The sequence below is a fragment of the Micromys minutus genome, assembly GCF_963924665.1.
Source record: "Micromys minutus genome assembly, chromosome: 16".
Lineage (NCBI taxonomy): Eukaryota > Metazoa > Chordata > Mammalia > Rodentia > Muridae > Micromys > Micromys minutus.
This window is the reverse complement of record NC_137985.1, coordinates 36262432-36549750: the sequence shown is the minus strand read 5'-3', so window position 1 is coordinate 36549750 and position 287319 is coordinate 36262432. Positions and strand designations below refer to the sequence as shown.

Genomic DNA, 287319 nt, shown 5'->3' with positions numbered 1-287319 from the left:
CACCAAGGCAGACCTAAAGAACCCCTAAAACAGTTGTCTCAGAGCTCTCTGCATGGTGTCCCCCAAGTGCCTTTAGTAGAAGCAGGCGCTGACCATAACCTCTTCTTATGCCCTGCTCCTTCCTACCCCCAAGGCTGAAGCCTGACACCTCTGCACACCCCCATGGTCACTACCATGGCCCAACCCATTATCACCTTCCATTGAATGGCTACAGTACACCTCCCAGGTATCTAAATCTCAAGTCTGATCATGCCACCCCTTGAACAACACCTTTCAGTGACCGCCCATTGTTCTTATGGGGGGAAAAAAAACCAACCATGGGCACTGGCATTTCCCACAAGGCCCAGCATTTCTTGGCCCCTGCAACATCCTACTGAATGATTCTGGGCAGCTGCCCTTTCCCGGTCACGCCTCAGCTACTTGGTGAAGTGTCTGGAAACCTACCAGACTCAGCACCAGTACCTAAGTTGAATTGCTCACTTTGTGACTGGGACATCCTCTATGCTTATGAATCCAGTTTTATGTTATTTTGGTGTTTTTTTTTTAAGTCTAAGCAAGATCAGGCAGAACCTTCTAAACAGACTTTCTGGTCCAGGCCAGTCCCCTCTGGTTTATGGTACCAGTTGTAACAATTACAGTTTTGGTTTTGCTGATTTTTTTTTTTACATTTTACAGTGTGTGTGTGTGTGTGTGTGTGTGTGTGTGTGTGTGTGTGTGTGTGTGTCCCTAGTTTTCATGTAGAGGTCAGAGAACAACTTACACAAATTTATTCTCTCCTTCCTTCCTCTAGGTGCCAGGATAGAACCCAGGCTTAGCAGCAAGAACCTTTACCCACAAGCCATCTCACCTGCTCGCTGTAATTTTTTTAGGTGGCTCTGGTTCCATTTTGAGCTCAGGAGCTGCTGCACTCGCTGTGACCCCATCACCTGTTTGTAGCACTTTGTCACACGGGGACTAGCTCACCTGTGCACCAGTTGCCTGCCTGAGGGGAGAAATACACACAGAAACCAGCTTGCAGGGGAGGCAGGACCTTCAGCAGTTCATGAGCTTCCCATCCATGAGCTGAGAGATCTGCTTTTCTCTGTAGCTCAGATCATTCAGGCCTGAAAGTCATTGAATCAGTCTGGCTCCTCTCTGTCTGGTTTCCCATCCCAGGATGAATGTCTGTCCTTGACCTCCAGTCATTTCTGTTCTCCTCTTTCTGCAATGGCTGCTGTTGCTCCAGCCTGTTCCTCACTACACCCTCGGTGGACAATCCGGTGATACCATAAACCTAATTTCCGCTAAGGCAGTGAAGTCCTTGGAGCTTTTGTAGGCAGTCTGGAGACAGAGGATGTACTGACCCACTCCATCCTGGATTCTCTCTCAGACTCAAGACTTCAGTAGCATGCCCTATCTGTAAGGGCCCAGGAACAGGGTTGTAATGCATCCTAAACTCAACAACCACTTCGGAGAAACAGCAAGGAAAAACGTCCTTCCCTGTCTCCTGACCTGTGGACCAGCTGCCTTGCCAGCCTGCCTCTCTTTCCACACAGGTCCTGGGCTGAGTTTCTCTTTCTTCTGTCCTGTGGACACATGTTTACTGGTGAAGACAGAGACAGTGTGGGTGACACTTCCTTCTTGTCAGACCAGGTGGAGACCCATTCAGACCATAAGCAAAGAACATCACTTCCTGGAATTTGGCTGTCTGGGTCTGCTTTCAGGATTCATGGGCAAATACAACCAAAAAGGCCCGATCCAGCTGTAGACAGAAACGTCTGCTAAGCACTGACTTAGCTGTTAGGTTATAGTGCCATGTCAAGTGTGGTCAGATTTAGCATTTGATATGTTGATCGTAAATTACAATAACTCCCCTCCCCTTGAGCCTGTACCAGTCACATGTCAGTTTTATAGACACATGAGCTGTTTTATAGACATTTCATCTACTTCCTAAAACAATCCTAGAGAGGACTGGAGAGATGGTTCAGAGGTTAAGAGCCCTTATGTCAGATGGTTCACAGTCCCCTGTAACTTCAGCTACAAGAAGATCAGTGCCCTAAGTTTTCAAAGGGCATTCACATCACGTGTACACACCCACACACAGACCCACACGAATACACATAATTAAGAATAAGGAGAGTAAATCTTTAAGTGGGTTAAGCATGCATGCACCCATTTCCCAGATGAAGAAAGAAAATCACACAGCTCATGGTGGCCAAGTGCTACCACTGAGATCTGGATGCCCTTTGTGGAGCCACTATTGGGAACTCAGAACTTGTTTCCCTCCGGTTAGTAATGAGAAGGGACCAGAAATCCCAGTATGCCATGACACATAAAGAGAAGACATAAAGGACTCCCTGACCTCTAGGGCTGTTGGTTGTAGTCAGGGTAATTAGGGCTCTAAGCACTTCTCCTTCCAGGGCTTTTGAGTCCTAGATGAATGGATACCTCTGTACTTGGGTGACTTGTGGAAGGCAGGCAGTTCACAGCTTGGGGCTGGCCTGTTTAAACTGACAGCATCTTGCCCACATAAACCGTTAGATGACAGGAAAAGATAGCATGGGGTGTGTGCTTCATTCAGGACTGGAAGAAAGTGAAGGTTTCGGACAGCCAGATGTTACTGTGGTTAAAAGCAAGCGCTTTGTGGTTAGGCACCCTTGCTTCAGCCACTACTGGCTCGACTACCTGTGTGACACGAGGTATGGTACCTCTCTAAATCTGGGCTTTTTAGCCAATAAAAGGAGGCTAAGAAGAGAATGGATATGGGAGGGGTTTCCTGAAATTAAACAAGATGAGATGCATAGAGTGCTTGGCACAGGACCTGGACCTGATACTAAATGAAGCTGACTGGCAATGTACTTATAGTTCTCACACTACTGGGAGGCTAAAGCAGGAGTTTAGAGGTAGCCTGGGCAACATACACAGTGAGACCTCGTCTCCAAAACATAACAAAACCTCCACAGCGAGTGGTAGCGGTGCCATTACTGTCACTGTAGTCCAGAGGCTGAGAAGAACAGGGCATGCAAGAATCAGTAGATGACTCAGAAATTCTTGCTGGGAAACCTGTGATTCCCCCCCCCCCCAATGTTGAAGACCTGGTGCTGTCACCAGAAAGACTAGAGCCAAGGTTGTGGCTCATGGAAGAGGTTGCATGTTCCCTATCGTATTTCATTTTTTTTTTTTTTTGTTTTGTTTTGTTTTTTGTTTTTTTGTTTTTTTGTTTTTTGTTTTAAAAGACAGAGCAGGCCGGATTGTGGAGGCACACACCTTCAATCCCAACACTCTGGAGGCAGAAGCAGATAGAAGATCTCTGTGGCCGGACAGTTTGAGGAGTCCAGCCAGGTCTACACAGTGGAACCCTATCTTGAAAAACAAAACAAAAACAAAACAAAAAGACAGAGTAGGTTTGATCTAGTTGAAATGGAAGAGTATTCCCAGGGAAAATGCAGGTGTATAGAAACTGTCTTCCATCGGTGTTTCCAAGGCACAAAGTCTGAACAGAGATAATAAAGACTCTTTGTCCACTTCTTGGTTCTTTTGGAGGACCTTGGGGGAAGGATCTTTGGACTGAGGGGAGGGGGGTCTAGGGCTTGTGAATATTGTCAAGAATAGAACCAGGGATGGATGGAAGAGAACCCCAAACACAGGAAGTTAGGAAATGTGGGTGAGGCCCCTGATGACTATGGAACTGACTCATGGGGGCAGTCCCAGCTGGAAGGCCTCTTTTGAGAGTTAGCATACTGTCAGGCAAGAGGCCAGCTCTGAGACCCCAGACAACTCAGCACTGCCAGCCCAGACTAAAAGACCCCAAGGAAACAGCCCACTTATCGTCTGGCAACCTGCACCCAACTCCCCAGGATGAGGTCCTCAGGAGCCAGGTGGTTCCCCAAGAAAGATGCTCTCAAGTACCAAGCGTCTACCAACCTCTGGCTCATCAAGGGTCCCACTGGACCTTGTTGCCAGGGCTCCCTGCCCTCTCCTGAAAGTCTGCACCTATAGGCTTAAGGAGTGTGGGGGCTTCGTCTCAGTGAGCATCAAACTGATGGATGATGTAAGGCACATTTGGGAAGCCTTGAGCGAGATGGATTCTTAAGTTCCCTTCAGTCCTATGTGTGTGCCAAAGGAAGGGCTCATGTTAGTAAGGGCAGGTCGTATGCTAGGGATCTCCTAGGAAAGAAGAGCTGAGGTGGGGGGACAGTTTCACCCATCTGTCTTCAAGACCCTAGAGACCACGGGGCACCTGGAGCAAACAGAAATGGCAATGGACAGGAGGAACAAGCGGTCCTGAACATCCCCAGGGGTCTTATCTCCGTGGACCCCAACCCTCTCTGTTCAATAGGGGACTGTTGGGCTCACACAATTTTCAAAGTATGTGTCACCAACTAGACAGGAATCCTACCTACTCCCCAAGTCGTCATTCACTGAAGTCCCTGGCACGGCAGGAGTGTCTTTTTGTGGCCCTTTTTGTGGCAAGAGTGTTCCTATCTGGATGCCGACAGTGGCCTGGAATCTGGTCCTTCCCTTACCGGAAAGAGCAGGGGCCCTGAGGCATGAACTAAACTGGAGAAAGGCTGACTTTACACAGGAAAGAAAACTGAATAACGGCTCACAAAGTGTTAGGCTTCTTGGTGGCCGCATCCAGATTGGCCGCCTCACATATAAAAACAGCTCACACCTGATGGATGCTCTCAACCCCTAATTGTACTCCCCGACCTAGGAAAAGACCAGAATGCTAGGTGAGACCTGATTTTTTTTCCCCAGTCGCATCTGAGAAATCCGCTGTGTCAGAGAAACTAAAAGACTATGCAAAACCTCTGAAAATCCGAGCCCGATTATTTCATCCACGTGGCACCAGAACAAGCCAGAAGGGGTGTAGGGGGCGGGGGCGAAGAGTCACCCGTCCCGCCCTTAATGGGAGGAAGGGATTTGCCCGGAGCGCAAACTCTGGACAAGGCCCCGCCGGTGACCGGGTGCGGCGGGAGGGAGGGATCTAGAGAAAGCCAGCCTAGGCCACAAAGCCGCTGAGCCGTGGTCCCTAATCCCCGCCCCTCTCTGGGCCACTGCGGTCCCTTTAAGGGCCAAGAGGTGCGCGGTCTCTTTAAGGCAGGTCCTGGTGGTTTCTGTTTTCTGAAGGAAGTGACGGGGGGTGGGATTGAATGAAAAGTGCTGAACGGAGTCCGGAGCTCAGGAATCGGGGCGGCTGGGGGACACGCACAGGGGGCGCCGTCCGGGACTCGGGGTGCGTGGCTGGACGCGGCCCACGTGAATTCGCAGCACGTCGTGGGGGGAACCTCTGGATTGAGTCTCTCCTCTCGAGGTGGGGACTGCCGGGGATCCCCGAACCGGACCCCCAACTTCGGGCAAACTTTTATAGGCGCGCCTCCCCTCCCCCACGCGGCGCGCCGGGGGCCCCGGGGATGCGGCCCCCTGGCCGCCGCGACGTCCCCTCGGCGCGCCCCGCGCTGCCGCTGCTGCTGCTGCTGTCGCCGCTGCTGCTTGGGGCGCCGCACGGCGTGGGCGCGGGCAGCGGCGCTCCGGCCGAGCTGCGGGTCCGTGTGAGGCTGCCCGACGGCCAGGTGACTGAGGAGAGTCTGCAAGCGGACAGCGACGCCGACATCATCAGCCTTGACCTGCGCAAACCCGACGGCACGCTCATCTCCTTCATCGCGGATTTCAAGAAGGTGAGGTACCGTCGTGGGTCCCGTCCCCACCCACCACGGGGGGCGGGCTCGGGAGGCTTGCGATCCTAGCTGACCGGCGTCCCAGGCACCCTCAAGCTTGCAGAAGAGAAAAGCAGTGCCGAAAGAAAGACGTGACTTGCCCAAGGTCACCTCTCTAACTCGCTGCCCACTTTCTAGCACCCAGATCTGGGTCTTTTTTTTCAGTGAACTCCTCTAGCTTTTTGATGCTTGGCATCTGAGTAACCGAGGCCCTTCTCACGCACGGACCAGCTTCTGTGCCCGATTCCTCCTCAGCACGCCGACAAAAGTACTTATTAACAAGGCCTCCCTTCTTGCCACAGCCTCTGTGACTAAAGGGAAAAACCCACAGGTGACATAAGGACCTTGGCTCCCCCTCTTGCTGTGCGGTGTGGAGTTAGTTTTCTTTCCTCGGCTGTACTTGGCAAGGAAGTGGTTTCAAGACCTCCAGCCTTGAGCACCATTCCAGGGTCGCTTTCCCTGCAGAGCTGTCTGCCCTTGGGCCCTCCCAAGTCTGGAAGCAGCCCAGCCCTCTCCTCTGTTATCTGAAGGGTTGAAAACACTTGGAGCAAGAAGACCTAGGAAGAGCTGGGGGAAGGGGAGAAAATGGGGAGAGTCCCCTCATTTGGGAAGGGTTGTGGGTGTCCCAGCCCATGCCTGACAGGAGTTGGTGAAGTCCACAATTCTGCTGCCCCCCCCCTGTCTCTCTGTCTTTCTCTGTCTCTGTGTGGGTGTGGTGTGGTGTGTTGGTGTGGGATGGGGTGGGGTGGGGTGGAGAGAGAGAGTGGATGCTAAAGTTATCAGGAAATGAAACTCCAGGGTGCTGAGTGACAGTGACCCAACAACAGAAAGATCTGGAGGGAAAAAAAAAGGTGACCACCACCCCTGTCAACCCAGGAGCCTAAGACAGGAGGAATACAAGTTGAAAACTATCCAGGGCTACAGAGTGAGACCTTATCTCATGGTTGCGGGGAGGAGGGTCTTCTAACCATCCACTCTCAGCTCTACAAGGAGGCCTTGCATCCCTCTGTCTCCGGGAAGAACAGAAGTCAGAAATATCCAGGACCAAATAACCATCCCTCCCCTTTGCTCCCTCTCCATCTCTCCCCTCCATTCTAAAACTGAGAGTTATTTGGAGACCTTGGCAGGAGGGGGGCAGAGTCTGGGCAGCCAGCTAGGGATCCTGTGAGCTTTCCATAGGCATGGGGGGGGGGTGGAGATCCAGTGTAGGGCTGAGTAGGGATGAGCCCAGGCCCAGGGAGTCATCCTAACAGAGGACTTTGCAGAATGGTAGCCCATGCTTGTCACACAGGCCCAAGCTGGATTCTTGGATGCAAATAGGGCCAATGTTGGTTACCCAACACATTCCCTGCTTGCCCAGCTGAACTTTAGGAACATTTTATCTGCGGTGTTCTGGGCAGAATCAATCAGGAGTAGCTATCTGATCTCCCCTCTAAGCCTCTGACCTGAAAGCCAGCCACAGAATGTGCTGTTAGTTTCCCACAGCCCAGTGGCCCTGTGCTGTGATCACCCTGGAGCCTTAAAGAAAGATTTATCCATCCCTAGGCCAGAAGAATGATAGCCAAGCTGGGTGGGGCGTGAAAGGCTAGGAGTGGAGTGGAGTGGAGCTTTTCTAGCCTCTGGCTACAAAAGGTTGTTACTGCTCTGCTCTGAAAGGCAACCAGGAAAGAAAGCACCTGGCTATCACAGCCATGGAGGTGGGAGACTGGGATTGGACTGAGCATGGGGTGGGGGACATCTGGCTGCTCAGATGGGGGGACATTCAGAGTCGGTGGCAAGTGCTCCCTTTAATCCCCGTGGTGGCTCAAACCTTCACCCTGTTTTCCAAAGTCTCCTTTGCAGGTTAGCCTCTGACCCAGAGCTGGCATCTCACACCGGCTCAATTTCATGCGGGCAGGGGTGGGGGGAGTAGAAGGCACAGAACGTAGAAAGCCAGCTGTCAGAGTTCGTTTGTGGCCCGGGCCAGGGTGGAGTGGGGTACACAGAGACTGGGGAGGACAGCATGTTGCCTCTAATGGCCAGAGCCACTCTGCCTGTCCTTCCCACATGCTCACGTCTCAAGGCCTCTACCCTCAAAGCCTTCGTTGGTTCTGTCTAGAAGTAATGATTTTTCCTGTAGAAAATGGTTTTGTGGTTTTTGTGCACCACGCCCATTAGGGAGAGGCTTTAGGAAACAATCCTGAATCTTCTTGGGAATATCAGTGCTTGCAATCTGGTCACCACTGGGAGACTCGGTACAGGCTGAATGAGGCAAGTCTGATTGACCACCTGTGAGCTGGTCAAGGAGGTCAACCTCCATCCAGATGTTTGATCTGTCTGGGCTTTCATTTCTTTATCTGTAAAATGGGTTTACATTGGCACCTGCCCTGAGGCCTTGGGCAGAGCTAGCTGAACCTGGAGCACATCGAATAGGTATGCCCTCTCTGGTGCTGGTGCTTTGTGCTTGGGACACAGTGAAGCCCTTAGCTAGCTCCAAGGCTGGCTCACCCCACTTCTCAGCCAGCCTCCTCCCTGGTCAGCTTGGATTAAAGAGGCTGAAGGGTAAGTAAGAGATCACAAAGAAATCCCACATGGAACCTAGGGAAGGCTAGAGTCTCTCCTTGCCACTTTTCTTCCTGACTTGGAGGCATGGTCTCCAAATAAAAGCCAGACTGACCTTGGCCTTGAATTCCCTGTATGATTCAGGTTAGTCTGAAACTTTTGTTTGTATCTTTTCTTTTCTACACAGTGTCACTATGTAGTGTGACAAAACTTTTTCTGGGAAGATGCTACACACAGGTCTATTCAACCCCAAACAAGAAGCCTGGGACAGATCAATGTATCAATACCACCAAAGTCCAGCTTGGTAAACCAGTGAGTTTTCTTGGAGTACTTACAGGCATATGAATGGGGGGTTACTTATGGGAGCAGAAATGACTCAAAGCAGATACATTACCAAGGCCCACGCCAGCCTTGTTGACCACTCACAAAAGCATCTTCACAGCCTGAAGGCAGCTCAGCAGATTGGAGAGTGTCCTTTCAAAGTTTTAAACCTCTTTCAGGTAGTTTGTCTGGATTTTGTCTTTCACAAACCTAGGCTGGTCTGAGCATCTTCTTTGAAGCTTGGCTTTTATTATTTATTTGGAAAGGAAGGGCATAGTGAATCAGGTCAGTTCCGGGGACTTCCCAAAGCTCTTTTGAGTTGCTTAACTTCCTGCATTAGGAACTTCCCTGCAAGATAGAATGTTTCAATCTCCCCCCCCCCCAAAAAAAAACAACTTACACAAGTCTAGCCTGGACCTCTTACCTGACTCACAGTCTCAAGAGATAGGATCACAGGTGTGAGCCTCCACTAACAACCACCTTCTTCTGGAAGCTCCTGAACCAATGGTTAGCCAGCTCCTTCAGGGCAGCAGTCAGCCTTGGTCTAAGCAAACGTAGGGCTTCAGTGATACCTTGAGCAGGAATGGTCTTAGCCTTTACACAACCCCTTCCCAGCCCTGCCTTCTTCCCAGGTAAGTATTCCTCACCTTGCCTGCATCCTGGCCCGAGGCTGGTAAAGCAATAGAGCCCGGACCTGGCTAGCAGATCCCATGAACAGCATGGAATGTCCTGTGTCACATGGCTGTCCTGTGTCACCTGGAGCTCTTCCTCAGGCGAATACTCACCAGGCTTCCTGAGCTATCACTGAAAGAATGCTTGCACACCATGGCTCAGTGACTTTGAAGAGTCACCTGGGGAGTTTGCTGGGTTTCAACACCAGCACTGAACTCACTAAATCAGGACATCTGAACGGGAGAGCCAGGCAAATGGGGTTCTTTAAGGAATGTCAGGGGAAGGTAGAGTTTGACATTGAATGTCAGCCTGGGCTACCTCAGATCCACTAAAGAGGGTGGGGGTTTGTGGATGGGGCTCAGTGGATAGTATTTGCCTATCATACAGGAAACCCTGGGTTTGATCCTTAACACCACAAAAACTGAGCATGTTTGCACATATCTGTAATCTAGCACTCGGGAAGTAGAGGCAGAACAATTAGTTGCTCAAGGTCATTCTCAGAGACATAGTGAGTTTAGAACCAGCCTGGGCTACATGAGGTCCACCCCCCCCACAATAATGTGTTAGTGTTGGTTCTAGGTATTGAAGCCAGGGCCTCTTGCATGCTGCTGCTGAGCTTCATACCCTACCCTCTCCAGCCCACAATGTACGATAAGCAGCCATTCTACCCTGGGCCTAAATCAATACGCCCTCTACCTAGGAACTCTCACTCCTAAGTAAATACAGCAAGCAACACTCTACACACGTTATCATCCAGGCCCTACATATGTAATCTGACCTGCATGTGTATAGCCATTGAACATAGTGATAGCAGGTATTCAGCCATCCCCACTCTGGCTGCTTATCTGACGGCCCTCTGAGTTCCCTCCCCCACGTTGGTATCTCTGACAAAGCTCTCTGTCCCCGTCTGAATGTCCAAAAACAGGGGAAGGAATGAATCACATCGAAAGCTGCCTGGTTTGGGGATGGCCACAAGGGGAAGGTGGTACTTTAAGATATGAAGGAAGTCATGTGTGGCTGCATCAGGGTGGTAGGGATAGAAGAGAGGAGGGGAAAAAGTGAAGAGGAAAGGGATCCTGGGGACCCATGGGCTGGAACCTGTGAGGGAATGCCAGCATCAAGAGCCACATAGTGCTATAGCTCAGCTTGAGGTTACTTCAAAGGGACAAGGATCCAGGGAGATTAGAAACTTGCTTCTAGTCCTGGGTACCAGTGGTAAGTGCAAGCCAGAGGAAAAAAATCATCCAGAAAACACCAGACACCGTGTCTCAGATCAAAGGCAGGGGTCTTGTGGGATGTAGCCAGTGAGGACCTGCAGTATTTACATGGATACTGTTCCAAGAGAGTGTCACATCACAGGTATAGGAAAAGAGGAGAAACCTTTAAGGTCCTAAATCTTACCTACCCTATCTGTGTTGGGCCCCCTATAGTTTATGGCATGGAAGATAAGTAATGGGTTGGAGAGCAAAGGGCAGTAAAAGTGTGTGTGTGTGTGTGTGTGTGTGTGTGTGTGTGTGTGTGTATCTGTGTGTATACGCACACACTCGAGTGCATGTGTACACACGTTTGGGTGGTACATATGCATGTGTACATGTTTGTGTGTATACACTTGCATGTTGTAGGCCAGGGTTGCTATCAAGTGTCTTCTCCAATCACTTTCAACTTTATTAGTTTTAAGTCAGCGTCTCTCACTGGACCTGGAGCTTATTCAGCAAGGCTGGCTGACCAGTACAGCTTTAAGAACTCTCTTGTTTCTCTTCCTGCCCAGTGCTAACATTATAGGTGTATGCAACGGTGCCCTGTTCTTTACAGGGGGTACTGGGGATCTGAACTCAGGTCCTCATGCATAACATAGCAGGCAGTTGGCCAACCGAACCATCATCACCCAACCCCCTAGAAGTGCTTTTTGAGGAAGGGGAACTTCTGGAGCACAGAACATTTTCTCAGGAGTTTTCAGGAAGTAAAGAGACCAGGCTGTATAAGTGGGGCTCTTGTGTCCAATTCTAGTCTCTCCTCCATATCTGAGGAAGTCCTCCTTGGGCTGGGGTACAAAGTCTTGCCTGTGGTTCAAGTGTGCTCCCTGGCCTATGGCTAAGTATCTCCTACCCCTGATAGAGATGCTATGTCCAGATGGAGTCCTATCCTGTCTCTTGGTGAAAACCACCGCCTGGAGCCAATGGCGTAGCCTGCTAGAAAGATTGCTGAAGGAAGAGGAGTGGAATTTGTTCTTGGACTCCTCAAGTTGAATAGTGGGTAAGCTTACAGACACTTACGCCACAGGCAGGCAGGTGGGGGACCCAACCTAGAGACCCAGACTACATAGGTCCATGGCATCCTTCCCCGAGAAGTCGCTCTACATCACACGTGGCTCAGTCATCTGCATCGCTGCACCACGAAGCACTCTTGCTTCATCCTGCAGATGCACAAACCGGGCTTGAAAGTGGCCTTGGTGACAAGATCTGACAGCTGGTGGTGACCCAGGATTAGCTCCCAGCAATCTTTGTGCCACCTTCTGACTAACTGGGCTACTCTAGCTCTCTGAGTGAGTTCCTTCCAAAGAGATGAAACACGCTGTGGAGAGGCATTAGGCATGCGGGAGAACCCGAGTGTACAAGAATCTACAAACACTTTATATGCAGTTGGTATGGGCTGTCTCCCAGACTCACAATTGCCAGGAAATCCAGACTTCATTCCTCAGCAGTGCCGGGGGTGGTCCTGGAGGGGGAAAGATCAGGCTAGCTTTGAAAATGGGTACCAAATACTTCCAGTTACTCTCTGCATTCTTAATTAATTAATAATCGCTATTCACTAGCTGTGTGGTGCCACATGTTACTTAGTGTCTCTGAGCCCCGGCTCTATGCCTAGGTTTCATTTCCTAGGCAGAGTGACCGAGGGGGATTTTGCAGAACAAGAGACCCATGGAGAAGTGTAGTTCCAATGCATGCCGTCAAGCAGGCCCTCCGCTGCATCTCTCCATCCCCACATGTAACTGCAACTTTCTTTTTCCTGCACTAGCGACCATTTCATCGCTAGGGGCTTCTGTCCTTTAAACTGGCAAATGTTCCTACCTGTCACTGGGGATTCAGATGAAGGATAGGGGATGAGGGAGGCTGGAATCTAAGTGAGAGAAAAGCATGACGCCCTGTGTCAGGAGCCCTGAGTCAGCTAGACAGTGGGGAGCAGTTGATCCACATAAAGCCTCACATTGTCCCCCTGGGGCAGTCGGGGTGGTGGTGACCTTTGGGATTTGGCTGACAGAGCAGGAGGGGCTGTTAGAAGGGCTGGGGACTGGCAGTGAGGGCTGCTGGTCCTGCCTAATAGTCATACTAACCCTATAACAAGAAGCCTCTGTCCAGGCCTGGATGAGGTCTGTGTATACAGTGGGGAAATGCATGAAGTCTTCTGTAGCATCCTGGCTCTGGGTTGAGTGCATCCTGAGAAAGCTAGGCAGAGCTGCAGAGGGCCTCCTCAATCAACCGCTAGGCAGCCTGGGCAGGGAAGGCTCTAGCTCCGCAGTCCCCAGCTCCACCCTAGTGAAGCTGGCCCCTGTCTACGTGAAGCAGTCCCAGCCAGGAGCAGAGGAATAAATATTTAGATTGGCCCAGTCTGGGCCCCAGAGTCACGCGGTCTGGTGATGAGAAGGAGACCGAGATGACAGCATACTCCCAGGAGGCAGTGAGCCCCAACTGTCCAGTAGCAAGGGGGCTGGGGCTAGCAGAGGTGGGGGTGGGTACTGCTTATGGAGGCCCTGGAGCAGTGAGTGGCCAGTAGCCTCTGGCCTGGGCTGTGCCACATACGCACACGCATGTGCACACATACAAGCACACACACTCACACACCAGAAAGGCAGCTCTGTTCCTCGGGCCCCCTCAGTTTTCATTTGTTCTGTAGGGGAAAGTGTGGTAGCTGCAGTGTCTGAGACTAAGCACCTAGCTGCCTGAAACCCCAGGAAGCTTCTAGAACACGGATCACAGCAGGACATCCTGAGGGCACTGGAATCTGGGAGCCTGGGGAGATAAGGGGAGCTGAGATGTGTGGCTGAAGGGACTGCTTGAGGAGAGTGGCTGGGCTGTGGGTGAGACTGAGCCAGAGCCTGCTGGGTGTGAAAGTGGAACCGGAGATTCACAGAAGGAGGGGTCACAGGAGGCCAAGGAAATGTGGCTAAAATAGAGGGTGTGGGAGGAGGGATGTTTCATTGTGGAGAAACTGAGGAAGAGAACTCAGCTGCTGTGTGTGTGTGTAAAGGGAACTTGTCTGTGAGAAGCTTGAAGAACAGCAGATCTGTGTGGAAAAGATGGCAGCCTGTGGCCTGAGGGTAGGGAAAGCTGGGATAAGTTTGGGTGTATCAGCCCAGACTAGATTTGATTTGAGAATATCCCAGTAACAGTGGCCCAAGCGACACAGCGTGTTCCCTTCTTCCCTGACCCAGTATGAAAGGCAGCTATGGAAAGGCATGCTGCTCCTGTCTTGGCCCACCACAGGTCGAGGCCTCCCTCTACAGTGTTGTTTCCCTCCCACAGCAGGAAACACTCCCTGGGCCTCTCTGGGAAAGCGGCCTGGAGGGCCCACACAGGGTGTCTCCTGTCACGGGTGTTTTTCCAGGACAGCTTTCTGTCATCATTTCCTTGTTCCTGTGGAATCTCCTCAAAGCTGAGCCAAAGAATCCCCTCTCTGGGAAACACAGGTCTTGAAAAAGGTGCACCAGTGTGGGGAAGGCACAGAGGAGGGTAATATCCATCCCCACCGAGTGATGCAGAACCCTGGCCCGAGAGGTGGGAGGTCCGAGTTTCTAAGCTGCATGACCAGTAAAGTTCCTTGCCTCCGGATCCCCTCTGGAATGCAAAGAGTAGATGTTGGGCTAGTGGGCCTGCAGAAGTGCACCCCTCATCCCCTCTCCTATGGCCAAGAAGATAAGGCTTGGAGATTGAGGAGGCAAAATCCATTCACTTAGCCAGTGAATATGGGGCCTCTGCCCTGGGCTAGCTCCTGGCTTCCACATACATAGGCTAGAGCCACTTGCCTTTGGCCCCAGAGGGCCTGGCTGAGTTGTTGCCTGGGCAGAGGCAGTGCAAGGACAGTGCTTGGCTTTAGAGTCAGTGAGTACTCTCCCGGGCACACTCAAGTGTCAAGCTGACTTTATACCAGCCCTAGGCTCAACCACCATTGGCTTCCAGTAACCTTAAAGTAAAGCCCAGACTCTTTAGCTGGTTCCTAGACCCTAAATCCTGCCCCCGTTTCAATCTGCCTCTTCAGCCACCTCCCCCTACCCCCACCCATCGCTGCTCTCAAACCTCCTTCCTACTCTTGCTCAGCTGTCTGTGCATGGTTAGGCCTTTCTGGAGCATGCACCGTCTTCTAGTGGGCAGGGCTATGCTGCCATGAAATGTGTTCCTGACTTGGAGGATCTGAGAAGGAAGGAAAATGAGGCAGACAGGGCACTGGGAAGGTGGCTCTGCAGAGCTGGAGGTCCTAACAGAGCAGGTATGCCTGCGAGCTGAGGCCTATGAAGGGCAGACAGATGGGGTGGGGCATCCGCGCAGAGTCAGAGGCTTGCAGAAAGGTCCAGGGAGTGACCTGCTCATTTTGGAAACTGTGTTTTAATGTATAAGTAGCACGGGATGTCAGCTTCTAGAGGCTCTATCGTGAAGACAGTGAGAATTCTTAGAGGGCATTAAATGCGCCCATGACAGTTAAATGGGGGATGTTGGGATGTACTGCTGCACTCCAGGCTGGAAAGACCTGTGTTCTTTACACTGACTCAGTGCCCTCAGTGTGGGGAGCCTTCCCATCCTCCCTCCACTCCTGCCCCATCCTCACAAGGACAGCTATTCCCTTATCTGTCCTTCGCCTCCACAGTAGTCAGCATAAACTTCAACTCTAGGCCTTTCACCCTGGCGCTGATGCTGATTGTATGAAGTCAGCCTTCCTGACCTCAGGCGTCCTTTAATGACAGGGCCCTTGGACTTGGCCACTCCAGTGAAAGCCTTACCTCGGGGATTGCCACTCGGTGCCATCCTGCTGATGTGTGCCAGCCTCACAGGGGTCATCTGACCCACCTGGGCCTCAAGTCCATATAGAACCATCTTTACCACATCTTGGGCCTAGAGTAGATATAGGAAACAAGGGATTGCAACGTCAGGAGAAGCTCCTGCATGTGTTCTGAGCTTGGTTGGGTCTTTTCATGTCTCACAAGGCAGTGCTCTTGCTGGACTTGTTGGCAAGTATGGAAACTGATACTCAAAGACTTCGCATAGATTCACTGGAGGTTACACATGGTTACTGGCCAGAATCAGCAAGGTCAGGGTCCAATGCAGAGAGTCCTGGCTTTTAGCATTCTATCTTAGCTATATGGTCAAGCCTGCCTGTGCCTTAGTTGCACACAGGACTTCAGCAACCTTCTGTGACCCTATGTGGCCTCTTCTGCTGTGTGCCCCAGCCTTTCCTTATGGGAAAGGGCCCTGGGAGAAAGGACTTTATGGAAGATTCCCAGTTTGGGAGTCCCAGCCCAGACCCTAACCCTCTATTCTCTGCCAGAGGTTCTTGCCCAGTTGTGCCATCTGTCTTGGACTTTTGACAACATCTGGGCGAGTCATCCTAGGAGACTCCAGGCAAGGAGAAGGACTGGGATTTTGTGTGGGATCCCACCTGACAGAATTGTGCCTAGCAGGAATGGGATCTGCCACCAGCAGATCACCCTCCATTGTCCCCTCGGCCGACCCAAGTTGCCGGAGGATCAGATGGCCCAGGCTGGCAGGACAAGGAGATGCCAACATAGTCACCCGAGAAGGGATTTCCTGTCTAGGGGAAGTGGGTGTTAAGCCGATCTGACTCACCTTCCTTCCAAGGCTCTGGGAAGAGGAGCCTCACGGAACTTTTCTCCCCCAGCTGGGCCTCAATTTCTCTTTTCTAGGATATCGCTCTCCACGTGCCCATCCCCAGTTGTTGCATTTAAAATAAGTCGTTATATAAAGCCGTCTCTAGCAAAGGCAGTGAGAGAGATCCCATGTAGAGTTCCGGTGCTGGCGAAATCTATTAGAAGATAATTAACAGGGCAGTGGCGAGACATGCCATTAAGCCCAGCACTGAGGAAGCAGAGGCAGCAGATCTGAGTTTGAGGCTAGCCTGATCTACATAATGAACTCCAGGACAGTCAGGGCTACATAGAAAAACCCTGTCTCAAACAAAACAAATCAAAAAAAAGGAAAATGGGCACTTGTTGCAGATCATCCCTGACATTCGCTGGTCACTGTTACCTCTACTTATGGTGCTGAATACTGTTCCCTTCAGGTCATCAGCTCCACCCAAGCCTGTCATCTGATACATGAGCTGTCTGTCCCCTGTCACAGTGAGGCTTGGGAATGCCTGGGGCGGCTCACACATATGGCCTAATGGTGCAGCCATCAGCTCCTTCCTGTACTGAGAATCCTAGAGAACAACACTCTGACCCTGTTCTTCAAACACTGGACCCTAGCAGTTCTACAGTAATGAAGGGGGCTGCTAATGAGGCAGCCTAGGGTACAATGAAAACTCTAGGTAAACATCATCTACCATCTAGCATCATGGCAGAGCTGTGGGCTTAGGGACCAGGAAGGTTCCCAGCCATACTTGCTGAGCTTAGGGTTACCCCTTCTCCCCCACCCCCTGTGTCAGAGGGCTCTTCCCAGACTGAGACCTCTTCTAAGTGGGACCTACTAGCTTCCTTCTCTCCAGCAGAATTAGGAAGGCACTGTGGTTGGCGAGATAGAGATTGGCAGTGGGGGTTGCAGGCGGATGTAGCCAAGGGTTCTAGCTGCAAACAGACAGCAAAAACTGCCTGAGGCTCTGCCCCCTCTTCCTGCCCCAGCCTCCCTCATGCATACTGTGATTCAGACTAGGAAGGAACCACTGGCCCATTGGTCATGCCGTAGGGAAAGGGGAAGTGGAGAGGAAAGGGGAAAGGTGAGCCGGTCCAGTCTTGGAAGGCAGCAACAGCTGCAGCCAGCTGCCTTTGTCTCCTCAATCCCTGATGGGGTTAGGGGGCTAGGGCCAGGCTGAATGCAGAATACCCAGGGCTTTTCTGAAGCCCTCCCCCAAGAGCTACAGAGTAACAAAGTCAGAGAAAGCTCTGGAATGTGTGCTTGTAAAAAAAAAAAATGTAAGTAGTCTCCCCTCCTCCCTTGGTGCTCTGATTAAGGACTCTTAGGTCCCCACCAGGGAAGACCATTAGTGATAAACAAGGATATCTTTGAGATTAAGGTCTGTCGGGTCAGAGGGTTCTTTGGAAAAACCTCTTCTGGTGGTTCACTTTGTCAGTTTTCCAGAAAGCTGTGGAAACATTTGAGGTGTGATCTCTGACGTCCCCGGGATGAATGGAAGAGATAAACAGTTGGTTATCTGAGGAAGGGGGTGTCTTGCCGGGCGGGCACTGGTACAGCATCCAGGCCTGTCTGCTCCAGGGCTGGACTGGGGCCTTCCCCTCCCGCTGGTCTCCATCCTCCTGCCCTTCCCTCTCAGGATGTGAAGATCTTCAGAGCCCTGATCCTGGGGGAGCTGGAGAAGGGACAGAGTCAGTTCCAAGCGTTTTGCTTTGTCACACGGCTGCACCATAATGAGATCATCCCCAGTGAAGCCATGGCCAAGCTCCGGCAGGTGAGTGCCTCTCCCTGGCCAGGCCTGACCCTGGGCTCCAGCCTGATAGTTATCCTGTCAATCAGGGACCTCCCAACCCCCCACCCCCTAGATCTTCCTCCTCACCTTCTCTTAACACTCAATCATGGACAGTCCTGGTTTCCTGACTTGACTCCTGAGCAAACTGGCTACAGAACCCCAGATCTCTAATCTGTACCATGGCCCAACTCTCAGGTCACCCCAAGTGTGGAGATAGAAGGACTGGAATCAAACATCACCTGTCCCCTGCCCCTCTTTAGTGGCACTGGACCAATGACCTTGCTTTAACGCCTCATCCTCCACATTGAGGACGTACATAGGTTAGAATCAGAACTCATCCGTGAAAGTGTGTCGGTAAACACTCTCTGCAGCCCTTCGACCCACTGACCTGCACAGACCCCTCCCTGGATTTCTGCTTTCCGTAGCTTATCTAAGCTGACCTAGACTGCAGGCCTGCCTTATGGCATCTTTCCCTCCAGGGCATCCATCCTGCTCAGAAAGCACCCAACCCACACTGTCACGTACCCAAGAACAGCTTGCCCAGCCTACCTACCTTATTTCCCAGAACCACCTTGAAGTTGCCAGAAAGCCCCCCAGAAATTTAAGAAGCAAAACCAAAAAGGCTTTAAGTGCCTCTAAGGGTATCGGTTTCTCGGGTTGGGCTGGGTTTCCCTCTGCTGCCTGAGAAAAGCGAGGGCAGTGTACACGTTCCCACCTTGCACCTACAGAAAAACCCCCGTGCAGTGCGGCAGGCTGAGGAAGTGCGGGGTCTGGAACAGCTACACATGGATATCGCCGTTAACTTCAGCCAGGGGGGTCTGCTGAGTCCTCATCTCCACAACGTGTGTGCTGAGGCCACGGATGCCATCTATACCCGTCAGGAGGATGTCCAGTTCTGGACAGAGCGAGGTCAGCTGGGAACTGTCCCGGGGTGGGCAGAAGGGGAAGCATGCGGGTGGGGGAAAGACCTCGCTGAGTGATTCTGTGCTATTCAAGAGAGAGCTAGAGCTACTGAGTGGCTTCTGGGATGGGCCCCATGGACACCTGGTTGCTGTAGCCGGTAGTGGGTAGATCTGGACGGCACTAGTGAATGTCAGTGTGTGGTCATGAGTGCCAGGCGTTCTGGGGGTAGAGGGGGGATGGTGAAAACCCCAAGGTAGACTGCAATATGTAAGAAAGACTTCCCGGAGGAGGTGGTGCCTATGCAGCTAGAATAAGAGGACTCACAAAAGACAGCCTGCTAGGTCCTGTGAAAGGCTCGTCACCATTCTTATTCCTACACGTGATGAGGACACACATGTCCCGTAGGCCTGTCTGCTGGGCACCTCTCAGAACACAGCAGCTCACCATCCCTGGTGCCAGCATCTCCCCCAAAACCGTCAGGGGCTCCTCTCACTTCTACGGGGCCTCTGTGCAACTCTACTGGCCCCTCTCCAGGTCCCTTTGCTAGGACTGTCAGGTCCTCTGTGTACGAGGGACAGAGAGATTCAAGCTGCTTGCTCCTGGGCCTTCTGCCCAGCTAGCTGCACATGAAGAAGCCTGCCCCTCCCAAGGCAAGGCTGGACTTTGTGGTCATTCCCATAACACACCCGTCTCCAACACATCCCAAAAGAAGGCACAAGCCTGACGTTAGTACCTCAGAAGCTGTTCCGTCCCATGGTCGCTAAGCAGAGCCCTGACCAGGCCCCTGTCACTGCCCCAGGACTCCTCGCAAATGTTCTTCTTATGGTCATACCCACTCTGACCCTGTTGTCCCACCCCTGCCCTGGTGCCATATCCTTTAGGTTGTTTGTTGTTTAAAGCATTGCTAGCCGTATGATCTAGCATAGGCTATGAAGTCAGGTCTGGTTTGGGTCCTGACTCCCCTTTGACTGTACAATCCCAACCACATCAGTAAACTCTGAACCACTTCCGAATCCCTGGTACACAGTAGAGGCTCAATGCATGAGGATATTGTCATTTAATATATCCCACTAGCCTAGCCTCAGGCCCGGGGCTCATCCAAGTTCATCCCCAGGGCAGCCTTGGGAGGGGTGACAGGAGAGAAGCTATCCTGGGCTAAGGTGCTCCCAATTTCTTCACGCTTGCCTTTTCCCCCAGGTGTGGACAGCTCTGTGTTCGAGGCTCTGCCCAAGGCACTAGAACAGGTGGAATTACCTCGTTGTGGACAAGTTGGGGACCGAGGGAAGCCCTGCGCCTGTCACTACAGTCTCAGCCTGGCCTGGTACCCTTGCATGCTCAAGTACTGCCACAGCCGTGATCGGCCAGCGCCCTACAAGTGTGGCATCCGGAGCTGCAGGAAAAGCTACAGTTTTGACTTCTATGTACCTCAGAGGCAGCTGTGCCTCTGGGATGAAGACCCCTAACAACAGGAGACAGAGGACCAAGGATGGATGCTTGGGCCCACAAGTTTTTCACTGACCGCCAGAAGACGTGGCAACCCAATCTGAGCCCTCAGGTCTCTTCCTGAGCCTCTGGCTCTGAAGCCATGGCCTCATCTGCATGACTGTGAAAAGGTGTCACAGTGTGGGCAACTTTGAGGCAGCCAGCCCTGGTGCCTACCTGTGCTGCTTTTGTGGAACTTGTTCCGGAGGCATGGCCCCGTAGCATAGCTTCTCACCAGCAAAGGAACCAGAGAGGGACAGCTGGGGCAGTCGTGCCTCAGCTCTGTGTCTGGTTACAGTGCCTTCTCTCTACTCTGGGGGCAACGGGGAGCAGGGATACCCCCAAGACCCAATTTGTGTGCCTTTTCTGAAACCCAATTTGGATACTTCAGTGGGCACCGATTCTTCCTGCCTCCAGACTGAAGTACTTTGGCAAGGTTCTGGGGCAGGGAGGGAGCATGAAGTATGAGGAAAACTTGAATTCCAGATTTTTAATACAAAATATTTATCATTTGTACCAGAAATAAAAGTCTCTAAGTTTTCACTCACCTGATGACTCCAGCCTAGGCTTTCTAAGAGAATTTTGTCCGATGCTGCCACCTTGTGTCAGAAATGTGCCATTACATAGTGCCAGTCTGGGCAAAGCAATTTTCTAAAGCTCCTACTGTGTGCGCTCTGAGAGTCCTGTGCTTAAGATGATGGAAGAAAGGAACTGGGAAGGACTCAGTAGATAAGAGTGCATGCTGCTTTTTACAGAGGACCCAAGTTCAATTCTCACATCCACTTCCAGGGTGGGGAGGCTCATGAACACCTTTAACGTCAACATAATGGGGGTCTGCACCCCTTTTATGGCCCCCAAGGGCTCACACGCACAAGCACACACACACACACACACACACACACACACACACACACACACACACACTTATTTATATGATCCCCAGGGTGTGAGGATGGCTCAGTGATGAAGATCACTGGCTGCTCTTCTGTTCTATGCCCAAGACCCACATGGTAAGTCTGATGTCCTCTTCTGGCCTCCCAGAGTACTGCAAGTGGCACTCATCCGTGCCAGCAAAACACCAGAGCTTATACAAATAAGTTACATAAATAATGAGGCTAGGACTGAAGGCGTAGCTCATTTATAGAGCATTTTCTCAGAATTGGCAAGACCATGGACCTAATGTCCTGCACAACAGAACAACAACAAACAACAAAAAGAACAGATAAGCCAGGGAGTAGCAGCCAAAACTGGCAAAAGCGGCCTTAGAACCAGACATCCAGCATCCACATCTGGGCCCTCACTGAGGTCATGGTGCTGACCGGTAGTTCCCACACCCAGGAGGCAGAGGCAGAAGGTCCTTTGCAAATTAAAGGCCAGCCGGAGCTGCCTTGCAAATTGCAGGCTGGAGGCAGCTGTACTTACTTGGGAAGACTTCATGGAAGAGGCTAGGTGTGGGCTGAGGCTCAAGGACAGTGAGTTTAGCAAGGTGAAGGCCGCAGAGGTTTATGGGTAACAGCCCCTGACTCCACAAAGGATCCAGCTCCTCAGGGAAGAAGAGGCAGACTGAAACAGTCTTCAAAGGCCTTAGGGAAGGAAGCAGCAGAGAGCAGAACTGTCCCGTCTATCCCATGCCTCTGAAAAAAGATTGTCTCCAGGCCAGAGCATCTGCTGAGAGCCAAGTTTGCTGTACTAAGGTCCAGTGCAGGATCTGTGGGGAGACAGCCTTCTCAGCTTCCTGGGCCTTTATTCCAAGCACATCTGTGAGGGCCTGCTGCAACCTTGCCAGCAGAGGAGGAAGGAGACCCATCTGTCCTTTTTGCTTTCTCCCTCCTGCCTAAGGCAGGTCTTCATCATGATCCCAACATCTGCTCTGGGTGGAAGATAGTCTCCTTCTGTGAAGTTCCTTCCTTCTTTTCCTCTCTCATTTTCCTTCCAAATGTCCACAAGCAATGCATTTCAAAATGCACGTTTTGCCAAGCATAGTTCTAGGCTAGGGCTATAGAATTAGAGCTTCTTGTGGTGGTGATGGTGGTGGTGGTGGTGGTGGTGGTGGTGGTGGTGGTGGTGGTGGTGGTGGTGGTGATGCTTGAAACCAGGTTTGTGACACTTGCCTATGATCTTTGGGAGGCAGAGGCAGAATGATCAAGAGCTCAAAGCCAGCCTGAGCTACAAAGCAAGTTCAAGGCTAGCCAATGTGTGCTACTTGAGATCCTGTCTTAAAACAACAGGAGCTGGAGAGGTAGCTCAGCCATTAAGAGCACTTGCTGCTAACAGAGCACCCTTTTGGGGAGACTCACAACTCCAGTTTCAGGGGATCCAATGCCCTCTCTGGCTCCAAGGGCTCCCACATACATTGCACAGGAAGAAATAAAAATCAACCTTTGAAAACTATGACACAACAAACAAAACAAAACCAAGACATCAAGGATGCCTTAAGGGCTGGATGACTCAATGGTTAAGAGCACTGACTGCTCTCCCAGAGGTCCTGAGTTCAAATCTCAGCAACTACATGGTGGCTCACAATCATCTGTAATGGGATCTGGTGCTATCCGAAGATAACAACAGTGTACTCATATAACTAAAATAAACAAATCTTTAAAAAGAAAAGGAATGTTTTAAACTAGGATTTTAACCGAGGCTTGGTGGCACATGCCTTTAATCCTGGTACTTGGGAGGCAGAGGGAGATGGATCAGAAGTTCAAGGGCTAAATAGCAAGTCTGTGGCCAACCTGGACGATGTGAGACTGGAAGTTGAGAAAAAACACTTCTGGCTGGAGAGCTCCAAGCTTGCCTGTCCCCTGCATTGCCAGAGCTCTGAGAGCTGTCTGTCCAGGTTCTCTGACAAGGACCCCTTGCTGGGCATCAAGGGTAGGGGTAAAATGTAAAGCTCCCTAAGACTTTGGGGTCAGCCTTACCTATACTCCGGGGTCTGAGTAACAGGACACATTGTAAATTCTGCCCAGCCTCATCCTCCTGCCTCTGTTACAGTGCCCCAAGCTCCACCACAGCAGTCGGTGCTTTGCTGGGTTGACTGGTGCCAAGTCATCACCAAACCCCAAGTCCTTTAGATAGCCATAGGTGGTCAGCACAGACAGAGGAGGCTTTGCTTACTGTCTGTCCTAGTCACCATTCTGGTGCTGGAAAGACACACCATGTACAACAGCAGCTCTTATATTCGACAAGCCATTTAGTTGGGGGCTTGCTTAGAGTTTCAGAGGGTTAGTTCATGATCATCACGTCAGGAAGCAGAAAGGCTCGGTGCTCGAGCCAGAACTGAGAGCTTTACAGGTCCTGATCCTCAGGCAGCAGGCAGGGGATATTGGCTCTAGTGTGTCACAGACCACCGTCAGCCACACACCTCCTCCAACAAGGCCACACACTTCCTAACCCTGCCCAACAGTCAGCCAACTGGAAACCAAGAATTCAAATATATGAGCCTATGGGGGTCATTTTTATTCAAACCACCGCTGTCTTAAAGGTCCCGTGAAAGCCCCTGGGAGAGGCCATTTTATCAGTAGTCATTCCTCTGTAGCACTACAAGGTTTACTTTTCTAGCGAGGTATGGAGGCTCCAGCCTGCGGTCACAGCACTTCAAGACCCAGTCCAAATAACTGAAAATTTGATGGAGCTGGATAGCTGTCTCAGTGGTTAAGAGCACTGACTGCTCTTCCAGAGGTCCTGAGTTCAAATCCCAGCAACCACATGGTGGCTCACCATCATCTGTAATAGGATCTGATGCCCTATTCTGGTGTGTCTGAAGACAACTACAGTGTACTCATATAAATAAAATAAATAAGAATTTTTTAAAAAAAAGAAAGGAAGACAAAAAGAAAATTTGAAGCCAGCCTAAGTAACACACTAAGATACTGTCTTATAAAACAAAACATTAACAAAAGTGTCTCTGTGTCAAATATTCCACTGGATCCTAGTGGGGGTCACGTAATATTTTATAGAGTTACAACTCTCATGTAGAATTGTGTGGCCTGCTGTGGTGGTTTGAATAGGAATGACTCCCACAGATCCATTTGTCTGAGTGGTTAGCCATAAGCGGGGGCACTATTAGGAGGAAGTATAGCACTATAGGAAGTATAGCACTGTAGGAGGAAGTAGGCTTTGACGTCTTATATATTTAAGCTATACCCAGTGTTGGATGAAGTCTCCATTTGCTGCCTATGGATCAAGATATAAAACTCTCAGCTCCTTCTCCAGCACCATGTCTGCCTGCTTGCCAACATGCTTTTTGCCATGATGAATCTGCTTCGCCCATAGAAAATGGCTCTATTGGGAAGTATTATCTTGTTGGAGTAGGTGTGCCCCTCATGGAGAAAGTGTGTCACTGTGGGGATGAGCTTTGAGGTCCTATGCTCAAGTCTCCACCCGTCTGCCTGTGGAAAATAGTCCTTTCCTGGCTGTCTTTGGATCAGGATGTAGAACTCTCAGCTCTTCCTGCACTATGCCTGTCTAGATGCGGCCATGTTTCCTGCCATGATGAAAATAGACTGAACCTCTGAATCTGCAACCAGCCTCAATCAATGTTGTCCTTAATAAGAGTTGCCTTGGTCATGATGTCTCTTTACAGCAATAAATGCCAGATGAAGACAGAAGTTGGTAGCAGGAGTGGAGTATTGCTGGGATAGGCCTAGCCATGTTTTTATTTGAAGAAATGGGGATTTGGAAAGCAGTGGGATGCTTTAAATGGGGCTTAATAGTCCATCCTAGTAGGAATATGGAAGACCTTGGTACTGGGAGTTATTTGAACTGTGGGAACCTGGTTCAAGAGGTTTCAGAGGAAAGAAATTTTAGCATGTTGCCTAGATATCATTTTTATGGTGTTTTAGTGAAGAATGTGGCTGCTTTTTGCCCTTTTCTTGGGAGGCTGCCTGGAGCTAAGGTGAAGATATTCAGATGGGTTGCATTGATGAAGGAGATACCAAAAAAATGTAGTATACGCTCTGCCCTGTGATTCACTCTTATGAAGATCATTTTGACCAAGCAAAGCAAACTTAGAAAGGAAAAATACAAAATGCATGGTTATGTATTAAAGGGACATCAGGAAGTACATTGAATCTAAATCTTGTGTTCAAGAATGTTAAATGTAATTAAGGGAGTGGTGACCTTGGGGCAAGACTCCACTGAGTTCAACTTATTATTTGTTTGCAGTTGAACAAGAAATAGTAATATCATGTTAGGCATTGTTACCTGTTGTTGTTTTCATTTGGACTCTTAATCTGGATAATCCAGAAATGGAGAGTATACCTGTGAGCCAGATCTTGAAGCATAATGGCCATGCTTAGAAAGATCTTATGAAAAGCTAAAGAAAGGCTTAGGTACAAGGGTGAAGGTACACACCTTTAATCCTAGTACTCAAGAGACAAGCAATTCTGAGTTCAAGGTGAGTCTACAGAGCAAGTGTCTGGACATCCAAGCTTAGGCAATAAAGAAATTGTTCTAGCTCCTGAAAGCAGCAGATCTCAGCTGCTTCAGCCGTGTGGCTCTGGCTTTAGAGTCAAGACTAAAAGGTGTTACTGAAACAATTGATGATGGGTGATTAGAGCTAAGAAATTAGTGGTGATTAAGAAGCGACCAGCATCACTGAGGTGAAATCTTCTGGGAGGTGTTTTCCGGGAGCACAAAGCAGCTGTGTTTCAGAGATAGACATTGTGCTGGCATTCAGACTTGTTAGTAGGTAAGAATCACCCAGGTGGTACTGGTTTTGAAAGTATGAAAGGGTCATAGAGATCATCTGGGACTGGTACTAGGAAAGGCCACTGGTGAAGGTGTCACCTCAACAGTTAAAAACCCCAGACTGAATGGGTCATGCAAAGAACTTGAGGCTTGGTACCATAAACGGAGACTATGAGAAGCTATTGGTGAAGTCTAGTTGCAGCAGAAGACCCCAGTGTATTAGAAATGCCAGTATCATAGAATGACCACCAAGAACAGCAGCAGCAATGGAGTGGAGTCAACCAGAGCCTAGAGTGGTCAGAAAAAAAGAGCTGGAAAAATAACCCAAGCCCTTTGGAGGATCCCAGAAGATCATGTGTGAGTCCAAGACATTGGACCATGAAGCTGTAAAGTTGAAGTTGCCTTGGATACCCCAAGATGTTAGAGATGTGAGAGCCATGGTGTACCTGCCAAGGAAAGCTGCAAACATCTGGCTTGTTTTTGTCCAGTACTTCCTCGGTATGATGTTTTGAAATGGTAACGTATACTCTATGATGTTGAATGTAATCTGCTTTTTGATTTTGATTTTATTGGTGATTACATGATTAGGAGATTATATGACTTTCAGAAGAGATTTTGAACTTTGGGCTTTTAAACATTATCGAGACTGTTATAGACTATGGGGACCTCTGAAATTGTAAACCAGTCCCAATTAAAAATGTTTTTTTTATAAGAGTTGCCATGATCATGGTGTCTCTTAACAGCAACAAAACCCTAAGACATTTGCCCAAGGCCAGTGCCTAGTGAGAACACAGCTGAGGCAGTCTGGAGTCATACACCTGTAATCCAGTACTTTTAAAGTAGAGGCAGGAAGATAAGATGTTCAATACTAACTTTTGTCTCAATAAAACAAACAAAACCAACACAAAAAGAACAGAGCTGAGATCCAGCATAGGGTGCTTAATGATGTCACTTCCAACCAGAATGAGTGTGATGATTTTAATAGAAATGGCCACCATATGCTCTTATATTTGAATGCTTGGTCATCAGGAAGTGGCACTATTTGAGAAGGATTAAGAGGTGTGGCCTCGTTGAGTAGGTATGGCTTGTTTTAGGAAGTGTGTTGCTGGGGGTGCCCTTTGGAGCTTCTCTCTCTCAGCACTATGCCTGCCTGCATGCTGCATGCTCCCTGCTATGATGAAAATGGGTTAAATCTCTGAAACTAAGACAGCTCCACCTAAATGCTTTCCTTTATAAGTGTTGCTATGGTCATGGTGTCTCTTCGCAGCAATAGAACACTGACTAAGACTATGAACGGGTTTATCTGAGTAGCCAACTAGGGCTCACCTATAAAAGAGGGCTTGGGTTTGAGGGAAGGAGAGACACGTGTGACATTAGAATTAGAGGTGGCAGAGCAGAATTCTGACTGATCTCCTTCCCAGAACTGAGGAAGGCTCCTGGGAAAACAGAAGACCAAACTGCTGGGTACCTCTGCCTGAGAGAGAAAAGGTCCCACCAGCTTCACACTGCCCCTGCAGCAGGCCTGGTAACCTTCTTTCAGGTTTTCTCCAGTCTTTCCCCTTCACAGCCCTGGAAGAGCTTAGGTAGGAGAACTATGGGCCCCACAGTTGAAGGGTCTCTGCTCAGAGTCTTTGTGGGACCTGGGTCTGTAAGACAGCATAGAAATAAGCATCTCACAAGTGTCCCTCTTAAGAACTAAAGCTTTAGTAAGTGCCAAGAATGGTGTTACATGCCATAACCCCAGCATCCTTCCTCAGGAGCCTCCCCCTGTGGGCAGATCTCCCCCTCTCTTTACCTCTACTTCTCTTTCCTATCCCTTAACCTTTAAGCCCTGAAACTATGCAACTCTTATCCTCCTCAAAGAAAAAACTCAGAATAGCAAATATGCATTGGTCTTTGAACCCAGCCCTGCTTCTCCTGCTGCTTTAGCAAGCATGTGCATTTATTTATTTATTTATTTATTTATTTATTTATTTATTTATTTATTCATTCATTCATTCATTCATTCATTCATTCATTCATTCATTTGTTTGTTTGCTTGAGTCAGGATCTCTCAATGTATTCCTGGGTGTCTTGGACTCTCTATGTAGACCATGCTGGCCTTGAACTCACAAAGAACCACCTGCCTCTGCTTCCTGAATAGTAGGATTAAAGGTGTGTATCACCATGCCTGACTTGGTGTTTAGACAGGGTCTTGCCTTGTAGCCAAGGCTGAGCCACAACTCAGTAGGTTGCCCAGGTTAGCTTCAAATACCAAGCAACCCCCTGCCTTAGATTCTCAAGTGCTGGGATTGCTTACCAGACTTCTTACCAGCATTCTCTCTCATCCCACCGCAGGAGCACTTGGGTTAGGCTGGGCTGCAGCCCAGCTGAGTGTTTCCTCTGTTTAGGTAAGGCTCATTGACTGTCCTCCAGCGGGGCTGCCGCCAACCAGCTCATTGCCTTGCTGTGTGTGGCTCACAGCTCCCTGCCTTCCGTTGCTGACGATTCCTGATCTACCACCAGATTGCAGCACGGTATACCCCTCCCCATTGGAGCCTCTTGACAAACCTGTACTTTCCTGTTAGGATCTCTACCACAGGATGGAGGGCTCATCTGTTCATGATCTATAATCTTCAAGAGACTGGAGCTTGCAGAGAGGGACAATACCTGTGATATCTCTGGTTCCTGAGCCAGTGTGTGGCTACTTGATAAAGTTGTGGGTGCATTGGCCTCTAATTACCCTGAGTTCAGGGTAATTGCAGTGCCTGATAGCTTTAGAGGGCAGTGGGAAGAGACATCTCCAAACGCCCAGAGAGTCTTCACTGTTTTGATAAACCTGATAAATCTCCATATAGAGGTCCAGTATTTGATGGGAATTAAAGACTCGAAGACCACACAGAATCAACATCTCTGTCTGGAACTGGGGTCCTGACCTGTGGTTGCTCTGTCCACAGAAGGGTTCTTTTCTGGAATTTTATGGGCAAAGGCTACACTCCTAACTTCCACAAGAGGGCACACTCAGCCTAGGCTTGCCCTGAGATTGCAGGTGTCCTGGAATATCACCTGGCTTTCAAGAGCTAAGAAAGGACTGGCTGACCTGGGCCTGGCAGAAGGTATTCAGCTCCAAGGTTCAAGGTCAAAAAGCTGATTAAGAAAAAGTTCTTGCGTTGCTATTTTTAAATTAAAGACTTAAAAAAAAATCTATTCTTCTAAGCTACTGAGGACAAAATGAGCTCTTGAGTTTCTGTGAGGAGGGTGAGGGCTGGATGCTGGCAGGCGGTTGGAGAGCATGCGGGGAGAATGTCACAGGGCAGAGTACAGCATTGTGTTCTGTGTCCTTTCCTTTCCACTCCACGGATGCAGCTGCTTTTATCCTGGTTCCCAAGACACCTCTGGCTTTGTCACCCTGGCTCTGTCTTCTGCAATATGCCTCTTGGCAGTGATGACATTCGGTTTAGTCAGAGGTGTTATTCAAAACAGACTTGGGAGTCCGTCTTGGCCTCTACCGTCCCCCCTTCTGTTTTTCTTTGAGGTGGGGGAGCTTAGATTCAATGGCTTTTATGAACTTAAAGCAGAGACCCCCCCCCCCCCCCGCTGCGCGCGCTTCTACAGCCTCATGCACAGGGCCCCGCAGCCCAACTGGCAGAAGGAAAGAGCTAGAAGGGACTTGTTCCTTGGTGGCCTTCCAGGATGCCTGGCTCTCCACCCTTCTCCCAGCCCTGACAACTCAATCCAGCTGACAGGACAGGAAACTGGAGTGCTCAGTAGGCCGGCTGCCAAGAAGGCCACTTTTCCCTCTGGGGATTTCTCCACAAAGCTGGAGACGGCCACCCTCACCCCCAACCCACTCCCTCTCCGGAGACTCAGAACACTTCCAGCTCAAGTGTTGGGAAGAAGCTAGACTCCAGACTTTGGCCTTGAAGCAAGGGAAGCTGCTCAAAAGGAGAGCTGGGGGGAGGGGCACAGGGTGGGGGATGAGGTCAAAGGTTACAACACAAGACCAGGGAAGGGTCAGAGTGATTAACCAAGGTATCCAATTTAGGAAACTCTCAAACTCTCAGGATGGATCCTCCAGCTCTAGAAAGGGTAGAGGGAGGGAGGGACAATTTGCATTGTATTTACATTTCATTTGCATACAACCCTTTTGATGTCCAAAGGCATTGAAATTTCCTGCCCTTCCTTCTCTTTCCCTTTCTTTCTTCTGCCCCTTTTAAACCTCCAGGCAGCCTCCTATCTCAGTCTCTGGTTTCTCTCTTGCTTACAGAGGCAGGAGGATTAAGCCCAGGGAACTCTGGGTCACCAGGCTAGCTCTCCTCTTTGCTCCACACGTACAGCATCTCTTCCCTATCCCTCCCAATCTCTCTCTCTCTACCCACCTCTCTCCCTCTCTCTCCTTTTCCTCTCTCTCTCTCTCTCACTCACTCAAACACACACACACACACACACACACAGAGAGAGAGAGAGAGAGAGAGAGAGAGAGAGAGAGAGAGAGAGGTCAGACTGGATTTAAACCAGTGACTTTATCATTTCCTGTCTTAGTCTTCCTGAACCTCAGTTTCACCAGCTACAAGCGGGGGCTAATGACTTTTCAACTAAATGAATGAGTGTTAACCTACAGTGAAAAACAAAATACCAAAGATGTCCTACAGGGCTTGTGTAAAGAAATGCTTATTTTGCAAGAAGAGAGGACCCAAATTCCATCCCCTGAGCCCCAGTTAAAGGAGCTGGGTGGGGTGGGCTGCCTGCATTGACCTGCCAGTATCCTACTGGTGTGTTCCATTGCAAAAATAGACCCTACCTCTAGAAAGAAGGGGACTAGCACTTGACAAATGACACTTGAGTTTGCTCTGTGCTCCTCTCCACCCCTGAGGAACACACAACCCCAAAGATGTTGTATACTTAGCATGGAGCACAGTTCTCCATACTAGTGGAGCACGAACTACTAATGGACGAGTGACAAGATAAACAATAGCTAAGACAATATTTGCCAACTTCTCCCCTTCTCCAGATCCCATTCCACCCAAGTCCCAGTCTTTGGAACCCTTAAGCTTTGCTTCCAACTGTGAACTTCAAGATCCTGTCTCTCTCAATGTTTCCTTCCCTGAAAACTCTACATCCCTGCCCCCCACCACACACACACCCAACCCCAGAATCCTGGGTATTAGCTCTTGGACATTATTGGATATAAACTTCTCTGGCTTCTAGAATACTGAAGCTCAGAGGAAAACAAGATTTCTTGTAGAGAAAGTTGCACCAGGCCCTAGATAAAGTGCTCAGAGGACCAGACCCTGAGGGAACAAGGCCACGCAAATGTATGCAAATAGACACTGGGTCCTATAGACTTGGAGCAGGCACTTTTCTGGGCCAGTGGCTGGCCAGAGCAGCTGTAGATCAGACATTGGGCACAGGGAAAGAACCCAGCAAGGGAAGGATAGATCATGTAGAATGAAGGGACAGGCTGGGAATGTCCTGAGTGGGACTTCCTGGGTCACTTGTACCTCCAAAAGCCCTTACCTGATCTCTTTCCAAGACCAGAAGAAGCAAAAATGAAAGTCCCTTTCTTCTTGCCAGCAGGGGCAGGTGGGTATGACTGGGCCAGGCAGTTTGCCAGCCCTGAAGACTCACTTGGGCCGTCCCTGCTTCGCTGCTTGGCACTTAAACCTTCTGATGTTGCTGTGCCCAACATTGTTCCATAACCTGAAGGCTACAGAATGAAACATCCAATCAGTAGAAGAAGGGGGGTTGAGCTAAAAGGAGCCCACATAACCCTCCATGCAGGCTGCAAAGGTCTAATCATGCCCAACACCTTGCGTGTGTGATGCTCGAAGTTCAAACCTAGTGCTGGGGGTAAAAAATAGACAACATCACCTCCATTCCCCTCCGGTACCAGATCACCTCCAGCTTCTAAAAGAGAGAGCATCTAAATAGAGAGATTCACTACAGAAGACGGGGTAGTGCTGAGAACACGAAAGAGATTTTGTTCTTGGTGTTAATGGGCTGTGTTGCAAGTTCAACTCATCGAAGCCTTGGTGTTCCCATCTGTAGAATAGACACCACGCGACTATTTACAGGGTTTATTTAATATTCACTAAATTCTAGAGAATGGGAGGGGACTTTAGGGCCTAGACTATGTAAGGGGACCCTGTCTTCTCAACCTCGGAACAGACTGGGACTACAGCTCAGAGCTGCTTAACATGTAAACATCTTGATTTGGAGCTTACAGCAGTTCAACAACAACAACAACAATAGCATTCAAGATGTCCTTAAAGCTTTCCAGCGCCATGCTCAGTCCAGAGTAAAAGCACAGTAAACTCAGGAGAATGCATAATTCATCTTTTTTTTTTTTTTTTTAAATAAAGACAGAAAAGCCCAAGGCTATCCTCGGAAATGGCTTGGGCTCAGGGTGATGGAAGGTTAATGGGCATCCTATTTGGGAAAAAAAAAGTGAGGCTCTGACCTCTGGCCTGCACCGGGCTAACTGGATGTGTCCCCTCAGCCACAGAATTACTCACTGGCACCTGAAGTTAGGAGGTTTCTACCCATGCAGAGGGTGCACGGGACGGGAGTCCAGACTCCATATCTGGCAAATTACAGGGTTTGGGGGAGTCACTCCAGTCCCTGGAAACTGAACTTCATCGCAACTGCTGACTTTGGCGAATATTCTCCACACCCTTCTCTCTCATAACTTGGGACCAGAGGTGATTGATGGTGGCCCTGTCTCTTTGGAAAGAGTCGGGAGAAGCTGCTGCAAGTGACAAGGGCAAGCCATGGGAAAGCAGCCCGGTTTGGTCACCTGCTTAGCCCTCATAGGCAGCAGTTATTAACACAGGCCCCGTTGTATAGATGCTTTAAATGGGGTCAGAGAGGTGAACAGCCTGACCCAAGCAAGCCACAGGGGTGGTAAATGGTTGGAAGATAAGACCATTCTCAGCACGTCGTTGTCTTCTTCAAACACAGGTTCTGCGCAGCACTGCTTACTTTTCTTGAGCCCAAACAGGCAGAAGTTTGGAGTTCCCCCAAAGGGCAAGCTGCCCCGGGAGTATGAGCCGCTGAGGGCGTGATGAGGAAGGACTGTCAGGCGGGGTCTCGACAGACAGGTGTTCCTCAGGGTCCGGTCCCACCCCGGCAGCACCTTGACACCCCTCTCCCAGCCCCCAGTTCCACGTATGCAAATCCCTGTTTTGCATGGGCCCCGGGCCAAGCGCAGGGGCCCTGCCAGGGGGGCGTGGCCGAGGCCCCCGCCCCGCGCCGCGTGCTCACCTGGGGAGTGTGCTAAGCCTGTCCGCGGAGTGCTGCCGGGGCCGGAGCAGCGGAGTGTGCGACCTAGGAGGTGGCAGCCGCTCCTGTAGTGGCGGCAGCTGCGGCGGCAGAGGGCGGGAGGAAGGAGACCCTGGCTTCCCCGGGGGCCAAGCTGGGGCAGCAGCGAGGGACCTGGGGGGGCGCTGGCTTTGGCCCCACCTGGGGCAGGATGGTGAATCTGGAGCCCATGCACACAGGTAAGGGGCAGAGGGAGTGAGCTCCGACAGGTGTCACTGCTCGTGGGAAGGGACCAAGGACACCATTGCACCACACGAGGGGCTGTGGGGTGGAGTTAGGTCCTCGTCCGCCAGGAGAGGGCGATGCGGATAGCGGGTCCTTCCGGGCTGGCATGGATAGGTAGGTTTTGGGAGAGGGGTTAAAAGGAGCAACTTTGGTCTATGAAACCTTGGAGAACAATGGAAAGGGGCATGAAGTCCCTGAAGACCCACATCAGGGGAGTCAGACAGTGCGTGGGACTTGGGTGTGCTGAAGCGCTGGAGTCCCAGGAGGTTGCAGTAGATGGGTGGTTCACTCACTCAGCTAGGGTGTGGACCTGGGAGTGCATACGTGTATCCACATGCTGCGTGTTTGGTGTCCAGACACCTGTGTGAAATGCAGGCAAAGTGGGCATGGGGGGTGCCTAGGGGAAGTGGGTAGGGTGGAGCAAATCCAAAGGCACACCTGGGGCAGAAGCCATGCCACGGGATCGTTCATTGATTAGGACTTGTGCAAGCATGCGTTGTGTGTCTGTGTGTCATGAGTGTCTCTGCCTGTCCCCTCTGTGTGTTGGGAGAATCGGTAAACTCCAAAGAACCCGATGAGTCTTGGACCACACGTGTTCCGGATGTGTTGGAGGTGTGTCCACTCATTCCATTGGTCATCTGTGTTATGGGCTCAGCGCATAATAGGTCTGTATGCCAGAGGGGATGGCAACGGGCGTATCTGAGTCTGATATCTCATGACCTCCTTTTCTGAGGAACCCAGGAGATGGAATGGCCCGGAGTCAGTTTCCCCTGTAGCGTACAAATGAGAGGTGGGTGTGGAGAGACCCAGCCCTGTCACTCACTCTGATACTCTGTGCAGCACTGGGCTACGGATGCTACTAAGCTGAAGGGTTGGACTTGGTGATGGGTTGAGGTGGGGAAGGGCTGGTCTTCTCATTAGCTGCCCAAGGCACTGGGCAAGTAACAGATTCAAAATGGAAAAGGCTGTACCTAACTTGACCGCTCAAAGCCTAGTTAGTACCTTACCCCTCGAACACAGTCCAAGGGCCTAGTAATTTTCCCTTAGGACTTGAGGGTTGCTGCAGAGATTGTAAGGATTGCTCTAGAAGAGTTGGGAGGGAGGAAAGGAGGAAGAGGAGAAAAGAAGGAGGAGGGAGAAAGCAGATCTTTTGACCCACCCCCAAGAAGCAGAGCAGTCTAGATCTTCCTGTCTCCCACCGCTCCTGGAAGCAGGCATTAGCTGGAGCCCAGGAGGCCCATAATGCCTAGTTTCACTAAAGCTGTTTCCCAGCAGGGGTGAGTGCAAGGGTTCCTGGAGGAGAGATGTTGGCACTCAGTGGCTGGTGCCCCGGGATTTGCCAGGAAGGACTAGGTGAGGCTGAAGGAACCGTCCAACTGGGTGTAATCCAGTGTCTGAGCAGAGTCTTCAGATCCAAAACAGTACTGTGGAAATGGAAGTGCCACAGGTCCTCTGGGCAGGTACTTCGTTCCCCATTTCCTATCAGCAAAGACAGGGTTCAGATGGAACTAGGTTCAAAGGTAGCTTAATAGAAAGTGGGGAGTTCTCTAGAACCCAAATCAGGGACTTCCTGGGGGGTTTTCCACCTCCCTGTCTGCTGGAGGCTTCTCCGTAAGGAAGTGGGAGGAGGTGGAACAGCTGGATCCTGGCTTGGTAGCAGCCTGAGAACTGGGAGGGTCTGGTAGAAAGCAGAGAGGCAAGAAACTGGGAGGGAAGCCCAAGCTCCCCCTCCCCCCAGGCAAGCCCCTTGTTGATGCTTCTCAGAGGTCTGTCCAGCTCCTCTGGTCTACAGTGCTCTGGGTTGAGTGTGCTGAACCCAATGGGGGTGATTCCACAGGATAGGGGGCTATCTGCCTTTGTGTGTTTGCCTGATTTCCCTCTCCGATGGTCTTGAAGACCCCCCCTGCTATAACTCTTAACTAGCTCCCCTGTCCCTGGGGCTATTGGTCTTCCTCCGTGTCACTCACAAAGTCTTGGCCCCTCTGTGCTGTGTGCTCACCATTCTGTGACCTTTCCAAAGACTCTGGGGCTTGGAGCTCTCTCTGTTGACCTTGCTTTCTTGATTCAAGGTCTTCATTGTCCTTTGAGACAGAGCCCTGCTACATAGATTAGGCTTCTATCAAACTCAAATTTATCCTCTTGTCCTAGCTTCTTTAATTCTTGGATTACAGGCATAAGCCACGGTGCTAGGCTTTTGAGGTCTTCGTAGGGTCTTTCCGAGTGGGCCTACTGTGTACTGAGGGAGGGACGCTCTTCTTTATTTTAGAAACTGTGTGTATTTTAGTCCCTCCATAGTAATTCAATTTTTCTGCTGTTTCCACTTCCCTTGGAATGCCCAACACCAGGCCTTTACAGATACCTCCCTGTTGGCTTCCTGGGTAGCATCAGTGTGATAGGAATTCATAAGCCTGGGCATATAGACTTGCTCTTGGGTCCCCATTCAGAGGACTCCAGAGCTGTGTGGTCCTTTGAGTCAGCTCTGTTTTCTTGCTTTGCCGGCCTGGGCACAAACTGACTCAGGTCTGCCATGTCTCTACTCCGTGTTTACTGTGGAGCCTGGATATCTGAGCAAGTAGCACTGGAGTTCTCAGAAAGAGGGGGTTGTCCGTGCTCAGGCCTAAAGGGATAGACAAGAGCCAGTCAGTTAGGAAGGGGCAAGAGAGAAAAGTGGGATGAAGTTAGCCAGAGGGTACCAGGGTCAGGTCGTGGGTGTCTTTCCATGTATCTCTCTGTCAGCTCAGAGAGGGAGGTCCAGACACCCCAGACCTGTGCCAATTGGAGTTCAGGAATGCATTTGGGCCAAAAGACCTGTCAGAGGAAGGGAGAAGAAAAGCCTGCACTAGAAGAGTTGGATCCTTGGCTGACTCAAAGTGGCACTGGAGGGTCCCAGGAAGTCCTACCTATAGAGGGACCTACAAAAAAGCAAGTATTTGTGGAGGAAAGAATATAGATAAAGGTGTAGCTAGTCCCTTCCTAGAAAAGGAACATGGACAACAAGAGAGAGGGGTGAAGCCCCTGTTTGCCCAGAACAACCTGAACTAAAGATACTCAGCCTGCTGCCTGGACTGAGCACAGCCTTGGGGTGCCTGTGTTTCCAGGTATCTTGGGGAGAACTAGTTCTGACCAGGCCACAGGAAGGCCAGGACAACTTCACTCTAGGATGGCACTAGGCAAGGCAGGATGCGGTCTACATGAAGTATCTGGGTGCTTACACGGAGCAGCTGAGCCTCCCCAGGGAAGGGAGCGTGGCAGAGAGCCGACTCAGACAGACCGAGATAAGAACACAGCAGAGCTGGCCCCACCCCACACCTCTCTCCCTCACCCCCGGCAGTGCTGTTGGACGGGTGAAGGGTTACTGCCTGCATCTCAGGGAGTTTCGGTGTTGGCCCATTTTTAGGCTGAGACCCAAGGGTTCGTCCCACCCATCAGCATCAGCCTCCTACCCAACAAGAACAAGTTCTTAGCATCAGAGCATGCTGAGGACTGGCGGAGAGGGTTCCCAGGCTATCTCAAGCTCCACTCCCTGCCTGAAGAGTAGGGCTGTCACCAGGTTGTGTCAGCATGAGGGACCTTGGATGTCTTTAGAACTAACTTCCAGACAGAATTAAGACTAAGCTTTGAGTTTATTTAAAGGGCAGGAGAGAAGGTTTCTTTGTGTTTGGCGATGAGAGGAAAGGTGCTAAAGGAAAGTTGGGGGGGGGGCGTGGAACAACAAAATAAGGCTCAGCTCAAAAAGCTACCTGTTTAAGTCAGTCCTCATGGTGTAGGTATGTAGTCTCAGATACTCCGGGGAGGCCAAAACAAGATCACAAGTTCAAATCCTGCATGAGCCGAAGTGTGTTCAAGGCTAGCCTGGGTAACTTGTTGAGATCCTGCCTCAAAATAAAAAGAGGCCTGGGATATGTCTCAGTGGTAGTAGAAATAAGACCATGATTCTATTCCCAGGAACACACACACACACACACACACACACACACCTGACTAAATGTCCAGGGTTTAAAAATAAGTTGAGCTGGAAACTCTGATTGACGTTGGGGCCTCACTGTCTCTCCAGCTTTTCCTGTTCCCATGAGCAGTTTTCCTCTGTAGGCGGAATCAGGAGAATTCTAATGGCTTCCTCGGCAAGTTTCAGAGGTGCAAGACTAAAAGCCACAGCTGTCCTTGGGAATCAGGAAAGGCTAAGGAGAGTACATGACCAGGACGCAAGAGGGGACCGAGACTCATGTCTAAGCCATTTAGTAGGTGCACACTTTATTTCATGCTTCTGGGAGGTGTGTTCATCACTCCCCTTCCCCCAGGAGAAAATTCACATTGTCTGGGATCCCCTGGCTTATTTAGGGATGGCATTGGTTTTACCTTCTGATTTTTCTGCTGCCAAGACCCATGTTCTGAAATCCTGAATTCTGCCTCTGCTAAAGCAGGTTCAAATCCAGCAGAGGGAGAGGATTTCCTTCCAGTGTCTTCCCAGCAGGTTCTGGCTTGGAGCTTTTCCTCCACACTCAAGTGTGAGATACCGATGGATGTTGGGCATTTCCCAGCTCTGAGCTGGGACAAAGCTCCGTGTTCCCACAGTAGCAGCTGAGTAGCAGCAGAGGCCCTGCCGGTTCTGTATATACATGTGTATGAGTATGCAGGGTTAACTGTATGGAAGATTAGCAAGGGCTTGGGCTTGGTTCAACAAAGGTCTCCCAAAGACATAGCAGCAGTGGGGGTGTCCCTGAGACTTCCACAGCCATGGTGTCTAACACATCGGTCTAGGAAGTCCCTATAGAGTTCTCAATATATACCTGGGCGTCTTTCTTCTATAAGCAGTCCTTAACAATCAGAGAGTCCTAAGGCTGGCTCATTTCTTCCCCTACTTCTGGTGCATTTGTTGGTGTCTGCTTCTCTACTTTGCCTGGCACCTCAGCCACTTCATTAAATATATTTAAGAGCTAAGCACAACAGTGCCTTACTAAAAAGAAAGGGGCGGTACTTTCTTTTCCTGGGGCAGAGAGAGGTCCACCCTTTTCCCTCATCCTGATCATCTCCAGACCTCAGACATCCACTCTGCCAAATGCCTGATTACCTGATGCAAATTAAGGCTGCCTCCTTGACTGGGATTGGCTGAGGGGCCTCATATGCAAATGAACTTACCAAGACTTTATCTAGTTTAAAAGAGTTAAAGTGCTGCCCCAGAGAAAAGGATGGAGTAGGGGTTGAATAAAATATTATCTGTTTTAAACATCAGGCTTTGGATGGTTCAATAAGGAGAGGAGCTTCGAGAGAGTGAGTTTACCTTTTTCTTTTCCTCAGCTGATTAGGGAGGAGGTTGAGGGCCTCTTATGTGGTTGCAGCTTGCTGTTATGGGTAAATGTCATTGTGATGGAGCGGAGTGGAGAGACCTGAGCAGCAGCACTGGGGAGGGGGTGGGTGGCAGGGGGTGCTGACACGGGCCCTGTGCAGGTCTGCTTTCTCGGTGGCTGAATAATTTGGAGGAGTAATAGAGAAGGGAAGCAGCCCCAAAGGGCAAGATCTCTGAGAAGGGTGGCAAGAAGGTAGGGCTTGATTCCCTAGGCAAAACATTGACCTCTGAGAACCAGACAGGCAACCGACTTGGGGGCAGAAGAGCAAATGCAAAAACTTTGGTTAAAGTCCGCTTAGCTCCTAGGGTAGCTGTGTTAAATAGCATGGGGAGCAGAAGAATGCTGCTTGATTCGTACTTATCACTATTTTATTTTGTTTTTGAGACAAAGTCTTCCTCTCCAAGTTCAAGGCAGGCCTCAAGTTATGGTCTTCTGAGTGCTGGGTTTATAGGCATGTGCCACCACACCTGGATTTTTATGAAGCTTTTTTTAAAAAAAAGTTTTGTGAGACAGGGTCTGGCCTTAATCTCAAGAGACCTCCCCCCCTCCCCCGTAGACCAGGCTGGCCTTGAACTCAAGAGATCCTCCTGCCTCTGCCTCCTGGGTGGGCTGCCACTGCTGGCTGGCTACACCTGCATCTCTGTGAAACTTTAAGAAGACACATTCCCCAAATTCCAAAGAGATTAAGGGTAGGGATGGGCAGGGCCTCCCATCCTGCTTCTAGTCCTTATCCTTGGGTCTGAGCAATAGGAGAGTGGCGGGGAATGATGGAAGAAAGCGAGAGACCCCGCGGTAGCTGTGGAAAGTTGGGGGAAAGGCTAGGTTAGGAAGCTTGCCCAGAAAGGGGGTGGGAGAATCTGTGCCTCCAAACTTACGAATATTCTAATGGATATGTGTTCAGGAATCAGGAATTTGAAAATTCGATGGTTGTTGTAATTACATATTCATCTTTGCTGTTTAGCTAAAGCCACGTATATCACGGCAAGAAAAATGGTGACTTGTTATAAAAGCCCGTTGTGTTTTCCCTGCAGAGATCAAGATGAGTGGGGATGTCGCTGATTCCACGGACGCCCGCAGCACTTTCGGTCAAGTGGAGTCAGGTAAGGTGTTCACTTCTGGGAGTGAGCCGTTAGGGGAAACTGCCGAGCAACGTGGTGTCTCTTCTTGCTCAGTATTTCAGATCCAAATGCTGTCTCTTGGGTTTTAAGTAGCTTCTCTAGAGATAGCAGGGAATGACTCTGGAGCCTTGCAATAAGAAATATTGACCTTTTTTTTTTTTAAGATTTATTTATTTATTTCATGTATGTAAATACACTATAGCTGTCTTCAGACACATCAGAAGAGGGCATCAGATCCTATTACAGATGGTTTTGAGCCACCATGTGGTGGCTGGGAACTGAACTCAGGACCTCTGTAAGAGCAGTCAATGCTCTTAACCACTGAGCCATCTCTCCAGCCCAAGAAATATTAACCTTGATAGCACAAACCTTTGGAATCAGGTCAGGAAGGAGCCAGGTCCTTAGAAACAAAGGACAAAAAGTTAGGGAGGACAGTCACTCTTACAGTGCTAGACCTCAAACCATAGCTTTGCACATGTTAGACCAGTGTTCTTTCTTCCACTGTATCCTGTGACATGTGTGTGAGCATGTGTGAGAGTATGAGAGAGAGAAAGAAAGAGAGGGAGATAGAGAGAGAAGAGAGAGAGAGAGACTAAACTTAAAACTTTGTCAGGGCAGGCAGATGCTCTACCACTGAGCCATACTCTAAGTCTTTAATTTTGAGACAAGGTTTTTCTAAATTGCCCAGGCTGGTCTTAAACTCAACATGTAACCCAGGCTGGCCTCAAACTTGAGATCTCCCCATCTTAGCCTTATGAGAAGCTGCTATAAGAACATGTTTCATTAAATAAAACAGACTTTATTTTTTTGTTTTACTATTTGTGTTTATATGTGCATGGATACACATGTGACATGTGAGTGGGGGGGGGTCAGAGGACAACTTTTCAGAGTTTCTTTTGTCTTTCTGTGGGTTCTGGGAATGGAACTCAGGTCCCACAGCTTGCAAAGCAAGCACCACTGACCCCACCCCTACCCCTATCTCATTAGGCTATGATTCATACCTTGATGTTCCACTGTAACACAGAAGCAATAAGCTGTATTGTCAGGTCCTGAGAGGACCTGTCTTTGGTAGATAAGGACCAGGTTCTCAGTTTGTTTGAGACAGGGTTTCTCTGTGTAGCCCTGGATGCCCTGGAACTCACTCTGTAGACCAGGTTGGCCTCAAACTCAGAGATCTGCGTGTCTCTGCTTTGGGATTAAAGACCACCATGCCCCGTTCCATCCAAGGTTCTCAACAGACTTCTTTAAGGAACTCAGCAAACAGGCCTGTGTGTGTTAGCAATCTGATGGCGAACAGATAGCTGGGATCCTGTGTGGGTAGCTCAGAGAAGAAAGGATTGGTATCTAGACATCCTACTTTGTCTCCTGAAGAAAAGAAAGGAGACATGAAAGAACTGAGTCGTTTTTTCTCTCTTGTTTCCCCCATAGCTTGAGCCTTGGTTTGAAAATGGAGTGCAATTTAAAAGAATTTGAAGAAAGATAACTAGAAAAATAACTTTAATAGCTTCCCAACAAGTTCCCAATCCAGTGTTTCATCTGGATCATTACAGACAGAAGTGAGAAGAGGGAGATAGATGAAGCCCTCACTAAAAGCTTTTTCAATGGTTCCAAAACATTCTAGTCCTTGAAACTAAAAGAGAGGCGTGACGGTTGAGGGGGGACCGTGGCGAGGGGTTTGTCTTCAGCGTCCACGAGCTACAGGTGTTTCTGCTCTTTAGTTTAACCTCGAAGCAGGGTCTACTTGTTTAGACAGCAATGCGTGTAGAGTTACAGTCTCCTTTGTATAGAACAGCTGGACTGAACAGTGTGGTCTAGGTACACCCGGTTTTCAGGGTGTTGTTCACTCAACCATACTGGTGATTGAACCTAGGTCCTTGTGCATGGTTACCACTGAACCTTTTTACTGCATTCATTCATTCATTCATTCATTCATTTTTGACACAGTATCTCTTGCTAAGTTGTCCTTAAACTTGCTCTGTAGCCCAGGTTGACTTTAAACTTGCAGTCCTCCTCTCTCAGCCTCAGCTGAGACCACAGGCCTGTGACTTTAGTCAGTTTGCTGGTGGCAAAGCTGAGATGAGCCGGAGGCTGTGCCTGTCTGTGCCAGTGCCCTTCCCAGAGGTAGAGCTGTGATTCCAGAGAAACTGTCCCTTTGCTGCAACCAACTCTGTTTCCCCAGAACCCACTGGCCAGGACACAGCTGAGCCGTGTCCACATGGAAATGACCACCCTCATTGTGGGAACCAGGGCTTTGCTCTAAGTTCTCCTGAACCAGTTGGGGATCATTGTGAGGAGTCAGAATGAGCCACCCTGAACACCCCCCCCCCAAGAATGAGACAAGGAAGGTGGAGTTTCAATGGTAGGAGGAGGTCAGGAAGTCCAATGTGTTATGTGTTGCCTGGGCAAATTCTAACCTCCTATAGGTGACTGTGAGAGCTGTGTACTAAGAGGATTAAAGGTGAGAGAACCCAGGGATGAACTAGGACTGTCAGAATCCATGGGCATGGTTTCAAGTCAAACAGACCTGGGCTAAAAGCTGGCAAACAAGCCAAGCAGGGTGCTGTCCTCCTGTAAACAACATTGAGACTGAGACACAAGGTTTGACTGTTGGAGAGTTCAAGCCCAGTCCTTGCTAGAAGGAGTTCTGGGCCAGCCTGGGCTACACATGGAGTCCCTGCATCTCCCTCCACAATGTCAAGAAAAAGCCTACAAACAGGATCACTTACTAGGTACCTGATTTGCTTGTTTATCCTTTTCACAAAGGGACGAGAGAAAAGGGACACGTGTAAAGGCCAGCATCCGCTGTCTCGTTGGTTTGGTTTTGTTTGTTTGAGACAAGGTCTCACTAAGTAGCTCTAGGTGTTCTCTCACTAGATGTGTAGACCAGGCTGACCTTGAACTCACAGAGGCTCCTCTGCCTGTCTACAGAGGTTGGAATCAAAGGTGTGCACCTCCATACCTAGCTATTACCGTTCAAAGTACCTGGTGTCTGTGATGGTCAGAAGAAGGTGTCAGGTCCCTGGAGCTGGAGTTACACAGAAGATTGTAATCTTTTCTGTGGGTGCTGGGAATCAAACCTCATTCCTCTATAAGAGAAAGGGTACTTAAGCACTGTGCCATCTCTCCAGCCCATCACTGCTGTGCTTCTAGGTAATCCTGCACAGGGCCACAGGTGCCTGGGGTGCGCTTTCCCCCCTTTCATCTGAGCAAGTGGGTCAGCCACAGAAGCTGGTTTTGCTCTGCTTACCAATCAAGAAAAGACTGTGTGTGGGTCCTAGAGGTAGACTCCTGGGATGAAGTGATTTCTTTGACCTCTGAAGTTTTCTTGTTCTTCCGACTCGCCCTTCAGGGTTTTGCTCAGTGGTAGAATTAATGTTTAAATGACCCTAAATTAAGGGCAAGAAAAGAAGAAGTCACTAATTAAAGTAACCAAACTTCCTGGAAAGTGTTCTGATTTTTTTTTTTTAAACTGAGGAAAGCAAGTGTATTCCCAGTTACAATGGTTACCAACTTAGTTTAATGGTTTCCTTTGAATTTTTTAAAAGATACATTCACCTCCCCAGCGGGGCATGAGTTAATAGGTGGTTTGTGTCTGAGTTTTAAAGAGAACTATAAGCAAAGGTGACCTAGAAAACCCCTGTGTACTGGAGAGCATCCACAGTGTTATGTGAAACCCCTAGGGCATTAGGGCTGAGAGCTGGGAAAGGGGAGTTGTCCTGGTCCACTCTGAGTTGGCGGGGAAATCCTTGGAGAGCATTGTCAGACCTGCAGGCAATTCACACCATCCCCCATCCCTCTCCCCCAGCCGAGAACAAAAAGTTCAGGACCTCAGATTCCCTCTCTCTCTCTCTCTCTCTCTCTCTCTCTCTCTCTCTCTCTCTCTCTCTCTTTCTCTCTGGCATCCAGAAAGACTCTGGAAACCCTCTCTGCACGACCCTTCCTTCCCACCGCAGGCACTGAAGCCTACCAGCCTACCTCCTCCTGTGGCAAGCACTGGCCCTTTGTGAATTCCTATAACCTCCTACCAGTTGCCTTCACGAAGGGTTAATTCGCAGTGCCGGGGATTGAATTTTGTGGCTTAGGCATCCTAGACAAGTGTGCTGCCCCTAAACTCTACCTCCAGCTGTGTGCGTGCATGCAAATGCAGCACGTGTAAATGCAATCACTTGGAGCCAGCTGGAGCCAGGGGACAAGTCTTTCCTCAGCCACCTCATTAAGTCCCTCACAGTTTGGCTTAGTGGGCTAGACTAGCGCTATAAGCTAGCAAGACCTTAGGACCCTCCGGTCTCCACACCCCCCCCCAGCTTTGGGATTGCATGAGCATGTCACAGTGTTACAGCAGTTCCAGGGGCTGAATTCAGGTCCTTATGGTTACATAGTAAGCATTGTACCAAGCCGTCTGTCTGTCTGTCTGTTTTTGAGGCAACCAGGCTGGCCTGAAACTCATGGAGCTCAGCTGGCCTGCGTTGTTTTTTTTTTTTTTTTTTTTTTAAATCTAACTTTATACATGCATTAAAGCCCCCAGGCTGTAACTGACAGCCCCCAACACCAAAGCAGCCAACCTTGGGGGTTTTTTTTTTGGCCTTGCTGATCACTAGTAACCTCAAACACTAGTAAAAAGCCCTCCTCCCCGCCCCAAAAAAAAAGGAAGAAGGGAGAAAAAACCCATTGGGACACATTTCTCTCCTGCCCTCCAGCCACATGCAAAAGCTTTGTGGACATCATCTCATTTAACTCCTAAGGCGAACAGAGATGTGGTTAGTTAGCCCTGCTCTCTCCGTAGAGAGCCTTGTGGCTGAGAGTGAAAACTAACTTCTAAAAGCAGGGCTCAAATTCACACTGTGCGGAGTCGTTCCGGTTCTCGCCTTGGCCCTGCCATGAACGGCCTGCACATTTGGTCTCCATTCCAACGTGGACCTTTGGTTTCTTCTTTACAAAGGAAGGCTCTGTGCTGGATCACCTGGGAAGGCTGACTTTCAGTCCGCTCTCCCATGTGCATCTCAAGTGCATGTAGGTTTTCCAGGAGTTAAGGGCCGGCTCATAGCTCTCTTCCTCCCAAGTCAGCACGGCTTCTCTCAGTGGCTCCCATCTTAGTCTGGCCTAGCTGGCAGTCCCCTGACAACATCTAGGCCCTCCACTTTGCAGCCCGTGTTGGGCTCCAGAGTCTCTGTCCCCATGGAACTTTCCTTTAAGGATAGCATGTGTGTCTGTGTGTGTGTGTGTGTGCATGCGTGTGCACATTTATTTGCATGTGCCCACACATGGCTGGAGGTATAGTTCAGGGGCAGAACCTTTGCTGAGGATAACACTATAACTAGGCTCTGTTAACGAGCTGTGAGCACATTCTGGAACACGGGTGCCATCATCCCACTTTACAGGTGGGGTAAATTGAGGCCAGCAATGAGAGTGTTAGCTGAGGTTCCCGAGGTCCCTTACCCAGAACACAACCGGCTGAAGGGTGACTTTTCTAGTGACTCTCCCTATAGATGCTAGTGGGAAGACCCTATGAGAGAAAAACCAGAGAGAAGACACAAGAGAGTGACATCATCACAGCAGATGCCTAGATCATGCAGGGTGAGCTTGCAGGACTAGAAGGAAGATTGATCCAGTCTAAAACACAAAGGCCTATGTGGGGCCAGAGTGCTTGCTGGGTGTCTTAATCAGGGTTTTTATTACTATGATAAAACACTGACCAAAGGGAAAGTTGGGAAGGAAAGGGTTTATTTGGCTTACACCTCCACATCACTATTCATCATTGAAGGAAGTCAGGGCAGGAACTTGACTGGTCAGGAACCTGGAGGCAGGAGCTAAGGAAGGATGCTGCTTATTGGCTTGCTCATAGGGGTTGCTCAACCTGCTGTCTTGTAGAACCCAGGACCACTAGCCCAGGGATTGCACCACCCATAATGGGATGGGCCCTCCCCCATCAATCACTAATTAAGAAAATGCCCTACAGCTGGATCTTATGGAGGCATTTCCTGTTGAGGTTACCTCCTTTCAGATAACTAACTCTAGCTTATTTCCAGTTGACATAAGACCAGCTAGCACAAGTGGGGATTAGAAGGAAAGAGCAGAGGCAGCTCCTGCTGGGGAGCACTAGGAGGGGGGCTAGCCTGGACAAAAACTTTCCCCCTCCTCCTTTGGGAACCAGTATTCATCTCACTGGAGGGGAGGGAGGGTAGCTTTGTCATTCATTCCTCCAAGTTGAGACACCCTTGCCTTATCTATGAGACTGAATGACTAAGATCTGTCTGCAGTTCAGAACCACCCAGGAGACTCAGTTGTCTGAGGGACAGAAGAACTTCCAACGTGGCTTTAAATATGATGGGTATGACTCTCCAGGGGAGGACTGGTGAGGCATGAAGAAGTCAGTGGTTTCCTCTGGATTTGGCAGAGACTAGTGATGTCCCAGGACTAACTCCCACTCTTGGGTAAGGGTCTGCACCTTCCTTGAACTCCACCCTCAAGTTCCCTGGGAAGTGAGCTGGGGATTGCCACCAGGAAGTGAGCTTCTGAGAGGCTAGCTTTTAGTTCATAGGTTAATAAAGTGGCTTTTCAAAGGCTGGAAGGACCAGAGAGAAACCCTGAGGTACTTGAAGGTCTGGTGAGAGTCTTTGATAGTGTGTAAAGAGGCTCCTCTTGACACCTGTTCTAAGGATACTTGCGTGTGAGCATGTGTGAGTGTGTGTGTGGTGTGTGTATGCACAGTCCTGCACACTTATGACTAAAGGAGAGTGGGTGTGAATGCATCTTTAAAAGGACACACTGCTGACAAAGATCACCCATCATGAAGGTAATTGGGAAATGTGCTATAAAGGAGAGACATAGGGAAAGTGTCTGGGACTTCAGTTTCCTCGTGATGGTGGAGGAGGGGGATCTGCAAAAATAATGCAAGGAGAAGGAGCGATGCTCTCTAGGTCTGAGCCTCAATCTGTCTCAGCTCTGTCCCTCACCTCTGTGGATACACCCTATCACCACCATCACTACCACCCCAAGTTACTGCAAAACTAGGATAGGTTCTGGTAGTAAGAGTCGAACATTCTTATCTGTGCCTTTGTAAACATTCCAAACCATCCTTGGAAAATGAGAGCCTCCATTAATGAGAGGACCATGCTCCTTTGTTTTTCATCCCTAAGAAGCCAAACCCACTGGTGGTTGGTGGTGCACACTTTAATCCCAACACTCAAGAGGTAGAAGCAGGAGGATCTCTGTGAGTTTGAGGCCAGCCTGGTCTGCAAAGTGAGTTCCAGGACAGCCAGGGCTACACAGAGAAACCCTGTCTCAAAACAACATAAGAAAAAGGAAGAGAGGGAGGAAGGAAGGAAGAGACAGAAAGAAAGGAAGGAAGGAAGGAAGAAAGAAAGAAAGAAAGAAAGAAAGAAAGAAAGAAAGAAAGGAGGGAGGGAGGGAGGGAGGAAGAAAGAAAGGAAGGAAAAGAGGGAGAGAAAGAAAAAAAAGTCAAACCCATATTTTCTTTTGGCTCCTTGTTCATATATGAATCTCACTGTCTGGAAGGCTTTAATATCCCTCACCTACAACCTTTGGCTAACTTCAGAGTGGTTTCCATCTCCCCTTATTTCTGGTTTCTGTAACAGGGAAATTAGAAGGTAAACCATTCACCACCCAGGCTTCTAGCTGTGGCTCTATGTGCTGACACTCTCGAGGAGTACCAGGAATACAGTGCCTGGAACTGCTTATCAGTCTCTAGCCCTTGGACAACTGTAGCAAATAAAACAGCCACAGTGGTTGCTCACACCTATGCCCCAAGGACTTCCAGCTATGACACAGCTCATCTCTGGGTTCACAGCCCACCCCACAGGATAGCCAAGGCTTGAACAAGCTATGAGTACCTGCTGGTCTTCCCTATACCACTGTCTCTTCCTCATCTGGAGGTCTACTTAAGGAAATGACTTCCTTTCTTTCCAGCCTAATGGGGCATATTCAGGGGACAGAGGCAGGGATGTGTGAGCTATCTTTACCACCTGGCTTCCCTTCCTTGTCTCTGAGTACATTCCTGTTTCCCAAACAATCCCAGATGGAGGACCGTTCGTTTTTTCCAGCCTGTCCCAGATCAGTATCCAATCCTGCTGTGTATAATGCCATTGAATACTGAGGTTTGAACTAAGACCATTTTCAGCAACATTCAAACAGCTCTACACCCCAGTCAACAGGAAGACCCTTGGTCTACTGGCATCTCTAAGGTCACTGTATAGGAACACTTTGTGTTGTGTAGTATAATGTCTTTTTGCCTTTGGCTTACTGGGGAAGTGGGTCCACCTGAACTTGGGCACCATCTTCTTATGGTCTTGATCCAGAGATATAGGGGGGTGGGGTGATGATGAGGCTGTGGTAGGAGACAGGCCCCAGTATATTTGTGAAATGCATGGTACCTTGCCTCCAGCACACAGGCAGATTGGGTGATGAGCAGTATCAGGAATCAAGGCCATTGCAGCATCCTGATCTTTCATTCTTTACCAAAATCCTCCTCCTTGAGAAACAAATGAAAATGAGGCCCAGTAGTGGAAGCTGAGGTTCAGGCCAACACCTGCTAAGGAGTCCCACTTCTGAGCCATTTGCTGTGGAAAGGCGCGCTGCCAAGGAAAGGAACAGAAGTGATTAGGACGTCCAGCATCTCTTCCAGTCCCTTCCCCCAACAGCTTCTGGTTTGAGGACATGGGGACAGATTGAGAACTGAGTGTCCTTAAAGAGGAGCTCCATGAAATCACCTGGTTTTCCCTGTGAGAGTCTTAAGTGTATAGGGCAGAGCAGGGCAGGGCTGTGACCATGATCCTCTAAGGTGGCCGGATTGTACATTTAGGGACTTCAGCCTAAATATACAGCGTGCCCTCCCGAGTTTTCCAGGGACCTAAGCTCATTGGTTGGGGAGTGGAGGGGATCATGGCTAAGGGCAGGGAGGAAAGGCCTTTGAGCCAAGCCAGGAGCCTGGGAAACAGAGCTGCGGGCATCTCCCAAAAAGCACCAGAGAAACACCATTGTTGAGTCAAACAGTAATAGGTGCTCATTTGCATACTATTTTACATATAGGTTTCATGCAGGCCTTTCGTCTCCTACCATGGTGACACTGGAGCCCCCCACATCCCCTCTCCCCTGAGTCCGGCTGGGGGTTTTCACCATGCCCCCTGGAATCTAGAACCTCCCCACACCCCAGACACATACTCATTCACCTGCCCCATCTTTGGCTTATCCCTGAACGAACAGTGGTTGGCCTTGACTGGGTGTGCCTGGCCAAGGCTTACTCTAGAGCAGGTGGCCTGGCAGGTCTGACCCGGCAGGTGACCTCAGGTACCGGCCCCGCCTGTCAATGTCAGTTCCAACAAGGCCCCCAGCAGCAAGCCTGTCCACTCCCCACCCTTTTTCAAGCTGTGAAGAGAATAGGAAAAGTCAAACCTGGGAGCCCAGAAGGGGTACAAAGAGGAGAGGAAGCCGGGTGGTTGCTATGACGATGGGGTCCCGCTTATCATTTGCATAGGGTGATTATTTCCATATTGCCTGGTGAATTTCCATATTCCTGCCTCGTGGCCTGTTGGGATGGGGAGTGGGAGAAGATAGAGGTCATTTGAAATTCAAATGAGGCTGATTAAGGTTTTCTTGAGGAGGGAATCTCGGACAAAAGGGGTTAAGCTGGCTGGCAAATGTTGGCCTTTAGGGCTCAAAGTTATCCAAGGGAGGTGTCCCCAGTGTTAGCAAACTTCCTGGCAGCCCATCTCCCCAGACTCTGGGGGCCTGTCTGTGGAAGTTAAAACTACCTAGCCAAAAGACAGACAGACCTGTCTCTCCTCTCCTACACCCTCTTAGCAGCCTGATGATCTTTGAGCTCATGGGTCAGGACCACTGAATGTAGTTCTGGGTTCTGACCTTCCCTCCTTCCTTCCTCTGATGGCTTCAGGACTGGTCCTGTCCGAGTTTTTATTGCTGGGAAAACAGTCTCTGCAGTTTGTTTGCCCCCAAGGACATGAGAGGACTGCTGGATTCTGGACTTGACTTTCCCATTCCCCTACCTAAGCAGGCAATGCCGGTCTTTGAGGTTCCGTTTGTGCCTCATGTGGAGAATGGTGAGGCTGAATTCTCTCTAGCCATGGTCAGCTCTATCCCACCAGAACGGTGCACACGCCCAGTGTTTTCCAGGTCCTCTGAGGGATGTGAACGGCTTGGGAAAGGGCTGTGTTGTTCCCCTAGCCTACTCTGACCTCGGGGTCACTAGTTAAAGGCTTACTGCTCATTGCTCATTATTTAAAAGCTTTCTGCTCATTTTTCTCATCTATAAAATGGGGTTAATAATAGTATCTGCCTCATAGAGCTTCTGTGAGGATCAAAGTTTGTTTGTAAAACACCCGGAACAATGCTTGCCAGTTCATAATGTCATTTGTTAGTATTTACCCCCTGGAGGACAAAGTGTGCACGCACTGGGTGCACTGACCTAATAGCCAATCTAGGTGACTTCTATTAGAAGCATGGACTCTGTCTCCTGGTCAGGCTGGTCTGTCATCCAGGACTCCAGAGCAAGAACCATGCTCCAGTGAAGGTTAAGTAGACACACACACACACACACACACACACACACACACATACAATCACCACACCTGTGACGGCTGTTTTCATCCTAGCTTGTGTGTCTCCATCTCTCAGGAAGCAAGAAAAAGAGAGGGATCTGAGGAAAGACCCCTCTCCCACCCAGTGCTAAGAGATGGGAGAAAGTCAACAAGACTAAATACTATTTTAAAATTTTAGAAAAATCTAAGGCTTTTCTCTTTTGCCTACTGGAGTTACTGAAGCTCCAAATAAAGTTTCAGTTGGCAGTAATATGGTGGCATTTGGACAGCCAGTCACTTGCCTCTCTAGAAGTTAGTGTCCTTACCTATAAATTGCAAGTCTGGTATTTAGAGTGTTTCTGGGAGCTTGCTAAGTATCCAAGGCTGGCCCTGAACTTTCCTTCCAAAGTGTTGGGGTTACAAACATGTGCTGCTCAGTGGGTTTCAGGTTTGACCTCATGAATACCCAGAAGACAGACATTAGGCCTCTATAGTCTCTCTATGGTTTAATAATAATAAGAAGAAGAAGAATAGAGTTTTTATTTTACAGAACTCAATTGTCTTCAACGGCAGATTTTACTGCTTTTCCAGGGTCAGGAGACTCTGAGTAGAGATTTTGTGGAGAAATCTTAGGTGGCTGGGTCCTACTTCCTTGCATCAGTGAACTGAGACTCTGAACCTTTTCTAAGCCCAGGATGCTTCTTCATCTTGGCCCTTGACCATTTTGCCTTGTTAGGTTTGTTGGGATTCTGTAAACCCCTCCCCTCAGTTACCAGGCAGTAGCCAGGTATGCTCCACCCCAGTGACCTGACACTATAGAAGGAGCTGCTTGACCTCTCCTCTCTCTCTTGCTTTTGAGTTCATGTAGCCTTGCTCTCCCACCCCTACCCCTCCTCTTCCCCTTTCCTCCCCCCCCTCCACGTGCTCATGGCCGACCTCTACTTGTCTATCCCCCCCCCCCCACTACCCTCTTAACTCTCCCATGACCTGAATAAACTCTATTCTGTACTATACCGTTGTGTGGCTGGTCCCTCAGGGGGAAGGGATTCCTAACATGGGCCCCCCAGAGGCATCTCCCTTGCCCCCAGGCCTCACTGAACCTCCATGGGCCATATGCCCCCCACTCTCTTCATCCTTTCCCTAACAAGGTTCTCTCCACTAATGATTTCTGTGTGTTTCACCAAGAGGAGATGCAAAGGCAATACATGGAAGCTCTAGAAAGCCCCATCCATAGCTCAGATGGAGAAGGAACAGGGATAATATTTCCTAAGGTATAGAAGACTATGGTGAAGTGGAGTTTATCAAAGAATAACATGAGACTTTGCACTGGGAGCTGGAGACTGCTGTTTCCTTCAGCATTCACATAGAAAAGATCCTTTGTGCCCATGCCATGGCCTCAGGCTCCTGACCTTTGTGACAAGGGAACTGCAGAGTAGACTTCAGGTTTGAATTTTTCTTTTTGTGATAGGATCTTACAAAATCCAGGCTGGCCTTGAACTCTCTGTGTAGTAAAGGCTGGCCTCGAACATCTGATCCTCTAGTCTCCACCTTCCATGTGTTAAGACATTATTAGGTTTGCATCACAATGCTTGTCCTGCAGGCTTCAGGGTTGACCTTCTGAACACTCAAACCTTGAAAACACATCAGATAGCTCAGTGGGGTATGTCTATTGAAGTCTATGAATTTAACTCCTCATGTCCCTGGACTAGAGAAATGGTGTTTTACATTATGAGTCCACACACTGAGATTCTGGAGGGAACTCGAAAGGTCATCTAGTCCTTAAGTAACGAGTAGCTCCTTTTAGAAGTGTGGGTTCTGACCATCAGTGTTGTTGTACGCCATTGCCTTTAGGGGTAAGGATGGGGGTTAGAATCGTTAGTGAGGTCTTCCCTGGCACAGTAGCCATGGTTACGGGCGTGTGTAGAGTGTTTCACCACCATCTGTGCCCTGACTAGACCAGGAATACTCAGCTAGTGGGAAATGAAACCTCATCCCTCCTAACTCCTAAGACAGTGGGACAGTGGTCTCAGTTTATCTCGGGCCCTCCTGGGTCCTGCTTAGTAAGCAGCTTCAAAGGTGTCCTCAGGTTCTTTCTAGACATCTTTTTTTTTTCCTGAAATAGGTGGCAGGAATGTGGCTCTCTCTGTGTGTGTGTGTGTGTGTGTGTGTGTGTGTATGTGTGTGTGTGTGTGTGTGTGTGTGTGTGTGTGTGTGTGTGTATGCTTCAGAGGCTGAAGGCTGTCAGATCGTCCCTGGTCACAGGTAGTTGTGAGCTACCTGATGTGGTCCTGAGAACTAAACTCCAGGACTGAGTTGTGCTCTTAAAGTATTGAGCCATCTCTTCAGCCTCTAGGAACTTCTCATCTTCATATCGAAGGGAGATTGAAGGCTAGGATGATGAACATTTGCAGTAAATCCAGTCTAAAGCGGTCTTGAAAATAACCCTACCACCCATTCACGTGTTCCTGGGACAGAACCTTGAAAAGTGCGCCATAATTCCCAGTTTATTAATGGAATCTTCATCGTTATCATCACACCATCACCATCATTTTTTTTTTATATATTTTTGTGTGTCTCAGGATAACTTTCCAAGAGCCTACCTTCATAATTGCTAGCTTTAAAAGTACCAGCAAGTTGTCAAAGTGTCTCAGGAAGTCCCACTGGGTTATACTGGGGAGTAGAGCTGCTGAGAACCATCCAGAAATGGGAGAGGCCCAGTCACATTGCTGAGTGCTCCTTGCCTTGTTTACCAGGTAGAAGTGAAAAATCCTGCTGGAACAGTTCTTAGTTCGGGCTTCCACCTCCCTCACCCAGAGAATTGTTCCCCAGGCAAAATCACATCCCATTGCTGCCAAAGCCATGCAAAACAGGAGGCCCATCAGTCTGGGTGTCAGCGCTCTTGGTTCAGGGGTGGGAGAGCAGGCCTTCTTCAGGGCCCAGTTCCTGGTGCTGGGGAGGCCTAGGTAGGTATCAGAGTTCACTTGCTGGTCTAGTGTTCATCAGATGCTAAGGGGAAGAGGGCTGAAAGCAGGAACTGCCCTGGGACTCCAACCTCCTGCATTCTGACCCTTTGGTTTCTTCTCATCTGTTGGGTATTATGACCATCCTGGCCTAAGAGGAGTCTACCTAGGATCCTGGGACTCAAGATTTAATATGCCTTTTGCTCTGTTTAGATCACTTACAGCCTATACGCTAGGATGCTGGCATCTTATTCAACTCCAGTACTTTCACCTGTGGCCTCTGCCCTCTCACTCTGTTGAGAGCTTCTTGGCAGAGAGATGAGGTCTTGGGTAGCAGGTAGGACCAAGGTGATGCTAGAGCTGGGAAGCTGAGCTGAGCCTTGGATGAATGCGCCTACAATTCTATGAGTTTGTGCTGTTGACAATGGAACTGTGCTAGTGTGGGAAGCTGTCCCACGTTCGTGTTGGAGACCTAGAGCTTGGGGAATCATTCTCAACACACACCAACAGTTTAAGACCCATCAGTCAATGCAGTGAGCCACCGGTCAGCACAGCAGACTTTGGTTGAGAGACTAGACTGTCTCCTGAGCAGCCTGGGCTGTAAATTCATCTACAACCAACACACAGTCATGTCTAAATGTATCTGGGAACTTCAGAGTTGGGAGAATGGCTTTGGGGATGCTTGAGACTCAGCTTCTCCATTTGGGAAGTGAACTAGATGACCAACGTCATCATCTTCCCAAAAGCTGAAAATCTACTTGGGTAATCTCTTGGGATCCTGGCAGGCCCAAGAGCCAAGGTTCCAAGGAGTTTACCTCGCCCCTTGTTTTCTCTCCAAGGAGACCTTCTGGCCCAGAGATTCATCAAGACCCATGAAAGCTAAAAGAAGCTTGCAGAGACCCCAGAAGGTGGCCCTTCCAGTTTAGCGTAGATGTCTTCGAGTCATCACTAAGGTCACAAACAGGAGACAGAACAAGATTTAGGAGCCCTCTCTGCCCTGCCCCTGTCATTCCTCCCCTGAGGCAGGCAAGCCTTGCCATCTGAAAAGAGACTCACTGGGAGGGGGAGCAGGCAGAAGGGAGAAGCGGCCTTGATATCTTTTAATTAACTTCACCGAATCCTGGCACTTTGGAGAATTTTCTAGATCATTTGATAAATCAGCAGCATCTGCTTGAGTGTTCCTAGGCCCACAGTGACTGCAGGCTCCGAGGGTGGGCAATTCCAGCAGAACGTTCTTCCCTTCACCGCCACCCCCAAGACAGAAGCCCTAGAGTTCCCCCCACCCCACGCCGCTCACTCTCTGTTTGAATGAATTCTGCTAAGCTCGCTTCACTCCCACAGCAGACTTTGGGAAGGGTCGGAAAGACAGCCAGTGTCACCATTTGCTGAACACAACATAGCAACTCTCACATTTCCCCTCATCGATCCCAACTTTTACTTTTAAAAAATTTCAGTCATGTGGACAAGAAAAATATTGTTTAAGAATGATGTCATTTCTGTCTGTCTGTCTCTGGTGTATGAAATAGTCTCATGTAGCCTAAGCTGGTGTGAGAGTTGCTTCATAGCTGAGGATAACCTTTAATTCCTGGTTCTCATGGCTCCACCCCTCCAGTGCTGGAACTTCAGGCCTTTACCACCATACCTGGATCATTTGTATTTTATTATTATTATTTTAATTTAAAAATTTTTTGTACTTTGTTTTTTTAAAAAAAATCACTGTTTTTTTTTTTTTAAAAGGTTTTTACATTATGTTTATTTTGACCACATTATGTTTATTTTATTATGACCACTTTCGGAGGTCAGAGGACAACTTGCCAGAATCAGTTCTCTCCTTCCACCATGCGTGTCCTGGGGACTGAACTCGGGCTGTCAGGCTCGTGTGGTTTGTGTGGCCCACAGTCGTCTCCCTAACCTTCCTCCTCTGGCTATCCTGGAACTTGTTCACAGACCGTGCTGACCTTGCACTCAAAGGTCTGCCTGCCTCCTGAGTGCTGGCATTAAAGGCATGCGCCACTGCACCTGGCTTCCTGAGCCCAATTTTACAAATGTTAGCAAGCAAAGTACTAGCTATAGGGAAATAGCCCAAAGGGTTAACCAATGAGGTGTATTTCAGTTTAATCCTTAGCCTAAAGCCCCCAATTGTTAGAAATGGGAACAGTGGCTCATCATACAGCTCTGAGCAAGGCTTGGTGACACACACTTGTAATACCAGCATTTGGGGGCAGAGGCAGGAGGATTTTCACAAATTTGAAGGTGGCCTGATATATACACTTTTTATTCCTATGTTTGAGGTTAGATTCTGTGTTCTAAAGATATTGGTATTTGACCTCTGTTACCAGAGATGCCCCGTCTGTAGCAGGTATAGTTTTTAAAAGCCCCTTGATTAGAGTCGAATTACCACCCATACCCCAGATGGACACATCAAGAGAATTTTTAGCCAAGATATCGGGGAGAGGAAGATGGGTCTGTCACTCGGTGGGAGGGACTAGCCAGCAATTCTACTGTAGTTGCTTTAGTCTCTTGTTTCTGCCTTGTTTGGTTTAGTTGTATTTACTTTTGTAAAAGATTATTTTTATTATGTACCCTTACAACAACACAAAAAGTAGAGGCTAATGCAACCAACATCCCCCCCAAAATAATCATCTCTCACTCTCAGCTGTACTCAAATGTCTGCCTCTCTTGTGGCCGGGATATTTTCTTGTAAATTATAGACTTCAGAACTCGACGTGTGGGTGTATGCATCACCAAAACATAAAGGCATTTCCCTTTTTAATCACAATTATCATTACCACACTTAACAAAACCAATCCCTCATTTTTGATTCTCAATGCAGTTTTTTGATGGTCAAGTGTCTTAAAAGATGCCATTTGGGTTTTTAATTGCCAGGTGTATCAGCTGGGATTAGTGCTGTTCTTGGTTCCAGTTTGACACTGGCGATCAGCATTGTCGACAAAAGCCTTTATTAGGGTTTGCATTGTCGAAGCTGTTGTAAACATGGGGTACACCTGTGCCGTTCCACAGCTTTCACCGGCTAGCCACTACAAATACAAAAGCAGATTTCTAGCTTGTTTGTGAAAACTTCTAATGAGAACAAAGCCCTTGGTTTATTAATTTTAAAAACAACTGACTTATTGATTATGGGTGGGGATGGGTGGGTTAGGGGAGGGAGGCTCACATCCCACGTCAAGTTTTCTGGAATAGATTCTCACTTGTTCAGGCAGAGTCTATTTTTCTGCCGCTGTACTTCTGGGCTTGCTGGCCCCCAAGCTTCCCACCAATTCTCTGTCTCTTCTTCTCATCTGGGAATGCTGGGCTAGCAGATGCTTGCCACCACCACATCTGGCTTCTTAGGGTTAGGGGATTGAACTCCAGTTGTCAAGCTTATAGGCAAGTGCTTTTACTCACAGAGCCATTTCCCCCAGTCCTGGAGAGAGAGAGAGAGAGAGAGAGAGAGAGAGAGAGAGAGAGAGAGAGAGAGAGGGAGGGAGGGAGGGAGGGAGGGAGGGAGGTGCGAAACATTAGGCCATTTCTAACTATGTAGTTCAGCCTCCCTATCTTTGATTTATGTCATTAACATTTTAAACTGTTGAAACGCATGCACTGTCTCCCATCTACCATTTGCCATGTTTGTTTTGGCTTTCTATTAGAGCCTACCAAACGTTTCCTAACGCCAATGCCGTCGCCTACTTTCTTGCATTGTCTTCCGTTTGAATCTCTTCCAGAGTCAATCAACATCTGTCCAGTTTACTTGCCTAAGCTGCATATTAAAGTCTAATGGCCACTTCCGTTTTATCAGACACATGTCTCTCGGTTGATCTACTGGGACAAGAATTTAATTTTATTACATAGAAATTCAAACTCTTGTTCTTATGGTTTTTTCCTACAGCCATGTGACCTTGGGAAGGGGCTTTTTTTTTTTTTTTTTTTTTTTGATATTAGACTTCTGTGTAGACTTTAAAAGGAATGTTCCTGGCTGCATGTGCCTTGTGCTGTTTTTCTACAAAAGACACAAAAGGGAGCTGTGTATGAATGTGGTGTGTGTGTGTGTGTGTGTGTGTGTGTGTGTGCGCTCCTGTGTAGGAGCAAGTGAAGGATATGATGGCTGTTCAGTGTGTCCTCTGTTGAGCCACGGTGTCTTGTTTCAACCTAGATCTCCATATGTTCCCAGCACCTTCTCCCAGACCGGAAGCCAAGCAGGAAGCCCTGTCTCCCAAGCACATGCTTCCCTGCTTTGTAGGGGAATCAGAATAAGAACAGTGACCAAACTAATATCCTGAGCAGCTGAGCCCTTACTAAGCACCTACAGGTTTAGCTTTATCTACTTCTATCCTGGAGCATCCGGGGCCAGGAACCCTGTGTCTGGAGAGACCCTGTCCAGCCCCAAACCTCCGGATTAGCTGTGCACTCAATCCTGGAGATCTGGGGAACTAGACCGAAATCTCTGCATAAGGCCTCTTCATCAATAGTCTATGACCAGACTAGTGCCTGGCACCTGTGCCATGTTCAGTAAATATTAGTTGGATTAGTGTTTTTTTTTTTTTTTTTTTTTTTTTTTTTTTTTTGCTGAATTCTTATTTATGTGTGTATGTGTGGCGATCTCTGGTCACCAGGCTTGGCAGCAGGTATCTTTACCTAATGAGCAACCTCATAGGTTCTCTTCTGCCAAATCATCATCCCTCTCTTCTTCTTCCTCATCTTCCTCCTTCTCTTCCTCCTCCTCCTGGCCTATATTTTGCAAATGTATACCACATGAATGCCTAGGGCAGTGGTTCTCAACCTTCCTCATGCGGCAACTCTATCATACAGTTTCCCATGTGATGGTGATCCCCAGCCATAAATTTATTTTGTTGCTTGTTATAACTATAATTTTGCTACTGTCATGAGTTATAATATAAATACCTGTGTTTTCCAATGGCCGTAGGCGGCCCCTGTGAAAGGATCATTTGACCCCTAAAGGGGTGGAGATCCACAAATTGAAAACCTCTGGCCTAGGGGTTAAGGATGGTTGTAAGTGACCTTGTGGGTGATGGAGATAGAACCCTGGTCCTCTACAAAAGTAACAAATACTGAGCCATCTCTCTAGCCCTCTCTTTTGCCAAATCTAAAGCCAAAATCTCTTTAGGCCAACTTCAAAATGTGACTAAACGATTTTTTTGAAAATAAAAGAATTTTCCCTTTTAGTTTATACGTACAAGCACAGTGGTTAGCATGTGGCCCTTCTGATTTTAATTCCCCTTCTGAGTTTATGTGTGGTCCTAGCTACTGGCAGCATATCTTCCACCACAGGCTTCCTTACTTCCCTCCTCCCTCCCTGAGCCCTAGGGCCAGAGTCATTCTCTACTCTCTCCTGCTAGCCTAGGTACCCTTAGAGATGGCTAAAAATGTGCAGGAAGGTGCTGCCCTCTAGGCTGAGGGGATTGTAAGTTAAGGTGCTGGGGAAGTCACTTAGGTCCCACCCAGGCATGTCTCAGGCATTTCTCAAGCTTCTTATTTGTCTTAACTTCTTAAGAAATTTACAGAAAATAGTGTGTGTCCCAGCCATCAGTGAGGAGGATTCTGTGTTCCTAAGAGAGGAGAGGGACCAAGACTGTGAAGTGTTGAGGGGGCCTTGGTAACATGTGGACCTGTCTGAAGGTCCTGTGTGAACAGAACTCAGGGTGCCCAGGAGAGAGGGAGAAAACCCAGAAGGCAAAACACAAAAGCCTGCAGAAAGGAGGCAAAAGAGTTAGATGCTGTGCTAAGCTAGACCAAAGTTCTGAGTTAACTCACCCATGAACTTAGTCTTTCATTCAGTCGGTACATTAAGATTCTATTATATTCTAATCTAGTGCCAGGTTATAAGTGAACAGTGCTTTCTTTTTAAAAATTTATTTATCAGTATACAGTATATGAACATACTGTAGCTCTCTTCAGACATAGCTGAAGAGGGCATCATGAGCCACCATGTGGTTGCTGGGATTTGAACTCAGGACCTCTGCAGGAGTAGTCAGTGCTCTTATCCTCTGAGCCATCTCTCCAGTCACAAACATTGTTTTTAATAAGGTTTTATTATATTTATTTATTTATTTGTGGGGTATGTGCAAATGCCACGCTGGGCACTTTGAGGGTCAGGAGATGATATGTTTTTTTTTAAGATTTATTTTTGCGTGTGCATATGTGTGTGTGAGTGTACATATGTATGTGTGTATGAATGTACGTATATGTATGTGTGTACATATGTGTGTGTGGCTGAGATTGGCCGGAAATGGGTGTCTGATCCTCTGGTTAGGAATGATAGATAGGCTTGCTGTAAGTTGCCCTATGTGGGTGTTGGGAACTGAACTCGGGCCCTCCAGAGGAGCAAGCAACAAGTGTTTTGAACACCAGAGCCATCTTTCCACACCCTCAGAGGACAGCCTGCAGAAGTTGTTTTTCTTCTTCAGTTATCTAACAATAAGTATGTGTTTAAGCAAATTATGGTATGTCTATGTAATAAAATATTATTTGGCGATTAAAATGAAGTTTACAAATAGAGAAGTAGGCATAGCTCAAAAAGCATACAAAAGCATATTTACGATACTTCCTGGGAAAAGGATAAGAGTCTGGACAGATGATAAACGTCTACAAAGTCGAACTAGAATGAAAAGGCTGTAAGTGAGCAGGAGGTATACTCAGTTGGTAGGATGATTGTTTAGCAGGCTTTGGGTTCCAGTCACAGACAGTTAGAAACACAGCACGGTGGCGCACACCTGCAATCCCAGCACCTAGGAAGCAGAGGCAGGAGGATCAGAAGTCAGTGTCACTCTCAGCAACATCGAAAGTTCAAGGCCAGCCTAAGCTACTTGAGACCCTGCTTCAAAAGAGGGGGCGGTACAAAATACCCCCAAATATTAACGATTGGTTATGTCTCTACAGAGCAGTGTTTCTGTCATTTGAGACTTCTTTGCACCTAGCACCTTTCCTGTCAGGCACATATTTACTTTTTCAGTGTAATATTTGCCAAGAAAGAAAAAGGCTGGGTGTGGTGGCACACAGCTGTAATCCCAGCATCTAGGAGATGGGTGGTAAGAGGGTCAGGACTTCAAAGTGATCCTTAGGAAAGAGAGCATCCAGGACCATATTTGACCACTGTTTTTGATGCTGGTGTTGGTGGCAGTAGTGGGGTTGGGGGGAAGGGGAGGCCCTTGAATGCTGGGATTAAAGGCATGTACCACCACACCCAGCCACAGAAAAGAAACAGGATCAACAAAACAAGAATTACGGGGGGGGGGGGGGGAGGAGTGGGTGCTGAAGGGACAGCCATACATATCAGACTTAGGCATCATAATGTCTAAATGGCAGGGCCGGAAGGAAGTCGGATGGTCCCTTTGGTTTCTCTGACCTGCTCCATCTTACTGATCTGTGAAAGATAAAACACCAGTGCACAGAGGCTTTATATGATAAAGCAGGGGCTCTGGGTCTCCTTATGTGACCTTGGGCAAGCCAGCCTACCCTCCAAGGTGACTCTTTCCTTGGCTGCTCTTTCCTCTGGAGGAGACTTTCTCCTTATGTTTCCAGAAAATGGGACGAACAATGAGATTCTGGCTATAGGCAAAGTTGGCTTCCTCCCAAGCATCCTTTTCCCACCAGTTCTGATTACACGGGATTGATAAGTATGCATCTCTTATCTCTTTCCAGGAAATGATCGAAATGGCCTAGATTTCAACAGACAGGTAAGAACTTTGGCGGGAAGACATTTATCCTATAAGTTCTGGGGTATGTCAGACAAATATAAACACTTGTTGGTGATTCTCCTTTATCCCCTAGCTTTCAGGACAAAAGACCCCTGACTCTGTCCTCCCAGACACTATCATACTCCAGAGCTGGGCTCTCCCTTTAGAGCACCATGCTCACATCCGTCTGCCATTGGCATAGCTACCTGCAGAGCTTCAGCTCTCTAGGTATTGACCGAGCCTCACTGAATTTATGGCGTGACTGTCTGATGATGGAGAGGAATTTATGGAGCCCCAAGGGTTACAGAGTGGCTGTTCTTCCATGAGAAACTCTTGATCAAAAACAAGGTGATCGAGGCCACAGTATGGGAAGAAGAATCATTCAGACAGGAGCACTGGGGGCTGGGGAAGCAGCTCAGGGAGTGGAGTGCTTGCCTAGCAGGGAGGGACTTTCTCCATAACAACGTGGGGACTGTGCATGGTGCTACAAATGAAGATCAGAAATTCCAGGTCATCCTTTGGTACATGGCATTCTTAATCCTGTCTCAGAAAGGGAGTGTGTAACCAGGCTTGAGAAACGGAGGCACTAGCTTAGGGCTTTGGAAGTCACCCAAAGTGAATGAAGTTAGACTTAGTCTGGAGGGGTTTTGCACAGAGCCAGATGGAGTTCTAAGATAGCAGAGAAGTCAGTGGGAATGGCTAGAGAAAAGGTTAAAATGGCATGTCCCTCTCAGGGACAAGCAGATGAAGGGAGCCTGAGAAGTTGGAGGTAAGGCAGAGTGTGATGGGGAGAAGGCTGGGCTGATGACAATGATGTGACCCTGGGGAGGGAGTAGAGCTAAGGGGTAGACATAAGGCCAGGATGTTCCTGGTGTCTTCTCTGCTCCTGTTTCTGCCAGTCTTTAGCTGGTTAAGTTTGGGGTGTGTGTGTGTGTGTGTGTGTGTGTGTGTGTATGTGTGTTGGATAGTGTTAGGTAGTATTAGGTTTGTGTGTGTATATATATGTGTGTATATGTATGTATATATGTGTGTGTGTGTGTGTGTGTGTGTGTTGGATAGTGTTGGGTAGTATTGGGGTGTGTGTGTCTATGTGTGTTGGACAGTGTTGGGTAGTATTAGGTGTGTGTGTTTTGTTTGTGTATGTGTTGGATAGTGTTGGGTAGTATGGTGTGTGTGTGTGTGTGTGTGTGTGTGTGTGTGTTGGATAGTCTGTGTGTAGGGTCTCAGATGATCACTGTACTCACACTCCCAGTCCAGGCCTGGCTGGATATCTGGGAAAGAATGGGGTCAAACATCCACTACACTAATTGCATGTATTCTTGGGTTCTCTTATCTTAAAAAGGAATCAAAAGTTACTCCCAACACTTCCTAAAAAGGCTGTTCATTCTAGAAGCATCTTTTATAGTTGAATAAAAGATAATCTAGAGTCCTAAACCAAACTGCTCAGACAAGTGATCCAGTTTTGTTCATTAAGAAGCCTGAGAATTTTGCCAACAAATTTAAACCAACTGCTCTCTGTCTGTCCTGGAGCCCAGGGGCCACAGGCCCCATTGAAGAGAGAATCTGGGTTAGCTATGAGGAGGGACTCCTAGTCTACACGGTATAATAAATTCTGCAATAACTAGAGAGGAGCTACAGAATCAGCTTCTTGCACAATGTCGTTAGATGGGAGACCGATTCTTATCAGAGAAAATTCCAGCCAGGCAGACCTGGGAGTCCCTCCCCATTTGGTACAGTCAGTGCTGTGGAAGGCAGGAGGATTACCATGAATTTGAGCCCAACCTGGGGTGGGGTGCAGAGTTAGACCCTTTCTCAACTCTCTCTTCAAAACAAAACAAAACAAAAAAACCAAAAAAAGGAGGGATTGGGAATTCAACCAGGAAAACTAGATTGTAGAAAGACAGACATCCAAAGATTTTGTAACTCTGAAGGAGTACTGAAAGTTGAGGCCTCAGGACCCTAAGGCTAGGCCCACTTCTCACTACTCACTACCTTCAGGCTTTACTAGGTTGTTCAGGAGGTGAACTCACATCAAGAGGAGGCCGTGCCAGCCGCCAGACAGTGTGTTTAGTCTCCTATTTGATGTAGCTCGTGCTGGACAGCCCAGGTGTCCACATGGAGGTCTTAGTCCTTTCCATACCCAGTGGTCTTGCCACTGATTGGCCTCTGGTTTCTCAGCACTGGCAGGAACAAATGGGACAGACCTTTCTTCTGGGGAGGGGCTTGAGGGGAGTCTGCAGGCTGCACACATCCTCAGGGCTTTGTTCATGGGCTTATTCACTTCTGGAAGGTTTCTCTTCTGAACCTGTTTCTCCAAGGCCATCAGATCTCAAAATCCACAAGCTGGGACCTTCATCCTACCTCAACTGGATGGAGTGGGGGGTATAGACCCCTGCCAGGCAGCTATGTCTGATTCCTCTGTCCTTCACATCAAGGGAAGACAACTCACAGTCACTGCCCACCAATGCTGCAGGCTCTCTATCTCACCCATTTTTACCACGGCCCAGGAGATAATTATGTGTTGCTACCCAGACTCTATGGGTGAGGAAACTGCCTTCCAGGCAGCCCCGCCCCTTTTCAGTCAAGGATCAGAGAGATTAAGCAAGTTGACAAAGGTCATCCAATTGGTCAACTGGCTGGAGCAAGGTTTGAAAACATACCTCTGACTCTAGAGCTTATTTTCCCCTGGTTCCTTTGTCAAATCCTCCTCTGCATCTCTCCATCTAAACACACCATCCTTGGGGAGAGGCTTGGGAGCAGAGACTATGACCTCATTATGACTAAATGGGAGGCAGAGGGAGTGGGGAGAGCACAGGAGGAAAGCGTGGTTGTGCTCAGACACAAACAAGGTGGTGCTGGACTCCCCAGAGCAAAAAGAGCATGCTACCCTTGGAGCCCCTGTGCCAAGCCCTAAGCTAGCTGGCCCAGCTAAGAGTTGCAGTCTGGGGCTGGAAGGACTGTAGTCCTGAAGTTGAGTGAACCAGGGCTGTTGGCTCACCCACTGTGCACAAAGCATGGGCACGCTGAGCCACTGATCTTTAGAAGAGGTGCCTACCTTTGTCCCAGGGCCGGTCCAGTGGGGTTGAAAGGCAGAGGGCAGAGGCCAGATGCCCAGATGGAGGCAAGCCCTGGCCTCTAGTGTTGCCTGCCTTTTGCTGGTTGCTTGCCTTTGACATGTCTCTTCCCTCTGGGTCTCGGTTTCTTCATAAATAAATGAAGAGGTGATTGTCTCCAAGACTCTTGTAGTCTGTGTGCTAAGGAACTGCCATTTTTCTCTGACTTACCACCCACTACATTCTGACTAATGGGTTGGAGTCAGGCTTCCACCTTTTGTTCCTCTGCTTGTTGAGAAAGTGGCTAGGGCTGTTGTCAAGCTCACCCATAGCCAATATGTAGCCCATGATGATCCTGAAGTTTTGACCCTCTTGCCTCTGACTTCCAAGTGTACCACCGCAGCTGTCATTACTTCTTACTAAAGAAACGAAGTTGAGTCAAGCTGTAGAATGCAAGAGAAAATGGTCCCCAGAAGGCCTCTCTAGATTTTTTTTAATCTTGGGCTTTGCAGCAAAAAGAATCCTTTGTAATGTTGGAGCAAAGACAGAACCCCCCCTCCCAGTGATATCTGGGACCCTCTGCAGATTTTCTTGATATTGGTTGTTCTTATATGTGAGACAGAGGGTGTCCCTCTGTAAGAAGAGAAATTACAGTCTGAGCGGAGGCTTCTGTAAGGATTGAGGGTACTGAGCTCTGTGATACTGCCTGGAAACCTCTCTGTAAAAAAACGGTCCTGGAAGTGGGACTCCGGCTGGCAGGAAGTGTGGAGAGTGTCCCAAGCACAGAAGACAGTGTGAACAGAAACTCCATGCAGAGAGAGGGCTCCATTTGGCAGGAACTGGAGAGGATCAGGGGATGAGTTGGCAGAACATGGAGCCAGAGCTGTGGGTTGGGCCAAATTAGGAAGGTCTCTGAGTGTCTGACCATGCAGCTCAGAGCTTCTCCCATAGGAAGCAGGCGTTCATGAGGCATTTCCAATGTAACTAATATCAGTCAAGGGCACAACACTGACTGGGCTCGGGGTGAGGAGGGAAAGGCGGATGGGGAACTGCCGTAGGAAAAGCCGACTGGGATGGTGTTGTAATGAACACAGGTGGGTAAGCCAGGGATGGGAACAAAGATGCTAAGTGTGTCCTCAGGGCCACTTTACCTGGACTCCAGTCCTGGGTCTGTGCTATGTGACTGTGACCCTGGGCATGTTCTTCTATCTCCGTGTGGCTTGGTCTCAATTATAAGATTCGGAAGATAATAATATCAGTTGTGCGGGGTGGTTGTGAAGATCAAAGGTGAACATGGGTGTGTGCTCCTTACACAATCACCTGAATGCATAGACCATTGCATTTTCTGTGATGAGTGCATTATTGGACGTGAGGAGACCCAGGTTGGCGAGAGATCGGGGGAACAGGTTAGTTGTAGATCATAAAAAGAGAGGGATAAGTAAATGTGCCTCTGAGGTTTCTGGCTCAGGGTCTGAGCTTTTGTGGAACTGCCATCAAAGAACAAGAGGGCAGAGTCAGTTCATCCAGTGGCAGCTGGAGGAGGGAAGACAGGGTCTAAGGAGGCAGGAAAGTGTAGTACTCCACACAGGGCGATGGGTCAGGACCAAGGCGACCCTGATTCAGGCTACATGAAGTGATGGGTGGGGAGGGGTTCATCCAAGGACAGATAGAGTGCAGACCAAAGTGGGGTAGGAGCAGTCAAGAGACTGGCTCAAGACAGGGGATGCTAAGGTATTCCAAAACCGTTCTTCTGGGTAGAAGATGAATTCTCCAAGATGGAGGTTCTGGATAACAGAAAGAAGTAACCAGGTCTGTAGTCCAGCTAACTCAAGAGACCAAGGTAAAAGGATGGTACGTGTAAAGCCTCCCTGGGCTACAGAGAGAGTAAAACACTAGCCTGATCAGCTTAGCAAGATCCTGTCTCAAAAAAACAGGAGAAAGGACAAAGGGAGTCTGGGCTGTACCTGAGTGACAGAGGACTCGCTAAGTGTGCACGAGGTTCTGAGTTCAGTTCCCAGCACTGGGAATAAAAGGCAGGAGGAGGAGAACCATGAAACCACAATTTGACATCTCTGTGGTGCAGAGTTGGATTCAGGGAACCAGTACAGCATTCCTCCCCACTCCAAGGCAGGAAATCACTTGGGAATAGGAGAGCCTGGCAGGGCTATATTAGAAACAGGGCTTTGGTGGGTGGCCATGGTAAGTTTTCCTAAGACCCTAGAATTATACATGCACACTAGACACAAAGACTTTGATAGAGGAAGAACTAGAAACTTCTGTCTTAGTCCAGAGGCAGGTCTGAAGAGAAGATGCCCAAAGGAGCCAAGCCTCACACCCTCTCGCACACTCCTTTCTAAATCACTTCCTTACCATGACAGGATTCGAAAAAGCTCCCTTAAAATCTTAAAATGCCCAGGTGGTGGTACACACCTTTAATCTTAGCACTGGGGGTGTGTGGGAGGGGCAACAGATAGATCTCTGAGTTTAAGGCCAGCCTAGTCTAAAGATTGAGTTCCAGGACAGCCAGGGCTAACAAAGAAACCATGTCTGGAATGAATGAGTGAATGAATGAGCAAATAAACATAAAAATAAATTTTAAAAAAGAAAAAATTTAAAAAATCTTAAAATGAAATTGATAAAAATTTTCAAAATTTCCAGACATGGCTTATCTCCGTAATCCCAGCACTGGGGAGGCAGAGGCAGGTGAATCTCTTGAGTTAAAGGTCAGCCTGGTCTACTTGGTAAGCTCCAGAACAGCCAGAGCAGCAGAGTGAGACCTTGTATTAAAAAAATAATAAAATAAAGTTTTCTAATTTTACTAAAAAAGAGGAAGCTGAGAAATTTACAATGAGAACAATTTGCTGTCAGCAAGCACCTCCCTGCACACTCCTCAAAGGATTAAGGAGTTGGTAGTGTGCCTATGCCTCTCTGGCCCTGGTAGGAACAAATGCCGACAGGGTTTGGTTCCATCCATTGGCAGTCCAAAAGCCATGGTTTCCAAAAAGCGTTAAGATCTGGTAAAGCTTAAGGAAAACAAAAATGTCCCCATAAACATGGAACTGGGCATTGTGTGCTCACTTGTGATCTAAGCTCTCAGGAGGCTGGATTGTGGGGGTCATCTCCAGTTCGAGGCAAGCTTAGTTGGGGCACTCAAAGTCAGCTCAGGCTACAGAACAAGATCCTGTCTCAGAAATAAAAATTTAATTAAAAAAAAAAATGAGGCTGAGACTGTAGTTCGGTGGCGAAGCATCTGTTTGGCTTGTGTGATGTTTGCCACCAACAAAGAAGAATTAAAATAGAAACACAGAAAGCAGCATCCCTGGGTAAGGTATATGCTGAGTGCAAAAAGGACCAGCAATATGGAGCTGGGCAGAGCAGCCGACTGAATAAGTACAAGGACCTGAGTTCAGATTCCTCAGCACCCGTGAAAAAATCTGGGTGGTGTCACTCTCATGTGTACCCTGACACAGAGGCAGAGCCTTCTGGCCTAGTAACCAAGCCAGTTGTTAAACACTGGGTTCCGTGAGAGAGCCTGTCTCAAAAGATTGTGACTAAGGGAGACACCCGATGTAAACTACCGGCCTCCACATTACATGCATGCATTCCCATGTACACACGTGTGTGCACATGCACTCTCTCGCCCATACACATGTGATTACATGCAAGATGGAACTGGGGTGTAAATCCTGTGATTAAAGACAAGCTGTTTGTCAACACAAATGTCCAGTGGGTCATTTGGAGGTAGTGCTAAAGCTGTTTGTAACACGGACAAGTGTTTCTTGTTTGGCTCTGTGTCCTGCGGCACGACACGGCTAGGATATTGACTCTGCCCAGTAAAATTGAGTGGAGTCTCCCATCCTTAAGACAGCCAGGAAAACCACCCCTTGGACTTCAGCAAGGAAGCTGATCTCAGCTTGCCAAGGTATGCCATTTCTGTTGCCCCAAGAGGCAGAGCCAGATGGACCTCTGGCTGTTGTCCTACATAGAGATATAAGCTGACATGGGGGCTCACCCTGGCCCTGGACTCAGGCTCCTCAGAAATAAAACACAGCCTCTGTTTTTCCTAGAACTCAGTTTTCTATCCAGCCTAAAAACATCAGAGGGATAACACCGGAGGAACTAGAGTCACTTCTGTTCCTTCCTGCCCCTCACTACCCCGCTGTCGCAAAGCTTAGCCACTTAGTACTGAAGCTGCTGCCAAGGCCACAGACAGGGAATGGCGGATACCTAGCCTCAGGCCAAAGTACCAAGTATGGCTGGCAAAAGGGCAAATCTTCAGCCCAGAAGTGTGCACGGGTGCTTTACCATCAGTGTTGGGCCTCAGTTCCCTTGGGAGCCAGAGGCAGGAAGATCAGAAGTTCAAGGTTGCCCTCAACAAAAGAGCAAAGTGATGGTTAGCCTAGGCTACAGGAGATCAGATCTCAAATCCTCTGTCAAGCAAAAAGGAAAAAAAAAAAAAAAAAACAATGAATGGAGAGCATGTATGCCAGGGCCACCTCCACAGAGAAGGAGCTGGCTCGACTGGGTGACTAGGGCGGGTGGAGCAGAGTCTTCAGGCAGAGGATAATTGACAAGATCAGTGACTGTCGTGATTTCCCCACCACAGCCGCCGTGTGTATGATAACAGAACATTCGCCGGCATTTGACTGTGTTCCAGGCACCAAGAAAGAAATGTTTTACAAACATGTTTAAAGACCCCGCTAAGTCGTCGGCATCATCCCCAGTCTATCGGTGAGCAAACCGAGGCAGTGAGGGCGGAGAGGTTTCCCATGCATCACCACAATGTCCACAGGTGTAAAAGCTATGCCAGTGAGTCTCCTGGTCCATGGTTCTGTCACCCCGATGCTCTGCCTGTCTTGCATAGGGCGGCTTGATAGAGAGGCATAACCAGCTTGCCCTGTGGCTGACTCCTATAGATCTTAATTTTCTCACGCAACATTGAGAACAGAACCAGGTCCGTTTCCAGTCTTAAGAATGCATGCAGATCTATACAGAGTCTTTGGCATACAGGACTCTGCTGATAGTCACCTGCCCTTCAATACGTTCTGATGAACAGGAAACTATTGTGTATGGCATCTTGGCTGGATTTACACCAGGTAGGCCAGGCTACCATCTAGAAATGGCATACTTCCCCCATCCCCTGGCTCTTTCGTTTTCTGGTCAAAGCCTCTCTGAGCTTGAACAGAGAAGTAACAATAAATGCATGTGCTTCTGCAGAGCTGAATATTTGTCTCCCTTTGCCATCCATACTTGATGCTTTGGCCTAAGGCTGGTAAGAGCTGTTTCATATTTACAGCCTAGGATGCTCCCTCAGTGTCAAGTAAACCTTTTAAAGAGGTGGCTGGGGTAGTGAGTAGCGGACAGAACAGGAGGCCCTGTCTGAGTTCTCGATTTTCTCTGGATGGTCACCAGTACCACCAGAAAGTCTTTCTGAGGAGGTTAGGTTTAGTTGCTCAGGCCAGTCCTGCTGTTAACTTGTGGGTTCATTCTGGAACATTCTTTCAGCCCATGCCCATTCTCTCAGTTGTTGGGTGGACAGCATTAAGGATGAAGGCAGGGGAGGAAATGTAGAGGTCCTTTCTCTTAGTCTCTATGCACTTAAAAAAAAAAAAAGCTCTCTGGGAAGATATAAGTGGCTTTTCTGTATAAAGATGCTGCAGGTAAGGCTACAAATAGGACCAGCCATCTCTTGTCCTGTACAGACTCCTTTTGGGTTCAGTTCTAAATTACAGGAACAGTCAATACCATTCATTGAACCTTTAGTTTCTAGCAGTCAATAGGCTGTGGGCTGACCAAGCAGTAGCTCATTAAAACCTCACACTGTGTCGGGCGTGGTGGCACACACCTTTAATCCCAGCACTTGGACAGAGGCAGGCGAATCTCTGAGTTCAAGGCCAGCAGCTGGATCTATAGAGTGAGTTCCAAGACAGCCAAGTGCTCCCCAGAGAGACCCTGTCTGAAAACAATGAAAAATCAGAAACCATAAAAACCAATAGCCTCACACTGGGCTAGGGTCACAGCTCAATGGCAGAATGCCTGTCTTGTATGCACAAAACTCTGGGCCCCAGCACCACAAAACCAAACACCCGTAGCAACCCAGAGAGGCACATTTTTGTTTTTTCATACTGATCCCCATTTTAAGATTGGGGAAAGTGAGTCTGGAAGAGGAAAAGTGACCGACTCGTTTAGAGCATGCGCATCAGGCACTTTCCCGGTCCTACCTTGCTTGAGATTGCTTCATCCTTACAACAGGCAGTGAGGTAAGTAAGCATTGTTATTCCCATTATAGAGCTGGGGAAACTACAGCTCAGAGAGGATCGGTAACTACCCTGTGGAGGACCTCAGGTGTCAGGCTTGTACGACTTCTCACCACGCCAGGCTGGGGAGAGCAAGAGAAAGGAGGCTCCAATCGATACCTGATTGATTGGATCTTACCCGGAGCCCCTCACTTGGCTGGCCTGTACTTTTCCACACATACAGAGCTTTCTCTTACCAACTCCTGCAGACCTCTCCTGCCTGGGGCTTGTCAGTGGGGAAAACAGAGATTGTATCTTAGGCTCATGGAGGGTTGCCAGGTGAAGGGCGGGGTGCAGAAGCATTCCCACCCAGAAAGGGTTCCCCTGGCCCTGGGAGCTACCACCTCCCTGGGCTGTGCGTGAGAAGGGTGCAGGGAGGAGAGCCATGTTTGCATGTTGTGCCCACAGGCCAGGGGCAGGGCCTGGTTTTCTCTCTGCCTTGGGGCAGCGGGCTTCCTGGGAAGGCAGCCCTAGCATCTTTTAGAAAACTTCTCTAGGAATTATGGCTTCAACTGAAAGTATTAGTCCAATTTCCACCTTCCCTCGTAATGTGTGTGATGTGGGTGGCTTTGGGAAACATCTTCTGGGCTCCAGTGTTTGCTCAGTTTATACTAAGACCAGATCTATTGGCAATCAGGCATCCCCACGGCCAGCCCTGAGGTTCTGGGCAATGAGACAGGTCAACACTAGCTGCTTAGAAGCAACACATTCCCATTGTCGCCCTGGTGGCATGTCAGCCTGTACATGCACCAAGATCCTGATAAAAGCTGCACCCCCTTCCCTTCTTCCACCCAGAGCCAGCCTTTGCACCCCTTTGTTTTGATAATCTTCCCACGTAAGGCCTGTTGCACAGTGTAATTTTTTGGTGTAATTCGATGCATAGTTCCACCAAGGTAATCTTACATTGTGTGTCCCTCTGCTTGATGATTTACAGAGGACAGACCATGCAAAAGCCAGGTATGGTGGCAAAACCCAGAACTTGGAGGCTGAGGCAAGAAGATTGCTGAGAGTCCAACCTGAGCTATGGAGTAACAGAAATAAGTGGGCAGGTGCTTTGGCAAACACCTTTGATGCCATCACTCAGGAGACAGGGCAGGCTGATCTCTGAGTTCAAGGCCAAAGTTACATAGTAAGAAAAGAAAGGAAGGAAGGAAGGAAGGAAGGAAGGAAGGAAGGAAGGAAAGGAAGGAGGAAGGAAAGAAAGAAGTGTGACACATAGTTCTGGATCAGAAATTCAAGGCCAGCTTTAGCTATATAAAAAGTTGGAAACCAGCCTGTGATAAATACCGTCCCAAACAAATAAAGACAGAGGGAGAGAAAATACCAAACATTGCTGTTCTTGTTGATAGATGAGGAAATCGAAGCACAGAATTCTAAAGTGCAGTTGAGTCGCAGAGTGGAACCTAAAGCAATCACCTTTTACTTTGTGCCTTCTGGCACTGTGGCCCCTTATGCCATTCCAGGTTGTTCTACCAACCGTTCTTGCCTTTACCATGGCAGCAGCTCTCTAGGAGTCTGCTGCTTGTATCTGGCTTGAGTGTGGAGAGACTCGAGCTCGCCTCTGTCCATGGCAAACCCTTGTTTTATAGGCAGCCCCGCCGCTGCCCTAGCATCTTCTGTCTACTCCATGGACTTGGTTACATGAAGTGCCATAGTGAGTTAGCCCAGCCCTGCAGGATGCCAGTGCAGAAGCCGTAGGTCAGGCTGCATTTTACCAGCTCTATTCTCAGGAGCTATGCAACCAGGTCACTAGCCTCAGTTTCCCCTCTGTAAAATGGGAGGGGATAACAACATGAAACATAATGAGATAAGCTCAAGTATAAAGTACCCAGACAAATTAAGTGTTATCGTTAAGAGTTTCTAATTCTGCAGCAATATTGGTTCGAATGTGCCACCTCTCACCAGCATGCCTCCAATCAGCCCCTTCCCCTCAGGCTTCCCCTTCTGTAGGTGCTGGAGCCCAGCCAACAGCTCTGCTCTGCCTCCTGTGTCCTCCTAGAGCAACGAAGGGGAAACTGTGGCAGTCTGGATACGTGATGCACATGGGCATGCCTCGCTGCACCTGAGAGGCTGATTATTTGACACATTTGCAATTATCAGTTTGCTAAGTGTCTTCTTACTTTTTCACGGCCAAGAGATCCTGTGTTTAAAGAAATAGTAGTCAGGGGTCCAAGCCTGGAATCCCAGTACTTCGGAGTGAAGAGGCAAGAAATTCAAGGACACATAACATAACAAGTTTGAGGCCAACCTAGGCTACATGAGACCCCAGCTTAAAACAAAACAAAACAAACAAACAAACAAACAAACAAACAAAGCCAAGCAATGGTGGCGCACACCTTTAATTTCAGCACTCAGGAGGCAGAGACAGGTGGGTGTCTGAGTTTGAGGTCTACAGAGTGAGTTCCAGGACAGCCAGGGCTATACGGAGAAACCCTGTCTCAAAACAAACAAGTCAACAGCAAAAACAACAAAACAAAACAAAACAAAACAAAAAAACAAAAAACGAGGCTGGAGAGATAGCTTAGCGGAGGTCCTGGGTTCAATTCCCAGCAACCACATGGTGGCTCATAACTATCTGCAATAGAATCTGATTCCCTCTTCTGGTGGGTCTGAAAACAGAGCATCTATATACATTAAATAAATAAGTCCTTTTTAAAAAAATCAAAAGGGAGGGGATGGAGAGACTGCAGAAATTTTTACCTCTGGCCACCACATGTGAGCTGTGGTACATAGGCCTACATACACATACATACATACATACATACATACATACATACATACATGCGCACCCCTGAGCATACCCAAATACATGTTCATGTGGAAATATGCAACCAGACTTTTGCCTATTTTGTGGGTTCTGTTTTCTTCCACCCTTTCAACCCCCTTACCATAGATAGGAGAGAAAAAGGATAGAGGGGAAGGTGGGGGCAACATTATCATTAGACGGCTTCCTGCTGATTAGGGGAGTTTCTTGAAGCAAGTTTGATCTTTGCTGTTAGGATATCTTATTTCTTCTTGTTTCCTCTTTGCATGTGACTGCTTAACAAACCTCAACCAACAACATTCAACATCGATCAACAACCAACCCCACCTCTCAGGGGCCCTAGGGCTTATATACACACTGAAAAGTTCCCAGCATCGTATAATCACAGAAACTATCGGCAGCTGGCAAAACCACACCCCTGCTAAAGCACAAGGCAAATCATAGCCTGCTGCTGTGGACAATCTGAAACAGTCTCTACATCCCACAGTTGGTATTAATACAAAGTCATACCCCCCCCCCAATATTTCTGTGCTTTTCAAAGAAACCAAAATTCTCACTACATAAACACATGTAATACATTTGTTTAAATTATTCTTTTTGGAAAACAATGCTTTTGGCGGGGGAGGAGAGGGGGAGGTAGGGGTCAGTTGGAATGAAAACATCAATAGGTTTTGCTGCTTGTGAGTTCCATATTAATTTCAGTTTTCCTTACTGGATATTTGTGTGTGTGTGTGTGTGTGTGAGAGAGAGAGAGAGAGAGAGAGAGAGAGAGAGAGAGAGAGAGAGAGAGAGAGAGAGAGAGAGATGCAAACACAAGCATCCATGTACACTGATGCTCTCTGGAGCTAGGCGCGTAGCCTGCCATCCTCCTGTCTCTAACCCTCCCTATTCCTGCTACAGAGCTGGCATTGCCGGTGCATGTGATCATGTCTGGTTCTTAAACTGTGTGTGAGGACTCAAACTTAGATGCTCATACCCTTATCCACCAAGTCATCTCCCTAGCTCCTGGTATTGTTTGGTTGTTCGGTTGCTTTTGAGACTATTTCAAGTTATCCATTAGCTTCAATTTTTCTATGTAACAAAACTGGCCTTGAACTCCTTGTCTTCTAGACTGGACCTCACAAGTGCCAGGATTTATGGGTATGTGGCACTGTGCCTAGTTCCTAATAAGTTTGGACGTTTGGGCCCATAGTCTAGCTCAGTAGGTAAGGGTTTTGCCAACAAGCCTCACAGTGTAAGTTTAATCCTTGGGAACCACAGATGGAAGGAGAGAACCAACTTCTGCAGGTTGTTCTCTGGCCTCCAGATGTGGGCCGTGACATGTGTTACGTAATAACCTCACTTTTCCCTACTGTGTGTTTGTGTATGTGTGTGTGTATGTGTATGTGATGTATGTGCAGATATATGAACACATGCTTCCCACACAGGTAGGCAGTGAAATGAGATGCCCATCCACTACCCACGCCACCCTGGGTTTTATGAATGAATGGCTGCCCTCTCCTCCTGTAGCTTTGTTATCTGTGGTCAAAGTTTTTTCTCCTTCAGATCTGAAAACTTGTTCCTTTTTCCCAGGAAGGCAAGCTTGTTGGGCTTATGCAAACAGACACTCCAGTCAGCTCTGATAAATATTTCCCAACTCTATCACTTGCTTCTAGGCCCCGGAGCTGTTTGCGGAGGCACCCCAGCTCCTGGCCAAGTGGGTGCTGAGTGCTGGGACCTATCTCTAGAGGCCCCCGGGTGTGGATAGGACTCTGCCAACACCATATGAGCTCTGTCCTTCAGCTAACTATCCCAAGTCAAAACAAAGTCCTTGTCTCCTCCTGTCCTGGTCATTCTAATGGAAAGAACATGATGGTGTTGCTCACAGAATGGGGTGTGGGGTCATCCTTGGCATCTGGTACCATGGTGATTCGAGTTTTTATAAACTATGGATACAAATTTGGGTTGAAATTTCAACTCTAGGGCACAGATTCTTAGGGCTAAAGTGGCAACAAGGTTGTCCTAGCACAGGGGTTTTCTTCTTCCTACCTTTCATCCTGAGCCTTGTCCTGTTTAAGAATCTCAGTCTAAGATCTCATGACTCAGTTTACGCTCTCCACAATGAAAGCCAAGCAGGAGAAAATAAAGTTTGGTGAAACTGGACACATTCCATTCTTATGTCAAGATTTTGCTTGTCCTGGTGTTAAAATATTTATGAAACAGCAGACAGCACTAGTTTTGCATCTTTCCTGTGTGTGTGCTCCTGTGTGCACACATGCAGGTGTAAGGGGATAGGTGCATCTATGTGCTTATGTGGGTAGAGGTCAGAGGTCAAATATGGGTTTCATTCCTTATATACTCTTTGTTCTATCTATCTATCTATCTATCTATCTATCTATCTATCTATTGATTTATTTGAAACATGGTCTCTTTGGCTTGAAGTTCATCAAAGTTTGGCTGGTTGGCTCTTGAGCCCTGGGATCCTCCTACCTCTGCCTCCCCAGCACTGGGGTTACAAGCAGATACAAAGTTTTTTAAACATGGGTTCTGAGGCTTAAACTTAGCTCTCTGTGGTTGCATGGGTGACACTTTAGAGTGTTTCTCCACATCTAATTGACGCTGTTCTTTGGCGTCAATACCCAAATTCCCCAAGAGAAAAACAGTATGGCTAGTCATAAACCTTAAAGGCCTGGAATGGGGGGACTCCTGCCTAGCTCAACATTCAGACCCCATATCAACTGTGCCCCTGCCACTGCTCTTTTAAGCATTTTCAGCTCACTGCATAAAAAAAGGCAGCAGATAAGTAGGTCCTGTCCTCTTCTTTTCCTCCTCTCCCTCCTCTTCTTCTTCTTTCTCCTCCTCCTCCTCCTTGGTGTTTTTTTTTTTTTTTTTTTTTTTTTTTTTTTTTTTTTTTTTTTGAGACAGGGTTTTTCTGTATAGCCTTTGTGGTCTTGAAACTCACTCTACAGACCAGGCTGACCTTGACCCCATTGGGTAGCTCTTCAGTATTTGAGGAGTCAACACCCTATAACCTTCCTATACAAACACTCTGAATTCAGTAATCCATTCCAGGAATCGTGTTCTAGAACAAATTCTTTCCTACTGAGAAGAAAAGAATTAGTCTCCAGCTGAATACTGCCAGTCACCCTCTGACCAGTGAGCGCACTGTGTATACATTTAGGAGACTTTCATCTTAATACAGTTGAGAGGAAAAAATGTGTCCTTTTTTTAATGACACTTTAAAAATATGTATATATATAAATGATATAGTCTATGTTCTTCTGTGCCTTTCTTTTTAAATTTAAAAATATGACTGACAGGTTATTTTTTAGCAATCTGTAGTTGAGTTGCGACTCTAGTTAGTGACCATGGAATATTCTAATTGCTCTAATATAATTTTACCTTTTCTGTTCCCCCTATTAATAATTGTTAAGTCGGCCTCTGAAAAAGTTTGATTTTTTTTTTTTTTATAACCAGGCAGAGTTGAGGTCTGAACTTCTCTGGCCTCCTTTACATCTAGCTGTCTTTATGAACCCAGGCTTTAGTTTGCCGGTTGTTCCTTAAGTCTGTCACCCACAATGTGTAAAACAGTGTGCTCAGAGGAGGCCCAGCCAGCTCAGAGCACGCCAGAATCCCTGATCACCATCAATCCAGTAACTCACTCATGCCCTTTTTACCAAGAGGTAAGGTTTCTTTCAAAGCTCTGGTGTCCATTTATGGCGCTTAGAAATAAGCCAGCAACAGGGTCTGTCCTTCAAGGATCACCTGAATCACTCAGAATCCCATGACTCAGAGACTGTGTTACCTTAGTCTCTTATAAATATTGTTTGTTTGTTTGTTTGTTTATGAGACAGGGTCTCACTGTGTAACTCTGGTTGGCCGCAAATTTGCTATGTAGACCAGGGTAGCCTCAAACTCACAGACATCCACCTACCTTAGCACCTCCTCATACACAACCTCCCCAGCATCTCCTGTGTTAATCAGATGGCATCTTGTTTAACTATGAACTATTGTCTTAATGTGTACAGTTAATTTCCATAATCTAAGTAAAGGGTGTCAACATTTGTTTGTGTATGGTGTCTGGTGGTTAACTTTTTCCCATCCTAAGTATGTTCAAGCTTTTAAATTTTCTTTGTCTTAATGTCTTTGTGCAAAATACTATTGGGTCCTGCTCCTCACAGAGCTTCGATGTATCCATGCTTCTTTATGGTCAACCACAAAACTATAAGCATTCGCTGAGTGTCACTGGACACCATCTTGGGTGGCAGTGACCTATTAATCTTTGCTTTTAGTTCTGAGATGAGATCTTACTGTTTAGCCATGGCTGGCCTGATACTCAGTGGGCCTCAAACTTACAGGAGGGGCTCTGCTTTGCTTTCCAAGTGCTGGGATTACAAGCATGTGCCACCACACCCAGTTCAGTGAAACATTGTTAATCTTGACAACTTTTTCCTGACCTCCAATATCTATCTGTTTCCTCACGTGGGACCCCCTACCTATAATGACTGTGGTTTGGCATGACTTTTGAATCATGCAGTCTCATCAACGTGATCTCTTAAATGTGAATTCAAAGTCTGGTCCTGCCACTGTGTAGGCTTGGAGAAGTCACTTAGCCTCTGAGATCCGGTTTCCTGCATTTGAGAATCATTGAAAGTATTTAGGGACTGGGAATGTACTGCAGTAGTGGAACATTTGCCTAACATGCATGAAGCCCTTGCTCGAATCCCTAGGACAGAGCAAAAAGGAAAAAAAAAAAAAAAAAAAAAAAAAACCAACTTAGATACCCATTCCATACCTACTTGGTAAGTCACTTATAATGGCGATGGGTCACCTGTGTGTGCAAAAGCAGGCTTCATGTACATAGTTTTTGTGGAAATCAATTTAGGTGGAATAAGTTTTATAGACACACAGCCATAACTCTTGAGGGAAAGGCCCAGATTATCTCCCATCATAGATAAGAAAACTAAGATGCAAACTGGGCATCTTGTTGGGCGTGGGAACTTATATCTGTAATCCTAGTGCTCAGGAGGCAGAGGCAGAAGAAGGATCATCTTACATTTCAGGCCAGAAAGGAAGTTGAAGATTTCTGCCTGAAATTCAAAGGGTTTCAAAGCGGAATTCCTTTCTGAGTGTCATAATGGCACCTGTAAACGGGAGGTTCCACACTTGGCCTTATATGATGCTTACAGATACCTGTGCAGGTGCACAAAAATATATCAGATTGTTTTCAGTCTCTGTGTATAAAGTGTGTACAAAACAAATGGATATTGTAATGAAACTTGGATCCCATTCCTGAGGACATCTCACTATGTATATGCAAATATTCAAAATCAGAAAAAGTTCTAAATCTAGTCCCAAGCATTTTGTATAAAGGATGCTCACTCAACTTGTATGCCCCAAAGACAGCCTGTTTGTTGACTTGAGTTCACTCGACCTTTTGATAAGGAGTTGGATGACTGCTCCCCAGTCTTGAAGAATTTTGCTGTTGTTTTGAGAGAGGGTTTCTAAGGGTTATAATCCTAGCTATCCTGGGGACTTGCTTTGTAGACCTGGCTGGATCGAACTCACAGAGATCCACCTGCCTCTGCTTCCGGAGTACTGAGGTTCAAGGCATGAGCCTTGGAGGATTTCACCTAAAATGTTAGTGGTGGGCTTAGGTAATAGCTTTGTCAGTTAAGCATTTGTCTTACTGAGCATGAGGACTTCAATTTGATTCCCCAGGACACATGAGAAAAAGAAAATCAAAACAACAAAAAGCTGAGTGTATGGCTTGCACTTTCGATCCCCTTCCTGGGGAGATGAAGGAAGGAAGATTTCCAGAGTTAGCCCACCTGGAAGGCTCCAGGCCAGAGAGAAACCCAGTACCCAATGGGGTAACCGAAGTAGGTGGGTAGCGGTGTCACTCAACCCAGAGACGAAAGCAATAACGGAATAGAACCCGAGGCCAGGTGCTTCTCAGAATTCCAAACTCATACACAGTCTTATACACAGTGCAGAAGCCCGGGTGTGGTGGCATCTGTTTGTAGTCTCAGAACTAGTGAGACGAAAATAGGGAGATCTTGAGTTGGAGACCAGCCTTGGCTTCATAGTGAGATCCTGTCTCTAAACTATTAATAGCCAGTCTGGTTTGAAGTGAATGGTTCAGTTCTCTCAGCCCTTGGGAAAGAACAGCTGGAATAGGGGGCTGCTGGAAGCAAACATGCAAACAGTAGCAGAGAAAAATCGTCAAGAGGAGAGAGAAAAATGTCCTAGAAAAATAGAGATCCAAGCTGCAGAGAAAAGGCAATGTGTGTTGGCCAATACTGACCGAAGCCCTCAGAATCCCTGAGGGGATGCTTGCTTTCCAAATGAGTTAGAATTACGACTCTGAGTCATTGGCTAAATTAGCTTTCAGGTGCTCTTCAAGGGAATGTGGGGATATTTATAATTTCTCTTAGCAAGATCTCTATTCAAACAAAAGCCAATAAAGAGCTCCCAGACTGAATAAGGCTTTGGGGCTTCAAGGAATACATTTTAGTGACTTTGAAAAGTCCCCTTGTTTAGGAAGATTCCCCTGGAAAAGCCTAGGCATCTACACGGTGACTGATTTCTAAATCAGATGATGTAGATTCTGAACATAGCCCTCCTGCTAGTCTGCCTCATATTTTGAACAAAGCCTTTCTCCTTGTGAATGGTGTTCGCCTCACCATAACTTCAGAATCACAATCCCTGGCAGCCTTTTCAGTCTCCTGGGAATATTTTGAAAGGCAGCAGACATGACAGGATGTGAGGGTGTGGTGTAAACTGTAGAGCAGGTCTGCAGGTCACGCCTCAGATGTCAACTGCTGAGAGATGACAGACCCCGGATGTGGAGGGATAAGGTGGCTGGTTCCCAGTTATTGCTTTAAATGTGTTTGTGAGCGTGAGCATTATTTACCCACACCACTTGTACAGGGGCATCAGTGCCAAGACTGAACCTAGAGCTTTTGTACACGCTAGGCAAGCACTCTGTAGTCTGAACTACGCTTCTACACGTTTACGTCACAAATCCATTAAAGGCTTGCTACCCCTGTGCTGTCTCTGCCATTTGGGCCTGCTGCTGGCCTCCTGCAGACCCTGGTGGGTTCTAGCCTAGACCTGTGCAATAAGGAGCAGGGTACCAGCTGCCTGTTTGTACACCCGTGTTCTCCTCAGACCCATCTGCTGCTCATCTTCCTTCCCACACACACGCTTTCCTTCGGAGTCCAGCCCGAGCTCCTTCACACACCACCCAATTCTCTGTGGCCCCTACCTACTTCCAGTACAAGGCATCTGAACTGGGGGACTGCAAGGGGCTCCCTTTCCCCCTCTGACCCTGGATCAGCTGCTTTCACTTCCCTTTAAGCCCTTCTTGCCTTCTCGGCTTATTAACCCCTTTCATACTTCAGGGCTACGAAGAAGTTTCTGAAAGCCGTCCCTGTCTCATCTCCCATTCCATGCTCCTGCTCCCTCTCCAATCCCCCAAGCCCCATTTCTTCTCTCCTGCTTCCTTCATTTCTTCTCTTTACCTCCCTCTCTTTCTTCTTTCCCTCCATCACTTCCTTCCCTCCTCTCTTCCTTTATATCTTATTGGGGGGAGAGGAATATGATAATATCTCACTATATACCTGAGGCTGGCCTTGAACTCTCCACCCTCTGGTCTCTGCCTCACGTGCTGGGATGGCAGGTGTGCACCACCACGCCCAGCTTCCTTCCTTCTCTTTTGTCAAGCTGTCTTCCTCTCTGAGCTGCTTCCCTTTCCAAGCGACTCTGTACCTATTTTTGATCGTGGTCATTGACTTCCTGGCTGACTAATCTCAGGGTTCCCTGTGCATCTGTGTTCCTGTTAGTATAAGTAGGTGCTTTATAGATGTGTGAATTAAACTGCACCAGGAAGGGGCCCCAGATGGAGCAGGACTGCTCTGTGTTATACTCCTGGTTTATGGAAGACATCCCCCACCCCCCGCCACTGCACTGTTGCTGGAGCAGACCTGACAACATCACACTATAAGAGACACGTCTGGGTACAAGCCCGTTAGCCCAAACTTGGGAAAATGAGGCAGGATGATCGTCATAAATTTGAGGCCAGCAGGGACTACATAGTGAAACCTAGTCTCAAAACAAAACAAACAACAGGGGGAAAAAATGGAAGACAAGAACCTCAGTTTTATTACAAGGCTATTCTAAAAGATGAAAATCACCTAGGGAAACCCACTTATTTTATCCAGTTCTCTGATGTTTTAGGACACGCTTTGAAGTTGCCACAAAATACCAAAGAAAATCCCATTCAGACTTTTACTGTTCAACCCAGGTTACCTTGGAACTCACAACAGTTGTCTCCCAGATGGATTGTCGACACATTACCACCTAGCTTGGCTTTCGCTGTCAATAACACAGCCACATGGGTACGTGGAGGTTCTTGGCTGCCTGAGACTATGCACGGGGAGAGGCAACGGTGCATCACAAGGAATGGTGAAAAGGAGAGGATGGGAAGGGTAGTGTGGAGGCCAAGGGTCCAAGTGCTCAGTGACTGAGCCCTGCCTAGCTGTGTGGCATGTTCCTTATGTTCTCTTAGCTTTAGTTAGCAAAGCTGTAAAAATATGAGATGGTTTCGTGGGTAAGGGCATTTGTTGTCAAGTCTGATGAGCTGAATTTAACCCCTGGATCCCATGTGGTGAGAGGAGAGAACCAACTCCTGTAAGCTGTTTTCTGACCTCCAAGTGCACTCCACGATATTCACTAGCACATGTGCGTGCCTGTACACACACACACACACACACACACACACACACACACAAATAAGCACATTTTAAAAAAATAAATTCGCTTTCCTCATGAAAATGTTTTGACTAGACACTTAGTTGAACTTTTGAGGATAGAGAATATTTTCGAAAATGCTATTAGACTTCAAGATGCTTGAAAAATATTGTCTGTTTTCCCCAGCAGAGATAGCTGTCCTGTGGAACACTTCACATTCATGCACTGGAACTGCTCACATGCATGTATCCAGAAGGCAGGATACCCACCCTGCCCCCATCACTTTCATATGGGACCCACTCCCACCCCACCTCAGCCAGCAGCATCCACAGTAAGATGGAGAGGTGGCCAGTCTCTCTCTCCCCCTCCCTCCCTCCTCCTCCTTTTTCCTCTTCTTCTTCACCTCTTCCTCATCATGCAAGAGGGAAAGGCAAACACTGTGCTCCAAAAGCTTAAATGTATATACAGGGGTCGAGGATGCAGACCACTGGTCCCCTCATCTGTGCTGAAGCTCACCCTAAGTTCTAATCCAGAGCTGAGCGGTGTCTTTTCTTGACTGATGCTAACTAAACCTAGGTTGGACTCCTTTCGGTTATTACTGGAGCATGAATGGCAGAAAAATAGGCATCAGAGCCACAGCGATTCTTGTAACAGGTCAGTTCCCCTGCCTGGAGTCATCTGTAAAGAAAACCCTGTGGTGTGTCTCTGCACTTCCTTCTGGCTCTGATGAAGGAAAAGCAGCCATACTTCCCAAATACCAGACTTGTACCTGGCACACTGCACCCCGATGCCTTAAAGAGTCTGTAATTCCGTGACTCCATCACACACAATGAGTCAGGGTTATGGAGAAGAGCTTCAGAGTCAGACAGGCTTGGGCTGAAGTTGCAATGCCATTATCTGCCAGAGATGTGACTTTAAACAAGTTTCTGGTGGGCACCAAGCCTCAGTCTTTTCATTTGTTAAATGGGCCCAGTAATAACAAAAACACTCTTACAAGCCTATTCCTGCTCTCTTTTATATGCGATAAACTTCTTAAGTAGTTTACATCTAGCAGCTTTCCTTTCTTTTACGGAGAAATAATCTTGTTCTGAAGATGCACTGGATCTGAAGGTGGCTCACACCTGCACTGCAGAGACAGAGGTAGGAGGGTTGAGTTAGAGGTAGCCTGGGCTACATAATGAGACCCCGTATCAGGCGGAAGGAAGAGAGCGAGGGAGGGAAGAAGAGAAGAAAAACCGAAAGCAAAAAGCTGGTTGTGGTGGCTCATATGTATAATTCTAGCACCTGGAAAACTGAGGCAGGACAACTGCCTCAAATTCCAGGTTAGCCTGATCTACATAGAGAGATCTTGTCTTAAAAGGGAGAAGGAAGGCTGAGAGGGACAACTTGGTAGTAGATGCAGGAAGCTCAGCCAGGAATGGCCACTGTACCTGAGTCAGGTGCCCTGATTGGTTCAAAGCCTTCCACTTGTTTCCTGTCTTCCCAGCTCTGATTGGAACAGCGAATTCCCTCTAGAGTAAGCAGGCTCTGTGATGACATGCTGCGTTTTCCATACTGACAGAGCTACGGAATAGTTCTCATAGCATTGCGCTCAACTTTTCTCGCCACCTCGCCCTTTGCCTCATCTAGGGGCAAACAGCCTTCTAGATTCCAGAGCCATCCAAAAGCTCCCTGTGGCACCCTTCCTTGACTAAAGACGGGGAGCGACTGCTGTCCTCTGGTCTGTCAGGGTGGCCACCAAGAGAACCAGGAGACTCTAGCATAAAGGGGATCAGAGAACCAGAGAGAGCATCCATGGATATAGTTTCCCACAGCAGTGTCCCAGGAGGCTGTACATCAGCACCCTGATCAAAATTGTCCATGTCCTGGACCATGGGAAACTCCTGCTAGAATGGGGTTTCTCTGAGGACACAGTCCCCATTCCGTTTAGCACCGCACTGCTGGGTCCTGTGTCCTGCTGCCAAAGATTCAGGTACATAAAAGAAAAGTCTCTTGCCCTTCTTGAGAAGATGCAAGCAGAAAACACCAGACCCTCCCATCAGAAAGTCACCTTGGTGGTAGTGGCAGTGCTGGGGTGGAGGATGGGAGAGAGATAGGGACGGATGAGGGCAGGACACAGGACACCACATCTGTTCATCAGAGGATCTAGGGCCTAGGATGAAGCTCTCACTTGGCTGGTGAGTGCTTACTTAGCATTTAGGAAGCCCTAGGTGCCATTCCCAACACCACATACATTCAGCATGGTGGTCCACACTTGGAATGCAGCCCTCAGGGGGCACAGTAGGAGAATCAGAAATTCAAAGCCATCTTTCCTTACCTACCTAGTTTGAGGCCACCCTGGGATATATGATACCCTGACTTCAAGCAACAATAAATAGAAATGAAGGACCATCGCCCACACCTGTCCATTGCTTTGTTGTGTAGAAACTTGATTTTTCTGAGGGAGTTGACCACCCCCCAACTCTCCCCCCTTCTGCCCCATTTGCACTAGGGAAGAAGAGGCACAAGTGAGCCAGTCTGTTGTAATGAGACCAAGGACTGGATTAAGGCTGTTTCTGCATGAACTTCCTGGAGGTATCTAAGTGGACAGGAGCCTTGGATTCTGGGGAAGAAGCCAGGAACCCTAGAGGAAAAAGGTCTTCCTGGGAGAATCAGCTGTGTTGGGAGTATGGTTCACGCTAGAACACTTTCATGGAGTGTTTGTGGTTGAATCTCAGCAACATTCAAAAAAAAAAAGAGGGGTTACTAAAACCCAGCCTCAGCCGACACCCATCTGAATGGGGTGCTTTAAACCCTAACCACTGGAGGTGTATTACCTGCCTGCTTCATTTCTTTACTTGGAATATATTTTTAGAATGTTTTCTTGAGATGCACCTTTGCCAGCTCTTAATAGATAAGCTACAGAAACTCTGCCTTGATGCTGAGGAGAAACATAGAAGGAGGTGGGGGGGGCACCACCTTACCTGTAATTGAAGGCAGGTTGGGAGTTGTTCTGCTTTCAAACGCGCCTTCTTGTGAAATGTTTTATGAAACACTTTCCACAAACGAGTTATGCAACCAGGGCAACAGCTTTGATCCTTCTCATCACCGCTGATATATTCATTAGTGTTAGACTCTGTTCCCCCCGCCCCAGAGAGGGGCATGTGACTGTGTCCTGTGGAAGGGGGGTAAAGAAAAGGACCCCAGCCTCACCATACACCTGTCCACCGAGGAGGTGCAAGGCGTAAGCACCGCTTTGCCTACCCCTCCTGATCGATTTCTGGGATGTATCTATTTCTAGTCTTTTCTAGTAGAAGGGGTGATGAGGAGGGTCAAGAGAGCACAGCCTTGAGATTTGGGGGTGTGTGGCTGTGCATCTTTGTGCCCACATCTGAAACTCTCCGGGCTTCTGTGGGATGAGAAGTTTCCACAGTTTCCACATGCTCCAGACTGAGGAAGACACTGAAGGGACCAGGAAGGGGCTTCCATCTCTCTAGGAGGGGCACCTTCCTTCTAGAAGAAGACTGCTACTTTCTAAAATAGTAAAGTCAGGGAGTTCACTTGGATTAGAAAAGATAATCACTCATGATAGCTCTTTGCCTCTCTGGTCACTGCCCAAGACTCATTACAATACCTTTGCACAGAGCCGTGGGTGGAGGAGATCCTACACCATCAAACCATCTGCTAGGTGGATGGGAAGCTCTGTGCCTACGCCAGGACAAGTGCATACCATGGCCCCTGTCCCCAGGGATTAGCCATTCCAGAGAGAGCACAGAGAAACCTTTCTACTCGGGTGACAAGAACTGTCAACAAGGTCCCGGAGACCATCTTCATGGCGCTAAACAGGCTGTGGGTTCAGTTAAGTTTTCACAAGTATGAGGGGGAAACTGGGTTTTCGTCCAATTTGCCTGCGGTTCTCATCTTAGAAGTCAACGGGACCCAACACAAGTCTATCTCATCTCGAAGACCCACAGCCAACACCCAGTTGCCTGGAAAGGTTCCAGCCTTTTCCACTCGACAGCTGTGAAAAGGGATTTTTTTGGATTAGTGAAGGCTTTATTTCTTAATTTCTTAGGTTTCTCAGCCCCTGAAACTGTCCAAAAAAACATGCTGGAGGCAGTGTTGGTATGCCACCTCCCTGTGCCCTGTTCCGGCGCTGTGTTGTTTTTGTTTTTGTTTTTTAAACCAAAACACCTTGGCCCCACAAGGCTGAGACTCTTAGATGTATTCCTGTGTCTTTTTGTTTGTTTGTTTTTCAGGACAGGGCTTCTCTGTGTAACCATGGCTCTCCTGGAACTCGCTTTGTAGACCAGGCTGTCATTGAACTCAGGGAGGTGACTGCCTTTGCCTCCCTACCAGAATCAAAGACTTTCCCGCCATCTTGCCCGCCAGTTCATCATGCCCGCCAGTTCGCTTGCCCACCCAGCCTCCTCCCGGGCCTCCTGTGTCTTTCATTTTCTTTTTTCAGGGTGTTGTCTTTGGGGGTTCCACTCAGCATTTCTTACCCAGGGAGTGTGAGGGTGAGGAACTGTGAGAAAATGAATGAATAAAAAGACCCAATGAGTGAAAACAAGACAAATTCATCTCCGAAGAGTAAGAGTAACGTAGGAAGTTACCAAGAAGCCCCAGCCTGCACCTCAGGGGCCACCAGGAATTCTGTTTGTTGAACTGGGAGGTGGGCGTGCTCCCCTCCAGAGAAGTGTCAGGGCATCGATCTTTGAGGGAGATGAAAGGGTGCTTTTTCTTTTATGGTGGTGCTAGTTTCTGAACTTCAGCACGGCAGGAAGACCTGGCAGCCAGGAAGACCTGGCAGCGATCCTAACAGATAGTGCCCAGGTTGGAGGCAGAGCGCATGCTTCCTAGCTCTGTCATAGCTACACCCCCTTATCTCTCCGCGGAGCATAATGAGTCCTGAAAGGAACCCAACACTTGCCTTCAGCTGGAACTATGCCAGGCTGCCTGGGATCTTTCTACTAGTGTGATTTCTCCTCCACGTTCCCCTGCTCTCCTCTGTCCCCCTCCCTCCATTCAGCCTCCCTGAGCCTCTCTGGAGTAGGGGCGTCTGAGGACAGAAAAAGAGTAGAGAACAGAGAGATATGACAGAAAGACTAGCCAAAATGGCCTTCAGAGCAGATTTGTTTTGATGGAGATGGTTTTGAAAGAAGAAGCCATTGATTATCTAGTTTAAAACAAAACAAAAAAACCTGCTAACAAACATCTCAATGGAATCTAGGTTGCATAGACTCGTAAGGTCTGTGGACAGAAGCCAGGTATCAGCATTCCTGAGATGGATGGGTAGAGCTAAGGGGGCCTATGGAGAGAACCCTAGAGACCAACCCACTTGTGCTGCCTTCTGAATGCTTAGAGATCTCTCCATTCACTTAATGCTACCATTTCTTTTCCTTACTCCCTTTTGCTTCTCTCTCTGTGTGGGTAGTGACTTGCAAAGTATGCTGGAAAAGCCAGATTCTTACCAATCCAACTGGCCAGGACTTCTCTGGGGTTTCTTGGTGATCACGGGACTACCAAGTCTACCATCTGTTCATGTGACTAGAGTTGGCTTTTCCCCCTTTAGAACCAGAGGGATAAACACCACATGAGAACACCTAACAGGTAGGGAAACCCCTATGGATCAGGATTACATGGGAAGTTAGAGACTGAGTTAGGATGAGGAACAGCCTTGCTCACTGTCTTGTGTTTTCCTTACTACCTCATCTGATCTACAGGGGGGAGTTTTGTCTTATTTTTAAACAGTAGATTTATTTGGTTTTTTTTTGTTTATAAAGATTTGCTTATTGGTGCATATTTGTATGTGCGAATATGTGTGTGCAGGTGCCCATGTAGGTCAGAAGAAGGCATTGGGTCCCCTGTAGCTAGAGTTGTAGGCCTGTATGTGAGCCATTTGATGTGGGTGTAGATCATCAAGAAGAGCAGCAGGTGCTTCTAATCAACGAGTTATTCCCCCCACCCCAATTATTCTCTTAATCAATTAATGTTCTTCAGGTTCCCACTATTTAGCCAATGAGAATCCCTTCCATGGTGATCAAAGCTCATTTCCTGTAGGGATTCAGCACAGGTTCAGATGTTAACCTCAGTTTTTAAGTTTAATTATTTATCTTTGTCGCTTGTTTTATGTGACCCAGGCAATCCTTACACTGGAGACCTTCCTGACACATCCTCCAGCGGCAGCAAGCACCTCCTTGTCTAGCTCCTACTCTCAACTTTTTGCTTGGGCCAGACAAACACCCAGCAGGAAGGATTCCCAGCTACCATTGATAGTCCCACTACACACCAAGACAAGGGTCAATGCTAGTGTCTTCATGGTTCAGAGTTTTATCTGTGGAGAAAACAACCAGCTCTCAGCTGCTCTGTTTCAGAAGGTCCCACCAAAGTCTTTCTCAAAGGGTGGTGTGGAATCTACATTCCTTGATAGGGCATATGCTCTCGAAGTCGCTTGGCTCCCCTCCCAGTGGACTTCCTGAGTTTTTTGCTAGAGAATAGTTGTTCTAGCATAGGAGAGGGATGGGCACTGGCAGGACTTCCTGTCTTCCCCAGGGATTCCTGGGAAACCCAGAAGTGGGCGGTTCTTGTGTGTTTCATGGAAGGGTGGTAGAGATGGAAGAGCTGGAAATCACCAAGGGTCCCTCAGGCTCCTGTAAGAAAGGCATGCCTCTGCTTGTAGGGAGACTGCCACCCGATCACCAAAATCATGCAGACCCAGAGGGCCTCAGCAGATGCAGCTTAGCACTGAGAAGGTAGAGGAAAGGGTTGAACAAACAGAGTCCCCTGACAGGCAGTTGCCAGGCTTCCAGGCTTCATTGATGGCAATCCACACATGGAAATAAAGAATAAACTCTGGAGATTGATTAAAGGATGTCACTTTTTAAAAAAGATTTATTTATTTATTGAATGTGAGTATACTGTCACTATCTTTAGACACACCAGAAGAGGGCATCAGATCCCATTTCAGATGGTTGTGAGCCACTATGTGGTCGCTGGGAATTGAACTTAGGACCTCTGGAAGAGCAGTCAGTGCTCTTAACCACTGAGCCATCTCTCCAGCCCCCCTCCCTTTTTTTTTTTTTTTTTTTTTTTTGAGGCTGAAAGTTTTAAAGATACTATTTAGAAACATAGTCATCTCATAAAGGAAATTCTGATAGCCCAGTGCAGTAGAAAAGCAAAAGATTTACAAATATTTATTCTAGTAAGCATTCTTTCTTTGTTTGCTTGTTTGGTTAGTTGGTTTTGTGTGTGGCCCAGGCTGATCCCCCTGCCTCGCCCTTCCAATTGCTGTGATTAAAGTGCATGCATGCACCTAGCCACTGAAGATTATTTTCTGGTTTGGTTTGGTTTTGTTTGTGACAGGGTCCTACTACTCTCTGATCTATCCCTCAATCACAATAGCCATTATTGTCACCAGAGCAGCTGTGACTGTTTATAAGAGAGCCTCAAGATCAAGGTTGTTGACAGACAGTCCTACAGGAGGAGATGAGGAGGGTCATGAGAGCTGTACCTGAGGTTCATGTCACTCTCTCTGTTCCTTCCCATCAATTGTGTGTAATTCTGACCCAACTCTGTGTGTGTGTGTGTGTGTGTGTGTGTGTGTGTGTGTGTGTGTGTGTGTGTGGTGTAGACTGTGTGTTTGTGTGTGTATGTGTGTCTGTAGACCATGTGTATATGTGTGTGTGTGTGTGTGTGTGTGTGTGTGTGTGTGTGTGTAGACATGTGTCATGGCACAAACATGGAGGTCAGGTTATCAGGCTTGGTGGCAAGTGCTTTACCTGCTAAAGTTCATCATAGCAAAAACATGAGTGAGCCTCTTTTTATAAGTCACTATGCTATTCTGGTTTTCTGGTTTTGAGGAAAAGTACTTTCTGCCAGCACGGCACCAGCAAGGTGTTGGTGGGGGAGATGGCTCTGCCTTGCAGTCTGGTCCTACAGAGTCCTCTCAGAATCCATCCATCCCTTTGGCCCAGGGAATTCTCTTTCTCTCCAGACTTGCCACTCATTGCCTGCTTTGCTCTTCACAGTTCTGCTTCTATCTGCCTCCAGAGGCCCAGGACTCACCCTCTCCCTCTACTTGCAGATTAAGACGGAAGATCTGGGTGACTCTCTACAGCAGACCCTTTCCCACAGGCCATGCCACCTGAGCCAAGGGCCTACCATGATGCCTGGAAACCAAATGTCCACGGTAGGTGTCAGACCGTGCCATTGATTCAACCCAGTGTGCTTACTGGGCTGGTGAGTTCATTCCAGCCCTCGTACAAAATGCTGGGCTTCTACTCTTGGCACAAAGGGATTTCATCCAAAGAGCCCACACTGCAAGCAAAGGAGGCCCAGGATTTGCAGAAGTGAGGCCTGGTGGGGACAAAGGGATATGTCATGGCTTTTGCGGAACCAAAAGCCAGTCTTGGGGAAAAAAAAACACACACAAAACATCCCAAAGGTCCCAATAACTATGCTGTGGACCCAACGGTGAGGGCCTCCAGTAACAGACAGTGGCCTTCTCTGTGTCCTTTCAAGATTCTATGACAGAAGTAACTGGAATGGAGACTGGTGTTGGGCCATTAGAATGAAAGCCTCCAAGGAGATTTTGTGGCTCATTTGGGGGAGACAGACCTACTTTCCCAGCCATGCCCGAGAGCAACATATGTAGTTCACCCCTTCACCGCCTTCATTCCACTTCAGTCTGTGGAGTCTGGAGCTTCCAGATGCTGGGATTGTTGTTTCCATGTCTTGAGCAGGTGAGAGAGGCTCAGAGTGATGGACTTCCTGTTTAATCGGATTGACTGTGTTAAAATGTAAGAAGACAGAGCTTGGTGGTCCATGCCTTTTATCCTAGAACTCAGGAGGCTGAGGCAGGTGGATCTCTGGGAATTCATGGGCAGCCTGCTCTACAGAGCAAGCTCCTGGTTACAAAATAAGACACCATGCCTCAAAACAAACAGCAGAGCCAGGAACTGAGGAGCATGTCTGTAATCCCAGTCATCATGAAGCTGAGGCAGAAAGGATTACTACAGATTAAAGGCCCACTTGGGCCACACAGTGATCTTGTAACTCTCGTGGCTATGGAGTTAGAGCTTGTCCCAAACAAACAAACTGATAGTGTACCCCAACCCCTAGGACCTTCTAGAAAGACTTAGTACAGGAAATAACTAAGGAGTGGTTTTTAGCATCATCAAGTGTCAGGATAGTTTAAGGAAATGGATGATCGGGATTATAGCCGCTTCTAAAATTTGGGTAATACCTATTATTGGTCCTCAGGCTATCTGTAGTTGGGAGTCAGGGCACAGACAGATGGAAACACAAGAAGAGTTAAGTAACTATGCTGCAGGGGCTGCTTAGATGATTGCAGGAGCAACAGCAGCGTTAGTGGAGTAACTCCTGGGCACCATGTCCTGTGCTGTGTGTGCCCAGCACCTAGCAACGTGAAGCAAGGATACTGCACACAACCTCCAGAGTTTGCAGCCCCAGGGACAGTATGAGTCGTAGCCCAACAGGCTTCAGGTTCCCCCCAATTGTAACATCTGTGCATCTCCCAACATGCAGGACATGGCTTCTCTCCATCCTCTCCAGCAGCTTGTGCTGGTCCCTGGCCACTTACAGTCTGTATCCCAGTTCCTGCTTTCCCAGACCCCACCTGCACAGCAAGGTAAGTACCCGGGGCTTTGCACAATCATGACCAGAGTCTAGAAAAGGCTGTTATTGTTTACTGGGTATGGGGGTATCACAGATGTTACTCACCCTCTGGTATGAAAACCAGCTTGGGGTATGGGAATAGCTCTCAGCTCTACAAAAAGCCCTGGGTTTGATTCCCGGCATTACACAAAACCAGGCACAGTGCCATCTTTAAAGCTAGCATGCTTGTAGGTGGAGGCTGGAGGTTCAGCCTTTGGCTGCACAGCAAGTTCTAAGTCAACTTGAGCTATGTATGGAATTCCTATCTGAAAAAGACCAGCTTTTCTTCCTGAGACCTAGGGAGGGGTCCCTATTGGGCTCCCCCAGACTAGTCAAAGTTCCTGATTCTCCCTCCTGCCCAGGCTCTCTCTGGAACTACATTTTCATAGAAATTGAGTCTAAAGGTTCAGAATGGGATGTGGGTTGAGGGAAGCCAAAGCTCCCTGGGAACCGAATCCAGTGAGTCTGATTCTTTGGAAGCCGGCTTGCTCTGAGCCTTTTCCCTCCCATTGGCCTGGCTATGGTTCTGTCTGGATGGAACAGCAGTGCCTCCCACAGGCCATAGAAATAGATTCTGGTTGTCTTTGGCAGAAAGCCCTGAGCAAACAGATCAGAGTATTACTAACACCAGGTAACATTGCTTAACATGCCTGGGAGTCTGTTGAGTTGTTTTCCTGACTTATTCCTCACAGCACACTTGTGCTATAGATAGCCTTACTGCATGCTGGTGACCTACTAGAAAGTTCCAGAACAGTCTGAGCCCCGAGCTCCAAGATTATCACACTGCAATGTTTGCCTCTCCACCCACGTATGCCAAAAAGGGCTGAAAATGCTGTTGGAAGCTCGTGATAGCTTATTCTCTAGAGGAGTATTTGGAAATCCAGGTAGCTTACACCCCACTCTGATCAACCTGCCCAAGACACAGGCCTTAGGCTTAGCTTGCAGGGTGTCTCAGAATAGCACTAGAACAAATGGGGACACATCTGAGTGTTTATTTTAGTTACCTAGCGCTCATCATGCCCCTGGACTAGGAAAGAGATGATGAACATTCGTTCAGCCTGTTTATGGAAGACTGTGTGTGGTATGGGCATGACCCACGCACGGAACCCACGGGCAGATTAGACAGTAGAAGAGACAGGAAACAGGTTAAAATGTGAAGTCAGAGAAACTCTTCCTTTTTTCTGTAGAAAATTTACATAATTTCTGCATGTTTACATTGCCTCCTATTTTTTAAAAAAAGGAAAGCTCCTCACAGCAAGGTCGTTGATGGGTACGTGGTTCTGTTCAGATGATAAACAAGCCTGTGCACATTGCAGAGGTCCCTCTAAGACCTCTCTTATACCTTTAGACCTTTTAAGTCTAAAGAGCGGAAGGGCCAACTTTAGCAGATGTAGTACTTTAGTGACCCAGAACCGTCTGGGAAGGGCAGATATGCCAAGGAGCTTGTCTATGCTGAATGACTGAGATCTGCCCCTATTGTCAGCTTTGGTGGTCTGAGGATTCACTCCTGCTATGAGTGAGAAATGCTGACTCTCCAGCCCGACAGGGTCTTTTTTCTTGGCACTTTTTCCTGAAGACAAAAGGAGAGGGAGGTTCCTAGACAAGGTGTGCAGCAGATCAGTCCACACTGCCCGAGGGAAATTAAAGGCCCCAGCATCTGGCTTTCCTCTTGCTCCCAATCCTCCCTCTTGAATTTAATGATCTGGTCTCCAGGAGCTTCTGACCAATGACCCAGTACCCTTCCTGGCAATATGGTACCATCTGCTTGCTCTGTCCTTACAGATCCGGCAGGCCTAAACATCCCAGCTGCTTTCCCTTGCAGGCAGATTGAAACACCCGGTTCCCCTAGGGCTTTATAGTCATTTCCATGTCCTCTCCTCTCTGGGCTTCTCACCCTACTAATCAGATCTCGGGGAGAGTGTCTTGACCCTCCTATGCCTTCGCAGCTCCACAGGCAGGCAGGCAGAGAGGCAGGCAGGCAGGCAGGCAGGACAGGTTTGGGGACTGCTGTTTACAGTTGTTTATCCCTGAGTCTGGTTGGTCTCCATCTAATGTGGCAATTGCTGGCAGTACCCACAGGGCTTTTCAGCCAGGCTTAGGGTGGGTTGTGGGACCTGATTAGGTTAGCAGGAGGAGGGGGCAGTTAGCATGGTTCCAATGTTCAGCTTGTCTTTCAAATGGCCTGGATTTTGTTTGTTTGTTTGTTTGTTCCTTTGTCCCTTTGTCCCTCCCCGTCACTCAGGTCTGCAGCCGAATCTTCTCTCCTTTCCACAGCAACAAAGCACTTTACTCCTCCCACAGACAGGGCCTGGCCTCGCCTCCCAGGTAACTGCTACCCTCCACCCCTCCTGACTCTTCACAGATTGTCTCAGCCCTGGGCAAACTTCTGCACACTCTGGGGGTTCTTTCTCTTGGTACCTGGGAAACCCCCAAACTATTCCTAAGGAAGCAGTTTGTGCTGTTGCTAGAATGAGGCTCCTAAGCTGGCCAGCTACCTGCCAGCAGCGTCAGTCCTTGACTTCACCTCTCTCAGAATTTAGCCAGTTACTCAAGGGATGCTGATATCCCCCAGTTCCAGCCGGATTCCCTCAAGTCCAAAGGAGGGCAGGGTACCAAAGCCAGTAAATGTCTCACCTAAGGACCACTTCAGCAGACTGCATCCTGCAATGGGTGCATGCTGGGGACAAGCAGGTTAAGGTCTAGCTGGAGGGCCCCCTTAGGCAAACCTAATGAGGATCACACACAGGACGCTTATTATCAATTGGGAAGTAAAAGTCTGTTTCTTGCCGGGGATCCCCTGGGACATCAATTGCCTGCACAGATACATGGCTTGTTTCTACAAGGGATGACCAGAAGTGACCACGTAGACTTTTAATATTCTTTCTCTGGGCTAACATCTCCAAGGCCCACTGAAGGACCCTGGCTGTTCCCAGGCCTAACTCCACAGGAGATAGCTAGAGGGGCAGCGCCACCTAGTGGTCAACTGAAATGGGGGCAGCTAAATTGGATGATGCGCTTATCTGACTATGAGGTTCTAGAGCATATTCAGGACCAGTTCTTGCATCTAGTACTAAAACATAAAGAGATTTTCAGAGGAGCCAATTAAAAGATAATTTAGATCCTTATACTCAGGGTGCTATGGTTTGTCTGTAGCCTGACTACAGAGAGGCTAAGGCATGAGAATTGCTTGTTGAAGACCATCTTGGGTAACACAAAGAGACCTTGTCTATACATAAATAAGTAGAAAGGTCCTCCTAGGGGCTGACCAACAGTTACAGAAACAAGAGCAAAGAGGGGTACAGGAATGAACTCTGGGACATCAAACTGATGTAATTGGGTAGTTGGTGAAGGAGGAGGCAGCTCTGATGTTCAATGAGTTTGTCAAATGAAATAGCAAGCGAATTAACAAAAAGGGATGTCCGAGGACTGCTAGACCTTTACTCTAAGGATCTGCCTGGGTTACCTCCCACCACCCCGACCCTCATCTCCAGAGCAGAGCCCGTCTGTGACATTTCTAGTCATTCTGATCTAAAAGACTCCTCTTTTAAAAATGAGGAGAAAACTCTTTCTTAACTTGACTCTGACTCTTAATCCTCTTCTTCATGAGGATACAAGTCTCTGGTAAACCAGAACAGGAGAGGAATTTAGCTCTCTCTAAGCAAAAAAAAAAAAAAAAAAAAAAAAAAAAAGATGTGCACTCATTGATCTCAGTAAGGGATGTGCATTGTCCTCAATGGCAGTGGGTACTGTCTGTGCTGGACCACAGTGCCTAACCCTCAAGATCTGGACTGAACCCCATCTTTGTGGAATAATAGATATCTTATGGGGATGGAGAGATGGCTCAGTGGTTAAGAGCACTTGCTATTCTTGCAGAGGACCTAGGTTTGATTTCCAGAATCCACATGGTGTGTAATGCCCAAAATTAACCTGTAACCCTCACTTGCCCAGGAACCAGGTAACTTCCTGGGGTGCTGGGAATTGTTAGTTCTTGAGAAATAATGAAGCCTCAAGAGAAAGTACAGGTGACCTGTAGGTTTGTTTCCATTAACTGCTGAAGCATGTGGCTTGAGGCAATTCCAGGGAATCTTCCTGACCCAAGTCCATCCTTTGGTTTGTACTTAATACCCAATAAATGCTTGCTTTAAATTTGGCCCAAAATAGTGTACTTGGTTTTCCTGGTGAACTGTAGGATTAACAGGTGGCTCACAAAACATTTGTAACTCCAGTTCTAGGGGATCAGGCCTCTTTTGCTGACCTCCAAGAACACACCCTGGTGCTCTTTCACACATGTAGGCAAAACACCCCTACACATGAACAAGTAAATCTTTTTGTAAAAGTAGATATTGCAAGACCAGATATATTCCCGATCTAACTGGAGTGCAGTGTGGCTCTAAATTAAGTGGCAGGATTTCCTATGAAATAAGATTAAAGGGGGAAGATATTCTGATAAGGCACATTGAGAAAGCACTAGTTAAAACAAAACAACAACACAAAGCCTCTGTCTGGGGCCAGAGAGATGGCTTGGCAGTCTACCCATCCCCACTACTCACATGGTAGCTTACGGCCATCTGTAACTCCACTCCCAGGGGACCCAACATCCTTCTTGTTTCTGCAGGCCATGGGCACACATGGTGCCCATTCATATATCTATAAGCAAAGGCATCCAAACACATAAAGTAATACAAATATATTAATATAATATATAATAAATATATATAAACACAATATAAATTTTCAAAAATATCAATGAAAGCTGCAACATTCTCCAGGGAAAGTGGTATATACCTGTAAACCTTATACCGTGAAGGCTGAGGCAGGAGGATTGTGAGGACTAGGCCAGACTGGGCTACATAACAAGAAAGGAAGAAAGAAAGAAAAAAAGAAAGAAAGAAAAGAAAGGAAGGAAGGAAAGAAAGGAAGGAAGGAACATAAAATAAACTGATGGCATTCTCATTAAAGAGAACAGTGAAGTCCACTCATAACTGATGTCTCGGGTTTCCAGATGTCCCCCAGTCTTCAGTCTGTGACTATTGTGTGTGCCTCCATCACTTTGTTCTATGGAAAAGAACAGACCAAGCCAATGACCTTTTCCTTGTCCCATGCTGAGATTTGTCCTAAGCTGAGATCTCAGATCTCTTAGTAAACAACCCTGCCAGTTCCTTTTATGGCGGAAAGCGGACTAGAGGAAGTCACCTACTCTGTCTGGGTCAGTGAGTCACACACCAAAAGCCAAAGAGACCACCTCCCTGTATTCTTTCTGTGTTTGCCCTGGGTATCCAGTTTTTGTTCCGGATCATAGAAATGCTAATCTCTGTCTCCACCCAACTGCAACAACAGGGCTCAGTGAACCCAAGGCCCTGCCACCCTCCTAGTGAATCTTTCAGCAGCAACTGAAACACTTCCCTGTGGCCTGTTGAGTCTTCATAGCTCACTGCAGTATGTTTCTTATCAGGCAGTTGGGCGCCCTGGGCTGTCAGGATCCTCTTTAGAACCCCACCTGGAAACTCCTCAGCATCTGCCAGCGCCCAAGCATCTGCCTGGCCCCGGAGGGAATGATGAGCCCACTGACCTGGAGGAGCTGGAGAAGTTCGCCAAGACCTTCAAGCAGAGACGCATTAAGCTGGGCTTCACACAGGTTTGCTCCAGGAGCCGGAGTTGGAAGAACTGGGTTGTGTGGTAGAAGCTATATCTTCCCAAGTGCAGGTTTCAAGAGCATCCCGACATGTCTTTGGAGCAAGTTCACTACATGCTGTTCCCTGTGAATAGAGCACAGGTTGCTAGTGGGGAGGAAAGTGAGGGGTTATTGCTCGGGGAGATAGAGGAATGAAGAATAGGAAAGGGTATAAGGCCCCTGTCTTAGTCAGGGTTTCTAGTCCTGCACAAAACATCATGACCAAAAAGCAAGTTGGGGATAAAAGGGTTTATTCAGCTTACACTTCCATATTACTGTTTATCACCAGAGGAAGTCAGGACTGGAACTCAAGCAGGTCAGAAAGCAGGAGCTGATGCAGAGGCCATGGAGGGATGTTACTTTTGGCTTGCTTCCCCTGACTTGCTCAGCTTGCTTTTCTTATAAAACCCAGGTCTACCAGCCCAGGGATGGCTCCACCCACAGTGGGCTCTCCCACCCTTGATCACTAGTTGAGAAAATGCCGTACAGCTGGATCTCATGGAAACATTTCCTCATGGGAGGTTCCTTTTTCAGTAATAACTCCAGCTTGTGTCAAGTTGACACAAAACCAGCCAGTACAGTCCCGCAGAGAGCAAGGACTGTATGGAGAGGAGAGCAAGGAGAGGAATATGCTGGTTTTGTATCCTAGAGGTAAAAGACCAGGAAGGTGCAAGGCTGTGGGGCAGATGCTCAGGGCTCTGACTGTGTGGTAGCTTTAGGGTGGTGGAGGACGCAGGCAAATAAAAGGAGGGGGTCTATCTGTTCCTCTCAATTCCCCTCACAGGGAGATGTGGGGTTGGCGATGGGAAAACTGTACGGCAATGACTTCAGCCAGACAACCATCTCTCGATTTGAGGCCCTCAACCTGAGCTTCAAGAACATGTGTAAACTCAAGCCGCTGCTGGAGAAGTGGCTGAATGATGCAGGTGGGTGGCAAGGGGTGAGACACGCGCACAAGAGGGATCCCGGGAAGATGCCACAGGGGGCTTTCCAGGGGCGTGTGTGTGATGGGGTTTGAGCAAGGTAAGAGATAGGATTAATTCTCCTCTGGAGCCTGACATGAACCAAGAAGTGACACCTGGGAGACTGATGAGCAGAGATGAAAAGGTCATTTTTTTATAACCAAGGGAGTCCTTTCGCAGATGTGGTTCATCTGTGGCCAGGACAGCTTGTCTATTACTCTATTCTATTCTCTACCCCAGGGGTAACTTATATTTCAAGATGGCTGTTTAGAGGCTAGATTCCATTTACTTACTCAAATTGTATGGCATCGATGTAGGTCAGGAGACCAGGAAGGGGGCCCTGTAGGGTCCCACTGAGGCAAGAAGTCTGAGGCCCAGTCTTTCTTTGGCTATTCTGGAGCAGGTATCAGAGGACAGTCAATTGCCATGATCAGGACTGGCCAGAAAAGCCTTTCAGAAGGAAGGTTGATCAGGAGGTAGATTCTGTCAAGATCCAGGCCTACCAGGGAGTCAGGGTCATACGCCGAGGGGTAGGGCATTTAGAATCATGAATGGGAGAACATAGCAGCAGAAAGAGTGAGGGGAGGGACTAATGACTTTTGGACCAAATACAATGCTGGTCTTTAGGGGCTGTCCAATGCACCGGAGAGGAACAGCCTGGCTCTCTACCTAGGCACTGACCATAGTGCCTGTTCATCTCCCCAGTTGAGAGCCCCCCCTCCCAGGATGTCTCCACACATTGCCAAGTGTACCTGGGGGAGTAGGTAGAGCAGGGTGGCCCCTACTTGAGAGTCTAGCCATGTGAAGAGGGAAGGAACAGGCCTGTCTCTCCAGGGCCAGGTTCTGTTTAAGTGGGGGTGTGGGTTATTGATTACTATTCTACTGGTCAATGCAGGAGGGGCGGGCTCCTTCAAGGAAGTCCCCTCACTCAAAAGAGTGCCTGGGAATCATCCCCCTCCTCAACATACTGCCCAGGAGACAACTTTTACTGGAACATCCAAATAGAAGAAATGATCTGAAGCTCCCGGAATCTTTGAAAAAGGATTTTACAGATTATTAGTGCAGGTTGTCCCCACCTTTGACCTTGGCTCCCACCTTATACTCGTGGACAAATGGCTTCAGACCTAGCATAGGTTCCTAAGTACCAGATGGAACTCAGTACTCCCAGATGGGCACATCTTTTAAAATAGGTCATATAATGTGACTCATAGCTCTACTTGCATCCCTTACACCCACACAGGCCACTGATGTCTGGCCATCCCTGAACCTTGAATGCAAACACCTGGAGACTCTGTGGTGGGAGCCCTCGGGGATATTTGCTCAGAGCATCCTGGAGAAGAGGGATATGGTCTGTCTTAGTTAGGGTTTTACTGCTGTGAACAGACACCATGACCAAGGCAGGTCTTATAAAGGACAACATTTAATTGGGGTTGGCTTACAGGTTCAGAGGTTCAGTCCATTATCATCAAGGAACATGGCAGCATCCAAGCAGGCATGGTGCAGGAGGAGCTGAGAGTTCTACATCTTCATCTGAAGGCTGCTAGTGGAAGACTGACTTCCAGGCAGCTAGGATAAGGGTCTTAAGCCCAGTGACACACCTACTCCAACAAGGTCACACCTCCTAATAGTGCCAAGCATATATAGTACATCACATGGTCTGTTCTGGATAATCTGTTGGTGTAAGGGCAGGATTCATGGGAAGGACAATAAATCTCAGGTTTACTCTGGCAGGCTAGACCAGCCTCACATCTCCATCTCTGAGCTTTATTTGCTCCTCTCTCCAGAGTCCTCCCCATCAGACCCTTCAGCAAGTACTTCCAGCTCCTATCCCAGTCTCAGCGAAGTATTTGGCAGGAAGAGGAAGAAACGGACCAGCATCGAGACCAACATCCGCCTGACTTTGGAGAAGCGATTTCAAGATGTGAGCAGCATCCTCGGGTGGGAGTGGGTGGGCCCGACTGTGATGAACGGGTCCCACCTGTGCATGGAGCTGGGCTCAGTGCAAGATTCTAAGCACTACTCCTCCATCCTCTAGCTGCCTGGGAGGGAGCACGTCACCTTTCTACTCTGGGAGCCCAAGAGTGCTGACCTCCCAAAGCTTCAGAAAACTCTTCCTCTTTTTTCTGACATTTATTTGGGGCTCATGTTCTTTCTCACTTCAAGATTCAAGAATGGAATACAGCATCCCACTCGTGTGTGTGTATGTGTGTGTGTGTGTGTGTGGTGGGGCCTATATATTTGAGGCAATGGGAGAAAGTCAGGACATTATATAAGCCTCTGTCTTTTTTTTGAAGCAAATTTTACTTCTTTAAAAGAAAAAGATTTATTTATTTATTTATTTATTTATTTATTTATTTATTTATTACATGTACACTGTAGCTGTCTTTAGACACACCAGAAGAGGGCATCAGATCCCACTACAGAAGGTTTTGAGCCACCATGTGGTTGCTGGTATTTGAACTCAGGACCTCTGGAAGAGCAGTCAGTGCCCTTAACCATTGAGCCATCTCTCCAGCCCTAAATTTTAGTTTTCAACTTAAAAGTATAATTAAGAGCTTGCAGGATGACTTAGTGAGGAGGAAAGGTGCGTCAATCCCTGGGATCTACATAGTGGAAGGAAAGAGCCAGTTCCTGTAAGTTGCCCTCTGACCTCCACACACCTTTGCCATGATGTATGACCCCACTCCCAAACATATAAACATTACAATTTTTAAAAAGGGTTTCAACTTTAAAAATGTAATAAATGCTCATTGTCAACAATTTGGAAAACACAGGTAGAGGAGAAAGAAAAATGATCCATCAGCTTCTTTGTTTTTGTTTTGCCCCTTGCCTGCCTGCCTGCCGCCTGCCTGCCTGTCTGTCTGTCTGTCTGTCTGTCTGTGTCTTGTTTGCCTATGTTGTCTCACGATGAAGTTTACCCAGACCAACTTGTATATAACCACTTTGTAGCCCAGGCTAGCCTTAAGCACATAGCATTCCTCCTGAGTCCATCCCCAAGTGTTAGGCCTGGGCCTGGGCCATCAACCCCAGTTCGCAGTGCCTTTCAAAAGCATTTGCTTGTGTTTCTTTTTCCTTACACATTTTCACTCTGGTGGTCATACCACACAATCTCTTTTTTTCCTCCTCACCAACTAAACTGTTTTGTTTCTTACGGTTATATTTTAAACCTGCATTCGCGTCTCTTTTTTAATTAAAAGTTTTCAAATCTTCCCATGTTCTAAATTATACCTGCTAGTCACAGATTCCGAACAAACACTCCCAAGAACAGCAAAAACATAGTCTTGAGGGAGTATATGCAAGTTGTGAGCCTCATGGGAGCTGGGGGTGAGAAGCGGGACATCCAGGTGACTACTGAAAGGCTCTACAGAGATTTCTTCAGGTAGCAGTCCCTAGAGCCTCTCTGGATACTGAAAACTCCTCAATCCAGCCTTAGAGGTCCTGGCTGCAAAGATTGCTGCCCTGGAGCAGGTCCACCAATAAATCCGACTTGGGGACACCATTCCGTGGCTGCATCCTGCCGGCTGGATGACTGGGGTTGAGTTTTCCATCTTTTTAGGTTTCTTTTTTTTTTAAGATTTATTTATTTATTATATATAAGTACACTGTAGCTGTCTTCAGACATACCAGAAGAGGTTATTGGATCTCATTACAGATAGTTATGAGCCATTATGTGGTTGCTGGGATTTGAACTCAGGACCTTGGGAAGAACTGTCAGTGCTCTTAACTGCTGAGCCATCTCTCCAGCTACTTTTTAGGTTTCTTAGTTCAGTGAAAGGAGGATGCTTGGATGAGAGAAGGGGGCTCAAGCCACAGACTACGTGGCAGGTCAGGACAGAGTCATGACATCATACTGCCTGCAGCTCTCCCATAGACAGCGGTAGGCCTGAGGGTCCCAGCCTCCTGGTTTTCTAAGAGATGTGAAGGGGGAGGTTATGAGGGATGCGTTTTTTCCCAAGGAGTCCAGCTGCCCTTCATAATTCACCTATGGAAACCTGGCAGTGGAGCTACTCCCAAGGGAAGGAGTATAGGAAGACATCTGTCTTCTGTGTCTCCTCTCCTGTACCAGCCCTGAGCTTGGTGGTACACACATGCTTCCTTTGTAACCCTTACCATAGTCTGATGTGTTAGGCCGGTTGTCTCATTCTGAGGTGCAGAGGTGAAAAAGATTTCTAAAGACACTCAGTACACGTGGGCTAAAGCCAGTATCCCACCCTTGGCCAGACTCTAAGGCCTTTGATCCATATATTCTGTTCTTTGTGTTTGGAACATCGACCCTCACCTCCGATTCCTGAGTCTTCTGTCTCCTGACCACACCCTATCCTTTTGTCCCTAAAGAACCCTAAACCCAGCTCGGAAGAGATCTCCATGATTGCGGAGCAGCTGTCCATGGAGAAGGAGGTAGTAAGGGTCTGGTTCTGCAACCGACGCCAAAAGGAGAAGAGAATCAACTGCCCTGTGGCCACCCCTGTCAAGCCACCCATCTACAGCTCCCGGCTGGTAGGTGGCTTGGAGCCCTGCTGACTGCCAGGCACTAGGTGGGCTTGTACCTGGAGGCGGGGATCTTCCATCCTGGAGACTGGTAGTTCCTGGGGAGGGGAGATTCTGTACATGAATAAACAAATGAATACAATGTATAAAAATGCACAATATGGAGATTAAAGGTGGATGGAAAGGGCTGTTGAGATACCATAGCCTGTAAGGATGCTTGCTGCCCAACCTGATGGCCCATTTTCCGTCTCTCAGACCCCCATAAGAAGGAGAGAACCAATTCCCAAAAGTTGTCCTGTTACCGTCACATATGCTGTTGTGGCATTCACATAGCCACACACTGTGAAATAAACAAAACGGAATCCAATTTTTATACACATGCAGAAAGGTGCACAACATGACTGGGGTATTTGCACCTTTTTGACAGGAGACTAGAGATAACCTGTGTGATTAGGTGGTATTTGAATGAAAAATCTAAACTTCGTAGGGGGATGAAACATGTGTCTATCTGGGGGGAAGGGTATTGAAGCTGGAGGGACCAGCCAGGAAGTCTATGCAAAAGGGGCAAAAAGCAGGTGACTTCAGAGAACTAGCAGGGAGCAGACTCCCCAGGGTCTTGGAAATCAATGAGAGGACCCAGGACTCCAGCTCACTGGAGTCGGAAGGTATTGGAGAAGCCTAGATGCATATGTCTAAGCTGGAACATGGGCTGCTAGGCAGAGAATAATGTGGGAAGCAGGAGACCAGTCAGGAGATAACCATCAGGCTGAGAGGAGAGGAGGCTTGGAGAGTGGTAGCCATGGTGATGAGAGTGAACTTGCTGGATCTATATTTTCTTCAGCTGTGAAGCCAACAAGATGTGCTAGAGACTCAGATTCAAAAGCTGGACAGCAGGCAGAAAAGCACTGCCACGTGTTTTCTAGGTGGCTTTGTTGATTTTGTTTTATGGTATGGGGTCTCATGTAGCCCAGGCTAGCCTTAGCCTTACTATCTAGCCAAGAATGACCTCTACCTCCCATGTTTATAGGTATTATAGGTTATGTACCACCACACATGGTTTCTCTCTTGTTAGGTATGGAATCCAGGACTTCCTGCATACTAGGCAAACACTCTCATCAACTGACTACCTGAGAACTAGAATTATGGGCATGGTCCACCATGCATACTGTTGGCACTTCCCTTTTATAAAAAATATTGAACTAGATATGGTCACACATGCCCTTAATCCCAGCACCCAGGAGTTAGAGGCAGGCTGATCTCTGTGAGTTCAAGACGGGTGTATGTGGTGAGTTCTAGGACAGCCAGGACATTGGATGTGTTGACTGGCTGCCCAAGAAACAGTACCTAGTTAGGGTTAAGTCTTAGCCTCTGGTCTTCCAGAAAAAAGCCACGGCTGAGAGAGAATACCTTGAGGTCCTGGGAGACACGGAGGTTTGAGAATTAGAAAGTGTCTGTTCCATCCAGAAAGAGATGGGACCTGGTTAGCGATGTGGAATTCTCCATCTTTAGAAACAGTTGTGGTAGAAGAGCTGGAAAGAATGATGCCCTCTAGTCCTCTAGCATTCCAGGATGTCTGCAGGCTAGGTAAGCCATAGCAGCGCCTTAAAAACTACCACGCTTGTTGATATTTTCCCCCACCCCCAAATAGCCATGGGCTAACTCTCTGTTGGTGTTTCTGTCTAGTACTGGAGAGAGAAGGATAAATACCCTTTATTCCCAGTCCAAGAGGACCTCTGTGTCTAGCAGGGGACACACATACAAGTAAGCAAGAGGTAAACAACAAGGTCTCTAAGCAACTTAGGAGCAGAAGTTGACACACCTTGGGGAGGGTAGCTAGGAAGGCTCCCCTAAGGAGGTCATTATTGCCTGAATTGAATCTGGGAGAAGCAGGTAAGTGTGGGGTGGAGCTGTCTTCCCGGGGAGATAGGAGGACAGTGAGGTGTGTGTGGGGGGGGGGTTGGGGAATACACATGCATTCACCTAACCGCAGGTGGTTCCATGCAGAAGAATGTGGGGAAATGAGACTAGACGGATCTCTGGGCAGGTGATAGAGAAGAATGTCAAGAGATAAGCTAGAGTTACCGGTGTAATGTGGCTGGTAGAGTGCTTGCCTACTATGTGTGAGGCCCTGGGTTCCATCCTCAGCCCTACTCTATAATTCCAGCACTTGGGAGGTGGAGCAGAAGTTCAGTGTCATCCTCGGTGACTTAGAAAATAATGGACCATTTTGAGCTCCGGGGAGACTCTATCTCAGAAACAAACAAAACCGTCAACGAAAGGCCTTGGTTTAGTTAACTGAAAACTGGCTCAGGGCAGGGAGAGTGATGGAGGAGGGAGAATCTTTGTGATGACTCAGAGTGTTCAGGCTGGTTGGTAGTTGGTACCAGTCTGTGTGAGCCAAGCAAACAGGATCAGCTGGTTTTGGAGTGGGCAAAGGTAGTACTCCACTTCTTTGCATCATCATGATACCAGCCTGCAGGACACCTAAGTGGGACTGTCCCCAGAGACTTGGAATGATGGAAACAGAGGTCAAGAGAGAAGCCGGGATGGAGGCATGGATGGGGGTATCACAAGCATAAGAGTGGCAGTTGGAGCCCTAAGGGAAGAGTCCTCTTCCAAACCCGGTGACATCAGCTGATTGAAAGCAAGATCCAGAGGAGGGAGGGCTTGAGAAGGCAAGAAGTAGAATCACACGTATGAGTGAGAGCCAGACATGGGTCCCACACAAGCATTCTGGGAATGTAGATGAAAGGCACTCACATCAGTGTAGCAGTCACAAGTGGGGAGCCCGTGATGTGCTCGAAGAAGACATCAGTAGTGTCCTTAGCCAGAGTAGTTCTGCAGGCCGAAGGAACAGCCTGTGAGAAGGCGGGCTGTTAAAGGAGCCCAAGCTGGGGCTGTGAAGGTGGCTCAGCCCTTAGCAACACTGGCTGTCCTCCAGAGGAATCCAGGGTTGGTTCCCAGCACTCACATAGCAGCTTAGAACTAGCCAGAACATCCTATGCTGTCCTCTGGCCATTGTAGGCACCAGGCATTCACATGGCGCACAGACATACATGGAGGCAAGATGCACATACACATAAATCTAGATACATCTTTTTGAAAAGACAAGAATTTCAACATAAAAATGACCACATCATGTCTGGAAGACAAAGTTCCACACCAGATATCACAAGAGGGTAGAGAATGTCTTCTGATTCTGCCTTTTTCCTTATGTCTTTTTTTTTTTTTTTTTTTTTTTTTTTTTTTTTTTTTAAGATTAACTATTGTATATGAGTGCTCTATCTGCATGAATACCTGCATGCCTGAAGAGGGCATTGGATCCCATTACAGATGGTTATGAGCTACCAGGTGGCTGCTGGGATTTGAACTCAGGACCTCTGGGAGAGCAGACAATGCTCTTAACCGCTGAGCCATCTCTCCAGCTTCCACCTTCACGTCTTGATGGAATAAAAACTGGTGTCTTTTGTTTCTGATAAGCAATCTCAAGACAGTTGAGTTAGAAAAAGAAATTAATAAGGGCTGATGCTGGAGAGATGGCTCAGTGGTTAAGAGTTTATACTGATCTTACAGAGGGCCTGGGTTCAGTTCCAACACCGCTCCTGTTTACCTGCTGCAGGGGATCCAATGTCCTCTCTGGCCCCCATGGGTGTTGCAGTCACATGCACATACCTCCCCTCCCCCACAGACACATACACCTAATTTTTTTACAAAAACTTTTAAAAAAGATTTATTTATTTATTTTATGTATGTGAGTACATTGTAGCCGTCTTCAGACACACCAGAAGAGGGAGTCAGATCCCCATTACAGATGGTTGTGAGCCACCATGTGCTTGCTGGGAATTGAACTAGCAGTCAGTGCTCCTAACCACTGAGCCATCTCTCCAGCCCAAAATAAAATCTTTTTTAAAAAATGGACAAACAAAATTTTAAAGGGATTTGGAAGATGTACGTAGCTCAACGGTATAAGACTGGCTTAGCATGCATAGGTTCTGTCACAACAACAACACCAACATACACACACACACACACACACACACACACACACACACACACACACACACGGCACGATTGCACGGATCAGTTTGGCACCATTTTGCAACCACATGTAAAAGAAAAATTGTTTAAAGTAAGTAAGTACCCACATGCGTGTTTACATATGCATAGCCTGTCTTTACCTGGAAAAGGAAGGAGGTAATGACAGTGACCGCCTACCTCATTATCTATTTGAAAACAACCAATTTCTTGGGTGTGGCCTCTGGGAGGGGATGAGAGGTGATTGACAGCATCTCTCACCACTCTGCTGCTCCCAAACTGTGCCACGCCCACCTCTACCCCTCACAGCCCTGCCCACTGAGCATGGGCATTTGAAAAGGTTAGTAGAAGCGTGGAGGAGGCTAGCTGATGAGTTAGGACATGAGAACATGCTACATCCTGTTTGGAGGGGCTGTTCTGTTCCAGAGGAGGGGAGGACGAAGCAGACGGCAGCCCCCTAAGTGGAGCGTTTACATCAGTGTCCCGTGAAGACGGTGCTCAGAGCTTCCTTGTCAACATGAGAAAAGTCAAAGAGTTAAAACCCTGCAGACCTCAGCTCCAAAGTGGAGCTAAAGGAGCACCTAGAGATAAGCAAGGAGCCCAGAGCCTTTCTTCGGGGAGTGACAGAGCTAGCATTGAACAAGCTGGCGCTCTTTGCCAGCCACGGGGTTGGAAGCTTTATAGACATTATCTCATTAAATCTTAATTAAAAGAAATATCAGGGAGGTGCTGCTGCTGTTTCACAGCTGAGAAAACCAAGCCTCCCTGGGGTTGATAACTTACTCATCGTCACGAAGATGGCGAATGGCAGAGCCAGGTCTCACACCTCTATCTGTCTGTTCCTTATTATCTTTATGCTAAGCTGGTTTGGGATAATCATAGTGAGGGGTAGGTTCCTGAACAGGAAGGTTAAACTTTATTACCTTCCATGTGAGAGGGTGTGTGTGTGTGTGTGTGTGTGTGTGTGTGTGTGTAAGTTGTGGGGGGCATTGGTCAATGTTGGATATCTCTTCCTTTGCTATGTATCCCTAGCTGTCTCAGAACTGACAGCCATCCCCTTCCTCGGTCTCCCAAGCGCTGAAAGTAGAAGTGAAGCAGGCATCTGCCAGAACAAGGGTCTCTTAGGTTTGCTCCTCTCACCACCGGGGCACCTGGACAAGCTTTCAGCCTGGCAGTACCAAGGAAGCTTTGCCAGGGTTCTCAGCAGAAGGGGGAGTGGTCTGCATCTGTACCAGGGAACTTCTGCAGCAGGCCGGAAGTGGGTCCGGTATGTTGTAGTCCACAGGTCTCTCTCTGAAGTACTAGGTGAAAAATTTGAAGTAGGAGGTAATCAAGGAAGGCACGCTGCTCTTTGCAGCCTTTAGCCCAGTGTTCTGAGAAAAGATGTCACATGAACATTCACAAGCTTCTCTTGTCTTTCAGGTCTCTCCCTCAGGGTCTCTGAGCTCCCTCTCAGTTCCTCCTGTCCACAGCACCATGACTGGAACAGGTGAGCTTCCAAAGGAGGTTTCCAGATGCCACAAGAATTTTTCTAAATAACATTGAAACTGAAAGGACCAGAGAGTGGTGGACACACCTTTAATACCAGCCCTAGGGAGACAGAGGCCAGCCTGGTCCACAGAGGCCAGCCTGGTCCACAGAGGCCAGCCTGGTCCACAGAGGCCAGCCTGGTCCACAAAGCAAGTTCCAGAATAGCCAGAGCTACCTAGGGAAAACCTGTGTCAAATGAAACAAAGCAAACTAACCTAAATCACTCAACCTACATCAATGTTCCTTCAGTGTGTCTCGAAAAACATCAAAAATCAGAATAGAAAAAAAACCAAAAAACAAAAAACAGGGTTCCATGAACACATAAGTTTGGGAAATGCTTGTAAGCAAAGATTGAACAGGTGTTTGTTTTATTTTAATTCCCCCATGGCTTCAAACTCAGGGTGTATAATGCATTCCAAAATGAGCCCCACAGAAAGCCAGAGGAAGATGGGTTTTCAAACACGTTTCCAGGGGTCTGTTTTTCCATAAGCACCTGTAGTGTCTCAAAGAGCTTCGATAAGGTGGCCATATGCCCAGCTGTTCTCCAGAATCGCTAATAGCTGCCTCAGATGGTGGGGTAAATCTCAGTGTGCCTTACTTACTTTTTTAATCTTAGTTTGAATAGTAAAAAATATGGCACTCTGTCCATGGAACACACGTTAGGGTTCTCAACTCAAGGAATTCCTAAGCCAGCGTTTTACAGAGGATAAAAATGAGCTTCCGTGTGGGCCAGGGCAGGCCAGAGGAGGTTAGGGCCCCTTTCAGGGGACCAGTGTGTTTTCTTTGTACAGATAATGTGAGGTTCTGGAAGGCTCCCTGCTCTCAGGTTTGCTTTCTCCCGTGCCTCTTCCTTTCCTAAGCTTCATATTTTCCCCCTCCCGCCCAGGGTGTGTCCCACAGTAGGATGGTTTTTGGCATCTGTCCTCTGCATTTGGCAAGTCTTGGACTGCCAGAACCAGCCACGCTACTCTGAGGGCTGCAGAGAGCACTTGAAACGAGAGCCTCCACAAAGATGGGCTGACGGGTGGGCCTTGCTATTGACAAGGTGGAAGATGGGCAGATGGGTGGGGGTAGGGTGTCCTTTGGGGATTACATCAGGAAATCGTGTGTTGGAAGAGCTGTGTCACGAAGGTCCCCAGACCCAGCAGCATTATTTTGACCTTGTTTTTGTCTCTCTTTGTCCTTAGTAACGTCATCCTGTTCCCCTGGGAACAACAGCAGGCCTTCGTCTCCTGGCTCAGGACTCCATGCCAGCAGCCCCACAGCATCTCAAAATAACTCCAAAGCAGTAATGAACTCCTCCTCCTCCAGCTTTAACTCCTCAGGGTAAGTAGAGGGAAGTGAGGAGGCATCTGGCTGGCTCAGGGGCATGTGAGGAGCTGGACCAGTGCCATAGGCGAGAACTGAAAACAGAAAGTGGGGTAGCAGTGGGGATGGATAGAGGAGGGAGACCGGACTGCTTCCCCCAGGGATGGAGGATTTAAAAGGAAGCTGTAGCCAGCGAGCAGTCCTGGCAAGGGTCGATGTCAACAAAGCCTAAATTTCCATCCTCACTTCGAGGATGGAAATTTCCAAATACTCACGTGGAGAAATGATCGAGTCCTTCCCTGGGCTCAGGAGAACTCCGTACCAGGAACTCTAGTCACAGGACATTCTGACCTGAGTTTGGAGCTCAGGTGTTGACCAACTCTGGCCTTCAGGTGTGGTTGGTACAGGGAGACCAAGAAGTGCTGTCCAAGTCCTGTCTCCCAGTTATACCTGGGAGTCAGGCCTTAAGCTCTCAAGGCGAATAAATTACTGGAACAAGTGTCCTTAGAATGGATAAGAACCTTCCCAGGTTTGGAAGAAGACAGAGGTGTGGGGGCTGGGCACACAGTCCAGTTGGTAAGGTGGGTACCTTTTGAGCATGAAGAGTGAGTCTGAACTCCAGAAGTCTAGCCAGGTGTGGCGGTGTGTCATCCCAGTGCTGGGGTGGGGGTGAGGTGAGAAGCCTTTGTGTGCCTGGCCACTGAGAGAGCCTATCTCAAACAGAGTGGGCAGCATTGCTAAAGATCACACCCAAGGTTGACCTCTGGCCTCCATAGGTGTGCACACAGATTATCTTAAGGTTTACTGGGTTTTTGTTTGTTTCTTGCTTCGAAGAGACCAAGGCAACTCTTACAAGGGAAGACATTTAATTGAGTCTCGCTTCCAGTTCAGAGGTCTTATTCGTTGTCATCATGGTGGGAAACATGGTAGAGTCCAGGCAGGCATAATGCTAGAGAAGGAGCTGAGAGTTCTACATCTTCAAACCAAGGCAGCAAAGGGAGACTGTGTGCCACACCCAGCATAGCTTGAACATGCATGAGACCTCAAAGGCTTCCCACACAGTGACATACTTCCTCTAACAAGACCACACCTACTCCAACAAGGCCAAACCTCCTAAGAGTGCCACTCCCTATGGGCCAAGCATTCAAACACATGAGTCTATAGGGGCCAAACCTAGTCAAACCACCACACAGATGCACACACATACATTTTTTAAAAAAGGAATTTGGTCATGGTGGTACATACTTCTAATCCCAGCATATAAGAGATTGAGGCAGGAAGACCGTGAATTTGTATGCAGCCTTTTTTAAACATAATGAGACCCTGTCTGTCTTAGGGTTTTATTGCTGTGAGCAGACACCATGACCAAGACAACTCTTATAAGGACAACATTTAATTGGTGCTGGTTTACAGGTCGAGAGGTTCAGTCTATTATCATCAAGGTAGGAACATGGTGGCATCCAAGCAGGCATGGTGCAGGAGGAGCTGAGAGTTCTACATCTTCATCTGAAGGCTACTAGCAGAATACTGACTTCTAGGAAGCTAGGATGAGGGTCTTAAAGTCCACATTCACAGTGATACACCTACTTCAACAGGGCCACCCCTTCTAATAGTGCCACTCCTGGGCCAAGCATATACAAACCATCCCACTGTTTTGTTTTTTGTTTTGTTGTTGTTTGTTTTCTGAGACAGGGTTTCTCTGTCTCTCTGAGACAGCCCTGGCAGTCCTGAAACTTACTCTGTAGAACAGACTAGCCTTAACTCAGAGATCTGTCTGCTTCTGCCTCCCTAATTTTGGGATTCAAGGCATGTGCCACCATTGCCTGTGGAGAGACAGTCTCTTAAACATACAAACAAACCAAGTTGAGTGATAGATTATGTACTTGATAAAATCAATTGTCCAAATCCAGTCAGTTTAGTAAGACATCGAGCTTCTATCTTCTAGATGTTTCCTAACCTAGAAAGTCAATTTCTGGGGGTGAAGAGACCCAAATAAATTTAGTAGTTTAATATTGAAAATATAATTCATACACCGAAAAATTCACAAGGTCATGTAGCTATTACTGTTTTCCAGGATGTTTCTCTCAACCCGTAAGGATCCCCCTGCCTGCCAGTTTAGCTCTCATCTCCCCATTCCTTGCTCTTTCTTCCAGATCATGGTACCGTTGGAATCATCCCACCTACCTCCACTGAGACTAAAAACTTCCTTCCTTTCCACCTGGCCCTGGGTTCCCGCCAGGAGGAAGAGAGTCATGCTTTCCATGTATGGACAGACACTTTGAGAAGAGCAGAAGAAAAAGCCGCTGCTGAAGAGAAAACCCACAATCTTGCCTTCTCCTGGATCCAGAGCCTCTGGAGAACCAAGCTGTGACCAAAGGCCACACTCTTGCCTTCGGCTCTCGATCACCCTGCAGGGAGTTTACAGTTACAGTGCTCGCCTGCCTTCCCGTGGTTTCCTTCATGTTCTCCTGATGCCTTCACCTCTTGGAGAAAGGGCATTCGGCCATTGTTAGCTTTCAACTCACCTGTGGGCTTCTGGGACATCCTTTTGCTCGGTGTGCCAAACTGCGAGAAGGGTAGATGATGGTTTTGACCCTGACCTCAGCCACAATCTTGAACTGATCCCAAATTTTATGGAAAGACTGAAATCTTATGTCACCACCAAAGCCTTATTTTGTTAAATTAGCACAGTTTTCCCATAGAGTCTCCATTTTTGCCCATTTTTTTCAGCCCTTACTCCCTTGTCTACAACCAAATCTGTCTGTTCTTGGGCCCTACAAAGTCCCTTCCTCTCTACAAATGGCTGAGCTCCCCCGGCCATGTTGCTCCATCGCAGGTATTCTTCTGTTGCCCACATGTACCCAAGTTCAAGAACACTTGTCTTTTCTCTGTTCCCTGTAGGTCTCCTTGTCCTGTCCCCTCCCTCTCCTTTCTCCTGGCCACAGAAAAGTGATGATCACATCCTTGTACATAGTCCTTTCCTGTTCTGCACTATGACCTTTCTTTAATGTGTAATTTTCCAGCAAAATGTTTAACTCAGGTGTGAATTTTGAAGATGTCTCTATATTATTTTATCTTCTGTTAGAAAAGGAGGAGGGATACCAAAGTGTGGAATACCCCACAGAGTTCCCAGGTGAGCTGGGGCTCTGCTGACTCTGTGGGGAAGATTAGTCATGGAATCTCCTTCTGTGGGTCTGTGTGTAAAGCTGTCACGTGAAAGCCATCCCAGAAATGGTAGCTTTTTTGTTGTTGTTGTTGTTGTTTTTTAAGACTGAATATCCAGGAAACTGTTGAGACTCAAAGGAATCTCTGTTTCCAAATATATTTGTACAGCAATGACATAAACTATTCCACTGTTAATAAGAGATGATCAGGAGTGTTTTTTGTGCCTTTGTGTGTTTGGGAGTGTGTGTGGGTAGAGGATGTGTGTAACGACAGTGGAAATGGATGGGGGGATAGTTCCATTTAGGACATGAAGTGGGTTCTGGGGATGCCCCCCCAATAACTCAGCATTCCTACCCTGTGAGACGGTCACGCTTTAGAAGCCGAGGAGGTGAAAGATGGTTCCTTACTTTGTATGAGGAAAATATGGCGAATATTTCGGGTCATGTTACTTGAAGATGCCAAGGCTAATCTATCTCACAGATCCTAAATACTGACTATTCCACTGTCGTTATTTACAATGGAAAGCAAAAGCTGCTTAACACAGGATAATTTCATGACTGTATATATCGGCTTGACAGAATGTCTTCTATGTAGCAAGATGGTTGAAGGGAAACTATTATTGAGCTTTTTGCTAGGTTAAATTTTGTTGGTGGTAGGATTTTGTTGTTTCTTTTCTGAGGTAGGGTCTCACTTTGTAGCCCAGGCTGTTCTCAAACTCAATTTTAGCCAGATTGACCTTAACCTCATTACAATCCTCCTGCTTCAGCCTTCTAAATGCTAGGATCACAGTCCTGGAAGCTACCATAACCAGTCAGCCCAGCTTAATTAGAAAAGTAAATAGTTGCAGTTCCTAAAATAAACATTGATCTGTGAGGAAGTAACAGCTGGTAAAGAGAAGAGGGGGATCTGGGTTTGTGTTCCTTTCACATAGCGGTGATCAAAACGCCTGATAGAAGAACTTGAGGCAGAAAAGATTTCTTTTTGCCTGTGGTTTCAGAGGCAGAGAGTGAAGGAACTCAGTGTTGCAGAGAGGAAACTGAAACTACAAAGGGTTTTCAGGAAGGAATGATGGCTAGATAGCCTGGAAGACCTTCCCCTAAGTAGCCCCAAACCCCACTAATGCCATCATGCTATAATTCTATCAAAAGATTATTTCATTCCTTAGGTCTCAACCCTCGTGACCTCTTCTGGAAACATTATCACAGACAGTGGTGTGCCTTGCCAATGTCTCAGATGTCTCAAAACCCAATCAATTTGCAAATCAAAATTAGCCATCATAGGATTAAACATTTGTTACAAATAATAATAACACCCACACGGGAAAACCTACACACAAATCATCAGGAGTCTACTGTTGTTGGTGTTTGAATGCTGCTTATATTTAGACTTTTGTTTTGTGTCATAAAGTGGGGGGAGTCCTGTTGCTAGTGGTTACTCTTGAAAGAAAAGAGATGTAGTTAAAAAGAGTGAGCAGAGGCGGACAGTGGTGGTGCATGCCAGCCCTTGGGAAGCAAGACCAGGCTGATCTCTGTGAATTCCAGGCCATCCTGGTCTACAGAGCTAGTTCTAGGATAGCCAGACAAGGAAACAGTGTCTTGAAAAACCAACCAACCAACCAGCCAACCAGCTAACCAACCAACTAACCAACCAACCAACCAACCAACCAACCAACCAACTAACCAACCAGCCAACCAATCAACCAACCAATCAGACAACAAATCACACATTGAGGCTGAAACAGGAAGGTTGGTTGAGCCTAGGAGTTCAATACTAGTGCATGTTGGGGGCAGTAAAGAGACAGCAGAGGGGGTCTCATCAGAGATTTGAGTGTTTAATGAAAGAACGACTGCAAACACAGAAATATCTGTGCCTATCACTGTACATCTATACATGTTGCTGACAGCTCAGAGCTGATCCTTTCCTGCCTCATACTGCCTACCTAGACATCCTACCCTGGTAGGTATTGAAAACCATTTCATGCACCATCCGGAACTCTGGCTCTCACCCATTGGTCCATATTTTGTATAAAAAAAAAAAAAAAAAAAAAAAAAACAAGGGTGGCGGTGCACTTGGGAGTCAGAGGTAGGTGGACTACTGTGAGTTAGAATTAGCTTGATAGAGCCTCTAACTCACTGCCCATTTTCTGAGAGGAAGCAAACTTGCAGGTGGGCGTGGACTTGGCGAGCATAGCTGCAGGATTCTGTAAAAATTCATAATTCCAAAGAAGTTTAATGGAAGGGTTTTTGGTTTGTTATTTTTTGTTTTGTTTTTGTGGGTTTTCTTGTTTTGTTTTGTTTTTAAGGTGATTCATCTAGGAGCATCTAAGAGACAGACACCTAAGAGAAACATCAGCCAGTGTGCAAGTGTAGAAAAAGGAGGAAAAGATTGGGGGAAGGAGGTGCTGATTATTTCCTACTCTCTGTCTGTCTATCTGTCTGCCTGCCTGCCTGCCTGTCTATTGATAGCAGTGTCTTGCCTTTAGATGGCCTAGTACTACAATGTAGCTCAGACTCTGCCTGACCTTTTGTCTGTTTTTTTTTTTTTGGGGGGGGGGTCCCTTTTGGCAAAGGTTAGCCTAATACTCACTATGTAGATCAGGATGACCCAAGCTACTGAGAATCGGGTACTGGGATTACAAGCCCATGCCACCACGATTACCCATTGAGGCAAAGGAAGAACTATGGGATCCAACTCAGGAGATAATTTCAGTCAGGAAACCTGCCTGTAGAGGTACAGGCACAGGAACCTCTGCCACGGACACTCTGGCATATCTCTGGGTTGCCTCTGTCTCTCTGGATTCTATTCTTTGTGCTCTCAAGTGACTAGCACTGATACTTGCACATGACAGGGCAGGTAGGAGTTTTAAAGCCAGACATGGCAGCACATGCCTGTAATCATAGCACCCAGGAGACTGAGGCAGGGGGATCAGGAGTTCAAAAGCAGCCTTGAGCTCAAGGAGTCTGGACTTAGACCTTGTCTCTAACACGGTTGCACACAGGGAATCTAAACTAGGGGATTGTAAACTTATTCAAAATCCCCTTTTAGTAGAAAAACTCTTACAAGACACACTACATTATATTCATAGTACACAAGTCAAGCATTTCTGGTATAAAAACCATTAAAAATTTATTAATTTATTTGAGAACAATTCTTTGCTATAAATATAATTTTATCAGTTAGAAAATACATAAACAGAGGCTCAGCGGTTAAGAGCACTGACTGCTCTTCCAGAGGTTCTGAGTTTAATTCCCAGCAACCACATGGTGGCTCACAACCATCTGTAATGAGATCTGATGCCCTGTTGTACTGTGTCTGAAGACAGTGACAGTGTAATCACATACATAAAATAAAGAAATCTTTCAATAAGATCACAAAATACATAAACAAATTTGCATACTAATAAAATGGATTGGCTTGTTTGTTTATACAAAAAAATTAAAATCTTGGCTTTTCTTTTTTTTCAATTCAGGTTCTCACTATATAGCTCTGGATGGCTGGAACTCATCATGTAGACCAGGTTAGCTTCAAACTCAAAGATTCACCTGCCTCTGCCTTCTGAGTTCTGGAATTAAAGGCCTGTGACACCCCACCACAGCGGGCTAACACTCTAAAATTATGTGTTTGACTCTGAGTTAATTTAAAAAAAAATATTTACTTGTATTTTATGTGCATGGGTGTTTTGCCCGAATATATGTCTATGCTCTGTGTGAGGGCACCAGATCCTTTATAACCGGACTTAAAGACAGTTGTGAGTTGTTATGTGGTGCTGGGAATTGAACCTATGTCCTCTGGAAGAACAGCCAGTGTTATTAACCTCTGAGCCATCTTTCCAGCCCTGTGTTAATTTTTTTTTTATCTGTAGACATTCAGAAACCAAATTGTACTGCTGTTGAAATTTCCATGATCCCACATCCTATGTGACCCCATGGCTTGAGTGTGTGCATGCTTGTGTGTGCGTTGTGTGCATGTGTCTCAGCTTAGGAAGCCCTTCACTGAGAAAATGTCTGTGAATACAGAAATGTAGTACATACCTGTGGGGAATAAGAGTCAAGCAGAGACAACTTTCTTTTTCTTTCTCTTGTATTGGCAGTGGCCATTTATGTCGCTTTTTGGTTGTTTACAGCAAGGTCTGAGTAAGAACAGAGAACTTTCTATGTACAATAAAAAAAAAAAACTGTATTTTTAAAATTGGTCCAGCTGGCCCAAGCTGGAAGTAACTCACTATGTAGGTGAGATGCTCCTATGACATCACACTGCCTTCTGGTACCATATTTCAGCGTGTCCCCTATCATCTTGTCTGAGTTCATGCTCAACTCCTTTCTATCAAGCATGTCACCTAAGAAACCTTTGGACCTTAATTTCTCAGGCTGTAAATTGGGATTGTAAGGTAGACTCTAGCTTCCATAAATTACCAGTCAAAAGACTTGTAACAATGACGTGACAACATTTTATAAACGTTCTCTGTAATTATTGTCCTTGTGCTGACATTAGTGGAAAACTCTGTCCTCTGCTTGTCCTAAGGGTCGGAGACACCGATGCTTTGGGAGAGCAGAGATAGACTAAAGATAAATTAATATAGTTTGGGGGCTGGAGAGATGGCTCAGTGGGTTAAAAACACTGGCTGCTCTTGCCGAGGACCCAGGTTTGATTCCTAGTACCCCATGCCATCTCAGAACTATCTGGAACTCTAGTTCCAGAGAATCTGAGTCCAACCTCTGCTGTCTACAGGAATGAATGTAGTAGACAGAAATACATGCAGGCAAAACACTCAGAAACATAATAAATCTTTTAAAAAGATAAGTCAGTACCTTTCCATTTCAAGTAATAAAGCTTAATTTCAGAACTCCAGTCTCTCTTGTGTACAGGTCTAGTATCTTTAAAAGGAAAGACACCTTCCCAACTGGAGCCTGTAGACTCCTTAAGTCCTGAACAGTCCATTCTTCTGTGGAACACAGAGACAGTAAAAAGAAAGTCCCAGCTCAACAAGACTGGAATGAAAACAAAATGTTGAAGCAAAACCAAACAAAGGGTTAGGGCTGCTTATGGTCTCTGATCCCACGGATACCTGGTCTGTTTCAGAACACATCCAACAGGTCTTCTCCAATCATCTGCACGCTGATTTTTAACTGATTTTGGCTGAATGCCTCCAAATACCTGTACTCGACTTTGGTAGCAAGCCAGAATCATCTGGTGGGAGCTCCTGGAAATTGATGTCCACACTGATATTTAGATTTTTCTTGTTTTGGGGTGTTTGGCACTGCTATTTAAAAAGCAATATATACATAGTTCTATTTTGAGAGATGGTGAAATCTCTGCCCAAGGCTTGCATATAGTAGTAGCTTAGGGGCACACCTAGTATGTCCAAGGCCCTAGGTTCAACATTAGCACTGGCAGAGAATCACTGTTAGAAATGTAGATTTCAAAGAATGTCCAGAGTTAGGTTCTGAGGTTATATGGGAGAAGCTGATTTTGTCGGTGATCTTTCTCTGGACCACACACTGCACTGTGGAAACTGACAGAGCATAGCAGTATAATCATCTGGCTCAGAACACTGCGGGCTTCCTCTTAGCCACTGAAAGAGATAACCTTGGTCAAATTACCTGGCACTGGTATCAAGACAGCTAAGGTTCTCTGATGGCAGTGGCTCTTTAAATGTGACTAATCCTCTGAATGAGCCCAGGCAGATTTTAAAACACACTTTTCCCTGTCCCGCATCAGACCTACCGGCTCATGACATTTAAGATGTAGTCCGTACATGGGTGTTTTGAAATCACCTTCCAAGTAGTGCTGATGACCAAAGGGCTTTGGAAGTCACCTGGGCTGCTTCTAATGCAGTCCCCCCCCCCCCATTGACTCTGGTTTCTCTTCCTTTTGAGAAAGGTTCCTTGTAGCCCAAACTGGTTTGCATTAGACTTCGGAGTCTTCCTGCTTCCACCTCCTCCTGAGTGCTGGGATTACAGGTGTGAACCATCCCAACTGAGTTACTCCTTCATTAATTCAACCAACAAACATTCATTATACCCGTGCCATACTAGGTTCTAGGAAAACAGGCAGGACCGGTGTCATCTTTACCTTTAAAGGGTTTGTACAACAAATGACCCAAAGTGAGAGCATTTACAATTCCTACACGTCCAACACATCTCTTCTAAAGAGCTTCACTTCTGGGGTCCTCAGCCCCCTATCATTGTCAGCCTTGATCAACAAGCCAGACTTCTCCATTTCACCTCATTATTGTAGTTGAGCCCCAACCCCTGGTTGTGTGTGTGTTTTAATTTTGAGAAAAAGTATTCAGGCTGCCTCTAATTTACAATTCTCCTACCTCAGCCTTCCTTCCAGATGCTAGGATTTTAGGCATAAAATACATTATGTTTACAATTCTTCAAACTCACTATCCCCAGACCCAGAGAGAATCAACGATTTGTCCAAAAATAGAATATAGGCTCGGGAATACAGCTTAGTGGTAAATCATTTGTTTAGCCTGTCTGGGGCCTCTCTGGTTTAATCCCAGTATTGGGGGCACATATTTTAAAGTTAAGTAAAGACAATAGGTGATATTTATGTGGACTTCCACATGCTGGTTCTATGCACTTAGTAATGTAACCTTTTCAAATTTTTATAACCGTCTATGAGAGAGGCATTCCACTCCCCATTCTGTGGAGGATGAAGGAGGCATAGATTTAACTTGCCCAACTGCATACCAAGCCTATGTGTGAGTCTGCAAGTATGTGCACACATGTGTGTGGTGTCACTAGAACCCAGAAGAGGGCGTCAGACTCTTTGAGCCAGCATTAGAGACAGTTGAGTGAATGGGTTCAGGACAGGGAACTCTAGTCCCGGAGAGCAGTCAAGGCTCTTAATTGTTGAGCCATCTCTCCAACCCCTTACTTTTAATCCTTATGTTTACGCTGTGTTAGGAACAGTGCTAAAAAGAGAGCAAGATAATTCCCAGGCCTAAGTACTTTACTGACACCCAGTGCACTTGTTTCACTATTCATATTTAAGTAGGAGATCAAAGACTGTCTTAGTGGGTGCGTGGTACACGCTCAGTGAAGAGCCTGTTCCATCTCACAGGTCAGGATTTATTACGATAGAATACTAGGGGTTGAATCCAAGGCCTTACTCATTGGGCTAACGTTTTCCCACTAAGAAGCCAGACACTCTCTACATCTACAGTCCTACAATGATTTAAACAAACAAACAAGCACAACAGATCGTCCTTCCCTGCCCTATCCAAAGTAGTACCCTCCATCCCGCTTCCTTCCGTGGCCCAGCATCCATTCTGCGCTCTGTCCTCCCAGCCAGCAGGTGCCCCTAGACCCCCGGCTCCTCCTCCGCAGCCGTCACTGCCTAGTCTCCCCCCCACCCCCCTCCTTCTACAGCTTCCTGTCGCCGCGATCCGGGCCCTGGGCTGTAGGCGCCCGGGCGCCGGAGGCATCCCGGTACGCTCCGCCAGGTAACAGCGTTTGCCGGAGGGATGGGCACCGGCCTGCCCTTGGCGCAGGCGGGGAAGGAGCGGGCGAGCGGCCAGGTTCGCGCCGGCTCCTCTGCCCCGGGGCGCCGGGGCCTCTCTGCGCCAAGCTTTGGGCACCCGGCTGGTTGCCTAGATAACGGTTCAGAATGGGGCGATCCTGGTTAGAAGTCGGGCGTGGTCAAGGAGTTGGGCACGTCCCCCCGGGGGATGCGACCTTGCTGCTGGATCGGAACCCGGACTGCAGCTCTCCCGAGGCCGGGAGCCAGGCGCCCGCCCAGCGCCGCGTCTCTCCGGGATGGGGGAGCCCGGGCACCGAGCTTCGAGGGCCTGGGAACCTCCCAGACCCCACACCAGACACGCAGGCTCAAGGTCACAGAGCTGTGTCTGCCGTTTACAAATGCCTGCTTTTTTTTTTTTTTTTTTTTTTTTACTGGAGTGTTTGTAAATGGGCTACTGTTTTCTCCCTTGGGCCAGGGAATTAGGATTCAGAGAAGAGGACTCTAAAAATACTAATCGCCGAGTCCCAATCAGCTGATCCGCCTTACTGGCCAGTGACCCTAGCCTTTGAAAGGAAGTAAGAGGGACAGCGCTTTTCACTCGGGTACTTTGTATGTCTGGCCTTTACTCTGAAGATTGGCCTAGAAGTTTCTGAAAATGTGTCTTAGAACTGAACTGACTTTTTTTTTTTTTTTTTTTTTTTTTTTTTTTCTGTTCTCTAATTTTAGTTTAAACACATTCTTTAGGTTAAAGAGGTTTCCCCACTTACAGGTTTCTGATGGACATCTCGTGTTTTCTTGAATGGGAACCTGATTTCTCATGAAAGCTGGACAAAACTTGCCCTTTGCCCCAGCCCTCTCTGGATAACATTCCTGGGAGTGGCTCGTGTACTGAGGGATGTTGGTCTGCATTTGTCAGAAAAGGGTGAGCGGTTTAAGTGCAGCCATGCAGAGAATTCCTGCAGAGATGAGAAGCGTACTTGACATGTTTGGGATTTCTTTTCTTATTTGTACTTTCAACAAAGGCGCTAATGTATATTAACGCTGACGTGTTGGTCCTTTTTGGAGTCTCTTCTGTCTGTCTAAAGTTAACTCGGTGCTGATTACTGCTCAAATGTATAAGCAACATTTCTAAAATTTAAGTTTTCTGACTTTACTACCATCTGTCTGTCTGCCTGCCTGCCTGTCTGGTTGTCTGTCTATCATTTTGAAACATGGTTTTACTGTGTAGCCCTGTCAGGACTGCAAATCTCTGTGATGCCCAGGCTGAGTTGCTCCTCTAGGCAATCCTCCTGCCTCTGCTGCCCCAATGCTGGGATTATACAGCTACTTTGCTTCACTTTTAACTGAATAATTGCTTTAAGGATTTCTTTCTTCTTCTTCTTCTTCTTCTTCTTTTTTTTTTTTTTTGAATCTCAACATTTACTTAAAAATCCTTTTGCTTCCTTGTTGATAAATAATAGAGTTGGGATGCCTTCCAAGATGTCTGGAGTCTTTGTTTGGCATTCTATTTACATTTGCCTCAAGTTTTGATTTTGACTGATAAACCTGTGACCCAAATCCAGACCTCAGCCAAATTTAGTTTCAGCTTAACCACATTAAAATGCCTGGTGTCATGTGACTTCTAGCAGAAACCAAAGTGGTATTTATTTTATTTGTGAGAGCTTCACCTTTGTTTGCTTGAGTAAACACACACACACACACACACACACACACACACATACACACACACAAACACACACACACACACACACACACACACAGAGAGAGAGAGAGAGAGAGAGAGAGAGAGAGAGAGAGAGAGAGAGAGAAAGAGAGAGAGAGGCAGGCCAGAGGTCAACCTCTGGTGGTATTTCTTAGTCACTGTCTACCTTGCTTTCTGAGGTAGGGTTTCTCAACAAGAATTCATCTGTCTCCATCTCCACAGCACTGAAGTTATTAACAAATACTACCATGCTTGGCTTTTTAACATGGATTTGGGGCTTGAACTCAGGTTCTTACGTTTACCAACTGAGCTGTCTTCACTCCCGTGTGTATGTGATGTGTGTGTGTCTGTGTGTGTGTGTGTGTGTGTGTGTATGTGTGATGTGTGTGTGTGATCCTGGGGATTGAACCTAAGGTGTCACACGAAAAAGGCAAGCGCCCCACCACTGAGCTATATCCCTAGTCCTTTCTCATTCTATTTTGAGGCACGACTCCTGTAAACAGTCCAGGCTGGACTTGAACATGCTTTGTAGACTAAGCTGACTTTCAACTTGGTATTCTCTCGACTCAGCGTCCCGAGTAGCTGGGATTATAGGCATACACGACTATGCCTGTAGAGCACTGGAGTGTGAGCACATTATCAGCTATGCATGCTTCATAGAGCAATTATCACTGTCCAAAGTGGGTAATCTCCGAAAGGTTATTCTTGATAGGCATTTGGTCATCGTTAGTTGAGTGTGGAGTTAGCTTAATGACTCAGAGGACAGTTGCTGGTTTCCAGGTCACGGCTTTCATCAGGTGCCAACATCGAATCGTATAACTTGGAGTTGTAAGCACAGTGGCCACATTTCCGTAGAAGTCTTGGGTTCATGTGTAGTGAAGGGTTTCATTACTGGGCCTGTCTTCATATTATTTTTCTAGTAGGGATTTGGGGTACATTCTTTGTTCTCCTGGTTTTGGTCTCTCCTGTCATAGGATGGCAGTGGGTCTGTGTGTGCAGGTGCTGTGCAGCCTGGCTGGCTGGCTTTCACTCTATACATCTTTCTGCTGCCTGAATAAGCACCGAAGCTGTGAGTGGAGCTGTCGGCTGGTGACCTTCACCCACGGAGTCCTATCTATAGGCCTGTCTGCTTATATTGGCTTCATCGATGGTCCCTGGCCTTTTACCCACCCAGGTAGGTAGAAGAGTCACTGGAGATACTTCCTAAGAGATTTATGATTTAGGGACATAGGAAAAAAAAACTTGTGTAACATTAAAGAATAATTCCCATTCTAATAGTTTGTATTGCAGTCTTCATTGTCAACTTGGAGATTATGCAGGTTTAGGTTCTGTTTTCACAACCCTTTCTGCTGCTGCTGGGGTTCTTTTTTTTTTTTTTTTTTTTTTTTTTTTTGTTACTGGGGATTGAATCTAGGGCTATGAACATGTTAAGCAAGTGTTCTATCACTGGGGGGGCTGTGAACCTGATCTCCTCTCTGTTTTCTTATTTGTTTATTTATCTATTGCTCTATCTGTTTGTTTTTTGAGAAGTTGGCCAGGTTGGCCTGGCTACCCACACTATAGCCAAAGCTGGCCTTGAATGTACTCCTGTTTCAGCCTGCCGAATAGCTGGATCATGCGAGTGTACAACTTCATCATTGATCTTTCCCCCCACTTTGAGGCAGATTCTTATTTTAGAACCCAAGCTGGCCTCAGATTTGTAATCTTTTTTATCGAATTGAGATGAAGTAAATCCTTGAGTTTTGTGTTTTATTTGAGGGTTCTTAGTGATTTCCGATTTGTCAGGTCTTTGTACTGCGTGTCCTTGGACAGGAAGACACTCTACTTTGGAAGTTCTCTCTGGAGTCTACTTTCAGGATGGGTTAGAGCTGCCAGTGTCCAATAACCTAATTCCCCAGGTTAATACATGAATCTGATGTGCATGACAGAGTGACCCAAGGGTCTGGAAACAGATCCATAGCTGGTTAAAAAGAAGGGACTTAAAATATTCACTGAAATAGCAAAGTAAGTATTTTACGTTCTTCCATAGAAAGGAAACTGTGGTTGAACAAGCAAATTACTCATTGATTTATTACTATTTTATTATTTCTCCTGATAGTCTCTTGAGACTGTGTCTCACTGCTCAGGCTTGCTTTTAATTTTCTCTGGAGCCCCTGTCTGTAATCCATAGCCTTGGCACTGAACCAGGGAGACTGCTAAAAGTTCCTGGCTAGCCTTAGCTACATAGCAAGTAGCAGGAAGACCCTGTCTCGAAAAGCAAAAATGAAAGCAAAACAAGAAAGAGCACCATTTTAGATGAGACAGGCTCTCATGGAACCCAGGTAAGCTGTGACTCCCTGTGTAGCCCAGGCTAGATTTGCCCTGATCCTTCCTCCACCACCCAAGTGCTGATATCATAAGTCTAGATTTTAAGTTTTGTTTTATTATCATTTTAAAAAGCTTGAGCCTGTCACTGCTCTTGGCCTCTTCAGTGGTTCAGAAAGCTTTGAGAGACAGTGGCAGAAGATCCCCATGCAGTAGGCCCAGTTCCTAGCCATGTTGTCTTCTGTGTTGATCTGTTTCAGGCTCACCGAACACACCTCTCCAAGTTCACGTACTGTGTCTTACCTTGGGTTACTTCATCTTCGACTTGGGCTGGTGCATCTATTTCCAATCTGAGGGTGCCCTGATGCTGGCTCATCATACACTGAGCATCTTGGGAATCATCATGGCCCTAGCACTTGGGGAGTCGGGCACAGAGGTCAACGCCGTTCTCTTTGGAAGTGAGATCACCAACCCGCTGCTCCAGATGCGATGGTTTCTCCGGGAAACCGGCCACTATCACAGTTTCACGGGGGACATGGTTGACTTCCTGTTTGTGGCTCTGTTCACCGGTGTGAGGATCGGTGTAGGCGCTCATCTCCTTTTCTGCGAAATGGTCTCACCCACACCCAAGTGGTTTGTGAAGGTTGGGGGAGTAGCGATGTATGCAGTGTCTTGGTGCTTTATGGTTAGCATCTGGCGCTTTGCATGGAAGAAAAGCATCAAGAAGTACCACGCCTGGAGGAGCAGACGGAACGAGGAGAGGCAGCTAAGACATAATGGGCATCTCAAGATACACTAGCCAAGGCTTGTTCCTAGTCAATGGATTGGGTTGAACTGGCCATGGGACCAGGGTCAGAAACAGAGTTGAGCTTATAGGGCTCAAAAAGTGAACTTATAGAGAGAGCACTTAGGATTTGAAAAAGGGCTAAAAGTATGTTCAGTCAGTTTCCAAGCTAAGCATGCGCAGTCTTGAAACACCTACTTCTGTGGTGCACTTGTATGTCCTCAGGGATGATTGACAAGTGGGCAGGACTGTATAGTAGTGATGACTGCTGTCACTTGTTTTTGGGTCCCTATGTTCATGGGAGGCCTTGATATGTAGACAGCTTTGAAGAGAACTTGAGTCAAATCAGTGCTGTTCCTTGTTCTTCTGGAACTAACTCCTTTCCCCACACTTACTCCCGATTTCCACGAGACATTTTAAGTATGCTCACCCCCATGTGCTGGAAAGGGAGGGACTCTCAGGAAGGGACATGGGTTAGATGTTCAAGTGTCTGGGAGTTGACACTGTTATGCCAAGAGGGGCAGAGTGGTAGGAGTGAAACTAGCAGAGGTAGGACCTTCCCCCTGGGCCTCCCTTCACTGACTGTGTCAGAGGTTCCCAAGGACACCCTTGGCTTCTCCCAAGGATACCCTTGGCTTCCATGATTCGTCAAGAAGACTCAGGGCCTTGATGTAGGATGATGAAAGGATACGGAGAAGACTCAGCAAAGGGAAAGGGAACCGTTGTCAAAGCTCCTAGGATCTAAGCACTAGTTTCTAGAGTCTTCTACTTGGATATACAGGAGTGATTCATGACAACACACATGAAAGTCATCGAACACTGGGTGTCCCGAGCTTTTATGGCAATGGGTCATGTAGGCACCTTCTAGGTAGCACAAGGCAAACTTCAAGACTCCCCTAAAGCAGTCATTTGGCATAAGCCGTAGAGTTTCAGAAACAGTCTAGGAGCAGTGAGGCAACCTTAACTGGCGGGAGTCCTCTCTACTGTTACAAGCAGGCCTTTGCAAGGATAGCAGCTCAGGATTCCTGTGTTAACTATGTGTGTGCAGATGAGTTGTGGGTAGATTTAGATTTACTTGGTCCAGTTGTACGGGTTCTGCCCTACCAGGAAAAGTATGCCAGTTCTCAGGGCTTTTGTGAATTAATCTGCTAGGCATGAGAGGCCATGGCTAAATTCCACGGGGATTTGTTATGTGGATTCCACTGTACTCGAGATGGGGTTCAGGTTTCAGCTCCTGGTACATACCGCAAACTAGAACCAAAGATTTTAATGTATGTATTGGCCTGAGTCTATTTCCTTCCTTCCTTCATTCCTTCGTTCCTTCGTTCCTTCCTTCCTTCCTTTCTTCCTTTCTTCTTCTCCCTCCTTTCTTCCTTTCTCTTTGTTTTAGATACGCCCTCCCCCCTTTAAATCACCTTTTCCCTTCTCCTGAGACATGGTCTTGCTTGTGTTATTCAGGCTAGACTTGAACCCTATTCTCCTGCTTAAGCCTTCTCAGTGCTAGGATTACAATCCTGTGCCACCATGCCTGGCTCCAATGTAGGGCTTTAATGGGGGAAAAAGTATTATTTGTTTCTGTATTTGTTATGTTTACCATGTTATTTAGTTTGACTGGTTGATTCAGGTGGTAAGCCAGAAAATGGTGCTACTGGAGAAGCAAGGTTAAAGGTCAGCAAGTAGTGTGAGTTCATTCTGTAGTGTCTAGGATCACTAACCCAATGAGAGGTATTAGCTACAGAAGCCGGTCATCGGGGAGGTTGGATATCTACTTTAACAGTAGGACATTTAGGGTGACTGTTGTATAGCTAAAGAGGTATCTTTCAGCTGTCGGGCTTTTGTTTCTGTTTTCTGCACAGATAGCACCATGCCTCCTTTTCTCTGAGATGCTGGTGGTGTTTTCCTTTCCAGCAAAACTGAGGGCAGAACTGGGAACTGGGGAATGCTGATTTCAGCAAAAGCATAGTCAAAAGAGTGGCTTGGCACACGGGCATCAAGAAACAACAAAACAAAACTGGCTTCTGTATTTGGCACTGTGCAACCTGCTCCGGACCAGACAAGCGAGCAGGCTTAATCTAATACCGGCTCCTCCCTCCCTCCTCAGAAGTAAAGGATTGTAGATCTTTCTGTTTGAGGCAAACTCAAGGAAATGCTTGTATGTCTTTTATTATTGTTATTTATTTATTTATTTGACAACAAGACACCTGTACAAGTGATAAGTGGGGAGGAATTCTTCATTTCAGCTCTTCTTGAAGTTCTAACTAGTAACTATGAGGAAATTCAGAGATTAAAAACCCCGTGAAGATGACTCAGCAGTTAAGAGGTTGCCTGTTTTTACAACACAGGTAGACAAAGCGGAGACTAGTGTGTGATGTGTCCCCAGACACAAAAGGGAACACTTACTTGCATTTGAATTACTGTGTAATCATCCCTGATATTGCTCTAGAAGGATTTATATTTCAATATGATTTGTACTAAATTTTATAAAAATAAAATAACTTTATACAAACCTAAGAGTCTGCCTTTGTATCTTTGTTGTGGTTTTGCCAAGGAGAAAAGCCTCTGGCTTGTAGGGAATGTTGCCATCTATTCATACTTAGTGATGACAGTGATCTGCTCTTTAGCATTAATCATTCCTACTTCTTATATGGGAGATAACAATCAGCACATAATCTGCACAGAAAATAGTTTGCCTAAAAGAGGAAGAATAATATTCTGATTTTACCACCTGTTTGAGCAGTTGTCCCCCCTTCCCCCCATTGCTTCAGGCATGCTAGACAAGCACTCTACCCCTGGGCTATGTCCTCATTCCTACTCTTTTTTTTTGAGACAGGGCTTTATTCTGTAGCACAGGCTGGCCTGAAACTCACTATGTAGCCTGTCTCCAAACTCACAAGTAATCCTGGTACCTCAGCCTCTCAAGTGCTGAGAGTAAGGCTGTATGTAAGCAACCATACCCAGCTAGACAGTGGATTTCTAACGCTTAGCACAGTCCTGGACACATCGGGTCCTTAATAAGCACATTGAAACAGTGAATAAGAAGACAGATGTGACCTGGAGGATGTGCCATTGGAAACTGCATGTTTAGGGATACGGTCACTGGTGCCACCTTCCTAGGTAAAAGGCTATGAATGACATAGTGAAGGGGCCTTGGTTTGCTTGGCTTTACTGCTGGCATTCCATAGGTAGACTCTTTGTGGAGCAGTTAAAATGAGCCTTTCATCATGATATTAAAAAAAATTATCAGAGCCTTGTGAGTGATTAGAGATTTTCATCCCCGAAGCACTAGTCACCCGATCCTTTGCTGACCATCTTCTGAAAGCTTTCCCACAGCAAAATGCCTTCTTTGCTCACAGCTAGAATGCTGGGGCTGTTAAATTTGGAAAGAGTTGAAAACAGCTTGCCAAAAGGTTTTGTATGCAAGGAAGAGAAGGTGAATTAGGAAGTGTTCCCGGTCTGTCTCATTCCCGAAGCTTGAGCATTGAGGGAGACTGGGAAGGAAGATGGGAACTTATTTTTAAAATTCATGATTTGATGAGTCATCAGACCACATTCACTTGATACTTGCACTGTGACATTATTGGGACAGGGGGAAGAGGGTAGTACACTCAAGAAAACTCAAGGAAGCTCGGGGATAAGGTTCACACTTTGTTTATTGGAGATAACTATATGGAACTCTTTCCAACTATAGGCAGAAGGAACAAGTGGAGTCTGCAGGCTAGAATTGCCATGTTGGGGTTTACCAGCAGATGGCAACGTGTCTGATGGTTAGGATAGTGGCTTGGAACTCCAATCTGCTTCTATTCTTTCCAAAAATAAACATTACAAAATTAGCTGGCTGTGCCCCGAACTTAAAAAAAAAAAAAAAAATCAAGCGAGAGAGTCATTTCAGGCTTCTGTTTATCTTCCCCCCCCCTTTACCCTATTCTAACGTCACCTTGAGCTCATGCATCTATTCAGGGATGATGATCCGATCCTTTATCGAAATGTTGTGGAATGACTTAGAAACAGCATTATTAAGAGGTAATTGTTTCCTCTCCACACCCACTGTTTATTAGATTTGATTTCCACAAAATGGCCGAAGTCTTTTTCCCACCTCCAGGAATTGAAGCTCAGAAGTCTGAAGATAATTGTATAAAAGGAATAGCCAGTTGATGTTTACAGGCAGAATTGGAGAACGATATTGTGTCGTGGTTACTTCATTTCCTCAGGGACAGATTTATTCAATCGTAAAACTACACGGTTAGCTGAATGTCTCTACCCCATCGAAAAAGAAACCGGAAAACATTTGGGAACTCTTCAAAGGGATCCCTAGTGCTGTTTACCGGACAGATGTATTTTTTCTTCCATCTCTTTTCACAACAAGCTTATTAACTTGCCGTGGAAAGCACCATGCTTTCTCAATTTGGCAAATAATACAGTTCATTTTGCCAAGGCAAAACAGCCTAAAAGCAATATTTATATCAAGAACTGGCTCAAGTGTGGGCCCAGATCCTTTCTCAACAGCCTCTTCTGGCCATCCCCCACCCACACCTCTCCGCGCTGCCGGGCTAGGCCAGCAGGTGCCCCAGGTGAGTGGCTCACCCTCAAACCCGTGTGTGTGCAGGTTTGCCCAAAACCATCGGGGTCGCTGGACCTGGGCTTACATGCACTCATCAAAAGCATCTGACATCGGGAACGGATACATTCTCTTAAAGAATAAAAGTTTCCAGCACAAGAGGGGCGGGGAGTTCCCGAAGACCCCTCTAGACTTGAACTCCTCGAGATTGTGGAATGGCTCCTCTGCTGTCCCGGGTGGAACCTATACTGTTGACTGCACCTCGAGGGCATTCGAGGACCGTGAAGGCAGCGGTTGGTGGCGGAGGAAGTAGCCACCCGCTTCGCTACACAGGACTACTTTTTCGTTCCCCTCTATCCCCCGCGACAGGGTTGCGCGGAAGCATCCGCGCAAGTTCAGAGAGTCAGGGAAGCGGAGGGATCCCGGGTGAAGCGGCTTCCCGAAGTCCCAGGGAGAAGGGCCCAAAAAGTCGGCGGGGGGAGGGGACGGCTCCGCGCGCTCCAGTCGCGCTGGGCCGAGGGGACAGAACCGGAACCGGAACCCGCGCGCGAGCCCGCAGCGGTCGCAAGGCTCGTCACCGCCGGCGGCCCCCTCCACCCAGTGCGCGCTCCCGCGAGTGCCCCTGAGACCGGGCGAGCGGCCCAGCGCACCGATCCTCCACCGCTGCCCCCGCTGCTCGGAGGCTGGGCTTCCGGGCCGGGCCGGGACCTCCCGCTCCTCGCGGGAGCCGCCGCCTACCAGAGCGTCGGGGAGGAGCCGCCGTGCCACTGCGGAAGAAGCGCGGGGGCCTCCGAGGGATGGGGCGCTGAGGCAGGGTCCCTGTCAGCGCGACGGCCGGAGCCGGGTGGGGGCGGCGCGGAGCAGCTCAGGGCCCTCGGCCCGGGGACATGGGGCGGCGCGAGCCCGGCGCGGGACGGCGCGAGACGCGGCGGAGGCTGCGGCCACGAGCGGCCGGCAGCCCCAGATAGAGCGGGGACCCGAGGGCCCGGCCCCGCCGACTCTGGACAGGAGCCGACGCCCGTCCCCGAGCCGATCCTGCCCCAGCCCCGGAGGGATCCGGGTTCCCGTCCCACGGCTCGCGACTTCCTTCTGTGACGAAGTTTTCTCCCTGTGCCTTGCTGAGGATCGTTCTTAGTTCTTGAGCTCGCCTTGTGGCCGACTTGCTCGGTTTGTTTGGGGGAGATAACTTGTTTTGCTTCAACTCGCATCCCCTTTCCTTGACCCCTTGCAATCGGATGTTCTAGATGACTGAATGGAGTTTTGAGTTGGACTTTTGTGTCCCTGCCGAAATTGGGCCTGATCCCAGAGCACTGGGGGTGGGGTGTGGAGGTGTTACTGTAAAATGCAAGTTGGATAAAAAGAAGACCTCTCGCCAAGGGCCCCAATGAGTGGCACACAGTCTACTATCACGGACAGGTGGGTATGAAGTTCCTCGGTCGCTAACCTTCCCGGATTCGGGCCCCCACGCATCAGGGGAGTCAGTGATTGCAGATTTGCCTTCAGCCAGTGCAATTGACAGGCATAGGAAAGAGGGTTGTTTCGGAGCTGTGCAATTAGTCTAGGGTTGCTGCCAAGTTATCCGGTTGATTGAATTTGGAAATGCAGTTTTTCGGGAGAGAAACTTTCCTCCATATTCTCAGAGGAAATGAAGGAAAACCATGATTGTGGTTTTCTGTCGGGTGTATTAAGATCGTGTACTCATTTTGGAACCGGAGGGAGGTCATTTTGGGTGAAGGTCAGAGCCTGAGATCGGTGGGTACTGGTGCATCATCGGGTTGATTCCTGTCTTGTGGTAGTTCTAGACTTTGAATTTTAGGAGTTTCTGGTTGTGAACTTACGTCCTGCTGCATGGTGATTTGTGACTCTGATCTCTTTTTACGTGTTGACCTGCACAGTGTTTAATTATTAATTACCTAATTTTCCAGAATGTTGACATTACCAGTAAATCACGGGTTCTTGCTGGGGACAGTTTCCAGGAGCTAAAGGAAATGAGGGACAATCATGGGGCCTGCTTCTAATTACTCCTCCTCTTACATTTCATCTTCCAGAAGCCCTAGCATTTAAAGATGTCAACCCTAGGGCCGGTTTAGTCATGGCAGGTGGATCTTGTTTGTTAATCGGATGACATGGTGTTGAGTGTAGAGTATATAGTCCAAGTTTAGTTCTTTGACTTAAACGTTCTTTTGAGTTCTTTTTAGCGAAAGCAAGTTGGTTCCTGTAGCATGTTTCATTTCTCAACTTAATTATGACATCGTGTATTACTTTCAAATTTTATCTTGCTGTTTTTTTTTTAAGTCAACCTTCAAATTGTTGTCAAAACAAAACAAAGCAAAGCAAAACAGAGAATCGAAGTAGAAGGCCGAATGTCTTCAAGAGCGACAGTAGCTCGGGGAAGCAGTTTAATTCCCTAAGGAGAGAGTCTCACCCAATTGTACTACTCATTTGTTGATTTTTAAAGGGGCCAAATTCCATTATCATGCCATAACAGCTTCTCCAGAGACAGAACTTCCTTTTCCTGTTGATGCTCTCCCGTGTCACATGAGTGTTCACCTAAAAGATGCCCCTAAATATTTAAAGTACTTATGTTTACCTTTTGTTTGTATACTTTGTTGGGCAGGACTTTGATTCAGTTTTCCTTCTAATACAATTACTTACATGTAGAGACACTTGTTACAGGTCTTCCTGCCCTATCATTGTATTACCTCCCCTTTCCTGATGTTTTTGCTTCTGAGAAATCACTCACAGGTGTCCGGATGATTTCTCTGCTGTTTCATTCAGTTCTTGTCTGTCAGTTGAGCCTAGAGTTAAGCAGACTTACCAGAAACTGAGGTAGCCCTGGTTTTCGTTAAGATGCTGCAGAGTTTATTTGTAGAAACAGAATTTAGAGTCATCGAATCATCCCACACAAAAGTCATACAGAGACACGCACCGAAGGATTTTCTTTTCCTCCTCAGCTTTGTTTCTCAGGGATTCTTGTTCCCTTTCTCTTATATCAAGACATCGGACGTAAACATGAAATTTGGGTCTTTTGTTTTTTTAGTAACTTAATCTATCCTATGAACAGTAAACATGCAGAAGTAAAAGCACAAGAATAAATATTTAAAAAAAACCCCTGCCTGTTTATTGTTCTTATGTCTGTGTGTGCAGGTATGTGCACCTGACTGCAGATGCCGTCAGAGGCTAGAAGAGGCTTTAGGATTCCATGGGTGCTTGTGAGCTGCCTACCCTGGGTGCTGGATATCTAACCTGGGTCCTCTGCAAGAGCAAGAACAGTATGTGCTCTTAACTGTTGTGCCACTTCTTAAGGGTCCCCCACCCCTTTTTGAGACAAGCTCTTGCTGTGTGACACTTGTGACGTGGCAGCCCTCCTCCTCCTAAGCCTCTTGAAGAGGTAGATTCTTGCTCTTAGATATTTCTGTGAGAACAGTGGATGCACATTCTGTGGAGTCAAGTGTTGGATCTGCCTCCCTTCCCCCAAGACAGGGTTTCTCTGTAGCCCTGGCTGTTCTGTCTGTAGACCAGGCTGGCCTTGAACCCAGAGATCCACCTGCTTCTGCCTTCTGAGTGCTGGAATCTAAGGTGTGCACTACCACTGCCCAGCTTAAGTGGTTAGTCTTATAGGAGAAAAAGTTACATTGGTGAAGGGGAGCAGTCTAAATATGTGGATGCTTTGTGGGGCTTAGGCCTAAATAACTTCTCATTATAAACCTCTACTTTGTTGCTTCAGACTAAACCATGTACAATAAGATCCTGGAAAGTTTATTTTAAAACTGATTGAGATCCTGTTCTTTGTCAGGCACTGAATTTTGGTGTCTTCCCCCAACCCCCAGCCCCCTTTAAAAAGAGAATTACTAGGTGACCACTATTTTTTTTCCTGGTCCTAAACTTACTCTGTAAATATAAAGCAGCCCTTTCTCTTTAAGAGAGGAGTAGCTCCTGGTTTGAATATATGTTGAAGTGAGATCTGGAAGTACTGGTTTAGTAATATTTATTCCAGAGTACCTTAGCAAGGTCCTTCCTATGGGCTCCAACTTCTCAGCTCTACATACATCTTTTCTTACTGACTCAGTGAGCAGGAGATAGATTTTACCAGTTCTAGGACTGTTGGCAAATCAACAGTTGCCAGTGCAGCTCTTCCGAGACCTTTCAAGTTTGAAGTACTGTGTGTGGTGTGGCTTTGTTCTGTAGAGTGTGCAGAGCCACCAGGGCAGCTGTGTGAGTTGGAGTTCTTTCATTGTGGTGCTTCTGACTACAGAGTCTGTCTGTCCTCAGTGGAAATCAGACTAGCTGGTTTTGGGCGTTGTTCTGTTTTGCAGTTTGTGGCAGGCGACACATGGCTGAACAAGATAAGAAGGGTTTTATTCTTGTGTTAGGGACGTGCTGGGGCTGGGATGGAATTCAGTTCTGTTTAGGCTCTGATTGGTCACTTTGGATACTCAGAACTCTGTTACATCCTGTTATTATTTTGCAGTTAAATTCTTCTTTCTTTCCCTTACTTTTTTGGGGGGGAGGGGGAGGGTGATTTTTTGAGACAGAATTTCTTTGAATAGCCCTGTCTGTCTTGGACTCGTTTTGTAGATCAGGTTGGCCTGGAACTCACAAGAGATCTGCCTGCTTCTGCCTCTGTGTTGCTGGGATTAAAAACCAGCGAGTCCACAGCTAAGGCTGGCGTTTTTATGTAGTGCATCTGAAAAGCATTTTTATTTACTTATTTATTCTATTTTGGGCATTTTTATTTTGAGTATTTTATTTATTTTGGGTATTTTGCCTGCAAGCAAAGATATGCGTACCACATGTATCCTTGGTGTGATAGATGCCCTGGAACTGGAGTCACAGACAGTTGTGAGCTGCCATGTGGGTGCTGGGAATTGAACCTGGGTCCTCTGGAGGAGTGGCCAGCACTGAGTCCGCTTTCCAGCCCCTGAAAAGGGTTTTTTTTTAATTAAGTGTTTTATGGATGCTTTCTAGTTGCTTGCTTTGTATCTACTATGGAGTCAGAAGACTAAAAGGTGGTAAGTGTTTGACTGCTGCTTTCCCCTCTGCATTAATGGCCCTAGTTAGCTCTAAAGGATCCTAATACTTGTCAGTGCTCTCTGGTTTGTTTCTATCCCAGGAGTGGCAGAAGTATACAGGAGAGGATTTTTTTTTCCCCAATGGACCCAGTGAATGGTTTCAGAGTAGATTCTGTTAACAGCAAGTTTTCAGGGTGGTACAGCTGGCTGGGAAAGTCAGCGAGGTCTTCCTTGAGATGCATGGGCTCTGTTTTGTGTGGGGTTTACAGATCTTGCTGTTTTCGGTTTGTAGATGGACACAAGATTTTGATGTGTTGGAATTTACTCAGTACTGAATCTAGCTTTAAGCTGACTTTTAAGTAGTTTTAAAGTGATCACAGAAGCCTGTAACTTTATATTCATGTGCACAGCTATCCGTCATGTTTCCTTTTTCCACCAAAGTGGTCTTATAGTTCTTCTAGCTAATAAGAAAATAAGCAGCCTACCCCTTAAGGGTTGTATGTTATTTTCAAGGGTGCATAAGTCATTATCTATAAGATTGGATTATTTGTAACATTTTCTTAAAAATGAATCTATCTCAAATATTGATTTGACACCAAGAGTAAAGAGTGTCACAGTGCCAACTTTACAATATTTTGTCTTTTCTAAGTTCACAATAAAGTCCTGACTATGTGAGCCTGTGATACAGCACATGGCCTACAGTTTTGCCAGCCAACATGGAGAATCCTAGGTAACTTTTTAAAAAATAAGGAGTTGTAGTCTTTCTGATTTATTAATTATAATAAATTATAATAGAAGTGTAAACTTTCTATTTATTTCATGAGTCAAAAATAAAGGATACTTTATCTGAAATCATTACGAAAGTGTGTTGGCCTGCTGATACCACTTAATACGTTAGTGATTTCTGGTTGTTAACATGTTAACACTACATTATTTACACTGCAGTAAATTCTAGATCATCGACACAGCAGGGTGTTTCAATGCTTCTCTACACATGATTGGAGGGATCTTGTGCTGTGGTTATCTGACAGTTACTAGAAGTGCTACTTAGTGACTGCAACTTTAGATCAGTAACACAGTGCTTGAGTTCCTCCTCTAGCAAGGCAGAAACAAATAGGTCTTACTATATAATTATTTAGCTCTCAGAAATGGACTGTGCTGTTGTTTTTAAGACTAGGAGGCTCACCTTAATTTTGTTTCATCTGTGAAAATTTGGATTTGATGATTTAATTTACATGGAGATAAGATCCCTTCTCTTAATTAGGAGTCTTCAGAATAGTGATATAACTGTTTCATCTTTTAAATAAAATATTCTTTCATGTATATAGTGATATATGGTATCATAACTTTTAATATTTATAATGTTTTTAAATTTGATGCATGGTAGATCATATTTTCATTATTTATATATACTTTAAGTCAAACTTATAAAACTGAGATAAGCAGACATATTAACATTATTGTTATTATTATATATTTTTAACCTGTGCTGCTGCTGTAACCAAAGACTTAGTGTGCCAGGTAAATCTTTAGAATCAAGGCTTTAATCTGGATTTTCTGGATTTAAATTGTCATTGTTATTATTATTAAATTAATTACATTTTATTTTGAGACAAGGTTTCTTTCTCTATGTAGCTCTGGCTGTCCTGGAACTTGCTCTATAGACCAGGCTGGCCTTAAAGTCAGAGATCTGTCTGCCTCTGGCTCTGGGATGAGAGGCGGTCACCACCACTGTCTGACTTCTATTTTCTTGGTTTTTGCTTTTTTACCTTAAGTTATTTTCCTTTTACATATATTATACTTTTCTTTTCACTATTGTTTAGCAGCTTTTCAACTTCACCCCCCTCCCCCCAAAAAAAGAATAGGGTATTTTTTTCTTACAGGATGCTTTCTTCCTGGCCCCTTATCTGTGCTAACTTTAAATATCTCTAGAGAATAAAGCTTTGGTCACTTCCTCAGGAGACTGAACAACAGGCTGATAGGGCTTGTAGTCAGGAAGTTGTTCCTGATCTTCAGCTCAAGCTTTCCTTTTATGTCATCCTGGTAACTTGTGCATTCTTGCTGTACCAGGCTAGATGATGCTTTTCTGCCATTTTGAGCTTGCATGCCTGTAATGGTTCACGTGGCTAGCGGTTGCTTTCTTTCTGGCTCTCCTCCCCTTACTTAGTCTTTGTTTAGCTGAGTTATGTTTTCTCTGGTTCCATTGTCTACATGTCAAGTCTGTCTCTCAATATTTTATTAGCTTTGCCTGACTTGCTCTCCTAGTACAATTCTTAGTTGGTCTCTTGGTACAAAATGTGATCTTCTATATGATTCATACTCTAGAGGAGCAAGTTCCAACTTATTTTTACTGTGATTTTGAGTTCTTTGATTTTTCTCCAGGCGTAGCCCTAGCCCCAAAATTACAGGCAGAGAAAGAATCTCAGAAAAAATTTAGATAGATAGGTATATGTGTGTATGTATGTATCTATAAATTTTGTACTGGGGATAAATTGATGGCCTCAGGCTTGTTGGATGAACAGCTGTGTTCTTTGGCTCCATGTTTATTTTAAAATGTGTAAGATTGTAGCAACCAAATGAAGCAAACATATATAAATAATGCAGTTATCAAGTCAAATCAGCTACTTAAACAATTAGTCATGTTTTAGAAGACTTCTTTACAAAGTGATTCTTTCAAATGTAGTTCTCATGCTGAAGAGAAGACTCAGGGGTTAAGAGCATTGACTGCTCTTCCAGAGGTCCTGAGTTCAAATCCCAGCAACCACATGGTGGCTCACAACCATCTGTAATGAGATCTGATGCCCTCTTCTGGTGTGTCTGTAGACAGCAAGAGTGTCTTCACATACATAAAATAAATAAATAAATAAATAAATAAACAAACAAACAAACAAATAAATAAATAAATTCAAATGTAGTTCCCTTAGCACATCAAAAAGTAGAATGCAGAAATGCTGTCAGGAGCCGTTGCTGAGTCTGAGTTAGTCAGAAGTGAAGACAAAGTGTTGCTGGGGTTAGTGAAGACATGCAGTTGTAGTTTAGAGGTAATCTGGAAATTGTTCTCCTCAGTGGCTTGTTTCAGTCTAAGTTACTTAAAATGTTAAAAAAAAAAACCCATTATATGTCATTATGCCAATTTAAAGAAATAGCTCTGCAGTGCTTGCTTAGTAGTAATTTCCAGGTAGAATAGTGTTAAAATATAAATAATACTTTCTTCTGGCTGGAGAGGTGGCTCTGGCTAGGAAGTGTATACTGCTTTTTGTGGAGGACCCAAGTTCAGTTCCCACACCTGCAGGTCCAGCTCCATGAGTTGAGTTGCCCCTGGCCGCCACAGGCACCTGCACTCACATGCAGGTACCCTCCAGCAAGTATACATGCAATTAAAAAAGTAATAAAGGGCTGGAGAGATGGCTCAGCGGGTAAGAGGCTCTTCCAGAGGTCCTGAGTTTAATTCCCAGCAACCACATCGTGGCTCACAACCATCTGTAATGGGATCTGATGCCCTCTTCTGGTGTGTCTGAAGACAGATAGTGTACTTACATACATGAAATAAATAATATTTAAAAATCTTAGGAATAACAAGTTATAATGTAATAAAACAAATCTCTGAAAACTATTCTACTTTCTTATGTTTGGGAGAGTTATTACTCATGGCAAACTAGCAACAGAAGAAAAAGTGTGCTTCAGTTACTATATGATATCTAAGGTTAAGGAATGCTTTAATGTTTTGTTAATAGACTTCCTTTGATACTTATTTAATCTAATGTTATTTAAGTAGATATCCATGATCTTTTGGGTTTTAGTAGTAGGTTTTGAAGTTGGAAAATAGCAGTTTTATGTTTTTGACTTAGTGTCAAAAGTAACTGCGTGTGAGATGATGCTAAGATGCTGAGATGCTTGTGGAGCTGACACCTGGGAGACTGAGTAGACCTTGGTCTTTCAGAATGGTGTATGGTGGTGCTGAGGGTAAGCTGTTCTCAAACTGCTTACGTATGTGTTTTTGACTCTTAGTAGAAGAAGCACATATGGTTCCTGTATTAAACTGACATGCTGTGAGTTCAGACTCATACCCGACATGATTTTTAATGAATTCAAATGCTGATTCGTGGCTTTTAATGTCTTAGTCAGGCCTGGGTGGCTTCCTTGTATTTAGAGACAAGCCGATCTTTTTAATTTATTTATTATACATAAGCTGTCTTCAGACACACGGGAAGAGGGCATCGGATCTCATTACAGATGGCTGTGAGCCACCATATGATTGCTGGGAGCTGAACTCAGGACCTCTGGAAGAGCAGTCAGTGCTCTTAACCTCTGAGCCATCTCTCCAGCCCTGATCACTGGTTTCTTATTTTGACGTTATAAAGTATATGGTAGTTATTAAAGGTACGACTTTTAGACTATAATTTAACATAGTATTATATATAAGTGCTGCTTTTCAGTTCATATAGTAAATAAAGAGGAATTCTGTAGATCTTCCGTGGATTCAGAAAATGCCCATTATTGTATAAAAGCCAGGGCATCTGAAGGCATTAACTTTGAAATTGATCACTTAATGCAGGCAGTACCCACCAGAAGAGTACAACATCCCCAATATACACCAATATGTGTAGAACCAGCATGCCTTCTTGTAGATTTTTAGATGGGTTATCAGTCTTTCCTGTGTTAACACACATGCTGATCTGCTGTGGTTTGCCTGGTGTCTCTGTGGTTTACTCAGAGGAAGTGGTTCTTGTGGGTGAAGGTCTTGTCTTCTTGGAGATTGTTGGTGGCACATGCACTGTCAGCTTATTTCCTGTTTTATTGGTTGCTTGGGCCAAACTTTTCAGGATGACTACTCTTGAGGGGCGTCTGCGTGTCTTGTGGTAGGTAGAAGGATAGCTGGTTGCTATGTTGTGTAACGCCTACGTGTCAGGTGATGCGAAGGTTACATTGATGTTTATAAAGGACTTTGAGAGTCTAGGATAAAAAGTGCAGACATTATTTTAATTATATTTGCAGGTTATTGCAGCGTTTAAATATTACTTAGCTGCAATACAAACATGTTCATGTAATACAGTGTTATTTTGCCAAAGTTGATTTTTGTAGTCATTCTAGTGGTTTTTAGTCACCACAAGAGTCATAGTTAGAATTTTTTTCCTTTCTGGGACTGGGAGATGGCTCAATCAGTAAAGTGAGGACCTGAGTGTGGCTCCCTAGCACCAGTGTAAAAGCTGGGGGGCACAGTGGTAATCTGTAGCCCCAGCACAGGGGTGGGGTGGAGACACACAGGTCTCTGGAGTTCATTTGTCAGCCACATATCCAGTGAGTGAACTCCATGTTCAATAACAGATCTTGTCTCTGGGCTTCCAAAATAGTGCTTGTCACCAGCTTTGGAACCCACAAGATGGAAGGTAAGAACCAAATCCCAAGAGTTGTCCTCCGACCTCCACATCAGTACTATGGCACTGGGGTTTATACACACATCACTGTGACACTCAGGCTTCCCTATTACGGTAGCTCTTTCATGGGTGCACAAATGCATGTACACGAACACACACACACACACACACACACACACACAGAGGTGTGGCAGGGATACCAAGAGACAATGAACATTATGAATTCATGTCATAATCTTCCTGCTCTTTTACCTCAATTTCCACCCCTCCATTGGTTTTCAGACATACTACTCAGAAATAACTATATTTAAACTTGTTTCTGTCATGGAGTGTTATGTCAGCCTCCTTGTTCCTGTCAGTAGCTTCAACAGTAATCATTGTGTGTGAACTGTCTTGGTTCATCTCTCTCTTCCCTTGCCTCTCCTCATGGGGTTATAGTGAAGCTTCTGGATATCCTGATATCACCAGTAAATATCTCACTGAGACTCCATGTAGTTTGGACTGTGACTTCTTCATCGTCTAATGGTTAGACATTGGTACTGAGATCACTAGAACACTGTCAGCAGGAGAGGATGGATGTTCATGGAGTGTGGAGTTTGACAGCCAGATCTTGTTTTGATTTCATGGAGTATTCCTGGAGGAGGTTTATGAATTTCCTAACCTTGGTTTTACTCAACTTTAAGGGTGGTGTGTGTGTGTGTGTGTGTGTGTGTGTGTGTGTGTGTGTGTGTAAGTAACAGAAGCAGGTAATCAACCTCTGGGGGAAAGATAACATTGCAACAGATTTGATTTGCAGGAGGTTTTATTTCTCACTGAGCTTCTGTTGGAATGATGCCAATCGAAAGGAATCCCAGTTCTTAATGGGTCCAAGTCATCTGGGAGCTCAGTGATGCTATTTAATCTGGAGAAGAACATCAGAATCACTTACAAAAACCCTAAGCTCACCTGTGCTGTCAGCTGTGCAGAGAAAGAGCTATCACATCCTTGAGGTCTTCATGGTGATAATATAGTAATTTTACTGTAGAGATCATCAATGCCACTTTAGCTGCTTAGGTGAATGAGTCTAAGGGCCTTCAAGCCACAGTTATGACTCAGGGTGTCAGTGCAGGCAATATGCTTGTTATTTCCGAGGTGTAAGGAGAAGGGGCATGTGTTAATATATGTAGGGGCATTCAGCTTTGTGGGAATACTGGGGAGCAAATCAAAGAGAGAATCCCTTTTTAACATTTGTACTCGGCATGTGAAAATTGTGCCAGCAAAGGAAGCTTACAGTTTTTACTGAGTAATTAGAATATATGTTATTACATAATTAATATAATTAATATCTAATATATATTATCTGTCTATCTCATCATATATGATGGAAGTATGTTAATATAATACCATTATTGAAATACTTTTAATTGGCTTATCTCTGTGTAGACACTTAAAACAGTCTTTGTATGTATTGAAATAACTCTACATTTTTAAAAAGATTTATTCATTATTAAGTACACTGTAGCTGTCCTCACACACACCAGAGAGGGAATCAGAACTTATTACAGATGGTTGTGAGCCACCATGTGGTTGTCGGGGTTTGAACTCAGAACCTCTGGAAGAGTAGTCAGTGCTCTTAACCACTGAGCCATCTCTCCAGCCCTATATTTCTTTAATTAAATTATTGTTAGCCTAATTTCGGAATCTACGTAGGAACTACAGACTACAGTTTCAAATGGGTTTTGTCAGCTTAAATAAAATTACTTTAATTTCAGTTTTTCTTGCTGTTTAATTGGCTTTGGCTTTGGTTGCTCACAGCAACATAATCTATTGAAAATATAAACAAGTAGATTTTATCGATGGCAATTCTTTGATGTGCCCTCCTTATTTGTCTAGTGTTGGCCCACAGTTGAAAACACTAGTTCTTAAGGATAACAGTTGTCCTGTTCTTGTCTGGACAATAATAGTACTTAGGTTCCATTCTGGTTGCATGTACTGTTGCCAATTTAGAAAGGGTTTGTGGTTTGTTCTTACTGTATTTACCCAGCCTGCTTAGAATTCTTGAGACAGTATTTGAAGGTAAAGAGGGTCAGAGATGCTTTACTTCTGAGAACAGGAATAAGAAGTGTTGTGCGTGAAAAGTAGTGATCACACCATCATCTCTTCATTCTCTTCTTTCTCCTCCTCATTCTTCCTCTACCTCTTCCTCTTCTTCCCTTTTTCTTCTTGGATTTTCAAGATGGGATTTCTCTGTGCAACCCTGGCTGCTCTGAAACTTTGCTTTGTAGAGCATGGTGGTCTTGACCTCAGGGAATTCCCCTGCCTCTGCCCCCAGAGTGCTGGGACTAAAGATGTACACTACCACCTGGCATCATCACCTGGCATAATTCTTTTGTTTAAAAGTAGCTTTGGAAAGAAAAGTTATCTCAGCCTTGAATTTAGTGTGCATGTTAGAGGTTCAGTATAAGAGCACTGGGTGGTGCTGATGCTGAGAAAGGTCTTAAGTTTCAGTGTGTTAGGTTTGTTCTAGTACCAACCTGGTAAATAACAAGCCAGGAGATCTTGGGCAAGCTTACTTTTTGAATAGCATTTGTAAAAGTGGGACTAACTGAGGCAGCTGTGATTGACTCGGCCTATAATCGCAGTATTCAGGAGGCAGGAGGATTGGTACAAGTTTCTAGCCACCCCAGTTAGCATGGGCTGCCTGGTAAATTCAGTGCATGAGGAGAGACAGAGACAGACTGACTCCCTTTGAGGATATTTCATGCAGACTTTATGAGAGTGTTTTGAGTAGGATGTGGTAGCATCTCAAGAAGTCATTAAGTTATTGACTGTGTCTTCTAAACCTTAGACATCATCCAGTTCCCTAAACTTAAAAAAAAAATGCTAGTAAAATGATTTTGAATTTATACATATTTCCAGCTGTTTCCCCCATACTAAATAATTTTCTTTTTTATATTTAAAAACTTAAAATTAAGAAAGCCATCTGTAATAGTGATGTTTATTGATTCATGCTGAACATTAAAGCAAGAAGTCAGTTTTGTTTGTTTTGTTTTGTGAGATGAGTGAGATTTTGCCATGTTGTTCAGGCTGGCTCCTCCTCTGGGGCTCGTTTTCCCAGGTCCAGGCATGCATCTGGCTCAAGAAGGAATTTTTATTTAGGGAAAATAGTACAAAGTAATAATGATTAAATTAATTTTGTTTTCCAAGTTAAAAATGTGAATATGGTTACTCCTATTGCACACTTGTTTTTTGCTTTTTTGTTTTTGTCCCCCCCCCCCCCCACAGGGTTTCTTGTAGCCCTGGCTGTCCTGGAACTCACTCTGTAGGCTAGGCCGGCCTTGAATGCAGAGGTCCAATTGCCTCTGCCTCCCAAGTGCTGGGATTAAAGCCATGCTCCACTACTGCCCAGCCACATTGTCCTTTGGTTTTACTCTGTCTTTTGCTTTCATCACATGTGCACGCATCACCTACACTTTAAAGGATGAAATAGTGAGTAGTAGCACTATCCCTTCTGCTTTTGGAGTTTTGAGACCAGGTCTTGGTCTGCAGTCTAGTCTGGCTCTCAGTTTGTGGCAGTCCTTCAGGGCTGCAGGAGTAAAGCCATCACACCCAGCCAACAGTTAGAATTCTTTACATTTGCATTTGTTACTACTGTTGGGTTTTGAGAGACAGGATCTTGCTGTGTAGTCTTAGGTTGCATAAAATTTGATAATGCAGATCAGGTTGTCCTAAAAAGATATGTAATCCTGCTTTCGTATGGCTGGGGTCATAGGTGAGCGTTACCACACCCCACTTGTCCTCATTATTATTATTAGCCTAATCCTCGCTGATAAGTCATTCCGTCACAGTTATTCCAATCTGTTGGATACAGATATTTTGGGTGTTAGAAGAGCAGAAATTAATTGATTATACTGAATATGTAAGGCGGAAAAATTGCAGTAAAGGCCTCTTAATAGATGATTCTTTGTTTTTATTTTTATGGTGCTAGGGATTGAGCCCAGGGCCTTGTACTTGCTAGGCATATGCTGCACTATCCTTGCTCTTGGTTTTTCGTTTTTTGTTTTTTTGAACTTTTTGAAACGGGGTTTCACTATATAGTCATAGGCTAGGCTTGAACTGTAGATCCTTTGCCTTTGGAGGGCTGGAATTGTAGGAGTGCTTATCAGGTACGGCTGCGGATGAGGCCTTTGTGAAACATAAGTGATAGAAGTAAATTGCCGTCCCCTCCTTTTTAAAAAAAAGAATCTACATTAAAGATTGCTTGCTACTATAATTATATCCCTTTTTAAAAATATTTTTCTACCATTTAAAAAATAATTGTCTTTCTTATAGCTGTAGACTCATCCGGGTCATAAGATATTGCTACTTTAATCTTCATGCCTTCTTTGTTATTTTACTGTTACTGAAACTCAGTAGCATGTGGGCAAGAATAGTCCACAATTCAGACATATTTACTTCATGTGTCTATGTGTTTGCTGTGTGACTTTATGTGTGCCATGCATGCATAGGAGGTCAGAAGAGCCCCAGGAACTGGAGTTACAGGTGGTTGTGAGCCACCGTGTGGGTCCTGGAACCAAACCTGGGTCTTCTGCAAGAGCAGTGAGCCCTTTAACTACTCAACTGCTTCTCTAGCCCTAGTGTCACAGCATTTAGAACAAAATGGCAGAAAGAAAGAAGTTCTGTGGTATGAACAATTTTAGGACTTGCTTAGGAGATATTTACATGTTTATTGTAAGTTATAACTGTTTTATTATATTTTTAGTAACCAGAAAAAATTGAAGTTTGTATATAGCTGTTTAAAAACAGAAACTCCTAAGTGAAGACTTTTACTGAGTAAAAAGTTCTAGGTAAAGAAACTTTTTGCTTTCTTGTTGTGTTAGAGTCTTGCTAGGTCTAAAATTGATAAGAGAGTACATGAATAAATTAGTACTCTAAGAAGCGTTGTTATATATGAGGGGATGTCACAGCCCTAAGGGAGAGCAGCAGGATTTTGGGAAGCTGCTTTCCCCCATAATTACAGCTCCTTCATGGACTAAAGGTCGTTAATTTTGCATACATACGTAGCATATCTTATTTTAGCTAGCTTCGCCTCCTCACACTGTAAGCAATAAGAACTTTACTTATCCATCTTGGAAAGTTTACTGTTACCAATATTGCTAAGTCTGGAGAATGTTTGGTTGTCTTGGAGGACTGTTAAGTTTAGTCAAATGGAGGACTGTGAACATAACTTAGTTATAGAGCTTGCCTGTTGCTTAGCATATGCAAAGCCTTAGCTTCAATCCCTAGAACAAAATTAAACAAAAATTCAAATTTGAAAAATTAACATAGGTAAATGACCAATTCATAATGATTAAATAATTTGATTATTATAGGTATTTTCAAGTTTAGATTTTTTAAAAAATGTTACATATACATGTGTTTTTGCCTGCATGTGTGTCTCCATACCACGTGCATGCCTGATGTCTGAGGAGGTCAGCAGAAGGCATTGGATTCCCTGGAACTGGAGTTCCATGTGGTTGTGAATAGCGTAGTGTGTGTAAGGGACCTGTACTCCAGGCCTCTCCAAGGGCAGCAAACACACTAACCACTGAATGTCACTCCAGTTCCACCACATTTTGTTTTTAGATGATATTGTTACACACACACCATGATTCATTTGTTTTGCTACAGTTAACAAATTACCATTTATGTAAACTTATGTTTATTTTTTAAACATTATTTTGTTTGAGAGAGCATCTTTGGATGGCCTGGGCTCAGACACACCTGCTCTGCTTCTGCCTCCCAAGTACTGAGATTACTCAGATTAACTTCTTGTTTTTAAATATAAGTTAAAGCAACATGTAGGATACTTTGTAAGGAGGGGAACATTTCCCCCTTGGTTTATGAGCCCCACATTCAGGTACTCAAGGAGAAAAGGCAGAATGTAAGATATAATACTGAGTAATCCCCAAATCAGAATTCATTGTTAGAAAAACCCAGTTTTTTTTTTTTTGTTTTTTTTTTTGCTTGAAATGCCCTTTTTGTTAATCACAAATAACCCCCAATTTGCGTCTTCATAAAATTCCTTACATACTCCACTTACTATTGCCGGACTACATCTTAGACATTGTCCGTCCTTGGAAGGGCTCAGCTCTCAGGTTTGGGTGCTTTTCCTTCTCTCCTGCAGTCTCCTGTCTGCACTCTGGCCCTGGGCCAACATCCACGAGCTCTGCTGTCTTCGCTCATGCAGCTCCTCTGTTCTCAGCCTTTTACTTATTTCTGCTTGAGTCTTTAAGCCATGCCTTCAGTTTTCATAGAGTAGTAAATGCCCAGGAGCCTTGCTCACTTCCTGTATCTTCCTACGAGATAGTAACCCCGCTATTAATCTCTCCTTTCAAAGTAAATTTATTTAGTAAACGTTGTGCGAGGCACAGTATCATTTTACACACCGTATTTTACATAATCTTCCCAAAGACTGTGTGGTAATGAGTTTTAAATACAACCTACATTTACAAGGACAGAAACAGAATCCTAGGAAGTTAAGTATGGCTCCCAGTGAGTGGCAGAAGTCTGAATCCCCATCCTGCGTTAGACGCTGCTCCACTATAGAGACAGCAGAGGTGAGTGAGTTCCTGACTTGTAGGAGATACTAGTGGGAAGGAGAGAGAGCGCTAGAGTGTAGTTGGTGTTTCCTGGCCAGACTAGAAATGGTTTTGTAGATGAGTAGTTGTGACGTGGTTCCGGGACAGGTGAGGGGCGAGAGGAGTTGAGGGAGCGATGTAAGTGGAGACAGATGAAAACCTGCTGGGGCGGCTTCCCTGTAGCCTCAGCACTAAGGAGGCAGAGGCAGGAGGATGTCTATGTAGTGAGACCTGTTTTTAAAACAGCAACATGGCGTGAAGCATCTTGCATTGTATACAGACTGCAGGCTGTTTGGTGTGAGTAGAGCAGGGAGATTTATGGTGATGGTGGCTCAGTGGATGGGGCACTGGCTGCCCTTGCAGAGGACCTGGATTCTGTTGCCAGCACCCACACGGTGCTTTACAGTACTGTTGCTCCAGTTCCAGGGGATCTGGTACTCTCTTCTGACTTCCTCAAGCACTAGGCATGCAAGTGGTGCACAGACATACACGCAGGCAAAACACCATACACACAAAATAATTAAAAAGAGAGACTGATGATGATGAAATTGAAGTGTTAGGTGATACTTGATGATGTCATTTTAAGGAGGTTGGGTTTAAGCCCTGGGTTCTCAAGGCCAGTGATGTCCTTTAGCCATAGAAGTTATGGGATCACATGGCACTGTGAAGGCTGGATTAGTTGTGAGAAGCAGTTTCAGAAGCAGAAACTGTTTTCAGTAATCTACATGAAAAATGAAGTCCTATAAACTCCTTATACCAGAGTTACTCGGCAACATGTTTGAAAGGGGAGGCAGAAATAAAGATCTGAAGACTTAAGGATCAGGAGGCCAGTGGGTGTGCCAGGCCCAGGGTCAGTGCCCTTCACTCCAGTGGGGGATGTGAGGAGGCCAGGCTTGGCTTGTTTTTGCTTGCCTAAGCAGAAGGAGGAGACTAAAGAATTGTAGTAAGGGACGGTTACTATGCTGTCAATGATGAAAATAAACTAGTTATCTATTAGCATGTAGTACATGATCCCAAAGTCATAAAATTTCATTCTCTAGCTTAGTAGATATACAAGACAAAATTGGCTGCTTAAATTAATTAAAATTACATACAATGGAAAATTTCTTTCCTATATCACACCACATTTTACTGTTCAGTAGCCAATAGCTACTATATTGGGTGTTCATTATCATAGAGCATTTTATCAGTGCAAAAAGTGTATTTTTGATGGTGTTAGAGGCTATATCTAGGGTTTCACATATTAGGCAAACACCCTAGCACTCCTTTTTACTTTTTAAAAAAAGAATTATTATTTATTTGCTTTATGTATGTGAGTACACTGTAGCTGTCTTCAGACACACCAGAAGAGGGCATCGGATTCCATTACAGATGGTTGTGAGCCACCATGTGTTTGCTGGGAATTGAACTCAGGACCTCTGGAAGAATAGTCAGTGCTCTTAACCGCTGAGCCATCTCTCCAGTCTGTATCTGTTTTGAGAGAGGGTCTTTACATGGATGAGCTACTATCTTTTTATGTCTCTGTTGGGGTTTGTGGGTGAGTGCAGTGCCTGTGGAGGCCAGAAAAGAGCAGTGATCCTCCTGGAGCTGCAGTTACATGTACCTGTGATCCCTTTAACATCAGCTCTGGGAACCAAACTCAGGTCCTCTGCAAGAGCCAGCTTTTAACTGCTGAGCCATCTTCCCTGCCTTTTCATTTCTGAGACTTCTGATCTCCTCTTGTCTCCAGGAGTATTTGGGATTACCGGGCTGTGCTATCTTGCCTGGCTTGAGAAAAAAAAAAAAAAAAAAAAAAAGAGTTTGGACAGAGCTACAGAACATTGTCTCATACAATTATGATCAGAAAGCTAGGAGCAACTTAGCTGAATAGTTCTGGTTTAAGGCTCCTCATGAGGAAAGTCAGTGTTTTCACAGAAAGCACAGGTATCTGAAGGTGTAGTGTGAGCCAATAGGTCTGCTCCTAAGGTTGTTCACTTACCTGGGCAAGTGACTGAGATTGTTATCAGGAGAGGTCGGTTCCTTCTCCATTTTGGGGACCTCCCTAGGGACACTTAAGGAATCTGCTTTGTGTGGTTAAGAGATCAGGATGGAGGCTGTAGAAAGTTTGATTAGGTGACCTCAGAGGATACGCTGTTATTTTCATACTGTTCCATTGGTTCGAAGGTGAGCTTTGCTTACCCGGCAGGTTGATTGTTTACCTTGGTCTGTGGTTAAACACTCATAAAAATCAGGCAACTTGATAAAGTCATTGAAAGTAATCTTTATAGTCATATATTTATAGTTCTATTTTTACAGTCATCTTTATTTTGTTTTATTCACAGAATACTTACACTTGTCAAGATAATTTGAGTTGTTCACATGGATAGATATATTTGTCAAGATAAGGTTATTTGCAAAACTAGCCTTAGTCATGCATAAGATCTCACAAAGGAAAGACTTCTCCCAGAAATATTTGAAATTCTTCCTGAAGCTCGAATGAATGTGTGAAGAGTTTTCCATTCTTTTTGCCAAACTCTGTATGCAGCTCTAATTTGAAGCTAAATAATGAATACTTCTCGAAAGTTGTTTTTTTTTTTTTTTTAAGTTCTTGCCCCTCCTTTAGAGACAGAATCTCATATATACACCAGGCTGGCTGCTTCTAACTTTCCATTCTCCTGTGCCTCCTAAGTGCTGGAATTATAGGAGTGAGCTCCCCCCCCCCACTTAACTTCTATTTTTAAGTACACACATGACATGTTCAGAGGACAACTCAAGTTAGTGGGTTCTAGGGTTCAAACTCAGGTCCTCAGGCTTAGAGGCAAATGACTCTACTGGCTGGGCCATCTAGGTGGCCTGTGCTGAGCTCGTTCATAAGACTTTTACTAAGCTATAATGGCTGACAAAAAAAAAAAGCCAGGTAAAATAAATGTTGTGAAAGTATTGAGAAATGACATTATTATTGAAGGTAAGGTAAAAGTCTTAGGATGCCTGGAGGTGGTAGGGTGTATTTAAGAAACTTCTTAGAGGGAAGGTTATACAGGTGGGTAGCCACTCAGGGTTTTATGAAGTCTTCCAACTTTAACAGAAGAGGTAGCCAGTTTATTTAAGACGTAGGAGGATGTAGTGGCTGAGGCAGCTAATGAGTTCAGGGGATTTCTTCTGTTCTGTAGTTCAGGACTTTGCCTATAGTAAGTGCTGCGCTGGTGTAGTAAGCAGTTAGTGTATCTGAAGACTCCTACTTGAGTGGATAATCCCAGGCTTGCCCTTATGTTGGAATTATTTTAGTTAAATGCTATGAAAACAGATGGAATGCAACTATGAAATTCAAGTATATCTATGGAAAAACTTGTTATGGTTTGGAAATGTGAGGCAGACTCATCGAAAAACCGCTGTCGAGTTGGATGGGGATAAAGACAACTATGAGTTATTTGTGGAAAGATTTAGTGAATGTTTTCATGCATATCCTGTTTCTTGTTCCACTGTAAGTAAACTCAGTTGGTAGTTAATCTCAGTGATAAATTTGATGTAGTTTATATGAGAAAGATAACAGTCACTGTGACTATCTTGCTAAAGAAAAGGTCTTCATTCCATATCTAAGAAGTTGCAGATGGACACACATTTGTATATTCTAAGTGGAAGGAGACTTTAAGATCTTTACAAGTGGCATTTAATAACTTCCAGATTTGAATGTTTTTTCCATTAAATGACCAACTACTGGTACCAGTAGATGGGCTAAGACGGGTTTCGTTTTGTAGCCAGAGGAGCATCATGACTTAAGCAGGTGTGAACAGAAAGTGTGAACTGCCGTCTGTGTGAGCAGATGACCATGTTGTAGATGTGCTGAGTGAGCTAGTGCTACTGTTCCAGAAACACTGGCTTGTGTTTCATTGCCAATATTCAAACAGAGTTCGGTTCATACATTGTTTTCTAGTGTTCCTTTCTTTTTGGCAAACACTTCTCCTTTTCCTGCTTACAATAGTGCAAGTTTCTTTTGGAAGTGATGACAGTGTTAAAGGACAGCACTAAGTAGGTGGAGGCCCTGTGCTGTGGCAGACCGCTGAGTCTGTAGAGACATGCAGACATAGAGCAGGCCTGCCTCTTCCCTGGCACAGTAAGGTTAGAACGTGATTGGCAGAGGGGATTTGAAAGCTCTGAGGACAGCATTTTGCCTACAGGAGTCTTAGAGCTTAAAGTTCCTAGCTTTGTTGAGTTTGCTTGTCTTCATTTCTCTTTTGTCAGTACTTGGAAGATGTAAATATTGAATTAGACCAGTGGCTCTCAACCTTCGTAATGCTTTTGGCCCTTTGCTGAGCTTAGGGGTCATGGCCCACAGGTTGAGAACCACTGAATTAGACTAATCCATGACCAGATGAAACCAAGTAAGAGTTACATTAGCATAAGGGCAGATTGGACACTTAGCTAGAAGTTGAATTCCTGAGGTCGTCCTATACTGGGAATGGTATCTTTTTGTTTATTACTTTAGCAATTGAAGCAAATTATTATTATTATTACTCTTTTCTTTTCTTTCTTTCTTTTCTTTTCTTTTTTTTTTTTTTTTGAGACAGGGCCTCTGTTTGGCCGTGGCTCTCCTGCGTCCTGAAACTCACATAGTAGTCCAGACTGGCTCAAACTCACAGAGGTCTGCCTGCCTCTGCCTCCTAAATGCTGGGATTAAAGATGTGTACTACCATTTTTTTTTTCTTACAACTTTATTTTAAAAAGAGAGATACATGTACAGATTTTTGGCATAAAACTATATGAATATATTTTTGTCAGTACTTAATTCTTTTAGAGGTTTGATAGCATGCATTGAAATCTTACTAGTTACCATAAGCATAAAGTACATGTAGAACAGAATGTAACATGGAAACAGTCAGAATTTTCTTGGTGTGTATAGATAAACATAGTGATTTTTGAATACCAAAAATTGCCACAAGGTTATATATTCTTAGCTCTTGGATCATTAATGAGAGGGTGCTATACACTTGTTTTGTTTTTTTTTTTTTCTAAAAATGACTGAGGCTTTCACTTTTTGGCCTTTGTCTCTCTTTTTTTTTTTTGTTTTTTGTTTTGTTTTGTTTTGTTTTTGTTTTTTTTTTTCTTTTTCTTTTTTTTGAGCTTCATATGGTCTGTGAGTTGTTTCTGGGGTGTTCAGACCTTTCTGGGGCTAGTATCCAATTATCAGTGACTGCATATTATGTCTGTTCTTTTGTGACTGGGTTACCTCAATCAGGATGATATTCTCTAGATGCATCCATTTTCCTAGGAATTTCATAAAGTCATTGTTTTTAATAGCTGAGTAGTACTCCATTGTGTGACTACCATTATTCTTAAAGCTAATTCTTAATTTGAAGACTTGGGGTAGTATTTTTTCATCTGGATTTGGACTTCTAAATAAGTTTAAATATTACAGAAAAGAATTTGACAGTATAGTTCAAAAACCTAAGGAGTGTTTAAGTGTTCTGAGCTGGTAATGCCAGTTTTGGTGTATATTTTAAAACATGAAGAGAATAAAGGCTATAAAAATATTTTAAAAAATCAGTGATGCTATTGTTGGCAGAGGGAAATTTAAATTGAAAATCTGGTACTAGAATTTAACCCTGGTACCTCTGAGGTACCAGATTTGTCTTGGACACTGATGGCAAAGAGTTCCCAGGAAAGAGATGGTAATAGATTATTGCCTGTCATTTGCTTCTCAAGCTTCAAAAAGGAAAAAAATGACCCAAAGGTTCCATTGTGGAATAGAGAAGAAAAATAAGTCCCGGGCAGAAGGACAGAGTTGGGGGCTAGCCTGGTTAACATAGTGAGTTCCAAGTTAGCCCAGGTTAGCAAACGAGACCCTAACCCCAAATAAACAAACAAGCACACAAATAAATAAAATGCTGGGCATTCAGGAGAGAGAGGAGCAGGAGTCCAAGGTCCTCTTGTTTATCTCTATAGCAAGGGGGAGCCCAGTCCCATGTGCTTTTTCCCTCCAATGCTGTGGGTCGGACACGACCTTGTGCATGTTGGCAGGCACTCCACAGTTCTGCTTTATCCTCACCCTTGTTTTTTAAGTCTTGCTATGCAGCCAGCCTCCTGAGTACTGGTGTCTGCTGCTCAGTGAGAAGCCATTTTATGAAGGGGAGCCAGCATTTGCACACTACCTGAGATGCTTGACTACAGAGCTCTGTACTTGCTTCCTTCATCCTGACAGCATTGCTCCAGAGAAAGTATTTAATCGATGTTTGAAGTTCAGTAACCTGCTCAGGGTCATATAAACCACTGAGTGTGCCAAATCTACTTGTTTTCTTATGAGTATTTCCTCTTCAGAAACTACCAGTTAGCAAATGTCACCTGCATCTGCAGTAAGGTAGTTATTCTGACCACTTGGCAGGGTAGCATGTTTTGTCTACCATGTTTAGCTCACTCTGTGGGCATTGGCATCTTAGTGACACTTAGTATACTTGAATATAGCTCATTATTGAAAACATATCAAGTTTAAGAGATAAGAGAGCAACCTGGTTACGTTCTAGAGACTTAAGTCAGAGATGCCGATGTGTCCAATTTAAGCATTATATTTACCTTTGTACAAATGAACTGGAGTGATGCAGCCTCAGTAAAGAGAGTTTAATGGGGTATATATACAACTCTTAGTGGAGAGTTGAGCTCTGAGCTAATGCTACACCTAAGCAGGGGAAAGCTCTTCTCATCTCTGACTCGGCTTTCAGTTTGGCAGCAGTCTGTAGTTTTTAAAATTTCTTTTCCTCTTTGTTGGTCTTCATTCTGAAGTCGTGTAAATATGAGACCGGAAAGGAGTATAGAACAAAGAGCCACATACACAGGACCTCCCATCATCCTCTGGGGTGGGTGGGAAGGTGAGAGTAAACTTGGCTTCTGAGCTTTCTTCATCCAGGACAACGTTCGGTTACTTTAGCTCTGTAACTGTAGTAAGACACCTTGTCTACATTTAGTCTTCAAATGTTTCGTTGATATCCTTGACCCTTTCTTTATAAATTTGAGGTTAACTGAGATCCCATATAAAGTTTTAATGAAGTATTAAAAAATTGTCATTGTATTGCATATATAATTTAGCAGAGAGAGAACAGACATCATCGTGACACTGTCTTTATATGTAGATGTAGTATTTAGTAGTCCTAAATCTTTTATGGCAATTCTACAGTAAGTTGTGAGCTTTGCTGAGGTCTACCAGGCACTTTATGATTTTTCCTGTTATGAATTGTTAGTCAGTGACTTTATCATATTCATTCTTCCTTTCCTTCCTTCTTTCCTTCTTCTCTTTGTCCCTTCCTCTCTTCCTTCCTTCATCCCTCCCTCCCTCCCTCTTTTTCATTCTTATCTAATATTAAAAATTTACTTAGTCTTGGCTGAAAGTTCTGTTTAAAGTATTATGTAGTTGAAAGCGTATCAGAGTCAGTTGCTGGGACTGAGTCCCTGCTTTGTTTCTCAGAGATTACAGAGATAATTAAATGAACTTTTCTGAGTCTAATTCTCCAGCATAGGGAGGATAATACTGCTTTTGGGGGGAAAATTACTTCAGAGAATCAAATGACACGTGTGTGAGATGGTTTTTACCTAATTAAACCTTGTGCAAGGGCTGGATGTGTGTGTGTGTGTGTGTGTGTGTGTGTGTGTGTGTGTGTGTGTGTGACTTACTAATGGAATGCTTGCCTAGCCTACCTTGAGACCTGGTTTCTCTTAGCACAAAGACAGTTGTAAAAAATTACAGTCAACATTATAAACAAAGGGAATAGTGTTTGTAACAGCAAATATTCAGACACACTCCAGTTAAAGACGCTAGAATGGAGAGCTTGTGAGTTTGTACCTTAGTGATAGAACATGTGTGTAGTTTGTATAAGGCCCAGAAGCACACAAAAATGTAAATAAAAAATCAAGTTAGTATGGTAACGTTGATGCTGGTATAATTAAGAGGATTAAGAGAGCCATTGTGATAGCCCCTGTTTGGGAGGTGCTAGGGGAAAAAGATAAGCAAGATTTTGTTCTATTGGTGAATGTACTTCCTTCTTTGTTATAAAAAAAACCCCCTAGTTTTATTACTTTTAAATGGGTATTTGGAATATTAATTTTACTCTAGTCTAAAATTTGAGTTTGTCTTGCCTTAATTTCCTAAGTTTGGCCACAACACCTGATCCATGAATATTAAATTTTTTATTTTTATTACATTTACATATTTTACATATATGGCTATATGTACACACCACAATGCAGGTGTGGTTATAGTACAACTTTCAGGAATCAATTCTTTCCTTCCACTATGTGAGGCCAGGGAATTGAACTCAGGTCATCAGGCTTGGTGGGCTTTTTTTTAATGCACAGTTTTGGTCACATGTGTTTCAAGAGGTTGATATTGGAGACAGTGTTAACAGTGTTACATAGATGAATGTTTCTATGGCTCTTAAGTAACCATCAGTGGTAACTCGGGGAATAACATTAAGTGACACTGTGGTGTGGCTGTTTCTTCTGGGTCAGACATGATCATTGATTGCTCTCCTGAATCAGAGCAGCTGTGGTCACATGCATGGGACCCTTACCAGATGTGGCCTGTTAACATTACTTTATAGTTAGTTGCTGGAGATTGTGGCCTATGCCACCAGTGACAGCAGAATTGTAAATTCAAGGCTAACCTGGTCTGTGTAGCCATACCCAGTTGCAAAAGTGATTTAACAAATTCCCTTTCAGAGGGAGGAGAGGCTCATGAACCTTCACCTCCTCACAGCCTTTCCACTTATGGAGGAAGGAATAGTTGGCTTGTGTGGGACTTTGGTGGTACAGCTGCCCCCACATTGTCCAGAAGGGTGCACCTGCCTTTCTGTCTTCCTGTGAGTAACCCTAGTAAAGCTGACTAGTTCACCAGCCTTGACTGGGTGGAATCTTTTCCACCTGGTCTGTTTGGGGTGAATAGTTTTCTTAGGAAAAGTCATATATCACTCAGTAAAACCAGTTCTTTGGGAAAACTAAGCTGGTGTTCCAGTGCGGCATTAACTTGGATTTTAACCTAGAGCCAGATCTTAGTCACTTCCCTGTTGCTGTGATGGTCTGACAAGCAAATTAAAGGCTGATTTATTTGGCTTACAGTCGAGGATACAACCTATCGTGAAATGGTCAACATGGGAGAGGGGCTTAAGGCAGTTGCCCAGTTGTGTCTACAGTTAGGAAGCAGAGTGATGGATGCTCGTGCTTAGCTCCCTTTCTCCTGCTTCTGTTGTCTAGGAGCTCAGCCTCAGTGATGCTCAGGGATCATCATGATGCTTCCCCCTCAGTTAACCTAATGAAGTCCAGAGGCATGCTCAGAGGCCTGCCAGGTGATGCTGGATCTGTCAAGTTGAGAGTTGAGATGAACTCTCATGGAAGCAATGAGATCTTCCAGCATTGTGAAATTGGGATTTTGGTGAAAGCCTTAAAGCCAGTGAAACTTTTAAGGTAGTAATAACTCCAGGATAACCACCATGATGGTGAAATGCCTTCTGGTTACAGATGAGTCCCCAGCCATCTTGATTTCACTGATGGACACAAACACTGCCGTTGAGTTTGAGCAGAGCTAGGTGTTCTTGATTTGGCCAAATCATGTTTTCTTTTGTATCCAGGGACCAGGATTTGCATCTTTAGATGACATTCTCTCTTTTACATAGATATGAGATTATTTAGTGTTCCTGAACTGTAGTTATTTCATGCTTTAGTCCATGTGTCTTGTACTATTAATGTATCATTATCTATTTCAGTAAAAAATAGAAAACTTTAATTAAAAAAAAGATTTATTTATATATATGAGTACACTGTAGCTGTCTTCAGACACACCAGAATAGGGCATCAGATCCCATTACAAATGGTTGTGAGCCACCATGTGGTTGCTGGGAATCAAATTCATGACCTCTGGAAGAGCAGTCAGTGCTCTTAACCGCTGAGCCATCTCTCCAGCCCTAGAAGAGTTTTTCTGATGGACTTTTCTACAGTTGGTTATTAATCATTTTACTTAGCAGGGCTTGAACCTGTCTCGAATATGTCTCGTTTGCCCTGAGCAAGCGACTAGGGAGAGTTAGAAATCCTTACTTAGTTAACTCCCTGCATTTGAAAGATTATTTTATCTTTTTTCCCTCCCTTTGGTTTTTTGAGGCAGGATTTCTGTGTGTAGTCCTTGGTGTTTTTGAATTTGTTTTGTAGACCAGGGTGGCCTTGAACTCAGAGATGTATCTGACACTGCCTGGCAAGTTTTATTTTGAAAACAATTAATTAATTAACTAATTAATTAATTTCTGAGTCAAAATCTTGCCATGTAATTCTGGCTGGTACGGAATGTGCTTCATAGACGAAACTGGCTTCAAAATTGTGGTGATACTCTTGCCTCAGCCTCCCAAGTGCTGGGATTATAGATGCTCACCACCACCCCTAACTGAAATTCATATTTAAGACAGTTAAGACAGGTGCTTGATATTTGTGGGCCTACCCTAGGGCTGGAGAGATGGCTCAGTGGTTAAGAGCACTGGCTGCTCTTCCAGAGGTCCTGAGTTCAATTTCCAGCAACCACATGGTGGCTCACAACCATCTGTAATGGGATCTGATGCCCTCTTCTGACATGCAGATGTATGTGCAGAACACTGTGTATATAATAAATAAATGAATCTTAAAAAAAAAAAAAAAGGCCTATCCTCACATCTTAGAGAAATTAGGCAGGCTTTCCTGTCTGGTAAACCTTGGTTTTGATCACAGCCAGACTATTTGGTAGCTGAGTGACTTTGGAAAAACTTATAGGTTCCAAATTTAACTTTTATTTATTATCCTCTGTATCTTCTATACAATATCAGCTTCAAGAGACTTTCAATGTATACATTTTAAAAAATTACTAAGTTGTAGCTTGTTGCAGTTTTTAATTTAAGAGTAGTCTATTTGAGGAACCTATCCCTAGAATTAGAAATAAATACAGATCAGGAAAATGACTCAGGATAAATTTTGTCACAAACAGTATTGTAATAGAAGTACTTGGGCAGGTTGGTTTTGGTGGCATAAACCATTTTTGTTAGGCTATTCTGGAACTTGCTATGTAACCTAGGACAGCTTTTGGCCAGCTTCAGATTGATGATCCTGTAATATTGCTTCAGCCTTCAGAGTGCTGGGATCATAGGTGTGCGCCACAGAAGTAGCTTCTTAAGAATTATAGAAGTACTTGAAATCATCAGTACAAAAAATTAACATCAGGAAAGCATGGTGAATCTCTTACAGGCACTCATAGAAGTACAGCGTGGTCTTTTTCAGTGATTCAAGTGCAGAGCCCCAGGTTTCCTTCTTTGCTTCACTTCCCTGGTGTGCTCTTCTGGCAGTGACCACCATTCTAACCTTTACACGACGGATTTACCTCATGTGAACTGAGTGCAGCTAGAAATTCCATTTGGCAATGCACACTCCCTCCCTCCTTCTCTGAGTGACTGCACTGTTTCTTTAGATCCACCACACGGTGCACATACTTTGCACTCTTGAATTTCTACTGTTGAATATCAGTTGTTGGGTGCACAACGCATTGATTCCATGCACCAGTTCTTTTCAGAGGAAGAAATGGAAGAGGTTGGTATTTCACTTGTAATTCTTCAGTAAAAATTAAGAGGGGGATTAATGGTCCAAAGAACTAAGAAGAGAATTCAAATAAGTGTGCTCAGCATAGCCCTGTGTTTCTGTGCCCCCATGGGTAGCCACTGTGTCTCTCAAGTTGTAAGAGGGTTGTCTGCTCCTCCTGGAAACTGTGAACACTGATTAGCAGCTAGTTTCACTTTGAAACTTACACAGCAAACAGGGAAGAGTGGATTGTGTCCTTAGCCCATGGGAGTCTTGATTGACGTCAAAACACATTGCAGCTGTCTAAGCAATGGGGAGAGCATTCCTAACATCCCTGTTAGATCATTGCTGGCCCTTTCCTCTCCCACTTCTCAGACATTGTGTAGAACGGCTTTCCTGTTCTTTGCTAAGCTTCAGTGGCTTTCTTTACTTGAGCTTGCACAGTTCTTCATCCCTCCCCCTGAACTCCCCTTTCTTTCCTTCCTTCCTTGCAATAAGTCATTGTGATGAGAACCTTTTTTCTAAAAAGCTTCTTCTTCTTCTTCTTTTTTTTTTTTTTTGAAAGAGACCTACAGATTGAGACACTAAAGAGGGTATGGATAGCCTATATATGTACTCATGTTCCTCAGCTTTTAACATGTTACATTGGTATAGTACATGTATCATATTACTGAGTCAACATTGTCATTATTAACTAAGTTCATAGTTTAATTAGGTTTTCTAGGATCTTTTCTAGATGGTGGTTGTTGGGTTAAGCCATTGCTCTGTTTCTAGGATACTGTCTTAATTGGGGTTTTATTACTGTGAAGAGACATCATGACCAAGGCAACTCTTATAAAGCAAAACATTTTGGGGGCTAGCTTACAGTTTCAGAGGTTTAGTCCATTAACATGGACTGGGTTGGGGGAATTATCCAGGCAGGCAGGCATGATGCTAGATGAAGAGCTGAGAGTTCTGTCTTAATCTGAAGGCAGCAGAAAGAGACTGTGTGCCACACGAGGTGTAGCTTGAGCATATATATTAGACTTCAAATCCGCCCCCCTGGTAGATAACACACTTCCTCCAACAAGGCCATGCCCACCATAATGCCACTCCCTATGGACCAAGCATTCATACACACGAGTCTATGGGGACTATCCTTATACAAAACACTAAGGATGCCATTTGGAATTTAGTTATTGTGTCTCCTTAGGTTCATCTTGCCTGTGAGAGACTTTGATTTTTGATGGTCAGAATTGCTAACCCGTAATCCCTGTGATATAACATTTCCAACTAGAATGCAGTAGTTTTTTTTTTTTTTTTTTTTGTTATTTCAAGTCATAATGCAAATTTTCAGAAGTTAGGTTAGCCTCCTTAATTTTTAAACTCATTTTGGTTTAAATGGGGATTGAACTTAGGACCTTGTGGTGCTAGGCTTATCCTCTGCCTCTTAGCTGTGTGCTCTGTAATTTCATTTAGTTTTGAGGCAGTATCTCAATAAGGTGCCCAGGCTAGTTTTTTTTTTTTTTCTTACTTTTTATTTTAAACTTCTTTGTGTGATGTCCTCTATAGGATTTTGTTACCTTGATCATCCAGGATTTTAGTTGGTATTCTATTCTAGTATCATAATTTAATATCATAAGGTCTGTGTTTCATGGGTCCAGTGCATTTTATATTGTAACTGTAGCTATTAATTTTATGTTTTTATTTCATTGCATAATTCATTCCACCATTTTTAACTCTCAAGTGCTGCCATATATAATGTGTCTCTTTGTGTTAAATCTCTACAGTAGCATATCATCCGGCTGCATTTATACAAAAGCATAGATACCATGTTATGGGCTAAAGGATTAAAAATCAGTTTTCCATGGACTAATTTCTATAGTACAACAGGTTTATATTTTTAAAATATAGATTCACACATGGTGCTGCACAGAGATGGTTCAAATGGTAAGAGCACTCGCTGCTCTTGCAGAGGACCTGGGTTCAGTTTCAGCACATACACAAGAGTTCTCAGTGGTGAGTACCTGAAATTCTAGAGGACCCATCTCCATTTTCTCACCTCATCATCAAGCATAGATACAGTGCCCTTACATACATACATGCAAAAGTCATATACAGTGAACAAAAATAAATAAATATTTTCAAATATACACAAAGTGGCCATCCCCAAAATTCTAAGGAGCCTGCAAAGTGATAAGTGCCAGGCTAGTTTTAAACTCATTCAGCAGCCATGAAGTCCTTGAGTGTGCGATCCTCCAGCTTCATCACTGAGCACCAGGATCTTAGGCCTCTGTGCCGAGGTCCAACTGTGGACATGGCTTTTGCTGTTGATGGGTTAGATACATGCGTAGATCATGTACCCACCATTAGGACACCACACAGAATTGATTCTGCACCTTGAGTGCCCCCTTTAGATCGTGGACTCTCTTTATAGTCACCTGTGCTCTCCAGCAACCCTTCCATTTTTCAGAGTGTGATATGAATGCACCAGCACAAAGCTTAAATTTGTGTACGGCCTTTTTGACATAATAGAATATTATGGAAGAACACATTTAAGATTCATTTAATATTCATGAATGGTTTGTTCTTCTGAAATTGTTGAATGGTTTTCCTTTGTGTGGATGAATCATAGTTTGTTTTTTCTATTCTTCTATTAGTACTGATGAATAAATTTGCTCTAAATGTTCATGAGCAGTTATTTGTTATTTTTATTTTCTAAGTTTATTATCATGTGCAAGCATGCATGCAGATGCACATGTGCCATGTTGTACACATGTCAGTCAAAAAGGATAGTCTCTGGGTTAGTTCCCTTCTTTCACCATCTGAGTTTTGGGAATTCACCTCAGGTTGGCAGATCTGGTGACCATCGCCTGTACTCATTGAACTGTACATTTTCAGATCACTTAGTGACTATCTAAGTTGTAAAATTCAGGTTTGTTATGGGTAATTCTCACCATGTAAGCCTGGCTGGCTGGAATTTGATATGTGGAGCATACTCGGTTTGAGCTCAGACATCTTCTTACCTCCATCATGTGAGTGCCTAGCCCTAGACTTTATGTCTCATGAATACCTGACACTTATTTTCCTTGTCCTCCCTCTCCATTTGCCTTTTCTGCAGTGGAGCATATTTGTTTATTACTTTTTAATTGTGTGTGTGCATCCTATAGCATACAGAGGTCACTGACGAGACAGCTTGTGGGACTCCACTGTCTCCTTCTGCCTTGTGCACCCAGAGAGAGGATTATCTCAGGAACGTTCATTCACTGAGTCATCGCACGGCCTCGGCACCTTCTTACATGCTTACTGCTTATTTGGATTTTCAAGAAAAAATTAAGGACTTCCTTTGGACTCTGAATTATGTACTTCTTTCTGGACACTGGGCTTTTATTAATAAAGTCACTAAGAAAAACTGTTGAGGTTAAAGCCAAGTTATGGCCAGGAAGCTGAAGTATATTCTGTGAGAAAGCTGAGATTGTTGACATGCTTGGCTTGTTACAGGAAGGGAAGCAATGGGGATTTTGATCAAAAAGAGATGCTACATGATTAATAGGTGGCTAAAATTGTTTCTGGTGACAGCAGATGAAAAATGCTAAGATATGAAATTTACTAGCTTCAAGTTCTAAGTTGCCATATGCTGTGGAATTGCTTCAGCAGTGTAGACCTATGAAGACATAGACAGAGGGGAGTTTCATGAGTTTTAGGATAGATGAGCTTTGTGGGAAAGTGCTAAGCCTGGAGGGGGAGCCCCAAGGCCAGGCGGAGGAAGTTTCATGGTACTAGCAATTCGAAACAGTCCTCTAGTTTGACTGGTTCCTTGTAGATTGAGAATTTCTTTAATAACTGTAAACTTGTTAAGTGCATAGAAATTCTAACCTTAATACATCTATGCTTTAATATTTAAGGGTATTAAAAGTCATTAGTTTTGTTTTGAAAAGCTACAAAATATAAATAAGTGTACATAAATAAGGATTATATAACATACATTTAAAACTATATTTGTCTAGGTGTGGGTTTCTTGTAACCTGATTTTTAGATCAGTAACTGTTGTTCTGAGGTTCTTTATAAACTGAAAGAACCTTGAGCTATGGGTGTAGGAAACACTTGTAGGTGAAGTGTTTCTGGGATTGATCTGAGAGTTATATCACTTTATGTTTTATAGTAGACAGGATAGCTTTCATTCAGTACTAGTCTGTTGGTCCTAGAAGTTATCTGCATGCAAACTTGACAGTTGCGTTGATGTCTCAGAACAGGGAAGAAGAGGCTAGTAATGCTCAGTATGTTTTTGTTAGAGTAGTGTTTGACATAGATTACTGTTTTAACAAAGTCGGATCACTTCTAGGGATTAGAATGGATGAGTGTGTCTCTTACCCCTCCATTCCACTGCAAGTGACAAGAGCGAGTTAACAGTGTGCCAGACATCATAGTGCCTGAGGCATAGTAGGAGACCTGGGAAGATTTACAGTCATCAAACACAAACAGACAGAATAGCATGAAGAAATTTCAGCCCTCCCAGCCCAGTTTACACACTTAATTAGGCTTATTGGGGCAGAAAATATTTTTCTTCCCTCCCCATCTTTTCTGTTTCTCTTCACTCCCACCTCCTTCATGCTTAGACTCTGATTTTCTTTGTGAGGATCATATTGCTAACAAAGGGAGTTCTTTTCTTGTTGCTTGGTTTTTAATTCTAACGTGGTTTCTTTGGCTTATTAGGAAACAGAACAGAAATGACAACAGAATAAGGCGTCTGAAAGACTCCATTTGTGTACTGTTTTCAGTAATTCTCCATTTAAAAATCTGTATTGAGGAATTTTTTTTTGTGCTTCTATACTTAGATCTTGTACACATCTTTGTGATTTTATGGAAGCTCTTGGCTTGCTGACTTAAAAACTGTCAGCTGAGCTAACTTGCTCTGTCTGTCATCTATATGCATTGTATGGTATGATTCAGGGGGATGTGCACGGATGCTGTTCCCTGCCTTTCCATTAGCTGTGCAGTGTTGAGCTTCAGTTGATGATGGCAAATGATTCGGGGGTAGGAGAAGAGGTGGGGTTTCTTCCTGTCTTCCCTCTTGTGGTCAGTAAAATCATTGACAAATGCCTCTCCAAGGCTGTGGAATGTATGGATAAAGGGAAACCTAGGATTGCTAGGGGAGAGTCCTTAGGTGAGGATTTCACTCTCCTGTGCTCCATGGAAACAAGAAACAAGCCTTTTGAGCTTCTGCTTGCCTGCTGATTTGCCGGTTATCCAGGTAATCTATAGCAGTCTTTGTTTTCTGTGTAGTGTGAAGAATAAGGCAAAATGGTAGAAAAATAGCTTCAGTAAAGGGAATATAGCTATTACAAGAATGAAGTGGACAAGGGAAAGGATATTTGTATACCATTATTATTTTCTATTGTAGCATTTAGGTTTTTTTCCTTTCTTCTTTAAAAAGCTTATCTTGACCTAAAGAAAGGAAATTCCTAGTTTAGAAAACCCATGCCTTAATGGATTAGCTTGAGAACAAAGGTTTTAACAGCCAGCATGCAGGGATATCTCTATTCAGAGGACTGAAGCGTCACCCTTCTGTTACCTTTGTAGAACTGAGCTGGGTAATGGCTTTTGAATCTGGGCTAGGGCTGATGAATTATTATTCTGTGAATTGTGATTTAATCATCTTGATTTTTTCCGATGGATGGTTGTCTCCCTTTGATACCCAAGGGACTATGAATGGGGCATGGGGGCAGGGATTCATAGCCCAGTGGGGGAAGGGACTGTTTTAACAGAATATTCTGTGTGACTATTTTTCAGTTTTTTTTCTCATAAATTGAAACATGCAGTTATTTGGAAAAGGTGATGCTTGTAGCTTCAGGAGCTCTTGAATCAGACGGAATTATTTTATTCTTTGTTCAGTTAGTGTATTTTTGCTTGTGTCAGCTAAAATGTTGGATATAACTGTAAAGCTGCTACTGAGCTGCCATGGCATTAGGATGGCATCCTCCTTCCCCTCCAGTGATGTCTGAGTGCTGCAGCAGAGACCTGAGTGTGAAAACTACAAGTGCTAGAAATGGCTCTCTTTTTTCAGGTCTTACTAGTATTTGAACCCAGGACCTCTTGCATGCTAGACAAGCATTTAGCCATTGAGATATATCCCCAGCTTAGCTCTTCTTTTCTTCTGAAGGTGTTGGTCATGTTAGAAGTTATTTTCTTGTAGACAGAAGACCTAAGGCTATAATTTATAATGCTGGAATGTTTAATATTGCAGATTTCTTGATAGATTAGACTCACACTTTGGAGCATACAGCAAAGCTTTCAGTTCATTTGCTTATCTTTTTCACAGTGACATTTCTCTCATGACTGGTTACATTTGGAAGACTGACTCCTCAAAAGTATTACCAAATTAACATGCTCTTTGGGCGTTTGTTTATGTTATACCTTGAACTTTAAATGTAACAGGGTTTATAACTGAATAGAAGATTAAAGAAACACATGCATATGATGCGCCTTTTTGGCGCACAGATATAATAAGCAGTATTTATATGCTGACTTGTAGGTGTTTTTTCTTAAATACTAGGCTTTTCATCTAAAATTACCTCATCTCCTTTAAACCATACTTTATGTACAGCAATAGTTTATCTCTCACCTCTTTTTATAGATGAGAAATTTTATATTTAGGCAAATAAGTCACTAACCACAAAATAATGAAATAAAGGCCAGTCAGCCTCTAAAACAGCTTTTCACTGTTTGCATATAGCGGATTAAAATATTTTCTTGAAATTATTGATATCACAAAAAAGGAGCAACTAAGAGATAGGGATTGTAGTCTGTCAAAAACTGAGCAGCTGAGCCACTGTTTAGCGGTGTAGGGTAAGACCTGGACTTGGGCTTAAGTCTCTGCTCTGACATTTCCAGTCTGTCAGTGTGGCTTATGAAGTCAGCCTGTTGAGGGTTCCCATTACTGTTACATTTAGCTTCCTTACTGATTCTTCATAGCTGTGACTTTATGGTGTGAAGGGACATCTAGGATGTGTATAATTTTCTAACTTGATATATAGAATATTCATTTATTCATTAGGAGCATTATTATGTCTTGGCTACCTTTTCCCTTTCTTCCTTGTAGATTACAAGGGCCTGTGTTGCCTGGCTACACATTGTCTGCTGTCTTCAATTAACTTTCTGAGCGGGTGAACGAAGGAAGAACAAACTACAGTGTCTAGGGAGAATAAATGACTAACTCAGCCTCAGATGACAAAAGGTTTTCTTGGGGCTGACATTCATCTCACTATACAGTGCTCCTTCAAGGAATTTATATGTTTAAAAACCTTAAAAGAAGAAAGTTACAGGACAAGTTTAGTCAGGCAGTCTTAAATTGCTGGAATTTCCCATGCAAAAATATGAATAGTCTAAAATTATAACAGGGAGAAAAATGAGTCTTTTACATTTTATAAATTACAACAAGGTTATGGACAAGAGATTCTACTAATTTTTGTTGCGTACATGTAGTACGTATAGCCGTCTGTTTGTATGTAGGAGTACACACGCTTGTATCTGTGTTTAGTGTGGAGGCTAAAGATAGACTCAGGTATCTCCCACTGTTGACTCTCCACTGTTCATCTGTGCACGTCTGTGGGTGCATGTGCAGGTCAGGGCTTGACGTTAGGAGTCCTGCTGAGTTCCTCTTCACTGACCTCTTGATGAGCGGGATTACAGGTGGGATACCACAGCCACCCACTGTTACATGGGTGCTGGAGATCTAATCTTGTCCTCACACGTCCATGGCTAGATGTGTACTTGCTGAGTTGTTTCCCCAGCCCTACTTTTTCACCTGATTTTGAGACAGGGTCTTTTTGTGACCCTTGGACTAAGTTTAGACTGGCTGCTCAGCAAGCTTAGCCTGATTCTGCCTCTGCTCCAACACGAGAACAGAGCAGAGTGTTACTGAGTCTGACTTAAAATTAAATACATCTTAATAGTTGATGAGTTTAATGATTCTGTGTGGGTGCTGGGGAATCTGAGTTTGAGCCTTCCTACTTGCATGGCATACACTTCACTGACTGAGCCATTCATTTTTCCAGGCAAGAAGTGTTTGTTTTTTATTTCGTAAAGATTTATTTATTTTAACTTTATACGTATTGGTGTTTTGCATGCCTGCACACGTGTGTGTGTTTGTGTGTACCATGTGCATGTAGTTCTCAAGGTCAAAAGAGAGCTCTGGAACTGGAGTCACAATGGTTGTGAACCACCATGTGGGTCCTGGGAACCGGACCTGGGTACTCTCCGAGATCAACAAGTGTTCTTAATTGCTGAGCAATCGCTCTAGCCTCCATGTACTTTATTTTTTAAGGATTAATTAATTAATTATATATAAGTACACTGTAGCTGTCTTCAGACACACCAGAAGAGGGCATCAGATCTAATTACAGTTTTTGAGACACCATGTGCCTGCTGGGATTTGAACTCAGTACTCTCAACCACTGAGCCATCTTTCCAGCCCCCAGCCTTTATTTTTTAAAAAAGTATCTCATGTTGTGCATCTGGCCTACAACATGAGGAGTTCTTTTTTTTCCCCTTAACATCCTGAATGCTGGGAGTTTAGGGTTGTATCATTGAACCTGGCTTGATGGGTAAACAGTTAGCTTTATTTTTAGAGTCTAAAAGCTTTGTTGAAGTATAGTTAATGTGCAATAAGCTTTAAATGTTTGTGTGTGTGTGTGTGTGTGTGTGTGCATGCATGCTCGGGTGCTACACATGTTTGCATGTTTATGCATGTGGCTCAGGATGTAGAGATCAACTTGGTGTACCTTTCTTTGGAAGCCTTCCACTTTGTGTTTTAAGGTAGGGCCTCTTACTAGGAAGGACCTGAGGTTTGCCAGGCTGGCTGACTAGCAGCCGGTCCTACAGATCCACCTGTAGTACCGGGATTCCAAGCACAGTCTGCCACGCCTGGCTTTTTAAAAATGGATTTGGGGACCAAACTTAGGTTCACATTTTCATATGGCAAGCACTTACCTGACTGAACTCTCTCCAGCCCTAAGCTGTATATGTTTAAGTTGTGTACCTTGGCAGGCTTTGATCCCTGGATGTAACTGGGAAACTATCATCGCAGTCAAGAAAATAAACACAGCTGGTGGGTCAGCTCTGGCTGGTAATCCTAGCACTCAGAAGGCTGAGGAAAGAAGATCATGAGTTAAAGAGACCAGCCTGGGCTATATTATAAGTCCAAGGCTAGCCTGGGGTATGTAGTGAAACCCTATCTCAAAAAGCCTGAATATAAATAGTTTTTTTTTTTTTTGTCCTTTCTCACAGTCCTTCTCTCCATCTTTTCATCCGTGTGCTTGATGCACAGTGGGTTAGTTTGCATACGTTTCATGTAGTGGTCTTATACAATAACAGTTTGTGGTGTTTCGTTTGGCTCTTCAGAGTGGACTACTTGGCTGGTGTGGCTTGTGTATACTTTAGCCCCTTGAGAAAATATTCCCGAATTAACTGTGCTGTGCCACACTCTCACCGGCAGGTTTACAGTTGCTTCTGATCCTTGGAATGGTCAGTCCTTTGTTTCAGCCACTGTAGTGGGCCCACAATGGTGTGCCATTGTATTTTGTATTCACCAGTGTCTACTTTATATATATCTTTTAATGTACCACCCACATACTTTTTGTGAATTGTCTATTCAAATCTTGCTCTTAAGAGTGTTCTTATCATTGAGTTTATATTAGATTCTAATGAAAGCCACAATTAGATATGATTCGGAATGTTTACTCCCGCCCTGTCTTACATGCCTTCATTATTAAGGTAACTCACATTTGCAGGAGCACAAGTTTACCGAGAAGTTGTGTGTGTGTGTGTGTTTGTGTGCGTGTTTGTCCTCAAGTGTGTAGGCCTGTATAGGTGTGTGTAGCCCAGAGTTGGTGTTGGGTGATTTCCTTCTTGTTCTTTGAGACAGGATCTTTCCATGAAACTCTGGGCTCTGTGTTTTGACTAGGTTAGCTGGTGGGCTACTGAGCTCCCAGATTGCCTGTCTCCACCCTTCAGTTCTGGACTCATAGATGCTGCTACACTTGCCTTTTACATGTGTGTTTGGAATCTGAACTCAGCTTATGCCTGCACAACCACCATGTCCACTAAGCATGCCTTTAGCCCCAGTTTCAGTTTTTCTTGTGCTATGCCATAGTTGTTGTATAGGTCTGAATTCAAATATATTGTAAGAACATGAGTAAGTAGAATTTGGGGATCAGAGAGAAGTCAAAGGTTTTCTGAGGTAGCAGACATTAAGACAAGGTCTCAGAAGTTATGTTGGTGACAGACGGCTTCACATAGAGCAGTGTCTAAGATACCACCTTCTAGGGAAGGTCCCCAGGAGTAATCCTGAAGGCCACGAGTGTATATCAGCTTAACTGAGGTTAGAGGTAAGAAATGCCTGATTTACCCTTATGTGTCATGCTTGGTGTTGGGCTGCCCCCTCCCCCATGTAGTAGAAAATGTTCAAAGGAATTTTAATGGGAGGGACCATTTGTAGCTTGAAAGTCTGTAGCTGGTCAACAGGAAAGGATGTTTTGTGCAAGACTGGAGAACCTATGTCATTGCAGGCACCAGGCCTGGCAGAGTGAGTCACTCTAAACTAGCAATGGAGAGAGCCTGAAGAAGAATTCAAGGTATTTATTAGTGATAAAGCATTTGAATGCAAGAGAGATACAAACACCACAGAAACAGACATTATGTTAATATTGTGTACTTCTGACTCTGTAAGTGCTGCTATATAGTAGATGCTCAGAAATGTCTACCTGATAGGAGGATGTAGTTGAGGGCAGAGGGAGAGGTGGATGGCATTGATGGCTTCCAAATTTCTAATTTAAAAACAAAAGAAATTATGTATATGTATATATGTGTTTGCCTACATGTATGTATGCTAACATTGCCCGTGGAAACCAGAATCCACTCATTCCTTGGAATTACACAGATAATTGTAAGCAGTGATGTGGGTGTTGGGAATTAAATCTGGGTTCTTTGCAAGAGCAGCCAGTGCTTTTAAGCACTGAACTATCTCTTTAGCCCAAATTCTAGATTTTTACTAGACCATCTGTACGGATGGATGTTCATTTGCTAAGGCAGTGCCTGTCCTATCAAGCACTTTGCTCGGGTGTAGCGTTGATGTAGGATCATGTTGCCTTAGAACTTATTTCTAGTGTATGGAAGACATAGAAAGAAAGAGTCTCCTTTAAAAAAAACACATTTATTTATTGGATATACTGTGTGTGTCAGGGGTGGGGGGCAAGCATGCCACGGGGTGCATATGGAAGTCCCAGGGCAGCTTGTGGGAGTCAGTTCTCTCCTTCTACCATGTATGTTTTGAGATTGAACTCATGCTCGGTGCCAGGTTCTTTTACTTCAGAGTCATCTCTCCACATTTTCCTTCAAAAGAAAAATTTATGTGTTTAGTGCCTACTGTGTACAGAAGTGTAAACACAGAGTTAAGATATTTTAATTTTTTACTGTAAGGAATTTATCTTTAAGTAGTTCTCCCTTCCCCACCTAGGAGGGCTAGTGAGTGCTTGTTTTTTTTTTTTTTTTTTAAAGATGTCTTATGTCACCTGGGAATAGTGACACAAACCTGTAATTTCAGCATTCAAAGCTGAGGCAGGAGAATTATTAGCTACAGGGTTTCTTTATAGCCTCTGCTGACTCTGCAGACCAAGCTAGCCTCAGACTTACAGAGATTGTCTGCCTCCAGCGTTCGGGGATTGAAGGCATGCACCACCACTGCCAGTCAAAAGAAATCATTCATTGTAAGTTAGCAGCTAGCCACACTCACATTATGTTAATGGTTTGTGTCTATTCCTTGGGCAAACTATTTTGTATTTTTTGGAATTTTTCTCTAGTGTGTTAACTTTTTTAAAATATGCATTTTATTTATTTAGTGTTGAAGGAGAGGTTGTAACATGTGCCATATGTGTGAAGGTCAGAGGGCAATTAGTTCACCCACTGTTTGAGTCCTGGAGATTAAACTTGGGTTGTCAGTTTTAGAATTACACTTCCCTGCTGAGCTATTTCACTAGCTGTTTAGTGTGTTTTCAACTTTAAAAAATTCCTGTTAAGGGGATAGAAAGATGGCTTAGTGGTGAAGAAGGATGGCTTACCAGATCCTCTTGCAGAGAACCTGGGTTTGGTTCCTAGCATCCCCATGGTGGTTTATAACCATCTGTAACTCCAATTTCAGGGGAGCTGATGCTTTCTTCTGACGTCCAAGGGTACCAGGCACACATGTACCAGGCACATATGCGGGCAAACGTGCACACATAAATAACTTTAATATGTTTAAAATAATTCCTGTTAAAAGAGTGGTAAAAATAAAAGTCTAGGGATGGAAAGTTGGCTCAGGGTTTAAGAGCACGAATGCTCTTTTGTAGAGAACTCAGGTTCAATTCCCAGAACCTACATCATGGTTGCTCACTCCAGTTCTGGTGATCTGATGCCCCTTTCTGGCCTCTGTGGGAAACAGGCACACATGTGATATACATATAAAATGCAGGCAGAATACCCATACATATAAAACAAAACAAAATAAAATCAAAACATTTGAAAACAGAGTCTAGAGCTAGCTATAAAGCCTGAATTTACACGTCAGTTTTTGTCTGACTGTAGACAAGTCCCTTAATCTTTCTATACAGTACTTTTTCAGCCACAAGATGTGTATAATAATGGTGTTTGCTGAAAATTCAGTGAGGTCATGGGTATAATACAGCTACAGTGGCTATTAGCGTGCGCTAAGCAGTGTTGGCTGCTATTCTTAGCATTTTCATTTTTCTGTCATTGTTCAAATAATAGCACACTTGAGATCATTGTTTCCGTGTTGTGATGGGTGACAGTCACTTTGTTTTTTCACATCGTCTCCATTTTTACCTCCAACAACATCCTAAATCAGGTCGGTGAGTTCTGAATCTCTGCAGTAGTCTTTTCTGTGTTCCTCTTACGCACCTAGGTATTGCCTTCTAGATCCAGGGAGAGGAGGGTCTGCATTTCAGGTCTGTGATCCTTACGCTTAGGCAATCTGATTCTTGTTTAGAGTGTACCACGTCCTCTTTGGGGTAGATGCCAAACCTATCAGACATAGCATGTACATTTCCTAGTTAGTGACTAGAGGTTGTAATCATGTCCTTTCTCGAAAGATGAGTCTGCTTTTTAGTGCTGAGGAACACTGCTGTGGTAGGATTGCTTTTTGCTTTCTTCCATCTTTATCTGGAATTGAATCATGTTTATAAAGAAGCAATTGCAGTTCAGGTGGCAACATGAACCCTTTACATGTATGGCTGGCAAATTGCCCACAGGGCAAATAGATATAAATTAAATTCTCCACTGAATTTTTAGGGTTGGAAGAAGCAGACTCTGTTTATAACTATTTTATATTGGATTATTTTTTCTTTGAAACTATGTAGAATTACATGAATACCTTATAAGTACCCACACACATAGAGGAGGGGGAAGAGAGAGAAATTCAGTATATGGCTTTTTTTCTTGAATGAATTAAGAAACATCTGTTCTGATGGTTGCTCTGTTAGAATTCTGGTTCAGCATTGATGGAAAAATAAATCTTATAATTGTAAGTTTGGCCAATCAATCCTCCAAGCTTCCAGGGTAGAGTTGTAGCCCTCCCTCCCCAGGACTGAATAGCTTTATCTAGCAGGGTCTTTTGGCTTTGGCAGAGGAGCAGTACAAAGGACACATTGACTGTAGCTACTGGGGAAACCCTTTTTCCTTCTCTGGCCTGTAAATGCTGTTCTGTCCCTGTGAAAGCCCTGACATCAGCTCTTGGAAAATCCAAACACTTGTGTTGGAAGAGGGCAGAAGCTCTTGCCTGAGCCATGACTAACGGCTGTGCTGCAGTTCTGAGGTACCAGATGTCTTCAGTCATGTTACACTTGGAAATCTCCATTTCAAACAGAGTTCAGCAGCTCCCACATCTCTAGTCTCCTCCTCCTTTTCCCTCTCCCTCTCTCGTTCTTTGAATAAAATAGCACCATTAGTGTAGAGGAGGCTGAGCCAGCAAGGCAGAAGGATCACACATGCATTTGTGACTGTCCTGGGATATGTAGTGTTTTAGGCCAGCCTGGGGTGCATAGAGAGACCTTATCTCATAGAATCCAAAGAGGTGGTAGAGAATTCTTGTTTGAGGGGCTAAGCATTAATATTGTACACTTTGTTTTTTTTATTTTTCCTACCTGCTAAGTGTTTCTTAAGTATTTGCTATTTGGGGTGGAATACACTGTTACTGTAAGCACAAATTAAACTTGCCTTTCTTAGTGCTCAAATTTGAAGAGTGTGAAGGCTTATTAATTTTTTAATATTTTAAAGACCAGAGAAACAGATGCTTGTTATTTTATTTAATTAAAATAACATTTTTCTTGTTTAGTTTTTATTAGTTGAAAATTCTGTGCATATATATTTTTTCTGCATATCCACCCCCACTTTCCTGTTTAATTTTTCAAAAAAAAAGATTTATTTTTACTTTATGCGCATTTGTGTTTTGCTTACATGTATGCCTGTGTGAGGGTGTTAGCTTACTTGGAACTGGATTGTAGACAGTGGTGAGCTGCCATGTGGGTGCTGGAAATTGAACCAAGGACCTCTGGAAGAGCAGCACATGCTCTTAACCTCTGAGCCATCTCTCCAGCCCCTCCTGTTTAATTTTTGAGGACAGAGTCTTGCTGTATATCGCCAGCGCTGGTACTGAACTTTCGACAGTCTCGTATCCTCAGCCTCTTTATTGCTGGGATTTTAGGTGTTTGTCACCAGGCCTGACTAGAGTGTTTTTTTTAGACATAAACCAGATTATGATTAAAACATTCTAGTTGTCGTAGGTTATTAATAGATTTCTTATATTATTGGTTTTTGTCGATTGCTGATGACATCTCAGTACTGCTCTTTGGGCCATTTTCTAACACTTAGGCCTCAGTGGACATGGAAGTTTTCAAATACACTAAGTTGCTTATTCTTGCAGACCGTTGTCTTAGTTATTTTCATAACTACTTCTGTGGTCCCAGATCACCTCATGGCTTCCACTCTTAACCTTACAGTGTCTTAAGTCATGTGCCTTTAGGTTTTTGAATAAACAGAATGACTCTATTCAGTCACCGTCATATACCAGTGGGGGAAGAAGAGATGTGTCAGGAAGAAATGTGCCACACAGTCCTCTCAAGAGGAAGGGAGTTTCTTTCATGTGCACCTCCTGTGAATTTCATTCCCTCTCTCTTTTCATTACTTCTGTCCACGCAGTCAGCTCACTCACCAAGAGAATGGCATGGCCATTAGGCCAAAAGGCTGTTGCTACAGCTGGATCTGCTGGCCTTTGTCACTGGTGTTTGAGGATACTAGTAAACCATTGGATAAACTTACAGTTCTTTCTAAGGAAGACTGAGATTTCCAGGATCGAGAAAAACGTACATCCTCTGTTCTCAAAGAAAATGTATTGAATGAACACATCATATAGAAATGATATGTCAAATTGTTAAGTGTTTTCTCATAACTAACTTGCTTAATTAGGCTGTAAAATCTAATACATGGAATAATCTTTCAAATAATTTAAAGTATGGGAAGAGATAAGCTAACAGAATATAAAATTATTTTAGGTTAAAATAATGTAATCCAATAGAAGGAAGAGACAGTTGGAAACAACTGAGAAACCCAGTAGAATGATGATTAGGCTTAAACCTATTACATCAGCAATCTCCAAAAAAATAAAAAATAAATAAAACAAAACCAGGTAAATCAGTGTAGTAGTGTATACCTGTAATTTGAACATTGTAGAGGCTAAGGTAGGTGGGACATGAATTTCAGATCAACATGGGCCACTGTGAGTAAGATCCCATCTTTTAAAAAAAAAAAAAAAGGGTGGCTTAAGATTAGCTCAGTTGTACAGTGATTGCTCAATGTGTGAGACTCAGTGTTCAGTCTCTAAAGCCATAAACAGTTAAGGCAGAAGTCACAGATGACATGAACGAACAATACCCAACTGTGTGCTTCCTTTAAGAAACACACCTTAAAATAGACATGGTTTGAGGTAAAAGGATGAAAAGGGGCACAGAATGCTAACAGTAATAAAACTAAAGCTGAAATGACTTACTACCATTACAAAGCAGATTTGTGAACATAGAATCTTATTAATGATAGAGCAGCTCTTCTCCCTGTATGTTGAGGTTTATTCCTGTGACACAAGTGTACTGTGTATATGAAAGCTAATGGTCAACCGTGCGTGTCCTTCCTAAGGTGCCATCTGCTTTGTCTTTTGAGACAGGGCCTCCTCCATTGCCCTGGAGCTAGCACAGCAGTCTAGGCTTACTCATTGTTGACTCCCAAGAAACTGACCTTTTCTGCCTCCCTAGTGTTAGGATTACAAATGTGTGTCACCCTGATTTTCTCACCCAGGTCCTCATGCTTGGGTGGCAGGCAATTTACGGAAGCATTACCTCCCTACTGCTCCTAATCTTTAAAAAACAAAACCAAACGAAACAAAACAAAACAAGATAGGGTCTTTTGAACTCATCATGTAACTAAACATAGCCGTGCATTCCTGATCCTTCTGCTTTTGCCTTCTGAGTGCCGAGATTACTGATGTGAGCCACTATGCTGGGTGTAAGAAAACCCTTTCATAATGATAAAAGAATCAATTTAAAAAGAAGCCCAGCTAAGTATTACACAAATTCTCAGTTAATTAATTGGAAGCTGAGTAATTTAGATAAAGTGTCTCAAAATTTAAACACGAAGCCAGACATACTTTTAATCTCAATACTTGGGAGGCAGAGGCAGGCAGAAAAAAATCTATATTTTATATATACTTTTAATTCCTTGGTTTACAAGGTTGGCGTAGGAAAATGTTCTTGTATTTTCTAGTTTGCTAAGGAGCCTAAAGTACCATGTTGTGCCAGAAACAAAGAAGGTCTCAAAATACAGAAGGGAGGGCATGTCCCAGATACATAAGTGCCAACCTGAAAGAACTCTCAGTGGCTTAAGCTAGAGCAACTTGAACATGGAAATAAACAGTGCAGTATTAGAGTTTATCTCAGGGTATAAAGTAAACATACAGAGTCCACATCTGGTAGATGGGAGAACACAGAAACATGGCTGGCTCTTCCAGAAAATTCCAGAGCATGTAGATAGATTCCTTTTTGTATGGGAAATGGAGCTTAATACCTTCAACTCCTAATGGAGGTTAGATTAAAAACAACAAGGCTTTACATTTTTCAGACATTATTATTGTGGAGTGTGTCTAGTGAGAGGGAGGGAGGGAGGGAAGGGGGCAGAGAGACAGGGAGAAAGAGAGGATACGAGTCACGGGGTCCTGTGTGGAGATCAGAGGACAAGTTTATAGAATTGGCTCTCCTTCCACCTTAATGTGGATTCTTGGCATCAGACTCAAACTGTCAGGCTTTGGCTGCAAGTTCCTTTACCTCCTGAGCCACCTTACTGACCCAGGCTAGAATTTTCAATGACTTTTATTTTTCTTTTACTTTAAGCCCTAGTTATCCTAGAACTTGCTCTGTAGAGCAGGCTGGCCATGAAACATAGAGATCTGGGTGCCTCTGCCTCCCAAGAGCAGGAATTAAAGACATGTGCCACTACTACCAGATTAGGATTGTGTTTCCAAAGCATGAAGTATGGTGGGCTAAGAGCAGTAGCCTTACAGGGAGAAGCCTCGAAGATAGCTCCTTAACGTAATGACCACTGCTAGTGTAACTGTTCACAGATATAACATGTTGGTAACCTGTACCTCTTAGGAGGTAAGGAAATGTACATTCCTCTATCACGTGATGAAATGGATGTTTCTCTTCCATGATCTTCCACAAATACCCAGTACGTAGATGGATAGCTGATTTTCAGTATACGGGGAATTCAACAGAGGGAATCTTCTGTAGTGTGCTGGAAGAGTGGGCTGTCCACATGTAAACAGATAAACATTTGTTCATAATGTCTCCTGCAAAAATTTATAAAACACACCACATCTAAAAGTAAACAAAATTATGGAACTATCAGGAAAAAAAAAATAAAGAATGCCTTTGTGACTTTGTGTTAAGTAAAGATTTCCTAGAAGTTTACAAAATGTATGTAAAGACCCAGCTTCTAAGTTGGGGCATGTTCAGAGAGATGGGGCTTAGGAGTTTGGTGTGTCCCTGAGACCACATTTAACCTACAACAAAAGTAACGACTTCAAATGTAACAATTTCTTAAACTTTGTATCATCTCACCTTTAGTTCAGTCAAACGAAGACTCTTCGCACCTGTTATCTTCACAGATTTCATAAGAAACATTATCATTTCCTCTCCTGATATATTGATAGTGTCGGTAAATTGCACTTTTATCTGACAGTGTTTCTTGTTTGGTATAGCTCTTTGTTACCTATCAGTTTGTGTATCTAACTTGTGACCGCAGTGAGTGCTTTCTTAAAATAAGCAGGGAGTCTCTTGTATCCATACACAGTCACTTGGGCAGCAAAGTAATGCTATGTGGTTATTTGTCTTATAAGAGCTATTGTTAGAAAAGTTCCTGCTGCTCTCCCCTTCCACAAAGGTTAGACACAAATGTCTGCATAGGATTAATGCAGCCAGAAGAGCCCGTGTCCTTCCTTTTTTGTTTATTTAGTATTCATGCTGACTGCCTTTATCTCTAAACTCCCATGTGTGTTCCTTCCTGTTAATGAGTTCATCCTAAAACTTCAAGGGGAAGTTTAGGTGTGGAGTTAAGTATTTGTTATAGTGTTGTTCCTGGACTAAAAAACTATACTTAGCCTAAATATTAACAAAAATGGACTAAGTTAGTTAGGCAGCCATATTACAGAATAGATATTTTGCAGTTATAAATAATTATGTGGGGTTCAGTCCTCAGTGATGAAAAAAAAGTAGTTAGAGTCTTCTTTTTCAGATTTTTATTTATTTGGAAGCTCTGTCTGAAATAAAAGCCAAGCCATTCTGATGAAGGGGTGTGGAGGTGGCGTTAGAGCCTTTTTGATACTCTTTGTCTGTGGTAGACCTCTTAAGAACCCCGAGGGTCTTACATGCATAGGCTAAAGCCATTGCTGTAATGAAATGTTTAATGGTGCAAAATATGTTAATGTCTTATTTGCTTGTTTGTTTAGAGAGAGAGTCAGCCAATGGTTCCCAGGCTGAGCTTAAATTCCTGGGTTCAATGTTCCAAGTCAGCCTCCCAATTAGGTGGGATTACAGTGACATGTGCCACCATGCTCAGCTTGATGAAAGTTACCAGGTGATAGGTTTAGTTGCTTTATTTAATTTTCATAAAAGAACTTTTGTACTATTTGTGAAGTTCATATATAGAGAAGAAATCATTCCATGGTGTTACAGAGTAGAAAGGCTTCGCGTCTAATGAGACTTTATATCTTGGGAAGGAGACAGTCTCCTTCTTCAGTGACTTGGGAGTAAGAGTCTCTTGATTGTTATTTGATATTAGTATGCAATATAATATAGTATAGTATAATTAGTATGCAATAATTTGTTTAGTTATGTTAGCTTATGTAGTCTATGTATAAAGTGTATTAGAATAAGCTTTTAAAAAAACTTTTTGTAGCTGAGAGAGAAAATAGAAGTAGTGGTCGGTGTATTTCAAATGTGTCTTTGTTGTTTTGTGACAGAATCACTCTGCAGTCTTTGTGGTCACAGAACTCACCAGAGACCCAGGCTGGCCTTATGTGGCAGCGAACCCTCTACCTCAGGCCCAGAGCACTGAGTTGAGGGGCATGAGACATGCCTGCTGGACTGGGCTTTGTCAGCAGCAGATCGCAGTTCTGGGATGCTGTAGGAAGAATATTGGAATTGTTAAAACATTTTTCTCTGCATGCTACAAATTTAGTGCTATGTAGAGCCATTATTACTGAAGACAGTATATTTTAGTATATTTTATATTTTAAGTCTTCTTCTATTTACAATTTCTCTGTTGAGAGTGAAACAAAACTATACATATCTGGGGAGATAGCTTGTGTGAGTAGAAGGACTGGAACCCCAGTTACCAGAATAAGATAAAAAGCCAGGTAGTCATAAAGTCCCCTGTAATCTCTGATTTCCAAAGGCAGAGTCAAAGAATCCCCCAACTAAGCTAGTCAATTAGACTAACTGGCACTGGGGAGAGATGCTGTCTCAGTACATAAAATGGAGAGTGATTGAGATAAAGTGTGTTTGTGTTCTCCCCTCCATTGTGTGTATGTGTGTATAATGTGTGTGTCTGTCTCTTTATGTATATGGAGAAATTAAACAAATAACTGTAGGAACAAGAATAAAACAATATTATGATGCTAATTTTCTTATGTTTTCCATAATGTAAGAAACTTCTTCCATTTCTCACAAAATTGGATAATCTCCCCATATGATAGTTTGAAAGTCTGAGACATTTACATTCCACACAAAAAATGGTTTTGTAGTTAAATTCTGACTGAGAACTTATTAACATTTGATATTAGACTCAAAGACAAATCTCTTAGTATAAAAATATATTTTATACTTTTAAAAATGTATTTTAATGAAAAATAGTTTTCTTAGTAGAAAATACTAAAGTGCTCTCTATGAACTTGGGAAGTATATTTGTAAAAGATGTAACTGAGCTGAAGAAATAGCTCACTGAAAGTGTTCTGAGTTCAGATCCTAGCAAGTAAGTAAAAATACAGTTCTTCTGGCCAGCATGCCCGTATCCCTGGCCTGGTAGCTGCCAGCCTAGCTCGGGTTTCTGTCTCAGAGGAATAAGACTGAGAGTCATGGAGCAGAGCCCTGATGTCCTCATCCCAAGCTCTGTGCACAGGCATCCACATAAAGCTTTGTGCACACCTGCCCTCATTTTTAATTGTAGTGATGAATCTTTTATATTCACATAGCCTCTTACATTTCATGTATTTATAAAAATATACTTAACCACCTAAGGTATACCTAGATTAAAGGGTATGTAGGCAAACGTCTTATCTATAATGTACTTCCTTTGTAATTAAAAAATGTAAATATAAAACATGGGATCTGTACAATCTTTATTAGGATTCTACTTACAGAGTTCTACCTACAAAAAGGGTTTTATTTCTCTTTAAGACGTAGGTAGAATCATATTGCTTTAAATACTGGAAATTGCAAACTTTTTAGAGCACATAGTAACTAAGCTTGTAATTTCCTGGTTTCCTGGGCTCCATTCCTGGGAGTTTTGGTCAAGTCTGTCTTTTGAGCTTGTGTAGGGATGGTGCAGTTAACCGGCTGGGTATTCAAGTAGTAAGTGTAGCACCAGATGAATGGGGATCTTTCAGTGCTCTGATTTGAAAGGGAGTCTACATGAACTGCTTTTCTGTCTCCTAAGACTTCAGAAGTAAAGGGTCCTTCTTTTTCTGTGATTCTTTTGGTACTTAGAACAGTTAAGCTAAACCCACTGTCTTAGGTTTTCTGTTGCTTTTGTGAAACATCATGACCATAAACAACTTGGAGAGGAAAGGGTTTATTTCTGTCTAGAGTTCCATATCATAGTCATCCATCAGTGGCAGTAGTCAGGACAGGGACTCAAACGGGCATGAAGGCTGTGCAGAGGCCATGCTGGAGTGCTGCGTACTGGCTTGCCCTGGTGGTTTGCTCAGCCTGGTTTCTTTCTTTTTTTAAAAATTTTTATTTTAATGTAATTATTTTATTGGATATTCTCTGTATTTACATTTCAAATGTTATCCCCTTCCCCCAACTCCCATCCCCCCCTCCCCTACCACTTGCTTCCATAAAGGTCTCCCACTCCCAGCCACCCTCCCCACCTCAGTGCTTTGGCATTCCCCTGCACTGGGAAAACATGCCTTCACTGGACCAAAGACCTCTTCTCCCATTGATGCCAGACAATGCCATCCTCTGCTACATATGCAACTGGAGCCATGGGTCTCTCCATGTGTGCTCAATGGTTGGTGTTTTAGTCCCTGGGAGTTCTGGAGGGTTTGGTTGGTTGATAATGTTGTTCTTCCCACAAGGTTGCAAACCCTTTCAGCTCCTTCAGTCCTTTCTCTAGCTCCTTCATTGGGGTCCCTGCATTCACTCTGATGGTTAGCTACAAGCATCCTCAGCAGTATCTGTATGACTCTGGCAGAGCCTCTGAGGAGGCATCCATATCTGGTTCCTGCCAATAAGCACTTCTTGGCATCAGCAATAGTGCTTGGGTTTTCAGCCTGGTTTCTTAAAGAACACAGGACCATCTGCCTTATTTGCTTTAAATAGAATTTGGTAATTAGAGAAAAACTGCTGTGATTTTAGAAGTTGTGAGTTTTTTGGAGCTGGAGAAATAGCTTAGTGTTTAAGAGTGCTGGCTGCTCTTCCAGAGGACCTGGGCTCAATTCCCAGCATGCTCATGGCAGCTCACTGTTGTCTGTAGCTCCAGTTCCAGTGGGTCTGACATCCTCACAGACGTACATGCGGGCGGAACACCAGTGCACATAAAATGAAACTGAGTCATTTAAAGGAACGTGAGTCTTTCTGTTCTTTGTGAGTAAGCACTAGGTGAGGTTGCCTGTGTTGTCCTCGGTCTTCTGCTCCTCCTCACTTCATCTCTGTCCCCTTCTATCGTTCCCATTTTCTTGGATCAGTCATGCTGCTGGAAAATTCTAGAATTCTTTGCCAGAGTCTCCTGGATGCTGCAGATCTGACAGTAAGCAGCATTGTTTGGGGTCACTGAGGTTGATGGGCGAAAACAGCAGGTACATTTTGGTTTCTTTTGTTCGGCTGGGGTTCTGTAGCTCAAAGAACCAAATGGTTTCTTTTGGTCGATAGACTACAGGCCTTGTCCTTAGCAGGCAGTCTGTTCAGAGTCTGTCCCTGCTAGTTTATATTCATTGATAAAGAAAAATCAGATTCTAGTTCCTCTTCTTCCCCCCAAAGGATTATCAGGCAACACAGGAACATTATTTCTGAGCTGTCTTTTGGCATTGCCTGTTTTCTAGAACAGCATCCTCTTGTTCCAGACTCCTTCCCACTGTCTGTCACGTTATCATTCCATCTCTTATTATAGAGCCTTGTGGATACTTTAGCTTTTTTTCTGTGTTTCAGTTTGATTGAAATAAGAGTTAAAGTGAATTTGTAATTGAACTTGTCTATTAGGGTTTATTTGGCAATCAAACTGCCTCTATGATAAGTGAATTTTTTTTTTCCAGTTATTCGTGTAACATCTAGTTCTCACCAAGAAGCCTCTCTGGCTAAGGGTGTTAGTGTAGGCCTTTTATCCTAGTACTATGGAGGCCAAAGCAGAAGAATCATGACTTTGAGGATATCCTGGTTATGTAAGGAGATTCTTGTTACAGCTCCCTCTACCCCCAAATAAACACCAAACAGAAAAATCAAATCCCTCCTCAAACTCCCTTTTCTTAAGTCAGGGTCTTAACTCTGTAGCCCAGGCTGGCCCAGGACTTGTTTTGTGGTCCACACTAGCTTTGTACTTGGAAGCTTCTCTACTCTACCTCCAAAGCTGAAGGAGGGCATGTGTCACCATGACCTGCTACAGTACTTAAAAAAAGGACAGCTGGGGGACAACACCGGGGAACCCCAGAAGAACAAAGAAAAGCAAAGGAAAACATACACTTTGTTTTCTACTTGAGGAACATATTTTTAGTAGCTGGCAATACTCTGAAGGTTTTTTTTTCTTCTTTCAGAGTTTCTGTTATGAAAGCTAAAAATAAATGAGAATGAGCTTTAAAGAACAGAGCAGGACCTCTGACCCCATTGTTGTCTTGCTTTGGGAAAGTTAGTATAGATTGTAATGCCTTCTGGTTTAGCATAGTCAGTAGCTGTAGTAACAGAGTCTTTACAAGTTAAATTAATACAAATATCTGCTTTTGTTTTCCCTTTGTTTCAGGTTTCCCCTCAAAAAACCTATAAGGTAAGTTGTTCAGTTGCTTTTATACTGAAGTTGGAGTTAAACTTTAATTAGAAACATTCCTTTGAAATTATGGGGATTTTTGTGGTTTTTGAGAGCGTGGATTTAAGTAGTACAAACTTTCATAATGTTTAACAGATTTCAAATACAACAGGTGTTGCATATTTTTTCTGGAACACAGCCTTGTTTTGATAATATTTTCAGTGTTTTTAATGTAAGCATTTAAAAAGTTTATTCAAATTGACACTTTAAGGTCACTCCCTATGAAGAAATTTAATTTTAAAATCTGACTGTTTTGAATTGTGAGTTGCTTGGGGAGGTGCAAATAGATTGTTAGTTAGGGCATGTGTTGTCACGTGACCGCCTGTTGTCTCCTTAAAATGAACTTTGTGCACATTTAGTCTTAGTTATTTTAAGACAGTAAAGAAAAAAAAATAGAAAGTATTTGTTTTTTTTTGTGCCTCTGTCTGTTACATATATTCTGAGAGTCCCTAATACTCATGTCTTAACATCTTTTGTTCTCTCTCCTTAATTATCATTAATGTTATTTAAAACACTAATAATTGTAACCTTTTAGTTAGTAGAAGTGTGTGTATTATAGGTTAATCTTATTTTTAATTGCCCAACCATCATCTGATGCTTGAAATTGGTTAAATCTTAATAAAAAACAATAATTCTGGTGTCATTTTGGGCCCAGAGGTGGCTGGCTAAGGCTTCAATCCTATGAAGGCAAGTCTTGCCTATGTAGGTTTGTTTTATAACTTGTTTTTACATGTTATAGTTCTGTAATGATTTCAGTTTGACTATGGTATATATAATGTCAGGGAGTGTGTTGAATTCTTTGGGGACATTCTTATTGTTAGGTAGAACTATAAAAATTGGTGAAATATGCATAGTTATTTTTAAGAATAATATTAAAGTTAATATTGAATATTACTTTTACTACTTGATGCCCTTTTATAACCAAGAACATAGATTGTGCAGTAAATTAAGTTAAATTTTAAAACTCTTTGAAAGAAATAGAGGCTTATGCTATGGAAGACAAATTTATTTCCTTTTTTTTTTGTTTTTGTTTGTTTGTTTGGTTCTGGAGAGATGGCTCAGTGGTTAAGAGTGCTTGCTGCTCTTGCAGAGGAGCAGAGTTTGTTCTCCATAACACACATTTGGGCAGCTCACAGTCTCCTGTAACACTAATTGCAAGGGCTTTATACTGTCCGACCTTCATGGGTACCTGCACACACACACACACACACACACACACACACACACACCACTGTAAACAACTTCATTTGTGTAATTTTTATATGAAGTTTTATTGTTATGATTTTTTAATAGTAAATATTTGATTGTTTTAACTTAGGCATGGAAGTATTTTGAACCGAGAGTCACCAACAGATAAGAAACAGAAAGTCGAACGCAGTACATCACATGATTTTGACCCCACAGGTAAAATTCTCTTGTTCTTTCAAAAGTGTTTTGCAAACAGTGACGTTCAGTCTCATAGAACTTACGTGACTTGACACTCAGGCCTGGCTGTTCCTTCCCAGCCTACATCTGGTGGTTGTGTAGCTGGAGTCTGCAGGAAAGCATGCACACTTACCATAGCAGTGTAGCTACCACAGTCAGCTGTCACTGTAGGACTCATGAGGCTCCGAGAAACAGAGATGCCCTAGTTGGAGTTTGAGGTACACTGAGGTCTTAGAATCAGGACGAATCATGGTGCAAGTACTAGTGTGTCATTAAAGGGAAGATATTGACCACCGGGAACTTCTGCATTCACTTAAAACTCAGATATGTTTGTTGTGAATTGATTAGCTTCAGTGCAACTCAAAAAATGTACAGTTGCTGCATTTTGAATAAACAAACGAATATACATCCACTATTTCGTCTTCCCTACCCACCTTCCTTCTTTTTTTTTTTTTTTTTTTTTAAATAGGGGGTACAGGACAGTCTTCCTCCGTAGCTTAGGCTGGCCTTAAATTTATGATCATTCTGCTTCAGACTCTCAAGTGCTGGGATTCTAGGCATTAACCACAATGTTTAGCAGAGACACTTCCCTTTCTTCAGTCAAGTGTTCTGAAGGCCGTGGTGGTCTAGCCTCTGTCATGCTGACTTCCCTGAGAAGCTTCATGCTGGCAGATACAATCAGGCTTCTCAGTGTTCTGCACAAGATTGAATTCTGCTGCCCTTTCCTTTCCCCATGCAATTTCACTGTTTTCTTTGTAGATAGTGCTTACTAGTTTTTTATTAGGTATTTACATATGTTCTTTGAGCAAGTATTATTTTGTTTAGTTGTGTATCCCTGTGACAAAAGATAAGCAACACACCAATCTGAGATGGATAATTATATCTCTCAAAGACATTTTTACTTAAAAATTTAATTTTAAATACTTAATAGAATATTTTTGTGTGAATAATTGAAATACTTCATACTTTTAGAATAGTTTTGTTAATTTTGAACAAGTACTACAAACATTTAAGAAGGAAAAACTAGGAAGTAAGCAATGAGTAATTTGCTTTGCACCTTGTGTCATAAAACAATATCTAGAACAGATAGATGGCTGTGGGTGTGGTGGGAACAGTAACATGTCACAGGTCTCCTGAAGAGAGAGCGCTACACTAATGATACCCAGGATCCAGGTCACCAACCAGAGTTTCTTAGTTATTTCTATAGCTAGTTATTGTCTTTAATAATGGCCAAATAGTCACATAGTCATAATGCAACAGTCTCATTAGTCTTGATTAATCTGTACGCTTGTCTGTAAAGTGCCCATTTCCACAGAGACCACCCCCTTCTCGGGGAACGGAGTGTAGCTCTCAGTACTCTGTTCACCTCTACAGTCACCAGATCATACAGTGTGTATTCACCTGTTGCTTTGTTTGTATTTTTTATTGCATTCTTTTCTTCCATAATCTGTAAATATGTCATTCATTACCTGTGCTGTTCATGACTGTTCTAAGTGCTGTCATCTGTGATGTTCATACTTCATGTTTGCACAGTTTAACTTGATCATGACTCGTTCTTTTATCCCCATGAAATTTCCCCCTTACATTGGTCTCCATATTTTCTATATCTCTCCTTTTCTCCCGCTCTTGTGCAGATAGCTCCTCCAAGAAGACAAAGTCTAGTTCAGAGGAGAGTAGATCCGAGATCTATGGTAAGCTGATGTAGCTCATGTGGCCTTGCACCTCTGCAGCTTGCTTCATGCTGTTCCATTTTGTTTTGGTAACTGCAGCCTTTCTTGTCTGCTCTGCATGGCATGATCTCCTGCAGGGAAAGGGAGCCTGGGGTTTGATGTGGCTGTGATATGAAAGCTTAAGATGACTAGAAACTAACATGGTAGGTTAAGAATCGACCATGTTACCTGTTTCCTCCTGTGTATCTTAGGGAAGTGGGGTCAGTCTCTCTGAACAGCAGCGATGGGCTTTGAACTATTGGCTGCCTCTGCTCTCATCCACAGGTTTTGAATTAAGTAGAATTTAAGCAGCTCAGTCATTTCTATTCTTATAGGAAATGACGTCACTTATGTGTGTTAGCATCTTTTATTTATTAATTTTTAATTGGTTCATCACCCGGAAAAGTCATTCTTCTAAAATGTATCCCTAATTGCAAAATTTTTTAAGTATTTTATTTTCAGGCCTAAAACATTTGTGCCTTCTGGAAGTTTCCCTGAGACTTACTCTTAATAGGAAAATTTCAAAATACCCTAATCTTCATAAGCAGTAAGTTTAATCTGGATGATGAGCTTTTCTAGCACACGGTGAAAATGGAGTATTTTCAGACTCTCCTGGCTTCATAAATACGGCAGACTGTTTATGAAGTTTATAGAGCTTTTTCTTTTTTTCTTTTTTTTAAAGCTTTGTGGAACATGGTTTTACTGTGCAGCCCTAGACTGTCCTGAACACACTGTGTAGTTTAGCTGATCTCAAACTTGCAGTGTCCTCCTGCCTCTGCTTCCTGAGTGCTGCGATGACCTATCAGCACCAGCACACCCCCTACCTAGTTAGCTAATGAGCAAGCGAGTAAGGAGGTAAGGCGTTGTCTGGGACAAGGCTAAAAACTTTCACTGAAGACGGAGCCAATGGAGTCTTCTCTAACAGAGCCAAGGTCCATTGGATGGAAGTTTACTCAGAAGGGTCTGGTCTTCCTTGGCCTGTATGAGGAGGAAAATGTGTGGAATTAATTGTCCATACTTCCCGAGAACATTTGGAAATTGATGCCTACTCCTAGGCCTTGGCACCACGGAGCCTTAGTGCTTGGTTCTGAAGCGGTTATGCTTGTGTCCGATACACGCTCACATGCTTTTCTCTGTTGTGTAGTCAGAAGAAAATGTTTGCCAGGCCCTGTGGTAGGTCTAGTTTATGCTCTTCTTTCCTCTAAAGTAGTGTTTAATAGTCTGTGTTTCTGTTGTAACTAAGGCGCTTCCTGTCTTTTTTTTTTTTGCTGAGGAATGTGAACATTATCTGTGCATCTCCATTCTTCCTAGCAGCCATCTCAGCGTTGTGGTTAACTTTGTTCACCTTTTTCTCTAGATTTTGCTGTGTGTAGGAGCTTGTACTTGTTGGATGAGGATTAATGATTTAGGAATCTGACAGAAAATACTATACTAATATTTTTCTTAGAACAAAGAGCTTTATACTAGTCAAGAAATGGCTTGGTAGTGACAGAAGCATCTATACTCAGGGAGCAGGCCTCCTCCCCAGTGTATCTGTCCTGGAGAACCCTGGGAACAGGCCTCCCCAGCGTACCTGTCCTGGAGAACCCTTGAAACACTGTTTTCTGGTGGTTGTTGTTGTAGGAATTGAACTGAGTTCCCAATAAGTCCTCATTAGAGTGATGAGTCAGGTATGACAGCTAGCGTGCGAATGCTTTGTAGCCTCTCTCGTGAATGTATTTGTCAAGCTGCTTTCTACTGCAGTTAGTGTAGGTGAAGAATGTGCTCTAGGTTGCCAAGGGAAGTTTGGAAATGGTATATGACTGAGTGGAATCCAGCAACCAGGGACATTCTGCTCAGGCAGGAGGGGTCATTCTCTTCTCTTCGATAAAGTTTTTTAGTTGAGTGCTTAGTACAGATGTCACTCAAATAATTTCAAACTTATTTTGTTACTCTTAGAGTTGCTTTGAGGAGTAGATTGTTTGATTGTGCTTGTTTGAAGAAGAAAGCAAAAGGGTTGCTCTGTAGAAACTTCCCTTGCAATACTTGTCAGTGTAGCCTGGTCAACGTTCTATCTGTCCCCTGTACCTCTGTTGCATGTGTATGGATATATTTCCTGAACTGGAACTTTAGTGTGCTCAGTTTTCTGTTGTATATAGTTTTTTTTTTTTTTTTTTTTTTTTTTTTTTTGAGACAGGTGCATCTCTCTCTCTCTCTCTCTCTCTCTCTCTCTCTCTCTCTCTCTCTCTCTCTCTCTCTCTCTCTCTCCTTCTTTCTGTATGTATCTATCTCCCCATCCATCCATCCATCCATCCATCCATCCATCCATCCATCCATCATCCATCCATCCGGTCTTTAGTTCCTAATCTCTACCTCTTGAGTGTTGGGCTTACAGATATACCCCATATGCCTGGGTTTGTTGTTTTTGTGAGACAGAGTCTTGCTATGTGACTCTGGCTGGCCTTGAATTCAGTTTGTAGTCCAAATTGTCCTTAAACTCAACACAGCTCTTCTGTGTCAACTTTCTGAGATGACAGGCATATTTCTAATACTGTAATGAAGAACTGTTACTGTAGGGTATGAGGGAATCTGTGTAAGAATAAGCTATGTCCCTTAAAAGCCATCTTGGACCACATATGCTGCCACAGTAAAATGCCTTGGCCTCTGTGGCTTAGAGGACAGAAGTGTTATCTTCTGAGGGTTCTATGCATATAGAACTGAAGTCTGATACATAGAGGTGAAGCTGGTGAGGCTATAGGTGGCTGCCTTCTTCCTCCCCTTCACATAGACTTTCTGCATAAAGAGAGAGAGTCTAATTCTGTCATGAGAGTCTCTCTCTCTCTCTCTCTCGTCATCTCTTCTAACTAGCTAAACGCCTGCCTCCAGATCTCACCACATTAGGAGTTAGGGCAGCAGTGCACAGGGGTTGAGGGGAAATGAACATTTAGACCATACTAGAGGCAAACTGTTAACACAAGTATCCCTTCTCTGAAATTCTTGAGAGTAGATGTGTTTTATGTTTTGATACACAAGAGTATTTACAATGAATTTGTAGGGATAAACTGGCATAAACTTGGCTTATATTTCATACCTGGTGTATGTACTAAATAAACATAGTCTGAGGGTGCAGTATTTTTAATAATCCAAAAATTAATGGTCATCATGTACTTGGATATGGTTTATTCAGAGAGTAATTTGAAACTTCATGCGTTTTTCTCAAGTTTTCTATATCTGCTGGTTTGATTCTTTCTCCTACCAACTTGCTGTTCTGTCTGTCCTCCAGCCTCGCGAAGAACACTGAACAGGAAGCTTGCATGTTCTCATAGCCCACTCTCTTTCTTTTTTCTCGAACCTGAAGTCTGGCTTCTGAACTCACGCTGTCTTAAACTTGACCCAAGGTACTCTGCTTGAGAGCCCGTTGCCTCCTGAACCACTCAGGCACTGCTGATGGCTTTCTTGTCTGCTATAACCCTGTGATCTGATTGATTATTTATTTATTTATTTATTTCTTATTAGAATGTCTGTTTATTTGATTGTCAATTCACCTTAACCCTACAGGTTTTTATATTTGTGTGCATGTGAATTTGTGTTCATTATTGTGTGTGTGTGTGTGTGTGTGTGTGTATGTGTATGTATGTATGTATGTGTGTGCGCTTATGCTCATGTGTGTGCACATGTGGATGTTGGGTGTTATCTTTGCTTGCTTTTTACCTTAGTCTTTTGAGACATGGTCTCACTGAAGCTGGAGTTCACCAACTCAGATAGGTTATTTGGCTAAACAAGCCTTATGGGTCCTCTTGACTCTTTACCCTTGCACTGGAATTACTCATGTGCACTATAGTTCAGCTTTTATGTAAGTGCTAGGGATCAAAATCGGGTCCTCATGTTTGCATTGTAACCACTTTATCAAATGAGCTCTATTGCCGGCCTATTTTTGTTTTTTAGAAAGTCTTTCTATGTAGCTCAGGCTGGCCTAGAATGTATAGTTTTCTCTGTGTCCAGTGCTGGAAAAATAAACAAATATCAATAAGCCTTGTTTCTTTCTTTCCTTCCTCATTCCCTCCTTCCCTCCTTCACTTCCTGCATTTTCTTACGGAGGTTCTGATGTAGGCTGCCTTTAAACCCTCAGGGTAGCTAAGGATGCCATTGCATTCCTTACCCTGTCACTGTACCCTCTCTGTGTGCTGCCTAGCCTAGCCTTTTCCACTGTAGTTTTAATTCTCCCTACTGTCGTTCCAGCCACTTCCTTCTTTAGTGTTCACCACATCATTGCACTGTCTTAATAGACTCACAGCTTTGATTTTCTATTTTTTAAATTTTGTTTTGTTTTGTTTCTCTGTGTAGCTCTGGCTGTCCTAAAACTTGCTCTGTAGATCAGGCTGGCCTTCAAACTCGGATCTGCCTGTCTCTGCCTCCCAAGTACTGGGATTAAAAGGATCGCCCATCACATCCAGCCATAGATTCATAAGTTTGTATCACTTCAGTTTCATGGTGATTCACCTCCTTTTCTCTATTCTTCTATAGTCTGTGTTGACATGTCAAATTAGTATTACTAAAATAATGGATGTGCTCATTCAGTGCTTGCAAAGTACAAGTAGTTACTGAAATATACCATACTTCATTTCCAGCTTATCATCTGGCCCCATCTTCTGTCCTTAGAACTATTAACCAGAATGATAACTATGTGAAGGAAAAGTTTGATTAATTTTACATTTAGCTACATTTAGCCATTCTGCATTATTCTGTACTTCAGCATATGATAGACAGAGAATAACAGTTTTGTCAGTTAAAAAGCACTGTCTTCCTCACACTGCTTTTCAGGATCACCCAGCCACGGTTGTTGTTTCTGAACTTCGGCATCTGACTCCGTGTGCTTGCAAATCCCATGATGCCATACTCTCTGGAAGTGAGTTTTGAATGAATGATTGTTGAAATGAAGATGATGTACTTTAGTAGAGAGAAATGATGGAATAAAATCTTGACTCATCTTAATTGGCTCTTCCCTTCCAAAAGAGCATAGAAGAAAATGGGACTTAGAAAAGGGATTTGATTCTGGTGGGCATCTAAAAGAATGAAGTCAGTGTACTTGGAGCTCAAGGTTCGTAATGTTGGCAGCCTTCTGCATTTAGAATGCAGCAGCTTCTTAATCAAAGGATTATCTGAGGTCTTACTCATAAAACACGTATGTCTGGCAGCAGTTTAAAACTGAGCTGTTTTTATTAGGTTGCACATGGTTTTTCTCCACACCCTTCCCTGCAGCTCATTCTTAAGAGGTGAGACTTAGAGAAGTTTGGTCATGCAATAAAATAAAAGGTGAAGAAAGGCTAATGTATGCTTTTTAAAGCAAATGGAGTATAGAAGGCTTAGCATATTGCCTTATGTGTTTAACACTTCATTTTCTTTAAATTTACTATCTGGCTCTGTAGGTGTAGTCCTTTTCAGGAACATATGTATAGTAAAACCCGAGAAAACCTTCTCAACAGTTTTCAGATCTTTTATTGCTACTTCTTCCCCCCCCCCCGAAAAGCATTACTTTTCTTCAACCTTTAAAGTGCTGTCCCTGGTAGTTGCCTGTTGAGTGAGGTGGGGTCCAGGTGAGCATGGCAGTGGGCTCTTGCAGTCCCAGCACAGGAGCACAGTGAGGACAAGGCTGGCTTTCCGGGCCACCTGGCAAGCCCGATTTTAAAGTTGTTTGTTTAATTTATTTTTTAATACATCTGCATTGCTATTTTGGAAACGCATGTTCTTTGTTATTGTGACAGAACACAACTTAGGAAAGGATAACATATGTGTGAACTTGGCAGAGCAACTGTACTTCTTCGTGAGAATAAGCCTCACGCCAGCTGGTCAACTTGGAGAAGACATACCAGGATAGGAAATGAGGAAAACCTGGGCAGTAGAGGTCTTAGTTAGGGACAGATAGGGAATTAAATTGTTAGAGTTGGACTTTTGCCAGACATATCCTCCATTAATGTGCCCTTAAGTTGTTTTTCTACTGTGAATATCTTCAGGGCTATGGGTTTTCTTACTAAAAATGGTTGAGCGGTATTTAAATTTCCTTTGTGGAAAATAAATTCAGACTTAATTTTTTATTGCCTCTTTTCCTACGATTTGTTTTTATTTTGTTTGTGTCTGTGTGAGTGTGCTCACAAGGGCCCAGAAGAGAGTATTGGACTACTTGAAAATGTAATCATGTGTGCTTGTGATAGGGGTGCTGGGATTCAAACTCTGCTCTTTGTGCTTGAACAACAAGCATGCTTTACCGCTAAGCCATCTCTTCAGCCCCAAAGTAAATTTTTTAAAAAGTGTGTGTGTGTGTGTGTGTGTGTGTGTGTGTGTGTGTGTATGTGTGTGTGTAGGTCAGAAGACAGCTCCTAGCAGTCAGTTCTGTCATGTGAGTCCCAGGGATCGAATTCAGCTTCTTGGAGCAAACAACTTTACCTGCTGACTTTTCTTTTTGACCCTATTTTTTATTTTTATTTATTTGTTAGGTTTTGTTTGTTTTGTTTTGGACAAGATTTCCTCACTTTGTAACTCAGGCCAGCCTTGAACTTGCAAGTCCTTCTGTCCAGCCTCTCGAATTCTAGCATTATCTGGTATACCGGATCCCAACTTAAATTCAGATAAGAAAAAGAACCTAGATTAGATTTATTTAGTGTCATTAGTCACCAGTTATATGCAGACACACGGAAAGGAATACAAAGATAATAGGAGACTGAACTTGGTTTCCAGCCATTTGCAGACGACTACAGAAAGATGCATAGCAACACTTTTTGGTAAGTACATATGTTGAGATTTGTCCAGACAAATGGATTGCTATGGGAAAAACAAAACAAAATCCCCTATATATAATAACCAAGGGAGGGATAGAGACAGTGCTGCTCTAGCTGAGCTTCACTGAGCACTTCAGTCAGGGTTACACTTTATTACCGGTTCCCTTTGAACATCTGCCTGTCCTCATACAAAATGCTAGAATGTAGCTCTTAACCAAGAGATAGTGATCTTAGAAACTCATTCAGAGTCTGGATGATAGTTGTGTATAAACTTCATAGTAAGAGATTTAACAGCAAAACAAAGGATGGATTGTCTGGTAGAAACCAGAAGACTTCAAATGATGAATGCTAGAGTTGGTGGCTTGGGTTTTTCTTGTTTTAAGTATAAATGTTGTTCAGACAGTGTCTCATGTAGTCCTCTCTGGCCTTAAATTCACTGTGTAGCTGGGCCTAGGTTGAAACTCCTGATCTTCCTGCTCCCTACACCTCCCTAGCACCAGGATTATAGGCCTTTATCACCACCCATGACAGAAAATGTCTTGTTTTGGGGTTAGAATTCTCTTATTTTGCACCCTGTTATACCTTGTCATATGTCTGCACTGTTTTAATCTTATTTTAATGTCCTTCCTGATAAGTCAGCTCTGAGCACAGGAACTCCTGGTACTTCAGTATCTCTCACAGCCATCTACGTGCTAGTGCTGAGTAGCAAACAGAGGATGTGTGTCTTCGAGGCTTATCTACTGTTGTGAGAAGATACCATGACCAAGGCAACTCGTAAGAGAAAGAGATCATTCGGGGCTTATAGTTTCATCGGGTTAGAGTTCAGGACTATTCATGGGAGTGTGGCAGCCAGGAGGCAATCCTATAGCCTTGGAGCAGAGAGCTGAGAGCTGACAACAGAGAGACAGAGACAGACAGAGACAAAGAGACAGAGAGATACTGGGAATGGCCTGATTCTCTTGAAACCTCAGAGCTATTTCTCCCAGTGACACACAAAACCCCTGACAACTTAAAAAGCCAAACAAAAATTAAAAGAGGAAGTGTGTCACAGAGAATCACTTAAATGGAAGGAAGCAGACTTTGCATCTTCTGCAGAACCCGGCACACGGGACCTTAGTGGTCTTTAAGTGCACAGTGGGTGGGCACTTTGTTTTTTTCACATCTCTATTTACCTTCCTTTCTGAGCATCTGTCCATCTTGAGACTCTTCTGCTTTTTGGAATTTTATTAATGATTTAATCACATTTTAAAGAATGGATTTTTGTACCAGGTAGACTGTACACCAGGTTTTGAAGGAAGGAGAGCCAGGTCTCCCTCCCTACCCTTGGAGCATTTAACAGTGAAGAGATAAAAACAAATACCTGTCCATGTGGAGCACTAATGAGTTTTAGAAGCAGACAGAGGGTGCATTGGGAGTCCAGAGACTATTTTATAACGGGATTAGGGAGATGCTTCCAGGGCTGGGTGGTTAAGAAACATTTAAGATAGTTGTTTCTTAGGGACTTCTGTTGTCTCATTTTCTAAAACTGCCTGTATAATAAGAAGCCCTGCTCTGACAGTTTCCTTCTGTCTTACCTATTCAAAGCTAATAACCTTGTTTAAACAAGATAGCTGGAGCATGGTAGCACACAGCTGAAATCCCAGCACTCAGGAGGTAGAGGCAGGAGGATCATGAATTTAAGGGTAGCCTTAGCTACACACTTCACCCTGAAACCACCACTTAAAACAAAATCACAGAAACATAAAGGGGTCCCCCCTTGAGGATTGTTTACATTAACGGCAGGAGTGAATTAGCATATTGTAAACTGAGGAGGCAGAGATAGGAGAACCCTTGGGCCTTCTAGAACTGGTCTTGCTGCCTGGTTAGCTCTGGGTTCAGTGAGAGACTATCTCAAAAAGCTGTTGAAGAAAATAGCTGGGGTTTTTCAGATCTTGTAAGGCAGTGTGCAAAAACTGGGAAGCGGTTGATTTTTATTTTAAAGTCACCATACCAATTTTGTTAAGAATTGTTGAGACCACATATATTTATATTTCTAAAAACAAGCATGGGGTTCAGAAAGTTCCTATGAAATGGTGCTTATTTCTTTTTTATTTCATTTTAAATTTATTTTATGTGTGTGAGTGTTTTTCCTGCATGTGTACCTCATATGTTCCTCATGACATCAGTGATTGTGAGAGATCATGAATCCCCTGAACCATAATTAAGTATGGCTTGAACCACCCACCACATAGATGCTGGGAACCTCGGTTCCTCTGCTAAAGCAACAAGTGAAAATGGCCAAACCCATTCTGTTCCCTAACAACTCAAGACAACCTTCTGCCTTTGCCTCCTGGTCGTTTGAGGGGCCTCCACACCCCACTCTCCCTGCTTTTCAGGGCAGAAATGGGAGCAGGAGTTAAGGTCTTGCTGTATATTCCCAGCTGGCTCCAAGCTCGCTCATGTTCCTGTCACAACCTCTTTGTTTGCAACAACATATCAAATCTTAAAATATTTAATTCAGGGACTGGAGAGATGGCTCAGTGGTTAAGAGAACCCGCTGCTCCTCTAGAGGACCCAGGTTTGATTCCAAACTCTCACGTCAGCTCAGTGACCACCTTCGAGTTCTTCTGGTTTCTGTAGGAACCGGGCATGCTTGAGTTACACACACACACACACACACAGAGAGAGAGAGAGAGTGAGAGAGAGAGAGAGAGAGAGAGAGAGAGAGAGAGAGAGAGAGAGAGAGAGAGAGAGAGAGAGAGAGAGACAGTATACTCCCAGACCTTTGGTTGAATTCTCATGGGTTGTTTTTATTCTGCCCTTGTTACAGTTTAGTGTTTTGTATGAAAGCTGGTTTTGTTGAGGCATTATTACAAAAAATAAGACTATACTCTTTAAATTATGTGGTTTGAAGCAGTTTGACAACTGAATAGTCTCATGTAACCATTATGTTAATTTAGATTTAGATCATTTGCATCATTCAGAAAGTTCCTGTTCCCTCTCTCTGCAGTCATCCCTACTTTTCTCTGGTGAGCTCATCTTCTTGATGCTGTGGCTAAGCCTCTCATGCTCTTTCCTGGTGTTGTAGCTTGTGGACTCCTGTATTTAGCATGGTATTTCTGCTCTTCATTTATGTTTTCCGTATTTGTGAAAGTATTCCCCCCCCCCTTCTCCCAAGGTAACATTTCTCATTGTGCGACTGTGCCACAAGTTCTCCTTTGATCTGTTGATGGGCACTTGAGGTTTTTCATATGTGTCTTCCTGTAGTTATAGGATGTTCCCAAATTGTTTTCCCAAGAGTTTATAGACTCCACCAACACTGATGATAATTCCAGTCACCCTTCATCTTTGCTGACACTTGGTGTATTCAGTCTTTTCATTTTTAGCCATTCTGGTTGCTGGATAGTAATTCCATTCTGGTTTGAACTAAGACTTTTCTCGAAAATGTTAAGTACCTTTGCATGTGCCTTTTAACCATTGCTGTATCTTTCCTGTATTCATTTAAATATTCCTTTTAATATGACTTTCATTGAAATAGATTTTTAAGAAGTTTATTTTTAAAAACTTTATTTTTATATTATGTGGAAATGAATTTTTTGCCTGCGTGAGTATATGTGCACCACATTTATTCCTGGTGCTCTTGGAATACCAGAAGAGGGTATCTTATTCTCTGGAACTGGAGTTACAGGAGGCTATGAGTTGCCAGGTAGATGCTGGGAACTGAACCTAGATCTTCTCGAAGAATAGTCTCTAGACTGCCAAGCGAGCCGTCTTTGCAGCCCCAGGAGTTGCTTTTAAAGTATTATATGGGCACAGAGTTTTTACTAGATTTTATACTCCATTGTGTATGGCTTGTTTTTCATTGCTCCAGTTTCTTTAGAATTTTTTTCTTTGTGTCTATAAAGTATGTGCTTACCCCTAAGGCAATGGTTTTCAACCTGTGGGTGCAAATCCCACAGAGGTTGCATATCAGATATCCTGAATATCAGCTATTTACATTATGATTTAAGAATTCATAACAGCAGTAAAATTGCACTTAAAAATAGCAATGAAAATAATTTTCTGGTTAGGAGTCACCAGGACAGGAGGAACTGTATAAAGGGTCTCAACATCAGAAGGTTGAGACCAGCTGTCCTCAGGCCTTGCAATTTTTCTTCAATTTCTTCTAAATATTTTTAGTTTTTTGTTGTTGTTACTTGTTTTGTTTTGAGAGAGGGTTTCTCTCTATAGCCCTGACTGTCCTGGAACTCACCCTGTATACCAGGCTGGCCTTAAACTCAGAAATCCGCTGTCTCTGTTTCCCGAGTGCTGGAATTAAAGGCATGTGCCACCACTGCCCACATTTTTAGCTTTTAAAAACAGTTTTTGTGTTTGTTGTTGATTTTGAGATTCTCTATGTAGACCAGGCTACCCTTGAACTCATTAGACGTTCCTGCTTCTGTCCCCATACAGAGGCTGGATTAAAGGTGGTTTCCACCATGGTTTTACATTTAGTCCTTTGGCCTGTTTTTGTGATGACTCTGCCTGATTCCTGCACAAGTGCTGGAGGTCAAGCCCAGGGATTTGTGCCTGTAGGAAAAGCAGTGTCAGCCGTCAGAGTATTTTGAAGTTTTTTTTTGTGTAGAGTACATGCTCAGACTTATGCTTTCTATATGGAGATTTGTTTTTTCCCCACTGTTTGGTGTTAGAGTGCGTATACAAGCCTGCCATCATCAGAAGCATATAGAGAGACAGAAGTGCACCATTAATACGCGGTTTCCCACATCCTTTATACATCAGAAGCTTTTGTTTTCTAGCTGTTATTATCTTTGTGTTATTTTACATTCCTACACTTTGGCCGAGTCTCTGCTGACTCAGTTCAGGGTCTTCAGGTGCTATCTCTATCAGGAGAACGAATGAAGGCTCTGCCCGGGATATTACTTTTAGTTTTGAGTTCCCTCTCCCTCTCTTTTTAAGTATTTTTTCTTCTGTATATGTGTGTATATCTGTATAAGTGTATGTGTGGAGGCCAGAAGAGGGTGTTAGATCCCCTGGAGCTGCTGTCACAGGCATTGCCAGCCTCCTGACGGTAGAGCTGGGAACAGCATTCTTAGCAGCCCAGCCTGGCCTCTAGCCTGCGGGGGGGCTCCCTTTTCCCTCCTCTCCCTGTCACAGTTAGCCTTTGTCATTGAGATCCCAATGAAGCAGCTGAAGCAGCTGAGTACGTGCTGGAGACAAAATGGTTGACTTTACAGTGCTCTCTGGCTTCTGCTTTTCTCTTTTTTTGTGTGAGTAGAACTTTCTCCTTATTCTTCCCTTCTGGGTGCAAGCATTCTGTGCACATCTCCTGTCTTCGAAACAGCCTCTTTTCCTGAGTATATTTTTCTGAGATTAACATTGGATTTCTCTTGAATTTTCCATATTATGTCTCTAACCAAAAATCCTATAGTATTTGGTTTTCTTAGGTGAAGTACCAATCAAACCACACAGGGGGAGGATTTTATATTCTAATTAATGACATAGCTGAGTACTGGCTTTTAATTCCTTTTAATTGTCTAATCTCTCAAAATCCGTCCTCTCCAGTTTGTGGTAGCGTGTGAGATTGTCCATTCTATCCACAAGAACTGGTACCCACAGTGCTTCGTGATGTTCTTATATTTGTTTTACGGGATTTAGTGTTCATAGATGCTTCATGAGTTACTTTTTATTTCTCCAGACAGAAAGCAGTTCATCACTGATACATAATCATTCTTTCATTCTTTTTTCCCCTCCTTCCTTTATTCTGTGGTTCTGCAGGTCTTGTTCAGCGCTGTGTGATCATCCAGAAAGACGACAATGGATTCGGGCTGACAGTCAGTGGAGACAATCCAGTCTTTGTACAGTCCGTCAAAGAAGGCAAGGCATTTTAAAGATAGGTTTGATGTTAGGCATGGTTGCCTATGCCTTTAACCTCTGCACTGGGAAGGCAGAGGCACGTGGCTCTCTGATCTCTGACTTTTCTGCCAACCTGGTCTACATAATGAGTTCCAGGCTACCTGAGGCTGCATAGTGAGACCCTGTCTTAAAAACAAAAACCAGTTTTGTCTCTGAGAAGCAAGTAGAGTAGTCATGACAAAGCTGAAACTGTATAATTTTACCTAGAATAAAATGATACAGACTGAACAATGTGAGCACTTATGCTATGTTATAAAATTAATTTGCCCCAGGTGAGTTTCTCTATAGAAAGCAAACAGTTTATCTGTAACTATGGAAACCACACAGTTTCTGGGTGTTTGCCATGTTATCATTTAACACACTCTACAGTTTGGTTTCTTTGCAGCAGTAAAGTGATATTTTAATAGAGATAAAGAGATATGGACACCAGTCCCAAATGACTATCATATCTTTTGCTGTTATCACACAGTGGATTATTTTGTTTTGGGCTCTGTAATCTCAGGTAGACAACATTGTATTAAAGAAGATAACATTTTATAGATGAGATTGAGTCTTCTAGTAAAAAAAAAAAAAACATAAACCAAGTCTGAGTCATACAACAGTGGGTAGTAGAAGCAAGATTTGAACCCAGGTCGGCCATACTTTACAGCCTATGTTTTAAGTGTGTTACATTCTCTTTAAAGAAGGTTTATCCGTGAGTCACATGTTAAGCAATTCATTTCTTAAACAGATGGAGCGGCCATGCGTGCTGGAGTACAGACAGGTGATCGGATCATCAAGGTAAAGCAATTTCCACACCACCAAAGCTGGTCCTTTATAAAAACCAGCTCTTTGCCTTTTATACAAGCGTTTTATACACTTGTTTTAAAGTTAGGGTTACCCCTTATTGAAAGATACAGTAAAAGGGTTGTATAAATGGAGTCAGCTTTGCTCTTGAGTAGGAAAGTAATTCATTTTTAAACACTCATTAAATTAATCTGTTAGTAAGAAATACTGATAATGTACAGATAGGGGTGTGCTGGTGAGCTGTTACTTGCAAACTGATTATTGTTGCAGATGAACTTTTTAAAGAAGTTGACATAGAATTCCTGCTGCTAATAGATATCAAGCCCCGGGCTTTATACAAAGAGTAAAAAAGCGAAAGATAAGTAGCTGAAGAAAGAAGAGTATGTGTGAGAGGAGATTACGTAGGTTAGTTTTAACTGAGTTAGTTTTTAACACTTAAGTTTAAGACTGACTCTAAGACACCGAGATAAGGTTTAATGTACCCCAGGCTGGGCAGAAACTTCTGATTTTTCTGCCTACCAAGTACTGGGATTCCAGATGTTCATCACCATGTGTAATTTGGACAGTCCTGGGGAACAAGCCCTGGGCTTTATGCCTGATAGCTGAGCTATTTCTCCAGCCCAAGCCCTGTGAACTCTGGTCATTAGAAGAGGAATAGATTTCCCAGTAGTTTCTGTGGAAACAGTTGAATAATTTGATTATCTAAAAGTAATTATTAGGTAAAGAGAACATTCTTGAAAGTATTTAAAAGTATTAAGAGCCTGATACTCTTTATTGTAAAGAGAGCATGTGTGTGTATGGTATATACATGGACATACATACATACATACATACATACATACATACATACATACATACATACATGTGTGAAGACCAGAGGAGTCCTCTATCAATGCCTGCCCCATTCCCTGACCAAATCACTCCCTTGATGCCCACTGTGCCTCTACCCTCTCCACTAGGCTTGCAGTTATGAAGGCCCCAGCAATCCCTCTCCTTCTACCTCCTGTCTTTCTCTCTGAACTCCTCCCAACTCTACCTGGTGCTGGGCATACAGGCCTGGGAAGCCGCACCAGGCGTTTTTTTCATGAAGGCTGGGGATCTAGACTTGTGCAGCAAATCTGCAAACCAGCACTGGGAAAGTGGGCAGGAGGATCATCTACAAATTTGAGGCCAGTCTGATCTACATAGCAGGTTTCAGAACTACAAGCCCTGTTGGGAAAAAAAAAAAAACAACAAATGACTAAATTATTAAGAAAAATAGGAATTTTTATGGAAAATAAGCAAATAATTTCATCAGGAAATTCTTCAGAGTAATTGAAGTAACTAAATTATTCATCGGTAGATGGTCAATGTCATTAATGACAAGTAGAAATTAAAATATAAAAATGCTTATCATTGTCAGGAAGTTTAATGACTGAAGATTGAGACCTGACATAAAATAGATGCAGTGGAATGTCCTCTTTCATGGGCTTCAGCATCAATTACGAGAAATCTGTTTACTAGAAATCGTTCTTTGAGAAAGGCAAGATTAAAGCAGCAGGATACCTAACTGTAATCCCAGCACTCAGGACCGTCAGGGGAGTCCGTGCTCATGGCCATCTGTATAGTAAGACGGTGTCGAAGGAGACCAGTTGGAGAGGCTGGATTCCTTAGGTTCTCAGGTGTGTGCTGAGATGACAGTATGGTAAAGAGAAGCAGAGTCTGTGCCCGTGTTTGCATGCTAGAGGGTATTGAAAAATTAAATGTTGTAGTTGGCAGCAGCACCTCTGAGAGACATGATGAGCATACTCCTGTGTTTTTTCTGTGTATTGTGCTTATGTTCTGTATGCATGTATGTACATGAGCACATGTGTACATGTCTATGTTCAGGCCAGAGAACCAAGCCAGTGCTGCTAACCGATTTTGAGACAGGCTTTCCTTGGTCTACTTGCTTATTAGACTGGGCTGGCCAGCCAGCAGAGTCCAGGGCTCGTCCTGTTTCTGTTCCCCCAGCAGTAGGACTAAAAGTGCCCGACACTGTGCCTAGCATTTTTATGTGGGTTCTGGGGGATCAAACTCAGGTCCTCATGCTTGATTGGCACAGCAAGCACTTTATGGTCTGAGCTACCTCCACAGCTCCCTACATTCATGGACTTCAACTTTAAGTTGGTGTTACTTGCATGAGAAAAAGTATAAAATTAATGTTATATCTGTGTTTGATAGTTTTACCTTATTTTGTTTCATTTAGTACAGGCCTTGGATAACATTTTATATCTAATTTTTATGCAAATTAAGTTTTTTGTAAAGATTACATCATGTTTGAAAGATTAAGAGTAAATTGAGTATTATTATACAACACTCTTATTTTTGATTATTGTCTTGAGAAAGCATTCAACTCTTAGTAATTAAAAGCAAAGATGTTTGTTTGCTTTTTGTGGGTTCTTATACAGGTTCTGGTGGCCTTATACTATTGATCCTCTGCCTCCTCCTCTTTTGTGCTGAGATGACAGTCATTTACCATCAATGCCCAGTTTATGCAGTGCTGGGACTAGAACCCAGGGCTCCATGATATTAGGCACACACACTGCCAGCTGTGCCCCAGCCCCAACCCGAGCCCCAAAGACATCTTTTTGAGTTGGAGAAGTTTAACAAATCTGTGATGGGTTTGTTGGCTTTTTTCAAACTTAAGTTCTAAAAACTGTATTGGATGTTTTGCCTCCCTTATGCTGTGTGCCACTTCTGTGCCCGGTGCCCTTGGAGACCAGAAGAGAGCATTGGATTCCCTGGAACTAGAGTTATAGAGATGGTTGTGGGCCTCTATGTGGGTGCTGGGAATCGAACCTAGATCCTCTGGAAGAACAATGTAGTTTTCTGGATTGCTGAGCCATCTCTCTCTAGTAACAAGATCAAGATTTGTAACTCTGTTTTCAAGTATATTTTGTATTTATCATGTTGATTAAGTTGGAGTTTAAATTACGGATGTTGAACTCTTACATTGCAATGCCATTGCCATATATAAATATATTGGGTTTGCCTTCTCAGCTGTCCTAGGATGCTGTAGCCAGGTGGCCACAGGTTAGATACAAAGGAAGGTCTTTATAGGAAGGTCTTGTTTTGTGTTTAAGTTCATTTTGTTGCTGAATATATAGTGGAAAATTGAATTTTGGACCAGTGTTTATTATAGTCAGTAAACACTCGAGTCCTGAAGTCACTCTGTCGTTTTAATTAGCTCTGTCTGATACATATTGTTCAAATTTTCTTACAGGTGAATGGGACTCTGGTGACTCATTCAAATCATCTGGAGGTGGTGAAACTAATCAGATGTAGGTGAATGTTATTTTTTTAATTTGTTTTTCTCCAACGGTTAAAACAAGAGTCACCAAACTTTTTTTTTTTCATAATTGGTCAAATACCAAATATTTTAGGCTTTGTGAACTACATAGTTGCTACTGGATTTTGTTACTGTAGCATACAAGCATGCATGGACAATATGTAAATGAATGGGTATGGCTTAGTTCCAATAAAACTTTATTTGGCAAAACGGTCTGTGATCTAGGTTTAGCGCCATAGCTTGTTGTTTTCCACCCCCACCCTCATTGGAAGGTCTAAGGTAAAAACTTACCAGTCATTATTTTGTGTCCGCTCCCTGCTTCAGTACATCTGTTTGAAAGACTACATGAGACAGTCCTGATAGCGAGGAGCTTGAGAATCAGATAGAGTGTCCTGAGAAGAACTTAGAAATCGTGTAGCGCAGTCACTCTACCTCAGATCAGTGAATGGAGAACCACAGGGCTCTGGATTTACAGCATTTGGGTCTGTATGTTACAACAGTAGGGTCGAAAGTGGGCGGTGCTTCTCTAAGCTGACAGCAAGGCAGGGGCCGGCCAAGCTCCAGTACCAGCAGGGCCTCAGTTTCTCTACATTTACAGGTTCAAGCGAGGATTCATTAGTTTTTGTGAGTTTTGTCTCTAATTGATGATAATGGGTGGATATTGGGATCCAGTGAAGTCCTGAAGTGCCCTCCCTTCCCCAGCTACGGTTTGTTGTTACTTTCTAGCTCCACCCACTCTAGAAAAGAAGGTGTGTGTGTGTGTGTGTGTGTGTGTGTGTGTGTGTGTGTGATGGTGTCATCATTTGCATGGATCATCTAAACAGCTTCTGTTTCTTTGTTCTGGCCTGGCTTGGGTGTTAGGGATTTGTCATAGTTTTACAAAGACATAAAAGTACAAAGAGAATGCAGAAAATAAGTGAAATGTGGCAGGAAAGGAATGTGTGATTGTGTCAGATCATTTCATAGTAAGTGCACTCTAAATAAAGAGCTATTTCTAGACACGCAGAACTACTCCGTCTTCCTTACTGAGCACACAGAGGTTTATATGGTCAGTAAATGGACTCTACCGTGTAGGTTGGGTTTGGCTTGCCTAGTGCATCCTGGATAAGCCAAGTGGGCTTTGAGCTTGAGACCTGCCTCAGCCCTCCTGAGTGATGAAAGTAGCATGTGTTATGCTGTATCTGCCTTCATAAACTGACCGAGTTCCTTTAAATCCTTTTTCCAGGGATGAGGATTGGAGTAGGGGTTCAGACTGAGTCCTATGTAACCTAGGATAGCCTCCAACCCATTGTATAGCCAAGGCTGGTTTTGAAAGTTTGATACTATTGCCTTTACCTCCCTAGTGCTGATAGTATAAGCATAAACCTCATACCTGATTTGTATAGTACCAGGGTCGGAACCCAAGGCATCACACATGCGAGGCAAGCACTCTAGAAATGTAACTGCACCTCAGCCCTAGTGATGACCTCTTTTAAAAGCTGTATCCTATTTCTTTTATTGCTTCCTCATTGCTTAAGTAATCCTGATTACTTGTGGCCTACTTTTTAATGCCTACTCCAAATATTATCAGAGTGAATTTTGGTTTCCTTTGAACCAGTTAAAGAATAAAATGAGCTAGATTGAGGTGGGCATATGGGTTAGTAAGATGGAATAAATGGCTTTCTCACAAAAAATATTAAAGTCTGAAAGCCTTATTTTAAAGTAAACTTGATGGGCATTTAGTGCATAGTTGTGATGCAAGCACTTGGGAAGCTGAGGCAGGAGCATCACAACTTCACTAGTTACCTTGCTGAAGAATGAGTTCAAGGTTATCTTGGGCAACTTAGAGAGGTTGTCTCAAGATAAAAACGTATATTAAAAGATACAGATTTACTTTGGGAATAAGTCACTCACTGGGTACAGTCCTCACTATCTGGGGTAAAGAGAAAAAAAGCTCTAAAGAAAGTTTCTCAATGCTATTACTTTTTCTTTTCTTTTTCTCCCCACCTCCCCCACCTCCAGCTGGTTCCTATGTAGCTCTCACTGTCCAGGGACGCCCACCTGGGTCGCCCCAGATTCCACTTCCTGATTCTGAAGTAGAACCATCAGTCATTGGACATATGTCTCCCATTATGACATCCCCTCATTCCCCGGGAGCAGCTGGGAATATGGAGAGAATCACTAGTCCTGTGCTCATGGGGGTAAGATCAGAACGTCTTAGATGCTCAATAATATAAAGATGTCTTTTCTTTGTAGTAAGAATTTTGTGTATCAAACTAATAGTAAACTTCCATTCAAGAGTCTGGAATATACTTACTTGTAGAAGTTGCACAATTATCTGGAATAATTGTTGTGGCAAATTTAGTTGAACTTTTTGACACCTACCATGTATAAAACAGTGCCCAAACCAGAGATACAGTTATATTCTTAGCTTATGCTCAAAGTCGTCAGTCATCTGACAGTGTCTACTTTTTGAAGATAGGAGTGTGTTTGTTTTGTTTACTGTTTGTGTTCCTAATGCCTGAAATACTGCATAACATACTGGAGGTACTTAATGAACCTTTATTGAATGAGGCTAAGACTCCATAAGTAACCATAGGAAAAAGACAGAATGTAGATACACGAGGGAAAAATACTAAGTTGTGCAAGGTTTTTAAGGGGGGAGAAAGCAAATCCAGTTGTGATGTAGAGGATCTTCATAGAATGGTTGTGTTTGAATTTAGCCTTTTATAATGGGTAACGGTGGTGGTCATGTGGAGGAAAGCAGACAGGTGGAGGAGATAGAATAAACTCAGCCAAAGAGCCAAGAAAGTAACGGAAGTTTCAGAAAAGCAAGACTTTTGATTAGCTAGTGCCAATTAAGGAGGTATGTGGTAGGAGGTGGCTCACCTGCGTATTCGCAGTTGCTGAGCAAGTTTACGAGTAACTGAGTAAGCAGTAAGAATCCGTTAACCAGAGAGGGACAAGATTGTTACAGGAGTATAGGAAGACACAGAAATTTGTAAAACAAGAGTGATGAGTTGGGAGTTGTCTCAGATTTCTAGCTGGCTGGACTGGAAAGTGTGGCATTGGGAGGGATGTGTTGAGATGGATGGATGCATGTTTTGTAGTAATGTCTCAACCCGGAGAAGTAGAAACGACAGATTTGTACTTCTATAATTCTGGTTCTCCAGCTGATTTCCCACATTTACTGTTCTCTTATGCATAGTTTAGGGAAGGCTCATTGAAAAGGCAGAACTGTTCCTAAACCTTTCTTAATGGAATGAACTGTCTTCACTGCCAACACCGTCTCTTTTGGCTTTCGGTTTTAGCCTCATTTCTTCTGTATTGTTCCTGTCCTTTTCTAGGAGGAAAACAATGTGGTCCATAACCAGAAAGTAGAGATTCTGAGAAAAATGTTACAGAAGGAACAGGAACGGCTGCAGGTATGGAGGTAGCCTGGGCTCTTGCAGGCCTGAGAGATTGGGAGTTGCTTTTGCCCATAATCAGTCAAAAAAAAAAAAAAATTGTAGCAGTGCCAGTAACTGTTGTTCTAGCAGCTGCTATTGTCTCTATTTGACATAAATAATTAATTCTTACGATATTGTTACACTTTCAGTTACTGCAGGAAGATTACAACCGAACGGCTACCCAAAGATTGCTCAAGGAGATCCAGGAAGCAAAGAAACACATCCCACAGCTGCAGGAGCAGCTGTCCAAAGCCACAGGCTCTGCTCAGGTAGTGACATTATTGAAAGTTCTGCCCAGTGTTGGCAGCACTTTTGGGACTATGTCAGAGTATGTCGTAGTTTCCCTTTGTAAATGATGTTTTTAGGAGAGGATAACAGGATGTTCTGTGTAGGATGTTCCAGATATAATGATTAACAGAAGTAAGTGTGGGCTTTCGATTGTTTGCTTGCTTTGGTTCCATTGTGATTAGGAGCAAGTCAAGTACTTTTGCTTTGCTGTGACAAATCAGAGATGTAGTTGGAAGTAGCTGCACTTTTGTGGCTTATGTGCTGTTACAGTGACAACTGATGATGTTTCTTAGGAAGGGTGTGAAGGTTTTACACACTAAAGGACACTGTGGCAAATGCTTGGGCAGGTATTCTGTAGCATCCTGAAGTTAGATGCTGTTGCTCTCCTCTGCTTTGCAAATGTATGGCCACTGTTTCCTTATACTAGTCAGTAACCACCACTCTCTCCTGTGATGAGTCTGTATGATTCTTTCTTCTTTAGGACGGAGCTGTAATTGCACCCTCCAGGCCATTAGGTGATGCCCTAACACTCAGCGAGGCAGAAACAGATCCTGGAGATGGCTTGTGCAGGACTGACTGGAGCAGTGGAGATGCTTCTCGGCCCAGTAGTGACAGTGCAGATGTAAGTTCTAATCTCTTAAATTGTATCTTCTGTATTCTCCTTATAGCCCCTTTCTTAAGCTATGTGTCTTCCCAGTGTTGTCTTTTATCGTAAAAGTTTTTATATAGTAATTTGGTGAACAGAAGTTCTGAACCCTGTTCTAGCTTTTAATTCCAGAATTCACTTTTCCCCTGGCATTCATTTCGAAGTGTTTCTTATAGGGATGGAATTTCCCATCAGGCTTCTTGCTTGTGGATAAAGAGGCAAATACTTGTGCTTTTTAACTCAAATGAGGCCAACTGTTGGTGTCTTTAACAGCATGTTAATATTCCAATTGTGGTTGGAATGACTCAGTCTTGAATCATGAGGCACTTTGCCATTACAAAGAGAAACAGCCTTTATCCTGTTAGACTTAGTTACTAGCCTTGTTTTACTGACAGTTCTGTCCCGATTCCCACAGAGACTACCAGATGGATGTATTTGTTCATAAAAACATGTTAGGTTGAATATGATGTAGAACCACAGTTTCATGAATACTAACAGCTAAACCATGATTACTATGGTAGCACATAAACTTTAATCTTAGTACTTGGAAGGCAGAGGCAGAAGCATCTCTGTAAGTTAGAGGGCACCCTGGTCTAAATAGAGAATTCCAGGCTAGCCAGGGCTACATAGTGAGATTCAGGCTGTCAGCATTGATTATGCAACATTATTTTATCCATAGTTCTGGTGATAGACAAGAAATAGGTCATCTCCTTTAAGGACAATGAGATTATAGTCTGAGGTAATGTTTTGTATCTGTAGGCTCTGGAATCAAGTTAGTAAGTTGTGACTGGTGATGTTTTTAAGACAAGCACAGGACATTAGGTGTGTTGTGTATAGAAGAGGTATTGTTACAGCTAAACAAGTACTGTTTAAACAAGTACTGTTTAAACAAGTGAGTTGTTTAAGATGAGGGGAAACTGAGACCCGTGCTCTAAGCCGTTATCTAGACTACTTTTGAGGTCCAGCTTACCGGTTTCAGTTTCTAAAGCAAGGAAAATTTGAGAACTTTTTATTTTGTTTTTTTTTAAAGATGATGATAACTGAATTTTAGAAGTTAAAATTTCAAGGAAAATTATAATAACTAATGTTGTTCAAGCATTATAACAATGCTGGTAAAATTATTGTTACTAATTCTGAAGACAGCTTTGTGGAGCATTGCTACTGTCATATTATAAAAGAAGTTCTGATGGCAAAGGGAGGTTGCTGGCTTGCCCACCTTATTCAGGCACTAAATGATTTGCCTCTACTGAGCTCTACAAGACTGATACTCTAAATATGCACAAAGGAACTGACGCATGAGAACATGGCATCTTTTAAAAGAATGAAGGTTTTAGAGCAACATGGAATGTCAGGATTGGGAGTGAAAAGCTAGAGATGAAATGAGACAGACTGGAGGGTAGGTGTGAAGGCTCAAGCAGGGCAGGAACCTGGAGACAGGACCTGATGCAGAGACCATGGAGGGGTGCTATTTCTTGTCTTTCTTTACCACTTCCTGTCTTACTGTACATGATTTGCTCAGCCTGCTTTGTTACAGAGCCCAGGGATAGCCCTACCCACAAAGGCCTGGGCCTCCCACATCAATCACTAATCAAGGAAATGCTCTACAGGGTTGCCTACAGTATGAGCCTATGGCATTTTCTCAATTGAAGTTCCTTCCTCCCAGATGACTCTAGCTTGTGTCAAGTTGACATAAAACTAGGCAAGACAAATAGTAAAATGACTGAGTAAAGTATTTAGGCTCTAGCATGTACATAATAAATAAGGAGCACCATTAGAAACGTGCCAGTGTAGAAGAAGACAAATTGGAATAAAAAGGCAGGGAGATCATAATAAAAGGAGAGTGTCTTATTAGGAATTTAAAAGATGTGTGTTGAATGGTTAACAGTTACCATTTAGTTAATGCTTACTCTGTGCCAGAAGTTACACTCACGCCTTGAGATACTCTTTCTATTCTCAAAGTATCAAGGATCACCACTATATAGATACACTAAGACCAAATAACTAAATATTGTGAAATCCTGAGAAAGAACATAGTACAGAGTTATCTTCTGAACACAGCAAACTTTTTTAATTCCCACGAGTGTCAATTTAGGTGAAAGTAGCTTATGACTTTCCATATTTCTTTGAACTGTACTGCAGTGAATTTGGAGGGATCAGTCTTTTGTCAGCATCTTCGCTTTTTTGTTATCTGTGTATATTATGTCTATCTGTCTGGTAGACACGCATATTTATGTGTGCACATAGGTGCATAAAAGCCAGAAATTGTCACGGAAGGTCTTTCTTCTATCACTGTCTTATTTTTTGAGACAGTCTTTCACTGAACCTGGATCTTACCAACTGGTCAGTCTGACCAGTCACCGGGCTCCCAGGATCTGTTTGTCTTGCCTCCTAGAACCTGGGTTACAAGTAATCTGTGCCCAGCTTTTATGTGGGTGCTGGGCTGGGCTCTAGGATTCATACTCACATCTTTATGGTTATGGAACAAGCATTTTGCTCTCTGAACCGTCTCCCTCTCCCCTTCTCGGTTTTATAAAACAATCTTCTCATATTTGTGAGTTAAAAAATACAGTTGTTTGCTCAGTTTGGTGAAGACTTAAAGGAATGTCACAAGCCAGTTTTCTCAGAAGTGGCTTACACATCTGCAATTCAGATTTTGGTTTTCATTGTTTGAAGTTTATTTTGAAAGTTCTTCAGAGTGGCTACTCTAACTATATAGCAGTTCATCAAGATGAATAGGCTTTGGGTCTAGTTAATCTTGCTATATGATTTTTTTTTATTGCAAGTGTTTTATAACAAAATTTTGGTAAATATAAAATCAATCAGATGTATTTATAAGGGTGGAAGAGAGAGGGGGAGGGGGATATATCATGGGTCCTATTACACTCCTCATAGCCCAGTCTCAGCTCAGACTTGTCTGTGACTCCTGTTCCTCAGGTCTGAGAGTTTTATTTAATTAATGTGATTTTAAGAGGTGAGATCTCTAAAGTGGAACTTCAGTTTTATAAAACCTTATGAATGATTATTTTTCTAACACACAGTTTGAGTACCCTAATTGTCTTACAGGAGTTTTTGCATTTTGCTTATTTGATTTCTTTTGTATCTGTAGGGAATAAACTCAAGGCTATGATGTGAGACTCCCTCACTAATACATCCCATTCCTGGTTTGTTGATTTAAGACTTGGGCAAGGTCTTTATAGCATTTCCTCCCTTCCCTCTCCACCTCCCTCTCTCTCCTTCCCTTCACTTACTTCCTCTCTGCCCCCCACCTTGATATTTTTGTTTGAAAAAAAAAATCAGGTTGTATATCCAGCTAAACAACTTACCTTCTGACTGTCTTTTCATGCTTTTGAGTAACTTCTTCCCTTATCTTTATTTTCAGAAGACCTGAAGTTAGATCTAGAGTATTGATGAGATAGATTATGGTTTGATAGTTGTTGGCAAAACAATTCATGGCTAATACTGTGTATATGTGTCATGCAAGAGGCGAGTGGTTGTGTGAGGTGCTAATGCTTGATTTTCCCCCATTATTCTCTATCTGTTCTCTATCAGTCTGTGATATAAGTCTTTTACATTTCTCTCAGGGTCTAGAGCTTTTATTCAATTAGAGGTTTCAAAAGCATATTATAGTTTTGTCTCCTTTCTGTATTTTGTAGCTAGAAAGACTTCCCTTTACTGCTATTTGCTCACCATAAAATACAGCTTACATAGAAAGTGCAACATTGTGACATTTTTCCCTGGGACATTGTTTCTATTCACCCCCTACAGAGAGGGCAGTGACAAACCAGAGACAGTTCCATCCAAGACCTGTTCAGTGAATCAGTTTATTGAGTCTGCTTACAGGACGATGGGTGACTCAGGCAGTTACATCACCAGCAGAGCCTGCCCCTGCCTGCCTGTTGACTCAAGAAAGCTGCATTATGGCAGTCCTCTGTACTGCTTGAAAGCAGCGTCAGCGCAGTCACGCCTGGGTCCAGCAATTTGTCTTTTACTCATAATATCTTCATACGAAGCCTCCTGGAGTCCTATAAATTCCTTCTGAGTTTTTTCAGCCTCCTTAGTACTCTGCTCTCTCCAGGAGGGAGATTTCTGTTTGAGAAAATGGCTGAATCACTCACAGAATAATTATTTCTGCTTGATTTTTCTCGGAAAGTCTATATGTCTATATTCTTTGTGTGTGTGTGTGTGTGTGTGTGTGTGTGTGTGTGTGTGTGTGTGTGTGTATTTGTGCTTTTCTGTTTGTTAGAGACAAGATTTCTCTGCTAAGTCCTGGCTGTCTTGGGACACACTCTGTAGACCAGGCTGCATCTAACTTAGATCTGTCTGTCTCTGCCTCCCCAGTGCTGGGAGAATCTATATTCTTAAGAAACTCCAAGATGACCAGTGAGGGGGTGTGCGTATATATGCAATATTTTGGAACTCATAGGTGCTAATGCAAGCTATTAATTGTAATATGAATAATTTGGGATAAGGGAAGTGATAGTTTGATAAGGTATATATAGGCTAAGAGAGGTGATAAAGTTAGAGTTTTATTGGAATTAATGAATTTGAGGTATGCTATATACCTGTTCAAAGTTAGGAAAAGGGAAAGGTGCCCAAGCTGAAGCTTAGATAAAACAGTTTCATCGATTCTGTATTGTGGAAATCATCACATGATTCAGTGTGATGTGGAAAAGTTGAGAGAATAAGTGACTGGTGGCGGGAATAGGAGTGACGCCACTTGTGATGTGGAGGGCATTTAGTTGTTAATGCACATGAGCGACAGACTTTGTCCTTATACACCGAGTTTCCCAACTTTCACATTGTGCTTACCAAAATGACTTAATAATCCTGTGTGTGTGTTCTCTTTTCTTTAGAGTCCCAAGAGTAGCCTGAAAGATAGGATTCATCTGGAGGAGACCCCAGAGAGAAGTGAAGGAGTTCAGGATGCTGTGAGTATGATACCCATGCAGAGAGTGTTGGCCTTGTTTTGACAGTGAGTCCAGTGTGACACAGATGCTGTCAAGTGCTTCACAGCAGAGCGCTGTCCCCTGTGCCTTTTCTTGTATTCACGATCCCACATGCTGTCTCGGAGAGAGGGTACGGGACAAAATAAAACCTAAACAAAATGAGTTCGTTAGAAGAACATAGGAAAGAGTTGAGCAGGTATAGCACTGTTAGTGTGTTATCACAGCAAAATATGCCACAACTTCTCCCAGTACCTTGCTTGTTTTTGTTTCTTGAGATAGGGTTTCTCTGTGTAGCCCTGGCTGCCCTGGAACTTGTTCAGGTCCTCCTGCCTCTGCCTCTCAAGTGCTGGATTAATGGCTTGTACCACCAGTGCCTGCATGCTTTCTGTTTTTATGAGTGGACTATTTTGACCTGTTCACATAAACAGAATCACATAATATTTTTTATTTGTGACTAGCTTCTATCAAATAACATAATGTCTTCATTTTCATCCTTGTTGTAGCATGTGCCAGAATTTTCTTCCCTTTTAAGACTGATTAATACTCTTCCCCCTCCCCTCCCCTTCCCCTCTCTCTCCTTCCCCTATGCACATATTAAATAGAATATAATATGTACATATTTAGTAGTTTTAAGTATGTAAGACATTTAAACCTCCCCCATGCTTATGTACCACTGTGATATTTTAGTTTTTCAAATATCTACTTAGAGGTGCACTTGCTGGATTTTCATACTCTTGAGTTCATTTTCATTGTGTGTGTGTGTGTGTGTGTGTACGATGGGCAGTTGGCTCTATGTTTCCATTCAGGTCACAGGCTGTGTAGCAAGTGCTTTTACTTGTGAAGCTCTCAGTGCCCTGGGCTTTACAAACTCTCAGTTGAATGCTTTATTATTATTTTTTTACCTGTTTTGGTGTTCTGCCTGTATGTATACCTGTGTGCATGTGTGTAGTTGCCAGAAGAGAGGGCCTCAGGTGGTTGTATACCATCATGTGGGTGCCAGGACCTGAGTGTGGGTCCTCTGCCAGAGCAGGGAGGGCCCCATGACTGCTGAGCCATCACTCTAGCCTTATTTTTAATAAATGTATTTGAAGTTTTATTTTAAAAGATTCAAAAGGATTTTTGAATAGTCAGCGACATCAAGTTACAAAATGTGACCATTGTTGAGAAGTGTCTGTTGCTTCATCTAGTTTTTAAAATTCTAAAAATCTGAGGTCAGAAAGAAAATAAAAGTAACTTGAAAGGAGAGACAGACCAGGGACGAGGTCCTAGGATGACCAAGGCCCGAGTTTTAGTTTTAGCATCACACAACAGAAAAAGAACTTAAGCTAATTTTATGTTCTTTTGTTACTAGATATGAGTATATGCGAATGAATGAATGAATGAATGAGTGAAGTTTTACAAATATGACTCCTGTGAGCAAAGGTAGTTTATTAGTCTCAGGGTAATCCATCCCTCTTCCCTCCCCAACTTAACACTTTCCTGTTCTGAGAAATAGCCAGTGCTCTTCTGGACATTGAGTTTGAATATTTGAGAACCAATACTTTGAAAATACAGCACTTCAAAGACATTAATAAAATGGAACTCTATTGATGAAGTGAGCTATGCACTTCTCTGTTGAAGCAGTCTCTTTTCTCTGTCTCCCAGTGCAGGATTATAGGCATCAACCATCATACCCAGTTCAGTAGTTGGGTTTCATTCTGTCCTTGTCTTTGAGCTCAGATCTTGTTTCTGTCGTTACAGGACACACAGTCACTGGTTGGCAGTCCCTCCACCCGTGGCGCCCCTCATATTATCGGAGCAGAGGATGATGATTTTGGTACTGAACATGAGCAGGTAAGGGCCCTTGCTGTCAAAAACCAAACTGTCAACTTTCTAAGATGTCTGATTTGATAAACATTTTTTGGAAGATGAGAAAAAACTTGTTAAGGATGTAAAGCTGAATCTTAAAAACTCAGCATCTCGGGCTGGCTGCTTTTAGCTTTGAACAGTAGAAACTAACACTGCAGACCGTAGGCATAGACTCATTTTGTAGGTGCCTGAGAGTTTCATTTTATTTGGGTGGGATGTTAGTGAATATGATACTTAAAAATAAAGTTTACAAATCGCAGTCACTGATGGAAGGAATGCCATTAGCCCAGTTCTTGTCTTTTTAACCTGTGGTCCTGATAAATGTAGTGATTATCTTTAGGAACTTTTTTTAGTATTAGAAAGATTTTTGAGTGCCACCACAGCTGGGGGTTTTAATTTTTCATTTATTTAGTTTTATGTATACGAGTGTTTGGGCTGAATATGTGTTTGTGTACTTGGTGTATGCCTAGTGCTGTAGAGGCCAGAAGAGGCTCCAGAGTCCCTGGCACTGGAGTTAACAGAGGAACCAAACCCAGGTTCTTTGCAAGAGCAAGTGCTCTTAACTGCTCAGTTATCTCTAGCCCTCATATCTGAATTTAAAAAAAAAAAAAAAAGAAAGTTAGTGAGCCTGTAGCTCAGCACTTGGGAGGCAGAGGATGAGTTCAGGCCAACCAAGGGTACATAGCAAAACAAACAAAAACCAACCAACCAATCAAACGAACAAAAACAAGTCAGGAAACAGAAACAAACACACAACAAAACAAAACAAGAGCTCCTCCCCCCAAAAGAAAGACAGACAGACAGAAACATGAAGGGGCCAGCAATGAGACAGACCCTTCATAAGCACTCTACAGAATCATTGTCCTCCACCAAGGCCACCTCCAAGTTCCCGCCACTTCTCAATTGCACCTTCAGGTGGGAGCTAAGCCCTCAGCCATAAACCTGTGGGGGGCATTCCAGACAGAGACCATCACAGAAAATGTGAAATTCTGATGGCTGTGTTCAGTTGGCCTTAAAAGGCTCTTTAAATTCAGTTCTCAAGAGTTACTGACGTGGGGTCATTTTTTCCTCTAGATCAATGGACAGTGCAGCTGTTTCCAGAGCATTGAGCTGCTGAAGTCTCGCCCTGCTCACTTGGCTGTCTTCTTACACCATGTAGTCTCACAGTTTGACCCTGCAACATTGGTAATATATCTTTCCTTTACCTGATTGAGCATCCACATGTTGATTCATATGCTGGAGAGCCTTTTATCTGAAAAACAAGTCGACAGACTTATTTTCTAAACATATAAGAATAGGTATTTCAAATGTTATTAACTAAATGATTACCGTTGGTGTGTTTTCATGGTGTCTTTTCCATTTCTTTCCCCATGACAGCTCTGTTATCTCTACTCAGACCTGTATAAGCAGACAAACTCCAAGGAGACGCGGCGGGTCTTCCTGGAGTTCCATCAGTTCTTCTTGGACCGCTCTGCAGTAAGTTGCCGACTTAATACCAGGGTCTTGCCTTCAGAGCATCCAGTGCATTGTGTTCCCTAACCATGCTGTGAAGTGTGTCATGCTTTGGACATACATATTATATCTCAGTTCTTGATTATACTGAGTGGCTTAAAAATAATTTGTTAATTAATTTTGGGTGTATGAATTCTAGGGAGTATATATGTATATTTGGAAATTCTAAATACACGATTAGAGTGGGAAATGAAAAACATAATTTATATATATAAAGGATAATACTTGGATAATTGAATTCAGAGTGTTCCCTTTGGACATTACAGATACAAATTTGACTAAAAAGTGGCGGGAAAAGTTGCACACTGAAGTCAGGGAACAGCAGCGCTCTGTTTTACCAGTTGAGGTGCTAGGGAAGTGACTGAGTTGGTAGAGTGCTTACCATACAGGCACAAAGACCCAAGTTTGATCCCCAGTGTCCAGTGAACAGCCAAATCCCAGGAAGGCAGGGGGACCTTGGGGGTTTGCTGTCCAGGAACTCTAGTCAGTTGTTGAGCTTGAGGTTTGGTGAGGGATCCCATCACAAACAGTAAGGTGGGGACCGGTGGAAGAAGATACTGCATTCTTCCGGCCTCCACTCACAAGCTTTGTATGTGCATGTGTGTGCACAGTACACACGCACAGCACACATACTCGTTCAAGTCTTTTAGTTTTAAGTTGAATTTTATCACAAGCATTGATAATAAGGGTAAACAATAGCCTATAATACCTCCTTGGATGATCTTGTTGCTTGGCCCTTTTCCCGTCACCTTTTTTTTGTTTGGTTTATCTTTAAAAAGAAAGCTGTCTGCATGTAATGTGTAGGCCAGAGGTGTCTTTTTTATTGTTTCCCACCTTTTTTTTTTTTTTATTGTAGTTGTTTTTTTATTGGTATGGTTGCGTGTGCATGTGTGCTGAGATGAGTGTGAAGGTCAGAGGGCAGCCAGTGGAAATCAGTTCTCCCACCGTGTGGGTCCCAGGGATTGGATTCAGGCTTTAGGCTTGATAACAAATACCGTACCTACTTAGTCATCTCCCTGGCCCTCCATGTTGTATTTTGAGACCGGGTCTCACTGAATCTCACAGCTCAGTGGTTGATGTGCTCCAGGGATCCTCCCTAGTCTACCTCCCCATTGCTAGATGACAGTCACACACCACTGTGCCCTGCTTTTATGTGGATGCTGAGTTCTCATGCTTATATAGCGAGCACTGTTCTGTAGGAACTTCCCCAGTCATCCTCCCCTCCCCCATTCTTTATCTCTTTACCTTTAAACAGGGTTTCACCCCGGCCATGAATTCAGTATGTCACTGAAAATGACCTTAAACTCACTGTCTTGCCTCTGCTTCCTAATTGCAGAGATTAAAGGCATGTGGGACCGACCAGATCTAGTTTTATGAGGTGCTTTAAGAGGTATCAGGATGACACCATAGCTTCATAAGTGCGAGGCAAACACTCTGCCACATTCACAGCCCTTGTCTGTTCCCAGTTGCTCTCTTAGATGACTGCTTTAGATTCTGATCTCTATCTCATCTCTCCAAGACTCCTCAACTGAAGGCTTTGTTTTTCATTTTCATGTATGTCTGTTGTCTGTGAGGGTAATGTACCACCTGTGTAATCAATGACTGTGGATGACAGAAGGCAGGGTCAGGCCCTAACTGAACTCTGGGGCTCTGCAAGATCAGCATATGCTCTTAACCACTGAGCCATCTCGCCAGCCCACCTCTGATCCCGCTGTTTTCCTTGAAAGAGTATAAACTATGGAGGAAGGAAGTAACTAGACACATCACCGACTTCCTTCATACTGGGCACCTGCCTGTTGGCTTCTCGTGATCCCGTGTCAGCAGCAAAGTTTTAGAAGGATCCATGTTAACGAGTTGGTTCTTCTTTCATGTGACAAGTCAAAAGTATTTTACCCATATCCATACATAAATGAGTTAGTTTTTATTTGATTTCTTTGTGGTGCTGGAATCACACCCCTGTCTTGGCACGTAAAGCATGGCTCGACTATTGAACTGCACTGCTACCCCACATGTGCTTTTATGCACTTGTGCTAAAAGAATGTTTCTTTTTTCTGTTTCTCATGTCTTTCCTTTTTTCATTTCCTTGACACAGAGTCTTTTTAGCCCAATCAGCCCTTGGGCTTAAGATTCTCCCATCTCTGGTTCCCAAGTGTTGGGATTACAAACATGTATGAACATGTCTTACCATTTCATTCTTCTTAGGAGCCAGAGACAACTTGCTCAGCGGTAAAGTGCTTGTTGTGCAAGCATAAGTACTTGAATTAGATGTTTGCACCCACATAAGAAGCCAAGCGTGCACACTTGTAATCCCAGCACTGGGAGGAAAAACAAGGAGACAAGGGTCCCAGGGACTCTCCCGCCAGCCAGGTCATAGAATCATTGAATACCAGGTTCAGTGAGAAACCTTATCTCAGAAGAATGAGGCAGCGAGTGATAGAAGAAGCCAACATTGGCCTTCACAGATGCATGCATGGGCACATGTACACGTCAACACACGTGCACACATCACATACACACACCAAAACAAATTATGTAAGGGTTTCATAATATTTTAACACTGACTTATTTTCTAATTTAGAACTTTAGCTCTTTATAAAAATTATTTAAATTTAGGAAGTATATGACTTTAATAGGTGTATATTATAAAAGCGGATAAGAACCAAGTTATTTCCTCTGAATACAAAATAATAATATTTTCTGTTAAGTTATTGGGTAAAGAACATTATAGTCTGATAAGGACCAAAGTCTACATGCTTATGGGGAGAAATCCCAGGTAGAAAGAAGTTTATGCCTTCATTCTCCTGTAGGAACTACAGATGATTAGATTTTAAGACCCCCAAACTCAAGATGACATCCAATACTTTTTCACTGGGAGTATACCATTGAGAGTTTTAAAAATTCACCTAAGAGAATTACTGAGATGACATGGTCTTAAGGATAAGCATCTCACATTCAGATGGGAGTGTCATGCCTACGTGAGTCAGGTTTTCATGAGGAATATACACACAGTTTAGGTTTACTTGTATTATTTCAAGTAATGCATAACTGATTTTTTTTGACCAGAGTTTCTAGCAAGCTAATGTCAGATACTTATGTGGAGTCTTATTTATTCTGCTGCCCAGTAAATAACTAGTAATTTTTCCATAGCAGAACTTTGGGAAAAGTTTCTTTCCATGTCTAAGCAATAGACCAATGCAGGGCTGTGACACTTGGATGAGCAAGAAAGGCAGGATTATGAAGCACCTTTAGAAAAACTTACACATACTCTTCAGTCTATCACAGAAGTCTGTGGTGCAGTTTTAACTTTTTCTGCATTGTTTCAGCACCTGAAAGTTTTCGTTCCTGAGGAAATCTCTGTGGACCTAGGTAAGTTTGAAGCACCCACTTCTCCGAAGATTAATGTCTCCATCCAAAATGTGGCTTGCTTCAGTTGCGCTGTTTTGTGTTAGTTTGGTCAGGCTACTTTAATCCTGTGAGTCACAGCTGAGAGTCTCATACACTGAAAGGATAAGAGCTGGACTCTGCTGCAATAAGTTCAGGGTGTACTGTGCCATGTCACTGGCTTTTGAGTGTCAGGCTGCATAGACCATATCTTTAGATAATTTAATCCTGTTTCTTTATGCAGAAAAGAGAAGACCTGAGCTTATTCCTGAGGATCTGCATCGCCACTACATTCAAACAATGCAGGAGAGAGTCCACCCTGAAGTTCAGAGGCACTTGGAGGATTTTCGGTAAGTTGGTGTTAGAGAAAACTTGGTATGCTCATTGTGAGTTATTTGTCTTATTTTTTAAAATAGAAAAAAGCTACATATGAAGTACTTCACTCCTCACTATGTAAACCATATGGACTTAGCAATAAACATAACAATTAAACATAATGGGCATCTGAAGCCAGAGGGTGGATGAGTGCATAGTCTGCATTCATGCCCTTTCAGCATGGAGGCGGCTCAGGGCGTCATCCACGCTGAGTGTGCTCCTTCCAGAAATGTGTCACATGCATTGACCACCACCAGACCCCCAGCTTGTTGGGTCAAAGTAGGAAACAGGACATCCTGCCTGTCCCTCGTCAATTGTATGTTGGGCTGTCTAGACAGCTAGAGGGAGATAGTTTGCTCTCTGCTGAGAGATTTTTTTCCCTAACTCTTTTAGACAGAAACGCAGCATGGGACTGACCTTGGCTGAGAGTGAGTTGACTAAACTTGATGCGGAGAGAGACAAGGACCGGGGAACTCTGGAGAAGGAGCGAGCATGTGCAGAACAGATTGTTACCAAAATTGAAGAAGTATTGTAAGTCAGAGCCACATGCAGAAATGCTTGCTTTGTGTGGAGCATTCAGATTGTACCTGCAGAATTATTATCATGGCGCTTGGAAACAGAGTATTTTCCTGTTAGTTTAAAGTTCTTGCCTTCCCCTTCCTGAGTATTGGTTAATGAGTAACTCCAAAACTTGTAATCGGTGATAAGCGTTAGGTGAACACTTTCACTGCTTGGTTTACAGGCCTTGGGAAATACTTAAGAGCACATTCACCTAATGCACAGTTGTGAAGTGGTGGGGACCCTTTGTGGAGTAGAGTTCTTTGAGTATTTTATTCTGGATGTAGATGGAGCCCAAAACACTTAGTTTTTTCCCCTGTTGTTTCAGGTGTCTGAGCTTAAATAGCAAATCTCTGATTAAATGTGTGTGTTTCTTCTTTGATTCTTTTTTTGATGGTACCTTGGATTAAACCCAGGGCCTTGAACCCCGTGACTTACAGATACCATTCCAAATGTACCAGTAACTTATAGATAGACCATCTCCAAATGTATGTATTTCATCTTAAATATTTTTATTTTTAGGATGACTGCTCAGGCTGTAGAAGAGGAAAGGAGGTAATATAATGTTCCCTATCCCAGCTGGAGCTGTATTTTCTATCTGCTCTAAAACGAGTTTCATTTAACTTCATGTGTAGACTGTTGGCTCCCTCTGGTGGCCTGTTTTTATCTGACTTGTAATCCTAGTGTCATGTGGATAGAACGGTTTATGTACAGTTTTTTTTTTAGTGTCTCTTGATTAATTTCCATCATCGGACCGCTAGAACTCATTTGATCTCCTTATTCTGACCATCCTTCCCAAATCAGAACTCTTACTTTATTTAATCATTTATTCTCCAGTTCCACAATGCAGTACGTAATTCTCATGTATATGAAGCATTTGGGAGTAAAAGTGAAAGAACCTCGAAACCTGGAGCACAAGCGGGGTCGGATCAGCTTCCTTCCAAAGATCAAGGTGCGACTGGAGTGATAATAGAGGGGCTTGCCTTGCCATTCTGCACATTTTCAGACTGTGTTTTCCTTCCCAGTGCTTAGTAAGCCAGCACATTAGCACCAAGTATCACGATAGGTCTAACTTGGTCTCTCTTACCAGGAGACTAAACAGCTATCAAGAAATCCAAGCATAGAAAAGGTTATTATTAGGCAGTATGAAGTTTACATGTCTGCCATCTGCAAATCAGTGCCTTAGACTTTTACTTCAGGGTGCCTGTCTCAGTAATTATTTGGTTTTATTTGATGTTTGTTTGAGTGTAAAGGTGTGTGAAGACCTGCATGTCCCTAGTTTTCAGCATGGTGCTTTTAGCACAATGCCTTCACATAGCATGAACGTGTTGAATGGATGGATGAATGCTGTAAATCAGTCTCTTGACAAATATGTAAATGTTTGTCCACAAGCTTCTGGCTTTTTATTTCTTAAGCATATTGTTTCTGTTGAAACCTGAGCGTGGTAGTACAGGCCTGTACTTACAGCAATTGGGAGTTACAAGCAGAAAAATCCAGAGCTCAAGGTCACCCTAGTCTATATAGTGGGCTTAAGGCCAGCCAGGACTACATCAGGTGCTGTCTCACACCAAAAAATGCAAAAATAAAAAATGAGTTGGGTTGCGTTTGAGGTTCACACACAACTTGGCTCCATGGGTGCCGTGGTTCTTTAATGTATAGTCCACCTGTTCCTTTCCCCTGGCCAATAGAATCCCATTGCTGTATTTGAAAGCAACAGGACCTACGGTTCGATGTCTCTTACCTTACTGTAATTGCACCTTGAATATAGCAAAGCATGAAGAAAGACAGAGAGGGTGAAGAAAAGGGGAAGCGAAGAGGATTCCCCAGCATTTTGGGACCCCCAAGAAGACCAAGTCGCCATGACAACAGTGCAAGTATGTTGAAGCTTGAGGTGCTGCCCTGCTGCCTTTCCTCAGAAGTTTGTTTGGTCAGGGCTGTGGCACTGGAGGGAGCAGCTCTGCAGCTGATGTTGCCGATGCTGTACTGTGCCTTGTTTCTCCCAGTGCTGTTTCTGAACAGAGCTCACCCATGTTGCCATATTAATTGTTGAGAACATCTTCATCAGTGACATGTACTATCGCCTGCCTGCCATAGCTTCTTATCTCATTTTTTGTTTATGCATGCCTATTCAATTTATCATTGCTCAACTTAAGAAAAAAAAAAAAAAGCTTTGGGCCAGGGAGTTAGCTTAGTTGGTAAAGCTCTTAGAAGAGACATTCAATCTGTAGAATCCATGTTGAGAGGGAAAAATGCCTGGTGGGGCAGCTTGAAACTGGTAAGCCAGAGACCCACTTACTGAGTTCCAGGTGAGCAGGGCTTTGTCTTAAGAAAGAAAATGGACTTTGGGGAATGAAAATGGTACCCAGAGTTGTCTCATTCAGACCTGTGTGTACATGCACGCGCGTGCGCACACACACACACACACACACACACACAAACACAAACACGGATCACTCTACCATGACTTGTTTAATTCCTTTGTACTTACTGTTGTTTACTTTCTCTGCACTCCTGTGGTTTTCTGTGTCCACTGTGTTCTTTCTGATCCTGCCACATCCATCCACAGAGAGGGCTTGGGAGGAGAGGGGTGGGCGGGGTGTGGGAGTGGGGGGTCAGACCGCCAGATAGAGTGGCAGCAGAGATAGATATGGTACTGTGGGGGAGGTAGCCAGCCTGTGCTCTGCTTCTCACCTGAGATCCTGGCATGCTGGAGAGACAGTCGGGTTGGAAAGCAGTGATGCTGTGTCTCCCAGACATGAGGAGTCAGTCCTCTTGCAAGTGCCAGTAGCTGTGACAGGCAGAGAGAATCCCTAGACAAGGAGAAGAAGATGCATTTAGATTTGGGCTGTACAGAGCCATGTGAGGATGTATAAGGTAGCAGAGGGGATGGCCTGAAAGAACCTGATGTGAGCAAGAGTAAGGAGCAGGACAGTCTTTGTACGGTGGGGACATTGTGAATATACAGGAGAAAGTGGAGTAGGATAACACTCACAGATAAAGGCTGCATCCTTGTTTTTGTAGAAGATAAAACTGTCTCCCAGCATTCCCTCTGCTTTTACTGCCACTGTGTTCTTTCTTCTCCTGCTCCATCCCTCTTAACTCTATCTGCTCTCTCCTTCCTTCCCTCCCTGTTTCTTGCTGTGTGTAATAACTATAGGCTCTTGGAGATTTCCATCTACCCCTTTCCTTCCTCCCCAGCCTCTTTGCAACAGATGCTCCTGACCATTGCTTTCTGTTTAGTTGGCAGAGCCATGGAGATACAGAAGCTACGCCACCCGAAGCACTTATCCGCACCCTCATCTGTGAGTCCTGAGCCTCAGGACCCTGCCAAGTCACGCCAGAGTGGAGTAGTCAGTGAAGGAACAGACACTGGATACCTGCCTGCAAGTTCCATCTCCTCTGCCATCTCAGGGGCAGCTCTTTCCCAAGAGGGAGGGAGAGAGAATGATACAGGTGAGTCATGCCTTAAAGTAAACATTGGAGAAATGGAAGGTTGTAATTGAAAGTGAATCCCAGATTGGTTTGATTTAAGTATTATAGTATTCTACAGTTCACAATGGACATACGCCGAATGATAGTTCCTTATTTTCTTAAAAAAACAAATAAAACTCCAAACTACTCCCTGAACTTTTGAGGTGTTAACTATGCACAGATGCCAGCCATTTGAAGCTCATAAGATGTACGAGAAAAGTCACAAAATTAAAAATTCACATTGGAGCTCCTGGATGTAGTGTTAGAGCCAGAGTCATCGGAAGATGGTTTACAGTCAAGTCCAGAAGGATTGAGTTAGGTCTTGAGAGTGGGACCCATCTTTAGCCTGGTGTTGCTGGGGAGATAGCAGGTCCTTAGAGCTCACCAGCCGGCCAGTTCAGCTGAGAGGCTGTCTCAGAAACACAAGGTGGAGCACATATGTAGTCTCTCCACACATGTAACAGAAAAACTCACTCATACCTACACAACACACACACAAAAGTGAAGGATGAGTTTTAAGCAGTTGATAGTATGAGGTATCAGAAAAAATTGAGACACGATAAAATTACATTACTTTACCAATGAAGGAAAAGATTTAGGAGTATAAAGAAAAACAATTGTTTAAGAAAGTAAGTTATTTTTGAAACATGGAGCAAGCTAAATGCTGTGACACATGTGTCTCTTCCCAGAAATTGGGACATGGGTCACAAGTTGCAGGCCTCTTTGGGTTCCATATTGAGACCCTATGTCAATAGCAAAATGAGGCCTGGTAAGCTGGCTCAGCAGGTCAGGTGCTGGCCATCAACCCTGACCACCTGAACTGGATCCCTGGACTCCCACACGGCTGACTGAGGAGCAGCTTCTGCAAGTTGTCCTCTGACTTTCCCTGCATGTCTTGAATGCGTGTGTCTGAGGACAGCTACAGTGAACTCATAACATAAAAGAATAAATAATTCTTTTAAAAAAACAAAACAGGAAACAAGTGTCCAGTTCAGAGGTAGAGGGCGTGTGTGGAAGTCAGAGAACTTGTAGAAGTTGGGGTTCTGCTTCACTCAAGGGTCAGACTCAGGTCATCAGGCTTGGGCAAACCCTTAACCTACTATGCCATCTCAGCTTTTCAGCATCTCTTCGGTTCGTTTTTAAGAAAACACTTTAAAATGATTTTTTTGTCAGGCGTGGGAGGTGTATGCTTTTAATCTCATTTCTCAGGACGTGGAAGCTGGCAGGTCTCTGGAAATTTAAGTCCAGCCTTAATTCTCAAAGAGAGAAGAGTTTTCCCCATTTGTATTTTGGTGCACTGAGAGGTTTATATACTACATTTTCTACTCTAACTAGCCTGTTTAAATAGAATGTGGCTATGATTTAGGCTAAAGTTCTGTGAATTGGTTATTTTGTTTTGTTTTTGTTTTGTTTTGTTTTTGGTTGTTGCTGTTGCTGTTTTATTTTAAACAGTTAGTGACCGACTTTTGTCATCTTAGGAGCAAAGCCAGCTGGAGAAGCATCGGCAGCTGGAGACTGCCTGGACAGCACACCTCGAGTCCCCAATGCTGTTTTTGACTTCCCCCCTCCTCTGTTAGATCAAGTGCAGGAGGAAGAATGTGAAGTGGAAAGGTAATTCATAGAACTTTGTGCATGTTTAAGTTCTTTGACCTATCACTTTTAATATATGGCAGCTCTTTCTTTTATAATGCTTTGATCCAAGTCTGGTTGGTAGTAAATATTAAATCCTACTGAATTTTTCTTGTTATGTTAAATAACTTGTATCTTGGGTATTTCTATCTTTTTTTTGTTTTGTTTTGTTTTGTTTTGTTTTGCTTTGTTTGAGACAGGGTTTCTTTGTGTAGCCCTGGCTATCCTGGAACTTGTTCTGTAGACCAGACTGGCCTTAAAATGCCACTCGAAATCTACCTGCTTCTGCCTCCTGAGTGCTGGGATTAAAGGCATGCATTACCACTGTCTGGCTGTTTCTGTTTTTCTGGGTCTCTGTTTTGCTTTCCTGTGATTCTTTATTCTCTATTGTTTTAGGGTGGCAGAACATGGAACCCCCAAACCCTTTCGAAAGTAAGTAAGTCTTAAGTAGCTTTCATTTAAATAGAGCCTCTCCCCTATAAAGTCCTAATTGTAAGGGACCTTACGATTGTCCTGTTCATAGTCTCTGAGTGTAAAGAACGGCTCTCAGTAAAGCCAGACCATCCAAGGGCCACAAGCAAGCGTACGGACAGGAAGAAGAAGCCGTTTCCTAGGAGAGGACAGTGTCTTAGGCTCACTGCTGGATCAGATGCAGAAGTCTACCTGGTTTACAGTAAATGTATGCTCATGAAGTTGGGGTGATAGCTCAAAGTGTGAGGACCTCCATTCAGATGGTGAATACCCATGAAAGAAGCCAGACATGGCAAGACTGTCAAAAATGAAGGACAGTCAAGGCAGACACCAGAAGCCAACCTCTAGCCTCCACATGCATGTGCAAACTTACATATGTGCATTCATACACACATGAACATACACAAAAGATTTGTGTGTCTCCATTGTCCACCTGAAGCCCTCAGCAGAATTTCCTATTTGTTTGTTGATTTATTAGGTTTGACAGCATTGCCTTTGGAGAAAGTCAAAGTGAGGATGAACAGTTTGAAAATGACCTGGAAACAGATCCACCCAACTGGCAGCAGCTTGTTAGCAGAGAAGTGTTACTGGGACTGAAACCTTCTGAGATCAAAAGACAGGAAGTGATTAATGGTAAGTTCAATCAATCTGTTGTTAGCCGTATAGATTGAGATTTGCCAAAATGAAGCAAATTTCTCAGCCTTGGAATTTTCTTTTTTTTTTTTTCTGTTTGTCTTTTGTTTTAAAACAAAGACAAAATTAAATGAGATAGGTTCTTTTTGAGCCTTTGAACAGGAACAGTACTAGCAATGGTATGGTTGCTTTCAGGATACCGAGGATGCATACATAGCATTATAGGTGTAGAATTTGAAGTCAGTGGGACACTTTAAGGCTATGCTGTGGACATAGATTATCAAGAGTGAGCTAAACTTAAGGAGACTCGCTGAGCAACAGGTGATGTGTAATGAGAGTGCAGGTAGAATATAGATCACCCACGAACAGGTCACAGCCATTACTGAGGGGTCAAAGCAGGAGCTCGGTGCAGTCAGTCCTATCACACCTACAGTGGAACAGAGAGAGTGAGGCTCCGATGACCTTCCTCTAGTTCTCATTCTTCTGCCCTATACAGTCCTAAAACCCTGCCTAGGGAACAGTGCTGCCTGTGATGTGCTGGGTCCTACAGTAGGTCTGTTAACAGGACAACCCCACCCCACATGTGCCCACAGACCAACCTGTTATAGGCATTTACTCAATTGAGACTCTTTCCCCAGGTGATTCTAAGTTGTGGCAAGTTGACATCACAGTTACCCTAACATGTACGTAACAAGTATGTGACATGTGTGCTGTACCCTCTGCTATCACTATGACTTGATTTCAATAAATACCTTATTTTTGATGACTATGAGATTTAGTAAAGCTACAGAATTACTCCAGAAATGAGGTTTCATGGGCAAATACAGAAAATTAAATCTACTATTACTTTGGAAGAGTGCTTAAGGCTATCTGTTGTTAGATTTTACTGTATTCTGGTGTTATAAGTTTATATTGTAAATGAGTTTGGGAGTATCTGTTAATTAACTTTCTAATATAAAATACTTTTGAATGATACTTTTCATTATCTTGCAGTGTAGGAAAATTTAATGAATCAGTTTGATTCTGAGAGACATACCATCTTTTCTAAGCATTAAATTTTTCACATAATGCATTTGCTATCTAATAACAATGGAAGACTGTATTTGGTCCCATGGAATGAGTCTATAAATAAAGCAACATTCTGTCCCTTCTTCCCCTCCTCTACCTAGAGTTGTTCTACACTGAGAGAGCACATGTCCGAACACTGAAGGTTCTTGACCAAGTATTCTACCAGCGAGTGTCCCGGGAAGGGATTCTGTCACCTTCAGAACTACGCAAGATTTTTTCAAACTTGGAAGATATCCTTCAGCTTCATGGTAAGAGAAGTTGGCTTGTGGTCGTTGTGTCTCCATTTCTGGTAGAGAAAAGGCTGACTGTGTAAAAGCACCTCTGTGACAGACACATGACAAATAGTTGAGAGTCTGACAAAGTTTGTTAAGGACCTAGCAAAGAAAAATGATTGGATCTTTGACTAGATATTTTTCCTATAATTTTATACAAGTCTTAACATTTTGTATACAAGTGGACTTTTCTATACATATGGACTTTTCAGACCTAAAGTTAGTACTTAAAATGAAAAACACGAATAATGCAAATTATCCTTGATCATATCTTATCAGTTACAGTATGTATGTATGTATGTATGTAGTTTAAAAATATATATTGCATGTAAAATATTTTATAAATAGTAAAATTAAGTGGTTAGATGATTTTTCAGCAAGTCTTACTGTTTTGTGCTTAGGACCACATTTCATGTGTCTTGCTCCAGTTAACTTAACCTGGACTTTATGTTCTTCTCTCTGTAAGCCACTATTTTCTCTGTGACTTTAATCTTCAGTCTTTCTTGGTCAAAGGAATTATCAGTTTGTCAACCAAGCAATTCCTTTTGTGGCAATTTCAGATTTCATTGGCATGCAGTGTGTGTTTATGTCCAGAAATCCTTCTGAGCTGGGCTATAGAAGGAATCCTGAGTGTGAAGCCCTATTAGTGTAGGCACACTATAGGCAGTGTGCTAGTTCCTAAGAAGAGAGCTTAAACTGGTAGGACCTGTGTCCAGGAAGAGCTGTGTAGGGCTGTGTGCAGAATACATTAATGGAGGTTGGGAGCAGCTCTGCTGCTCTGAAAACTTAAAAAAACTAAAGTTAACTGCTTCATACTCCAGTAGTTCAAGTTAAACCAAGTCTGGACTTAATCTTTTTTTCCTTTTCCTCCCATAGTTGGGTTGAATGAGCAAATGAAAGCTGTCCGAAAAAGGAATGAGACCTCAGTTATTGATCATATTGGGGAAGATCTGCTCCTCTGGGTAAGGATATTGAGAATGCCCTTTAAATATTTTTATAGACATTTGATCAGATTCTGGGGTAAGTAAAAGTGTGTTCAAACTAAACACATCCTTCTTGCAGAGTTAATATGCAAAGTTGAAAAGGGTCCTGAATATTATTTTATTGGTTGGTTTGTTCTAATCTGTATGCAGTCAGACTAAGTGCTCCATCTCATTGAGATGCAGGTACACCGGTTCCTCATGTCTTAAAGGAGAAAGAGTAATGCATCCTGTCAGTTTAAGTGACACAGAATTTTTACCATCTTCTGTTGTTCAGATCTTAAACATGTACTGTATAATATTAGGCAGTTATACTTCGTGTCAGTAGTGAAAATGACTTAAACTTATTTCCAATATAAGGAAAGAATTCAGAGGCTGCAGTAACTGTCAACTCCCTGTCTTTCTGTATGTTCGTACAGATTTATTTTTTTTATGTATATATGATTGTTTTGCCTGTATGTTATGTGTGTGCACCATATGTTATGCTCATGCCCACAGAGTTGATAAGAAGGCATTAGATCCAGCTTAGAGTCCCTAGAACTGTAGCTATAGATTGTTAGAAATGAACCTAAGTCTTCTACAAGAGCAACAAGTGCTCTTAATCACTCAGCCATCTCTTCAGTGTATCTAGTTCTAGAAACAGTGGCATTTAAGACGCATTCCACTGTCATACAATGTATGGTGAGAAAACTGTGAGTTTGATTGTTTTGTTTTAGACAGGGTCTCCATAGTTTGACCTGTCTGGCCTGGTACTTTGTAGCTTCAGTTGATCTAGCACTTGCCTGCCTCTGCTCCCAAGTGCTGAATTGAGAGGTAGGGGCAGGTAAGAGAGAGGAGAGAGAATGTTTAGAGAATTTTTTCTCAGTCTTGGTCCCTTAGGTGACCATGGAACTGCTGGGATCCCAGCATTTTCTTAATAAACCCAGCTGTTTTTTGTGTTCCTAGTTCCTGCTAGATAGATAATCTGCCATTAACTTTGCCAGTCTCATCTTTCAGCATTTATTTTTCAGTGCTAGTGATTGAACCCAGGGCCTTGTGGGTCTGACACAAGTGTTCAAACACTGAACCACATTCTTAGCCTGATCATCCTGTCCATAAGAGAATAACAGTACAAACTTTGCGCAGCCAGTTAGAATAATATTTTATGTAACCTACTTGAAGAAAATAAATCATCTAAAGATATGCTATAAAAGAACATTTTACAGAATGTCTTCCTATAAGATAGACTTTTAGAAATGTGGACTATTTGTATGGAAAGCCCTCTTGGCTAAGTACGAAGCACTTGTTTGCAAGTGTAAATGGTAGAAAGCTAGTTTCCAAGTTCTGTGTGCAGCATCCACACTCAGAACACAGGCAGGATGGCTGGGAATGTGAGGCCAGCCTGGATAGCCTAGTGCAGTGGTTCTTAGCCTGTGGGTCATAACCACTTTTGGGGATGGACTGACCCTTTTACAGAGGTCACCTAAGACCATCAGAGAACACAGATACTTACATTATGACTCATAACAGCAGCAAGATTACAGTTATGAAATAGTAACAAAGATAACTTCATGGTTGGGGGTTTACCACAACACTAGGAACTGTATTAAAGGTTCGTAGCATTAGGAAGGTTGAGAATCACTCTAAAGCAAACATAGACAAAATAGAGGTTATAGTATATAACACAAAGGTTTTTTGACTTTAAGACCACCTCCTGAGTAAAGCAGCTGTTAAGCATTTCATTAAGAGCCTTCAAGTTAGAGTGTGAGTAAGCCTACAGATTAACTATTACAAACACGTCTACAAGAGCAAGACACTAGTGAGGGGCAGAATATACATGTGTGTGTACTATGTATTTGCAAAAGAGGTTTACAAGCTCTATGCCCAGGCCCCCTTTAGTCTCTGCACAGGTGACACAGTGGGGAATTTTCCTTCTGTTTCCACTCGGCTTGTGATCATAGTACATTTCATAACGAGTAGGAGAGAAAGCTCCTAACTCATGGATTTCCTTGTAGAGCAGTAGGAGTGTTCTTGCAATGGAGTCAGAGTCTATAAAAATGGGATAGTAATCACAGTCTCCAGGCATTGTGTCTCATACTCTGCAGTGCCAGCCTTTCTGATTTGGAAGCAGTATAGGCTGAAAGGTAATGATACATTATAGGCTACTGGGAAAACAACGTTGGCATATGACCTATGGTGTCAGGGCGAGTCCTTAATGTTGCATCATTGTTTCTGCCTCTACATACAAAGTCCCGTCTCTTACAAGAATGCTCCCTGGGATGTTGAAAGGACTGTGGTTGCCTTCATCTTATTTGGCCTCACGGATGCTCAGTGTTTCTTTTTTTTCTGCATTCTTGGTACAGTTCAGTGGACCAGGGGAGGAGAAGCTGAAACACGCTGCCGCCACATTCTGCAGTAACCAGCCTTTTGCCCTGGAAATGATCAAGTCTCGCCAGAAAAAAGATTCTCGATTCCAGACTTTTGTGCAAGTGAGTCGAGCAAGTTATATGACCCCCAACAAGTTTTGTATTATAGAATAAACTTGAGGAATTCTGACTTAGAATATTCATCTGTGTTAACATTAATTTCCCCCCTTCATTTTTGTTTTTATTTTATGAATATGGGTGTTTTGCCTGAATATATATGTCTGTGTACCAAGTATGTGCATGGTCCTGACAGGCCATTGGATTTTCTGGGACTGGAGTTACAGATATTTGTCAGCTGTTACCACATGGGTGCTGGAAATTGAACCTGGCTCCTCTGGAAGAGCAGCCAATGCTCCTAACCACTGAGCCATCTCTTCAGCCCCACCCAATATGTCAGCATTTTAAAAGAGCTTTATATTGCATCTTAAACTACTGGAAGGAATAAAGATGTTTTTGGAATGACAAATAATAAAAAATACACATGAAAATTGAAATATTTGACATAGATATTCATGTTTCTATAACAGTTTTAATTAGGAAAAAGCCATATTCACTTGTTCTGTGGTCTCAGCAGGCATTCTCCACTGAGCTATGGGCCTGGCTCTTTTAATAGCATTTTGTGGTAAGGTCTTATCAAGTTGCCCAGGCTTTTCCCTTGGATTTTAACAAATGTTCTCTATAGTTGCAGTCCTCACCTGAAGCTTGTTTAAGCCAATGGCTGTTTCTTTAAATTAATTAATTTTATTTAATTTTTATTTTTTGTAAACACAAAATGAGGTTCTGCTTTCTGGCTTGTTGTTGACCAGGAACTAGTCCTAGCTCCTCGGGATACCCATCTCCTATCCTGTGGCCTTTGAGCAGTCGACAGAGGTGGATTTTTGCTTTTTCTCCAAGCCAGTAGGAATGCTTTTCTCTGGTACAGATTGCTTTTAAAGTTAGGGGCTGAGAGACAGCTTGGTGGTTAATAGCACTTGCTGCTCTCGCAAAGACTAGAATTGGGGTCCCAGTCACCTCTGATGATTAAATCACAATCAAGTGATAGTAAACTTGCTATAGAGTAGATTCTGCCCACATTCAGGGGATGGAATCGTATATTCCCATTTATGTACTGGAGAATGGGGAACCTTGGAGAACACCCTAAAGATTTATTTTCTAATTACATAAGGACACCTTAAAGGTTTTTATTTTATTACATAAAGTCATGTTCATTCATCTATCACTGCTCTTTGTTAAAACAGCAGATTCAGTGGTTTGGAAGACTGGCCCACAGAGTCTGAAGTTTGTATTGTTACATTATTTAAAGGTTTGTGGACTTCTGATGCATAAGCTAGCGTATCCAGAGTAGTGATCCATTGTATCTACTTAGAATGATGGATAATAAGTTAGTAAATGTACCTTTTTTTAAACATTTTTTTTTTTGACACAGGGTTTCTTTGTCTAACTGTGGCTGTCCTCAAACAGGAGCAGGATGTGCAATGATTTTTCTCTTTTTAGAAGCATCTTTGTCTAATAACTAGGCTTCTGATACAGTGGTATTTCTAGTAAATACATGGTACTTGTTTTGTAATTATTTGTTCTAATACGTTTTGTTAGTTGACTTGTTCTATTTTAATTTTAGGATGCTGAGAGTAACCCCCTGTGTCGTCGTCTTCAGCTGAAGGACATCATTCCCACCCAGATGCAGAGGCTCACTAAGTACCCGCTTCTTTTGGATAATATTGCCAAATACACAGGTACAGCACGTTGGCTGAGACAAAAGCAGGGAACTGGAGAAATGGGTTAATGGTTAAGTGCTCTTGCAAGGACCAGGGTTGGGATCCCAGCAGCCGCCCCAGTGGCTCAGAACCACTGTAATTCTCAACTTCATGAGATCTGACACCCTTTTTTGGGTTCTGTGAGCACCCACATGCATAGACTCTTATATCAATAACGCACACACACACTTTCTTTAAAAGTTAAGAACAAGAATAGATTCTGCTAAATAAATATTTTTTCATAGCATTCTGATGCAAAGAATTTGTTTCTCCCAGTTGTATGGCAGATGTCGTGGTGTCTTCAGCCTGTTTAGTTTGGCATACTGTGTTGCGAGGGCTTCATTAAGGTCCCTGCCTGGTTTTTATTTCAGAATTATTTTTTAAAGACAACATATCACAGAGCCCAGTTCATCATGAACTCCATATATAGCTGAGAATGGTCTTGAACCCCTGATCCTCTTGTTCTTACCACCAAGTCAGTGGTTCTCAACCTGTGTGTCAAGACCCCTTTGGTAAACCTCTATCTTTAAAAGTACTTACATTATGGTTCACAGTAACAAAATTGGAGTTATGAGTTAGCAATAAAAATAATTTTATGGCTGGGGTCATCACAACATGAGGAACTGTATTAAAGGGTCATAGCTTTAGGGAGATTGAGAGCTGCTATCCAAGGTGGTGGGATTGTGGCCATGCACCCCACACCTGCATCTGTTTTTATCAAGCTTCTATTGGAGACAGCACGTGGAGGCCGTCTGTCTGTCTACTTTCTCTGAGAGCTTTTGCACTTAGCAGAACTGAATGTTTGGAGCAGAGGTCATTTGGAGCAGAGGCCATTTGGAGCACAGGTCATTTGGAGGTCGTTTGGCCTACAAAGAGTAGGGTAATTGTCACCTGAGCCCACAGGAGAAATTCACCCATCTTTGCTTTGGCGTCTCTCATTGATTTGAAAAGACTTTATACTAGGTCAGAGAGACATTTTGTGTCTATGAAAGTACTTATAGGAAGCTGAATAAATGCGTTACGATTCCAACCTTTTCATCTTGAAACAAATGATTCTGAGTTTTATGCCCCAAACTCCTGATTTCTTACACTTGAGACTAGGAATGCATATTGGGGACCACAATGGTCCCTGGCATAAATGTGGCTTTACGTTTTACTCTTAATGTGCCTGCCCAGTGGAGCTGTCCCACTGTTTGAAGATTACATTTTTCACTGTAGTCTGGTGGATCTCTTCAGAGCAGCGATGACAGTGTCCGTGATTTTGGTGAGCTTCATCTTTTAGCACTGCTAGTGTTGAATTTGTCCCTCCTTTAAGTGTGGTCTCAATTGCAAACTTATTCTGGAATTCTTCAAAGTTACCACACAAAAAGACCACAAAAGTGACCCAGTGGCCATGGTCATCTAGGTCACACACTGCAGCTCCAGGGGTGAGAGGGCCCTGTCTGTACAGCTTACAGAGGCCTTGCTTGTGAGTGCCTAACATTGGGGCTTTAATGCAAGGTTACTCTTGCATCTAGGGCTCTCTATTGTGATCTCTTCTTTCTTTTTTCATTCTTTTAGTGCTGGGATTGACTTACAGTTCGCACATGTTACACAAGAGCTCTGTCAATTAGCTGTATTACCAGTCCCTTAAAACAATATTTCAAGCTGGGCAGTGCCACACACCTTTAACCCCAGCACCCGGGAGGCAGAGGCAGGTGAATGTAAATTTGAAACCAGCTTGGTCTACAGTGTGAGTTCCAGGAGAGTCAAGGACACACAGAGAAATCCTGTCTTGAAAAACAAAACAAATATTTTGAGACAGGTCTTAGCATGTAGCTAAGGCTAGCTGCAAGCTTGTGATCCTCCTGCCTCAGCCTTGTAAGTAGCATGTAACTCCATACTTGGCTCTTTAAAAAAAAATAATGAGAATGTATGTTGTAAGTTATGATAACCAGAAGTCTGAGCTGTGTAGACTACCTGGATAGAGCCTGTGCCATAGGTTTTAACATGGTATATAAAGGTTGAAGGTATTTGTATATGTCTTCTTAACATTCGTTTGAATAAAATGAAGTAATGTGTGTGTACATTCTTTTTTTTCCCCAATTTTCTGTTTCTTCCCCATATTAGAATGGTCTCCAGAAAAGGAAAAGGTGAAGAAGGCTGCAGATCATTGTCGTCAGATCTTAAATTATGTAAATCAGGCTGTCAGGGAGGCAGAAAACAAGCAGGTAAGAAGAAAAACAAGGTACAGGATAGCATTAGGGAACGCTAAATGGGCATATCTGGAATCTGCAGTAACTGAGGGTATCATTGTACAACCAATGAGCAGGACATTTGTTTGCCACTCACAAGTGTTGTGTGAGTACAAAATGATGAAGCCCAGGAGGGAACTTGGCGCTGTCTATGAGAGTAAACGGCCTGTGCCTGTACTTCTGTCCTGCCATCTGTAGTGACTTCCTAGAGAGAAGTGACGACGTATCCCTACAAACAGACTGTACAGGAATTCTGTGGTAGCTTTATTCATGGTCATTCTAGGCTGGAAACAGCTCAAGAACTGAGCAGGAGAGCAGGTAAAGCATTTGTGGTATACTCGTGGATATAACCTAGAAGGCTGCCAGAGACAGGCAGAATGGTCTAATTAACACTGTAACGACTGAAAGAAGCCAGACACAAAGACCACACACACAATTTTATTTGTGTGAACTTACAAGATACTAAACTGATGAGTGATGTAAAGTAAATAAGAAAGGCAGTTGCCACCAAGGACGTAGTGTAGAGATCTAACTGGGCAGAAATACAAGGAACCTTTCTGAGACCATACTAATACTTCATGTCCTGTGGGAGATTGAGTTATACAAGTGTATTGTTTGTCAGAATTCATGAGAAAAATACATTCAAAATGCATGCATTTTACTGTGGGAAAAGTTTAAATAAAGAACCAAAGGGTTCTGCAAGATGGCTTAGCAGATGAAGGCACCTGCTGCCAAGCCGACAACCTGGGTTCGGTTCCTAGCACCCACACAGTGGAAGGAGAGAACTGACTCTCCACAAGCTTTCCCTGATGTCCACACAAGGCTCCTACACATAAACATGTATATGCATGCACACTTCTGCATACATAAAACTTTAAAGGGGGGGGGTGGAAGACTGGAGCGATGGCTCAGTGGTTAGAGCACTGACTGCTCTTCCAGGGGTCCTGAGTTTAATAACCAGCAACCACATGGTGGCTCACAACCATCTGTAATGGGATCTGATGGGCTCTTCTGGTGTGTCTGAAGACAGCTACAGTGTAATCACATACATAAAATAAATAAAATCTTTAAAAAAAACTTTAAAAAAGAAATCACTCATAAATACTGAATTTAATGATATGTATTCCATGATAGTATACATACTACAGTATTTCGTGGGGTATGTACTTATGCAAGCTTATTTAGAAATGTACCTAGAGCATCAGGCAAAACCAATTGTGGAGAGATGGGCAGTCTGTAATAGACACAGTGAGTGCTGATTGTAGATCGCTCTGTCGCATGCTTACATACAAGAGCCTTTTTTGTTTTTATGACGAGAGGAAATGCTCAAGCCCTTTGAAGCAGTTGGTTTTATAAATTTATCATACAGACATATCTACACAGGTGTACAGCATGCATGATTAGACATTTATCCTACAAAGTATTTTTATAGGGGTACAACACACATGACTAAAAACCTGTTTTATTACTGTTTCATTTGTTATTGTCAAACACTGTAAGTAACCTCAGTGCCCATTAGTAAGGTGTACTTTTAATTGATTCACCGAGTTTGAAGCGTAAATATGATGTGGTTATTAAAGAAAACACATCTCTGTGTGCTTCCGTAAAACAGTCTTCGAGATATACTGATAAACCCCATACACTGAGAAAGAGGAAAGTATCTTAGTTTGCTTCTCTCTTGCTCTGGTAAAACACTTACCAAAATCATCTTGGTTAGGAAAGGGTTTGTTTGGCTTACTTTCCATATTGTAGTCCATCTTTGGGAGGCCCATGCAGGAGCTTAGTGGCAGGAACTAAAGCAGAGAGACCATGGAGGCAGCTTACTGCATTGCTCCCCATGGCTTGTTCAGCCTGCCTTTTTTTACAGCTCAGAATTACCTGCCCAGGGATGGCTCTGCCTGTACTGGTCCAGGCCCTCCCACATCAGTCAGTAATTTAAAACAGTGTCCCACAGACTTGACTACAGTCTGATGGAGGCATTTTCTCAATTGAGTTTCCCTCTTCCAGTTGTGTCAAATTGACAAAGAAACAAAACAAAAACCCCAGCAGTTAGTGTACTGTATGAAGAGATGAGAGGACTGTGTACTGGAACACTCAAGGAATGCCAATATTATGTTCCTACATCTTGTTTTATTAAAAGGCTGTATATATACACACAACACACACAAACTCATACACATGTGTATTCTGTTTGCATAGGATTTTCTCCAAAGTCACCCAAGAAATGAACATCAGAATTGCTTCTTTAGAGAAAACGGGAGGATGTCAGGGGAGAGATGAGATTTTTTTTTTTTATTTTATACATTCTGAATTCTGTCCTGTGTACATGGTTTATATGCTCAGAAAATAGGTATAAGCTTACTTAGTTTACTAGGTTTAATGAAAGATCTTAAGGGGCAGCTGGGTAGGAGGGAGAAACTAAGAAATTGAGTTTCTCCAGTGATGAGGGAAGGTCTGCTAAGAAGGAGGGGGCTAGTCTATCACAGTTGGTATTGCAGTTTGTAAAATGCAGACTTAAAGACATGATGTGACTCAGAAACAGAGGTCATTGATGCATAAGTCTAACCTTGGCTCCATCCTGATTAATTTTCAGCGCTTAGAAGACTATCAGCGTCGCCTTGATACCTCCAATCTCAAGTTGTCCGAGTACCCAAATGTTGATGAACTCAGGGTGAGAGACGATCTAATCTTTTAAAAACATACAGGAAAAGTACTAAAGCCCTGGCAGGGAGTTACTATCCCAGTGGGAACAGCCATCCTTGAAGGAGGTCTGCCTGGTAGATGTCTGCATTTGTGACTTCATTCTGCTTGTTGAATGTCTGCTGTGAGTTAAGGGTGCATTCATATTTGTTACAGGAGTGTTTTGTGAGAAGCTGTAAGTATGTGGCAGGGATTGTTTGAGGACTTGAGATCACTAGTTACAAGAATATTTTAATTTGCTCTGTACGTTTACCACAAGGACTTTTCAGATCACTGAGTAAACATAATCTTTCTGTGACCCTTTTAGAAAGCATGAGGGTTGAAACCAATACAGGAGTAGCTACAACTTCTGGTGCCTGGACTTTAATATTAATAATTTTTTTAGGATATTAAGTTTCTTTTTTAAAATCTCAGTTCACTGGTGGTTGTTTTGGCAGAGTTACTTAATATCCATGTAAAATAAACTTGTAAGTCATACACAGTAATTTTTTAAAAAAGCATGCTAATATATATATTCCTTTACCTTCCAAAGAATTCGAGTTCCCCTCACAATGCTAGTGCTAAGCCATGGCTCTTCTACTAAGGAGCAAGTTTCTGGCAGTGATAGTGCTTGGTATTCTTGTAACAAATGCAGTCCCTTAAAACTTTCTTTGGGAGGCTGGAGAAATGGTTTAGCAGGTAAGCATGCTAGGAATTAGAATTCTAAACCTCAGAAACCCTGTCCATATGTGCACACCCAGCACGCACCATAGGCATCTGGTTTATTGAGCTGAGGAGTAAGGATCCTTAGTGGATCTTTGTAACGCTGTTCATAAGCCAGCACTCATCCGGAGGGAGGTTTGGAGAGAATATTCACGAATGCTTTTCTGTAAGATGCTTCTGCTTCAGAAGGTTTTGTACAGGCTATTTTAATGTGGACGGTTCCATTTTCAAGACAGGTAGCAGTAACCTTTTATATTAAGACTGTTCTGAAAAGATAAGTTGTACTGGCTGGGACTCCACTGATGAAATATTCTTGGAAGTGATTCATGTTTAATTCTGTTTATTTCGGCAGAATTTGGATTTAACGAAAAGAAAGATGATTCACGAAGGGCCGTTGGTCTGGAAGGTGAACAGAGATAAAAGCATCGGTGAGTCTAGTGTTCTGTGGGTGAGGGGGCGAAGAGTCCAGGAAAGCCTACCAGTGGGAAGCACCTCATCTTCAGTTTTCACTGAGAGGGCGGTGCTGTTCCGCAGTACCTACACACTGATGGGACATCTGTTGTGTATTTGTGAGGTGGAAAGCATGTTGCATGCTCATTTAGGAGCACAGCAGAAAACTGTCATGCTTCAGCCATATTTCCATCATCGATCTGCTGGTCAGTCTTTGAGTTTTCTGTAAGCTAGTATCTTTCAGGCTCTTGCAGTGAGAGAACATTATTTTTTAGTTCTTGCAAATTCTTAAATGATGCTCCCAAGAAACATACTAAAATGAACTATTAAAAATGAAGTTTAAAAAAGATAGTTTGCAAGTCTGTTTTGTAAAATTAGCTAGGTTTTCCAGAAATAATTTTCTTTGCCATATTACTTTAAGTTTCTGTACTTACCAGTTTGTATATGTTTTAATTTCTAGATCTTTATACGCTGCTGCTGGAAGACATTCTTGTGCTGCTACAGAAGCAGGATGACAGGCTGGTGCTAAGGTGTCACAGCAAGATTCTGGCATCCACGGCCGACAGCAAGCACACCTTCAGCCCTGTCATTAAGCTGAGCACGGTGCTGGTTCGGCAGGTGGCAACAGGTGAGCGCGTCTGCTGCAGGACGCGGACTCGTGGGCTCAGTGCGTAGCTGTGCAGGGCTTCGGTTGTTGAAGCACCACAGCCGACACTGGTTTGGTTATGTTTCTGTGTGTGGGAAATGTGAATGGAATTTGTCCATTGTCTATACACCGAATTCAAAGTGTACGCCTCCAAATTATTTCAGACAGCAAGGTTTTCTCACTGGTTTTCTGCATTTGAAATCGTAAGTACAGTTACTTCAGTGTTAATTTTATGTTCGTTAAATACCAGGAAAGGTGTGAGTGCTTTGAGGGTAACCCCAGTGAGATGGCTATCATTAAATGGTGTGTTTTTGTGTTGAAAAAAAAAAAGCGAAAATTGAAGAGGCGGGTTAATTTATTTACTTTTGTTTTAATTTGATCGTATTTTATGTGTATGGGTGTTTTGGCTACATATATGTCAGTGCACCAAAGGCGAGTCTGATGCCTTTGGAGGCCAGAAGAAGGCGTTGGATTCCCTAGAACTGGAGTTAACAGAGCTGTCATGTGGGTGTTGAAACCCAGAGTGCTTAACTACTGAACCATTTCTCTAGCCCTGAATTTGTTTTTATATCAGTCTAAGGTGGTAAGCTACAGTTTAACTGGATTATGATGAGCTACTTTATATAACTTAATTTCATGACAGCAAAATTTGGAAAGACTTTTTCCTGTTGTGTTTTCCAAACATTCTTAACAACTTAGAAATACAGCAGTTTAAAAGAAACGTGAAAGGGAAGGATAGCATTGGGTTCAGTAGTATAGATGCATGGGTGTGTGTGTGTGTGTGTGTATGTGTCTGTGTGTGTGTGTGTGTGTGTGTTCAAAAAAGCATTTTCATTTCAGAATTATAGACTTGTTAGAATTCCAAGCACGGTATACTTTGGCAGGACATAGCCTTTATAGGACAGAACTTTTATGAGTCAGCTGTGTTTATTGTTTGAGAATTTCATGTGTGTATATAATGCAAAATTTTGGTTAGATTCGCTTTCTAGTCCTATTCCTACTTTTCTCCCCTCTCCTTCTCCTTACTTTTCTGTCTCAACTTAATGTGCTCTCTCTCTTTATTTCAATCCCCAGACTTCAAGTAATTTGAACTTTGACTTATTTTTGTTTCTAATTAAGTTCTGTGTTGACTTTTATAAACATTACTTATTTAAGTTATAATGTAGCTTACAGTGAATTACACAAAATTTAAATTTATAACTTTATCAAGTTTTTCAAAGTGAGCATACGTTATTTTATCTAAATTAAGATGCAGAATATTAACACCTGCATGTGGGAATAAGTTTGTTTTCTTCTTTTCTAGATAACAAAGCTTTATTCGTCATCTCCATGTCAGATAATGGAGCCCAAATTTATGAATTGGTAGCACAGACGGTTTCTGAAAAGACGGTGTATGTATCAGATTTAATTACCTTTCTCTAATTGATATTGTATTAGCCAAAGTATAAATGTTCCACATACTTGTTTTCTTAAGATTTATGCCATCGTGTGTGTGTGTGTGTGTGTGTGTGTGTGTGTGCCTGTGCACATGCATGCAGATGCCTGCAGAAGCAGGAAGAGAAGGGTATCAGATCCTCTGGAGCTGATGCTACAGGTGGTTGTGCTCACTGGGTGGGTGCCAGGAACTGATGAACAGCTATCCTGTGGAAGAGCAGAGGACTCTCTAACCACTGGGCCATCCATTCACCCTACAGGCTTTCTTGTATAAAAAGATTCTGAAAGACACTGTAAAATCAAGTACTTCCTCTTATATTCTTTTGGAAACATTCCTCTAAGAATTTGTTTCTTTTGAGATTGAAGTTTTCATTTTTATTTTATTCTACTTAAAGTAAATTTTGTAAAGAAAACAATTTCCCAAGTTCCAAGTTAATCTTATAAATGGGTAACGTGCTCATGTTAGGATTTTCTTTAAAGTATATTTTAGAATCTCTACAAGAGTGTGCCAAAATAAAGATGTTCTCTGGCAGCACATGGTGTTTGGGTTTTGTTTTCTCTTTTTCATTCCAAGTGTATTCACGGGTGTTTCTGCTTTCCTCCTGGGTTCTGGATCTTTTTTACCCGCTCTGAAGCTGGCAAGACCTCATCTGTCGAATGGCCGCGTCAGTGAAGGAGCAGTCCACCAAGCCGATTCCCCTCCCACAGCCGCCACCTTGCGAGTGAGTGCCGGTGCGCTCCTGTCGGGAAGACGTGAGCAGTTCACTTGAATGCTGAAGTTTGGGCGTCTGCTCAAGCTCAGGGATTGTTTCTTTTCTTTTTCCCTTTTCTACAGAGGAGACAATGATGAAGAGGAGCCATCCAAGTTAAAAGTGGGGCACCATGACCTTTCAGTCGCTGGGCTGCACAGTCCTGGTAAGCTGCATAGACAAGTATGTGGGATGTAACATGTTACCTATGCAAACGATGACTATGCCGGCCCCAACCATGCATGTCAGCACCTCTCAGCTTTCCCTGCGCCAGCACAGCACCGCTCTGTGCTGTGTGTTCTCCAGGGGATGATGTCTGAAGCTTATATGGCTTACCACTGCCCCCACCATAAATGTTTTATGTTGAAAATGAAATGTCTGTTAAGGTATAATCTACCTTTTCTGTTCCACTGAACAGACAGAGTTTTGGGATTAGAATCTCCCTTAATTTCATCAAAACCTCAATCCCATTCACTGAATACCCCTGGAAAATCAGAGGCGGAGCATCTCTTTGTGGCCGCAACACAGTTTGCAAAGGAGCAGCATGCAAATGGGACACTCAAGGAGGGTGACGGCGGGTATCCAGTCACAGTCCCAGATCCACACTTGCCCATGTCAGAGGAGCGGTGGGCATTGGATGCACTGAGAAATTGTAAGTTTTTTCATAACTTGTGGAGATGCTAAGTACCAGAGTCATGTGATGTGTTGGGAAGTCTTTAGAGAGAAAAGGCAAGGCATTTTTGTGGAAAATACACAAAAGTCTAACCTATGATTTTTTTTTCCCCAAGAAGTTTATACTCTAGTCGGGAAGATAATGGGCTCCTACTGCCACTTTTCAAAGCAAATTATTCCAGGAATAATAAGGCTGTGTGTGTGTGTGTGTGTGTGAGAGAGAGAGAGAGAGAGAGAGAGAGAGAGAGAGAGAGAGAGAGAGAGAGAGAGAGAGAGAGAGAAATCTATCTGGGTTAGTGTAGTCAGAGAAGGGAAGCAGCAGATAGAAGCAGAAGAAGCTATGTTTGTTTCTTATTTGAGAATGATTAAGATTAAAATAAATGTGTAGAATAGAGCCATTCAGACAAGAATCAGTAGGAGCAGGAGTACATGCAGGAGCCATAGCTCCAGCACAGAGAGCAGAGCAGTGGCCTGTGCACAGGTAAGCTGGCCAAGCATAGGATGAGAAGTCCCACTGTTATAAATTTGAAATACCTGGTTATGTCTTCCATATTTGATGGACAGGAACATCATAGAATTTTAGTAGCTGTTTTATATTACACGTGCTCTGCATTTTGTGTGGAGATTTAATATTCTTCATAAAAGCTTCTAACACACACACACACACACACACACACACTTCCTTGTTTGCTGTCCCTCCCTAGCTCTCCCAGCCTTGTTGGGAACTGCTGTACAGACACATCTCTCAGGTACAGTGAGGTGGAGAAAGTCCAAGAACAAGTTGCTCCAGCTACAGGGAACCATGTGAGATTTTTAAAGCTAGTATGACGGACAAAAATGTATTGTCTGAGACGTGTACTGGCTGAGATATGCTCAGGAGTTTGGACAGGAAGAGGCTTGGAGTAGTGCCTCACACAGTCATCCGTCACAGTTAGACTCAAGGCTGAAAGGGTTTAGACTAGAACAAGCACCGTCCACAGAGTGACTCCAGACTTAGAACAGTCTGTGGATGTTTCGGCAAAGGAAGGGGCTGTCGGGTGACAGTTTCAGTGCTTTCCTGGGAAATAAGAGCTGCACAGATCACTGTGCCTCCCCACCTCCATCACTGCTTTTCTTCCACTGTGTGGACTAGGAGCGTGGACTCAAAATGTCACAGTCCAGACAAGGAGTGACAAGCTGTGCCAAGGAGTAGTAGCAGGACATGGAGTTTTAGGGCTGGCATTTTGGGGAGCCATTAAAGTGCTTGAGAAAGGGGAAGTGTTTTTTTTTTAGACCTGAGCTCTTTATTAGAGAAACAGAGGGTCAACCCTGTGGCGGAGTCAGGAAGTTGCAGTTGTTTAAAGTCTCCTGTATTCAGCGTTATCCTGAGGTGACAGACTTAGTGATGTCTGGTCACTTGATGGCTTGGTCCTAGGACTGGCATCACCTGCAGATGTTTGACATAAGACTAGCCAAGGGTAAACTGGATCTTAGTTCTAACATCCTCAAGAAGCCATGTCACCAGTAAGGTAATTTAAACAAACAAACAACAAAAAAATCTAAGGAATCCTTACTTTGGAACTTACATACATATATTACTACCAAATCATTGGGATTTAAGTTTACTATATGGTTTTATTGCATTCACCATTTAGGAAAATTGTTAGAAAAAAAAATAATGCCTATAAATATAGAGTCTGCTCTTGAGAAGAAAAGCATTTGCTGGCCTAGCTGAAGCAGAGTAGGCACTTGGTGTCAAGTGTATTTAGGACTTCTAAATAGTAGGCCTCCCTATTCAAAATGCAATACTCTCGTAAGGTGCATTTTAATGTTAAATGTGGTATAAAAGATAGATTCTTGATTGCATGTTTCAAGACAAAAATGATTGTGTAGGATTCATATTTTGGTTGTATATTATCAAGATAACGTCCTTAGTTTTAGAGGGGATTGGAAACTCAGCTGCCAGATTTCGATCGGCAGTGAGGCTGTGGTAATCAATTTCCCCCTCTTCTCTTCTTCCTGCCCTAAATCTCTAGTGGGCTTGTTGAAACAGTTGCTGGTACAGCAGTTAGGTCTCACTGAGAAGACCACTCAGGAAGACTGGCAGTCCTTCTCAAGATACAGGCCCCCTTCTGAAGAGGTGCAGGCAGACAGTGGCATCTCGGACTTGGAAAATGTTAAGACTTGTCATGCCGGGGAAGGACAGATGTCTTTTAAAACTGGAACTGGTGACGTTGCAATTTGTGACAGTCCACGGACTTCAACTGAGTCTTGTGCTGCACAGGACTCAGTGACACTGGCATCCCAAGACAGCCAGGCAAGTAACATTTTAGTAATGGACCACATGATCCTGACCCCAGAGATGCCTACTGCAGAGCCAGAAGGGGGTCTGGAGGACAGTGGAGAGCACTTTTTTGATGCCCGTGAAGCACATAGTGATGATAATCCATCAGAAGCTGATGGAGCAGTTAAAAAGGAAGAGAAGGATGTTAATTTACGCATCTCAGGCAAGTGGCTTTCACATTTCAACTTTGATTGTGACTATTGTAAACTGTCTTGTATGCTGTAATGGATGTTGTTTCAGTGTCTAAGGGGTGTGCATGTGTGTTTATTTCTTCATACAACAGATAGTATGTTCTTTGCCAGAAACCGTCATAGAGGCTGGGAGATTAAACAGTGAAAAAATGCCAGAAACTTCATTGTTCCTAAGAAGCTAAAGTGCCTGAAGGGAAAGAGTAAGGGAAATAAAGAGGCAAGCAAGTGATAAACGTCAGATGTCAGAAGCATTAGGAAGCAAAAAAGGGCAGCTGCAGCCAGGGCAGAGAGTAAGAGCAGACATGGGCTCATCAGTCTAAGCAGGAACCCAAGTGTAGGGGAAGGCCATGTGGATACCTTGCTCAGCAGCGAGCACTGGCAGAGTTTGCTTCTGAAGTTAGGGAGTACAGGGCAGGAGAAAGCAGCAGGAGCCCAGGAACGGGTGTTTGGCAGGCGAGTGGTATTCTGGTTGTCATGTAAGGACTTTGTGGCTAAGGCTCTGACTAACATGAAGTTGCTCGGAAATGACTGGAGATTTGCTAATGTTGGCTTTAATCTGAACTAAATTCTGGTAGAATTAAAACTAAACTTGAGAGGTGGCGGTTCCTCCACTGTGGTAGCTTTGTCATTATGATCTTATGCTGGTTGCATAGCTAATCTCATCAAGCTGTCCTGTGTCCACCAATAGGAAACTGTTTGATCCTTGATGGCTATGATGCAGTGCAGGAGAGCTCCACAGATGAGGAGGTTGCCTCCTCATTCACCCTGCAGCCTGTGACAGGCATTCCTTCTGTGGACTCCAGCCACCAGCAGCAACATTCCCCTCAGAATGCTCATTCTGAGGGGGCAATTTCACCATTCACCCCAGAGTTCCTGGTCCAGCGCCGCTGGAGAGCTATGGAGGATGCTTGTTTTGAGATCCAGAGTCCCTCTTCTTGTACAGATTCACAAAGCCAAATCCTGGAGTACATTCATAAAATAGAGGCTGACCTGGAACACTTAAAGGTACGCCCCCTTTCAGCATCCATAGCACTTGGTCCTAAGAACACAGTTGGCAGAGTGCAAGTTTGGAATGATGGGATCCCGATGTCCAAAGATGGTCCAGGTTCTGTATTTACCCATTGTTACTTTCCTTAACCACGAAGCATGAATAGGCCTGAATCCAAGCTGGTATGCACACTGTTTGTCTTGAGACAAATTATAAGAACAAGAAAATTATAGGTTTGTAGCTAGTTACATGTTTTCTGGGTTTCTAAGTTTTAAGACTAAATACTGGGTCAGTTGGTTTCCATGGAGTTGGATGATACAGTGTGATTTAGCTGGGCTCTTGGCTGCGAATCAAGGCCAGGAAGTGCTCTGACTGCTGGAGCCTCTCAGTTATACACATGTATCTCATGAAGTAGTGTTGGGAGTTTCTTAGAGGCCATGGCAGGTAAAAATTGACCTCAGTGGTTTTTGTCAGCAAAAGACATGAGCCCAAATGGAACTTTTGGAAATTGGTAGTGAAAGACATTACTGTGCTGGTATTTATGAAAGAGACTCTATTTTATTTTATTTTATTTTTATTGAAAATAGATCATTTTTATACAATATCTTCTGATCATGGTTCTTCCCCCTTCTTCCAGATTCTTCTGGATCCTTCCCACCTCACCACCTATCCAGCTCGGTGCCTTTTCTCTCTTTTTACTAAACATGTAGGCAAACTAAAAAAGACAAACCATCCAGAATAAAATCAAACAATAACAACTACAAAAAAGAAAAAGCATGAGAAACACACACATACACACACACACACACACACACACACACATCCCCGTGATGTCATTCAGGTGGGAGGTGAAGTGTTGAAGTAAGCCTGTTAGCTCAGGGCTTGTCTCAACTTTTCTTTCAGCTCCATGTAGTAGATTTTTTAATTTAATTTCATGTATGCCATCATGTGGCCAGCAAGGCCGGTATCTAGGTAGCCTCTGTGTTTGTTCATCTGTCACATGATATGGGTCCTTTCCTGGGTGACTCATCTTTACTTGGTTCCCCAGTGTTTTACACGGAGAGGTAGGCCACTCATTCAAAGGAAATCAGCCTCCGTCCTGGATAACCGTATCTTTAATGGTCATGTTGATGTTGAAATTGGGGGCCATGCACCTTTAACAAGGAGTAATTTTATTCCTATTGTCAACTAAATTTTATTTTTCTTGTGCCATCCCCATGAAAAATCTTTGATGTTACAGAAGGTGGAGGAAAGTTACGCTCTTCTTTGCCAAAGGCTGGCTGGCTCAGCCCTCCCTGACAAGCTCTCAGGTATGTGAAATGGTGAACTTATCCTGACTAACAGCACATTGGATAAATAATTTATTATTCTTCAACATGAAAACCCGTGATTTTATTTCTGTCCTTAAAAAAAACGGCTTGTTTGTAAGCATCATGTGTCAAGTTTGCTGACTCTGCTCTTCCTGCTCTCAGAAGAGCTGTGGTTGTCAGTCCCTGTGCCAACCCTCGGCTCTCTTCCCTTTCCAAGCTGAAGGCAGAGTGGAGAAGCCTGGGAAACCCTACACTCTCTCCTGACACTAAGGCAGCGTGGCCCCTGGCTGTGGCTAAGCTTGTGTGCAGTGCTTAAGTTCATACTCATCTGCTTGTGGGCTCAGAGGCTACACTTCTGATTTCAGAGTGAACAAAACTTCAGTGTTGCATACATTTCCACTGTGCCTGCAGGTTGCATACATGTTCTTCACAATGTTAATTTGCTCTTAATTGAGTTTCCATGTATCTTCTTCCTTCTCAGATAAAAGTTAGAGCCCCGTGTCCTGGAGGTGACTGCAGGTTGTTGGATTTTGAGTATCGGCCCTGTATCAACCACATCCCGGCTCCAGTGTGGACACAGAGTGTGACAGAGGATCTGCCTGGAACCACCTGGGCTCAGCCATGCCCCAGGGTACCCCAAGTGGGACTAGTTCTTCATTCTGGCAGCTGCACACATCTGTCAGTGAGGGAATGCCAGGTCTCTCACTCTCCTCTCCTCACGATCAGAAATGCATTTTGATTCAGAATAAAAACCAAATGTATAGAGCTTTGGGTGTAGGATATGAAATTGTACGTAGGTAAGAAAAAGAAAATCAGATGTATTTATTTGACTTCATTCCGTATTTGAAAGCACACTTTAATTTTTACTTTGCCTTGTTTTATTTTTAATTGAGTAGTGAGAGTTTTAGCCCTTTGTATTTAGCACACCCACGGATCAATTGTTCCTGAAGCTGAAGTCAGGTTGGGGACGGAGAGGTTAGTAGACAGGCAATGCAGAAGAGGAAAGAGGACTTCCATGGCCCTCACTAACCTGTAACCCAGCCCTCCTGTCCAGAACGCTGCCTTTCTGAGGGTCATCACAGAGGTGCCGCATGACTTCTGTGTGGGGATGACATGGGCTGTGTGCCCGGGGACTCGGAGCAGGAGGACCTCCTCCCAGCCCAAAGCGAGCATCTCCTACTGGGTTCCATCCCAGGAAACAGGAATCCTCAGTACACTAAATGGCAGGCACTTGAAAATGGGTGTGTTTCCCTTGTGTTGTCTTTTCTATTGATAGTTGGGATTTGGGAGAGAAGAAGACAAATTTTTATTTTCTTGATTATGAATTTGTTATTCTTGGTATTGCTGCATTGTAAAATGATACACTGACTGGCACTTGTATGAAATATTCCCTGCAGAGGAAGCAGGAAATAGGAACAAAGAAATGGAATGCTTCAGTGGTGGTGGGTGCTGCAGAAGGGTGGGGTGGGTGGGAGAGGAGTCTGAGGAGGTTTTGGAAACTGAATCACTACTGAGTTGAATCACGGCTGTCACTAGAACGGCTACTGCTGATTGTAAGGCCAGTAAAACATTAGTACCTGGACGGTTGACTCTTCCGTTTTTGCACTGATGGTGCCAAAGGGCTCTGAGTCACACACAGAGCCGAGGGAGGGCAGAGGAAGGCGTGAAGGAGAGCTGCTCGAATCGCATCTCTCCCGAGTGTTTTCTCTGACTTCTGCCATAGCCCCGTGTATGGTGCCAGGACTGGCCTTGGGACGGGGGACCAGAGGTGAGCAGCGCAGCCAAGGTGCTGATGCCAGCTGCAGTGTGGGCAAGTACCTGTGGAGGGCAAGCTGGTCGGAGCTCCGACCCGACTCCTCCTTAGTTCTGGTGGTGTTCAGTGGCTTTCTTTATGCATTTGGTAAATATGTTTATGGAGTGTTCTGTTAAAAAAAATCATTTGTCAAATCTAAATTCTATTAAGGAGTTCACATGTTGCTTACATCTTGCAGGAGGGAGCCTCTGAACTCTTGGGGCAGTCAGGATATAATTTTATTCTCCCCTAATGCCCCTCACACATACAAAGGAAGCTCATTGTTGCCAAGGATAGTCCCCCAGCTGCTTTTATGAACACCTCTACAACTTAACAAGCTCATCTTCTGGGTCCAGATTTTCGTTTCTGCCCTTGAGAACACCTCTAAGTTCTTAGGTCAATTGGCTAGGATCCCTGTACCTCATCTATAAATTGGAATCGTATTTTGAGTCATAGTCAACCATAACTCATAATGGGGCTTTGAAATTTTGGAGTAGAACCTAATATATAAGTAAAGTTTGGGACTTGGAACTCCCCGTATCTCTTAGGAGAAGCAAGTAGACATCGAATGGTTATGTGTCTTCCAGGCAGCCTTACACTACACCATCTGGGTAGCTCTCAGGAGAAAATCCGACAGCAGTGTTCCGACTTCAGACACTACAGATCCTGCCATGGTTCTCTAGCATAGCTCAGCCGGAACTCTGTTCTCCTGGTTGTTTACTTTCCTCTTTTAGAATCTCAGCCTTTCAGAGTTACAGCAGGGCTTACTGGAAAGGTTCTTTGGCATTGCTCCAGTACTTCCAAATAATTGCATATCATTACATCTTCAGATGAAACCTCAAAATGAAGTGAATTCTGAAAAACAATAGCAACAAACCACTTTTGAGAGATTTTCTTTCCTTCTTTCTTTTTTAATCTACCAGCCTTACTTCTTGCCCGTCCCCTTCTTCTCTGGCCTCGTGTGCCTTCCGTTTCATTTTGGCCATTAGAATCACATCCATTTGACTTTGACATTACGTCTCCCTTCCGTGGTGGTGACAACAGGTATTCCACCCGTTCTGGAATGAGATGGTGATTGTCATGGTCCTCTTAAAAGTGGTGACAAGAAGGTGCGGTGTTCTGCCCTGAAGAGCAGTAGGCAAGCAAGGGCTCAGCATCTTCTCCAGAGCCAGAGAGCCATGTGTGCCATGGGCGCCACCTGTGGCCCTGCTCTCTTGTGAGCGTAGTGGCTCTCCTGTCACTAAGTGGTGTGGTGTGTCACCTTTTCAGAGAAAAGACCTAACCAAGCCAAACCAGCAAACCCTCCAAGTACTGTAACTTTAAGGATGGCTTTGGCCTTCGCCACCATGTATAGTTTCATAGCAGCTCACTGGACTGTTGGAGTTCAGCTGCTTTTACAGCCTACATTGTAACTATTTATTGTATCACACGACAGGTTGTTCCATGAGTATTTTCCCTTTGTTTTCCCTAAACAACTTCTAATGACCTCTAGAAAGAACAAGCCCTCTTTTAGGAAGTATTTTGTTTCTTCGTCTTTTGGGGAGGGAAGAAGAGAAAAGTCCTTGTTGCCAGAATTGTAGAAGCTAAAGGCTGTAAGTGTGCTGCCTGGTGCGGTCTGATGCGGTCATCTTCTTCCCAGTCTGCCCCTGGCTGTGGCCTGCTGCCTGAGGCTGGTACTCTGCCCAAGCAGTCTTCTCGGCAGCCACTTGAGCTTACCCTGTTCTTACTTCCCTTTATGTTACAGAAGGCACCATAGGGCCTTAAATACAAAGTTAGCGAGACCTTACATTGTAAGTTTCTGTTTTGTAGATCATGGTTTCTTTCTTTCTTTCTTTCTTTCTTTCTTTTTTTTTTTTTTTGACAGTTTACCCCCATTTAGTGTGATCGGTAAAATTGTTCTTTGTTTAGAGGAACACTCTCATTCTGCCTTTCTCTTGGGTACCAAGGGCTTGGGTAATACACTGATCAGGAAAAAGGGGGCTTCTGAGAAACCAATCCCTCCCAGCCATTCCCAGGTGTCACCCACGAAGCAGACGTACTGCAGCATGGTGACTGTAGCGTGCACACTGTTGGTTGTTTTTAATGAGCCTCTTCCCACTAGGACGTCTCACTTCCTTATTCACCATACAATCATGTACTCTTTAACAGAAATTGCTTTTAAGAGAAATCTGGAACTATCTTTAAAAAAAAAAACCTTATTAATAATCATGTATTTTTACTGATCACATTTTGAAATGCCTAAAAGACTTTTATCGCTCTAATTATCCAGATGCACCTTTGTAAAAAGCTCTTTTATGAATTAGCTGATAAGGCTGTATGTTTCTGGAACAAAATATTGGGTCATCTAAAACTTTCTGTTTTCTGGGGTCTGGGAAAATAGAAAATAAGAATTCAAATATTAAATAAGCTTAAAAGAACTGAGTATGTGACTTTTTATTTGTGTGTATTCCTAATTATTTGTCTTCTTCGAGTTGTTTTTTGAGGTAGTGTCTCATCCTAGGCTGGCCTGGAGCTCCTCTCTGATTACACCTCCCAAGGGCTGAGATCACAGATGATCACCATCATACCTGGCCGCCAAGTCAAGAAGTCAGTAGTCTTCCTAGCATTGACTCTCATGGCCTTCCTGCTGCTTGTGGTCTCATTGTTGGTGAGGCTAGTCATTTGATCACTGAAGTGTGAACTTCTGCAGTAGTATGGACAGCTGACATTGCCCTGGGGATGAGCCAGCTTTGTCCCTGGATTTTAAGCAGTGATGGGGGCATAGTAGCACACACTTTTGACACCAGGGCTCTAATCCTGTCACTTGGGAAGCTGAGGCAGGCACGTGTCTTGAGTTTAAGGCCAGTCTGGTCTATATAGTTCCTGGCCAACCAAAGATATATAGTGAGACCCTCCCCCTTTTAAATAGCTTTAAAGTGCAAATTTTGGTATATTACATCATTTAAAAAACCTTGGTATGACACATAGATTTTGCAGTTTTCCACTTCTAAATGATAAGATTCATGTGCCAGCTTCTGTAGCACACTTAGAAAGTGGTCCTGACTCTTCCTGGGTGCCATTCATTTAGAAGGCTAACTAGCTTTGGCATTTTCTGTATTATCAAGTGTAGGTGTAATTTCACTTATTCTGGGGATAGTGCTTTAGTTTTCACATTCTGGGGCACATTGGCCGAAAGACCTAATAAGATGCTTAACAAAAAAAAAAAAAAAAAAAAAAAAAAAAAAAAAAAAAAACGAATACTGTGGAATATATTTTAGTTAAGTCTTTTGGAAATGAGAAAGATTCGTCTACAGTAACCGAACTCTAAGCTCTGATAGAAATCTGCTCCTGTGGGGCTGGAGAGATGGCTCAGCTTAAGAACATGTACTGCCTCTCCTGAGGACTGGAGTTCTGGTCCCAGGAACCAAAACAGGCAGCTTATCTTCATCTGCAACCCCAGCTTCATGGGGTCTGATGCCCCCATCTGGCCTTCGGGGGCACCCATACACGTGTGTTCCTGTCATAGTCGTTTTTTAAAAAGTAATTGTTGACTCCTTGACATAGCCAGGAAGTACACAGGCCACACAGTGCTGTCGGGATTCAGTCCACCCCTTCCTGCCCTTGTCAGGAGATCTTGACTGGTTTTGCCTCTGCATTTCTATTTTCTCACATGGACCCAGATGCCCATAGGCAATGTTGAGTCTAAAGCCAGTTTATTATACATTCAAAAAAGATCACCCTTACCCATAAGGTAACAAGCTGTGTAAAGGTATTAAAATTTCACACAGACCTCTCAATGCGAACCATTACAAAACTATCAAATTCCATTTGTGTGACTGCAGATTTTTGAGACTCAGTTTCAAATCCAATAAACCTAAAGCAAAGCAAAACTCCTTAAAAGACAATGGACTAAGTAAACATAATCCGAACACACGTACACACAAGATGGCTGGGCTGGGGAGATGGCTTGGATTAAGAAATCGCTGGCCAAGTTTGGCTTCTGAGAACCCACAGAGATGCCAGGTGGGCTATCAGCCTACATATAATTTCAACCTCAGGCAGATACTGTTTTAGCAAACTCGCTAGTGAGAGTAGCCGTATCACAGCTCTGGGTTTGATTGAGAGCCCCTGCTGCAGGACATAAGGTAGAGAACTGAGTGAAGATAATTCCACCCTCAAGCTTCACATGCATGTACACGTACTTGATCAAACACATACTAGAGAAAGAAAACCATGGTCACCTCAGCATCACATTTTGTATCTTTAAAAATGTGCATATGTTAGGCACTCAGTAAGTTGATATTAGTCCAAAAGCTTGGATTATCTAAGATACAATTCTCAGACCACATGAAGCTCAAGAAGAAGGAAGACCGAAGTGCAGATACTTCAGTCCTCAGATAAGGGAACCAGTATATCCGCAGGAGGAAATAGGGAGAAAAGTTTGAAGCAGAAACTGAAGCAAAGGCCATCCAGAGACAGCCCCACCTGGATTCCATTTCATATACAGCCACCAAACCCAGACAATACTGCTGATGCCAAGAAATACATGCTGACGGGGATATAGCTGTCCCCTGAGAGGCTCTGCCAGATCATGACAAATACAAAGGCGGATGCTCACAGCCAACCATTGAACAGGGTCCCCAGTGGAGGAGTCAGAGAAAGGATTGAAGGAGCTGAAGAACAACAATACCTACCAACCAGAGCTCCCAGGAACTAAACCACTATCAATAGAGTAAAAATGAATGGACCTATGGCTTCAGCTGCACATGTAGCAGAGGATGGCCTTGTTGGGCATCAGTGGGAAGAGAAGCCCTTGGTCCTGCCAAGGCTTGATGCCCAGTGTAGGGGAATGTCAGGGCAGGCAGTTGGGGGTGGGATGGGGGAGCACCCTCATAAAAGCAGGGGTGGGGGGATGGAATATGGGGTTTATGGAGAGGAAACCAGGAAAGAGGATAACATTTGAAATGTAAATAAAATATATCCAATAAAAAGAAAAAGGCCTATTGCAACAATATACCTGTAGTCTCAGTACTAGGGAAGTGGAGGCAGGAGGATTCTTGGGACTGACTGGCCACCTGGTCTAGCTAACTTATCAAATGCCAGGATCAGTGAGAGACCCTGTCTCAAGGTGGAGAGTAGTTGAGAAATGCTCCAATGTTGACCTCTAGCTTTTATATGCACACATGCGCATGCACCCAAAAACTTATAAAAATGTTTCAGAGAATATATTGGGATTAAATTGGTAGATTGAACAAGTAATTGTAAATATAGTTATGCTAATTAAGGTAACAGTTTTATTAATATAATAAATCATACATATTCTAAAAAAAATTAAAGGTGAACTAGCTATGAATCCTAGCCCTAAGGAATAAATCAGTCTACACATTTGAAATATCAGACTCAGGCTGGAGAGATAGCTCAGCAGTGAAGAGCGCTGACAGTTCTTCCAGAGGTCCTGAGTTCAAATCCCAGCAACCACATGGTGACTCACAACCATCTATAATGGAACCTGATGCCCTCTTCTGGAGTGTCTGAAGACAGCTACAGTGTTCTCATATACATAAAATAAATACATAAAAATGTGTATATGTATGTCCATATTCATATGTGTGTGTGGACACCGGAGGACATCAGGGGTCATAAACTCTGTCCATCTCCTTTGAGACAGTGTCTCTAGCTTAGAACTGCAGACTGATCGACCGGCGAGCCCTAATGATCCCTCTAAGCTGGGATACTGGTGTGTACTACCTGCCACAATGGCTTCTGTGTCCCAGAATACAGTTCATATGCTCAGTGAAGTAACAGGTCTTCTTTTACACTTGAAATTTAGAATTTATTGATGGAAATAAAAGATACACAACTGGAAAAGGTAATTATAGTTAAATATAAACCTATAGGGTAATTTTATTATTTTTTTAAAATCCAGCTTATACCAGGCATAGTAGCACACACCTTTAATCCCAGCACCAGGGAGAAAAAGGCAGGTGCATTTTGTATGTTCAAGGCCAGCCTGATCTACATAGTTTCAGGATAGCCAGGGCCTATATAAAGCCTGTCCGAAGGGTGGGGGAGATCCAGCATACAGCTCAGTGGTGAAAAGACTGAAGTTGATTTCCCAGCACTCCCGTGAGAGGCAGGTGAGTGAAGGAAGAGCTGCCCTTGCTGCTTCTGGGATGACAGCTGAGCATTGGCAGAGCAGGGACAATAAAGTCTTGTCTCCATTCCTGCTGACCTTAGCAAAGGCCCTTTTGAAATGCAGGGAGTTCTCCCCTTAGAATGTGAGCTTGCTGGATGGAGGGCCTGGGCAGCTGCTGTGCAAACATGGTGGTTCTAGCCTAGAGTCAGTGCCAGAGAACCCAGAAGCCTCTGCGCCGTCATACATTTACAAACTAACCGCTCGAGGGAAGAGAGGAGAGATGGGATGGACTTTTTTTTTTTTTTTTTTTTTGAACATATGGAGTCTAATGTCTGCTCCCTGTGGGAGTATTTGCTTCCTAATGGGCTTAGGTGGTGAAGGTTCTGGATCTTTAAACATGAGTTATGATTAACTCACATGCTCAACTTTTCCCTTCATCTCTCTTCAAAGACACGTTGAGTGGAATTGCAATCAAGGCCGGCCAGACCTAGGAAATGGAAATGAGATCTTGTTATCTGGAGCCGGAATAGCTGGGTAGGGGTGACCAAAGAGACTATTGATTAATTGACTAACTTATTTCCAGCTTTGTTCTAGGAAACAAGGGGTTGCTGCGTGTTTGAAGATAGCTTGAAGAAGGAAGAAAAGAATAGGGAAAAAGAAACATAGATCTTGGGATCCTCGCGGTTTGCTAGCGGGCTCTGTGATCTTTTTTCTTTCCAACTGTCTGATGTTCCCGTTGCTGTATTTCCAAACATAACCAGGTCATTTTGCCACACACCCCTACAGGAGACGCCTGCATACACTGCTCCCTCCACTCCCCAGTCTGCTGCACAAGCGACTACCCAGTTGAGTCTCCCAAAGACCCAGCCATCACCGTGCCACTGGCCTGTCCTAGAGCCTACAGACTGTAGTTACCGCCCTAGAGACCAAATTGTTCAGTCTCAGAGACATGTCCCTAATTTATTATTTAGCCTGCTTTATCTCCCTCCACGTTCCACTTCAGTTTCCTTCCCGTCTCCCCGACCTGGTCCTGTCTGCCCCCCTGCTCTGCTTCTCCCAGCGTCTGAATGCACTCATTTCTCTCCGGCTGTCCAGGTCCCGCTCACACTTCTCTTCCGGCCTCCACCAGTTCCTGCTGTGCCTGACTTTCCCCTCACGTCACATCCGACACCCTCACCTTAGCAATGTTCTGAGCTTTCATTCTGTAGCAGATAATGGGTCATATCATCATCATCATCATTATTATTGCTATTATTATTATTATATTGTTATTGTAGTGGCCTCAAAGCACAAGAATGAAAACCACCAGTTGTAATTTACTGAGTGTAAATTTTCAGGTGCCATACAGTTGACAAATACCACCTGTCCTCTTGGCCTGGAGACCAGTGCATGTCACCTTTTTCACAGGTAAGGCTGCTAAGTCTAGTAGTGACTGTGATGCACACCTTAATGGAAACAGGGTTCAAGAACTTGCCTTTATTACTTACTGGCTGCAGAAGTAGCTTCTTCCTTAAAGCCAGTTAGGCATTAGTGCATCATACCTGTAATCTCAGCTCTCCAAAGGCTATGGTGGGAGGATCATGAGTGTGAGGCTAGCCTGAGCCACACTGAAGTGAAGCAAATAAAATGGCCTGCAGGGCTGGGCAGCTGGCTCAGTGGGTGAAGTGCTCGTTCCTCAAGCACGAGGACCTGAGTTCAGATCCCCGGCACCCGTGTAAAAGTGAGACATGGTGGGATGTAAAGTCCAAGTGCCGGAGGTTCTGGGGTAGGCAGATTCTAGAGTCTCCGCTGAAATGACAAGCCCCAGGCCCAGGTTCACTGAGTCAATTTGTCTCAGAAAGAAGTTGGAGAGGCTTATGAGACAGTTCAGCAGATGCTCTAAACCGGTAAGTGTGGTAACATTGGCTCAATTCTCAATGTTGTTGTCTGATCACCATAACATGTGTGTGTGCTTATGAACACACAATAATGAGAGTGAAAGACAAAAGAGTGGAGAGTAATGTACACACAGGTAAGCACACCAGCACACACAGACACTTGTGCATGTGCATACACATGCATTTGAGTGCACATGCACACACATGCATTTGAGTGCACATGCACGTGCGCACACACACATACATAAAATCACCACTTAAAAGTGTAAAGCTCAATGGTCTTTGTCTATTCTTGTTTTTCCAACCATTATTACAACTCTAGGACATTTCCCCACCACATCCCATTAGCATCCTCCCTTCTCCTTAGCCTCTAGGGACTCTTTTCTGTCGCCATGGATTTACCTAGTTGTATTTCACCCAAAGGGATCATTTACTATGCATTCTTTCATGACTCGCTTCTCAGCATGAAGCTAAGCTATCCAGGTTCATATTTCGTGCACCAGCACATCACTCTGCTAAGTAATATTCCGTTTTATAGACATACCTACCACATTTTGTTTACCTTCGTCTGATAAGAAATGCTATAGAGTACTTGACACCATTAATTTCTGTGGGCACCAAGACTCCTGGCAAGAATCCAACTGGACCACGTGGGATGAGTGAAACTTGGCTCCACAGCTGCGGTGCAGCTGCAGTTCCTGGTGGACATGCCTAAATAGATTCAGCACCGCTATAACCTCCAGTGCCCATAAGGAACTGCAAGTACCTGCAAGGCCTTTTCCCACCACTTCGTGCACGTAACGGCTAGCTCAGCCTCTTGGGTTTTTCCAGCTAGTTTCAGCCCCTCCTCTCCTCTGTGCTGGGCTATCCTTTATGCTGATGTTTGTGAATTGCCTGCCCCAACGCTTTGCATTCTGTCGTTTTTCCACATGGAAGCCTCTGGCTCAGATGTTACAGGAACCTTCCAGGGTCTCCTCTTAACTCTCTGTTCTGTCCTCCTCGGCAGGATCTAGCCCCTCAGCTGATCCTGCTAAAGTCAGGCTATTCCAAAGATCACATGCCTGGGGCGAAGAGGAAATGTGTCAGGATTTCTACCTAGTTCCAGGGTAGATAGCTGCAAAGGAGGGAGGGAGGATGGCAGGAAAAGATGCAGGGGAAAAACTTCACTAAGCCTCACCCGAGTCATCTGCATGGAGGGAGGCAGTCAGGGCACCCACCTTGCAGGCTGTGTTCTGAAGCTTCAGCCGTACGCTGGAAATACAGAGAGAGCCATGTGCACAGTATCCACTTGATAGATGGTGGCGATTAGTGTTCTATTATTTCTTACCTACTCCTCCCAGCATAAAATACCTTCTGAGAGCTCAATTACGCCCATTTTCTCAATTGCCCCAAGAGCCCCGAAAGTCTATTGCACCAGACGAGCAGCACAGAGCTGAGTAAGCTATGGAGATGTATGGCTTGTTTTGCTTTTTAAGACTCTCTTTAAGATCTATGGATGCAGTGGCATTAGGTCAGTTTGCCAGCGACTTTTGTTTTTCCCTTCAAAAGGTGATACACCACGAGGTAAAAGATCTAAGGTGCTCTTGGATCTGGACAGACTGGTGAGGATCAGCCAGAAACCCTGGAGCTTCCTGATTCTCCCCTTCTTCCCGATCATGATCCAATGTTACTTAGGGAGTCAAGGGCAGTTTTGCTCAGCACTGGGCAGCTCAGCGCTGGGTGCCTTCCAGAGCACCCTCCATGGTTACTAGTAACTGGAAGGAAGAACCAGAATCCAGGAGAAGCTGTTTTCTCCAACTGTCCGAACTTCTGTTTCTCCCTTGCTTTGGCTATGATTAGACAAATGCCCTGAAATGATCTGGTACCAGAAGACCAGACAGGAGACAATTTATTTAGGTTCAGTCATCTAGAAGATTCTATAACCTTTTATAAGCCATTTGTTATATTATGTGTCTATCGCAGTCCTGGTGTTGACGATGTGTCTTGTATTGCTTCATAAAACACCGTAATAAACCCAATGGAAGCGGCCCCCAGTCACCCTGCACAAAGGGTGCCTCTCCCACCTTGCATTCCATGTTTTTCCCACTCCCCACCCGGACTCTCTCCCTTCGGGGTGGCCACAAATCACCAGTATAACTTCCATGGAGATCAAACAACCCCCGTCTCTCAGCCTGCTTTGTTTTGCTGGTCTGTTTGCTTCCCGGTGTCAGCTGGGTGAAATATTTCTCCTAATCAATGTTTTCACCTTCTCCTTGGTATTTATTCAACTCTTTTGAATATATTGTATTACACTGAGCTGCATGGATGGGAGGGTACATATGAATTTCCCCCTCTGTTCTCTAGAGACATCATAATATTCCCTATTAGCGGAGGTTATTGCTTTGCTAGGGTACTAATGAGCAGTTTCTCCACTGGAAACTACATTGCTTCCTTCCTCCTCCGGCCCCCAAACAAAGAGTTCTGAATTAGCATGGAAACCAAGCTTAATTTCTGGACACATCTCTGCTGTCTTGGAGTCTGCTAGTAATTTGGTGTTTCCATCTGCCCACTGCCTCCGATCCTGCCTCTGGATGATGTGATTAAGAGCCCCCGCTCTGTAGCTTTTCATTTACTCTGAATTATTTCAGATCCTGTGTGCTGTGTTTTCATTATTTAGACCCAAACTATAATTAAGGAAGAGGCTGAATGAAAGAGCCCTCTTTCTGGTTCCTCTCACCATGGTATTAGTGAGACATGCCTTCAGCGTCTCCATGTTCACAGAGACAAGGGAGCCATGTCTTTCATGATGGCCTAGAGAAAGGGACCTTCCTGTGTAGCCCGGACAGGAGACAGTGGCTTGTTTCCTCTACGCTGTGCAGCTATTGTGACAGAAGCACTTCATCTGCTTTTATTACCTAGCATTTAGTAAATGCCAACTGTTTGCTCTGGTAAGCACAGCATGGTTCTGTCTGGACTTAGTGTGTGCCCTTGCACAACAAACAACATAGGTTGGCAAACATCCTCCTGGAGATTGTCTTCCAAATGTTTTTTTCTCTTAAATTATCAAGATGAAACCAGGAAGCCAGGCACAAACACAAAACACAGCATCAACGAAGAAAGCTATGATAGAGCGCCGCTGAACTCTTAGCTTTAGGTTGATTTGACCTGTAGCATTACCACACACGTGTGTGTGTGTGGGGGGGTAGGTTTTCAGCTGTTTAGGTCTCACTCTGTTTGTCTTGCCTCAAAGATGGTCTTGATCTCACCTGGCACCAGGTGAAGATAGAAAGATGGCTCAGTCTCAAGAAAAGGTCTGGGATCCTTAAGGAGCCAGGGTTGGGGCTTTTAGGTCACTCCGTGGTACAGCTTCGTTCCATGCAGTGCTGTGCCGGCCGGGTCCTGGGTATGCACCAGGTTAGCAGCTGCTTGTTCGAGTGTTCCAGCAGAACTGACTTGCAAGCAGGCCATGCTCAGCTAAGGGTAGAAAATTCGAGGCTTGGAATTTACTAAGTGGAATTTAATACACACGCCCATTGCACATGTTGTGCATCTGAGAGAGAGCAGGCACTATGTGTCATTTAGAGTCTTAGCTCTGCTCTTACTGAGTGAGATACAGGGTAGCTACTGAGGAATCAGTGGGTTCCAGCCAGGCAATGTTCCTGCCTTTTATGTTGCTTCAGAGTTCCCCAGGTGAGCCAGCTTAGGCTACAGGAGGCCTGCCCTGCCCCCTCCAAAGGGTATCCTCGGGACCAAGGACAGTGTTGCACCTGGAAGGCGCTAGTTGTTCAGTTGTAGGTTGCAAGCACAGCCCAGAGATGACCTCCCTGTGCAACAAACTCCCCTCCCTCCAGCCATTTCTTCCTCCAACTACATTACACTATAAAACTGGTCTCACCTTACCGCTGGACAGCCATCTTCTCTCTAGAGCTTGGGAGAGGGGACACCTGCTTTCTATTTTGACTCTTAAATGTGTGTAGGTATCTTCACCTTGGAAAACCATTTTTGCTCTTATTTTTCAGGTTTTTCCCCCACACCTAGTTTGTAAAAATGATTTACTTTATTTTAAAATTGTGTGTGTGTGTGTGTGTGTGTGTGTGTGTGTGTGTAGTTATGTGCACATAAATGCAGGTGCCTGCAGAGGCCAGAAAAGGGCAGCAGATCCTTCTGCAGCCGGAGTCATGGTGAACTTTGAGAAATGAACTTGGTCCTTTGCAAGAGCAGAAAGCACTCTTAAGCTTTTAACAGCTGAACCATCTTTCCAAGCCCCAACCATTTTTTTTAAAAGAATTATTATTTTTTATATGAGTGCACAGTTGCTTTAGACACACCAGAAGAGGGCATCCAATCCCATTAAGATGGTCCAACTAAATATTTAAGACAACCATACAGTGGGCTTAGTCTGCATTTGAAAAGCAGTGTGCCATTCGAAGTAGAGGGACATCTGAGACTCATCTGTCTTAGAGGGACGAGATATTATTGTGTGCATTAAACTGAGGGACCACTGTCCCTCTAGTAGGAGACTTAATCCAACTCAGGGCAAAAGCATTAGATGGGACATGCTGAGATGGCTTGCTCATGTTTAATCTCATCCGCTATGTTCATTCCTTAGTGTGTATTCATGAAGGTATCGGAAGGCATCCTGATATTATTTATTCATGAATCGTTAATGTGTGTACATGTTGGTTTGTGTATGTACATGCTGATGCGTGTGTATATGTAAATGTTGGTGTGTGTATGTACATGTTGGTTTGTGTGTACATGTTGTTGTGTGTATACATGTTGGTGTGTGTGTATACGTTGGTATGTGTGTACATGTTAATGCATGTGTGTATGTACATGTTGGTATGTGTATGTACATGCTGATGCGTGTGTATATGTAAATGTTGGTGTGTGTATGTACATGTTGGTTTGTGTGTGTGTGTGTACATGTTCAAGTGTGAGTGTCCATGTGTAAAGGTCAGAGCTCAGCATTGGGTATCTGCCTCATCACCTCCTACCTTATCTTTCTGAGATAGGTTCTCTTGATGAAGCTGGAGCTTGATGATTTGGTTAGACCAGTTGGCCAACAAGGCCAAGGATTGGACCTTCTTCACCTTTCCAGTGCCAACTACAGCCACATTTTTATTTTGACATGGGTTCTGGGGTTTTAACTCAGGTCTTCATGTTTACAGGGCAAGCACTTTACTGACTGAACATCTTCCCAGGCCCGTAAAGTGTCATTGTAAAAGCAAACACTGGTCTTATTTTAGAACTGCCATCCTCTCTTGTGGATATGTGATCTTTCTCAACAAGGCAATTAATGCTATTTTCCCGGTAACACTTGAGTTTGTCAATACTGTTGCTTTGGTCAATAGAGTACTTAGGTAATTATTGCATTCTCTGGCATTGAGCATCTTCACTGTACTTAAAGAAGAATACCTGTGTATCTAAACACAAGGTTCACATACACAAGCAGGTTGCTCCTGGTGGTGTTTGGGAGAAAGGGATGCTGGGAATCTAAGCCAGAGCCATAGGATAGTCTTTCTCTTCTTTCAACCTTATCATGTTCCCAAAGATTCCTATTCCTTTTAGTATTGAGAGAAGGAAAGACTGGGAACTCAATAGTTCAGAGATAGAAGATACCTCGTGCCTCCTCGCAGGTCACCGGGATGCCCCGTTCCTCAGCAGACCTGGCAGATGGCCACCCATCTGCTTTTATACTCCCAGTGCTGGGGGGATCCTTATCTTCCTAGGCAACTCATAAATTCTTATCTGAGCTGAAACCAGCTCCTCTTTGGCTTTGATTTATCGGCCCTGGTTTGGAGTCTGATGGGGAAGATTTTAAATATTTGAATGCAACTTTGGTCTTTTCCAAATTAGGTAGTTAAATTCTTTGAAAATTGAGACCTTTTGGGGGGGGGGCTGGAATCTGAAAGAACAAGAGTGGGAATTATTGGGTTCTAGACTCTATAACAGTCAACGTGAAGTTTTTGCCGCAAGACCAGCTAGATGGTGAGGTATCTCTTAGTATTTCAAAGCCAGGCTCTGCCTATCACCTAATAGGTGGTCCTTTATTCAGCTGGGATGGATAGGAACCTGGTCCTGTGTGAGCAGAAATCTTACCTTTACCCTTGCTGTTCGAATTTCTTTAGGGTGTTGCAACAGATTATGCTTTCTGAGAGCAGAAAACATGGCTAGTGTTTCTTTCTGTACCTAAAGTGCTTGGAATCTGACCTGGCAAACAGAAGGTGCTCAGAGGATGGTTGCTCTATTGAGCTGACCAAAAGGACTGGCCAGCATTCTGTTGACATATACAAGCATGTAGAAAAATGTACGTGTGAAATATAAAATAGACACATATATACAATACATATATATGTACAAGTACAAAAATATGCATACAAATACTTTTTTTTGTTTTAGATAAAGTCTCATGGCCTTGAGCTTCTGAGCCTCCCTCATCTACCTCCAAAGTGTTACGGATAGATACCACCATGCCTGATTTACGTAGTGCTGGGAATCAAATCCAGAGCTATGTGCACGTTAGACAAGCATTCTGCCAGTGAGTTATACCTCTAGCCCTCTATGCACAGTTAAAAACAACAAACCTTCATATAACCTCCTAACAGCCCTGTGACACTTCCAGATGCTTTACACGATGACTTAGTGCTACCATTCAGATAAAACTGTACCCTGCATAAATTCAAGATGCAACTCCCTGGGGTCTTAAAGGAGCTGCTCTCTTACTGTCGATAATCCTGTGGCAGGTCATTGCATGGGGACGACAGGCTCTTTGCTCAATACTGGTCTCTACTCCAGTGACAAGCTTTGCTCCCAGGTAATGCTGTCATTTCTCTATCCTCTTACCTCCTGGTCCTGGTCAAGTGTGTGGTCTGACATCTCACTCTTGGGGATGAAGAGAGAAGACAGTAGCAGGTCCAGAGATGACACTCATCTTTACGCCATCTGAGCTGAGACCGTCACCCTTTCTTGCAGTGACTATGGCTGAGCTTTCTCTAGACAGTGGGTTTCCTTCCTGAGACCAAAGCTATACAGTCTGACGCTCAGCCTGGAGCCATCACTTCCTTCCCAGGGGCTTTACTACTCTAATGTGGCAGAATTCCAGGAACCAAATGGGGAGGGACATCACATCAGGAGAGGGTGCTGTGACAGAGGACCTCTTTGACTATGGGGCTAGACGGATGCCACTCCCTTTGCCAGCCCAGTTGTGGAGTGGGCTTTCAGCCACAGTGCGGAAGGGCATTCTGAAAATTTATCTGCAGCCCCAGATGCTAAAGACCCTCAGCCACAACTGTTGAATTTCATTAATAAGGGTACTTATGAAAGCACAGGTGACAGAAAGACAGGGGCATCACCCCAATTCCCACCCCAGGAGTGGTGGCTCATGAAACTGAGTTGCTATAGCTGGCTGAACAACGTGTGGTCAGCATAGCCCATTAGAATCTCCTCCCCACAGCCGTTGCTATGATAATTCAGGGCAGAGTGCATGAAACTTTTACATTTTGGGAACTTCCTGAGTCTTTTAAGTGTGTATTTCCTGAGCCTTTTAAATTTTCCTCCTTTTCCTAGTCTTTGCAAGGAGTTAGCTACCCAACACCACGTGTGTGGGCCAGCTGCACGCTGAACCCAGCGCAGCGAATATCTGAAGCTGCAGTAGCCTGTGACCAGCTCCACAGGGCAACCCAGGGACCTTCCCTGGTTCTGCTTTGCTTCTGATTCTGGTAAGAGATTCAAAAGCTCAAATTGCATGTATAGGTGTGCAAATGAAGGTGCTGGAGGAGGCCAGAGGGCTCAGATGCCCCTGGAACAGAAGTTATAGGCAGCTGTGAGCTGCTTGGTATGAATGGTGGGAATTGAACTGGGGTGCTCTGGAAGATCAGCATGCACCCTGACCTGCTGAGCAATGGCTTTCTTGAAGACACAATGGATGTGACAGGTTCTCTCTTTCACTGAGTGGGAAGTCAAAACTGAGGCACGCACAGTGGGGGTAAGTCAGGGCCTCCCGCTGGGCACCAGAGCTGAGATGCTTGGACACCTAGCAAGGGCTATCCGGATTTTCAGTTTCATTTTAGTGTGAGTGGCAATCTTTCTGCCCAGGCTAATGAAATGGAGATAAGAAGGGCTGGGGGAAGGGAGCGGCATCCTAACAGCTGTCAAGAGTGGGCAGAAGCTCTTTAACACTCCGTGGAGCCTTTGCAGCTAGCTCGACAGAGCAAGGGGGTGGCATGAGGCTTGGGAACTGTGTGTGTCCACCTCAATTGCCACAGGCACTTGCTCTTTAACAGTACGCGCCTGTCATGGCATTGAACAAAGACACTGTTTAATCTAGTCTTTTAAAGCTCGAGTAAAAACCAAAGAATATTTCTTCTTATTTTTGAAAAAGATTTATTTATTTCACATATGTGAGTGCTTTCTCTGCATGTGCACCTGTGTACCAGACCCACATTGTAGATGGTTGTGAGCCATCGTGTGGGTTGCTGAGAACTGAACTCAGGATCTCTGGAAGAGCAGACGGTACTCTTAACCACTGTCTTAGTCAGGGTTTCTATTCTTGCACAAACATCATGACCAAGAAACGAGTTTGGGAGGAAAGGGTTTATTCAGCTTACACTTCCACAATGCTCATCACCAAAAGCAGTCAGAACTGGAACCCAAGCAGGTCAGGAAGTAGGAGCTGATTCAGAGGTCATGGAGGGATGTTACTTACTGGCTTGCTCCCCCTGGCTTGCTCAGCTTGCTTTCTGATAGAACCCAGGTCTACCAGACCAGGGATGGCACCACCCACAGTGGGCTCTCCCACCCTTGATCACTAGTTGAGAAAATGCCTTACAGCTGGATCTCATGGAGGCATTTCTTCAACTGAGGCTCCTTTGTCTGTGATGACTTCAGTTTGTGTCAAGTTGACACAAAACCAGCCAGTACAACCACCAAGCCACCTCTATATCCCCTAATACTTCTTCTAACATCGATTCTGTTTGCAAACTAGTTTTGTTAGCCATTATCCTTTTCTGATGAGCCGTGTCTCCCTCCAACAAGTGGCAAGAAGGTCACAGGATTCCTTCCAATCTGGAATTTGAGAGGGGTGCTGACAGGTCAGCAGACAATACTAAAATATGGATGTATAATCAGGCTCTTGCTTCCTTCAACCTCAAGATTCTTCAGTGTGAACAACGTCGAGTCTAGATTTTGCAAAGACATCAAATTTAGTGTGTACCCATCATGTCATGGTTGCTGGGTAGATAATTTTTATCTATATGCCAGAATCTATCTACAGAATAACCATTATTCTGTAGAGATTATCTTCTCTGGGAACTTGTGACAAATCTTTACAGGGTCCTTGGGGAAAGAAACTGCAGGTATATTTGATAGTGTAGGAGCAGCCCCCAGCAAGATTCAGAGCTTCCCTGGTGCATCTGGTAGCCCGAGCTTAAGGAGCAAAGACCAGGGAACAGGTTGCGCTGAACAACTTTTCAGAGATGATTGATAATCAGAACCAGCAACAGGGCAGTGCCCATCCATTACTGGATGACTGCGGGCAAAGGTGACAGCAACCGGAAACAGACATGAAGAGGTTCAGTAGAAAGAAACAGAAGCAAAACTCCCACGCCCCATCCCAGGTGCAAAGTGTCTTGTAAGCCTTTGACAGCCCAGCTTCTTCCCTTTGTAGTGAGAAAGGGGTTGAAACCCCTGGTCCAATTAGACTTCATTCTATGCCTTATTTGCACACACACAGCCAATCAGGTCTTTATAACTCAAGTGCCTGGGCTGTCTGTTGTCAAACCTGTGGTGGGAGAAGATAGGAGGAAAGTGCTTTTGCCCTTAAGATCGATTTCCAGGAGACAGACCCCATCCCTTAAGATTCCCTGGAGACAGACTCCTTTCCTTAAGAACAATCCCCTGGAAACAGACCTCTTCAAGACTCCTGCTCTAGGGACTGAACTGACCTTCTTCTGTTCCTTCTTCCACTCCTGAGACCCGCCCTCTACACATTTGGTCTCCAGAGAGAACTGCATTCAGTTGGCATCCCAAGGGCTTCTAGGAGCCTCTTGGCAACTTCTTGGTTGGTCTTGGGCTATAAACAGGGAGTTCAAACCTGTCACTCCTGTGTGGAGACCCTTGATTCTATATCCCAGCAGTCACTCCCGTGTAAATAAATTCTTCTTGTTTGTTCCCTCTCTGCTCCCTGCCTACATCATTCATGGAAGGGACAGGGCAAGACAAGGTCGGAGAGAGGAGAATCCATCTCCCACTGAGGACAAACTATTCTGCTTCAGGCCTCTAACTACTTAGGTAAAGTACCCTTTAGGGGAAAAGCTAAAATATGAATATGGGAGAACAAGTTCACAGGCTATTAGAGCAAACACGAAACAAATAAGTGAGCATAAACCCTAACAAGTACAAGAGAAGAGCGCATGAAAAATTTGTTCTGCCAGGAGGGGATTAGATAGCAAAGCTGGAGAAGCTTCTGGAAGAGATGATTCTTAAAAGATTCAAATGGTAAAAATATACGTGTGGGGATGGAGAGATGGCAACTGCACATGTGCACACCAGCATGCTCACACGTGAACTCGTGCGCGCACACACACACACACACGCACACACACACACACACACACACTGTCCCATGCACTTGTGTATCTGTGTAGAGTTTCGGGCAGAATTCAACATTCTAAGGCTCAGTGGCATAGAACTGGGTTAGCAGAGAAGTCAGGCACTTTGTGGTTTTGGGACAGGATTCATGTGGACCAGAACTTGGACTCATACTTGTCTGTGTAGGCAAGGATGGCTTTGAATGGATCTTCTTTCTTCTACTTAGCAAATGGATTACAGGCACGGACTGTTATACCCACTTGATGAGGTACTGGGGATCGAGACAATCACTCTGACAACAGAGCAGACGTCCCAGCTTCAAAGAGCTTTGGTACTGATGGAGCATGCTCTGGGGAGAGGCGGAAGATGGGGTAGCAGCAACCTTTGACCTGTGATGAGGCAGGTTGGGCTCGACTTTACCTTATGGGTTCCATTAAGTCAGTAGAAAGCCAGGTAGCTTGTGTTCCTGACCAAAGGCTGAAGAGAGTAGGCCCCTCGAACCTGGAGCCAGGTGGAAATGGTTAGAACAGTTCCCCCAAGAGAGAGCAGCAGGTGATGTGTGAGTGAGCAACTTGGTTGTTGGGGGATCTCAGTTGGCCCCTTTTTTTTTTTTTTTTTTTTTTTTTTTTTTTTTTTTTTGCAGGTCATCATCAACTTGTGCTGAACTTTCATAGGTGCTTCTGGGGTGTAACTTAGAGCAAGCACTTCTTTTTGTGGCTGTACCTGAGGCCAATACAAAGAGAGAATAGCTAAAAATAAACACAGGAGAACAAACTTATATAGGCTCCAACAACCAAAGAACTTGGATCCACCAGCTAATCAGGATGGTCAGGTACACAGGGTTCTGTCTGTCTCGCCCAGCATGGGAGCTGGCTGTGAGAGATGTTTCAGGCAAGAGGGCCCCGTTTCCCATCTCTTTGGCTTTTACCATTCAAGATGTGAGGCAGCCCTTGTTGTCTGATCTCTCCTTACTCTCCAGAGGCAATCTGGAATGAGCTTCCTGCTTCTAGAAGTTACCTTGCATGGGGTTGAATTTGGAAAAGTGCCACTGGCTGTGAGGAATAGAAATGGAGTCCAAATATTAAGTATCCCATGTCCTCAGCTACCTAGCCGGGGAGGGGGAGGGGGAGACGGGGCACTGGCTAGGGAATAGCTAAGAAAGGATAAAGGTGGGCTTTTCTGGCACTGGTTTACAAGGTCTCCTTGTTTCCAGGGGCAGAGATTTAAAGAAAACAGATAATCTACCCTCACAGGAAGTGAAGAGACTGGAGTTTTCACAAGGCCACAGGTTACCTATGGAGCTATGCCAAAGTCCCATCCCTCACACCTTCCTTGGCTCATTGAATAAGCTCCCAAGGCCAAAGAATACAAAGAAACGTTTTTCATACCGAGTGTCCTCCTGTCTTAACTCTTAAACCTCTATGCTTGTGCTGTTGTTGAATTCGTTCAGTAGACTGAGAATGGCATGTCACTTTGAAGTCACCAGATATCACCCAAACAGCCTCCCTTGGTTTTAGAGAAGGGACTGGAAATCCAGGCTTATTCTAGTCACAGGGATGCTCCTCACGGCTGTCAGCCCAGGACAGGTTCTGCATATGCTACCATCCTCACAAAAACAAGTGCTAGCATTTCCAAGGCATGGCATTCACCTCAGGATGAGTGTTAGAAAAAAAAAAAAATACTGGAATGAAGAAAATAGAGTCCTATCCAACATGGACACTCTTGTCCAGGATGGCGGATCCTGTGCTAACAGAGAACTCATAAAGCCCAGTCTGGGAGCGGAGGAGGGAGAGCAGACTCCTGCAAGCTCAGTTCCCCTTCCTAGCAGGTAACTCAGGGCTGGCCCTGCCTTGCTGCCCTCCGGGTATGGCCTAGGGAATGTCAACAAATATGCTGTAGTTTGTGCATTGCCCTTCCAACTCAAGAACCAATCAAGTATGTCTAGAACAACCCCTTTTCAGAAACTTTAGGGTAAGCAGTGGTTGGGTGTGAGATTGGGAGGCTGGCTTAGATGATTTCCAGGCTTGTCTAAGGCAGAGACTCTGGATTTGAAATGAGGAGGTTTGAAGAAGTCACTTGTCCCTGAGGTCACCTATTCCTCTGTCCCCTCCTTTTTTAGGCTGCTATGTAGTCAAATGATCCCTGAACCTCAAACCAAGAAGCTTGGTTCTCTCTTGGTCCTGCCTCCTGCTCCTGGTGAAGGCTGGGCTTTTCACCTTTCCTAGCAGAGGTTTCTTTATGTGTAGCATAAAGTGACAGCTTCTTCGAGGAGGTCTGTGTGCACAAACCGGTGGACTACCAAATGTGAGCCGTGGTTCTTCGGACTCCTAAAACACTGTGGTCTATCAAGTCTTACTTAAAGCAAAGCTTCTCAGAGGAGGCCGCAGTCTCTACACCTCTCCCTAGCTCTGGTCCCTAAAACGCCACCAGGAGTCGCCCTTCGCCCACCGAAGAGGGCCAGGTTAATAACTCCTGCGGGCCGGGGCGGGCTGCCCCTTGGCACTGGGTGGCAGAGTGTGCCCCAGCACCTCACTTGGGGGTCAGTCCTATGCAGCGTCCACCCGGAGTTCCCTATCCCCATCCCGCCGTCTCCCGCTCGGCCCGATCAGGAATGCTGCAAGTTTGGCCCCGGGCTGTTCGGGAGCCGCTGCCCGGCTACCTAGGTCCGGGTCCCAGGTTAAAGGACTCGCCGACGAGCGGAGACTCTGGCGGCCGCGGCTCCGAAGGGACGCCCCCTCCTCGGCGGGCCGCGTGCGGGACCGCTGCAGTTCCCTCGCTGCCCGCCGGGCGGCGCCCCAGCGCCTCTCCGCGCGCCTCCCGCGCTGCCCGCTCCCGGCTCGCTCGCAGCCGGACACAGACTCTGCCTTCGGCTGCTGGCGGATCGAGCTGGAGCCGCCGCCGCCGCCGCTGCGGAAGAAAAAAAAAAAAGAAAAAAAAAAAAAAAAAAAAAAAAAAAGGAAAACAACAGCGGGGCCGCCGGCCGAGCAACGTCGGGTCCCCTGCTCGGCGCCGGGAGTGCGGAGCCGCCCAGGTAAGGGCAGCGGCCCCCGCGCCGCCCCCGGCCCGCGCCCTGCGCTGTCCCCCTCCCGCGCCCCCCGGGGCTGCGCCGCACCCCGACTTCTGACGTCTCCGCTGCTAGCTCCCTCCGGGCCGCGGCCCGCACCCTGCACCCTGCCTGGCCCCGCTCCTGCCTCCAGCTGCCCAGTCCCCTGCACTCTGAAGCCTGCGACCCCGGATTCTCCGCTGAACCCCCGCCACCTTGCCCCGTACTTCCTCTAGTCTCCATCCCTGCCTGCTTTTCCCCCTGCGCCTCCTCTCCTCCGCTCTGGTCCTCCCGCTGTGATCCTCCCTCTTCCCTGTCCAACTCCCAGCCCAGCCTCTGCCCCCTGCAGGGATGACGGCCCCTTCCCGACACTGGCGATTCTACCCCCGCCTCGTCACCCTCGGCTTCTCCTGCGGGCCGCTCTTCCCTGCTACAGTCCTACCAGCCTGGCTTCTGCGCCCCGTTCCCCCTTTCCTCTTCCCTCTTTGCCATCTGTCTTGACCACCCCTGCTCGGGCCCTGGACTCCGGCCACCACCACACCCCCAACCCTGCACGCCGTTTTGCTTTGGGCTAAGCCAGCGTCCTATCAGAAATGACCCTCCTTCTTGCGACTAATGGGCCTCTTAGCCATCCCACCCTAGTTCACCCGAGTGGGAAGTGAGGGAAAAACTCTGGAGACCTGCATTGGGCGCTGGAGGGAGAAGGGGCTAGGTGGAGGGGGAGGGGAGCTCAGGAGATGTTCTTTAGAGAGGACCCGGCAGAGCCGGAGTGGCTCCGACCTAGCTGGGGTGGAGGGCGCCTTGGTGACGGCTGGGACAGGGGTTTTGTTCAACGCCAAGAGCACCTGTGCCTCCCTCCCCCGGCTCCCTGGAGCTGAGGAAAGTGAGGGAGGAGGTGGAACGTGGGGAGAGTTGGCCGAGGGCTTTGGGGTGGGGGAAGGCGCGACAGAAGGGATAGACAGGGCCCGCTGGCCAGGTTGCCTGGCAGTGGCCAGGCTATGCAGGCTGAGCTGGTCCCTGCTTGGACCTTGGGCTGCATGGTTCTTGGCATCTGTACTTGATGCTGCCATCTTCCTCCTGGTGCTGTTGTCTGGTGATGCCACGCGGTGCCACCTCCCTGCCTCCCTCCAGTGGCTCTTTTGGGCATGTCTCCCAGGGGCCTGGGTTGTCTGGAGAGAGGAGGGGAACTCTGGCTGGGCCTGGCCACTGTGCCTGGCAAGTAGGTACCTCTTGAGACCAGGGCAGGAGGGCTGAGGATTGGCCAAGAGGATTGAGCGCTGCCAGGGACAAAGAGAACTACCTTCTTTTTGGCTCCCATGGATCCTCTGGTGGTAGTGTCCCTTTCTGGAGGGCCTGGAAAAGCTAGCCTTGTATTCCCTGGGGCAGAGCTGCAGGGGTGTGGCTTGGGAGGTAGCAATCTTGTCTTGACTTAGTCCTGGAGTATTCTAGTCATGGCAAGGGGCTGGAGAGGTCGGCTGTGTTCAGCTCCGCCAGGGAAGGAAGCCCCTGGAATTCCACTGGGCCTCCTCGGGCTGGCTTTATTTGCCGAGGCAGTGGCTCATGCTTCATTGTTAATCAGGTTTATTATTTTCCTCACTGGCTGGATGTGTTCAAGGTCGTGACCCTTTAGAGAGTTAATCTAATATGCACACGTTACAGTGTCTGGGTTTGTTTAATTTTCCAGATTATGTTCACTTCTTGTGGCCTGGACTTGCCCACCAGCCTTGTGTCTCTCTCCTGCTCCGCCCCATTTTCCTGGACCTGTCACTTGAGACCTGGAGGCAGGGTTGGTTCTAGCAGCTGGGAGAGTGTGGGTTTGATGGGGGGGGGGGAGTTTCCATGTCCCACCTCCCCTCTAGACATCTCAATCTTGACTGAAACCTTCCCAGCCCTGAAAGTTTGTTCCAAAGCTTTCTAGTCTGGGCTCCCTCAGAATGCAAAGAACTTTCGCATAACAGAGGGAAGTGGGTTGTTCTGGAGGAGATACAGGAGATCCTGAGGAGCTCAGCAGCTCCCTAGGGACTTCAGGTCCCAGAGACAGGAAAGGGCTGACCAGGCTTGGGTGAAGCAGGAGCAGGAGGCTAGAGTGGCTGCCAAGGAGGGTGGCTGTGCTATGTGCCTGGAAGAGGCATGCTTGTCCTACCAGAGTTCTCATCCCTTCTGAGGAACAGACTTCTGCAGGCCTCTGAATGCTGCACAGGAGGCCCACTTCAGCCTTGGGAGCATGTGCTGTGTCTGCCAGCATCCAGGATTCATATTGGTTGACCCACAGGAACTGAAGCTCCCAGACTCTGGTTTGCAGTCTTATGCTCTTGGGAAGGTCCTTGCTTTGGGCTGCCCAGAAAGCCCCTCACTCCCAGCTTATGCTTCCTGTCCACCCTTTTATTAATATTCCCTCCAGCATCAGTGTAGCTTGAGCGGGTCCCCATCTCAGAAGCCCTCAGCATTCATGGACTACGGGATACAGAGCAGGGACTTCAGCTTAGAATTGAAGGCCCTCTGTATGTGGGTCCCGGCATTGTGTCATGCCTACCCCTCAGCACAGGCACCGTACGGTCTCATTCACATCCTTTCTTCTTCCTGCCCCGTACACCCGTCTGAGCAGCTAGAACCTTCCATAGCATGGAAGGGCAGAAGCTGCAGCTGCTAACTGGAGACACACCTGAGTTTCCATCCCCACGTTTCCTGTGTGACCTTGGCCAAGCTGCCTAACCTTTTTCTAAGACTTGCTTTCACACCTGTAAAACCTTCTTCAGAAGGTTGCTGCCAATGGATTTGGTAGTTGAGGTTGGGCATCGAGGAGGTATTCCTGGTGTGGTCCTTGCTCCTCTTTCCCTCGATGGGATGGGTCAGCTACTAGTCCTGCCTGGTGCTGAGAAGGATCTGTCTTTGCATGTGTCCCTACCCAGACAGTGGATCCCTGAGGGGAAAAGCCTTTGCCTGACACCTGTTCACACTCTCCTCCAATGGTACAGGGCTGCCCTTCAGCTCCTATAACCTGGCTCCGTTCATAGTGAGGATGTAAGAACTGTATGTTACTTAATTATACCATTTTGCTACCTAAAAGAGAGGACACCTTATTGAACAAATGCGATACAAAAAAAAAAAAAAAAAAAAAAAAAAAAAAAAAAAAAAACCAAAAAAATACAATACCACAGAGGCAGGCTGGCTAAATTATGGGAAGGAAGGAGAGAATCAATTTAATATTGTATTGGCTGAGAACTCTGCTTGTTTGGCTCAGTCACCTGGCTGCCCTGTGAGTTAGGTAGGAGCATTTGGGTCTCTACAAAGGAGGACTGAAGTCCCCGGGAGGTCTATAGTGTCCAATATACCCTGTCCCATGACACCAACCAATGACAGCTCCAGACTCCAGCTTCCTCCCTGCACTCCGGCAGCATTTGGTTTCAAAGGCAGGGTTGTCTGGATCCCCCCATTCACTCACATGCAGCCCAGGCTACTCAGGGTCCCTTAGCTCTTCTTTCTGCCCATATAGGGTTCGGGTGGGAAGCATTCTGGGCACCTATTCTGGCTGAAAAATGACAACTTAATCGTTAATGGGTATGCATGTTTGGATGTGTGCAGATGTGTGCAGGCTGGAGTCAGCAGGGGGCTCAGGGATAGGAAGGCTTGTCTGCAAGGAGTATGAGTAGGAACTGTCCATGCAGAGCAAGGGGGAAGGGAACAGGGAAAGTGGTAGACTAGACAGGAGAGACGAAGAAGGTGTGTCCATCCCTAGGTTTCCATTGGAGGAGCACAGACTTAATTGAATCTGAGAAGTCCCCGAGTGACAAAGGGAAGGCTCAGTCCGCCACAGCAGGCTGAGGGAGTTGTTGAAGATTCCTGGGCAGAGGAGCCTTATGCTGAAAGAGGGGTTGAGGGCTAAGTGGGGGTGATGGCAATGGAAAGGGGGAACTTGAATGACATTTCCAAGGCACAGCAGAACGTGCAGACAGATTGGGAACAGCAGATGAAGGAGCGGGAAGTGTTGGGATAACTTTTGAGATTTCTAGCTCAGAGAGAATAATAATGCTGGGTTTTAGGAATAAGAAAGCCAGAAGGGGACCCTCTTTGCCCAGACTGCGTGGAGCATTTGGCAACTGGGTTAGTGGCCCACGAAGTTCCTAGATAGCAACTGAGCAGTCCTAGGCAGGGCTGAGCCTCAGGCACGTGCTACCAGGGGACTGTCGTATGGCACATCTGATTCTGGGGTCTCACCTCCCAACCTCCTGCCAACTCTGCTGTCCCCCTTAATGACATCTGCACCCCGAGTCCAGCGCTAGCTCATACAGTATCTGTCACTTCCCAGAGACCAAGTGGAGTTTCTGTCTGAGCGGGCAGGAGCCACTATATCTCTTTGCCCACTGTGATGTCCCCAAGCATGACAGAGCAGGTGCAAGTAAATATTTGTCCTAGTTAAGGGTCTTTGATTCGGGCTGACCCAGTGTTTGCCACAGAGAAAAATGCGAAGGCTGTGGTGCTCCCAAGACTGCAGGGGACAATCCTAACCTCAATGCTCAAACTTCCTGATTTTGTGACTCACTCCTCTTATCTGTGTCCAGCCACAGGGTCTTGTTTGTGCAGGCAACAGTCCCAAGGGTTGCTAGGTCCCCAAGCTGGCAAACCTCTGAGGTGGTATCCAGTGACTGTTCAGGACTAGAAAGCCCATGAGAAGTCTATACAGTCACTGTGAGCACAGCAAATAGGTCCCATCTCCTCTGTAGCCAGTCTCCCGCCTCATCTCAGGAAGTGGTAGGATGGCCAAGTGGTTATACCATGATCCTTTAGATTGTGTTTAGGATACTGTTTGCTGTTTTGGCTATGGAGAGACTGACAAGGAAGCTGGGGGATCCTTAGAGTCACCCAGAGAATCTTGGGAAGGAAGGATTGCTAGGGACCAGGAGAAAGTAATAAGAAGCCCACCACTCGGGCCTGGGAAGTCCTAGTGCTGACCCGAGACTAGGTGGCTAGCAGTAAATACATGTTTAGAGTAGGAGTTTAAGGGCTACAGTTAAAGAGGAGGATTTAATAGAATGAGAAATCAATAGCCCGGAGGAGGTGAAGACGTGTAAGTGAGCGGCCGGCTGCAGGGCACTTAATAAAAAAGGAAAGTTTCAGATGACAGAAGATGAGGCACGGCCAGGCAGAGGACTAGACTGACTCCTCCCTCCAGGTGCTGAGGGATGGAGGCTCCAGCATGGAGGTGAGGGGCAACCCTCTGCTGGCTCTTTCGGGGTGACAAAGCCTGGGTGCTTTGCTTGCTCCTTTAAGATCTGACAGTACAATGGTTACTGCTGTAGCTGGGGAAAAACCAAGACCGACTGACCGACTGACCAACCAACCAACCAACCAACCAACCAAACAACCAAACAACCAACCAACCAACCAACCAAACAAACAAACAACCAAACAAACAACCAACCAACCAACCAACCAACCAACCAAACAAACAAACAAACAAACAAACAACCAACCAACCAACCAACCAACCAACCAACCAAACAAACAAACAACCAAACAACCAACCAAACAACAACAACAACAACAACAACAACAAACAAACGGCTTCATTTCTTCCAGATTCCGCAGTGGGCTGCTGGTGGGGGGGGCACAGGCTGAACCAGCCCCTGGCGCCTCAGCTGGTGAGGAAGGTGCTTGGCAGAGCTTGTTCACATCAGTCCCTCCTGTTGTGATGCTCTCCCCCCCCCCAGCCATAAAATTAAATTCTTGCTACTTCAGAACTGTAAGTCTGCTACTATTATGAATTCTAACGTAAATGTGGGAAATGCAGGAAATCTGACATGCGACCCCTGGTGGGGTTGCGACCCACAGGCTGAGAACCACCGCTGCAGAGTAGGGTGTCTTAGGAAGGTTAGGAAAAGGATGGCCTGTGCTGTGCTTTGTGGAGGTGGTGGAGTGTATCAGTCTGTCTGTCTGTCCTTCCTTTCTTCATTTATCATATATATTTTTTTAAGTCAATGGAGTCTGGACTGGATTTGGAATAAGACACCGAGAAAAGAGGGTGCTAGGGTTCAAGGGGCCATGTGTCTAAGCTGCCAGCAGGGCCTCAGCAGAGCTGATTCAGAAAGGCTGGAAGAAAACATTGTCTCAGCTGTCAGTAACTAGGGGGAGACCCTACCATCATTTGGGGGTAAGTGGGGCCAGGGTCAGGATTCTTGCCCCGGGTCTAGTCTCTGAGTACTGAGATGGAAGGTCACCTGCCATCTGCCGGAAGGGCGAGACAGTGGTCCTCAGGAACACCTGCTCCTCTCAAGGCCAAGAATCATATGTAGAATAAAGCAGCATTTGCCGGGCAGCGACGCTCGTTTGTGCTGCCGAGAAAGCCGAAAGGTTAAACCGATTGTAGGATCTGCTTCCTGGAATGTCTTGAGGTTGTGTTCTCGTGGATGGTTCTCCAACCTCTGTTCCCTCCTCGTTTTCTGAGAATGACTATCATCAAGCACCGTGTGTCTCTGGTGCCGCTCTGGGCGTGTGTCCTGAGCTGCCCTCCGGTTCCTGAGAAGTCGGTGCAGCTGAGCTCCTCGCTATGAGCTGACCCATAGGTACCTCGCTTGCCCAAGGCAACACCTAAACGTGAACAGAGCCAGAGTACAAGTTAGAGCTCAGACTTATCTTCATGCTCCTGGTCTTCATGAAACCAAGATGCCTTGCTGGGCGGTTATAAATATGGACGATGTGACAGGTCCCCAGGTCCCCATTCCAAATGCCCAGCATATCGTGGATGCTCAGTTGGTGCCAGTGACTTCTAAATTTACTAAGTTTTTACTTTCTGGGCACATGGTGTGGACTGGCAGGTATACGCTGGGGCTGGCTTCTGCAAAGTGTGTTCCGCTCTCTGCCAAATCTTCTCTGTGTCTGGTTGGCCTGAAGTCTCGGGGCAGAAGGGTCACTGCTCCATGAGCTTCTTGGTAATTAGGTGATGCCACACTCAGCTAATCCGAGCGCCCCGAATTCAGATGACCCAAATCTAAGAGCACAGGTTGGGACAACCAGGGGAGGCAGCTCACCAGTCTATTTGAGTTAAAACAGCATGACCCACCTTCCTTCAGAAGAAGAAGGGGCAAGACACAAACAAAGCAATTGGTCCATCAGCAAGGCGGAGCAGCCAGGGCAATGGTGGGCTCCCATCTCCACTCAGCTGTCCAGAGCTTGACCTTGGGCACAAGGGGTGGGGGCAGAGTTGACCTTTGTCCTAGGTCAGTGTTTCTCATTCCCTGCCTCTGTTCTGAAGTGTTTACTGTAAGTTCTCCCTCACCGGCAACCCCACACTGTCAACGGTAGTCCTCCTGAGGGCTCTTGTCCAAGGTCACACAGCTGAACTGCAGTGCCACCCTGTTTTCTCTAGCTCTGTGTCTCCTCCCTGGCCAGGGGTCTCTCTGAAGAGCTGGAGATGTGTATATCAGAGCGTATAGTCCCCAGGAGCATGTAGTCCCCAGGAGCGTGGGAACTGAGTAACATCTCTACCAGGTGAATGGTGGCAAAGAAGAGGCAATGCTTGGATGCTTAAGAGAAATCCTCAGATCACCTGATAGTCCTGCATAAGTGGGGTGCACTTGGTGTCCTGTCCTCAACAGTGAGGGCAGAACCAGCAAGGAGCAAGTGGTCAGCGCACTGTAGTCAGTGCGCATGAAGGCGGATCTCTTCAGAGGTGCCTGGTTACAGAAGCTATGCCCCAGGACTCTGGACTTTCAGGGAGCCTGAGTGTGCCCAGGTGACCTTCAGCACACAGATGTCTGGTGTTGACAGTCCACTGTGTACATCTCAAAACACCTTTCTCATCTTGCATGGCACAGTCATCTTCGGGTTAGTGTAGCCCATAGTGAATTAAACCAGTACGTGGATAATCTCGGTCCATCTGATCCTGGCACCAGGAAGTCTGTGACTGGGACTGGATGGAGGTTTGGGCTGAGGAGTATGGGGTGACAGCTGTGATTGTAGATCAGGGTGGGGGTACACAGTTTCCATACATGAGGAGTAGACTCTGGAAACAGAAGCCAGATGTGGGGGCCGTTAGTATAAGGGAGTGAGGTGATCCAGGGCCTATGCACACACCAGTTCATTTGTATAGAGTTTACGTGGTTATACGAAGGTCATTGGCAGTATGTGGACCCAGCATTAGAGAAAAAGAGTCCTAGGGAAAGACCCACCAGTGTGGGAACAAGAGGCACAGGGATCTAGGAAGACTTCTAATCGAGTGTGACCTTTCATCACCTAGTCCTGAACCCACTGGGCCTGTACCATGGACTCTTCTGTAGACAGTGTGGTCCATGATCCTGGTACTACTCAGGGCTGTGAGCAGGTTCCCCTTCTTTACCCATTTAGTGGATTGACGTAGGAGCCTGCAAGGTGGATTGAAGGAAGCCTGCAGACTAGTGCAAGCTCCGTGGGCAAGGATCTACTTGTGATAACCTGACCTGAGCGCAGGTCTCTTTGTCTCTTCTCTGAATGGGGAAACCTGAGGCTCAGAGAGGGGGGAAAAACTCCCCTCTTGGAGAGGACTTGGAGAATCAGGATTCTGTACAGTCTCCCCTGTCTCCTGGATTGTTGATTGATCTTATGCCTTATTCCCACATGACCTTTCATGAAAAGAGAGAGGGCACATGCTTCCCTGCTCCTGCCTGGCTGAATATAGTCTTTTCTCCCCTGCCAGGACCCAGCTGCTAGCCAGCCACATGGAGAAGAGACTGTAGGGTGTGTATAAATCCAGGTTGGAATGGGCAGGACAGGGCAGGACAGGGCAGGACTGGGCAGGACAGGGCAGGACAGGGCAGGACAGGGCAGGACAGGGCAGGCTGATCTCAGGGCAGGCTGATCTAAATTAGCTAGGCTTCAAACAATCTAAAGGAACTTCCAGGAGCTAGCAGAACTGTGGGAAGAGGGGGATTTATCTTCCTAGGGAGGGGCTGGCTTGATTTGTAGGAAGCTGACTGATGTAGCAGTGAGGAGACAGGAGAGGGCTGGACAGCCAGCATGAGAGTCCCTCTTTGCTTACTTTGCAGCCCAGGATAAGCTAGTGGGTACCTCTAAAGGAGGGACAAAGGTGACAATATCTCTACAAGGCTTCTTAAATCATAAAGTTTGTCCAGTACATTTGGTGTGATTTTATTCATATAAACACCAAAGGATGGTAAGAGAAGCCAGGGTAGCAGTCCTTGGAGGGACCCTCAGGAGCCATTGAATTGCTAACCACACTCGGTTTTGCGAGTAGAGCAAGGCTAACACGAGCATTCATTTGCTGGTTTGACACTTAGGTGGGCTTTGCTGCCCCCGCCTTCTACTTCAGTTTCAAAATTTGAGACTTAAGTGCTTATAGTGAAGGTAATGGCCAGGGCCTTATTCCCAAAGTATGGCTGTTTGACAGAACGCTGGAGAGGAGACAGGAGAGACATTAACAAGAATATTTTCTGCAGTAGGTCACATGAATGTTTTTATCCCACCCTGCAACAACCCACATTCACAAGTGGGGAAACTGAGGTTCAGGGAACTTGCTGAAAGTTACCCAGCCAGCCGGCCAGCAGAGGTGTGGCTCAGGCCAGACCTGCCCCAGAGAGCTGACATTCTCAGCCCAGGGGAGCGAGTGTTCAGGACACCTGGTTAATCAGCACTGGTCACCTTGACCCCTCACTTGTTTCACTGGATGTCTATCCCCACATCTGTGTCGTCTTTGGAGTTCTGGCTGTCTGTCCTGCGCAGCCGCAGCTTTCGTGGGAAGAGTGGGATATCCTGAGTTCCTGCACAGCTTCCAGAATGGAATTAGTGAGAAGCAGGAGCTTAGAGGTAGTGGGGTGGGGGAGGGGATAAGGGGACAGGTCTCTGGAACTGGGGAGGGAAAAGGACTGCAACCCCTCTAGCCACATCTCACCAGATGAGGGAGAGAGACTTGAAGAGCTTATCCCAGCACAGGAAGGGGCTGCTGAGTGTGGGTTTCCTCACTGCCTCCCCAGAGCTCTGCTGGGGAATTACAGCTTTATAGACACCTAACTAATCACCTGGGGATGGGCAGGGCTGGGCCTTGGAGGAAGATGTTACCTACTGGTCTTACATTCATACAAAGGCATGGTTGTTGTGTGACCTTGTCTGGGGAGGGGTGGTGGCATTGTATCTGTGTTGTTAAGCAGCTAGCAAAGCAAGTGTGCGAAGCTGTGTTATGATTCAAGGTTTCTGAGCAGGTTGGAAAAGGCGGCCCGGTGCTGGAGAAGGCACTCCCTTTCCCAGCTAAGGCAGTCTCTCTTCACTTTGTAAGAGAAGCCTGCTCTCATCCACACTCCTTCATTCTTAGAGTCTCATTCTTAGAGTCTTCAGCAGTAACATACATACACATGTGACTAGGAGTCTTGCTTGCTTATGGGGATCTATGTCTTAGGTTTACATTCAGTGTGTTACTCTGGTCACCCCTGTTTGGCTGGGGACTGGCTGAGGGCACGAACCTCTCATGGAGAGGCCCCATGTGTTGCATTCATTGGACAAGAACCCATCTGCAGTGCTGTTTCTGGTTCCCAGTGTAGCCTTGGGTTCCTGACTCAGAATCTTTTCACAGGCTGTCCCTTCAGCTTGGAATCCCTGCTTCCATCCCCTCCCTCCCTCTGGCATTCCTATGACTTAGCCTTTCCAGATGCTTTCTTCCTGTTCTATCCTAGCCCCTTCCAGACACAGCTCCATGCCCTTTCCCCCTTGGAGTGCCATACTGACTTCCGGGCTGCCTGCTCCGTGTTCAGGCTACCTGTTGGGCATGAGCTTAGAGGCCAGGGCTATGCCTGTGGGCTCCAGGGTATGAAGCTTATCCAAACATTGCCTACCCTTTTGGGTAGGTCAGTGGCCCACTTAGGAACCAGAGGACACTAAGTCTGAGTCCTTAGCGCCCTCCACACCTGATTCTTGCTATGCACCTAAGACTTTGACCTTGAAAGAGCCTGTGTTCTGACCACCAAGGCGCAGGTGGGGCGGAATGTCCGCCTTTGACAAATAGCTCTGTGGTCCCTAGACATGCAGGCTAATTCAAGTGCAAACAGTGGATTAGTATTTATTACTGGTGTTCCATGGCGAATAAAATTTGAGGTTTAAAAATAATGGTGAGTAAATGAATTGGTGGATAGCCTGTGGGGAGCAGAGCTGGGGAGCTGGGGAAGGTGTTCCATGAACAGAGTTGGGGGGGACCTGGCTGTTGCAGAGTCTGCCATGGCTTCTTTGGGGAGCAACTCCCCGTATGTCTGGAATGGGGAGTAGTTCATTTGCAGGGCAGAATTTGCTGGAAAGCATATTTGCCAATGGCGGCTGCGTATCCGCAGGCTGAGGAGGTGGCTGTTGTCTGGGTGAATAGCTTCCGAATATCTATTTCAGACATCTGTGCTTAAAATCCTTAATTCGGGAAGCTGTTTCCCGTGAAGTCTGTCCCTGTGCTCCAGAAAGCTCCTCTGTCTTGCCATGACTGGCTTGTGGGGCAGACCGGGCTCTGCCTCATAGTGCTGAGAATGCCATTCAGAGACCTAGCAAGGGTCACAGGGAACTAAGAGTGTTCTGTAGGTGCCACGATGCAGAAGACTAAAAGAGGAGAGGCCTTGCAGGTGCAGAGTGCAGGAGGCTTGGGAGAACCAGGCAGGGGAGCTCTGGGCCAGCAACACCCTCTTCTTGACAGCAGACAGCACTCTGCTAGTTGGAGCATCACAAATGTGTACCTGAACGAGATGAAGGTTGTGGGTGGAGCTCGGTTGGCAGAGCCCTCAGTATCCTGGTCCTCAGTCATCAGGTATGGTGGTGCCTTTGCCTGTAATACTTCCTAGTACTTCAGGGGCAGAGGCAGGAGGATTAGAAGTCCAAGATCATCCTTGTCTGTATCACAAGTTCAAGACCATCCTAGGATATATGAGACCCTGTCTCAACAAACGAACCGAGAGGAGACCTGCTGCTGGATGGCTTAGGAGGAGTCATTTTAGGTCTCAGTGACTTAGTTTGCTTGCAAACTGGTGACAGTTGAAAACGTCCCGTGCATTTCTACGACAAGGAGATCCGGATGTCTGGTCTAAATAATCTTTCAGATACCTGAAGAAAGTCCTTACACTGCCCCCCAGCTGTGGCTTTGTTTAGAGCTTGGTGTCCCAAGGACATCCTTAGCACTGGGAGGAGCATTCTGTGATGGAGGGGCCCGCAGTATCTCTTTATCATGTTGTGTTGTCAGGGATGGACATCCAAGTTGTGGCTTCCGAGGAGGGAGGGAAGCTCGTTTATGCCTCTCCCTTGCATCTGCTCAGTGCTCTAGTGTGAACATCAGCTCTCTTGGACCACTCTGGCTGGGTGCCAGCATCACTGCATGTTATAGGAGCAAGGAACCGGCTGGGTACCGGTGTCATCGCATGCTACCACTGGAACTGAGTTTGGCCTGGCTCCTCAAGGATCCTCCTACCTGGTAGCTTTGGTCTCTGGATGTCACAGGAGGTTAGTCAGTAATTTTTGGGTGTCACAACCAAACAGGTGCCATGCCGTCCTTCCCTGTTAATCCGAAGTGGAAACCTTTCCCAACTTCCAACCCCGGATGCGTGAATAACCTCAGCCCACCTGGAAGGCACTTTGCTTTCTACGAGCCATCAAATGAAGTGGACAAGACCTTTAAGATCAGAGGCTCTCAACTTTCCTAATGCTGTGACCCTTTAATTGGTTGTGGTGACCATCAACCATGAAATTATTTTCATCGATGCTTTATAACTATAATTTTGCTACTGTTATGAATTGTAATGTGAACATTTGTGTTTTCCTATGGTCTTAGGCAACCCCCAAAGGGGTCACAACCTAGAGGTTGAGAATGACTTTTCTAGGGCACCAGTGGCAACTGGAAACCACAGGCTGTTGACTGAGTGATTGTGGTAACTTGGTGTCCTCCTCCCCAAGCCTAGTTCTGTACCTTCTGGGTCTACCCTGGATTGGGACTCCTGTCCAGTGGCCTTTCAGCATTAGTAGAGACTGTCCCAACAGCTGGGAGGCATTGAATCAAGGTCTCCTCCGAGGAAGAAAGGGTATTGTTTAGACATTTTGTGTAAATTAGTAATATTGTGACTGTTAATTGGATGTCCATTGATCGTCTGTCAGAGGTTTGATTTACTCTGTCCTTCCCCTGGAGCCTCAGACACCGTGAAAAGCTTGCTGGCTCTGCCCGGCTTCTCTTCTGATGTGGTCTCTGCACCTCCGAACCTCTGTTTCATTCCACTGGCTTTGTAATTAAGGCCTTTTGTTTCCCTGCTCCAGCCTTGGTCCCCCTGACGCCCCCCCCCCCACCTCCTGCAGCCACTGTCCCAAGCGGATTGCCTCGAGTCATTCTTTAAACAGAGTTTTCTGAAGTCTTAGGCACAAGGACAAAAACAGAAGTGGCCGCTGCTGCCTTTCTTCCAGGGGATTTTCGTGTTCTGAGTGTTTCTTTGGAAGGACGTGGGAAGGGCAGCGTCCCAGGATGCATCAGGTCTTGTTGCTGGCTGTATTAGTTTGTCTGGTCTGTAGTTATTTGGGCTGTGTGCTGATGGAACCAATTCTATACCAGGCCCTGTGTTCAGCACTAAGAAAGAATTTCTGAATTCTAACTGAGAAACCGATACTTGAGTACAGGGATGTGTGACTGCCACCGGTCGGCTGGCTTGAGGATCTGTTCACCTCACTGGATGGAAATCTTAGATAGGCAAGAAGCTGTTCTCTATGAGTCCGTTTCCCTTAGGGTTGGGTGGCGGCAAGCTGTCTGTGGCAGTAGGCTGGCGAAGGTGCTGGCAAACGGTACTGCCTCGTGTTGTGGTTCTATTTATGTTTCAGGCACTGGGACCCCGAGAGCTTTGCCATCTCTCCCAGCCTGGGCTCGCAGACCCTCCGATCCCGGAACTTGACATGTCTTTGGCTCCCAGGACTCATGGCTTCTTTCCCCTGTATCCTCCAGGCCTTTTCTCCTTCTTGAGTAAGTGCCTATCTTCCCTCCAGTTCTGCCCTGGCTGCTTCAGAATTGTTCAGTGCTTTTTCAGGCTGTAGGTGACCTAAACAAAAGGCCTTGATTGGTCCAAATGACACCCCTTCTCAGGCCCTTGCAGTGAGTAGGCTGGGAGACACTCACCTGTGCTACTAACTCAGTGGTTCCCATGGGGATCACTAGAGGGTCTCTGTCTCCCCCTGGGACTACATTTAAGAGCCCGAGTGTCCAGTGACACTCAGGACCTAATAGGCCCTTCAGGAGCAAGGACACCAGGAATAGGCGGGATCACACAGGCAGAGGCTCCAGCTCTGGCTGGGGAGCCTCCCCCATCCATCACTGCAGGGATTCAAGTTACAGCTGCCCTGGGAATTCTGGGAAGGCACCAGTGGTGGGCCTGCCAATGGTCTCCTGCAGCTGTTTCTTCTGCTCTCAGGCAGTGGTTTCCAACAGACTGGGCCCAAAGGGCTTGACTGAGACTTGGAAACGAGGTACCAGACACGAGCCTGGTGGTGGGTATTAGATGCCAGGCCAGAGCTGCTGGGGCCCTTTCCTGGGCGCCAGGGACCATTTCTAGAGCTGCCGGGACTTCTTCAACTGTCAAGCTGCCATTGCAGCTACTGAGCTTTGAGCTTTCCACCACATCTGCTGCTGCTTGTGTTATCAGTGTAGCCTGAGCTACTGAACATAGGCAGGAAAAGCACACTGGCTTCACTGCGCCTGATGCTGCAAACCCAAGGGAGGTCCACAGAAGAGTCTTCCCAAACCCCTGGAGTTAGTGCAGCCGCTTGCTTATAGAGCCGGAGGAGTACTTGGGCCAATCGCAGCCATTTGTTTGGACCAATCACAGGCTTGCCTCTTAGCACTAATCACAGGCCTTGTGTTTTGAACAAACACTGCCTGGCCTTTTAGTCACAGCAATCCGACCACCAGGAGGACTGGTCCCTCTTGGCTAAGATAGAAATGGTTGCGGGGTCATCTAGAGTCCACTGAAGCGTGTGACAGCAAGAGGCCTGGTGCAGACCGTTTGCAATAACCCTGGCTGGAACTGTGTGCTCAGGAGCCAGGGCGGTCAGCTGTGGTCTTCTGTAGAGCCAATTCAAGGTGTCGATGGAGTGTTTGGTACCGCTGGTGCTTGCAGATGGGTAGTCGGGCTGGCTGTTTGACTAACAATCTTCCATGTTTAAAGACAGCCTCAGCAACTCGAGAGGGTGTCCGATAGCTACTGGCAAGTTAGATTGTCCCCACCACATCTTTGCTTGTTTATATGAAAACACTTAAAAGAACTTTTTGTTGGTACCAACAGCAATTTAAATCAGAGTTTTAATAATGTTTAACATCTGCCCGGTGACCAGGCTGCCCCTTCTTTGTCTCACCGAGCAATTAGAGAGTGATGGAAAGGTCTGGAGAGCACCTCAGGCAGATGGGGTGGGGTAGAGACTGGGGACAACCTGGAGCAGGGGCTGGCAGGGTCCACAGGTGGGGGTGTCGCCACAGCTAGCCAGCTCAGGAGGTTGGCCACCCAGCATACAGTGGGCTCTTGTATGGGGTCTAACCTGGGAATTCTACGACTTCTGAGGGCTAGGTATTCTCCGGACAGCTGGCCCTTAGCCAACAACGTATCTCACTGAATGCAGAGCCAGGATGAGATTTGCCACCTGCTTTGAGCCTTGAGGCTGCTTGGCCCAGGCCTGCTGGACAGCCTGTGTGGTCAGAGCAGAGGGGTGAGGTCAGGCGGAGTCTGGAGGATTCCCCTAGTGGAGAGCACAGGGAGAAGGGTGTGGAGGATTAGTGCAAAGCATGCTGGGAGATAGGAGTTGTTGAAGACATGGCCATTCCAGGGCATTGTTGGCCCTAAGGCCACAAAAGGCAGAGCGGCTTTGTGGTATGAAGGGGCAGAAGTAAGGGAAAGGAGCCCACCATGCCCAGCCTCCAGGAATTAGGGCCCTATACAGGAAGGCTAGAGGTAGTCCTCTGTCCCGAGCTGGATTTGTGCTGGTTTGTCTTTACTTCTGTAGGGCAGGAGTGATCAAAGAGCCAGGAGCACAGTGTCTCAGGACCATGGTGGTACAGCCTTTGGCTGCAGACTTAAGACCTGCTCAGTGGAGGGAGTAGAGTGAGTGGGGCAGGAACTGGAGGAAGAGCAGGGATGAGTCAGCTCTGGGAGAAAGGGCCAGGCTAGATCAGGAGCCAGGTTTGGAGCCTGGGCCATGAGCTGAGACATCAGCTAAGCCTCCCATGTTCTTGCCTAGGCACTAAGATGGGTCTTTCCTGCTTTCACTGCAGGTCCCTGGGCTGTCTATCCAGCAAGCCTCCCCTCCAGGCTGCCTTGTTTTCTCATGAAGTGTTATGTTTGTTCCCAGAGCATTTAAGGCTGACTTAGACAAGACTCCTCACTAACAAACCAATTATCAGGGCTCGATGGAGGTCCAGTCATGGGCCTCAGATGTCAGGCAGACTTCATGTGAGTCCTGGGCCCGTTACTAAAACTCCAAGACCTTTGGTCAAGATGCAGACCCTCTTCTGCCTGGAATAGTCTTTCTTCTCTTGTCCATACAGCAAACTCCTACCCCTACTTCAAAACCCAGTCAACGTCACCCTTCTTGTGATGCATGTCCACTCCTACACTGAGGAGAATCCTTTGCTTACTGTGGGCATCATGCCATGTGCCTGGATGATGGGCAGCCTGCGGGTGGGGTGGGCACTATGCCATGTGCCTGGATGTGACCCAGCTGTGTCTACCTCCTTGAGGCTCTGATGGGCCTGGCTCACTGCTACTACGGCAGAGGTAGGCATGGGCGGCACAGTGACCCTGTTTTCTCTGGAAATCCCCAGGGTGATAGAAGGAGCCATGTTACTCCCACTGGGGGAACTGAGCATAAGAGTCAAGATCTAATGCCAAAGCGTTCCTGGTCCTTTGCTGGGCTTTTGGCCTCTTTGTCTCTTTTGTTCCTTTCTAGGGCACATACCACCTCCCAGTGCATGCCGGGTTTGCCTTTTTGTTGCTTATTCCTCATCTCCCCCACAGGCCACAGAGTCTGTGACACTGTGTTCGTTGACTGCTGTGTCCCTAGTATCTAGAAGGGTGCTCTGTATACAGCAGGCATCTAGAATGATGCCTGGGATACAGTAGGCATCAAGTAATGAGTAGACGAAAGCCCCTGACTATTTATTCTTGCTACTTTATGCCAGTTTCCTGGCCTCTCCATCCTTGTTCCAGAAACTTCTACCATTTACAAAGCCAAGTCTCACACAACAGAGAGCAAACAACTTGCTGTAGCACCAGAAGGGAGGGAGCAAAGCATTCTCCTTGACATAGGAGTGACCGTGCTTCACAGGAAGGGTGACACTGACTGGGTTTTGATGTATGAATAGAAGTTTTCTATATGGACAAGAGGAAAAAGAATGTTCCTGATATTACAAACTGAGAGGTACAGTGACTCGAAGGTACCTGGAATGTTCAGAGGATAATTAGGAGGGCTGGGATGTGAAGGAAGTGTAGGGTGTGTTGGGGCATTGGAGGGAGTGACTAGAAAGCTTGGGATGGGCTCCTGCTGCTGTGGGCATAGACTCACTGCAGCTGAGGGCATTGTTTCTGTTTGTTGCAAATCTGGGGGAATGGCAGTCCCCACCACACAGGGCTCCAGTGAGGATTAAATGGCTTAAATATATGAAGTAATTACACCAGAGCGTAGCAGGTGACATAAACTCTATTATTATTACACTTCCCGTTGAACTTTTTATACCTCTGTGCACGCACACTTGCACATGCATTCCTGCCTGGCTTCCAGAACAGAGCAGAGGAGAGGCGGCCCCCGGCCTTTCATCTGTGGGCACGGTTTGGACTGTGTGTACTTGGATACTGTGGTATGCTTGGCTGGCCCCTCCTGGCCACAGAGCTGCATTCAGACCATAGTGGGCCAAAGCCAGGCCCACAAACCGAGGCCAGGACAAACAAAGGTGACTATGCAGGCATCCCCCTGCGGCAGCCGCAGGTTATAAATGCAATCCTGCAAGCATTGTGTATGTTA

The 287319-nt window shown here is 44.9% G+C and overlaps 4 protein-coding genes across 6 annotated transcripts; all 4 read left to right on the top strand.

Moving 5' to 3' along the window:
• The first annotated feature begins 5141 nt into the window (after positions 1–5141).
• OAF (out at first homolog) lies at positions 5142–20725 on the top strand. Its single transcript, XM_080930328.1, has 4 exons — positions 5142–5660; positions 17727–17861; positions 18608–18788; positions 19980–20725. Exons 1-4 carry the CDS (start codon positions 5397–5399, stop codon positions 20243–20245), a joined length of 846 nt encoding a protein of 281 aa, XP_080786454.1. The 5' UTR covers positions 5142–5396; the 3' UTR covers positions 20246–20725.
• A 12674-nt stretch (positions 20726–33399) lies between these two features.
• POU2F3 (POU class 2 homeobox 3) lies at positions 33400–111827 on the top strand (the record flags this gene model as incomplete). 2 transcript variants are annotated; one of them, XM_080929839.1, is made up of 13 exons in its annotated part: positions 33400–33427; positions 39850–39918; positions 61103–61137; positions 90049–90153; positions 91512–91614; positions 93883–93965; positions 97093–97275; positions 98096–98237; positions 100058–100194; positions 102609–102770; positions 108219–108285; positions 109514–109652; positions 111788–111827. In XM_080929839.1, the coding sequence occupies 13 exons, from the start codon at positions 33400–33402 to the stop codon at positions 111825–111827; spliced, it is 1293 nt and encodes a 430-aa protein (XP_080785965.1). The 2 variants fall into 2 exon arrangements, with proteins under 2 accessions (XP_080785965.1, XP_080785964.1); XM_080929838.1 differs by having other exon boundaries at positions 91470–91614.
• An 8384-nt stretch (positions 111828–120211) lies between these two features.
• TLCD5 (TLC domain containing 5) lies at positions 120212–127500 on the top strand. Its single transcript, XM_080930213.1, has 3 exons — positions 120212–120238; positions 122946–123145; positions 124536–127500. Exons 2-3 carry the CDS (start codon positions 122947–122949, stop codon positions 125072–125074), a joined length of 738 nt encoding a protein of 245 aa, XP_080786339.1. The 5' UTR covers positions 120212–120238; position 122946; the 3' UTR covers positions 125075–127500.
• Positions 127501–130905: 3405 nt separating this feature from the next.
• ARHGEF12 (Rho guanine nucleotide exchange factor 12) lies at positions 130906–247388 on the top strand. Of its 2 annotated transcripts, XM_080930231.1 has the most exons (41): positions 130915–131030; positions 181941–181964; positions 183322–183407; positions 185063–185119; positions 197644–197742; positions 198512–198561; positions 201812–201869; positions 203879–204057; positions 205204–205281; positions 205455–205574; positions 206075–206215; positions 211093–211167; positions 212926–213018; positions 214108–214218; positions 214411–214509; positions 217869–217911; positions 218171–218276; positions 218695–218832; positions 219382–219414; positions 219697–219811; positions 220628–220733; positions 222100–222312; positions 223809–223941; positions 224356–224391; positions 224909–225063; positions 226233–226379; positions 227280–227365; positions 229726–229851; positions 231407–231521; positions 233652–233752; positions 236370–236447; positions 237531–237606; positions 238089–238256; positions 239578–239665; positions 240344–240430; positions 240544–240623; positions 240876–241109; positions 243145–243615; positions 244332–244648; positions 245872–245941; positions 246423–247388. In XM_080930231.1, the coding sequence occupies exons 1-41, from the start codon at positions 130999–131001 to the stop codon at positions 246431–246433; spliced, it is 4635 nt and encodes a 1544-aa protein (XP_080786357.1). In that variant the 5' UTR covers positions 130915–130998; the 3' UTR covers positions 246434–247388. The 2 variants fall into 2 exon arrangements, with proteins under 2 accessions (XP_080786358.1, XP_080786357.1); XM_080930232.1 differs by lacking the exon at positions 185063–185119 and having other exon boundaries at positions 130906–131030.
• The last annotated feature ends 39931 nt before the right edge of the window (positions 247389–287319 follow it).

What these genes read in the sequence shown, in the direction of transcription:
- ARHGEF12 (XM_080930231.1), top strand. Translation starts at nt 130,999, where the DNA reads ATGAGTGGCACACAGTCTACTATCACGGACAG. An exon ending in AGATATCCTTCAGCTTCATG is followed by an intron (nt 226,380 to 227,279) that starts GTAAGAGAAGTT and finishes TTCCTCCCATAG; the next exon opens with TTGGGTTGAATGAGCAAATG. An exon ending in CAAATGTTGATGAACTCAGG is followed by an intron (nt 236,448 to 237,530) that starts GTGAGAGACGAT and finishes TTATTTCGGCAG; the next exon opens with AATTTGGATTTAACGAAAAG.
- TLCD5 (XM_080930213.1), top strand. Translation starts at nt 122,947, where the DNA reads ATGGCAGTGGGTCTGTGTGTGCAGGTGCTGTGCAGCCTGGCTGGCTGG. An exon ending in CTGGCCTTTTACCCACCCAG is followed by an intron (nt 123,146 to 124,535) that starts GTAGGTAGAAGA and finishes GATCTGTTTCAG; the next exon opens with GCTCACCGAACACACCTCTC.
- OAF (XM_080930328.1), top strand. Translation starts at nt 5,397, where the DNA reads ATGCGGCCCCCTGGCCGCCGCGACGTCCCCTCGGCGCGCCCCGCGCTG. An exon ending in TCATCGCGGATTTCAAGAAG is followed by an intron (nt 5,661 to 17,726) that starts GTGAGGTACCGT and finishes CTTCCCTCTCAG; the next exon opens with GATGTGAAGATCTTCAGAGC. An exon ending in CCATGGCCAAGCTCCGGCAG is followed by an intron (nt 17,862 to 18,607) that starts GTGAGTGCCTCT and finishes TTGCACCTACAG; the next exon opens with AAAAACCCCCGTGCAGTGCG.